Genomic DNA, 273,264 nt, shown 5'->3' with positions numbered 1-273,264 from the left:
ACGAAAAATAAAAAATGAAAATATATAATGACGTTATGCTGTCTATAGTAACTTGGAATTCACTTGTAGAGACACAAGTTTGGCCAGAGTCGGTGTCATCGGTTGCTATCTGCCCTCCATGCAAGGCATCTACCATACACAATGCCTGAGGAAAGCACGGAACATCATCAAAGACTACAGCCACCCAGCCTATGGTCAGTTCACACTGCTGCCGTATGGTAGATGCTATCGGAGCATCAGGGCAAGCTCTTCCAGACTCACAAACAGTTTATGTCGGACCACGTACGCGAAGCCAGCCTAGAAGAGTAAATGTCTCTTACTGACTGAGTGACTGACTGACTATGCCTTGTTAAATAGCATAGTGGTGAGAGACGCAGACTTCAGAACAACATATCCTTCTCGTCACAGTCAAAACACATTATGCCTTAGGAGTTTTTCAGGATAGACAAAAACGTCGCTGGCTACATGATTCTCTTGTCTTTTCATTTGACAAAAAAGTCAGTTATCCTCATCTATTTTGATAGATACTGTGTCAATGTAATTCATAGATGGCTAATTAACTGTTAAAACGGCCAGTGGCAAAAGCCCTACAGTTTATAGATGCTATTTGGGGTGGAGGTAAAGTTGATAAGAAACATTACTCAGTTTAACACAATACTTAATGATGTCTAGCGACATAATCAAACTTGGCGTGTTGTTAATGCGTGACAAAATGATGTTATCTTGAAACACTATACCAACTCATAGCAGATGTATAGCTCGGTGGTGTCGTAGTTTTGATAGAAAGTTTCAGATTTTTGCAATTTTCCAAAGATGAAAATAAGCAACTCTTGAGATATATTTTATATATTCATCAAAGGAGAGGTCAGTGTTGAGCATAACGCTGAGGTTGGGTCCTAAAATGAGCATTTCAGTTTACTTGAATTTAAAAGCAAGAAGTTCTCTGTCATCCACTTCCTAATATCTGAAACGCATGTTTCCAAAGTAGCTAATTTTGGGGCTTCTCCATGCTTTATCGAAATACATAACTGTGTGTCATCAGCATAACAGTGAAAATTGACATTGTCATTCCGGATTGCGTCACCCAGAGGCAGCATATACAGTGGGGAGAACAAGCATTTGATACACTGCCGATTTTGCAGGTTTTCTCACTTACAAACCATGTAGAAGTCTGTAATTGAATCTAAAACAAAAATCCAGAAAATCACATTATATGACTTTTAAGTAATTCATTTGCATTAATATTAATTTTAATGCAAAAGTTTACATATTGAACTCAGGCTTTTGCATTCAGGTGTAATGTTATGACCTAAAAATAACAAAAAACAAATTGCAATTTGTTCAGACTGGCCTTGTGTCCTTTGTAACAGTAAATTGTAACAGTAACTCATTCTCACATGAGTCTTTGTCGGGGGAACAGACAAGGAGATTATCAACATGTTGGACAAAGATGGGAGGGAACCAGGAAATCTTAGACTTGCTCCAGGATTGACTGCTTGGAGCAAGTCTAAGATTAAATCTAGGCTAAAAACCTTTGTTTTCTTTTACCTTTTATTTTAATAATCTTTTAGACCTCTTAAATGTGATGTTTTAGTTTTATGCCTAGTCTTTTGTGTTACATTTATTTCTATTTTGCCTGATGTTTTTATTTTCTTTAGACTGCCACCAGGAGGAAGCAGTCTTTATGAAGGAAGACCAGAGAAGGGTGGACGAGGAAGCTGCAGACTGTCACCAGGAGGTGGCAGTGCAGGACGGTCAGGCATCAGAGAAGAGGAAGAGTTATAAGCCTGGCCCTTGGTGGCTAACCAGCATTTTCACCACACAACGTGTGTCCCAAAACGTGTTTTTGCCTTGTCATTATGGGGTATTGTGTAAATAATGGCAAAATATGAATATACTCAGTTCTAAATACATTTTAAAACAACAAAATGAGTAGAAAGTGAAACTGTAACTCAATCAAGTGAAAGGGATAATTAGGTATCAGCTGCTTGAGTATTTTGTTTAATGCTAGGCCTGGTTTAGGTCAGCCCTCCCAAGTATATATCTGAGTACCTTGGTTAATTAGTGATTTTTTCCCCACTATGAATCTGAATATTCAGCTTAGTTCAAGATGCATAATGCAACAATCAAAATAATTTCCTTCAGGAAGAAAGTTGTATATTTATTAATTAATTCTGTTCATTTATAATTAATACCTCATATGGTGATCTATATAGCTTATCCATCTGTACATATGCATCACGTCATTAGTGGTACTTTAACTTATTGACCTCTTGGTTATGTAATTATACATAATGTTGTTTTGATTCTTTGATTTGGTTTTATCCTATTTATGTATTCAAGGGTGTTGACTTGCAGGTGTTCTGTCTTAGGCCATGTTGGAAATAAAAGTGGTCCTCCATTCTCCTCACCTGGTTAAATAAACGTTAAAGAGCAGATAAGTCTTGCGTAGCGTGATTTCCCCCAAAACATGCGCAGATTCTCCTTGCATAGCTGAGAGTTCCACGAACAGTTCCCTCTTGTTAAGTTTGGAGTGGGCTGGGTAACATGACTGTAATGCAAACATCTTAGGAATCAGAGACAGAGAGTGCTTGTGTCACAACATTCAGTTCAATGTTACATCTGTTGTATGTTACGTATCTACAAAGCATTATGTTATGTAAGTTTTTATTTCCTTCATTAAAAACCAAAGGGCAGGGGTATATGTAATGTGATAAATGTGGTCTGGTTTCATAACCTCCAGGGTAGATAAGACCCAGCCATAAACTCAAGTCACTGTTTATAAAACAAGCAAATCCCCCTCTTGCTGAGACATCGCACCTGTTACTGTAAACCTTACTATTGCTACAGTCCTGGAAGAGAAGGTATGGATCTACTTCTGATTCTTAGCCAGTGATCATCAACTACTTGCTATAGATTTAGCTGATGCTGTTGGCATCTGCCAGCAGAATAAAACCTGAAAGAACCTGAGATTTAAATTTACCATTCCAAGTTTGTAATGTCCCTTGTCTATTACAGCTGATCACCATGGGAGGTCATGATCCTGGCCGCATGGCTGTCATCTTGCTGTCTGTTCTGTTATTTTTAGTTATCATCGTGTTCAATGCCTTGGCCAGCACTGGAGTGTGTAAGTTATTTATTTATTCATATGCATATATACAAAATCATTAAGCAACTGAATAGTTTTAGTGGGATAAAGGGCTATTCATCTGACAAAGAGTTTCTGTGTTGTGGTGTGTTTCCTTAAGACCCGTTCCTGGAGTCCACAGCCAATGTGTCGGCCATGTTTGACACTCAGATCACCCCATCAGGATGGACCTTCTCAATCTGGGGAGTCATCTATAGCTGGCTCTCTGCCATGCTGTGCTACATCCTCTCCGGACTCTGCAGAAAGTAGGAACATTCAAACACATAGCTGTATGCACTGGATGATTCATATTTCAATCAGAAACATTATTCAAATGTTGTTTTTAAAAGTAGTGCCTGGCTTGGATTGTAATGAAGGCTTCTGTTGAACCGCATCATGCTGTAACTTTGTGTCAGGAATGCGTATGGGTGGATGTACTGCAGGCCCTCTGTTCTGCCTTATGGCTTCTACGTGTCCTGGCTCCTCAACATGGTTTTCAATGTTACCTGGCTTTTCCTGTGGGACCGTGCACTGGGGAACACCATGTAAGAGACTGTTGAGTGAATAATGTAAATCAGCTTCTCTAACTGTTTCAGGGTCCAAGAATGTTCTTTGGTTTTGTTTTTTAGCTGAAACCTTGTTGGTGCTAGAATGCTTCTCAGAGGGTTCAAGATATCTATGTAGGGTTTTGCCAAGAACATTTATGTAATCTAAAGGTTCTTACTATAACCCTCTAGGAATGATTTCACCAGCCTTATTAGCCTTTATATGAATCTTTTTGTTCTGAGACCTACACTTAGTTCCCAGGGTAGGGAACATTTTATACTGACACAACTTCAGTCAACTAAAGCTAAAGGAATAATAATTGTAATAATAATTTAAAAGATTGGTTTGTTTAGAATGCAATATTTCTATTTATCTTTGTGTAGCATACAATTAATGTACATATAAAACACAGATGTTAAACACAACAATTATGTAAAAGACTGTGCAATAGAACATGCAGTATATTTATAACACTTTTTGCATTCCAAAGACTTGCTGAACATGCAACGGAATTTACAGTTCTAGAGATGTTTTAGTAGATCATACAGATACAACTGTAATAACAATTCAGTTAAGAAATGAGGTGTGACACTTTCAGTGTAAGTTGTTATCGCTTCCACACCTAAACACTCTACAATCTTTCAAGGCCAATGACAGCAAGACCATTGGAAGCCTCGCCTTCCAAGTGATATAATCACGGCAGGGGCAAGCCAGCACTATTAGGCAATTGCTGCTTTCCTACAATCCAATGGGAAAGCCACTGCTTTGACAGCAACCCACCCCAAGCTACTTTGCCAAAAGAGAGCTGATCACACGTTAATGTGCAGTGTTAACACTGGGGAACCTTCAGGGCCTTCTATTTTCCCTAAGTTATTGACAGGTTTCTGGGCCTTCAAGGATCCATACAAATATACATATTTTTAAAAAATATTATCATTTTGATGCAATATGCATTGTTGAAGGCCCAGAAACCTGTCAATAACTTAGGGAAAATAGCTAGCATTAGCCTTGATTTTACACACTTCTTGAGTTTCAAAAATTGTACATCAAAGGTTAGCGAAAAGTGTTTTCACAGACACCCAGCCTGAAACTCCACAGAGTAACAACAACAGAGTTGATCAAGAGGATGCTGTAAATCATTATCTGGTTTCACTTGCTGTTGTCTTAGAAAGTAATTGTAATGATTGGCAGATGGAGTCAGTGTGAACCCAAGTGCAGAGCGCAGACAATATTTATAAATGGCAAGGCAGAGACACAAAGCAAGGAGCAGGCATGATCGGAATTGTAATACAGGCAGGGAGCGTCCAAACACAGGTAATCCAGCAGCAAGGCAAAGGTAACAAAAGGGGCAGGCAGAACATCGAAGTCTAAGCAAAGCAGGCAAAAAGGTCACAAATCAGAGTAAGTCAAAACAAGTAGGCAGTAATAATAATAATAATACATTTTATTTTTAGAGCGCTTTTCTTGGACTCAAAGTCACTTTACAATGCAGATAGATAAAAACAGAACAAAACAAAACAAAACAAACAAAACAGAACAAGATTAGACACAGGTGAGAAGGGAGGGGGGCTACGGGTAGGCAGAGGTGAAGAGATGCGTCTTGAGGTGGGACTGGAAGATGGTGAGGGACTCAGAGGTGCGGATCTCTTGGGGGAGGGAGTTCCAGAGCCTGGGAGCCGCCCTGGAGAAGGCTCTGTCCCCAAAACTGCGGAGGTGGGATTTACGGATGGAGAGGAGACCAGCTGAGGAGGATCTGAGGGACCGTGAGGGTTGGTATGGGGAGAGGAGGTCAGTGAGGTATGAGGGGGCCAGATTGTGGAGGGCTTTGTAGGTGAGGACCAGGATTTTGTAGGTGATCCGGTGGGAGATAGGAAGCCAGTGAAGTTGTCTTAGGACTGGAGTGATGTGGTGCCAGGATTTGGAGCGGGTAATGAGTCGGGCTGCTGCGTTTTGGACCAGTTGAAGTCGGTTGATGTTGGTAGAGCTGATGCCGAGGAGGAGTGAGTTGCAGTAGTCCAGTCGGGAGGAGATGAAGGCGTGAATGAGTCTTTCAGCAGCGGGGGGTGTGAGAGAGGGTCAGTAACGCTTGGCATACAATGGAACTGGCAATACTTCACAGGGACAGAGAGAAAAAAAGGCAATATATACACTCACCTAAAGGATTATTAGGAACACCATACTAATACTGTGGTTGACCCCCTTTTGCCCTCAGAACTGCCTTAATTCTACATGGCATTGATTCAACTAGGTGCTGAAAGCATTCGTTAGAAATGTTGGCCCATATTGATAGGATAGCATCTTGCAGTTGTTGGAGATTTGTGGGATGCACATCCAGGGCACGAAGCTCCCGTTCCACCACATCCCAAAGATGCTCTATTGGGTTGAGATCTGGTGACTGTGGGGGCCATTTCAGTACAGTGAACTCATAAAGAGATGGACATGGTCAGAAATAATGCTCAGGTAGGCCGTGGTATTTAAACGATGCCCAATTGGCACTAAAGGGCCTAAAGTGTGCCAAGAAAACATCCCCCACACCACCACCAGCAGGAAATACTCGGCCTGTCTGGCACCAACAATCACGCCACGCTCAGAATTGCTTAAATCACCTTTCTTTCCCATTCTGACATTCAGTTTGGAGTTCAGGAGATTGTCTTGACAACCACACCCCTAAATGCATTGAAGCAACTGACCAGCCACTTGAAGCACTTCATGATGATGAGGTCAGTGCTACAGGGCTGTAGTCATCAGGCAGGTGATGGAAGGTTTCTACGTAGTCCACACCACATGCATTTGGGGTCAGAGCTGTGGTAGTTGGACTCCAACTTATCCCTGTAGTCTCCTTTGGCATCTCTGATGGCCTTCCGTAAGTCATTTGAAATCAGTGAGTTTTTTGTTTCAAAGCAGTCCTCTTTCCAGTGATGATAAATGCATGATGTCATCAAAAAAGCATTGATTTTCTTGCTCCAGAGATGTGTGGTTGTGCGCCGAAAGCAAATGAGTGATGCTTTAATTCTGTGATTTTTCTAAATTATTCAGTTTCTAATAATGTAAGTAGTTTTGTTTCCCAACTGAAGGCCTAGGTCCAATAGCTATGGTTCACCACTGAGAGTAGCACTTTAATGTGTTGTCTTCATTTTTACCATCCAATTGCGTTAATATGTTGTTTAAATAGATAAAGCCACATTGCTGTTATGTGTTAGTAATTAGTGTCACAGTGGTGTGTAGTGTTAGCTGATAGCAACCCAGTGTTTTTGTGTTAGTGGTGTATAAGTGGTGTAATGTAGTGTTAGAAGTTAGCTTTACTTTGATGTAATGTGTATTGTCGGCAGTTAGCGTTACAGTGCTGTAATGGGTATTGTAAGCAGTTAGCGTTACAGTGTTTTAATTTCTATTGTCAGCAGGGAGAATTACAGTGCTGTAATGTGTATAGTTAGCAGTTAGCATTATTGGACTGTAATTTGTGGTATTAGCAGTTAGCGTTATGGTTCTGTAATATGTAATGTTAGCACTTAGCATTCCAGTGCTGTAATGTCTAGTGTTAGTAGTTGGCGTTGCAGTGCTGTAATATGTTTTCTATTAAAGGCTGATGATTCCTGCTTTTGTGATTCTGTTCCTGGTTGCCCTGACCAACTACATGATGATTATCTACTCCTGCCATGCACTCCATACCTTCGGAGCCTGGCTGGACAAAAACCATAAAATGGATCTCTGGCTAATAAGGGTGTTAGTAAGTAGATATATGATTGTCAAACAGCACAACCTCAACATCACCACTGACGGTTTCCCAGTCCCTTTGTCAATTCAAGCGAAAAGCCTAAGTGTCAAACTGGATAGTTCCCTTTCATTTGAATAACACTTAATAACAACATACATTTTTTCACCTCCGCAGCATCTCCAGGCTCTCTGTCACACGCCAGCACTGAAACAGTCATACATGCCCTTGTCACATCTCGACTCGATTACTGAAACAGTCATACATGCCCTTGTCACATCTCGACTCGATCACTGAAACAGTCATACATGCCCTTGTCACTTCTCGACTCAATTACTGAAACACTTTAGTCACCAGTATTCCTCCCTGACCTCCTGCCTGGCTGTGTCCCCTCTCGTTCCCTCCACTCTGCCTCTGCTGGTCTTCTTGTCAACCCCCCCCCCCTTTCTGCCTATTAACTACGATGCTTGGGCTTTTACCTGCTCAGCACCTAGGCTCAGGAACACGTTTCTCGCACACATTTGACATGCAGACACAGCTAATTATTTAAAAAAAATTCTAAAGACACTCCTTTTCCAGAAAGCTTTAAACCTGCAGTTTAATTTTGTTTTGTGACTACTGAGTCACATTATGAGTTGCTGTGATGAAATTCACGCAAGTTGGAACAGCCTGTGATTTCAATTCTTCACTTAGATTTCTGGTGTGACTTTGAATCCAACCCTCAATCGGTTGGTGATTTTGGTTTCCATTGACCGTTGTTATGTAATTTTGTTCTCAACAAATTATTATACAAATTATTTTGTTCTCAACAAATTACACAATGTACTGTAAAGATTTTGTTCTTTAATCCATTTCCTTCATCCAGACCCGTTGTGTGATTTAAGTGTTCCATAAAAAATGTTGAGCAGTGTATGCATATAAAATATTTACTAATATATGTCCTATATAATACACTATTGTTTTAGGTCCAGAACGGCTTGTGTGTTTACTCAACATGGACTACTATAGCCAGCCTGATTAACTTCACCATAGTGATGAACTATAATGCTGATCTTACAGCCATGGATGCTGCCACAGTGTCTCTGTCCATCCTGACCGCTGAGGTCCTTGTATGGTAAGAAGAGACCAGATAGCATACAGAATACCGTAAGAAACCATACTAATGCTCATATTCTGTGCAGAGATAGTCTAAGTCAACAGTAATGAGTTCTGCAGACTGAAATGTGTGTGACACCTCTCCTCCCAGGTTCATCCTTGAGAACTTTGTGTTTGAGAAGCACATGCGCTACATCCTGACCATCTACCCTGTGGTGATCCTGGCTTTGTGTGGGAACATGACCAAGAACTATGACGAAGCAGCTCCCAGCCGAAACGCATACTTCACTGGTAAGAAACAGGACTAATGTATTTTAGTCAAAATAATATGAATAATATATTAGCGCTGTGTGATGGTAATTCCATCAATAGGAACTCTTAAAGGAGTAAGTACAGTGACATAATTAGCAGTTTATTTGCAAATAGAGAGACGCGTCAAAAGCTTACAGAATAATAATCTGAAGAATCTCTGAGGTAAATACATGAACACTCAGTATTTATTACAGTTAAAAGGGGTATGGTAAGATGCTGCCCAGCTATCCTATGTCACACAGCTTTTACCCAAAGGTTGGGCTGTCCCCCCACCTTATCCTTCCTGCCCTGTGTTTACTGTTGTGTTTACCTAAAGAGGCCAATTGCCCCTAATTCCCCCAAGGACCACATTCCTAAGGAACAAAGGACAGATACCCTTATTGGTTTAGGCAGATAAACAGATGGTCAAAGTACCTAATGATCCTCTGATATTATGCAGATGTGTGTCACAAACAAAGGCCAAAGTTACATACCAGGTAATAGAAAAGCAGACATTTCTCAAATGTTCATTAGTTAAAGAATTTCCATAACAGCTGTCAACCAACAAAATAATGAATTGCGTTAAGTAAATCGTATGTGTTAACTTTGACAGCCCTCTATTTGGGTACATTGTAAGAGAATCTGAATTCTAAAGAAGCCTTGCTCTACATGATGAAAGTTATGTTTGGTGTTAGCTGTTCTGTTAATATCATCTGTATGGTATCATAGCTGTTCTACTGGGTGTTGCCATTACTTTGTTCGTGGTGCGGGTCTGTCTGGTGGTCTGGAGGCACATCAAGGAGCCACTTTATAAAGACCAATGCCTTGCAGAAGCTGTGTCACCCATGGAGATCGCTGTGAAGAAGAATAAACTTTTTCTTTAGATTGATTGTGTAACATGTTTCCTACAGAGGGAGTGTACTGTACATCTATACAGGGATGTGAGCATACTGTATGTCTATAGATGGATGTGAGTGTACTGTAAATCTAAACTTTATCATCATGCTTTGTAATAGAATAAAAGAAATATACAGCATGTCATGCTATGTAACTGACAACGACTGACTTATTTTTTAAATGTTTTTTACATAATGTTTTTTTAAATGAAGCTTTTTCATTGATAAACAAACTTGCTTTATTATTTGCATATTGGGTTTTATCGTTTCAATGAATATAACCACATATAGCAGTTGTAAAATAAATGCCTGAGCAAAGTTCCTTTTTCCTGGGTAAATTGAAGTAATTTTTTCTGAGGTTCTCCCACACATGATTTGGAACATGTTAGGCACAAATCTGTAAATCTGTCCATGATTTGGAACATGTTAGGCACAAATCTGTAAATCTGTCCATGATTTGGAACATGTTAGGCACAAATCTGTAAATCTGTCCATGATATTTATATAAGTGACTACTTTCTGCTCAATGTCAAATGACCCTTACTAATAAAATGCAAAGCATTAGAACATTACAATAGAAGTCATTCACTTTTCTGTTTTACAAATCCCTGTACATTTCTAAGCCAGAGTGCCTTGAGGGCTTTGCCATGAACCCCAAACCAAATCCTTGACCCTACCCACCTGTTCAGCCTGCCCTCCATTGTTTGCTTGAGTTATTTAATAACTTGCATGTCTTTAAATCATAAACAATGCCTGTGTCATATGGTTAAGAACGCCGGTCCTTTCTTGGTGCCTTGGACACTGCATTGTCAGACACTCACCTCTACAACCTCAATGATTTTCTCCCCCTCAGCTTTAGCATACTTGTGTCAAAGGTATGTGTCAATGCGCTAATGATTGAGTGCGAGGACTGAGATACCAGTGTGTACAGTAAACAGTTATGGGAACTGTAATACATTGAGGACTAATACAAAATGGATGTAGACATGGCATAAATGTCCCCCTTGAAAGAGCCAAGTAAGACATTGATGCAATGATTATCTCACAAAGGGACTGACGGGTTCATCTTAGCATTGGAATGTGAGGATTGAGATACCGGGGTGTTGAAGTTCATGCAGTCCCCCTGGAGACAGCCGAGTTAGAACAATGTGTAACAAGCTGAATGTTTTAATTCTATTGCATTTTTTTATTTTAATTGTAAAGCACATTGAATTGCCGATATGTATGAATTGTGCTATATAAATAAACTTGCTTGCTAGCTAATGAAGGACTAAGTGAAAGGAGTTTATTTGGGATTTAAGGGTGGTCCTGTTTAGCATTTGGATTACTGAATAGTATTTGAATACATTTGAATAGTTAATTCAAATGTACTTGGTAGCATTTTCTATCATTTATCAATCTCCCATATGACAGTACACTCATTACACATATCACTGGCCCAGGCAGTTGCTTCAAGACCGCAACCATTGTTCCAGTGCCGAAGCAGTCGACTGCATCTAGCCTGACTGAGTTCTGACCTGTTGCACTCACCCCCACAATCATGAAGTGCTTTGAAAGACTAGTTCTGGCCCACCTTAAGTCCTGCCTCCCCCCAACTCTGGATCCCTACCAGTTTGCCTACCGGTCAGGTCTACAGAGGACCCCGATTTATAGTGGAGAAGGAGAACTTAGTGGGGAAGGAGAACTGACCCAATCCCCCAGCACAATAGTATAGCAGCGTAAGACCTTGGGACTGAGACAGGGGGGTCCAGCGACACTGTGACCCTATCAGGGGGAGGCCCCAGACAGGGCCCAACAGGCAGGAAATCAATCCACCCACATTGCCAGGCATCAACCAAAGGGACACCCACCAACCGCAACCACCCTGAATGAGGGCTGAGTATTGCCAGCAGAGTACAACCCAATTGTACAAGTGCGCAACAGAGAGACAACAAGCCAGTGACTCCGCCCCTGAATGGCATTGGAGGGAGGGCATCCCAGTGGCGACGAGAGCCCACCTGACAAAACAGCAAGGGTGGACAGTATCAAGCCTTCTGTTCACCTTCTCACCCCTTGTTAGGATTCTAGCATCTGTGTGCAGCACTAGAAGTAACGAAAGTCTAGAAGTAACAAAACATGGATTCGTTTTTCTGCATCAGTTTTTGATAGAAAGTTTCTGATTTTTGCAATGTTTCGAAGATTAAAATAAGCAACTCTATGTTCTTCAAAGGAGAGGTCAGGGTCAAGGGTACCGCCGATGTTTCTTAAATTTTTTTGGGATACGACGATACAGCCGTCGAGGTTCACAGTGAGATCTGCTAACAACGCTCTTCATTGCACATTCAGAATTGCCATTGTACTTGCGTTTTTACAGTTGTTACATACGTATGTCTGCCTCAGGGACCTCATTGCTGCAATCTCTGCATCCAAATTGCACATGCTACCTTCATGCACATTCAGAATGCCATTTGTACCCGCACAACTATCCATGCCACTTGTTACATTCACTATACCTAATACTAGTAAATGTTCTGCCCTCCTCTAGTTGCCTTATTGCACATTTATTATTGCCATTTGTACAGCATTTGCCATTGCTGCACATCTATACATTCCACTTGTAATATACATACAGTTCTGAAAAAAGATTAAGAGACCACTGCAAAATTATCAGTTTCTGGTTTTATTATTCATAGGTATGTGTTTGGGTAAAATTAACAGTTTTGTTTTATTCTATAAACTACTGACAACACTCCCAAATTTCAAATAAAAATATTGTCATTTAGAGGATTTATTTGTAGAAAATGGTCAAAAGAACCAAAAATGATGCATTGTTTTCAGACCTCAAATAATGCAAAGAAAATAAATTAATGTTTCAATAACAAAATACTAATGTTAAACTTAAGAGTTTAAAAATCTATATTTGTTGAAATAACCTTGATTTTTTATCACAGCATTCATGTGTCTTGGCATGCTCTCCACCAGTCTGTCACATTGCTGTTGGGTGAATATATGCCACTCCTGGCACAAGAATTCAAGTAGCTCGGCTTTGTTTGATGGCTTGTGACCATCCATCTTCCTCTTGATCAAAGTCCAGAGGATTTCAATGGGGTTCAGATCTGGAGATGGGGCAGGCAATGACAGGGTCTTGATCTAGCTGTCCTCCATCCACACCTTGATTTAACTAACTGTGTGGCATGGAGCATTGTCCTGCTGGAAAAACCAATTCTCAGAGTTGGGGAACATTGTCAGGGAGACTTGTAGAGGACGACAAGCCACAGTGTCTTGCACCCACTGTGAAATTTGGTGGAGGATCGGTGATGATCTGGGGATGCTTCAGCAAGGCTAGAATCGGGCAGATTTGTCTTTGTGAAGGACGCATGAATCAAGCCAAGTACAAGGTTATCCTGAAAGAACAGCTGCTTCCTTCTGCAATCTAACCATTAGATGATCAGGTGTTGGGCAAAGCTGAAAATTTGACTCGTCAGAGAAGATGACCTTACTCCATTCCGCTACGGTCCAATCCTTGTGGCCTTTTGCAAACTTCAGTCTGGCTCTTCTTTGCTTCTCATTGATGAAGGGCTTTTTTCTAGCTTTGACTTCAGCCCTGCCATTAGGAGTCTGTTTTGAACCGTCCTCTCCGTACACTTCACCCCAGCTGCTGTTTGCCATTCTTTTCATAGGTCACTTGATGTCATCCTACGGTTGTTGAGTGACATTCGAATGAATTGACATCATCACTGTCCGTAACCTCATGAACAAGACTTTCTAATGCTGCAATAAATAATATACTTTCTCTCTCCCTTGACAAACGGGTATGCTAATTATTACAACCACTATACGAAACGGCCGATTTCTAACACGATGGTGCCGTGACCCGGATGGATATGTTTTAACGATTCTGCTGAACTTCAGCTGGAGAGCTTAGGGGCTCGATTTGCAATCGCGAGGAAGAAGTTGTTTTTCCCGGTTACTGGTTGCTGAAAACAACTGAACAGTGAGTCATAAAACTACGCCATAGAACGAACTGTCAAGATTGCAAAAAGCGTTAGTTTGTCAAACAAGCCCTATGACGACCCGACTAGGCTGTGATTTTTATTGCGTGGAATCTGTCTGCGGGTGCGGACAGTCCGTCTCAATTTGTTGGGGCGTTGACCGGTGTGCTTCAGTGCTGAACTGTATTCCATGTCGCCATAGTATGATGACACTCCATTTTCCTTTTCGGGATTAGTGTGTGATATTGTATTTTTCGGCAATTATACAGTGACTTGTACAAGTAAAAATATAATGCCGTCCAGTTGTACAAATACAACAAGAGGACTGCAGCCTCTGACGCGCATGATGCGTTCATGTTTAAAAAGCAAGGCGCGAATAGGATACCATCAAGAACGAAAAGGATCATTAACAACGATGCCTGGACTCGAAATGGACAGAAAGAAAAAGAACGTTTTCCGGCTAAACAAGATGGATTCCGAGGAAGTTGTATATGGACAGATGGAGAGTGTGGTACAGACGAAGAGAGAAGACAGAGGAAAGTTAAGATGGCCGAGAAAGGACAACAGTCGAAAGGCGCAAAAGGAGACAATCGAAATGGACGAAGATTCATTCTGTTTGACCACCTGGCTGACCGACAGTAGTCTCAAGATGGAGTCTCTCTTATGGGATCCTGGAATCATGGACAATACTAGGAACTGACGTGAGCTTTCATAATCATTGATTCAGAGTTCTTAAATGTTTATTTCCTAAAAATGTATCGTACTTAATCATTAAATGAAGCTGGAACTTATCAAGGAAACCTGATCACCTTCCTCGGTAATAGCCAAGCTTATTTAATTAAATATTACATGTAGTTTGAGAAGCAATTGAATGTTATATAGCATGTTTTAATAGGCATTCGAAATAGCCTGTTTTGTTCTGTCATGCTTGAACATGTTTTAATAGGTATTCAAGAAATAACCTGTTTTGTCATGTGTACTTATGTAATTTTGAGTCAAACGTATTTATTGCGTTGATGATAATGTTTAAAACCGTAAGGCCTCAAGGGGGGTCTCACAATGTAGGTAGGCCTTAATCAAGGCCCACCACGTGGTACTTGTCTGTTGCTTGCTGAGCTGTTCGCTAGCACAAGTGGGTACATCTGAAACCTATGATGAATTAGAATTTGGTACAATGATTTTCTAATCTGGTAAAATAGTCTCAAGGTTGTCTTACAAAAAGGTTAACGTATTGTGTTTTCACTCTCCTTTTATATTGTATAAGTGGTAGGATGAAGAATCCACATGGTGATAGACTTGTACGTTAAGGAGACACGCTGTGTTCCATGAGGACTGAATTTGAATCCAATATAGTCATAGCCTTAAAAAAAAAAAAGGGTAATACAGCTGAAGCGAGTTTATTCCCCAACATAACAATTAGATGTATTTTAAATGCTGAATTGAGTTTGGTTAAATAATATAGTTTCTCTTATTTGTATTTACCAACGATAACTGGGATAATGCTTGTTTTCAAAACCAACACCTGATACTCGTTAATGGAGTTTAAATTCTAAAATGGTAAATTGACTAATGAACAAATAGGTAATTGATGTAACCGTGTTTAAGGCCTACATTGAGTTTCCTTTGGATTACTTATTGTACCTTGATTTTAGTGACGTCATACATCTTTTTTATGTCTGGATTGCCATTCTTAAGAGTTTCTTAATTTCCACCCTAATGTTGAGTTGTTGTATAGATAATGATGAGCACATTTCTACAAACTGCGAAAATATTAGATGGGTTGGACACTAAATCAAAATCTCCAGTTAACCAAGGATGTCGGCTAAATTGATTGGATAGTCTGAGGACCATAAACTAACATTTGGCCTTTTTAATGGATTACCATAAATGGGTGGAGCTCATAGTAGCAACCTTTCCCATTACATCAGAGTAGCCTATTACTAAGGGAATTTGAGTGTTCAGTCTGGTCTCATCTATGGTAATTTTATCAACAAAAGCATATACAGTTTTGGGATAAACAAACATTAAGTGAAAGCTAAATATATTTTCCTCTCAATAGCTTTAATGTTGAAATGTATGATTTTGAAACCAACTGAAGTGAGGGTAGAGACCAAAAGTCATCCCCCATTGTTGATGATAGAACAAAGAAAAAGCATAAAGTTGTGATTTAAGGTTTAGCTGACCGCCACTATTTGGAATAAAAATGAATCTAACTTTGCGAATTCCCTAAAATTTAGGAGGTTACACAAGACACTGTTTTTCATGAGGTAGTTTGGCCGTTGCCTGTAAAAATTCTAAAGTTGTATGCTGTCGCTATGCTAATACAATTGCCCTGGTGGTTGCAACAGGTAAACCACTGCACATGGGCTGGAGTTTTTCACTCCTACAATTTAGTTGCACAGTTTATCCCCTGGGGGCCAAACAATTTAGTTAGGCATGTGCCAAGAAACTACAGGATATTATAAATGCATGATAGCCAATTTCACAGACCTGTGTGATGGTACTGTGGCAAAGACAAATTTGAGAGCTGTTTAGCTATGTGGTAAAATTTGTTAATGGGTTATATGGTTTATAATTCCTTCGCACAAGCGACCGTGTTGCACATTGATGTCTTTGTATTAGTAATGTTTGTGTTTTTTTAACTTGTTCACTTTGTTTTGATGTATATACAGGATGCAACTCCTTATCGAATGGATTATAGATCCATCCCTACTACCAATTCTCTATTTTTCATGTCTGTCCTGAAAAGATGGCCAGTGTGGGTTCAGGATGGCGCCTCCTGTAGCCTTATTTGTCATTGTTTTGCATTCACTCATGGTGTCATTTTCCATTGACTTAATGAAGTGAAGGCAGGGGGGATGTATGATATGATAATTGATTATGATTGGAAAGAGTTGAGCTTAGGGCTCAAGGCAAATCAAATTGGTATTTATAAGGAGTTTTGTTTGCATAGTTATAACGGAGCATTGGCATCTGTTATGTTTTACATTTTCCATTTACAGGATGTTTTTAATTGGTTTATTTGGAAATTGTTTTGGTTGATGTAAGGTCTAACATTTTAATGGTTGAATAGTATAGATCTAACCATCTCTGATTTGGCTAAGCAAAGTCAAGTCTGACAATTTGATTCCACTGCTAGCTGCTATCGGGCATTAATATAGCACAAGGAGTCATAAAACAACCAAGCCAGTTCTGGATGGGAAAGGAACTTAGACATAGACTTTTATGGAAACTTGTCTGAATAGAGGGTACACTTCACTCTTATGATGGAACTTCTGAGATCCACAAGTTTTCAGGACTGATCTATTGTCTTCATTGTTGGGAGTTGACGGAACCATACCCAGTGGATGAAAGTCCGATGGACTGTTGAACCACACTAATCGTTGTTTTGCAGTTATACTTTCAACAGATCAGGACATCACAACCCCTTTTCTGATGATACATGTCACTGACTGGACACAGACAACTGAGTGTGTGAGTACCAGCAACATGTTCAAGAAGGACTTCTACAACCACATTGGTTGAATCTGTTTCATATTTTCCTGACCACTCACATGGCAGAACGATGCCAGGGTCAGATCACTTGGCTTCACACTCCATTTATAGATGAATCGTTGACAGTGAGATGAGGAGAATCCACCTGAGTCCTAAAGGACTCCAAATACTACAGGTCAGAGTACCACGGGCCAGTTGACTGGAAAGGTCACAGGGTCCCAACACAGTGGAATACACTGTTGTGGTGTTAATCTTGATTAAGTGAAGTGTTGGAAACTCACTTATCCATTATACACCTACACTGACTTGTTAGGACAACCAGGCAAATTGCTGGGTCCACATCACACTGACTGCAATAATTGATTTTGGAACTTTCATCACTGATGCAAGACAAAGAAAACTGAAGACGAGAACTGAAGGACACTTGATTGGAAACTTACTTCTTTCCTTACAATCTAAGATTTTCCTAAATAAACTGATATGGTGATTTCATATGTATGAAGGTTTGTTTCTCGCAAGACAGGTGGGAAACTCTACACGATGACAATCCCAGTATTGGACTTCGGCGTATTTGTGATGATGCTTAATTATCTACATTATGATGGCTATCATGGTTTGTTTGGACAGTGAATTGTTCCCTATTATAGATGGTCCCTGACAAAGGTAGATGTTTTCCCTATTTTACAGGTAGAAATCTGTCACAGGTACAACAGGATATGCATAAGTCTTTTGTATGATTTTGTCGCATGGATCATGATACGGACAAGGGGGGTTTTGATTGTTCAATGGACTTTGGGGGAAATGTTTTAATCATGATGTCATGTTGAGTCTGGTTTTCTGCTGAACACCGTTAACACTGGTAATAACCTGTTGATGTCAATGTTTCTTGACCTTTATAATCTGAGGTGGGGACAGGATTGATGACTGTCATACATTGAGTTATGTGTCGGAGTGTGGTGTGTCAATTGTCCTGTTTACATTCATTTTCATTTGAGGAACAATAAGACCTGATTGGTCAGATACTCATTTTTTCCTTTCATTTTAGTCATTTGTAACATATGCGTATGGGCCTTTTCTTTTCATTAGGAATTGAATTGTAATGTTTTATCAAACATGTAATGTTTTTCTTTAAATGTTTGATAGGGGGGACTGTAGAATCTGAGCATTAACAATTACAATATGAATGTACGTTTCATTGGAAGTGAATGTGCCTAGATAATGAGAACAACAGAAACACCTCTGTTTAGATTATCTCTCAGTAGGTAGCGCTCTAATGACAGGAATGTTTACGATGGCCATATGGCATGGGGGTTGACTCCTAAAAAGTTAGAAACGCCCTTAATGTATAGGCTAGCTGGTAACCAACATTACAGTGAGAAGAGATTGACTGAGATGAGATTGAGGTTGTGTAAGGAAGACCAGGTCCGTAACCTCATGAACAAGACTTTCTAATGCTGCAATAAATAATATACTTTCTCTCTCCCTTGACAAACGGGTATGCTAATTATTACAACCACTATACGAAACGGCCGATTTCTAACATCACGATCAGTGGACAGTCGTTTTCGCCCTCTACCAGTCTGTAGCTGTTTTGTCCCCAAAGTCTGTTGCTTGACCTTGTTCTTATGAACCGCCATCTTTGAAATGTTCAGGATGGAAGCAACCTGACATTCACTGTATCCCTCTGCCAGTAAAGCCAGAATTGAAGCCTTCTTTTCCTCACTCAAAGCTTTTCTTTTCAACTCTTTTGTCATGCTGAATATTTATTTTTATTTATTTTTTATTCAAATTACCTTTGAGGTACTACTTGCACTGTTTTGCCATCCTGCTGGTCCTATTGCAAGAGGATATGATGACCACAGCAGTGGTTTTTATACTTTTCCTTGTTAAATTATGTTTGGTTCAGGTCATCACCTAATAAGTACCTCATTAAGTAAAAGTAGGTGTGCTTGTGTTGGAATTTAACAGAGACTGGAATGGAATGGCTGCCATACATGTAGAGATTCTGATTTAAGAAAAATTTGAAGTGGTCTCCAGAGCTGTATTCTTAATACTTTTCTGCCCTCTTTTATTTGCACTTCTGGTTAGATGCTAAATGCATTTCCTTGTACTGTACTTGTACTTGTTCAATACCAATAAAGTATCTAATCTCTTAGATATCTCACCCGGCACAGCCAGAAGAGGACTGGTCACCCCTCTGAGCCTGGGTCCTCTCTAGGTTTCTTCCTAAAATTCGACCTTCTTAGGGAGTTTTTCCTAGCCACTGAAATTCAACACTACTGTTGTTTGCTCCTTGGGGTTTAAGGCCGGGTGTCTCTGTAAAGCACTTTGTGACAACTGCTGTTGTAAAAAGCGCTTTATAAATACATTTTGATTGATTGATTGATTAATCTAATACGGGTTGTCTGCAATCGCTCAACTAACAAAATAACATGCATTAAATACGCAGGTGAACCCGTCGATAGTACTATAGCTGCCGTCTGATCACCGCATAGAAAAACCCGCCACTAATTAATTTTCACCCGGGACATTGTTTGAAAAGTAGCCCAATTTGCGTGAAAAACGCGGATATGTCATCATTGCTTCAAATCATCCAATTAGGAGGAGGTAAAGTCCATAAATTAGTTTTAAATACATGGCCGGATAAACGGAACATGGTTTGGGAGTTACATGCAAGCAAATTGGTAATTAGATGGCTTTTTTTGTTTCAAGTAGCTAGTAAGGAAGGTACTACGTACTGTACGTGTAGCTTATGCTAGCAAACTACGACCAATGGCGACATGCAATGCACAGTATGTAATTTGTAGTGTTTTAGTTAAGTTACATAGTTAATTAACATTGAGGCCCATAGTTTTGTTTAAAATTACTGTCTATATTCTAAAGCTAAGTTTTGACAGGATTGTAGGTATAACATTTCATATGCGCTAGGTATCGTTATAATTTAAATAATGTTATATAGTACATTTCACAGGTCCATACACTGACAATCCTTGAACTCCAATACACCCTGTTAGCCAATGTTGTCAACCTTGACTTCCGTCTGTTTTCCTGAAACAATCGCACTTTACAGTAAAATAGAGAGATGGTTATGTGGACGCCAACGATAAGCTTAAAACGCGTTGTAACAATTTTTAAGAAAATTATAGCTGTGATGCGTTCCTTATGTTTCCAAAATTCTCTGTTCGCTGAAGACCCCTTGCCAAGTAGATGCTCTCGTCAGTAAGGTTTGCGTTAGTAGGCAGTGAAGGTAGTTGTATCATAGACATCTTCCTTGTCTCTGGACCAGGGTTGAGAGAAAAGGAATTGAAGGAAGTCAGTTACGTAGGATGTGCAACTTTCCTTTGGACAGTTTGATACATATCTAGATACATTGTCTCCAATGCAATACAGGGATATTTGTTTTGGTTTGATCTGATTTGGTTCCATGCACTAACATTAAAATGTATGGATATATAATTTGTATTTGTTTGGGCACATGGATATTAGTGTTGTCAAAAATATCGATATTTTGATAAATATCGATACTGAAATTTCTGAACGGTACCAATACTCATTTCCCGAAGTATGGATACTAGCCGCGCTTTCACTTTCACTTGTCTCCAAAGGCGCGTTGACAACCACCACACGCGCACGCGCACTCGCACTCCCACTCGTCTCATTCGCTCTGGTTAGCAAAGGTGAAGTGAATGGAAAGATGGCGAGTGCAGCGCCCGTGCGACCGGCTTTGGTTGATAAGGAACACAGCAGGAGTGCTATCTGGAAATATTTTGCATATGAGGCAAATGAACATGGAAAGCCGAAGGACACAAGCAAGCCAATATGCAAGAGATGCTGTAGAACAGCGCTAACAAAAGGCGCTAACACCACTAATATAGCAAAGCACTTGAGAGACCGACACCCGGATCTGTATAAAGAATTTCTCAAGGTTGGTATTATTATTATACATTACTGACACTCTATCCTCCAATTTGATACTGTTAAGAGCTTTGACACAATCTGTATTGTTAAAAGCACTATATAAATAAAGGTGACTTGACGACTTCATGTCGATCCAGTGAGCACAGTTTTCGCGTGTGATGCACGCACGTTTGCGTTTAAATCTGTTCATCAAATTAATGTATTAACCAGCTTTTATGACCGATGAGCAATGCATTTGTTACAGTATATTTTAATCTTTGATAACAGTAGGTATTAGGTAATAAAAATATAACGGATCATGTTAGCTCTGGTCCAATGAAAAAATATTAACAAATAGAACTTTGGATTTTAATCAGTACATGTATTAGTGAATGTTAGTTTAAATCAACTTTTAACTTTGATTAAAAAATGTTTTGTAAGTATTTTTCATTGCTTATTCATGTTAACAAATATCTATTACCATTAACCTAAGTTTTTAGATTAGTTCATTCAGTTCATTTTAAGTGTGGTCTAAAAAAAAAAATGTTTATTAAAGTTTGGCATTCTCTTGTAGCACCAGAAAGAAGATGAGACTCGACCTGCAACAAAAACAACACAATCACAACCTACACTACCAGCTGTATTTGAACAGCAAAGTAAGTATGAAGCAAACTCAAATGAAGCCAAGAAGTTGAACAGGGCTGTAGCAGTGTACATCTGCATGGATCAGGTTCCTGTGTATACTGTTGAGAAACCTGGCTTCAAACAACTTCTAGAACATTTGAACAACAGGTATGCCCTTCCTTCACGCAACTTTTTCATGCACACTGAAATCCCAGCCCTATATAACGAAACAAAAGAAATAGTAATGAACCATCTTGGAAGGAAAACCTTTTTTTCATGCACCACTGATCTGTGGACAAGCAGAGCCACTTCCACGTTCATGGCAGTAACTCTGCAATTTGTCCCTGAAACCTGGGACATGCAGAGCTGGTGTTTGGGCTGTGTTGGGCTCAACACTGAGCACACTTCTTGGCATACTTTATTGGTTTTTGAATGTAATGCAATCTGAGAGGCTTTTGAACAAGTGCACTACCTCAGGACATTTTTGTTAATGTAAAATATATGTTCTAGACTTGTTATATTTAGCTTTAAATAAAAAAATAACCCCTTAATATTGTGGCAGTTTTTTTCTCTGTGGTATCGAAAATGGTATCGAATATCGATATTGTTCAAGGTATCGTATCGAAGTTAGAAATTCTAGTATCGTGACAACACTAATGGATATGTTATCTTCACTAACACTATTGACAGGTGAAGGTAAACTAATTTACTAAATGACACTGAAAGATTGTAATTTGAAGTGGGTTACTTTGACCCTCCTGCAGGTTCTGATGCTGCCCTTTTTGGCTGAAATAACTTCACATAGCTGTTTCTTGTGAAGTCTTGTGGTGGGATTTTAGATATTGATCGATTAATAACACAAGGACACCTTCATTTACAAAGTATAGCCGCGTCATTTTGTAAGTTTTAACATGCTACATGCAAGGAGTCTCTCCCAAATTACCTGAACCCTCCTGCTTATATAGAATCGTATATAGAATCATTGTAAATTTTACCTGAGAAGGTTGTGACTATTAGTCTATTTTTTTTTTTTACTTTCTTAGGCCCAAATAGGGGCTTTAGAGAATGAGGTGCTGATTCTTCCAATACAGTGTAAATGATACAACACAGGGTGTAACATATCCATGTAAATTTTAGGAGGAGATGAGGTCCTGGTCCACACCTGCGGATTACCTGGTTTAGGTGGCCCGTTACTTCTGACCTAGTCTAAAATCAAATAGACTCTGGATTTAGCCCCAAGAAATGTATTATTCATTCCAATTGGACTCTTAATATCTCACCCGGCACAGCCAGAAGAGGACTGGTCACCCCTCTGAGCCTGGGTCCTCTCTAGGTTTCGTCCTAAAATTCGTCCTTCTTAGGGAGTTTTTCCTAGCCATTGAAATTCAACACTACTGTTGTTTGCTCCTTAGGGTTTAAGGCCGGGTGTCTCTGTAAAGCACTTTGTGACAACTGCTGTTGTAAAAAGTGCTTTATAAATACATGTGATTGATTGATTGTAACACAAGGTCGGGATGAATATCTTTTGGGGATATTGAGGGGAGCAGGCACAGAAAGGGAGTTGCCGAGTTACATGACAATGGAGACAGTAGAAACAATGGACCTCTAACACCTTGGCCTGATTATCACATTATACAAGAGAGGTTTCTGTGCAAGACATTTAACATACACCCATAACATCCATTATAATCCAACCAATCCTGCAGCCCTAGTCCAGATACGTAAAATATTTAATAAAAAGGTTTTCCAGGTATTCATTAATGTCTTTCAGTGAGTATATAATTGTAGGGATGCATCTAAAAACTGTTTTCATAATTGATAAATCTGTCTTATTATTGTGATTAAGAAATAGCTTTTTTTAAACCTGGCAACTTGCTACTTACCTTAAATATGTATTGGACAATCCGACTGAAAGGGATGTCTAATCCTGAACCCACCTTGTCCTTACTACCTTACCGAGCCCCTCATTCTGTGGTGAGTGAACTGTGAGTTCATGCTGTAGCTCTTGGATACACACTGTAGTAGTGAAGGGAGACGAGATCCCCCTGGGCTCTTGGATACACACTGTAGTAGTGAAGGGAGACGAGATCCCCCTGGGCTCTTGGATACACACTGTAGTAGTGAAGGGAGACGAGATCCCCCTGGGCTCTTGGATACACACTGTAGTAGTGAAGGGAGACGAGATCCCCCTGGGCTCTTTGTGCTGCTCCCATTTCTGTTTTTGACAGGTTTTAATTGGTTGATGTTATTGTTGTGGTAAAATAATTATAATCAAATTTTCTTGCACATACAATGATTTACTAGCGGAGGCTTGCCTTCACGTCTGACTAACACTGCTTTTGTCCCCAGTAACTAATGTGACTATGTTCTGCAGATGCTCCCTCTGATTTGGAGGAGCCACCTGCGCTGTTAGCCTCTTCGTCCTTCACTCCTTTAGAGGAGGGTAAAGTAAGTACAACCAGCAGTGGATTCAAGAATATGCAACTGTCACCAGCTCCAAAACACTACTGAATGCAATGATATGCCAGAATGTACACGCTGATACTCTGTTTTTGATAGCAGAAGCCCTCAGGAAAGGACATGCAGCCAGAGAGAAGAGCACAGAGCTCTATTCTAGATAATGGTAAGAGATTACAACTGACGACTGACACCCAGTGACTGAAGTGACTACTGACAAATGATACCCGGTGACTACTGACACATGATTCCCTGGTGACTGAGGTGACTACTGACACATGATTCCCTGGTGACTGAGGTGACTACTGACAAATGATACCCGGTGACTACTGACACATGATTCCCTGGTGACTGAGGTGACTACTGACACATGATTCCCTGGTAACTGAGGTGACTACTGACACATGATTCCTAGTGTCTGAGGTGACTACTGACACATGATTCCCTGGTGACTGAGGTGACTACTGACACATGATTCCTAGTGACTGAGGTGACACATGATTCCCTGGTGACTGAGGTGACTACTGACACATGATTCCCTGGTGACTGAGGTGACTACTGACACATGATTCCTGGTGACTGAGGTGACTACTGACACATGATTCCTAGTGTCTGAGGTGACTACTGACACATGATTCCCTGGTGACTGAGGTGACTACTGACACATGATTCCCTGGTGACTGAGGTGACTACTGACACATGATTCCCTGGTGACTGAGGTGACTACTGACACATGATACCCTGGTGACTGAGGTGACTACTGACACATGATTCCCTGGTGACTGAGGTGACTACTGACACATGATTCCCTGGTGACTGAGGTGACTACTGACACATGATTCCCTGGTGACTGAGGTGACTACTGACACATGATTCCCTGGTGACTGAGGTGACTACTGACACATGATTCCCTGGTGACTGAGGTGACTACTGACACATGATTCCCTGGTGACTGAGGTGACTACTGACACATGATTCCCTGGTGACTGAGGTGACTACTGACACATGATTCCCTGGTGACTGAGGTGACTACTGACACATGATTCCCTGGTGACTGAGGTGACTACTGACTGGTGCTGTTTCTGCGATGCCTCTTGCCCACCGCTTTACCTCTATTACTTCAGAGAAAATTAAAGGACATGTTGTCTGTAGAAATGCCTAGTCTTGAATGTTGCCCTCTGCTGTGTTCTCCATGGTAGAGATGGAGCTCTTTTTTAAAGAGCACTGTCCATCAAGAGCACTGCCCATCAAGACCTCCAGCCCCATACATTCGGCCCAGCAGGATGGAGACAGAACAATCTCTCCACTGCTCTCTGAAGATGAAGACCAAAACCCTGTACAGCAGCCTTTCTCCACCCTGAAGAGACAAGCAGCAGAATGGTAAGATGCATCCTAACCTCATACTGTTATGTAAAGCCTGACCAGGATAGTTGTCAGTAGAATGTTTAACCAGCCATGGGGCATATTTTGGCTGGTAGAGTTTGTCTATCTGCCTCAGTGACTGGTGAACCAAGTTTTACTCCCTGGACAGTAGGTTATTTTGTAGTCTGGTTGTTGACAATAGGTAATAGGTAGGTAATATTGAATTGAAAGTTTAATGTATAGTTTGTCAGTAGCTCCTTCTAAACCTCCCCGGTGTTCCCCCTCTCTCCTTCTAAACCTCCCCGGTGTTCCCCCTCTCTCCTTCTAAACCTCCCTGGTGTTCCCCCTCTCTCCTTCTAAACCTTCCTGGTGTTCCCCCTCTCTTCAGACTGATTCAGGAATCATTAGTTATTGGTTCAATTCAATTTAAACCCTGCTTAGAGCAGACCTGTGTTTTCTGTTTCTGCTAATGGTGTTGTAAGAAAGTTGACTCGGTTTCTCTACAGCACAAATGTGGAGTCAGAAGAACCTTCCCAAAGAAACCTTTCTCTGGCAGTGGAACCGAAAGAACCAATTTCAGCCAAGATTGTGTTCCAGACATCTGAGAAGATGACCATTGTCCAGCAGCCTGCAACGAAGGCTGCTGCGTTCCAGCCGCCGGAGACCGCAAAGGAAAACCAGGAAGGAAAAGTCACATCATCCTTTCTGCAGAGGCTGAGAAAAGCTGGTCAATCCAAGCCTACAGGGTGAGTTCACATCTACTGTCTCTAACTGAATTACTCTGATTCCTCACTGATATTTACTTTATACACAACTGTGACCTGATGCCTCTTTCCACTGGTGCCAAACACTGGTGTTTTAGCCCAAAGTCCAGACTGTTCTGTTTCCATTGACACAGGGCGATGTCCGCAGACCGTTGTCGTGTAGCCCTACGTTCACTTGGTGCCATGCCCCGGGCTTAAGAACTTAGGGTGGGGTTTTCGGGATGACGTGTTACGTGCTGTGACAATGCAACATGTTGTCCTGTTTGAATAGTAATGTGTATCGTTTGCTTATTCTTACGCTTCTCTGGATGTTTTCATCTTACAAACAGATCCGTGCTAAAATAAATAAAATAAAGCAACAGTTACAGGGAATCGACCAAAGGTGGTACGATGCCATCGACTCAATGGAAGTACGGAGACTTCATATTGTAATCACACTGAGCATGGTGTTGTTTTTATTTTACTACCAGAATGTGGCATTTTATTTTTTGTAACCTGAAAGCCAAATCTTGTTGATAGTTTACTCTTCCCTCCCCATCTGAGCCCCTCAAGTCCTTGGTACCAAATGTATAGTGGAAACGGGGATGTTTAGAGCCGACATGAACATAAATCACTGGTGTATCCTTGGTACCGGGGTAAAGCCCCAGTGGAAATGAGGCATTACTGGCCGATATGGTTTTTAGTTTTCAGAACATTAACGCATATTTGTTCTGCCCTAGGAAAGGGTAAGAGGTCAGAGGTTATCATTAATACTGTTTTTGTTCTCCATTAGAAAAGTGTTAATGCCGTTTCCAGTCAGAGAAGCTCCTGCCATCGAGCTGGACGATGACTTCCTGATCTTGGAAGATGAGGCTCCTTCAAGGTTTCGCTTCCGCAGGAAGCCTGACCCCAACAAGACCACAGCCAGACCACAACCGAAGCAGGAGGACCAATCACAGGGTAAAGAGAATACGAAAAACCAGAAAAAGTCAGATACCGCTGGAGAGGAACTAGTTTCTATGGAGGAAGACCAGAGAAAGGTGGAAGAGGAAGCTGCCGACTCCCACCAGGAGGAAGCATTGCTGGACAGTCAGGAATCAGAGAAGAGGAAGAGGTGTAAGCCTGGCCCTTGGTGGCGAACCAGCGTTGTCAACACACCGGACACCGAGACTGACAACACGCACACAAGCAACAACCCAACAACGAAGCCTACCAGACTGTCCTCTGTGAAGGCAAGGCTAAAGGAAAGGCTGTCAAAATCCTCTTCCATTCAGACTGCAGAGAAGGAAGCCAAAAGAAGGTGCAGAGCTCAGAGGCTAACCATAGAGGAGGAGCCTGAGAGGCCTGGAATTCCCAGCCCTTTAAGACTGCTCCCTCACACTGCAAGTAAGACTTCACAGTATACCTACAGTGGGTATAGAAAGTCACCACCCCCTTTCAAAATGTTCACCTTTTGTTCCCTTACAGCCTGAAATGACTTTTTCCAGCTTTATTTAAACAGTAACCCACAATATCAAAGTGAAAATAAAATTCTGAAAATGTATTAAAACTAAATAAAATACCCATTTTGGATAAGTGAACACCTAGTGTTCAAACTTGGTGGAACCATATTTAGCTTTGTCATTCACCTTGTCCTTCCAACACTGTATTGTTGGTTTTTGGGTCATTGCCCTTGTCCTTCAGTCACTATCTGTTTACTTTGGGTAATTGTTATATTTGGAATGTGAACCATTTTCAACATCCTGCCAGAGGGCTGCAGGTTCTCATGCATTTGTGGAGAGAGCTTGATCTATGCATGGTCTGGTTGGTGCCATACTCATTCCATTTCTTAATAATAGTCTTCAACTTTGCTGCAAGGGATGGACAAAGCCTTTGAAGTCTTCAGATATTTTACTCTCGACTTGCGCCTTTTCACAACTTTCTCTTGTAGATTTTTTTGAAAGCACCTTTCTGCCCATTGTGGACTCTTTTCTTTGAAATGCACCACTAAGCAGTAGAGTCCTCTGAGCTTTTTTTTCTGTACCAATATTGCACTACTTAGCAGTAGAGTCCTATGAGCTTCTTTTATTCTGTACTAATATTGTGATACTTGGAAGTAGTCCTATGAACAACTGCTTTTGTTTGGAATTAATGAAAGTCGCTAATGGATCAGATGGAAGCCTATTAGCTTGACTTGTGTTCTGGAAGGTGGTTGGTTTCACCTTAGCTAGTTTGCAATTGCAAGGGGGGGGTGTTCCCTTATCTTATTTGGTTATTTGACTGTTTTAATTTAACTTAAAATGTGCCACAAGATATTCCTAGTCGGAAATTCAGTTTAATATTATGTTGTATGCTCTGTCATGTCATATAGCTGTCATTTCAGAATTTGAGTTTTTTTTTTTTCTGTTTAGGTGAGGTATTTGACTTGATCTACACCTGCGCTTCACAGTCCAAGAAAGCCCAGTCCTCTGACATTAACCACTATACCCCTGACCGTATAGTCAGGAAGCTGCTGTGCCCAGACGCGCCACACAGACCCAGCAGAAGGAATGCTCCTGGAACCTGGTGGAATATCGCTGTCTGCTCTGAGAATATAGGCTGGAGAAGTCCAGTCCTTCTACCCCAGCACCTGTCCTCACTCCCCAGCCCCCTGTCCTTACTCCACAGCCCCCTGTCCTTACTCCACAGCCCCCTGTCCTTACTCCACAGCCCCCTGTCCTTACTCCACAGCCCCCTGTCCTTACTCCACAGCCCCCTGTCCTTACTCCACAGCCCCCTGTCCTCACTCCACAGCCCCCTGTCCTCACTCCACAGTCCCCTTCCCTTACTCCACAGTCCCCTGTCCTCACTCCTTAGCCCCTTGTCCCTACCCCCCAGTCCCCTTACCCCCCCTGCCCCTTGACCTGGAGGACGTCGGTGGAAGAAAACCACCCGACACAGAAGAAACATGTAGGAACTGTTGCTTCATGGTGTTTAGGTTGAGTAGCTGAACATAGTCATACTTTCAGAAGATGTACTTTATTTTGTCAACAGGTCAAGAGCTTTTGAAAGCGATGCATGATTGAACTGGAGGATTATGAGAATTAAGAGGTCTGAGTAAATGTATTTTAATGATTGAACTTGAGGATAATAAAAATTAAGATGTATTAGGATTGTATTTTAGTGAGTTCTTGTGAGTTCCTGCTGCCCTGCTCTTCACAAGGATGCTGACAGAGAGCTCAGAGTGACACCTTGACGAATGTGTGGGCTTCAAATTTGAAAATGAGAAACTTGCAATAATATCCATGAGTTATTCTGTTGTAAATATGGACATTTGATGTGACCAATGAAACCTAGCCCAGCAATGGCAATTTCATTTTATTACTACAGATATTATTTCTTAATATACGGCCACCATGATACAATCGCATGTTGTCTATGCATAATATGCTTCAATCTGATATTTGACATTAGGTGCTATTCATTTAAATCAATGTATATTTTTGCCGGACCGTGTAAGCGGAGCCGGCCTAGAAGAGCAAATGTCTCTGACTGACTACCCCTTGTTAAATAGCGTAGTGGTTAGAGATGCGGGCTACAGGACAGGTCCTGCGGTCGACTCCTGGAGCAGTCAACACACATTCCCTGAGGGTTCAGGACAGGCACTTAGCTGGCTATAACTTTAAGAATCTATGTAATAGGGAGCCTAAAATAAAACCGTTCAGGTGGATATTAGGATTTGTTCAGGATTGACAAACACTTTGATGCCTACACGGTTATCTACCATACCATACCATCTTCTTCCGCTTATCTAGTAGTGGTAAATGATACAGCCTTTCATGGCCGACCCAGGTTCGTTTCTTGAGAGGGCAGCCACGATTAACACTTTTTATTGCGGGCAAGCTGAACTTGGCTTGCCTGGTTTCTTTTTCATAATAGTTCATGTGAATGAAACTGAACGCATAGCCAGGCTGGCACGCCTTGAACTCCTCGTGCTCCTCAAACCATTCTGGAAAAATGTGCAGTGTGGCAGGGAGCATTATCCTGCTGGAAGAGGCCCCTGCCATCAATGAATACCATTGCCATGAAGGGGTCTACCTGGTCTGCAACAATGCTCAGATAGGTTTCAAATTGATGTCCACATGAATGCCCAGACCTAGGGTTTTCCAGCAGAACATTGCCCAGAGCATCACCCTGCCTCCACCAGCTTGCAATTTGTTCCAGTCGTTGGCAGCAAAGAACTGGAAGGAATGACAGCCAGAGGAGGGGTTTGCTTTAGGAATGACCAGAGGGATATACTTGCTGGAGCACAGACTAGGAGCAGGTTTTGTTATAGTGATAAGTGAACTTAGGTAAAGCAGGAATTTACCTAGCAATGTCTTATAGATGAGCTAATACCAGTGGGATTGCCATTGAGTGTGTAACAAGGGCCAGCCAACAAGTGCATAGAGGTCACAGTGGTGGGTGTTATATGCAGCGTTGGTGACTAAACGAATGGCACTGTGGTATAATGCCATGCCATCACTTCCTCAGGTAAACAGCGCACACGTACAAATCCAAGGTCCAGTTCCGACGTGTGTCCACTGCTTCCAACTGCGGCTATGCAGCCCCATACTCAGGAGGGTGCTATGCACTGTGAGAGCCATTTGTAAGAAGAAAAACATGTTGTGGGACATTTAGTCTTTTTTGCAGAAATGCCTTCTTGAAGATGTGAACTTTAATGTGACTTAATATCAAACTACTATGCAAAGTGTAAATACAAATACAGTTAAAAAAAATAAAAAATTCCTGCTAGACATGATTGGCTGAGATAATGAAAGGGCTGGACATACTGACATACAGTTCTGATTGGTCTGCCTAGTCACCATCTTCAGCCATTACACCTGTACATGTTTCGTAGAATTGCAACCCCCGGGCTTTTCAAAAACGGACAACTGCGATTGTGTTGCTACCGCTGTGAACCACATCGCTTCCCTGAATTTAGCTGGTGTTGTGAGATACTATTTTCTGGAGTACAATGATGCCATGATTCAAAAGATGAATCGCATGATGATGAGCAAGAGAGTGGGCATGTTAGGTACTTTCACTGCTCCACAAAAGTATTTAAAACATATGGAGCAGAGGGCCCCACAAACCCCCAAATGTCTTTTGAAGAATTACTGTCTTCTACACCCTTCTTTCAACAAAAACTTCAATTGACAAAACAAAGTAGAACAACAAAAGAGGAAGTCTGCAGATGTGGTACACTCTGGCCATTTGTGCAGGTTCTGTCATTTGGAACCAAAACAGGGCCCTAACAGTCCTCACATTCATTCAGGGTTCTCCAGAGTGGCAGGGTATTTATTGTCCTGCCAAGGTGTTGTCCATTTACCAGGCCAAGGTTATGGAGAAAGAAAGACCTGGAAGGAGTTCCAGGCATCAGCTTTATATGAGGATGTGAAGATGGATTGATGGAAAGAGGAAATAATGATGATTTACACACACAAAATTGTCTGAATTTTTTAATAAAGTAATTTTGAAGTTCAATACATTTCTATTGTTTTTAATTTATTTTTACTTATTGAACATGCTGTACATGAGGTCAGAAGGAGGTGCTTATAATTACTGTGTAGGTGAAGAAAGGTGTTACCAAGTCATCAGATTAATTTCACATCAGCATATATTAATGAAATAATTATGTCTACAAAATAACTTTTGGTAAAAGTGGAAAATCCCAAGATAAAATACTATAATTTGAATACACTGGAAATAAACTAGTACACCTGAAACAAGCTATGTATAGTTGCAATGTATAATATAATGTATTTTAAATACATTTGGAGTATATTCATTAATCATCAATCATATATTATCAGTATACTAAAATAGAAAATAAAAGTGGATCTATTCTAAATCACTGAATTATACTTAATAGTATATTAAAAATAACTTTTTAGTGTACAAAGGTACTGTACAATGTAAGCGGTTCCAAAATAATACACTTTATGTATACTGGTTTTAGGGCTTGGGAAGGTACAGTGCTTGATCAATTAAAATCTATAGTGACATGACTATTTAATGTACAAGGGTACAACATAAGTGGGTCGAAAATAATACACTACTGTTGTTTGTTCCTTAGGGTGTAAGGCTGGGTGTTTCTGTTAAAGCACTTTGTGACAACTGCTGTTGAAAAAAGGGCTTTATAAATACATTAGATTGATTGATTGATACACAGAGAGCCGGTTTCACAGACACAGATTAAGCCTAATCCAGAACTAAGTTTGGGAAAGTACAGTGCATTATCAAATAAAACCAATAGTGACAAGATCAAATGTTATTATATCATTCAATTAACTAAATATCGTCAGGATGAACGCTTCAAAAAAGACATAATACTTGGGGAAAAAATATCAGAATACTGTTTCCTTGGATGAATTCCAACCCCCACTATAAGTGTGTCAAGAAAATGGCAGCCTGAAAAAAATGTAAAGAGCCCTAAATTGTTTCCCATTAATTCTCTGTGGTAGTCCTAAACCACTACGGATGTCATATATTTCCGGCCACACACTGATTCAGTTGCGCTGTTCTGACAAAACGGCTGTTACAGCTATACGTGACTGGCCAGGTCTGTGAGAGCTGGAATTCTTACTGGTTGGTAGGTGATCAAATACTTACGTCATGCAATAAAATGCAAATTAATTATTAAAATATTATACAATGTGATTTTCTGGATTTTTGTTTTAGATTCCCTCTCTCACAGTTGAAGTGTACCTATGATAAAAATTACCTCTACATGCTTTGTAAGTAGGAAAACCTGCAAAATCTGCAGTGTATCAAATACTTGTTCTCCCCACTGTATCTGTTGCACCCCTGCCTAACAGAGGCCTAATCTCTGACTCACCCAGTCACTCAAGGTGTCCCCCAGGGCTCAGTACTTGGTCCCCTACTCTTCATCATCTATATCTTTCCCCTTGGTCAGATCCTCTGTCACTTCAACCTTAATTTCCACTGCTATGCTGATGATACACAAATATATCTAGCCACCAAATCTCTCACCAACCCACCTCTGACCCATATTGAATCCTGCCTGTCTGCAATAAAAGCATGGATGAACGAAAACTTCCTCAAACTTAACAGCGACAAAACAGAATTCTTACTCTTCGGGAAACAAATCCACCCTTACCAAAACTGGCTCTTTCAATCTCAGCATCGATGACACAGCTGTTTCTCCATCTTCCCATACATGTAAACCTGGCGTCATTCTGGACTCTACTTTGATCAGCAAGTGAAACAAACTGTTAAACCTTCATTCTTCCATTTCCATAACATCACCAAACCTTCATCAGACCTTCCTTCTCCCTTCCTGTTGCTGTAACCCTAATACATGCATTCATAACCTCATGTCTTGACTACTGACTACTCTTACTTTTTATCTGCACTGTATGGAGCAGGAAAACCAAGCATTTCATCATGACTACTCTTACTTGTTAACTGCACTGTTGGGAGTAGGAAAACCAAGCATTTCATCATGACTAAATGTTTAGTCATGTACTAAATGTTTAAATGTAACACGTATTATTACGTAACCAACCTCACACACTGTAGTGATATGTGAAGGTTACAGCTCAGACTGCACTAAACCCACTGACCCTTTAATATTCTAAATGGGGTGTGGCTGAGTGTGTGTGTGAGGATTGTACCAAGAATAAAGGGGTACTCCACAGAAGAGATTATTCTACCTCATTTCTACTCACTTTTGGAACCAATAAACTCATCCAGACAGTTTTTACATGTTTTCTTCTTTCAAAATATATCTTTAACTTTTTAATGCTAACATTTTAACTTCTACATGCTAACAGTTCAAAAAACTCTCTTTATGAGTTTATTGGCTCCAACCAGGTAGAATCATGCTGCCATTCATCATGCTGCCATTTAACATTTTTTTAAAGGATATATAAAAACAGAGGGGAACTAGGAGGGCATTTTCCACCATAGAGGCATCCCATGAGGGCACATTGTCTTGCATGTAGGAGCACGTAGAGGCCAACAAATTCTCTAGTATGTAGGGCAGCCTACATCAGGGTTTTGTCAGGGTCGCGACCCACATGTGGGTCTAGGGAGATTCAAATTGGGTCAGCAACCCACCCACAGGTTGGTCGCAGGAGATAAAAATTGAGTCTGCAAATGTTTTCATAATTATTTGTGGTTGGTTTTTCTCCTATAATTAAATTATGTTTATTATCGACAGTACACCTCCACAGCCACATGGGGCGCTATACTAAACAGGGCAATGTGTAGACCAAGTTAACCTACATCAGATGAAATAACCGTATCCCTCACCCCAATGCATTTGTTAGAAGTAAAAACAGCAACATAGATCGTTTTGTTATCCGAAAAAGCGCTCCAGCTGACCAGTGACAGTACACACTGAAAACATGACACGCATGCATGAGGTTTTCGTTGTTCTGGCTTAGCATCACATCGGAATATCCAGTGCTAAGTAAAGCAAGCATTTTGTTGCTTTTGCCTTTCACAACCACTTACAAATGTGAAATCGGATTTTCCACTCTGACAAAAATAAAGACAAAGTACAGAGAGAGACTAAACTCTGCATCTGATCTGCGTATTGCTCTCTCATCTTGCACACCTGACTGGACTATAATGTTGAGGAAAACCAAGCAGGCGCACCCATCACTTACCTAGTTTAAGTAAAATAATATGTGTAGTCTAATATTTGAAAAAAAATCATGATCTTGGTTATTTTGTTGATTATAATGTTTTTATAATAAACATGTCTGTGATGATAGTATACTGTCAATATTGAGAAAAGAAAATGAATGTGGTGTTATTACTGATGACAAGTTCTGTTAATAATCCTAAACGGTATATTTGAAAACACTTTGTCATTGTGAAAGTGTGGTTTGAAAACCACTGGTCTACATGGCACTGCATGATCTCCACTGGAAGGGCACCCCTTAGTGCACTGCATCACATGATCTCCACTGGAAGGGCACCCCTTAGTGCACTGCATCATATGATCTCCACTGGAAGGGCACCCCTTAGTGCACTGCATCACATGATCTCCACTGGAAGGGCACCCCTTAGTGCACTGCATCATATGATCTCCACTGGAAGGGCACCCCTTAGTGCACTGCATCACATGATCTCCATTGGAAGGGCACCCACTAGGACATTCAATCACATTTATTCACAAGTAGGGGCACCCTTGAGGACACTGCATCACAACTTTTCCACTGGAAGAGCACCCCTTAGTGCACTGCATCACATTTTCTCCACTGGAAGGGCACCCAGAGAGCACTTCATCATGTTTTCTCCACTGGAAGGGCACCCAGAGAGCGCTGTTTTTTTGCATGTAGTAGCACCTTGGAAGGCACAACCACATTTCCTCACAAATAGAGGCACCCTAGAAGGCACAGCATCACAATTTCGCCCCTGGAAGGGCGGCCATTAGGGCACTACATCACGTTTTCTTGCACATTTGGCCACCGTAGAAAGCACTTTATCATGTTTTATCTACCATAGGTAAATCCAAGAAGGCACTTTTGCTGTATTTCTTTCTGACATGGGTCAACCCCCCCCCCCACCACCACCACCACCACTTGTCTGACTGTGACCACCGCGGAGGGGGCTCAAGATGGCGGAGAGAGTGTACGCAATGTAAATAGCTCTGAGTAGCAATGCCTTGAAAAATCAATGGAATGAACTTTTAATTCAACAAAAAACCCGGAAATATCAAATGTTAAATTGTAAGAAACTTATTATAATAATTTAATAACATGTGAGTGACCCGGAGCATGATATTGCAAACCATAACATGGCTGGCACAAAAGCTAATGCCAAACTGAGGGCTCTCCAAGAACACGACTATGGTGGTCCAGAAAGGATGGACACTAATATCAGAGGAACCAAAAACACCTTAACATCTCCTTCCAAACCACCAGCACCACAGAAAAAGTCAAAACCAGACGATGTTGTGACTGCTGGAGCCCACGAGGTGGACGCCTCTAACACTGCGATCCTGGCTGCTATCGGCACTCTTCAAAACATGATGCAGGACTTCAAAGCAGAGCTAAAGCAGAACACGCTGACCATAGCCAACATTGCGAAAGCGGTAGATTTTAACTCTGCCGAGATCAAAGATTGTAAAGAACAGTGCCAAACACTGCACGTCCAGGTGAAACAATTAAAAGAGGAGAACACAGATCTGGTGAAAAGAGCAGTAGAAGTGGAAAAAAGGGCTGTGGAGCTGGAGCGTTATAGAAGAAGATGGAACCTGCGAGTGAATGGCTTACAAGAGGGAAAAGATGAAAACACACAACAAATTCTCTCTGATATCATCGGAAAGATTGTGCCACAGTGGAGGGAGAAGATGGGTTTCATCCTGGATTCGGTGCATCGACTGGGACAGAGTAACACCAACCGCCCTCGTCAGATTATTATGCAATTCACAGGACGCCACTTCAGGGATGAACTCTGGCGGGTCACCAAACTTCACCCCGTCTGCAAGGATCTCAACATCCGCTTCTCAGAAAACCTCACCAAGGAAGACAGAGAGGCACGGAGGGCTGTGTGGCCCGAAAGTTGAACAAGCAAGGAGGGCTTTCATTAATGGACAAAGAGTCTCATCATAGACACAACTTTCCGGGGTTTTTGAATTGTGAAAACGAGTAGGTTTGAATGAAAACGTATTCTTGAGGTTTTGTTACTATTATATATTCCTGATAGGAAACTTCTACTGTTGTTTTGAGAAGGCTTAGTTCAGCAATCCATTGTTGTTTATTGTTTATTAATTTTATTTATTTGTTTTTTCTTCTATGTTCAGTTTAAAGAGTAACATTTCTCTAATTTCTGTTAATGCAAGGGGTTTAAGAGACATGACAAAAAGAAAAAATATTTTTTTATTTTGTAAAGGGAAGGAGTCAAATATAATTTTTTAGCAGGAAACACATTCTAAGGTTGATGATGTTGGATTTTGGTCTAAACAATGGGGAGACGAAGCTTACTTTAGCCATGGCACTTCAAGGTCAGCAGGTGTCGCCATCCTCCTAAATAATTTCAAAGGTCATGTTGTGTCCCGTATGGCAGATGAATTTGGTCATTGGCTGATTCTTATTATAAACATAGATGGTCTGAAATTCATCTTGGTCAACATTTATGGTTATAATATCAGTAGAGAAAACCGAAACCTACTGGAACAAATTGATTTACATGATGATTTTTTGATAAATACCCTTGCAGATACTCTGCAAGTCATCCGAGCACCATATTCACAAGCTTTTGCGAAAAACCAAATTTGGTTGATATTTGGAGACACTTAAATCCAGAAATATATAAATACTCCTGGTTTAGCTCAAGCCACAATTATAAATCCAGAATTGATCACTGGTTAATTCCGAATCATTTGCTAGTTTATAATATTAGCTCTGATATGTCTGCTGCACCACTAACAGATCATAGTGTTATTTTACTACAGATCAAACCCAACGACAACAATGTTCACTCACACACATACTGGAAGTTCAACTCCAGCCTGCTCAAAAATAATGACTACTGCCAAAAATCTAATTATTAATTAAAGAATATGCCAATTCTGAGGAGTTAACAACTGCTACCAAAAAGTGGGAATTCCTAAAATATAAAATACGCCAATTTACCATTTCATTCAGTAAAATAATTTAAAAAGATAGTGAAAAAAAAGAACTAAACATTATTAATCAGTTGAATATGTACTGCAAAAGCCAAACCCAACTGAAGATGATAGACGGATGATATTAAACCTCCAACCTAAACTAGATGACATTTATAGTCGTAAGGCCCATGGGGCCTTTGTGAGATCCAGAGCTAAATGGATAGAGGAGGGGGAAAGAAATTCAGCGTATTTCTGTGGTCTTGAAAAAATAAGACAGGAAAAAAATAGCGTCAGATCCCTGATGGTTGATGATAATGAAGTCACAGATGAAAAATGGATCTCTTCAGAAATCTGGAAATTCTATAGCCAGCTCTATAGCTCAAAATGTTCTAGCGTGGACTGTCAAAACATATTCCAAAAATAGAGGATGGCCTCAAACAAACATGTGATAGTCAAATAACAATTACAGAACTTGATGCAGTAATTGGTCGTCTTTCTCTTAACAAACCCCCCGGGTCCGACGGTCTCACAGGTGATTTTTACAGACATTTTTGGGCAGATTTAAGAGACCTGCTGCTACAAGTCTTTACCGAAATTTTTTAAACATGTGTGCTTCCACCAACAATGAGACATGGAGTTATCATCTCAATTCCAAAACCTGGGAAGGATCCCAGAATTATAGATAACAGAAGACCCATTACACTCAGAAATTCAGACTACAAACTCCTAACTTACATCTTTGCTTCTCGTCTTCAAACAGGGATTTCAGATCTTATTGCAGATACACAATCAGGGTTCTTAAAAGGAAGATCAATCCATAACAATATACTCATCGAGTATAGAAGCCAAATAGAGGATGATGGTTTCCTTCTTTTTCCAGACTTCTATAAAGCATTCGACTCCGTGGAGCATCCATTTATTCTTTCAGCGCTCAAACACTTTGGTTTTGGAATCAAATTTAGGGAATGGGTTGGTGGATTATACCGAGATATTAGTAGTTGTGTCCTATTACCTAGCGGTACCACCCCAAGCTTCCAGATTAATGTGGGTATTCCTCAAGGTTGCCCCATCTCACCATACCTGTTCATCTTAGCCACAGAAATGCTAGCAATCTATATTAAAAACTGCAATGATATTAAAAAACTTAATGTGCTTGGCACAGACATAATAATTAGCCAACTAGCAGATGATACAACAATATTCTTAAAAGATAGATACCAAATTTCAACGACTATTGTCAAAATTGAAAAATTCTCAAAAGCCTCAGGTCTAACATTAAACTTAAAAAAGTGTGAATTGCTGGCTGTTCACAACACTTCACTGGAAGATATCTGTAATATCCCTATTAAATCAGAAATCAAATACCTGGGGATCTACCTCTCCAAAGACCAAAAACAGAGCCAGATTCTGAATGTAGAAAATAAAATTAAAGAATGCAAGTCAAGACTACATATATGGCTACAGAGGGACATATCAATACTAGGTCGAATTTACCTAACTAAGATGGAATGTTTATCAAGATGTATTTACCCAGCCTACTCCAATGCCATTCCAAACAAATTGTTTAAATCTATCAACCTGTCACGGCTTCGGGGTTTGGGAACAAGGAGGAGCAGGAGAAGGCGTGGTAGAAGGATATTTAATGGTATCCAGGAGAAATATACAATATATATAGTACGAAGCGTCGCACAGCTCTTTGTCACAGTCGGAGACAATCACACACAAAGACAGGGGGAGCAGAGGGAACATATATACCGGGGGGAAACAGCGATGATGAGGAACAGGTGCACTAAACGGGACACAGGTGAAATGAATGATGAGACGGTGGTGTCAGAAGGCCGGTGACGTCGACCGCTGGGGCCCGCCCACTGCAGGGGGAGGTGAACCAGCAGAGGTCGCAGTTGTCACAGTACCCCCCCCCTGACGCGCGGCCCCAGCCGCGCGACGACGCCGGCCTCGGGGCCGACCCGGGGGGCGCGGAGCAGGGCGGTCCGGCCGACGCCGATGGAAGTCGCGGACAAGGACGGGAGCCAGGACGTCCTTCACCGGAACCCAGCTCCGCTCCTCCGGGCCGTACCCCTCCCACTCCACGAGGTACTGGAGGCCCCCCGCCCGGCGCCTCGAGTCAATGATGGAGCGGACAGAGTACGCCGGGGCCCCCTCGATGTCCAGAGGGGGAGGGGGCACCTCCCGCACCTCACACCCCTGGAGGGGACCATCCACCACCGGCCTGAGGAGAGACACATGAAACGAGGGGTTAATACGGTAGTCGGGGGGAAGGCGTAACCGATATGTTACCTCGTTGACTCTCCTCAGGACTTTAAAAGGCCCCACAAACCGCGGGGCCAGCTTCCGGCAGGGCAGGCGGAGGGGCAGGTCCCTGGACGAGAGCCAGACCCGGTCGCCCGGCCGATACACCGGGGCCTCCCCGCGGTGGCGGTCTGCATTGGTCTTTTGACGGCGGACAGCGAGCCGGAGGCGGGATTGTACTGCCTCCCATGTGCCCGCTGCCCGCCGGAACCAGTCGTCCACCGCAGGGGTACCGGTCTGGCTCGGCGTCCACGGCGCCAGGACCGGCTGGTAGCCCAGGACGCACTGGAAAGGCGTCACGCCCGTGGAGGAGTGGTGCAGAGAATTCAGTGCGTATTCTGCCCACGGCAGAAACTCTGCCCACTCCCCCGGCCGGTCCTGGCAGTAGGACCGGAGGAACCTACCCACTTCTTGATTGACCCGTTCCACCTGCCCGTTGGACTGGGGATGGTAGCCCGAGGTCAGGCTGACCGAGATCCCCAGGTGCTGCATAAATGCCTTCCACACCCTAGACGTGAATTGGGGACCCCGGTCAGACACAATGTCCTCGGGCACCCCATAGTGCCGGAAGACGTGTGTGAACAGGGCCTCCGCGGTCTGCAGGGCAGTAGGAAGGCCGGGCAGAGGCAAGAGGCGGCAGGACTTCGAGAACCGATCCACAACGACCAGGATGGTGGTATGGCCCTGGGAAGGGGGGAGATCTGTCAAGAAATCAACAGAAATGTGGGACCATGGTCGTTGTGGAATGGGCAAGGGGTGCAACTTGCCCACAGGTAGGTGCCGGGGTGCCTTACTCTGGGCACACACCGAGCAGGAAGAGACGTATACCCTCACGTCCTTGGCTAAAGTGGGCCACCAGTACTTACCGGCCAGGGCACGCACTGTTGGCCCGATGCCAGGATGACCGGAGGAGGGAGATGTATGCGCCCAGTAGATGAGGCGGTCGCGGACAGACGCCGGCACATACGTACGGCCCTCAGGGCATGTGGGCGGAGAGGGCTCGTCGCGCTGCGCTCCGGCGATGTCCGCGTCCAGTTCCCATACCACCGGTGCCACGATGCATGACTCCGGGAGCACGGGAGCATCATCCACTGGCCTCTCCTCCGTGTCATGCTGGCGGGACAGCGCGTCAGCCCCGACGTTCTTACTCCCCGGCCTGTAGGTGAGAGTAAACACAAACCGGGTGAAGAACATAGCCCACCTTGCCTGGCGAGGGGTCAGCCTCCTCGCTGCCCGCATGTACTCCAGGTTCCGGTGGTCAGTCCAGACGAGGAAAGGGTGTTTAGCCCCCTCTAACCAGTGCCTCCACGCCGACAGAGCTCGAACCACGGCCAGCAGCTCACGATCACCAATGTCGTAGTTCCGCTCCGCCGCACTGAGCTTCTGGGAGAAGAAGGCACAGGGACGGAGCGTGTTACGACACCCCGTCCGTTGGGAGAGGATGGCACCGAGCCCACAATCGGACGCGTCCACCTCCACGATGAACTGGAGCGACGGGTCGGGATGGGCCAGGACCGGAGCGGTGGTGAAACGGTGTTTCAGTTCCACAAACGCCCGCTCCGCGTCCACGGTCCACCGCAACCGGGTCGCCCCCCCCCTTCAGAAGGGAGGTGATCGGAGCCGCTACCTGGCTAAAACCCCGGATAAACCTCCTATAGTAATTAGAGAAGCCTAAGAAACGTTGCACGTCCTTAACCGTGGTTGGGGTCGGCCAATTACGCACGGCGTCAATGTGAGGCTCCTCCATAGCCACACCTGTGCTGGAAAAGCGATAACCCAGGAAGGACACAGACGACTGGAAAAACAGACACTTCTCGGCTTTCACGTACAGGTCATGCTCCAGCAGTCGAGCCAGCACTCTGCGCACTAACGAGACATGCTTGGCGCGGGTGGCAGTGAATATCAAGATGGTGAACTCAGCGTAGCTGCCCTGGGTGGGCTGCTCGAAGTTCCAAACGGCGGTGGCCCACTCCAGGGCTTTCCCGGACAGGCAGGAGACGAGTGAAGAGATCTTCTGGGCTTCGGTCGGCGCAGGATACATTGCCTGGAGCGCGATGTCCAGTTGCAGCAGGAAACCCTGGCAGCGGTCCGCCGCCCCGTCGTAGGCCCTGGGTAGCGGAATGGCCATCGCTCCCGTGCTGGGCGGCGTGGCTTGGGAAGGCGTAGAGACGGCCGGTGCTGCGGGGTTCCGCTGGCTCAGCTCTAGGCGCTGCACCGCTTTCAGTACGCTGTCCATTGCAGCGCCTAGGCTGGCCAGCATTGTTGAGTGTACTTGGACTGCCTCCGCAACACCGACCTCGCCTGTGGCTCCTTCAGGCTCCATATCCTTGTTGTAGTTGCGGTGTGTGATTCTGTCACGGCTTCGGGGTTTGGGAACAAGGAGGAGCAGGAGAAGGCGTGGTAGAAGGATATTTAATGGTATCCAGGAGAAATATACAATATATATAGTACGAAGCGTCGCACAGCTCTTTGTCACAGTCGGAGACAATCACACACAAAGACAGGGGGAGCAGAGGGAACATATATACCGGGGGGAAACAGCGATGATGAGGAACAGGTGCACTAAACGGGACACAGGTGAAATGAATGATGAGACGGTGGTGTCAGAAGGCCGGTGACGTCGACCGCTGGGGCCCGCCCACTGCAGGGGGAGGTGAACCAGCAGAGGTCGCAGTTGTCACACAACCAAATCAACCTACATTTTATTTGGAGGAACAGACCACATTATATGAAGAAAAGCAATATGGTTAAAGACACAAAAGATGGAGGTCTAAAAGTTATTGATTTTTACTGCCTTAATGGAACCTTAAAAATAAATTGGCTAAAATCTTGGATCAAACACAGCAACTCCTTCTGGTATTGTATTCCAAAGACCTTATTTAAGAACATTGGAGGATTAGATTTTCTTCTTAGAGCGGACTTTAGTGTTAACAATTTACCTATATCATTGTCAGAGTTTCACAAACAAATACTCTTGTATTGGAAAATGTTATACGTGCATAACTTCTCACCCCACACATCAATACTCTGGAACAACAGATATATTTTGCACCGCAACAGATCTCTCTTCTTTGAAGATTGGTATGGGAAACATACGGTCCATGGTCGACTTAATGGATACTGATGGATTTTTTTACATTTTGAAAATTTTGCATCAAACATAATTTCAAACCCTTAAAACTTTTCTAAATTACATAGAGCACTACCCCAAGGTTTTGTTTCTCTAACAAGAAACATTTTGGAATTTTATCCGATTCATCCACAATTAGCCCCACTATCAATTCAAGCAATCTCTGTTTTGGATAAAAAATGCACTAACCACTTTATTAGGAATTGTTTTATTGAATATCTTTACCCTAACAGCCAAAATAAAAATAACATCTTACAAAGATTTGATAAAGTTTCAGTCACTAAACTAAGAACAATGTATCTAACACTCCCTATACCTCCTAAAGTGAAAGAAACACATTTCAAGGTAATGAAAAACATTTACCCCTCTAAAGAATTACTGAGACTTCGCTTTGGTATAGATGTTAATGTACATTCTGTGAGAATGATGTCGAAACTACGGACCATGTGTTTTTCTCATGTAATCTGATACAGACATTTTGGTGTGATATACATAAATGGATTAAGCAACAGATATCTTCATTCCCAACCACTATTTCCTGTGACGACATAACATTCAGATTATTGTTGCAAAATAAGGGTGATGAGCTCTGTTCTAATACAATTGTATGTCTAGCAAAATGTTTTATTCATAAATGTAGAACTGTGAAATCATCTCCCAAATTTATAGTTTTTTAAAATGAATTTAAACTGTATATGAAGTCCTTAAAAACTCTGAAAGGTCCTAAAGCACAAAACATATATGATACCCTAAAACACTTCCCAACGGAGGTAAATAGTTGAACAATGAATGTATTCTCCCCTTGTGTTATGGTATTATTATTATTATTATTTATTTATATATATATATATATATATATATATATATATATATTTTATTATTATTATTATTATTTATTTATATATATATATATATATATATTATTTTTTTATTATTATTATTATTTTATTTCTATGTTATTTTTTTCTATGTCTCACTTGCCTTTTATAAACCATCTCTATTTTTGTTACTAAGACAACTATATATTTACGGTTTGTATTAAGAGCTGTTCCCTATGGCTATATCGTCTCTGTATCCTATTCTGAAGAACCGAATCTATGCAGCCATGTTTGTTTGTGAATTTTGATATTTTCAATAACAAAAAAAAATAACAAAAAAAAAGACTGTGCTCACCGCATAGAAAACCGGCGACCAATACATTTCCATCCGCGACATTGTTTGAAAAGTAAGCAAATTTGCATGAAAACCGCGGATATGGCAACACTGCTTCAAATCATCCAATAGGACGCGGTAAAGTGTATAAATACGTTTTGAATACACTTCCGGATATACCGAATAAGTGTTTGAAGTTGCGCGCGGGTAAACGAGTCAACTACGAATTTGTTTTGCTAACATTAGCTACTGTGTTAAAATAAATGTAGTTTGCCCCCCCCCTAACAAACTCGAACTAATAATACGTGTCCACGAAGCTAGCTAGTTAGCATGTACTTTGTACTGTAGCAGGCTGAAGATGAACCACGAAAGCATATTGGTACGTAGATGGCTATTTTCGTTTCAAGTAGCTAGTAAGGAAGGTACTACGTACTGTACGTGTAGCTTATGCTAGCAAACTACGACAGATAGCGACACAGTACACAGTATCTAAATTCTAGTGTACATTTTGTTAAGTTAGAAAGATAATTAACATTCAGGCACGTCGTTTTGGTTAAAATTACTGTATATTCGAAAGCTAAGTGTCAACACGGTTGCAGCTAACATTAATATATTTTACCACAGACGACAACTAATATTAAGAGGCTCCCTTACCTCGTAAATAAGGATCGGTAAGTCTGTCACACTGTCAATATCCGCTGCAGTAGTTATTTACATCAAACAGGTATTGTTAACCGGTAGTCGATATTGTAGCTAACGAGCTAGTTAGCTACCTGACAACATTGTTCTATGCTGATAGCGTTCTTCTGTTCCGTTAGCCCATCATCAATGCTAAAATGGAAAGCTAAGTTGGACATGTGTGACTCCAGTACTTGGGTCAACGACTTGGGTAAGGAATGTTTATTATGACCTCTATTCTGTAATGTATTTGTCTTTCATATCCGCTAGGAATAATATTTATAATTATAGTTATATAGTACATTTCACAGGTCCATACACTGTCCATCTGTGGAACTACAATACACCCTGTTAGACAGTGTTGTCAACCTTGACTTCCGTCTGTTTTCCTGAAACAATCGCACTTTACAGTAAAATAGAGAGATGGTTATGTGGACGCCAACGATAAGCTTAAAACGCGATGTAACAATTTTTAAGAAAATTATAGCTGTGATGCGTTCCTTATGTTTCCAAAATTCTCTGTTCGCTGAAGACCCCTTGCCAAGTAGATGCTCTCGTCAGTAAGGTTTGCGTTAGTAGGCAGTGAAGGTAGTTGTATCATAGACATCTTCCTTGTCTCTGGACCAGGGTTGAGAGAAAAGGAATTGAAGGAAGTCAGTTACGTAGGATGTGCAACTTTCCTTTGGACAGTTTGATACATATCTAGATACATTGTCTCCAATGCAATACAGGGATATTTGTTTTGGTTTGATCTGATTTGGTTCCATGCACTAACATTAAAATGTATGGATATATAATTTGTATTTGTTTGGGCACATGGATATGTTATCTTCACTAACACTATTGACAGGTGAAGGTAAACTAATTTACTAAATGACACTGAAAGATTGTAATTTGAAGTGGGTTACTTTGACCCTCCTGCAGGTTCTGATGCTGCCCTTTTTGGCTGAAATAACTTCACATAGCTGTTTCTTGTGAAGTCTTGTGGTGGGATTTTAGATATTGATCGATTAATAACACAAGGACACCTTCATTTACAAAGTATAGCCGCGTCATTTAATAAGTTTTAACATGCTACATGCAAGGAGTCTCTCCCAAATTACCTGAACCCTCCTGCTTATATAGAATCGTATATAGAATCATTGTAAATTTTACCTGAGAAGGTTGTGACTATTAGTCTATTTGTTTTTTTTACTTTCTTAGGCCCAAATAGGGGCTTTAGAGAATGAGGTGCTGATTCTTCCAATACAGTGTAAATGATACAACACAGGGTGTAACATATCCATGTAAATTTTAGGAGGAGATGAGGTCCTGGTCCACACCTGCGGATTACCTGGTTTAGGTGGCCCGTTACTTCTGACCTAGTCTAAAATCAAATAGACTCTGGATTTAGCCCCAAGAAATGTATTATTCATTCCAATTGGACTCTTAATATCTCACCCGGCACAGCCAGAAGAGGACTGGTCACCCCTCTGAGCCTGGGTCCTCTCTAGGTTTCGTCCTAAAATTCGTCCTTCTTAGGGAGTTTTTCCTAGCCATTGAAATTCAACACTACTGTTGTTTGCTCCTTAGGGTTTAAGGCCGGGTGTCTCTGTAAAGCACTTTGTGACAACTGCTGTTGTAAAAAGTGCTTTATAAATACATGTGATTGATTGATTGTAACACAAGGTCGGGATGAATATCTTTTGGGGATATTGAGGGGAGCAGGCACAGAAAGGGAGTTGCCGAGTTACATGACAATGGAGACAGTAGAAACAATGGACCTCTAACACCTTGGCCTGATTATCACATTATACAAGAGAGGTTTCTGTGCAAGACATTTAACATACACCCATAACATCCATTATAATCCAACCAATCCTGCAGCCCTAGTCCAGATACGTAAAATATTTAATAAAAAGGTTTTCCTTTTTAAGCCAGGTATTCATTAATGTCTTTCAGTGAGTATGTAATTGTAGGGATGCATCTAAAAACTGTTTTCATAATTGATAAATCTGTCTTATTATTGTGATTAAGAAATAGCTTTTTTTAAACCTGGCAACTTGCTACTTACCTTAAATATGTATTGGACAATCCGACTGAAAGGGATGTCTAATCCTGAACCCACCTTGTCCTTACTACCTTACCGAGCCCCTCATTCTGTGGTGAGTGAACTGTGAGTTCATGCTGTAGCTCTTGGATACACACTGTAGTAGTGAAGGGAGACGAGATCCCCCTGGGCTCTTGGATACACACTGTAGTAGTGAAGGGAGACGAGATCCCCCTGGGCTCTTGGATACACACTGTAGTAGTGAAGGGAGACGAGATCCCCCTGGGCTCTTTGTGCTGCTCCCATTTCTGTTTTTGACAGGTTTTAATTGGTTGATGTTATTGTTGTGGTAAAATAATTATCATCACATTTTCTTGCACATACAATGATTTACTAGCGGAGGCTTGCCTTCACGTCTGACTAACACTGCTTTTGTCCCCAGTAACTAATGTGACTATGTTCTGCAGATGCTCCCTCTGATTTGGAGGAGCCACCTGCGCTGTTAGCCTCTTCGTCCTTCACTCCTTTAGAGGAGGGTAAAGTAAGTACAACCAGCAGTGGATTCAAGAATATGCAACTGTCACCAGCTCCAAAACACTACTGAATGCAATGATATGCCAGAATGTACACGCTGATACTCTGTTTTTGATAGCAGAAGCCCTCAGGAAAGGACATGCAGCCAGAGAGAAGAGCACAGAGCTCTATTCTAGATAATGGTAAGAGATTACAACTGACGACTGACACCCAGTGACTGAAGTGACTACTGACAAATGATACCCGGTGACTACTGACACATGATTCCCTGGTGACTGAGGTGACTACTGACACATGATTCCCTGGTAACTGAGGTGACTACTGACACATGATTCCTAGTGTCTGAGGTGACTACTGACACATGATTCCCTGGTGACTGAGGTGACTATTGACACATGATTCCTAGTGACTGAGGTGACACATGATTCCCTGGTGACTGAGGTGACTACTGACACATGATTCCTGGTGTCTGAGGTGACTACTGACACATGATTCCCTGGTGACTGAGGTGACTACTGACACATGATTCCTGGTGTCTGAGGTGACTACTGACACATGATTCCCTGGTGACTGAGGTGACTACTGACACATGATTCCTGGTGACTGAGGTGACTACTGACACATGATTCCTAGTGTCTGAGGTGACTACTGACACATGATTCCCTGGTGACTGAGGTGACTACTGACACATGATTCCTAGTGACTGAGGTGACCACTGACACATGATTCCCTGGTGACCGAGGTGACTACTGACACATGATTCCCTGGTGACCGAGGTGACTACTGACACATGATTCCCTGGTGACCGAGGTGACTACTGACACATGATTCCCTGGTGACTGAGGTGACTACTGACACATGATTCCCTGGTGACTGAGGTGACTACTGACACATGATTCCTGGTGACTGAGGTGACTACTGACACATGATTCCTAGTGACTGAGGTGACCACTGACACATGATTCCCTGGTGACCGAGGTGACTACTGACACATGATTCCCTGGTGACTGAGGTGACTACTGACACATGATTCCCTGGTGACTGAGGTGACTACTGACACATGATTCCCTGGTGACTGAGGTGACTACTGACACATGATTCCCTGGTGACTGAGGTGACTACTGACACATGATTCCCTGGTGACTGAGGTGACTACTGACACATGATTCCCTGGTGACTGAGGTGACTACTGACACATGATTCCCTGGTGACTGAGGTGACTACTGACACATGATTCCCTGGTGACTGAGGTGACTACTGACTGGTGCTGTTTCTGCGATGCCTCTTGCCCACCACTTTACCTCTATTACTTCAGAGAAAATTAAAGGACATGTTGTCTGTAGAAATGCCTAGTCTTGAATGTTGCCCTCTGCTGTGTTCTCCATGGTAGAGATGGAGCTCTTTTTTAAAGAGCACTGTCCATCAAGAGCACTGCCCATCAAGACCTCCAGCCCCATACATTCGGCCCAGCAGGATGGAGACAGAACAATCTCTCCACTGCTCTCTGAAGATGAAGACCAAAACCCTGTACAGCAGCCTTTCTCCACCCTGAAGAGACAGGCAGCAGATTGGTAAGATGCATCCTAACCTCATACTGTTATGTAAAGCCTGACCAGGATAGTTGTCAGTAGAATGTTTAACCAGCCATGGGGCATATTTTGGCTGGTAGAGTTTGTCTATCTGCCTCAGTGACTGGTGAACCAAGTTTTACTCCCTGGACAGTAGGTTATTTTGTAGTCTGGTTGTTGACAATAGGTAATAGGTAGGTAATATTGAATTGAGAGTTTAATGTATAGTTTGTCAGTAGCTCCTTCTGAGTCCCTGGTGTTCCCCCTCTCTCCTTCTAAACCTCCCTGGTGTTCCCCCTCTCTCCTTCTAAACCTCCCTGGTGTTCCCCCTCTCTCCTTCTAAACCTCCCTGGTGTTCCCCCTCTCTCCTTCTAAACCTCCCTGGTGTTCCCCCTCTCTCCTTCTAAACCTCCCTGGTGTTCCCCCTCTCTCCTTCTAAACCTCCCTGGTGTTCCCCCTCTCTCCTTCTAAACCTCCCCGGTGTTCCCCCTCTCATCAGACTGATTCAGGAATCATTAGTTATTGGTTCAATTCAATTTAAACCCTGCTTAGAGCAGACCTGTGTTTTCTGTTTCTGCTAATGGTGTTGTAAGAAAGTTGACTCGGTTTCTCTACAGCACAAATGTGGAGTCAGAAGAACCTTCCCAAAGAAACCTTTCTCTGGCAGTGGAACCGAAAGAACCAATTTCAGCCAAGATTGTGTTCCAGACATCTGAGAGGATGACCATTGTCCAGCAGCCTGCAACGAAGGCTGCTGCGTTCCAGCCGCCGGAGACCGCAAAGGAAAACCAGGAAGGAAAAGTCACATCATCCTTTCTGCAGAGGCTGAGAAAAGCTGGTCAATCCAAGCCTACAGGGTGAGTTCACATCTACTGTCTCTAACTGAATTACTCTGATTCCTCACTGATATTTACTTTATACACAACTGTGACCTGATGCCTCTTTCCACTGGTGCCAAACACTGGTGTTTTAGCCCAAAGTCCAGACTGTTCTGTTTCCATTGACACAGGGCGATGTCCGCAGACCGTTGTCGTGTAGCCCTACGCTCACTTGGTGCCATGCCCCGGGCTTAAGAACTTAGGGTGGGGTTTTCGGGATGACGTGTTACGTGCTGTGACAATGCAACATGTTGTCCTGTTTGAATAGTAATGTGTATCGTTTGCTTATTCTTACGCTTCTCTGGATGTTTTCATCTTACAAACAGATCCGTGCTAAAATAAATAAAATAAAGCAACAGTTACAGGGAATCGACCAAAGGTGATACGATGCCATCGACTCAATGGAAGTATGGAGACTTCATATTGTAATCACAAGCATGGTGTTTTTATTTTACTACCAGAATGTGGCATTTTATTTTTTGTAACCTGAAAGCCAAATCTTGTTGATAGTTTACTCTTCCCTCCCCATCTGAGCCCCTCAAGTCCTTGGTACCAAATGTATAGTGGAAACGGGGATGTTTAGAGCCGACATGAACATAAATCACTGGTGTATCCTTGGTACCGGGGTAAAGCCCCAGTGGAAATGAGGCATTACTGGCCGATATGGTTTTTAGTTTTCAGAACATTAACGCATATTTCTGTTCTGCCCTAGGAAAGGGTAAGAGGTCAGAGGTTATCATTAATACTGTTTTTGTTCTCCATTAGAAAAGTGTTAATGCCGTTTCCAGTCAGAGAAGCTCCTGCCATCGAGCTGGACGATGACTTCCTGATCTTGGAAGATGAGGCTCCATCAAGGTTTCGCTTCCGCAGGAAGCCTGACCCCAACAAGACCACAGCCAGACCACAACCGAAGCAGGAGGACCAATCACAGGGTAAAGAGAATACGAAAAACCAGAAAAAGTCAGATACCGCTGGAGAGGAACTAGTTTCTATGGAGGAAGACCAGAGAAAGGTGGAAGAGGAAGCTGCCGACTCCCACCAGGAGGAAGCATTGCCAGACAGTCAGGAATCAGAGAAGAGAAGGAGGTGTAAGCCTGGCCCTTGGTGGCTAACCAGCGTTGTCAACACACCGGACACAGAGACTGACAACACGCACACAAGCAACAACCCAACAACGAAGCCTACCAGACTGAAGCCTACCAAAAGGAGGAGCCGACCTCGGAGGCTGACCATACACGAGGAGCCTGAGAGTCCTGGAAGTGAAAAAGAGGCAGAAGAGGAGGTGGTGGTGGAGATGAAGGGGGGGCTCCGTGTAATTCCCAGCCCTCTCAGACAGCTCCAACTAACTGCAAGTAAGACTTCATACTTTTGCTTAGTCATTACCTGAAATTTAATTTCTTCTTTTATTTGTTTAAACAACTTAATGATCCGGCACCAGTTCAGTTGCTTGAGTTCCATTTAGTTGCGTTTTATGTTTTACTGTGAGCTTAACGTGACGTTTCTCAGGAGAGAAAACATATATTCATCTGTTGGTTGCGAACCACACTACATTTGTTTAACATTCCATGTAGTATTGTAATGAATAGCCAAATTTCCTAAATGTAAAGAGTGCATAACTAACTAGTCATCAGTGAAAATCTCTGGTTAGTTATGAACTAAATTATTGTTAGTTATTTTCATTTCCCTTAACTAGTAGTAGCACAACTGATTACTATTTTGTAATCCATATACCACATAATGTCTTGATGGACCAGAAATGATCGAAGGATATTCATCCACGACCTTCACATATCAAGAATAAATGGAAGGACCCTTTTTCAAAGTAAACCCACTTTATTCTCTTTGTGCAAAATATATTGGACAGATTCATTAATAGGGTTAGGGTTAACCTAACAAAATGACGTTAAAAACGGTCAATAGAAATCCACATCACCAACCGATTGTGGGCTGGATTCCAACTCGCACTGAAAATCCAAGTAAACAAATGAAATGACATGCTTATCCAATTTGTGTGAATTTCATCACGGCAACTCATAATGTGACTCAGTAGGGTATGTGGCCCCCACTGTGATGATTGTGTTCCCTTAATTTTTTTGAGGGTAGTGTATTTTGACATAAAATCCTCAGATGTTGAGATGAAAATAAATGCAGTTTATGCAATTTGAAACCAATAACATAACAAAGAAAACATGTAACATCTTAAGTTGTGGGGGGCATTGCAGAAGTTTTTTCCCCCTTTGGTGTTCTGCATCTTTGCATATCTTTGACACCACATTTTATCAGATTTCTAACCTAATATTAGATGGAAGGGGCCCTGAGTGAATGTTTATATTTATTAATCAAAGACAGTTGTGCCTTAAAGCTCATTAATGGTTACACCACCTTTAGCAGCAAAGGGTGAAACAAAAGCTTCCTTTAGTTGTTGTAATTGAGTATTCTGTCTCTGTGCCGTGGATAATGTTTTTAGTTTTTGTGCATGAGACGCCCAATTCAGGTCCTGCCACAGCATCACAGTGAGCCTTAGGTTTGAACTCGGCCATTCAAAATGTTACATTTCTTGTTCTTTAGCTATTTTGATGTAGACTTTCTTTTCGGATTATAGTCTTGCTGCATGACTGAGTTGCCCTTGATCTCACAAATGGAAGGCGTATTATTCTCTTGTGCAATACCAAGCAGAATTCATGGTCCCTTCAATAATAGCAAGGAATGCTGGTCCTGATGCAGCAGAGGATCCCCACACCACAACGCTGCCGTCGCCATGCTTGGCTGTTGGAATGAGGTTCTAACTGGAATGCAGTTTATGGTTATTCTGAACAGTCCTTTCTGCCTTGCTACTCGACCGTGACTACCAGTTTAGCCCAGTGTCTTTCTGATGAATGAACACTGGCCTTACCTGAGGTGAGGCCTGCAGATCCCTGCATGTTCTTCCTGGACTGTTTATGCACTGCCAGTCATTGGAAAATTCACTACAGTCCCAAACTTTCTCAGTTTGGACAATTTGGCTGTGATTGTGTTTCCATGGATTCCCAGATCTCTTGAAATGGCATTATAATCCTTTCCAGACTGATAGGCATCATCAGCATTTTACAAAAGTCTTCAGTTATTTAGCCAAAGTTAGAAATGCATATATTGGGCAGGGCTGGCCCACATTAGGCCTGGATGTTGACCAAAGCACTCTAACATCTCACCCTAACTATAGTGTCTAGTGTTAACAAGCAGCTGGTTTCTTTAGTTATGGATTCTTTTAAAGAGCCATAATATTTTATCTTGTTAATATTGCGATCAGCTTCCTAGTGGCCTATAGTTACAGGATGGCCAAAGCTAGTTGGAGGAGGCAAAGATGGTCAACAAATAAGTAGTAGAGTGACACATTGGATTTACATATCCTTCTGCTTTGATTTATAATCAGCACAAATGCATTTTGATTATAGTAGCTTGCTACAATGATGATTGCTTTGATCGTTTCTTTATCAGTAGCCTGTTATGTGCTAACCCTAAAGGTTGTGCATCTAATTATCGCAGTGGCCAATGGTTACTTGAGCTGCCAATCTCTCAATCCCTGCCTTGTTTTTGCACTTTCATAATGACTTGACTCATGATCGTCTAAGAAGATTTTTAGGTCAAGACCATAGTGTGTTTTCTTAGATGGGATAAGGCAGGTAGCAAACAACAGCATTGTTAGCTTTTTTAGCCTTTGTTTTGAGTTTATGCAATTATGAGTTGGACTACACTTGCAGATCACCTAATCACTCTCATAGGACAATCATAGGACATGGTTGTCAAAGAAATATTTTAAATATGATGTAGTGGCTGTTGGTATTTTTCATTACATTTTGTTGCAAAAATTATTTCATAGAAAAATACTGAATATGTGAGCACTGGTTGCATTTTTGTTCTCCGCTTGTTGGGAAAACATTTTGAATCAAAGAACATTAGCTGTGAAATTGCTAATTATTTTCCAGCTTGATGGTCAAATTAGTGTATCTGCTGGAAATGATTTTTTTCCAAATGAGGGCCTCTAAAATCTTCTAATTCTGCATCATATCAAACCAACCTCACCCATCGCCATTTTCCTCTGCCACACCTTACACCTGATTCATAAAATAGAAATGTTATTATAATATTTTAATCAAATGTATCCCATGAATTGTAAAGACTAACCTTATTCAGGCCCATAACTTTAATTGAAAAGAATAACCATATTTAGGACCTTGCTGTTTTGGCCTCCTGGCCCATCAAGCCTGTGAGGAAGTTATTCGGTCTGTCTCCTGAAGAAGATATCTTTTACTTAACATTCGGTAAAACAGAAGATATCTGTTTTACCGAATGTTTCCATATGGTAAGTTAACAGTATTGTGTTAGCAAATGTTTCCATATGGTAAGTTATGCGAATCTGGTAACATGGCTGAACATAGTGTAAATGCACTCACAGTAATGTGTTAAGAGTACAAATATTTTATGGTACTGAGAATCTTATATTTTAAACAACCACCAGAGAAGAAGACTGCTGTAAACCAGGAAGGTAAATTAACATCATCCTTCCTGCAATCCAAGCCTACAGGGTGAGTTCACATCTGCTGTCTCTAACTGAATTACTCTGATTACTCACTGATCGTTACATTATCCACAACTGTGGCCTTACTGGCCGAAATGTTTTTAGTATTTTTAGTAACATTAATGCCATGTTTCTGTTCTGCCCTAGGAAAGGTTTAGAGGTCAAAGATGACCATTAATGCTGTTTTTTGTTCTACATTAGGAAAGTGTTAATGCTTCGTTTCTGTTCAGCCCTAGAAAAGCGTTGGTGTTTCCAGTCAAAAAAGCTCCTACCATTGAGCTGGACGATGAATTTCTGTTCTTGGAAGATGAGGCTCCTTCAAGGTTTTGCTTCCACAGGAAGCCCGACCCCAACAAGACCACAGCCAGACCACAACCGAAGCAGGAGGACCAGTCACAGAGCAGTTACCAGGTTTCAGCCAGAACCCTTGCTAATGCTAGCCAGTCGGAGAAGGCTGCAGTCAAGCAGACAACAGAAGGGGAGGGGATAGACAGACCCTCAACAGTGGAACACAACAGTAACCTGAAGAAAGGACAAAATGTTAACAAATGCTCCTCAGAGCCGGATGGTCAGGCATCAGAGAAGAGGAAGAGGTGTAAGCCTGGCCCTTGGTGGCTAACCAGCGTTGTCAACACACCGGACACAGAGACTGACAACACGCACACAAGCAACAACCCAACAACGAAGCCTACCAGACTGAAGCCTACCAAAAGGAGGAGCCGACCTCAAAGGCTGACCATACAGGAGGAGCCTGAGAGGTCTAGAAGTGAAAAAGAGGAAGAGGAGGTGGTGGTGGATGCGCAGGGGGGGCTCCATATAATTCCCAGCCCTTTAAGACTGCTCCCACAAACTGCAAGTAAGACTTCACAGTATACCTACAGTGGGTATAGAAAGTCACCACCCCCTTTCAAAATGTTCACCTTTTGTTCCCTTACAGCCTGAAATGACTTTTTCCAGCTATATTTAAACAGTAACCCACAATATCAAAGTGAAAATACAATTCTGAACATTTATTCAAATTTAAACCGTAAAATACCCTTTTTGGATAAGTGAACATCCACAACTGGTGTTCATACTTGGTGGAACCATCTTTTTGCTTTGGGTCATTCACCGTCTTGTCCTTCAACCACTTTTTTTCTCTGGGTCATTATGTTGAAACGTGGGCCATTTTCAATATCATGGCAGGTTCTCCACATGAATTTGTTGGTATTTTGCACATTCCTTTTTCACTTCTGTCCTGTAAAGTGCCCTAGTCCCTGCTGAAGAGAAACACCCCCACACCTGGATACTGCCACCACCGTGCTTTCCTGTAGGCTTGGTGTTCTTTTGAAAAATAATGTATTGGATTTTTGTCCGACATATCGTTTTGTTAAATTTTGGTCTCATCTGAGCACCTTTTGCCATTTGGCCTTGGAATCTACAATGTACTTGTTGTCGAAGTTCAAACAAGACTTGATGTTGCCTTTTTTGAGGTGTTTTTTCTTGCCTCCCTCCCATGGAGGGCAGATTTGTGGAGTGATTGTGATATTGTCATCACAAGGACACCTTAACCTGTCTTTGAAGCTCTTTCAAAGTTGCCATTGGCTTCTTGACCTCTGATCAGTCTCCTCTTTGCCAGGCAATCCAGTGGAGGGACAGCCTGATCTATGCATGGTCTGGTTGGTGCCATACTCTTTCCACTTCTTAATAAGTGTCTTAACTTTGTTCCAATGGATGGACAAAGCCTTTGAAATCTTCAGATATATGAATCTCGACTTGTGCCTTTTCTCAACTTTCTCTTGTAGAATTTTTTTGAAAGCACCTTTCTGCCCATTGTGTACTCTTTGCGTTGAAATGCACCACTAAGCAGTAGAGTCCTCTTTTAGCTTCTTTTATTCTGTACTAATATTGCGCTACTTAACGGTTGAGTCCTATGAACAACTGCTTTTATTCCGAATTAATCAAAGTCATTAAAATGAATCACAGATGGAAACCTATTAGCTTGACTTCTGGAAGGTGGTTGGTTACACCTCAGCTAGTTTGGAATTATTAGGTTATTTATAACCTAATTAGTTATTTGACCATTTTAATAAATACAAAATATCGATCTATAAATTTCGATAGTTCTATATCTATATATCTATATATCTATATATCTAGATCTAGATTTGTTCCTTCCGTGTCTATATCTATAGATCTAGATCTAGATATATATATATTTCTATATCTATATATATCTATATATATTTCTATATCTATATATATTTCTATATATAGAATTATAGAATTTTTTTTATTTTTAAGATATTCTTTCTCTGTAATCAAGTTTAGTATTATGTTGTATACTCTGTCATCAGTTACTATAGCTCTAATGTCTGCTAATTTCTGTTGTGGTTGTTTCTGTTCAGGTGAGAAGGTGTTTGACTTTCTACCCCAGCACCTGTCCAACAACCCCAAAACCTGTAAGGTGGTGAGAAGGCAGGCCAAGCCTAGACCGACCAAGGCTATTCCTGGTAGGTCACAGGGAAGGCCTCAGAGCAACAACGCAACCTCCAGACACCGTCTTATTGGTCAGACGCGGAAGATGGACATCTCTTCTCCCAAGACGGTCAAGCAAACTCTGGCCACCTTCAGCAGCAGCTTTTCCTCATTCAGCGCAACAGCGCCCCCAGTGGACACAGTCAGAACGACGTCCCAGGTGGTTGGTCGGAAACTCGGTTTACCTTCTGAAGAGGAGTTGGCCAGTGATCCTGGTTCAGCTGAGGAGCCCTCCCAGGACCCAGCCCGTGACGGGAGCTCTGGCCCTCTGGATCTGAGTACCTATGCTGTCGACGTAGACCCTGCTGAACTGCCTGGTGGACGGCTATGGAAGAAAACCACCGGACACGGAAGGAACAAACTGTCAGACATGTAGGAACTGTTGCTTCATGGTGTTTAGGTTGAGTAGCTGAACATAGTCATACTGTCAGAAGATTTACTCTATTTTGTCAACAGGTCAAGAGCTTTTGAAAGCGGTCCGTCTTCCATGATTGAACTGGAGGATTATGAGAATGAAGATGTCTGTGAGTAAATAATTAATCTGAGTAAATTATGATGCGTATTTTAATGAGTTCTTGTGAGAATTCTGATTATTTTTCCTTCATCAGGAATTTGTGTAATGTCAATCTACAGCACAATGCTTACTCTTCATTTTCCCATTGTGGAGTATTTGTCTTTTTCATGCAGAATGCTTTTAATGGCCATTTCTTAAAGCCCATTGTAGAAAAGCAGGGAGCTGTTTAATTCTGTCAATAAGTTGGGAAGACACACATGGACATGTCATTGATCCAAATTCAGACCGTTGTGCCTGGAAAGGCATTAGCATATCAATCTATTCTGGTGACCCCTGAACTCTAACCTGGACATGTCTTCAACTCCAGGTCTCCCATCATCCCTGGTGAAGCCCCATCCATTTGTCCCTCCAGGCTCGGTGCTGCCATACCCGGAGGTTGTGGCCCAGCTGTGCCCCCCCCCTCTCAGAGTCATCACACTGCAGTTGCGGGACCGAGACCATCTCTCCAAGTGGCTCTCTCTGCTCTGGCCTGCCTCCAGGAAACGTATGTAGACAGACCCAAGCCTTAAAAGGCCATGTCATGGAAGATGCTCATGAAAGTGTTTCCGTAAACATTTGACTATAATGAGACGAGGGCATTGATACAGGGAAGGTCAAGGTCTTTGCAGAGGTCATTGTGAAAGCATGTTACCGATGATAATATTAGGCAAGGCAAACTTGAGTTTACTTATAGAACAAAATGGTCCCTCAGCATCTTGTTCTGTGTTGTCAGATGGTGGCCAGATTGGCCCGGATCATTTCCAGTGGTTCTCGTACCAAGACAGAGCTCTGGGCTGTAGGGTCGACCTACTGGCTGAAACCTATTCTTGTGGAACAGTTCTGTTGGGCTCCTACATGAAGAAACCCCTCTTGGTTGACCACTACGCTACCACTGTAAGTACCTCTGACCTCTATGACCTTCTGCTGGTTGACCACAAACCTACCTCTGATAACCTCTGACCTCTATGACCTAATTACTGAACACAACCTTACCTCTGATAACCTTAGACCTCTATGACCTAATTACTGAACACAAGCCTACCTCTAATAACCTCTGATAACCTCTATGACCTAATTACTGACCACAACCCTACCTCTGATAACTTCTAACACCTGATCTACCTACTTCCTATTCTACTGAGGAATCACTTGGTTGGAGGTTTGGAGATGTTGGCTGAAGATGAAGGAGGTTAGGTTGGGATGAGATCCTGGCAGGAAATGAGGTTAGGATGGGATGAGATCCTGGTTGGGGGTGAGGGTTAGGTGACAATGAGGAGTGTGATGGCAATTTCATTGATCAGAAGGAGGAAGTACAGAGACAAAATTATCTTGGCATAATTAAGTTTATTTGCAAATAGAGAGACGCATCAAACGCTTACAAACATAATCATCCGAGGAGTCTCTAACTTAATACATGAACAGTCCTCAGTACTTATAGGGACAGGCTGTCCTCCCTCACATGGGTAACCTTCTCAACTCTTGAGGACTCGCGTCTGGACATACAACAGAGACACTAAAGGGTTAGACAGATTTACCGCTTTACGAGTAACCCTCTAATCCGCTGGTGCCAGTCAAGGATGCCCCCCTAAACAAATACCAGATCCCTCTCTACCACATTCCTTTTCATATCCAAACATGTGGACTCAGTACCTTTTAACTAGTAACCCATTTATACATGTATGGGACCAAGTATACATCAGTTTCAGGAGGTAGAAGGAAGTCTGGGTAGGAAGGGATTTGAGGTTGGGAAGACGTGAGGGATTGTCAGATGGATTAGATTAGTTAGAAATGGCCAGGTGTAACTTGTTTGTGTTTCAGGTGTTTCATCTATTAACCAGCGGTCTGACGGTAACCATTGATGGTGTGGAGGTCCATTATGACCCAGGACACGCCTTCACGATTCCATGTGGTGAGCCCCTATCATCACATGTTCTGACACTTGGTGAACACACTAAATTTTTTTCATGTCTCAGTTGACATGGCCACTGGATTTCAGTGCTAGAAGCTACTGCTTAAACATTGGATTGTAGCTTCTGCAACCCTTAAATGACCCAGGTTGTCGGTCTGTCCAATAGGCCGTGCCTACAGCCTCCACAACCTCACCCAAGAGCCTGCAGCCTTGCACTTCACAAGGATGCTGACAGAGAGCGCAGAGTGACACCTTGACTAATGTCTGGGCTTCAAATGTGAAAATGAGAAACTTGTGAAACCAATTATTTGCATTATCAACTGTCTCTGATATTATTGCAAAAAAAAATTATAAGTTATTCAGTTGTAAATATGGACATTTAATGTAAGGACATTTGATGTGACCAATGAAACTTCAAGCCCAATAAAGCAAATTGCATTTCTACTACTGTTGCAGATATTGTTGCATAATATACGGCTACCATGATGCATTAGCTGCCCCCCCCCCCTCACGTGTCGCATATTCATAATATGCTTCTCTGATATTTGACATTAGGTGCTATTCATTTAAATGTATGTATATTTTTCATAATAGTTCATGTGAATGAAACAATGCATAGCCAGGCTGGCACACCTTGAACTCCTCATGCTCCTCGAACCATTCTGGAAAAATGTGCAGTGTGGCAGGGAGCATTATACTGCTGGAAGAGGCCCCTGCCATCAATGAATACCATTGCCATGAAGGGGTCTACCTGGTCTGCAACAATGCTCAGATAGGTTTCAAATTGATGTCCACATGAATGCCCAAACCCTTGTTTTACCAGTAGAAAGACATGATTGGCTGAGATAATGAAAGGGCTGCCAAGTCACCAGTTTCTGTCATAACACCCATACTTGTTTAGTGGAATTGCAACCCCGGGACAACTGCGATTGTGTTGCTACCGCTGTGAATCACATCGCTGCCCTGAATTTAGCTGATGTTATCAACAAATCTCAAGTTGTGAGATACTACTTTCTGGAGTCCAATGATTTAAAAGTTGAATCGGACGATGATGAGGAAATCCCAGACTTGGATACTGTTTAAAAAATCCAGGCAATATTTTTCAGAGCTGCTGTGACCCAGTTGTCTGGCTGTAACCATTTGGCTCTTGGTAAACTCACTGAGGTCATTACTCCTGCCCATTTCTCCAGCATCTAACACGACTAGAAAAACTGACAATTACAACTCCCTTCCTCAAAGGGAGAATGTGTTTTTAGTCATACTTGGTCAACTATAGAGAGTTGATGGTTTCTACAGGTCAATCAATCAAATATATCTTTAAAGCCCTTTTATCATTAGTAGTTGTCACAAAGTGCTTTTACAAAACACCCAGCCTGAAACCCCAAGGTGCAAGCAACAACTGTGTTGAAGCACAATGGCAAGGAAAAACTCCCTAAAAATGCTGAAATTTGGTTGTAATAATTAATAAATGAATGTGGGTTGTGTCCAGAGTCTATAGAACTTAATTTAGATCAGCATCATGACCTGAAGGACAGGGACAACCAGGGGGTGGTCAGCAGACTGGCAGCTGGAATTGTCATGTATCGTCTTGATCTGCAACACACCCAGGAGGACTTTGGACAGGGACAACAACAAGTCTTTTGAGCCTGGTACTTCGGAGGTGTTGGCCAAGACCTCATGCCCTCCTACGTTTAAAACGGAGCAGGATGCAATGAATATTTATAGGGCACATTCTTTACATTTACATGGATTTACAGTGGAGAACGACAACAGACTTCCCCGGCACAATAATAAAGTAGCATAAAATCCTGGGGCTGAGACAGGGAAGTGTCCTTAAGGGTCTTTTTGCTGTATTTTCAAGTCATTGGCAGTAGTGATGTGCGAATCATGAACGATTCGTTCTTTTTGAACAAATAATTTCAGTGAACTGGTTGTACTGAATCACTGCTCTAGACGATTCGTTCAATAAGTGAATCACTTATGCGCAAGAGAATCACAGAACCACTGGTGTGTTGCTTGCTGAGTTTAGGCCTCTGTGAAGTCGGAATGGAAACTCTTTCGTCACCAATGCCTATCACTTGTCCACTGAATAACTATAATTTCTAAAATAATTGTGGAAACCAATAAGCCTAATCTCGGAGGTCTTTATAGGATCTGAAAGTCTCTCTTTTAAAACATAGATGCGTATTGCGTCCATACAACAGACTTTCTCCAAAATGAGCTATCTTGTCTTCCGCTAAACTATGCGCTTTAATGTATTTGTTAAATACAGTAGGCTGCTTAAGCACATCGATTATATGGCCTGTACACAAATGTAGGTCTATGTATGTGGATGTGGGATGTGTTAAAATAGTTTGAATAATTACATGAACTACACTCCAGAGCTGCGGAGATTCTGAAATGTATTTGTCGTCAGCCCTCACACAAAATCAGCCGCCTTGGATATAATGCGATTGCGAATAATATCTTGTATCATGTTTTAACAACAGTTTATTTCCTAACCACTAAGCCTCGTAACATAAAAGCATCTAATCGCATATCTCCATTGAAACATGCCACGGAAGACAACAAAGACTGCACTTAGATTAATTTCCCGTTAATTAATTACTTAACTTTTGTTTAGTATTTGAGTTAGTGTTTGTAGTTATACGAATTTGCAGTCTCTTAACATGTAATTTGTTTTAGTTTGGTGGCATAGTATGGTGTGTATGTGTTGGTCAGATGAGTTATTTTGGGTTCGTACGCGTGTGTTCTGTTTTGGTGGTATGGACTTTGTTTTGTTGCAGTTTTGACAGTTCTTGGTTTGACACGCCCACTCCGCTTGATCCACATCTGCCTTCAACTAAAGCAGCTAATGAGACCGCTGCAACTATTGGCCAAGCAGCAAATAAAAGGATTTCTGAAATCCCAGCGGAGGAGGAAGGGGAGAACGAACGACAGAGGGAACTGGCCAGCCCAAAACTGAGAGAAACACTGCCTGCGGTGTACAGCCAGTAGATCGCTGGAGATCACACAAATAGCCATTTGTAGGCTATCAGGCGAGTACCTGTTTTATGCGCTCTGTCAAATCAAGCCTTGTTAAAAGCCGATCTGGGGTTCTCACTCACTCTCTCTCCCCCTCTCCCCTCAAGAGGGACTGGCGACGGAAGACCACGACTTCATTAAGCGAGCCGGGCTTTGTACTCTGCTAGGTTGTGCCCACCCTTAAAGAGACAGTACCGACGACTACAGCTCTGCCTCTTCGACCCTGGAATCTCGGATGTCAGTTTTAAGAATGGTTGAACTATTGTGGATACAGACTTTATTCACCATTTTTTAAAATATATTTATGAATAAATTGTTCCAAGTGATTTATTGGTCTGTGTGTGTGGCAAAATCCAGAATAGAACCGGGTTTAGTTCTCTAGTGTAACCCTAGGTGGTGACAAACATTTATAAAATAGTCTACCTGAACTGCGGAATATAAGCATTTTTTAGGACCTCCATACAGTGGATTTAGTCAATGATATGATAGCACTGTTTTGACATTGTCTAGCTACCCATTCTCAGCACCAGTAATCGGTGTCACAGATGGCAGGCATACTAAACTAGTACTACTAACGTTTTAAAACGTCCATTAACTCAGGTTAAAACGTCCGACAAAATCCAGGTTCTTGGATAAAGAGGTATCAAATTGTATATAAAATACTGTAATTACTGATATTTCATTGGCTAGCCACCAACAGTAGTTCGCTAAATGCAGTAGCTCTGTTTAAATAGATACTGTACTGCTAATAGCTAGTTAGGTAGCTGGTAAACTGGCTTGCTATGTGTGAGAGACTGAAAATGAGCCGTTTTTGTGAATCCTCAGTATCAACTAATATACTTGTCTATTCAGTAAATATAATTATCATGCCAATAAATTATAATTTAAAACATTGCTTAACATAGAGTAAAGGAACAGTCGGGGAAGAGAGCACAGTGGTGCAGAAAGAGAGATGTTAGTTGTTTATTAGTGTTAATATGTTTTGTTGATAATAAAGGCCTAAATATTAGTCTCTAATCCATTGGAGTGGGGAAAATGTATATGTTGGGTGGAATGTGTGTATAGTCCAGATGATTTTTTAAAGATTAATAACCTGATTATTTAACTAAACTAGGCCTTCCTTTTTAGTAGACTTGCATCAAATTTAATTAATTAATACTTTTTAGAAATGTAATACGTTTTTTGTTATATTGATGAATGATTTGTCGTAACAAAATTATCAGAGGAAATTCAGTTATCCACCTTTTTATCACCACATCACTGCAGATGGAGCTAGAAGACCAAGGCCAAGCCATCATTTCCTGTCATTGTTTATATTACACTTGAGGGTTACTTTCACTGCTTGCCATGACCAACATATATACTCTACTGTCAGTAAGGCAGACAGTCGTTAAAACACTATTAGCTGCACAATTACATTTTTCTGGTTTCTAATTTGCTGTGTCCATTTTCAGCTGCTCAAAATGGAAGTGAGGAAAACCTCTGCGTCTGACTGGCGATGTCAAAGGGTTCTGGATGAAGGGTTCTGGATCTACTCTAGAACAAAGTTCTCTCCAACACTGAAGGCACTATTGCCCATAGAAAGCTGCATTACCAAATTGAAGGAAGATCGTAGTTCTGTCTACTGGACCACCCAGACACTGAGGTGATTCACATTTAGACCACTGAAGAAAATACTTCAGTGTAACTATGGGGATGGAGTTTGTAGGATTTATTCTGAGTAATCAGAGAGAAATTATAGAGGAAAGCAACCAGAAAGCTTCAACAGTGAGCTGAGACGTGTGATCTCTGCAGTAAGGTTGGTCTTTAACTGTGAGCTGAGACGTGTGATCTGTGATTTGTGCAGTAAGGTTGGTCTTTAACTGTGAGCTGAGACGTGTGATCTGTGATTTGTGCAGTAAGGTTGGTCTTTAACTGTGAGGTGAGACGTTTGATCTGTGATCTCTGCAGTAAGGTTGGTCTTTAACTGTGAGCTGAGACATGTGATCTGTGATTTGTGCAGTAAGGTTGGTCTTTAACTGTGAGCTGAGACAGGAACAGACAATCTTCCCTCAGATCTTATATGAACTGACCCAGATATTGATGCATCTGTGACCAGATTCTGCTGGAAGTGGTTTTGCAGTGCTGGATCAGACCCAAAGCCCAATTTCGTGCAGTTTTAATTATTGTTAAACTCCTGAGGGTATAAACCATGCAGAAAGTTTCTTAGAATTTTACCTGGTGTAAGAAAGTAATTAGAGGTCCAATGTAATGCTTGCATGAAACAGAATGAAACCGACCTGTAGACAAAGACAGATTCCATTCTATGTATATTGAATATGGTGCTGGGAATCGTCTTTTAAAATTCTCTATAGCAGCAGAAAAGGTACAGAGATTAATCCCTTCCATGTTTCTCTGTGGTCGTAGCCTGCCTGGTGTTAGAATTACAGCCCCATGGTAAGAATCAACAGTTCTTTAGATTAGATCCTCACCACTTCAGAATGAAATCCTGAATAATTAATGTTGTGTAAACTACTTAAGGAGTCGACTGTACTAGTTAGAGGACCAGCAAATTCATTTTGCTTGGTTATGTGAGATTGACGTTATGTCAGTCTAATTGGGGGGCATGTTAGGTTAGTGGTTAGGGCGTGAAGTGTTAGGTTAGTGGTTGCGGGGGAAGTGTTAGGTTAGGGTCAGGTTAGTGGTTAGGGGGTGAAGTGTTAGGTTAGGGTTAGTGGTTAGGGGGTGAAGTGTTAGGTTAGTGGTTAGGGGGTGAAGTGTTAGGTTAGGGTTAGGTTAGTGGTTGGGGGGGAAGTGTTAGGTTAGGGTTAGGTTAGTGGTTAAGGGGTGAAGTGTTAGGTTAGGGTTAGGTTAGTGGTTAAGGGGTGAAGTGTTAGGTTAGGGTTAGGTTAGTGGTTAAGGGGTGAAGTGTTAGGTTAGGGTTAGGTTAGTGGTTAGGGGGTGAAGTGTTAGGTTAGGGTTAGGTTAGTGGTTAGGGAGTGAAGTGTTGGGTTAGGTTAGGGGGTGAAGTGTTAGGTTAGGGTTAGGTTAGTGGTTAGGGGGTGAAGTGTTAGGTTGGGGTTAAGTTAGTGGGTTTGAGTTAAAATTAGGCTAGTGGTTAGGGTATTAGGTCAGGATTAAAGCGTAATTGCATGTGCTGTTTGACCTTCGTTCAGTATGAAGAGGAAGTTTAATGTGCACAGCACAGACGTTTGAACCCAACACTTTGGGGCAGCAGCCTATATATTTTGGCTTGTGTCTTCCATTTCCTGAGATACACTAATATTTCTTGAAACACTGTTTTTATAGCGTCATTATAAATTAATAATATGTTAAAAATAACAGTATGAGAACAGTCTGGCAACTACTTTTGAACAAAAATAACAATCAAATCACCATCCACCATTACACCATCTTCTTCCGCTTATCCGGGGCCGGGTCGCGGGGGCAGCAGTCTAAGCAGGGACATCCTCCAGACTGTAGAGGAGAGAGACCATCCGGCTTGTTATCAGCACACAGTCAAATCATAATAATAAAAACATTACAGCATGAAACTGTTGTTCTACATTACAACTAAATATGTTTAGAATTAATAAATACCTACAGCTGTTGTACAACAGTACAATATTTACATGTGTGTAAATTGTGTGCATATGTAAGTACTATGGGCACAAGCTCATTTTAGATGGACTGAGGCGAAGTGGAAAATTTGAAATAATTTTTAGGAATCATGGACGCCACATCCTCCAGACTGTAGAGGAGAGAGACCGTCCGGCTTGTTATCAGCACACAGTTCAAAAGCTGGCATATGTGAGGGTAGGGGCGGAGGTTGGATATTAAATGTGAGGGGGACGAACACTGGTGTAGCGTGATGAAGCCCGGGCCTGGGTGCAAGCTGTCCTTACATGGACCTCTCCCCCAGGCTGAAAAATTGTGAAGCGGTATATATGCCTGGAAAGCCAATCCTGAGGTCTGACTATGATAACCACACAGAAACAAAGAAAAATTACAAAAAACATCTAATTGATTCTGCTACAACAAACACTTAAAATACAGCCTTCAGCCATTTCATTTAATATTACATTGTTAACATATTGTCTGTGATGTGTGCTCTTAGTGAACAGCTACTACAGACCTATGTATTTCAATGTGTGTGGCTGATCTGTGGTCTACATGTAAATTTTGCCAGTACTGTACAAGAATTTCACAACCTCACCTCCCAAGCTCCACCACTGTCTTGCATGACTACGCTGGTTGACTCAACATCCTTCTGGTTCTGCTAATGAATATGGACATTCAAGATATGGGCTACACATAACATAAATCATTTTATTTAAGTTATCCACCTTTAAAGACAACTTTTTACCTCAGCTCCATGAGTGACCTTTTCTCCCTGGCCCTCTGATCCTGCTATGACAAGGACCTCCTCATGGTCACCATCTGATCCTGATAAAATGCAAGACATATGACATGAACAACTTGATCTACATTGACTCCTTCAGAACCAGATGGCAATGTTTGATCTATAGGACCCACATTAGGTTGAAATGTCAAATTTCAAGAGATCAACTATTAAGCTAGTTAGTTAGCTACATCTTCTAATGTCTCATAGCTAGCTTTGTCTTTGCATAAAAAACATCAGTTTGTCTAACTTCAGTCTCTTCTTGGCTGGTGTCCTATGGTGCTAGCTGTGAGTGAGGTGAACCTAGTGCAGACTGTTTGCTAGCTAGCGAAATAACGTTACCTAGCAAGCAAATATATATTTTGCATCTATCATTCATATATAATTTTTTTGAAAAACACTGTGATATAATATCTAGCTCATTCATCCGTCACGGGAGGTAATTAAGTAGAGGTTATGTCAGCTATAAAACATTTATGAGCCAGAGATCACAGTTGCTAGTAGCAGTCGTAGGCTCTACTACCCTGACCAGACCTATCCAGCAACTACCTCAAAGCAAAGTGCCTGCGTGTGGTCCTAAAGCCAGTCTGATTCGAATTATGAAATTGCTTACCGTATTGCCACTGCAACGTTCTATAGAGTTTAAGCTTTTCTTATAATAAGAGTTTTGTTAATAAAAAGTGGCCCCATGTGATGGTACGGGGGTGCATTAATGCACATGGCATGGGTGACTTGCTCATTTGTGAAGACACAATTAAAGCTGACCAATATAAAGGTTTTAGAGCACCATATGCTGCCAACCATAAGACATATTTTTCAGGAAAGGCCTTGCTTATTTCAGCTAGACAATACCAAACCACATTCAGCATAGCTGGGTGCTAAACTGGCCTGCCTGCAGTCCTGATCTGTCACCCATTGAAAACATTTGGCGCATTTTGAAATAAGAAATGTTGAGCAGCTGTTGAGCAGCTGAAATCCTAAATCAAGCAAGAATGTGAATATATTTCATTTTTAAAACTACAGTTAGGGTTTTTTAGTTGACTATTTATTGTAGCACAAATAATTGTGATTAACTATTTAATTGTTTATATTGTAAATGTTATGCCACCTTTATAGTGTAGCCTAATAATATTGTAAAAATACCTGTGGTGGATCCGGAGATGATCATTCAGATTTGTGAACGCCACCTTTCGGGAGCAAATCCAGCAATTTGCCTCCTCCAAATTATTGTGCTCACATCTTTCAATTTGACTTGCGCCCAGAGCAGTGCTGTTGTGTTTGGATTTGGAACTACCACTAAATCAATGTTGTTACATTTTTATTATAATTTGTACTCTTAATGTGGATTAATATCTGTGTCTGTGACCATGGCAACAGTGATGTCGATGAACCTGTGAATAACAGTTTATTATTCTGTTTTAACGTACAAATTTAGCCTAGCTTATACAACGCATAACATGCTCTCAACATGTTGCATTGGGAAAGGAGTGCATGGAAAGTCTATGATTTCATCTTATAATGGTGTGATTCATGGCTAATTGGGTGCGAGAATTATATGCCCAGATAAAACCTGCCTCCACGCCAATAGAGGATCAAAACTTGGTTTTGAGAAACATGATTCAAACGAAGGTGGGAAGAAATTGTAATGGTAAGAAACGAACGTGGAAAAAACGTGTTTGAACGAAGACATAGTAAGATCAGACGCTAAAATCCATTTAATGATTTTAGCATACACTTTTTCCACACTTGAATCTATTTTTTTTCATACAATTGAATTTAGTTTTTTCATACTATGAAATATTTCAATTACGTTTTTCTTTTCTTACAATCAATACATTTGAGCTCAATTTGGCTCCATACAACTTGAAATTCGGTTTTGGGTTTTGTGCTATGTTTGAAATGTGTGAGAACATTTATTTATTATTTATTTTGAGATTTTTCAGCAACAGCAGCATTCTAAAATCATATTGGGGTCTAAAGGTTAAATTTAGAAGTTCTAAGTCATTTCAAATTGAGTGGTTCTTTTTTTATTAAGGGTTGCCCATGGGGATTAGCTTAAGATTGTCCTTTCAAGTATGTAGCCTAATATTATTTGAGGTTTTCTTTAGCACTTCAGTAAGTATTGTGATTCAGTTGTGATATCGTGATGAGTCATGATGTATTGAATCGTAATGTGTGTATCGTGATATACAGCTGCGGAAAATAATTAAGAGACCAAAAATTTTGAAAAGAAAAGTTTGGAGTGTGGAACAGAAGCGTTCAATTTGCAGTGATCTCTTAATTTTAACCCTTCTTTTCCTCTCAATTTTTTCCGGATCTGTATATTGTATTGCAATCTACTTGCCAATACCCACCCCTAGTAGTCTTTCTGTCTCCCATATCCCTCTGTTTCACTCCCCTTTCTTCCCAGGGATGGCATCAGGCACTCTAAAACACTTTCTCTTTCGAAGAAATGCCCCAGAGCCTTTCACTAAAGCCTTTGGCTTTTTCAAAGCCTCCTGTGATGCTGGCAGGCCAACACTCAGTCCCATGCTGTTACTAAACACTATAGAGCCACATCTTGATGGGAAATATGCTGGAGTAGAAGTTGAATTATTATTGTCTTTAGGATTGTATCTCAGTGGACAATGTGTAGCGTGCTATACAGTAACATTTTGTTTTTCAATCTCAGAGAACATTACACTAATCATATTTTTCCTTTGAAATTATAATTTGAACCCAAGTCAACATTTCTGAAATCCCTCAAGAATGGAAAGGTGAAGCTTTTATTTTACTCTTCATATGGGGTGATAAGCTAGATCTTAACTTTACAGTTGTTGTTACTGACCCGACTGCTGTCTGCCAAACATACCTGACTATTGTCCACCAAAAAGACCTGACTATTGTCCACCAAACATACCTGACTATTGTCCACCAAACAGACCTGACTATTGTCCACCAAACATACCTGACTATTGTCCACCAAACAGACCTGACTATTGTCCACCAAACATACCTGACTATTGTCCACCAAACATACCTGACTATTGTCCACCATACATACCTGACTATTGTCCACCATACATACCTAACTATTGTCCACCATACATACCTGACTATTGTCCACCAAACATACCTGACCATTGTCCACCAAACAGACCTGACTATTGTCCACCAAACAGACCTGACTATTGTCCACCAAACAGACCTGACTATTGTCCACCAAACAGACCTGACTATTGTCCACCAAACATACCTGACTATTGTCCACCAAACATACCTGACTATTGTCCACCAAACAGACTATTATCCCCCAAGTCTGCTCTTCATTACATTTAAGGAGTCCAAAAAAACCAAATTATTTATTATAAATAGAACTGGTGGGGCAGGAGGGGTAAAGACGACTAGTTCCTTATTATAAATAGAACAGAGGGGGCATGTGGGGTAAAGATAACTAGTTCCTTATTATAAATAGAACAGATGGGGGCAGGTGGGGTAAAGATATCTAGTTCCTTATTATAAATAGAACAGAGGGAGCAGGTGGAGTAAAGAACTAGTTCCTTTTTAAGTACGCTGTAAGTACGGTGAAGAGAATAACAGGTCTATAGCATTATAGCTTTCATTTTTGTCTCCTTTCATCTGGACTATCTCTCTTTCTCACACTTTGAGGGTACGCAGCGTTGGTTTCTGTGCTTCCTGCTTAACACAAGCAGTACCTGGCTGAGTATCGTGTAATTGGGGTGTGCTAACAATTGGGGTGTGCTAACAGTACCCATTGTTTGAAGTCATTATTTCACCTAGATTGAACTGTCTTGTGTTTTGCAAAGGGTAATGGGATAGCTGTAAATGAGTGCGACATAACATTACAAAGCATTGCCTATGTGACACTGTCATCCAAGCACTATTTCTGCCTCAAAACCATCTTAATTAGTAATAATTTCCCTTTAGCAGAGATGTTTCATGCTTCAACAACCAATATTTAATGTAGCCACAATTTTACATAATATTTTCTTAATTTCAAAATCACTAAATGACTGTTAGTCATAGCTATCCTGCTAATCAATGAGAGGATCAACCAGTCCAGAACCAGTCTAGAGAGAACCTACTAATTTAGACCCATTCTAAAAGACATGACCCACCCAGTTTAAAAGAGAACCTACCTAATAAAAACATAATCAAACAGTCAGTACCTACTCAGTCCATTGCCACAGCGTTCACCACATTGCTAAATCAGGACTGTCTTCTTTTACCTCAGATGATGTTGTTCTGGTTAACTTTTATCAGAGAACTATTCTACATGAATGTTTTAACATTTACATAAATATGAGATGAGACACCTATCTGAGATTCCATAGGAAAATTGCTCATCAGCAGTGAACTATCTGAGCCCATTTCATCCAAAAGTGAGTTATAATCATTGCGGCTTTTAGGACACTGTGATTCTGAACATTGACCAGCAGATCTTTGTTAGCAGGTCCAGTTGACCTTGATTTTGGATTACAATGTCATGAGGAAAGGATCTAAGTGACTTAGAAAGAGAGTTAATTTAGGGGTCTCTTTCTGGATGACAGTGCCCTCATCCACAGGGCACATGGGGTCTCTGAATGTGTGGATGAGTATAAAGATCACAAGAATCCTGTGTTGTGGCTGTTACACTTACCAGACCTCAACCCAACATGTTATACAGCGCTCTACACTCCCATCATCAAAACACCAAATGAGGGAATATCCTTTGGAAGAATGATGTTCCATCCTTCCAGTAGAGTTCCAGAGACCCGTAGAATCTAGGCCCAGGCGCATTGAAGCTGTGCTGGCACCTTCATGTTGGTTTTTCCTTTAATTTGTCACTTGTCAATAAGTTTCAGTTCAGATTATTACTATTAGTTACATAATCTATTGTTAGTTCTATGATTGGCTTTTGTTCTTGCCAACCAAACCACAATCTAATCTAATAAACACAACCCAGACCAGCCTGTTTCTTCTCTAAATATTTTATTTTAATGGTTTGAGTAGTAAACAATGTGAAACTGTCATGGAAAATGCAGTTTTCTGCCAATGGAACAAACTATGTGTGCTGTTCTATATGTACATGGAAATGAACTTGAAGGCCAGCATACAGAAATAACATTACTGCAAAATGCACCAAACAAAATCAGCAAGACAATAGAGAATCATATCAATCAATTAAACAAATTCCAGTTCTGAAGCAACAACTTCTCAACTTCTCTGAATATAAACACTGGAGAATACACAGTTTTACTTACTACACATTTAAAATAGTCGTTAGCGTTGTCTTATTGGATGGTTTACAATCATATTTCACATAATTCTTAGTAACCATTTCTACTGTCACAAAAATGAATGACAAACTGTAAAAACATTACATCACAATAGTTTTAGGTTCAGCAAAGTTACCATACTAAGATGACACACTCGGGCGCACGCCCAAATTCAGACATACACACACACTCACACACTCACACATTAGTGATGGACAACAATTTGAGCCTTCATTAAAATTGGAATTCAACTTTTTATTTTAATAAAACAAAGCTAAGTCCTTCAGATATCCCTCTATATAATATCTGGATATTCCAGCCATTCCTAGTGCAAACTATTGTCATCAATCATAATTCCGGACTCCACTAACACCATGACAAGTATACTGTCATGGCCACATGGTGCTTGGAATGCTGCACCGGGAGCCTGAGGAGATGAATTGCTACAAATGTCAGAGAAATAAAAGCAAAAGAGAAAGTTATAACAGGCATTGTTACACAATTCACTAAAATAATGTATCAAAAACGTAAATATTTCAGAAACATGTTGACACTTCTCTGCTTTCAATTTCCTTTTAAACTGGTCCAAACTGACATTTGTAAATGTTGCAAGAAAAAACTTTGTGGTTATTGAAATAGTATTTTTTGTATTTAACTAGATATACGCAGAAGAATGCCAACTAGGGCAGATAATATTTTGCTGAGCAATGATTAAATTACTCTTCCACTGTGCAGCAATTGCTATGTGTTATATATTGTCAGGACAATTATTTGAAGCAAGGCTGGGCCTAACAAAAAATATATATTTTTTGTTTTATTACAACCCTGTTTCCAAACACATTGGATAGCTGTGTAAAATGTAATCAAAAACAGAATGCAATGATTTACAAATCATTTCATCCCTATTTTCAGCAGACAATAAGACAACATTTCGTACATCTGATTAGACCCAAAATGCATTTTGTTGTACTGTACTTGTACTGTTCATTGACAATAAAGGTGAATCAATTCTAATTTCAAATGTTGAATCTGAGAAATGTTCTTGTTTCTTGAAAAGTATATGCCCAATTTGAATTTGATGCCAGCAACACATTTAAAAAATGCGGGACAGAGACACCAAAAGACTGAAAACGTTGTGTAATGCTAAACAAACTAAACCCGGTGGAACGTCACACAACTAATTAGGTTAATTGGCAACAGGTCAGTAACATGGTTGGGTATTAAAAGATAATTCCAGAGAGGACGGACCTGTGAGAAGGGAGGATGGGGAGGGGTTCCCCACTCAGTGAAAGACTGTGTACTCAGGAACACTTCCAAAAACCATTGTCTGTGAACACACTATATCGCAGCATCCACAAATTCAAGTAAAAACTCTACTCTTCAAAGACAAAACCATACATAAACAACATCCAGAAACACCAGCGGCTTCTCTGGGCCTGAGGTCATTTAAGATGGACTGAGTCGAAGTGGAAAACTGTCCTGTGGTCTGACTAATATAATTTTCTGGGAAACATGGACGCCACATCCTCCGGACAGTTCAAAATCCAGGGTCTGTAATGGTATTAATACATGTGGCATGGGTGACTTGAACATCTGTGAAGGCCTCATTAACGCTGAACAATATACAGTGAGGGATTTTTTTTTTAAATCCCCTGTTGATTTTGTACATTTGCCCACTGACAAAGAAATTATCAGTCTATAATTTTAATGGTAGGTTTATTTGAACAGTGAGAGACGGAATAACAACAAAAAAATCCAGATAAATGCATGTCAAAAACTTTATAAATTGATTTGCATCAAGTATTTGATCCCCTCTCAATCAGAAAGATTTCTGGCTCCCAGGTGTCTTTTATACAGGTAACAAGCTGAGATTAGGAGCACACTCTTAAAGGGAGTGCTCCTAATTTCAGCTTGTTATCTGTATAAAAGACACCTGTCCACAGAAGCAATCAATCAATCAGATTCCAAACTCTCCACCATGGCCAAGACCAAAGAGCTGTCCAAGGATGTCAGGGACAAGATTGTAGACCTACACAGGGCTGGAATGGACTAAAAGACCATCGCCAAGCACCTTGGTTAGAAGGTGACATCAATTGGTGCGATTGTTCGCAAATTGTGTTCTTGGGGTCATAGGCAGCATTCCTCCTCCTCCAAACACAGCGAGTTAAGTTGATGCCAAAGAGCTTGATTTTGGTCTCATCTGACCACAACACTTTAACCAAGTTTTCCTCTGAATCATTCAGATGTTCATTGGCAAACTTCAGACGGGCCTGTACATGTGCTTTCTTGAGCAGGGGGACCTTGCAGGCCCTGCAGGATTTTAGTCCTTCACGGCGTAGTGTTACCAATTCTTTTCTTGGTGACTATGGTCCCAGTTGCCTTGATCATTGACAAGATCCTCCTGTGTAGTTCTGGGCTGATTCCTCACCATTCTCATGATCATTGCAACTCCACGAGGTGAGATCTTGCATGGAGCCCCAGAACGAAGGAGATTGACAGTTCTTTTGTGTTTTTTTCGGTCCCCTTAGCAGAAAAACATCCATGTTTCCACATCCATGCTTTATGGTGGGAATGGACAAATTCACCGTATCAAAGGGACAATGGACGGGGCCATGTACCGTCAAATCTTGGGTGAGAACCTCCTTCCCTCAGCCAGGGCATTGAAAATGGGTCGTAGATGGGTATTCCAGGATGACAATGATCCAAAACACACAGCCAAGGCAACAAAAGAGTGGCTCAAGAAGAAGCACATTAAGGTCCTGGAGTGGCCTAGCCAGTCTCCAGACCTTAATCCCATAGAACATCTGTGGAGGGAGCTGAAGGTTCGAGTTGCCAAACGTCAGCTTCAAAACCTTAATGACTTGTAGAAGATCTGCAAAGAGTGGGACAAAATCCCTCCTGAGATGTGTGCAAATCTGGTGGCCAACTACAAGAAACGTCTGACCTCTGTGATTGCCAACAAGGGTTTTGCCACCAAGTACTAAGTCATGTTTTGCAGAGGGGTCGAATACTTATTTCACTCATTAAAATGCAAATAAATGTTTAATAATTTTGTTGTTATTCTGTCTAGTTCCATTAAAATAATAGACTGATAATTTCTTTGTCAGTGGGCAAAACGTACAAAATCAGCAGGGGCTCAAATATTTTTTTCCCTCACTGTATAAAGGTTTTGGAGCAACATATGCTGCCATCCAGACAACATCTTTTTTAGGGAAGACCTTGCTTATTTCAGCAAGACAATGCCAAACCACATTCTGTACATATAGTCCGGGTGCTAAACTGGCTTGCCTGAAGTTCAGACCTACACTGAAAACATTTGGCACTTTTAAAACTACAGCAATTTGTCTCCTCATTTCCCAAACGCTTACATTGTGTTCTTAAAAGAAGAGGAGATGCAACACAGTAATAAACATGCACCTGTCCCACCTTTTTTGAAAGGCGTTTCTGGCATCAAATTCAAAATGGGCACATATTTTTCCAAAAACAGTAAAATTTCTCTGGTGCAACATTTGATATGTTGTCTTTGTATTTCTTTTCAATTTGCATTTTACACAGCGTCCCAACTTTTTTGGAAACAGTGATACGCTTTGCTACCGGAATACATCACTTAAGTAATTTACAACAGGAACACATGGTTGAAGTACTTTACACTGGGAACACATAGCTGAGGTTCTTAACAGTGGAAGCACATGGCTGAAGTACATTACAGCTGGAACATTTTCGGAAGTACTTTACAACAGCAACCCGTGGCTGAAAAACTTTACAATAGGAACATGCGGCTGAAGTACTTTACATCTGGAACACGTGGCTGAAATACTTTACAACTGGAACATGTGCTAACGTACTTTACAACAGGAACACAAGCTTGAAGTACTTTACAACAGGAACACATGGCTGACATACTTTACAATGGAAGAACATGCTTAAGCACTTTACAACGGGAACACATGGTTGAAGCAATTTACTGGGAGCAATCGCTGAAGTACCTTACAAAGGGAACACATGCTTGTGTGTGAGCTAGATAAGCAATAATAAACACAGCTAAGAAGGTTATGATGGGATCAACATAGATTTTTGCAATAATTCAAAACATGTCGTCAAGTTCAAAGCTGACCCTTAACACTGGGGCCCCCCCAGGGATGTGTCATCAGTCACCTGCTTTACTACCTGACTTTTAACACTGGGGCCCCCAGGGATGTGTCATCAGTCACCTGCTTTACTACCTGACTTTTAACACTGGGGCCCCCAGGGATGTGTCCTCAGTCACCTGCTTTACTACCTGACTTTTAACACTGGGGCCCCCAGGGATGTGTCCTCAGTCACCTGCTTTACTACCTGACTTTTAACACTGGGGCCCCCAGGGGTGTGTCCTCAGTCACCTGCTTTACTACCTGACTTTTAACACTGGGGCCCCCCGGGATGTGTCCTCAGTCACCTGCTTTACTACCTGACTTTTAACACTGGGGCCCCCAGGGATGTGTCCTCAGTCACCTGCTTTACTACCTGACTTTTAACACTGGGGCCCCCAGGGATGTGTCATCAGTCACCTGCTTTACTACCTGACTTTTAACACTGGGGCCCCCAGGGATGTGTCATCAGTCACCTGCTTTACTACCTGACTCTTAACACTGGGGCCCCCAGGGATGTGTCATCAGTCACCTGCTTTACTACCTGACTTTTAACACTGGGGCCCCCAGGGATGTGTCATCAGTCACCTGCTTTACTACCTGACTTTTAACACTGGGGCCCCCAGGGATGTGTCCTCAGTCACCTGCTTTACTACCTGACTCTTAACACTGGGGCCCCCAGGGATGTGTCATCAGTCACCTGCTTTACTACCTGACTTTTAACACTGGGGCCCCCAGGGATGTGTCATCAGTCACCTGCTTTACTACCTGACTTTTAACACTGGGGCCCCCAGGGATGTGTCCTCAGTCACCTGCTTTACTACCTGACTTTTAACACTGGGGCCCCCAGGGATGTGTCCTCAGTCACCTGCTTTACTACCTGACTCTTAACACTGGGGCCCCCAGGGATGTGTCATCAGTCACCTGCTTTACTACCTGACTTTTAACACTGGGGCCCCCAGGGATGTGTCCTCAGTCACCTGCTTTACTACCTGACTTTTAACACTGGGGCCCCCAGGGATGTGTCATCAGTCACCTGCTTTACTACCTGACTTTTAACACTGGGGCCCCCAGGGATGTGTCCTCAGTCACCTGCTTTAATACCTGACTCTTAACACTGGGGTCCCAAGGGATGTGTTCTCAACCCTGTGTTTCTTTTCTCCTTGCTGGCTCTGGGATTAGATCAAGCAACATTTTGGATACTGAACTAGGAATGAGGAATGATTCTTGAATCCTGAGCAAATATCTGCCAGTGGATTGAGAACTTGTTGCTTGTAAGCAACATATAATTCAGGCACAACTTTTTCAAAATAAGACAATAAGTCTGAACAAAATATCAGGGTTGCAACATCGTTGTGTCTGGATATGTTGCTTATTTTCACAATTCTCTGTCTTGTTACAAGCAAAAATGTTCACCCCATTATCAGATTTCATTGCATTTCGTTTTTTACAACTTATACTTGAGGAAGTATTTTTTCAGTGAAGGTCTACCAGTGGGGGCTGAAGACAAGGCAATGCATCACTGAGTCGATGCTTCCACCCATCAAGGATGTATCACAAGCAGGGTCTAAAGAAACTCTGCAGCACTATCAAAGATCCTTCACACCCCTGCCATGTGCTGTTCCTTCACCTACTGTCTGAGCTCAGGCCTATCAGAGATCCCTCATACCCCTGCAATGCGCTGTTCCTTCACATACTGTCCGAGCTCAGGGCTATCAGAGATCCTTCACACCCCTGCCATGCGCTGTTCCTTCACTTACTGTCTGAGCTCAGGCCTGGACCAGAGCACAACGTGTTATATTGCCAGACTATCCCACTGCTGACCACTGCTGAAACACACATTAACTCAAGCACTCTGCTATACACACGCACGGAAACAAATTTAAACACACCCTGCGTAAATATTTATACACTATATGTATTTTTAATCTTTTTCTAGCATTGTTGAGCAGGAATTAGCAATTAAGTATTTCATTGTCTTGTTTGTCTTGTGTATCCTGTACATACGACTATGTAAACTTGAACTTTGATTTAACCTCTTAATGTTTATGAAAGTATTATGAATTTTATGTATTTTCACAGATGAAGACCCTTCCGGGCCCCAAGGTCCCCCTCATCTGGGCTCCAGTCCAGTCTGAGCTGTCCGGTTCCAGACCCTCATCCTGTCTCTCCGGGGATCCAGGGAGACCACATTCCAGGAGCAGAAAGGAGTGTCTTAAATGTGTCTCTCACAACACTACATTGAGCTGCACACCGCCAAGTCTTTACAGTGTTTACAGATGAAACAAACTGCCTGTGCTTCTCTGTTTGTGTCTCTGTGAGTGTGTATGTATGTGTGTGTAAGTGTGTGTGTAAATGTGTGTGTGGTCAGAAGATGGAGGACTCATCATGGCAGGAGGAGGGGCGCCGTGCCTTCGGGCTGGAACGGGTCAAAACGGACATCTGAGTGGTGACATTACTGTTGCCCATGAAGGGGTTCTGGTACTTAACATCAGAACCCATGTAGTGCTGAAGATGCCACCTCCTCCACTTCCTTTTCATCTCACCCTGTACCTGAGGAGGAACAGAGGAGGAGAGGTGTCTATAATCAGGTGTGTGGTGTTTTCAATAGTGAGTCTATACAGTACACAGGTACAGTGTGTCTTCAGATGAAGGTGTCAATAATCAGGTTTAATGTGATTTAATTGTAGGTGGAGATCTTACCTCTCCGTTTAAGAAACAGTAGAGAATAGCAACCACAAAGCCCTGGGAAGATAAAGCACAGGAAAAACTTGAATGCTTCATAGAAGCCCTGCCCTGACCTTAACCCTGATTCAGTTGTTCTGCTTTTCATGACAAACCACCAGGCCCTGGTCCAGAACAGGCTGCTGGATACATCACTGGCCCTATATTTAACTAGTGAGTACAGTTTGGCTGTAGGAGAAGAGAGAACAACAAAGGAATGACATGACAGAGTGAAACTGAGGAGAAAGAAGAGGAACAAGCTAGAGACAAACTCAAGCTGTTATTCTCCTGCCGGGTGGTCTAACAATATCATCCCCCTTTCCCTCTGTCTCTCCCCCACTCCCTCTGTCTCTGTTCCTGTCCCTCTCTCCCCCTGTTCCTGTCCCTCTCTCCCTCTGTTCCTGTCCCTCTCCCTCTGTTCCTGTCCCTCTGTCTCTCTCTCCCTCTCCCTCTGTTCCTGTCCCTCTGTCTCTCTCTCCCTCTCCCTCTACCTCTGTTCCTGTCCCTCTCTCCCTCTGTTCCTCTCCCTCTCCCTCTGTTCCTGTCCCTCTGTCTCTCTCTCCCTCTCCCTCTGTTCCTGTCCCTCTGTCTCTCTCTCCCTCTCCCACTGTTCCTGTCCCTCTGTCTCTCTCTCCCTCTCCCTCTGTTCCTGTCCCTGTCCCTCTCTCTCCCTCTCCCTCTGTTCCTGTCCCTCTGTCCCTCTCTCCCCCTGTTCCTGTCCCTCTCTCCCCCTGTTCCTGTCCCTCTCTCCCTCTCCCCCTCCCACTCTGTCTCTGTTCCTGTCCCTCTCTCCCCCTGTTCCTGTCCCTCTGTCTCTGTTCCTGTCCCTCTGTCTCTGTTCCTGTCCCTCTGTCTCTGTTCCTGTCCCTCTCTCCCCCTGTTCCTGTCCCTCTCTCCCTCTGTCTCTGTCCCTCTCTCCCTCTGTCTCTGTCCCTCTGTGTCTGTTCCTGTCCCTGCTTCACTCTCTCTCCCCCTCCCACTCTGTCTCTCCCCCTCCCACTCTGTCTCTGTTCTTGTCCCTCTGTCTCTGTTTTTGTCCCTCTGTCTCTGTTCCTGTCTGTCTCTCTCTGTCTGTCTCTGCTGCTGTTCCTCTCCCTCTGTCTCTCTCTTTCTCTCTTTCTCTGAATGCTGGGAGAGTGGGTGTGTGAGGGTGGTGTGGTGAGAGCTTTCTGTTTCCCCCATTTCTTATTAGAATATTTTCCTCTCCTCGTTATTTTTCCCTTGCAGGACATAGTTGGTTGTAACTAATTACATTATTTTCCTTTCATTGCTGTATGTCTAGTCAGAGCGTGTTTGGTGGTGGGGATGGCATCTTCCGTGGAGAGTTCGTCCTTGTCTCTCCACCATGGTTTCAGGTGTGTGCCTGAGCCGAGTGTGACAGTGGAACAGGTTCTCCTCGCTGTGGGTGAACTGTGGGTTATGAAAACCTTTCCATTGCGTCACGAATGAATAGAGCAGGGGTTGTGTTTGTGAAAGAGGAGCGCCTTGTCCACCAGCTGGTTGAGTCAGGTGTGGTATTTCAGGTGTGGTTGTTAATGATGAATTTTTACAAATTACACCATTGTTCTCCCCAGCCTCAAAGGTTACCATATCTAATGTGCCACTGTTCATACCTGACGGGGAAAAGTTAGATATTTCGTTTCAGGTGAAGTATGAGGGGAATACTATGGGTTGTTTATAATGTTTTCATTACCGGGAGATCTGACGGCAGGCTTGCACGCATTAGGACAAGGGTGAGAGTGGCAGTGTGGTTCTACCATCCGTGGTGGGTTCTGGGTCTGGGAGCACCCCATCGAGTGCGGAACCCACCCGTCGGATGCTGTGTTTTGGCTGTTGTCCAGGATACTGATGGCCTGGATATGGTTGCCATGGCGGCTGTTGTGGACGGTTGTTCCGGAGCGGAGGCGCTGGTGACTGGGCCTTTGGTGGTCGGAGTAGCTACAATTGTGAAGGTTGATTCAGTGGATACAGAATCGGGCTCTGTGGAGCTGGTGACGGATGGGACGGAGGGGATCAAATGTAAGCTGGGGGATGGTGGGCCTGGGGGGCTGGACCGGCAGGCTTCATTATCCGTGGAAGTCAAAGAGATGTTGAGCCTGGGAGGCTGGACCGGCAGGCTACATTATCCATGGAAGTCAGGGAGATGTTGGGCTTGGGGGGCTGGACCAGCAGGCTACATTATCCGTAGAAGTCGAGGACAGAGGTGGGATGCAGGTTGGGGATGGTGAGGTGGGTGTGGTCTCTGGTGACATGCAGGTTGGGGAAGGTGAGGTGGGTGTGGTCTCTGGTGACATGCAGGTTGGGGAGGGTGAGGTAGGTGTTGTCTCTGGTGAAATGCGGGTTGGGGAGGGTGAGGTAGGTGTGGTCTCTGGTGACATGCAGGTTGGGGAGGGTGAGGTGGGTGTGGTCTCTGGTGACATGCAGGTTGGGGAGGGTGAGATGGCTGTGGTCTCTGGTGACATGCAGGTTGGGGAGGGTGAGGTGGGTGTGGTCTCTGGTGACATGCAGGTTGGGGAGGGTGAGGTGGGTGGGTAATAAGAAAGGCAGATAGGTAATTATGGGTTTTGTCATACATCACAAGGTGTTTACCTTCTATTATCTGCTATTTATTGTGACTTTCTTACTTTCAAACTCTAATTTCTCCATGGAATCCTTGAAAATGTGTTCTTTAAATATTAATGGTGGTAGAGATCAGATTGGTAGAGCTATGGTTTATGAGTTTAGTAAACAGAAACTTTTGAATGTGTTTTTCTTACAGGTGACCCATAGTGATGGTGTTAATGAGATTGGGGTATGGAATGGGAGGGGCAGTGTTTTCTTAATCATGGCTCCAGTGTGACTGCGGGTGTGATGATTCTGTTTTCACCTGGTTTGGACCTTAAGGTGATCTCCACCTGTGAGGTGGAGAAGGGCAGAGTGTTGGTGGTTCTGGTGGAGATGTTTTTTCTTTCCTGTTTGTTAATGTCTATGCTCCCTGTAAAGGGGCTGAACGTGTCCAGCTTTTTGACAAGCTGAGACAGGACCTGCTGCAGAATGACAGAGATTCTGGTTTTGTATTTGGGCTGATTGGAACTGTCTTATGGAGTGTACTGTGGATAGAAACTGGGACGAGGCTCATCTGCAGTCTAGGTGGTTTTAACAAATTTGTTGGAGCAGCATCATTTGGTTGATGTATGGAGGGACAGGAATCAGGGTGGTTGGAGTTACACTGGGTACAGGTTGTGGAGGGGAGGGTCAGTGTTGTTAGGTTAGATAGTATGATGTCAGTAGTGGGTGCTGTATCAGGAGTTACACTGGGTACAGGTTGTGGAGGGGAGGGTCAGTGTTGTTAGGTTAGATAGTATGATGTCAGTAGTGGGTGCTGTAACAGGAGTTACACTGGGTACAGGTTGTGGAGGGGAGGGTCAGTGTTGTTAGGTTAGATAGTATGATGTCAGTAGTGGGTGCTGTAACAGGAGTTACACTGGGTACAGGTTGTGGAGGGGAGGGTCAGTGTTGTTAGGTTAGATAGTATGATGTCAGTAGTGGGTGCTGTAACAGGAGTTACACTGGGTACAGGTTGTGGAGGGGAGGGTCAGTGTTGTTAGGTTAGATAGTATGATGTCAGTAGTGGGTGCTGTAACAGGAGTTACACTGGGTAAAGGTTGTGGAGGGGAGGGTCAGTGTTGTTAGGTTAGATAGTATGATGTCAGTAGGGGGTGCTGTAACAGGAGTTACACTGGGTACAGGTTGTGGAGGGGAGGGTCAGTGTTGATAGGTTAGATAGTATTATGTCAGTAGGTGCCAGGATCCTATGATCATCCATCACTGTTGTCTTCTGTGGACGTCCAGGCCTTTTTGTGTTGCAGAGTTCACCAGTGTGTTCTTTTTTTCTCAGAATGTACCAAACTATTGATTTGGCTACTCCTGATGATCCTGCTATATCTGATGGATTTTCTTTTTTGCAGCCTGAGGATGGCCTGCTTCACTTGCATTTAGAGATCCTGTGACCGCATGTTGTGGGTTCACAGCAACAGCTTCCAAATGCGAATGCCACACCAGGAATCAACTAAGACCTTTTACCTGCTTAATTGATGAAGAAATAACAAAGGAATAGGCCACACCTGTAGATGGCTAGCTAATAGCTATACTGTACCTATAATGAATACAATGACTCATTCCACGGTTGGTTTGTTTCTTTAGAAAACAATGACAGTTGAATACAGTTTGGTCCAGAAATAATAGGACACTGACACAAATTTTGTTATTTTGGCTGTTTACCAAAATATATTCATGTTACAGGTAAATAATGAATGTTGGCCTGGAGTCTTAATTTGAGGGTAATCACATCCAAATTGGAGGAAGGGTTTAAGAATGACAGCTCTTTAATATGTAGCCCCCTGTAATTCAAGGGACCAAAAGTAATTGGACAATTGACTCCAAAGTCAAAAGCTGTCTTATGGACAGGAATCTCTTTCTAATTTGACGCATTGAATGTAACGTAGCGATCCTGTTATACCTGTTGTTGGTTTGGATGTTAACTAATGTAGGGAACTAGCTTAGAGAACAGTGGAGTTTCGACTAATTGGTTTGATAATGCAAGAAGTAAACAGACACCACATCTCTACACATGTATCACGTGCGTCAACACCCGCTGTTTAAATAGCGTAGTGGTTAAAGACACAGTCTGTCATATAGTACACCCACAGACTGTATCCAGACAGGGCAACAACATTCATCCCTTCTGATGCTGGGCCGGCAGTACTAGGCTTGCCTGGTTAAATGCCAATTAATCACTGTTTGTGTACTCCAAAATATTTGAGAGGAGCACAGTGTTTGTTTTCAATAAATTGGCCCCAATAATTTGTTGTTATGTTGCATTGTAAATAGACCAGTGATTCTGATGGCACTGTCATAGTAATCCCAGCCACCAATATGCTCTATGCAGACGAGCTGTATGAGCACAGTTATATTGAGAAAAACAAATGGCCATTCTATTGGTTCAGTACCTGAAATGACCCCAGGATGAGGTCAAAGACCAGTCGTAGCTTGGTGTTCACCTGCTCTGGGATGAAGGCAAACACGATGAAGTTTATCCCAAATAGAGGAATCAACAGCAGTGTGGACTTGGCCAGCCTCCTACACAAACACAACATGAAGAGTCAGCTCTGTGACTAAAATGTAATGAACCTCTGTGTCCCTAAAACACAACATGAAGAATCAGCTCTGTGACTAAAATGTAATGAACCTCTGTGTCCCTAAAACACAACATGAAGAATCAGCTCTGTGACTAAAATGTAATGAACCTCTGTGTCCCTAAAACACAACATGAAGAATCAGCTCTGTGACTAAAATGTAATGAACCTCTGTGTCCCTAAAACACAACATGAAGAATCAGCTCTGTGACTAAAATGTAATGAACCTCTGTGTCCCTAAAACACAACATGAAGAATCAGCTCTGTGACTAAAATGTAATGAACCTCTGTGTCCCTAAAACACAACATGAAGAATCGGCTTTATGACTAAAACATAATAAACCTCCTTCACATAAAAACACAACATAAAGGATCGTCTTTATGATCTTCTCTTTATGACAGTTCTCCACATCCCTAATACGAATGCAGCAGGCAGAGAAAACAGTCCAACTAAATCCTCTGAAGGCCACATACCAGCAGCACATTTACAGTCAGAAGATTAAAAGTGGCAGTATTATGACTAAAGCATTTTACTTTGACTGTTATGGCGGTTCTCCATCACTGTGCTGCTGAACCACAGGGAGCTGGGCTCCCTGATGAAACATGTAGCTGTCAGCTGGAGCGCCGAGATTTTGGGGTCTGTCAGCATTTGATCAGAGTAATCAGCATGTTGATTAACATTTATAGTAATTTGTGTAATGTGTAATGTATATTTATAGTAATTTGTGTAATGTGTAATTTATATTTATAGTCATTTGTGTAATGTGTAATTTATATTTATAGTATAATGTATATTTATAGTTATATGTGTAATGTGTAATTTATATTTATAGTGTAATGTATATTTATAGTTATATATGTAATGTGTAATGTATATTTATAGTAATTTGTGTAATGTGTAATTTATATTTATAGTCATTTGTGTAATGTGTAATTTATATTTATAGTGTAATGTATATTTATAGTTATATGTGTAATGTGTCATTTATATTTATAGTGTAATGAATATTTATAGTTACATGTGTAATGTGTCATTTATATTTATAGTCATTTGTGTAATGTATAATTTATATTTATAGTCATTTGTGTAATGTGTAATGTATATTTATAGTAATATGTAGAGATTACGCTGTTCCCATCCACTGTTAATGCATTAGTGATGATGCTGTTTCCATCCAGTATTAATGGATTAGTGATGATGCTGTTTCCATCCAGTGTTAATGGATTAGTGATGATGCTTTTCCCATCCTGTGTTAATGCATTAGAGATGATGCTGTTCCCATCCAGTGTTAATGCATTAGTGATGACACTGTTCCCATCCAGTATTAATGCCTTAGTGATGACGCTGTTCCCATCCAGTGTTAATGGATTAGTGATGACGCTGTTCCCATCCAGTGTTAATGGATTAGTGGTGATGCTGTTCCCATCAACCATCAATTGTGAGCATCAATTTGGTTCACTTTCACCTGCTCTGTTTTGTTAACATTGAGATGATTCTGTTAGAAGAATTGTGGCTTTTTTACCCAACATAAATATCACTGAAATTTAGATTAGAATGTCTGCCAAATGACCACTCTATGTTAATGCATAAATCTGGTAGAGTGGACGAACCCTAACCCAGGCAACACAATGTCTACTCCAGAACATTACAGGACTTTTGACCAGGTTGTTAGAAATAGGGTTGTAAGATCATTAGCCAAAACTGAGCCTAAATTGTTGACGTCTGATTCATCTGTGGGGTATTCTTCGTATTCTTTTTTTATAGACCAATCTATTTTCACGACATACATAGCTGTATTTCCTTACAGGTTATACATACTAATACCAGTAAGAGCCATACTTACTGGTTGGAAGCCGTATTTACGAGTACTGGTTAAAGACATACTTACGAGTACTGGTTGGACTCGTTCCTTCCGATATCTGGACAGTTGATCTTCTGACGGAGGATCTTGATGATGCAAATGAAGAGGATGAAGTTCATCTGGAGAAGATTGAGAGATGGTTACCTAAACAGATGTTTAATCATTGAAAGTAGACACAAGAAGAGAATTGGAAGTAGCCACAAGTAGATGATATTGTGTTATAACATTATATTATATTACAATAATGGACTGTATAACTTCAGTGTATAACTGTACTTTAACATACCAATATCACTGTACTATAATAATATAACTTTAAAGTTATTATTACTTAACTTAAATGATGTTACCACACTAAACTATGACGTTAATTCTGTAGTTATTTCATGTGTAAACAATAAACATCATAACCTGAAACAACCTCTCCATAAATAAATGAAATGTATATGGAACACAGACTATTTCTTCCCCTACAGACGGTACCAAAATGTACATAGTGGTTCTAAATGCTCTAATTGTAGCCCCATCTCTAGATACACTGGAATGAGAACCATTCAGCCTTACAGCCTGTCTCCCTCTCCTCTTCCCTGACACCCATTCCTCCCCTTTTCTCTCTCCTCCCTGTCTCTCTCCTCACCCTTGGCTGAAGGAGAAGTACAGGAGGCAGGAGGTGATGGTCGGAGGAGGGTATAGAGGGAGGAGGGCAGAGTGGGAGAAGGAGAAAAGGGAGAAGGAGGAGGGCACAGCAGGAGGAGAGAGCTGTCTCCAGTGGCGTTGTTAGGCCTGGACTTCCAGTACTTGGTCGTGTTTGTATATACACAGACATGACTAGAAAATGTTGTTCAAATACACTGCTCAAAAAAATTAAGGGAAAACGTAATCATCACAGTGTAACCCCAAGTTAATTAAACTTCAGGGATATCAATCTGTCCAGTTAGGGAGCCTAAGCGATTGTGAATCAGTGTCACCTGTTTTGGTGCAAATGAAAGTGACAACAGGTGCACTGGAGAGGCAACAGCAAGACAACCCCCAAAAAGGGAATGGTTTTGCAGGTGGTGCCCACAGACAATTGCTCTCCTTATCCTTCCTTACTGATTCTTCTCTATTTCAGCGTTTTGCTAGTGTGCTGGAAAGGTGCAGTGGTCTCTTATTTGTTTCCAGAGCTGTATTTCCTTTGTGTGATTTAAGTGTTCCCTTAATTTCTTTGAGCAGTGTAGTTTCTTTTTAGTAACAAAAACGTGTTCATAGAACTGCAATGGGCTGTCACATGATTAAAACAATATTTTCACAATATGCAAAATTATAAACATTTTACTTTGTTCCGATATCTCTGCATATAACTATATCATGTTTACATGATAAACATACTTGAATTTAAAAAGGAAGCACCAGAATAACTGATTCAATATATGGTACCAATTAACATGTTGCACCTCTACTTTGCTACCTTGGACATGAGTGAGGAATAACCACAGATGAAAACAGCAGGGGAGTTAAAGATATGAAGCCACAGCAGCCAGGGAAAAGTGAAGACAAATGGTGATTTAGGTGACACAGACAGAGGCAAAGACATCACAGATAGTAAAATATAATAGAGCCACCAGGAAAGCAACAGTCAACTAAGAGTAAAATACATTGGATATACCAGGATAGACACAAGACAGAAAACAAATAGTTAAATAGAACAGAGACACCAAGGAAGCAACAAAGACAGACAACAAATAGTAAAATATAATGGAAACACCAGAAAAGACACAAGGACATAACAAATGGTAAAATATAATGGAGATAACAGAAAGACACAAAGTCAGACAATAAATTGTATAAAATTATAGAGACACCAGGAAAGACACAAAAACAGTATGGAGAACAATGTCTTAACAAAAAAGAGAAGATTCAAGAATTGTTACTGAAATTAAAGTGTTATACCAAATAATGTAATTTGTCAGTAATACATTTAGCTGTTTGGGAAAAAAATGCTGGGGAGGGTTGTCTGGGTCTGGGCTAAGCCCCCAATCTCTGCAAAACCTAAAAACGCCTCTGGCTGTCTCTATGTAAGTTGATGATCAAGTTATTCTCTTTTAGTTCTACCAGGACTTTAAGTTCTACCAGGACTCATCTGAGGCAGCATGCCTCACCTGATAAATGCACCAAAACAGCAGAAATCATATAGAAGTGGTCAGTTGGACTGAGGTGGAAATTAAATATGCTGTGAGAAGTGAATCCAAGCACTATAAAACCATGAAAGGCGAGAATTTTATAACCTTAACATAGGTGTTTAAAACATAAAAGTTAGACTTGATATGATTAGATATTCCAAAGTTAGACTAGATATGCCAAATATATATGTGTTTAAATGTTCGTTTTTGTACAGAGAAATTAACAAAACTTAAATAACTCACCAAAATGGAGGCCAGTATTGGAGTCTTAATGATCCACCAGAACATGTCAGTATTTTCAATAATATCCCAGCATCTGGTGAAGTAGAATAGGTCACATATTTGCACATGTTACACTATAAACAATTTAATACATAACACACAACCATTTACATAGAAATACATTTTATATATAATTTTATACACAGCTCTGGAAAAGATTAAGAGACAACTGCACCTTTTTCTTTCCTTTCCAAAAAAGTTGAAAAGGCAAGTTGTGAGTGAGGAACAGAAGCATTTAATTTGCAGTGGTCTCTTAAATTTAACCCTTCTGTTCCTCACTCAAAACTTTCCTTTTGGACTTTTTTGGAAAGGAAAGAAAAATGTCAGCACTGGTAAGAACCCAAACGCAGACCGGACGAGTGAGGTGCAACGATGCATATTTATAGATAGAAGGGAAGGCTGGGGGAGTAGTGGGAAAGGCTGGGGGAGTAGTGGGGAAGACTGGGGGAGTAGTGGGGTTGGCTCAGGGAGTAGTGGGGTTGGCTGGGAGAGTAGTGGGGTTGGCTCGGGTAGTAGTGGGGTTGGCTCGGGTAGTAGTGGGGTTGGCTCGGGTAGTAGTTGGGTTGGCTCGGGTAGTAGTGGGGTTGGCTCGGGTAGTAGTGGGGTTGGCTCGGGTAGTAGTGGGGTTGGCTCGGGTAGTAGTGGGGTTGGCTGGGGGTGTAGTGGGGTTGGCTGGGGGAGTAGTGGGGTTGGCTGGGGGAGTAGTGGGGTTGGTTAGAGGACAGGAGCAGGTGCAGAGTAGTCGTGGGCAGGCAGGGGTTCGGTCCACAAGCTGGTGGTGGTTGTTCTGGTGGAATCCTGTGGTCGCAGGAAAACAAGGTAAACAACAGACAACACTGACTGGGCGTTAACTGAGCGGAGTTTAGCTGTAGACTGGGTCAAAGGTGACACGTACAACTGTGGATCAGCGATCTGGCAGGGACGGGTCGTCGAGGCTCCTCAGAAATACAGCCGGTGATGAGCCAAGCGGAAACAGGTGAGTGATTGCCGATTGGGGACAGCCAGTGCCGGCTCTACCCCAAGGAGTGACCCACCCCCCTAAGTAGTTGCCCCGACAATTGGGAGAAGCACAACAAGGTACCTCAAAGGAGGGAGGCTGTGACAAAAAAGGTGTGGTGGTCTCTTAATTTTTTTCGGGAGCAGTACATTGTACTGTTCTTACCCCACATCGTTATAGTTGGCCTTGGAAACACTCCAAGCTGTGATGAATATGGTCGGCCCTCCTGCAGACGAGAGAAAAGCACACACAGTCAATGCCTGGACCAGCCAATCAGTACCATCCTCCCACTTTGATCACCAGACTTACCCCAGCCAATCAAAATGTAGCACCAGAAGTATTTCCTTTCTGAGAAGAAGGAAACGGCCAATAGGGTGTGTAGATACAGGCCTTCCACCAGCAGCCAGAAAAAGCTGGCCATAATGCAGTACTGGAAGAAGACCATCACCGCCTTGCAGCCCACCTGAAAACACACACAACCAATCACCACCCTGCAGCTCATAAACAACGAATCACCACCCTGCTGCTCATAAACCACCAATCACCACCCTGCAGCTCATAAACAACGAATCACCACCCTGCTGCTCATAAACAACCAATCACCACCCTGCTGCTCGTAAACAACCAATCTCACACACACACACACACACACATGCCCCTTTAGGCAGATGAGGTAATGTCTATGAGGTGTGAAGAGAAAGGATCATGTTGACCTTGGTTCATTGTCCTAATGGAACTAATGGAAGACACCATATGGAGCTGCTGACCATTCAGACTAACAGGACAATAACTGGACAGACAGCCCCGCATTCCCCATGGGACCCTAATCCCTGCACTGGGGCCCATATTGCCCTGATTAAAAGTAGCACAGTACACTATGTAGGGTGACATTTAGCACTTACACTGGATGTTTAGAAATGAATCACCCCAGAGCTGTTTGAAATACATTTACTAATCAACCCTAGAAACACACTGATACTGCTACTGTCAGTGACAGAGACAGACAGAGAGAGGGGTAGAGGCACACAAAGATGGAGGGAGAAAGGGGGAGAGAGATGGAGGGAGAGAGGGGGGAGAGAGAAGGAGGGAGAGGGGGGAGAGAGAAGGAGGGAGAGAGGGGGGAGAAACAGACAGAGGTGGAGGGAGAGAGTGGAGGGTAAGGGAGGAGCTACAGCAAAAAGATAAAAAGGGAAAATGAAAAGAGAGTGAATATGACCAGGAAACAATCGAGTATAAGGAAACAATAGAGTATGAGGAAACAATAGAATATGAGGAAACAATAGAGTATGAGGAAACAATAGAGTATGAGGAAACAATAGAGTATGAGGTGAATTCTGAGGGGGACAGAAGGGAGAAAGAAAGGGAGATAAGGGGTTCAAGGTCACCAGGAACAGGCATGTGTGAAAAGTATAAGAGATACTGTAGATTGAGGAGAGAGGAGAAAAAGAAACAGAACAGAGGGAGGAAGAAGAGGGAGGGAGAAGAGGGAGGAAGAAGAGGGAGGGAGAAGAGGGAGGAAGAAGAGGGAGGGAGAAGAGGGAGGGAGAAGAGGGAGGGAGAAGAGGGAGGGAGAAGAGGGAGGAAGAAGAGGGAGGGAGAAGAGGGAGGAAGAAGAGGGAGGGAGAAGAGGGAGGATACTGGGGGAGAAATGAGGGTGACAGTGTGGTCAACAGACATTGGAGTTGTAGACTCTTGTGATGCAATAAGTGTACTATATAAATACCACGCCAGCTGCCTCAACTCTCATTAATCATAGATGAGACTGAACGCTTCTTATTAAATATTAACAGATTTGTAATGTCTGATCCCCAGCATGAGACCATCTGCCTGTCCTTTAGATGTTAAACACATCTCAAACCAGGCAATGATAAAGTCCTTGAGATGTTAAACACATCTCAAACCGGCCAACGATAAAGTACTTAAGATACTGAAAACATACCCAACCTGCTGTCATGAAGTCCTTTAGATACTAAACCCACTTCAAACCAGCTGTGACGAAACTGATTAGATACTAAACCCACCTCAAACCAGCTGTGATCACATCCTTTAGATACTAAATCCACCTCAAACAGGCGGTGATGAAGTCTTATAGATACTAGACATCACATCTCAAACCAAAAGTGAAAAAGTATTTTAGATACTGATCACATCTCAAACCAGAACTGAAGAAGTCTTTTAGATACTGATCACATCTCAAACCAGAACTGAAGAAGTCTTTTAGATACTGATCACATCTCAAACCAGAACTGAAGAAGTCTTTTAGATACTGATCATATCTCAAACCAGAACTGAAGAAGTCTTTTAGATACTGATCATATCTCAAACCAGAACTGAAGAAGTCTTTTAGATACTGATCACATCTCAAACTAACCACTGATTAAGTTCTTTAAATACTTAACACATTAAAAGTCCCCAATTGTACATACAATATCTCTGTGCTGAAGATAGAAAAGTCCAGTTTTTTGGCAGTTACCATTACACTCTAAAGAATGTGCTATTACAGTTTTTTACAATCGCTATGACAGTTTTTTCAATACATTTAACAAGTTTCCTAAACTCTTAACACGGCTAGCACAACATCCATCTTTGTAGGCTATACAATTAACACATTTCTTGTTGCTTTGAGACAAAATGCATACAGTTAACACAAATTTAAAATGCTTGAACTTCTTTTACACACAAGCTCAACCAAGACCAAAACAATGTAATTTTACAGTCAAATTTACAAATGCTTTCACACTGTATGTCAGAACAGATAACACCATGTTCTAAACCTAACCTTACAGGCTAAAGTCAAGGTAAACAGCTGTGTATATTGTGAATTGAAACACAAATATATTCCCTGTATCTTATTCCATTGCTAATGAGAAACAGCTTATTGAAGTTATGCAAATATATAAATCACAGCTGATTCCCATCTAGGAAGCACACTCAGGTGTTGAGGTTCTTTTACAGTTTTTTACAATTGCTATGACAGTTTTTTCAATACATTTCACACGTTTCCTAAACTCTTAACACGGCTAGCACAACATCCATCTTTGTAGGCTATACAATTAACACATTTCTTGTTGCTTTGACACAAAATGCATACAGTTAACACAAATTTAAAATGCTTGAACTTCTTTTACACACAAGCTCAACCAAGACCAAAACAATGTAATTTTACAGTCAAATTTACAAATGCTTTCACACTGTATGTCAGAACAGATAACACCATGTTCTAAACCTAACCTTACAGGCTAAAGTCAAGGTAAACAGCTGTTTATATTGTGAATTGAAACACAAATATATTCCCTGTATCTTATTCCATTGCTAATGAGAAACAGCTTATTGAAGTTATGAAAATATATAAATCACAGCTGATTCCCATCTAGGAAGCACACTCAGGTGTTGAGGTTCTTTCAATCGCATGATCATATGTTCTAAAAGAGTACTCTTTGGGCTGATATTGTGTGGAAAAGGAACAATATGGAGCAACACAAAGAAAGAAAGAAAGAAAAAAATGCCTGCATGACAGAGAGGAAGATGAGTACCAGGACAAGGGAGAGGAGTGGGACAAGGACAAGGACAAGGGAGAGGAGTGGGACAAGGACAAGGGAGAGGAGTGGGACAAGGACAAGGACAAGGGAGAGGAGTGGGACAAGGACAAGGGAGAGGAGTGGGGCAAGGACAAGGACAAGGGAGAGGAGTGGGACAAGGACAAGGACAAGGGAGAGGAGTGGGACAAGGACAAGGGAGAGGAGTGGGCAAGGACAAGGACAAGGGAGAGGAGTGGGGCAAGGACAAGGACAAGGGAGAGGAGTGGGACAAGGACAAGGGAGAGGAGTGGGACAAGGACAAGGGAGAGGAGTGGGACAAGGACAAGGGAGAGGAGTGGGACAAGGACAAGGGAGAGGAGTGAGGCAAGGACAAGGGAGAGGAGTGGGGCAAGGTAGAGGATGAGAACATGTGGCCAAATGCAGAAGACCTGGCAGATTAGAAGATTACTTTGTTTTTGTTATTATTATTCCAGTGCTTTTTCTGTTTGTATATCTTGCAGCAATGTCTTTTTACAAATAAAGTCTTTACTGCAGCAATTCTGTCTCTGTCTTTTTTTTTTCATAAACTGTACATTCTATAAAGCTACTCTAAGATGGTCATTCATTTTTTGTATTGAATTTCTGCAGCAAAAGAAACAAAATGCATGCATTTACTAAACCCAACAAAACAAAAATGTAGAGAGGCATCAAAAGAAACTGCAGTGCAAAACACAATCTATGATCAATACAATATACTGTCTATTGTATAAGGGCAGACCTGATACATAAAATAATGCAGTTTCTGTAATTTCAGCTGATGATAGTGTTTTTTTTGTCATTGTGTTATGATTAAATGTTCCTGTTGGAAGAGAACATGTGTTAGTGTTTTGAATAATTATTTGATTTTGAAACATGTTTGAACTGTTTTGTTAGACATAGTGTATTGTGTTAGTGTATTATTGTATTTTGTAAATTCGTTTTGGAGTTTAGTTTACAATGTGTGATTTTGAGCATGAAATTAACCGTTTTGCCAATTGTGTGTTTTAGGTGTGTTGGCGCGTTAAGAGTTTAGGAAACTTGTTAAATGTATTGAAAAAACTGTCATAGCGATTGTAAAAAACTGTAAGTGACATTTGTGAGTAGCGTAGAAGCTTTATCAGAGGAAAAAGTTCCAGTAAGACAAACTAATCAAACTGAATCTTGTGCAAAACTAAAACTGTGTGAGCTAAAAATTGCTTTTTAAAGAATGTCCACCTGAATGTATCTTAAGGTAGGCATTTCAAATTATCTTCAGTAAAGGGGTTACATTATGATAAAAGCATGAACATAAGAAAATGACCAAATATGGGTCCAGATTTTTTTTTTGAATATCCCTCACCACCTTGATTCTGAATATTTGTTTTTATTTTTATTAATGTTTAATACATAAATTCAGAGGTTTTCAAATACCAATTCCAATAGAACCACCCCCCAATACATTTAATGTAAATGTAAAACATTGTAAAACAATGTTAGATTGGTACAAAAAAAACATTTAAGGACAATACTTGTGAGTATAAAAACAGTTTCTCCTCTCCTTAGATAATAAAACATGTTTAACCAGCTCAGGAATGTCACAGTGCAGGTAAGGCAGGACATGTGGAGCAAAGCCAGAGGGTACAGTATCACACTGCAAACTGAAGGCAAAAGCACAAACACAAAGCTAATGCCAAACAATGACCAACAACCAAAAGAAAAACAGGGCAACATAAATAGGGTCCCCAAATAGAGACACAGCTGTCTCTAACTGGGGAGAGCAGAAAGCAGTACCGCAGACATGCCTAGATGCACCTCTGTGGTCAGGTCCTGACACTGGCCCCAGGCGCATAGAGAGGTCTAGAGGCACCCAGCCAGAACCTGACAAGGAAGTCATTTTGGAAATGTGTTTGAAAACCAATATCACCTTATAATAATTATTTTTGAATAGACTCTGTACACCAGCGTAGTGGCGAACGTCCACTTTTGTGAAAAGGCGATTTTTTATATACTTCCACGTAACGCAGGTTTAAGCGCAATTAATAACATATAGGACCAGATGTTTACTTCCTATGCCAGTTGTTATTTTTCTGTTTCGTTGTGAAATGAGGTTACAGTAGTAAAATAAAAGAGGAGACCTGTTTTGGTGCTTTTTTGAGGCTATGGAATTTTAAAGATATTTGATGATATCATTTGGAATTCAGTAATCAGACAGAATTGGTCAATGGTCAGATATAATTTATGCGGTGCTGCTTGAAATTAAATGAACTCAACAGGGATGGTCACTATATTTGTATAAAATATTAAAATAAACAAATAAAATCCTGATCAGTATGGAAGCATATACAGCTCTGGAAAAAATTAAGAGACCACTGCATCTTTTTCTTTCTGTTCCAAAAAAGTTGAAAAGGAAGGTTTTCAGTGAGGAACAGAAGCCCTGCAGCCCATTATACTGCATTGCACCCATACATTTATGATTGTAGCCAATCTATTTCCGGTTACAGTTTTTTACAATCGCTATGACAGTTTTTTCAATACATTTAACAAGTTTCCTAAACTCTTAACGCACCAACACACCTAAAACACACAATTGGCAAAACGGTTAATTTCATGCTCAAAATCACACATTGTAAACTAAACTCCAAAACTAATTTACAAAATACAATAATACACTAACACAATACACTATGTCTAACAAAACAGTTCAAACATGTTTCAAAATCAAATAATTATTCAAAACACTAACACATGTTCTCTTCCAACAGGAACATTTAGTCAATCATAACACAATGACAAAAAAAACACTATCATCAGCTGAAATTACAGAAACTGCATTATTTTATGTATCAGGTCTGCCCTTATACAATAGACAGTATATTGTATTGATCATAGATTGTGTTTTGCACTGCAGTTTCTTTTGATGCCTCTCTACATTTTTGTTTTGTTGGGTTTAGTAAATGCATGCATTTTGTTTCTTTTGCTGCAGAAATTCAATACAAAAAATGAATGACCATCTTAGAGTAGCTTTATAGAATGTACAGTTTATGAAAAAAAAAAGACAGAGACAGAATTGCTGCAGTAAAGACTTTATTTGTAAAAGGACATTGCTGCAAGATATACAAACAGAAAAAGCACTGGAAAAATAATAACAAAAACAAAGTAATCTTCTAATCTGCCCGGTCTTCTGCATTTGGCCACATGTTCTCATCCTCTACCTTGCCCCACTCCTCTCCCTTGTCCTTGCCCCACTCCTCTCCCTTGTCCTTGCCCCACTTCTCTCCCTTGTCCTTGCCCCACTCCTCTCCCTTGTCCTTGTCCCACTCCTCTCCCTTGTCCTTGTCCTTGTCCCACTCCTCTCCCTTGTCCTTGTCCTTGTCCCACTCCTCTCCCTTGTCCTTGTCCCACTCCTCTCCCTTGTCCTTGTCCTTGTCCCACTCCTCTCCCTTGTCCTTGTCCTTGTCCCACTCCTCTCCCTTGTCCTTGTCCTTGTCCCACTCCTCTCCCTTGTCCTTGTCCTTGTCCCACTCCTCTCCCTTGTCCTTGTCCTTGTCCCACTCCTCTCCCTTGTCCTGGTACTCGTCTTCCTCTCCGTCGTGCAGGCATTTTTTTTTTTTTTTTTTTCTTTCTTTCTTTCTTTCTTTCTTTCTTTCTTTCTTTGTGTTGCTCCATATTGTTCCTTTTCCACACAATATCAGCCCAAAGAGTACTCTTTTAGAACATATGATCATGCGATTGAAAGAACCTCAACACCTGAGTGTGCTTCCTAGATGGGAATCAGCTGTGATTTATATATTTGCATAACTTCAATAAGCTGTTTCTCATTAGCAATGGAATAAGATACAGGGAATATATTTGTGTTTCAATTCACAATATACACAGCTGTTTACCTTGACTTTAGCCTGTAAGGTTAGGTTTAGAACATGGTGTTATCTGTTCTGACATACAGTGTGAAAGCATTTGTAAATTTGACTGTAAAATTACATTGTTTTGGTCTTGGTTGAGCTTGTGTGTAAAAGAAGTTCAAACATTTTAAATTTGTGTTAACTGTATGCATTTTGTGTCAAAGCAACAAGAAATGTGTTAAATGTATAGCCTACAAAGATGGATGTTGTGCTAGCCGTGTTAAGAGTTTAGGAAACTTGTTAAATGTATTGAAAAAACTGTCATAGCGATTGTAAAAAACTGTAAACACGTTTGGATAGTGATCATATTAAATACATGTTTAGTTAGTGATCATATTAAATACATGTTTAGATAGTGATCATATTAAATACATGTTTAGATAGTGATCATATTAAACATGTTTGGATAGTGATTATATTAAATACATGTTTAGAGAGTGATCATATTAAATACATGTTTAGATAGTGATCATATTAAATACATGTTATTTAGAGATTATAAACCTGGTAGTACACTTACTGATCCTGGGCAGTGGTCCACCTCTTCTACTTCATACAGAACCACATCCTTCATAAACACAGCGACGGCCTTCAGGATAAAAGATACAAACAGGTGCATATGGATGTAGTTCCTGGTGCAGTGGAGCTTCCTACAGAAGGCACACACACCAAAACATGTTACAAGACACACACACCAAAACACGTTACAAGACACACACACCAAAACACGTTACAAGCAGTGCACTTAGAAAGCTGTATTTGGAGTTAACAGTAAAATAACGACAGCTAATTGCTGAAGGAATTAAGTATCTTAGTATTTGATTAGAATCCCCATTACTTTACGTGAATACCACATATAAATGTAGTTATTAGCACACACTCCTATCCAAAGCCAATGTACAACAGATTTAGGTTACATTCTTAAAGAATCAGTGTGAACACAAGTATTAATACATTGGTCTATTTATTCATAGGTCCAAAGATTCATTGGTTGTAGGCATGACTCTACTTCATACAAAATATATAAGACCTGACTGGTTGACAGGGAAAACACACTGCCACACAGGTGGCACAGCTCTTTCATTGCATCAAGCTGACGACTACAGTCTAGGACTAGGTTCAAGCCCTGACAAAGACAGAGGCCAAATTAGTCAGTAATCATTTTAATGCTAAAATGTGCTGACTGCCAACACTGCCTTAGTGTGCTGTATATAGTATAACTGGACTAGAAAGGTAGTTTCAGTGGCAAATACTGAACGCATTTCATAAAACACAGTTGGGGTGTGGATTAGTTCCTAGCACAGAAACTTCCTGTAGAAGCTTATTTAATGTAACACCAAATGGCTGAAGGTAAAGCTGCCCTATTCTGCTTTTTGTGGTTCAAACACAGTTAATCAACTGTAGCAATAAGTAGCCTTCAGCCGCTAACAATCAATTACCAAGCTGCCTTCCAAAATGTAGCACCCTATTCCCTGTTTAGTGCTCTACACTGGTCAGTGGTGGTATAAATAGCACCCTATTCCCTGTTTAGTGCACTACACTGGTCAGTGGGGGTATAAATAGCAACCTATTCCCTGTTTAGTGCTCTACACTAGTCAGTGGTGATATAAATAGCACCCTATTCCTGGTTTAGTCCTCTACACTGGACAGTGGTGTTATAAATAGCACCCTATTCCCTGTTAAGTGCTCTACACTGGTCAGTGGTGGCATAAATAGCACCCTATTCCCTGTTTAGTGCACTACACTGGTCAGTGGTGGTATAAATAGCACCCTATTCCCTGTTTAGTGCACTACACTGGTCAGTGGTGGTATAAATAGCACACTATACCCGGTTTAGTGCACTACACTGGTCAGTGGTGGTATAAATAGCACACTATACCCGGTTTAGTGCACTACACTGGTTAGTGGTGGTATAAATAGCACACTATTCCCGGTTTAGTGCTCTACACTGGACAGTGGTGGTATAAATAGCACACTATTCCCGGTTTAGTGCACTACACTGGACAGTGGTGGTATAAATAGCACACTATTCCCGGTTTAGTGCACTACACTGGTCAGTGGTGGTATAAATAGCACACTATTCCCGGTTTAGTGCACTACACTGGTCAGTGGTGGTATAAATAGCACACTATTCCCGGTTTAGTGCACTACACTGGTCAGTGGGGGTATAAATAGCACACTATTCCCGGTTTAGTGCACTACACTGGTCAGTGCGGGTATAAATAGGGACCATGGAGCTATTTGGAATGCAGGCTTGTTTTTTCCCAGACTCTAATTAAATGGATCAGGACTGTTTTAGCTCTCCAAGATGGGAGCTTGGAGAAGGAGAGGAGAAGGAGAAGGGGAGGAGCGAGGAGAAGGAGAGGAGCGAGGAGAAGGAGAGGAGCGAGGAGAGGAGGGTAGCTAGCTCGCTGACCTATGATGACACAGAGCATGTCTGTCTCTGCTAGAGTATGATGACACCGAGCATGTCTGTCTCTGCTGTAGTGTGATGACTCAGAGCATGTCTGTCTCTGATGGAGTATGATGACACAGAGCATGTCTGTCTCTGCTGGAGTATGATGACTCAGAGAATGTCTGTCTCTGCTGGAGTATGATGACTCAGAGCATGTCTGTATCTGCTGGAGTATGATGACTCAGAGCATGTCTGTCTCTGCTGGAGTATAATGACTCAGAGCATGTCTCTATCTGCTGGAGTATGATGACACAGAGCATGTCTGTATCTGCTGGAGTATGATGACTCAGAGCATGTCTGTCTCTGCTGGAGTATAATGACTCAGAGCATGTCTCTATCTGCTGGAGTATGATGACACAGAGCATGTTTGTATCTGCTAGAGTACTCCAGGCTGTCAGGTAGACAGTATTGAAAAACTAGTCTGTCAACTTCATGCCTCTACATCATCATACAAGACGTCAAATAGCAGTGCAAAAAGTGCCAAAAGCAGGTACAACACTTATAGGAGAAATAATGTATATGGAACAGACAACACCTATAGAGCAAACAACATCTACAGAACAGACAAAACCTAAAGAACAAACAAGATTGATAGAACAGACAACACCTACAGAACAGACAACATCTACAGAACAGACAAAACCTATAGAACAGACAACACCTACAGAACAGACAACACCTACAGAACAGACAACATCTACAGAACAGACAACATCTATAGAACAAACAAAGCCTATAGAACAGACAACATCTACAGAACAGACAACATCTACAGAACAAAAAAAGCCTATAGAACAGACAACACCTACAGAACAGACAACACCTATAGAACAGACAACACCTACAGAACAGACAACATCTACAGAACAGACAACATCTACAGAACAGACAACACTTACAGATTAGATAACGACTATAGAACAGACAACATCTATAGAACAGATAACAACTATAGAACAGACAAACACCTATAGAACAAACAAGATCTAGACAACAAACAACATTTATAGAAAAGACAACATCTATAGAGCAGACAACATCTACAGAACAGACAACACCTACAGAACAGACAACACCTACAGAACAGACAACACCTACAGAACAGACAACACCTACAGAACAGACAACATCTACAGAACAGATAACAACTATAGAACAGATAACAACTATAGAACAGACAACATCTATAGAACAGACAACATCTATAGAACAGACAACATCTATACAACAGACAACATTTACAGAACAGACAACATCTACAGAACAGACAACATATATAAAACAGACAACATATATAAAACAGACAACATATATAAAACAGACAACACCTACAGAACAGACAACATCTAACAACAGACAAAATCTAACAACAGACAAAATCTATAGAACAGATAACAACTATAGAAGAGACAACATCTATAGAACAGAAACTATAGAACAGACAACATTTATAGAACAGACAACACCCACAGAACAGACAACATCTACAGAACAGACAACATCTAACAACAGACAACATCTATAGAACAGATAACAACTATAGAACAGACAACATCTATAGAACAGATAGCAACTATAGAACAGACAACATTTATAGAACAGACATCATCTATACAAAAGACAACATTTATAGAACAGACATCTATACAAAAGACAACATTTACAGAACAGACAACATCTATTGAACAGACAACATTTATAAAACAGACAACATCTACAGAACAGACAACACCTACAGAAAAGACAACATCTATACAACAGACAACATTTACGGAACAGACAACATCTATAGAACACACAACATATATAAAACAGACAACATCTACAGAACAGACAACACCTACAGAACAGACAACATCTATAGAACAGATAATGACTATAGAACAGATAATGAGTATAGAACAGACAACATCTATAGAACAGATTATAACTATAGAACAGACAACATATTTAAACAGACAACATCTACAGAACAGACAACACCTACAGAACAGACAACATCTATAGAACAGATAATGACTATAGAACAGATAATGACTATGGAACAGATAATGACTATAGAACAGACAACATATTTAAACAGACAACAGACAACACCTACAGAACAGACAACATCTATAGAACAGATAATGACTATAGAACAGATAATGACTATAGAACAGATAATGACTATAGAACAGACAACATCTATAGAACAGATAATAACTATAGAACAGACAACATATATAAAACAGACAACATCTACAGAACAGACAACACCTACAGAACACACAACATCTATAGAACAGATAATGACTATAGAACAGATAATGACTATAGAACAGATAATGACTATAGAACAGATAATAACTATAGAACAGACAATAACTATAGAACAGACAACATATATAAAACAGACAACATCTACAGAACAGACAACACCTACAGAACAGACAACATCTATAGAACAGATAATGACTTTAGAACAGACAACATCTATAGAACAGATAATAACTATAGAACAGACAACATCTATACAACACAAGAGCAGACAATATCTATAGATATCCTCGGTCGGGTTGCTGATGGAACAGATCCAAAGCCTTGACTCTTTTGCTATACTTTCAGGGGCTCCTAGAGCAGGCCTCGTCCTTCACTGTGAAGGATCTTCTTGTTTCTATTCACTGCATAGCTGGAGCGACTCAAAGTGTGGGTCCTTTGCTTATAGAACAGAATTGCTTTTTGGATCCAGCTGTGCAGCCATACAACCTGCCAGCACTGACTCTGGAACTCGGTCTGAGTCATACATTTTGTCATTCTCTGTTTGAGATCTTGTTGCTCCTGTCCCTGGTTTGATGAACCACATGTTGACATCCACCCCTGTGCTGCAGTGTCTAAGTCGTTTTGGTGTGGCAGGGCTCCCAGCTAGTTTGACACCTGTTAGAACTTGAAAGCATGATTGAATTGGTGTACAGGTATGATTAAATTAGAGTTCAGGAAAGATTGAATTGGGGTTCAGGTATGATTAAATTAGAGTTCAGGAATGATTGAATTGGGGTTCAGGTATGATTAAATTAGAGTTCAGGAATGATTGAATTGGGGTTCAGGTATGATTAAATTAGAGTTCAGGAATGATTGAATTGGGGTTCAGGAATGATTAAATTAGAGTTCAGGAATGATTGAATTGGGGTTCAGATATGATTAAATTAGAGTTCAAGAATGATTGAATTGGGGTTCAGGTATGATTAAATTAGAGTTCAGGAATGATTGAATTGGGGTTCAGGTATGATTAAATTAGAGTTCAGGAATGATTGAATTGGGGTTCAGGTATGATTAAATTAGAGTTCAGGAATGATTGAATTGGGGTTCAGGTATGATTAAATGTATATATTTTCCATTCATTATCAGATTTATATTTGTGAATCTTAGTTATTGATTTGTATAGAAAGATAACTTCTATATGATTGAATTTACATTTGTTGAAATTTAAATGTTTTATTATGCCAGGGTACATGCCAGGGTACATGCCAGGGTACATGCCAGGGTACATGCCAGGGTACATGCCAGGGTACATGCCAGGGTACATGCCAGGGTACATGCCAGGGTACTCTGGCATTTCAGTCAACATCAGAGGGTTGTTAAAAGAAGAGGTGATGCAACCCAGTGGAGAACATTTCCCTGTCCCACCTTTTTTAAATGTGTTGCTGGGATGAAATTCAAAATGGGCATTTATTTTTCCAAAAACAATAAAACTTCTCAGTTTCAGCATTTGATATGTTGTCTTTGTTCTATTTTCAAGTATAGGGATAAATGATTTGCACATTATTGCATTCTGTTTTAATTAATCATTTACAGAGTGTCTCAATTGTTTCGTAAACGGCATTGTGCAATATCATAATATTTATATACAACATAATTTATATACCACACGATAAACAAAATAAAATACTCCATATTGACATAATATACTTCGTATATTGTTCCCAGCACCAAGGATTCAAACAGTAGGAACAGAGAATAAATAACATTATTTTCCCTCTTTCATGCCATTTTGCTGTTTTCTTTTCTGCTGATATGCTTCATCGCCACCCACATCTCTACATGAGTCTGGTTGAATCAATCTAATCACCCAGAAGGTTAACCAAGCAGGATGTAGCTGTTTGATGTGCTTTTATATGTCTTTGAAGGGATTCATTCTAAAAAGTTCAAGCTGTTTAAGTTTTTATTCTTAATATTAAACTGCTGGGTCTCATCAGACCAGAGGTCAATTATCAGTAATAGCAAATTGCTCAATTGCCCAATTACCCAGCTACCACAAGGGACCAGGGGTTAGCTTATTACACAGTGGTAAACTGCTATACAGCTCTGGAAAAAGCCACTGCACATTTTCCTTTCCCATCTGTTCCTCACTCAAAACCTTCCTTTCCAACTTTTTTGGAAAGGAAAGAAAAAGGTGCAGTGGTCTCTTCATTTTTGTTGGACCGCGTAAGTGGAGCCGGCCTAGAAGAGTGAATGTCCCTTACTGAGTCCGTTCGTCCCTGACTGACTGGCTGGCTGGCAGACCCTTGTTAAATAGCATAGTGGTTAGAGACGCGGGTTATGGAACAACAGGTCCCGCGTTCGACTCCTGTAACAGTCTTAAAGACAAAAACTTTGCTTGCTATAACTTTGTAGCTACGTAATAGGAAGACTAAAATAAAACAGTTCTGGTGGATATTAGGATTTGTTCAGGAAACACAAACACTTCGCTCCTTACACGATTCTCTCGCCTATTCACTTGACAAAAAAGTCAGTTATAAATATATCGTCAACCATATAGATAGATACTTAATGTCATTTACGAATGGCTAGTTAACTGTTAAAACGGCCAGTGGTAAAAGAGTACTTGTTCAGAATAGACAAGAACTTCGCAGGCTACAACTTTCTGTAGTTACGGGAAGCCTTATAGCTTGAAACTGCTTACTGTAGTGATGGCCAAATGAGGCTTCATTAGCGTTATTTTAGCAGCAGGATATTATGCTGGCAGCATTCAGATTTTCATTATCACAATAGAAGCCATCATTGACTTTTAGAAGGCCATACAGTTAAAAATATAGTATGTAAAAAAAATAACAGACAAGAACCACATTGGAAGGGACATTAAACATAAAATGACAGACTAGATTGTTAACTATATCGCCTTATATAATTCAATGATGGCTTTTATTTTGAAAAAGAAAATCTGAGTTAGCGCTGCTAGCATACTATCCTGCTGCTAGAAGTACACCATCACTAGTTTACTGTTATTATGCTTCCATTTCTGTTGGATTTTCAAATTGTCTTAGCATTTCTTCAGGACAGTCAAACACTTCACTGGCTACACGATTCTCTCGTCTTTTGCCTTGATGTAAAAGTCTGTTATCGTCACCTACATTGATACCATAGTCATTGTATAAATGTCAGTCACGAATGGCAAATAAGCTGTTAAACATAACTGGTAGTGACCTGAAGATATTCAGTATGACTATAGCTGGTAGTGACCTGAAGATACTCAGTATGGCAATTGCTCCTAGTAACCTGAAGATATTCTGTATGACTATAGCTAGTAGTTACCTGGACATATTCAGTATGACTATAGCTAGTAGCAAGCAAGCAAGTTCATTTATATAGCACAATTCATACATCGAAGCAATTCAATGTGCTTTACAAAGAAAATAATAAAAAAATATTTATATAATAACATAAAACAAATACTCAAATGCAAACATCAAAGCAAATAAATACATCATAATAATAATAAAAAAATACAATAAGAAAACATAAAGATTAAAAGTGGGAAGCTATAAGGCTAAACAGTGTGGTTAAGTTTAAGTGCTGAGTCAAAGGCACGTGAGAAGAGAAAACATTTATATGTTCTGTCAGAAACACAGGGTGTGGTTGTGTGGTGATGTATCGGTGTGGTTGTGTGGTGATGTATTGGTGTGGTGGTGTATTGGTGTGGTTGTGTGGTGGTGTATTGGTGTGGTTGTGTGGTGGTGTATTGGTGTGGTTGTGTGGTGATGTATTGGTGTGGTTGTGTGGTGATGTATTGGTGTGGTTGTGTGGTGATGTATTGGTGTGTTTGTGTGGTGATGTATTGGTGTGTTTGTGTGGTGATGTATTGGTGTGTTTGTGTGGTGATGTATTGGTGTGTTTGTGTGGTGATGTATTGGTGTGTTTGTGTGGTGATGTATTGGTGTGTTTGTGTGGTGATGTATTGGTGTGGGTGTGTGGTGATGTATTGGTGTGGGTGTGTGGTGATGTATTGGTGTGGTTGTGTGGTGATGTATTGGTGTGGTTGTGTGGTGGTGTATTGGTGTGGTTGTGTGGTGGTGTTTTGGTGTGGTTGTGTGGTGATGTATCGGTCAGAAACACAGGGTTTGAACAAGTGTGAAAACTTGAACAGATCAAAACGGTGAACCCAAATGCAGAAAACCAGATGACAGTTCTGTGCAATGTCTTCAAATCTTTTATCGGATGAAAAGGAATGTCTAAACTTTCATAGGAAACATCCAAAATGTAAACTCCAAAAATCTTTCAAAAATGTCAAAGCGCAAAAGGAACCATACCAGTTTCACAAGGTAGATATAGACTCCAGATGAGGCACAGCAAGGGATAGACCTAGACTTGGTCATGGCACTGGAAAGACTGAGCAAACTACTCAGGAGAAGGTTGACTTACATACACAAACATGCAACAAGGCACAGGTGACAACAATAAGACATAATGACAGAGACTGAAAACCAACAAGAGGTACAATGGGGCCTCTAGTGGCCAAAGATATGTCCAAAATCCTGACACGTTTGGGGCACGTCTAAGATCTTCTGGTAGTTTATTCCAGTTTTGTACAGCATAAGTGCTAAACCCAGCTTCTCCATGTTTAGTTTGGACTCTGGGCTCTTATCAGAAATGTATTCGGGTCCTAACCCATTCAGAGATTTATAAACTAAAAGCACCACTTTGAAATCTATTCTGTAACTGACTGGAAGCCAATGCAAAGATTTAAGAACCGGAGTGATGTGCTCTGTTCTCTTGGTCCTGGAGTCCATGTAAGAGGCCATTATAGTAGTCAACCCTACTAGAGATAAAAGCATGGATGAGCTTCTCTTAGTCTTTTTGGGACACCAAGCTTTTGATTCTGTCTATATTTTTTAGATGATAGAATGCTGTTTTGGTGACCGCTTTGATATGACTGTTAAATGTGAGGTCTGAGTCTATCAGAACACCAAGAAAACGCACTTGATCCCTGGTTTTAAGGGCCTGAGAATCCAGCTCTTTACTAATACTTGTTCTTTTATTTTTGTTGCCAAACACAATAATCTCAGTTTTATCTTGGTTTAATTGTAGACATTTTGGTTCATCCAGGTATTTATGTGCTCTCTACAGTGACACAGAGAGTCTATTGAGCTGTTGTCATACGGTTCGAGAGCCATAAATATTTGAGTATTGTTCATTATAGATGCATCCAGTATTCTCTTTTTTAATAGGGGCTTAATGGCAGCTGTTTTTAGAAACATTGGGAAAATGCCTGATTGCAGAGAGCTATTAACTATTTGCTGTAGGTCCATTGTTATAGAGTTAAAAAAAAAAATTCTGATGGCAGTGTGTTGAGACAGCAAGTGGAAGCTTTAAGATGTCGAAGTGTTTCTTCTAGGGATTTTTGATCAATTGTATTAAAATGCGACATAATAACCAAGTTATGTCTTGGTGGTCGTGGTGACGGTACAGAGTCCTTGTTAGACTCTGTAGTTCTGATGGTCCGTCTAATACTTATAATTTTTTCACTGAAGAAACACATGCAAATTCATTACATTTCACAGTGGACATGAGTTCTGATGCTATCTGCTTTATTGGGTCTGTAAGCTTGTTGACCATGACAAATAGAGTGCTGGTATTGTTAATATTTTTGTTGATCATTCCTGATAAATGTTGCTGACTGGCCCTGAGTAACTCATTGTTGAAGCTACCAAGACTTTGTTTATAGATGTCATAGTGAATTTGAAGGTTAGTTTTCCTCCACTTACGTTCTGCTTTCCTACATTCCAGTTTCCTCCACTTTTCAGTGTTCTTACCATCATGGTGGTTCTCCATGGTGTTTTCTGTTTGCTCATAGTTTTCTTTACCTTTACCGGTGCAACACGATCCATGACATTCAATATTTTGGCATTAAAATTATCCAGGAGTACATCAACTGACTTAGCACTTATTGTTGGAGAGATAGCTATGGCTTCCATAAACTGAGCATTGGTACTCTCATTAATGTACCTTTTCTTAACAGAAACAGAGTTTACTGGAACATTTGGGGTGATAAGTGAATCAAAAAAGACACAGAAATAATCAGACCGGGCCAAGCCTTTAACCATGACAGAAGAAATACCGAGACCTTTAGAGATAACCAGATCTAGAATGTGGCCTTGAGTGTGTGAACACTCTTTCACATGTTGAGTGAGATTGAGTGAGTGTCAAGTAGTGCAAAAAGTTATTTGGCATTTTTGTCTCTACTATTATCTATGTGGTTACCTGAAGATACTCAGTATGACTATAGCTGTGATGAGGGAGATGAGGGAGACACTGTGTCCAACAGTGTAGCCAATCTTCACTTGCCAAAAGAACTGCCCCTGAGAAACACACACAACAAAGAACATTTAATGTTTACCATATACATTTTTTTGCATTGTATCTATTTAAACAACATGTAAAGACCATTTACTTGAAATGATCAACACAAGCCGTTTCAGTATTTGTAATGCCGCTTGTGTTCAAATAAGTACTACCATCACTGGGTCCCTGAGACCCACAGACCCACAGACTGACAAGCTAAATGGAGAGCTCTGAAGAGAAGCAGTTTTATCCTCCATCAGGATGATGTTTTACTGGCTGCACTGTGCTCTGTTCGTCTGAGCTACAGACACATGGAGGCTAACAACAATCACATTACAATTTTCATTTCAGTTTCCAAGACTGCAAAGTGTGATTCACTACATGTCTTTCTATCTCCCACCCCAACCCAAACATGCCTTTCTAACTCCCACCCAACCCAACCATGTCTTTCTATCTCCCACCCCAACCCAAGCATGTCTTTCTATCTCCCACCCCAACCCAAGCATGTCTTTCTATCTCCCACCCCAACCCAAGCATTTCTTTCTAACTCCAACCCAAACCCAAGAATGGGCATTATAGTGCTCTAAATGGTAAGTCAACCACCAAAGAAACATCTAACTCATCTGTCTAGGTCCTAGACAAATCACCCCACTTGGTCAATGGATGAAAGGTATTGGTGATTGGAGCATTGGGTCATTAACTGAAATGTTGCCGGTTTGAATCCCTCTACAAACTTGAAACATCTGTGGTTTTGCTCTTTGTGTTGGCTCATAACCCTTACTCCTGTCTCTCGTTAAGAGCGTCTGCTGAAAGGCAAAAATATAAAGTGAAAAAGCCACTACACTCCCAAGCACTAACACAGTTCCTCTGGGGGCATTATGTTCCTTTCAAGAACTTCCAAAGATGTTACCACTTTCATTTACATCTGCCATTTCTGAGGATAGTATGGAGGTTTAGACCACGGTATCCCTAAACGGAGGAGGGACACACACAAGCAGAACATTAAATTCCTTTTAAAGGTTGTCACCGGCTAATCCCCCTGGGCTCAGCTAGCTGGAATACTAATCCACTCAGTGGCTGAGAGAGGAGGGAGAAGAGAGCAACAAACCTAACAAAACAGTGAAGAGCAGGAGGCGGGGAGCAGAGCTCCCACTGAGAACCTTTTAGCTCTATTCAGAGCATATTCACTTATTAGACAATGGGCATATTCAGCCAACAGAGGACAAGTTATAACACAATGAATGAATATTTAACACCATGTAACATGTCAACTAACTGTAAAAGTAAAACAAGCTTATTGAACAATCAGGACAGGAATATGTTTGTATAATAATGATATATAATAATAATAATCTAACATTTGCGTGTATATTTTAATAATAATTACACTGTCACTGGTACTTGATATGACTCCTGGTACATATCCTATGATGCGGGGAAGGTTTGGTCACATGCAAATTCTACTGGTTGGAAAAGCAAAGCAAAATAAGCTAAATGGTTTGCTGTTTATGTCTAAGAGGAAAGCATGTTTTAATATACACTGCTCAAAAAAGCAGGGAACACATAATCATCACACTATAACAGGGATATCAATCTGTCCAGTTAGGAAGCATAAGCGATTGTGAATCAATGTCACCTGTTTTGGTGCAAAGGAAAGTGACAACAAGACAACCCCCAAAAAGGGAATGGTTTTGCAGGTGGTGGCCAGAGACAATTGCTCTCTCCTTATCCTTCCTGACTGATTCTTCTCTAGTGTCCTTGTCACTAAAGGTAGCATGAGGCTTTACCGCCAGCCCATTCAGGTTGCACAGGTAGTCCAGCTCTTCCAAGAAGGCACATCCATACGTGCCGTCGCAAGAAGGTTTGCAGTGTCTCCCATCACAGTCTAAAGCGCATGGAGGAGATACCAGGAGACGAGCCGTTACACGATGAGAGCTGCCAGAGCCCTACATAATGACCTCCAGCGGGCTGCTGATGTGCATGTTTCAGACCAAACTATCAGAAACAGACTCAATGAGGGTGGCATGAGGGCCCAACATCCTCTAGTGGTACCTATGCTCACAGCTCAGCACCCTGCAGCTCGATTGGCATTTGCCAGAGAACACCAGAGTTGGCAGGTCCACCACTGGTTCTTTTCACAGATGAGAGCAGGTTCACACTGAGCATGTGTGACAGACTTGAAGTCTGGATACGCCATGGTGAACGTTATGCTGCCTGCAAAATCATCCAGTATGACCAGTTATGCAGTAGATCATTTATGGTCTGGGGAGACATATCCTTGGAGGGTCGCACAGACCTCCACGTGCTAGCCAACAGTACCCTGACTGCTGTTATGTATCGGGATGAAATCCTCAGTCCCATCATCAGACCTTATGCTGATGCAGTGGGTCCTGGGTTCCTAATGGTGCTGGACAATGCCCAGCCTCATGTGGCCAGAGTGTGTAGGCAGTTCCTGGATGACGAAGGCATTGATGCCATTGACTGGCACTCACATTCCCCAGACCTGAATCCAATTGAGAACCTCTGGGATTTTATGTATTGGTACATCCGAAGCCACCAAGTAGCACCACAGATGGTCCAGGAGCTCACCGATGCCCTGATCCAGGTCTGGGACAAGATCCATCAGGAGCATGCCCAGACATTAGTAGGAGAGCTTACAGGCACGTGGAGGCCATACACACTACTGAGTCACATTATGACTGTGACAAAATTCACGCAAGTTGGAACAGCCTGTGATTTCAATTGTTCACTTACATTTTTGGTGTGAGTTTGAATCCAGCCCTCAATTGGTTGGTGATTTTGTTTTCCATTGATGTTACATGTTGCATCATGTTGTGCTCAACAAATTATTTAAAAATAGTTCCTTCATCGAGACACAATACATAATTTTAGTGTTCCTTTAATTTATTTTTAGCAGCGTATATACAGCTCCAGAAAAAATCAAGAGACCCTTTTCCTTCCTTTCCAAAAAAGTTGAAAAGGAATGTTTTGAGGGAGGAACCAAAGCGTTCAATTGGCAGTGGTCTCTTAATTTTAACCCTTCTGTTCCTCATTGAAAACCTTCCTTTTTGACTTTTTTGGAAAGGAAAAAGGTGCTGTGGTCTCCAAACTTCATCCGGAGCTGTATATTTATTTGAAGGAGTTAAGCTTATTGTTCTTTCTCAAAATAAAAATAACAGAATTGTAATTTAATATGAAAAATGTGTATTACTTAAGATTCTAAAAATGACTCACGTCATCTCCTGTGCTGTTGGCGTTATACCCACAGTTCACAGCAATGTCCACAGGATGCATCTCAGTCCAGCCTTTGGATGTACAAGTCTTGGAAAGGTTTCCTAGGAAACACCCAACACAGTTAGAGGTTTCCTAGGTAACACCACACACAGCTAGAGGTTTTGTAGAAAACACATCATACAGTTAGAAGTTATCTAGGAAACACATAATATAGCTAGAGGTTACTTAGGAAACACATCATATAGCCAAAGGTTACCTAGGAAACACATCATATAGCCAAAGGTTACCTAGGAAACACATCATATAGCTAGAGGTTACCTAGGAAACACACAAGTAGAGATTAGGCGAAAATGACCAGACAAGTATATCTTAGATATCAGGTGTGTCCCCTGGTATATTTCAGATATCAGGTATGTCCCAGGTATGTTTCAGATATCAGGTATGTCCCAGGTATGTTTCAGATATCAGGTATGTCCCAGGTATGTTTCAGATATCAGGTATGTCCCAGGTATGTTTCAGATATCAGGTATGTCCCAGGTATGTTTCAGATATCAGGTATGTCCCAGGTATATTTCAGATATCAGGTATGTCCCAGGTATGTTTCAGATATCAGGTATGTCCCTGGTATATTTCAGATATCAGGTATGTCCCAGGTATGTTTCAGATATCAGGTATGTCCCAGGTATGTTTCAGATATCAGGTATGTCCCAGGTATGTTTCAGATATCAGGTATGTTCCAGGTATGTTTCAGATATCAAGTACTTCCCAGGTATGTTTCAGATATCAGGTACGTCTCAGGTATGTTTCAGATATCAGGTACACACCCTGACCAAGTCCAATCATTAGTTCCCTTCCTTTGTTGCCTTTGAATACATAATGCCAAATAGGACATAGGTCTCATCCAGATGATCTGTTGTCTCTAGATGCTCTGTCTCCTCTAGCTACTCAGTCTCTTCCAGCTGCTCTGTCTCATCCAGATGATCTGTCGTCTCTAGATGCTCTGTCTCCTCTAGCTACTCAGTCTCTTCCAGCTGCTCTGTCTCATCCAGATGCTGTCTCCTCCAGATGCTCTGTCTCCTCTAGATATTCAGTCTCATCCAGATGCTCTGTCTCCTCCAGATGCTCTGTCTCCTCTAGCTACTCGGTCTCTTCCAGCTGGTCTGTCTCATCCAGATGCTGTCTCCTCCAGATGCTCTGTCTCCTCTAGATATTCAGTCTCTTCCAGATGCCCTGTCTCCTCCAGATGCTCTGTCTCCTCTAGCTACTCAGTCTCTTCCGGCTGCTCTGTCTCATCCAGATGCTCTGTCTCCTCCAGATGCTCTGTCTTATCCAGATGCTTTGTCTTATCCAGGTGCTCTATATCCTCCAGCTCCTCTGTCTTCACATTATTCAACACTACATCTGGTATTGAAAGAACAGCAAGTGATTGGTCCCACACATTCCCAATGCTTTTCCTTTTTAAGATCATTAGGACAAGCATATTGCTGGTTACCAATTCTAAAACTGACTGACCCTCCTTGTTCAGGGTTTTACTTGTATCTATTACTGTAAATGGACACAAAGGCTTTATGTAGGGCCAGTGGAAGGTAACCCACCAGCCTTCTGAGTCTGTGCCAAGCACATTAAGTGCCCTTCCCTATAAGCATGCTGACATGTTGTTCATTAGTTTCTCATAAATAATATTGTATTTGGTCAAACAATTCTTTCCACAATGGGTAGTGAAATACCCTCTAGGTATTCCTGAGTAGTGAAATACCCTCTAGGTATTCCTGAGTAGTGAAATACCCTCTAGGTATTCCTGAGTAGTGAAATACCCTATAGATATTCCTGAGTAGTGAAATACCCTATAGATATTCCTGAGTAGTGAAATACCCTCTAGGTATTCCTGAGTAGTGAAATACCCTCTAGGTATTCCTGAGTAGTGAAATACCGTCTAGGTATTCCTGAGTAGTGAAATACCCTCTAGGTATTCCTGAGTAGTGAAATACCTTCTAGGTATTCCTGAGTAGTGAAATACCGTCTAGGTATTCCTGAGTAGTGAAATACCCTCTAGATATTCCTGAGTAGTGAAATACCCTCTAGGTATTCCTGAGTAGTGAAATACCGTCTAGGTATTCCTGAGTAGTGAAATACCCTCTAGGTATTCCTGAGTAGTGAAATACCTTCTAGGTATTCCTGAGTAGTGAAATACCGTCTAGGTATTCCTGAGTAGTGAAATACCCTCTAGGTATTCCTGAGTAGTGAAATACCCTCTAGGTATTCCTGAGTAGTGAAATACCTTCTAGGTATCGGGACACTTTGTGTGAGTTACTGTGTTCAGAGGACAGCTGTGTTGTGTCCTTTGTGAGTTACTGTGTTCAGAGGACAGCTGTGTCAGTTACCGTGTTCAGAGGACAGCTGTGTCAGTTACTGTGTTCAGAGGACAGCTGTGTGAGTGACTGTGTTCAGACAACCGCTGTGTGAGTGACTGTGTTCAGAGCACAGCTGTGTGGGAGTCTGACAGATGACAAAGCAGCTGTAAAAAAAATTTGGTCAGTTATATATGCTAAGCATTTGTTGCTGGTATATAACTAAGATACCATATCATAGCTAAAATACCATATCATACATTAGATACCATATCATACCTAAGATACCATATCATAGCTAAAATACCATATCATACATTAGATACCATATCATACCTAAGATACCATATCATACCTAAGATACCATATCATCCCAAAGATACCATATCATACCTTAGATACCATATCATCCCTAAGATACCATATCATACCTAAAATACCATATCATCCCAAAGATACCATATCATCCCAAAGATACCATATCATACCTAAAATACCATATCATCCCTAAGATACCATATCATCCCAAAGATACCATATCATACCTAAAATACCATATCATCCCTAAGATACCATATCATCCCAAAGATACCATATCATACCTAAAATACCATATCATCCCTAAGATACCATATCATCCCTAAGATACCATATCATCCCTAAGATACTATATCATACCTAAGATATTATATCATACCTAAGATACCATACCATCCCTAAAATACCATATCATCCCTAAGATACCATATCATCCCTTAAGATACTATATCATCCCTAAGATAACATATCATCCCTAAAATACCATATCATCCCTAATATACCATATCATCCCTAATATACCATCCCTAATATACCATATCATACCTAAGATACCTTTTCATCCCTAAGGTTGCTAGCTGTGTCAACCAAAAAGTAATCAAAGTGGTTGGTTATGTTGGCATATATGGCATATAGATTTTTAATAAATTAATCAAATTAAATAACAAAGAGGAGTAAAGAATTCCCAGACTTAAATTTAAGGCTTTTCAAAGTCATCATCCTTCTTTATGTCATTTTATTTCAGGTTTTTTGGTAGCATAGGTGATTTCTCACTTATATTAGTTACATGATTTCTGAATTGACAGTATGTTGGATATTCTGAGTGAAGAGATCTGTTTATTCTTCCCCAATTCAAATCCAGCGGGTAAACACATAATGATGAGCCCCTGTGCAAAACACCCGAGGGGTGATCTTGCATTGGACTGTCAGCATTTAACCAGGAGGCTTGTGTAAATCAGAACTTTAAGCCCAATGTTTTCCTCTTAACATAACCACTCAAACACTATTTTAGGCATTTTCTTCTTTGAGATGCCTATTATTCTGTTACCAGTGTTCAAAGGGAGTTGATACTGTTTTAAATCAGATTTCTGCGACTTCAGATGAATGGAGTCCAAAGCATGTTTTTGAGTGGACAGCATGAACGGCACTCAGTATTTTAATTACCCTTAAAATATACCTCTCTGTTAATCTTTCATTATTTTATATTTTGCAAATACAAGTACTGACTTTTAGCACTCATTCAAGAATAAACTGTGTGAGGACAGTGAATCTGTAACCATTATTTCTGCAAGATTTTCTATCTGCAAACTATAAATAGCATATTCTCCATTTGCATTCATGTATGTTTAAATATGTTAGGAGTTAGAGAGTCAGGGGAAGTCAGAGAAAGAACGTAATTATAATGGGGACAGTGAGAGCCAGAGAGAGGGAGAAGGAGACAGAGCGTGTAGTTATTATGAAGACAAGGAGAGAGAAAGAGAGAGAGTGAGAGGGAAAAGGAGACAGAGCATGTAGTTATTATGAAGAAAAGGAGAGGCAGAGAGAGAGAGGGAGAAGGAGACAGAGCGTGTAGTTATTATGAAGAAAAGAAGAGGCAGAGAGAGAGAGGGAGGAGACAGAGCGTGTAGTTATTATGACAACGAAAGTCAACATTAATCCGTAAGTGTCCATTAATCATGTCTATAGATCAACAGTCCTGACTAAACTCAGCGATAGAGAGGGAGACAGAGATAGAGAGGGAGACATGGAGACAGAGATAGAGAGGGAGACATGGAGACAGAGATAGAGAGGGAGACATGGAGACAGAGATAGAGAGGGAGACATGGAGACAGAGATAGAGAGGGAGACGTAGAGACAGAGATAGAGAGGGAGACATGGAGACAGAGATAGAGACATGGAGACAGAGATAGAGAGGGAGATAGAGATAGAGATGGAGACAGAGATAGAGGGGGAGATAGAGATAGAGATGGAGACAGAGATAGAGAGGGTGACATAGAGACAGAGATAGAGAGGGAGACATGGAGACAGAGATAGAGAGGGAGATAGAGAGGGAGACATGGAGACAGAGATAGAGAGGGAGATAGAGATAGAGAGGGAGACATGGAGACAGAGATAGAGAGGGAGACATGGAGACAGAGATAGAGAGGGAGACATGGAGACAGAGATAGAGAGGGAGACATGGAGACATAGATAGAGACATGGAGACAGAGATAGAGAGGGAGATAGAGATAGAGATGGAGACAGAGATACAGGGGGAGATAGAGATAGAGATGGAGACAGAGATAGAGAGGGAGACATGGAGACAGAGATAGAGAGAGAGATAGAGATAGAGATGGAGACAGAGATAGAGAGGGAGATAGAGAGGGAGACATGGAGACAGAGATAGAGAGGGAGACAGAGATAGAGAGGGAGACATGGAGACAGAGATAGAGAGGGAGATAGGGAGGCATGGAGACAGAGATAGAGATGGAGACATGGAGACAGAGATAGAGATGGAGACAGAGATAGAGAGGGAGACATGGAGACAGAGATAGAGAGGGAGACATGGAGACAGAGATAGAGAGGGAGTAAAACAGAGAAAGACGGTAAAATAAGGAAACAGACAGAGAGAGAGATAAAGAGAGTAAGAGATATAGTGAGAGAGACAGAGAGCGATATCTAATATCCTAATCTAATATGGAGGTCTATTTAAGTCAGCCAGGGTACTCAAGCACCCTCTGTCACTCTAGCTGATTGCCTTAGCATGTGGTTGCTAAACACACCAGTAAAAAGCCTCCACCTGTTCGGTTCTGTGTTTCCTTCCATGTATCTTGCTCATTGCCTTATAAATGCTGTCATTAATAACATTACATTCTTAATGGTGTTGTTAGCAGTATTATATACAAAATGCAAAGGAATTGAGATACTCCAAGAACACCCCAAAGATTATAAATGGTCAAACGAATATGTTGCATTTCCTGTCTGAACTCAACCTCATGCACAAAATCTGTCAATCTTTGGTCTTGAGTCCTGACAGTGACTCTCAGTGGGATGAAAATAATGACTGTTCGTACAAAAGGTCCGGATGCCAGAACCAAGAACATAAAATTCATCTTCTACTAGGGCAAATAAAAACAACCCCTGCTTCAGTTTTCTACTAAGGCAAATAAAAACATAACACCTGCTTCCGTCTTTGCTGTGAACATTTTAATAAAACTATACATCCCAATCAGTATCTGTCTTAAAATTCTTCAGTCAGTCACAGAACTGATTAACTTCTAAGGTTGTGGGATAATCTATAGGGAAAAATCAAACACTACTAAAACCAAACAGTACTGTAATCTATGGGGGAAAAACAAACACGCCGATATATTGTTCACACAGACAGGATAACCACACTAGTAGATGAGACAGAAAATATCTTTCAAAGCACAGAGACAAGAACAAACATCTGACATACTCAGATCAGTACCTTGCTGCTCTGTAGGGTGACTAGTCATGCAACCTGAAAAGTCAAACATGCAGGAACAATGTGTGCTTTGGTGTGTGTGTGTGTGTGTGGGCGTATAATGTGTGCTCACATCCACGGGTTTGTCGGTAGACTAGTCTGTCAGTGATGTGGAACAGAGATTCTGAGATGAAGCATCATGGCAGGTCATCCCATACCCTCCTCCTCCACCCCTCACAACAGACCTCTCCCCACCCATCCTCTCCCCATATATAGTGGCAGCAGACCTCTGTATATGATTGGACTGGGGAGGTCCAAAAAGAAACGTGGCATAACGGGGAAGGCAAAGACAAAAAGAGAGTGGGAGAAATAAAGAGGAAAAGACGGGAGGAAAGGTGAAGAAGGAGAAATATAAGAAATGGAGTTGGATGAGCTTAAGTGTTAGAGTTGTAAGAACACATCAGACTGCTTCTGAGCTGAGGCTTGAATGGCTAACTACTCTGTAACTGGCTGACTGGTTCTCTGGTTCTGACTATTTCACTGACTGTTTTCACTAACAAAATTACTGCATGGTTGACTGATGGGTTTGTTGGCTGTTTGCCTGGTTACTGGTTCTAATCCTGAAGGTTTAGTAAAGATGACAGGATAGTCTTGGTTCTAATCCTGAAAGTTTAGTAAACATGACAGGATAGTTTTGGTTCTAATTCTGAAGGTTTAACTTCACAGGTCAACCCATCTGTGACTGGATGGGTGGTAGCAGTAGAAGAACTTCACAGGTCAACCCATCTGTGACTGGATGGGTGGTAGCAGTAGAAGAACTTCACAGGTCAACCTTTCTGTGACTGGATGGGTGGTAGCAGTAGAAGAACTTCACAGGTCAACCCTTCTGTGACTGGATGGGTGGTAGCAGTAGAAGAACTTCACAGGTCAACCCTTCTGTGACTGGATGGGTGGTAGCAGTAGAAGAACTTCACAGGTCAACCTTTCTGTGACTGGATGGGTGGTAGCAGTAGAAGAACTTCACAGGTCAACCCATCTGTGACTGGATGGGTGGGAGCAGTAGAAGAACTTCACAGGTCAACCCTTCTGTAACTGGATGGGTGGTAGCAGTAGAAGAACTTCACAGGTCAACCCTTCTGTGACTGGATGGGTGGTAGCAGTAGAAGAACTTCACAGGTCAACCCTTCTGTGACTGGATGGGTGGTAGCAGTAGAAGAACTTCACAGGTCAACCCTTCTGTGACTGGATCGGTGTTGTTGATTGCCAATCACACCTTCGGCTTCTGTAATTGAGTTCTTGACTCAATCTGTGGATAATGCATTTCCATCTTACCAGAAACCAGATTTCTGTCTCAGACAGACTTAGCACAATCAAAGCTTAATTTGTGCATATCTGATTGGGAATACATTTCAAGGCTCCAAGCTATGCTTTCATTATATCAAAAGAACAATATTAATTCACCTTGTAAAATCAATTTAATAGGTGCGGCTTGAGTTCATACAGGACAATTATTAAACAAAATGCTATCTATATCATGAAATATATTACACAACTGAAGCTGTAACCTCAATAATTTGCCAGATTATAAAGGTACAACCTTTAACCAGATAGATGATACGGAAGATGTTAGCATGGATTATTATTAAATAGATGATGATTATAATATTATATATTATTATATTATACACTCACCTAAAGGATTATTAGGAACACCTGTTCAATTTCTCATTAAAGCAATTATCTAATCAACCAATCACATGGCAGTTGCTTCAATGCATTTAGGGGTGTGTTCCTAGTCAAGACAATCTCCTGAACTCCAAACTGAATGTCAGAATGGGAAAGAAAGGTGATTTAAGCAATTTTGAGCGTGGCATGGTTGTTGGTGCCAGACGGGCCGGTCTGAGTATTTCACAATCTGCTCAGTTACTAGGATTTTCACGCACAACCATTTCTAGGGTTTACAAAGAATGGTATGAAAAGGGAAAAACATCCAGTATGTGGCAGTCCTGTGGGCGAAAATGCTTTGTTGATGCTAGAGGTCAGAGGAGAATGGGAGGAGACTGATTCAAGCTGATAGAAGAGCAACTTTGACTGAAATAACCACTTGTTACAACCGAGGTATGCAGCAAAGCATTTGTGAAGCCACAACACGCACAACCTTGAGGCACAGCGGAAGATCCCACCGGGTACCACTCATCTCCACTACAAATAGGAAAAAAAGAGACTACAATTTGCAAGAGCTCACCAAAATTGGACAGCTGAAGACTGGAAGAAAGTTGCCTGGTCTGATGAGTCTCGATTTCTGTTGAGACATTCAGATGGTAGATTCAGAATTTGGCGTAAACAGAATGAGAGCATGGATCCATCATGCCTTGTTACCACTGTGCAGGCTGGTGGTGGTGGTGTAATGGTGTGGGGGATGTTTTCTTGGCACACTTTAGGCCCCTTAGTGCCAATTGGGCATTGTTTAAATGCCACGGCCTACCTGAGCATTGTTTCTGACCATGTCCATCCCTTTATGACCACCATGTACCCATCCTTTGATGGCTACTTCCAGCAGGATAATGCACCATGTCACAAAGCTCGAATCATTTCAAATTGGTTTCTTGAACATGACAATGAGTTCACTATACTGAAATGGCCCCCACAGTCACCAGATCTCAACCCAATACAGCATCTTTGGGATGTGGTGGAACGGGAGCTTCGTGCCCTGGATGTGCATCCCATAAATCTCCATGGGCCAACATTTCTAAAGAATGCTTTCAGCACCTTGTTGAATCAATGCCATGTAGAATTAAGGCAGTTCTGAAGGCGAAAGGGGGTCAAACACTGTATTAGTATGGTGTTCCTAATAATCCTTTAGGTGAGTGTATATTTTATTTTATATAATATATACAAATACATTATAATTATATTTTATTATATTATTATTATATATTTTATTTTAGAGCAATGACTTGGGATTAGGTTAACAGGTTTCCTCAAGGACGGATGAGCTGCTTTCTTAGTTCAACTTGGATCGATCTGGCAACTTTCCAGTCACATGCTCTAACACCTGTAGAAGATGATGTTAGGAGGGATTATTTAAGATAAAAGGCACAGGAGGTTCAAGTACAGTGGGGAGAACAAGTATTTGATACAATCAATCAATCAAATGTATTTATAAAGCCCTTTTTACAACAGCAGTTGTCACAAAGTGCTTCCCAGCCTTAAACCCCAAGGAGCAAACAACAGTAGTGTTGAATTTCATACACTGCCGATTTTGCAGGTTTTCCTACTTACAAAGCATGTAGAGGTCTGTAATTTTTATCATAGGCACACTTCAACTGTGAGAGACGGAATCTAAAACAATTTCAGAAAAACACATTGTATGATTTTTTTATAATTAAGGTATTTGATCACCTACTAACCAGTAAGAATTCCGGCTCTCACAGACCTGTTCGTTTTTCTTTAAGAAGCCCTCCTGTTCTCCACTCATTACTTGTATTAACTGCACCTGTTTGAACTCGTTACCTGTATAAAAGACACCTATCCACACACTCAATCAAACAGACTCCAACCTCTCCACAATGGCCAAGAGCAGAGAGCTGTGTAAGGACATCAGGGATACAACTGTAGACCTGCACAAGGCTGGGATGGGCTACAGGACAATAGGCAAGCAGCTTGGTGAGAAGGCAACAACTGTTGGCGCAATTATTAGAAAATGGAAGAAGTTCAAGATGACGGTCAGTCTCCCTCGGTCTAGGGCTCCATGCAAGATCTCACCTCGTGGGGCATCAATGATCATGAGGAAGGTGAGGGACCAGCCCAGAACTACAAGGCAGGACCTGGTCAATGACCTGAAGAGAGCTGGGACCACAGTCTCAAAGAAAACCATTAGTAACACACAACGGCTTCATGGATTAAAATCCTGAAGTGCACGCAAGGTCCCACTGCTCAACCCAGCGCATGTCCATGCCCGTCTGAAGTTTGCCAATGACCATCTGGATGATCCAGAGGAGGTCATGTGGTCTGATGAGACAAAAATATAGCTTTTTGGTAAACCATCCCAACTGTGAAGCACCGAGGTGGAAACATCATTGTTTGGGGATGCTTTTCTGCAAAGGGGACAGGACGATTGCAACGTATTGAGGGGAGGATGGATGGGTCCATGTATCGCGAAATCTTGGCCAACAACCTCCTTCTTTCAGTAAGAGCATTGAAGATGGGCCGTGGCTGGGTCTTCCAGCATGACAAGGACCCGAAACACACAGCCAGGGCAACTAATGAGTGGCTCTGTAAGAAGCATCTCAAGGTCCTGGAATGGCCTAGCCAGTCTCCAGACCTGAAACCCAATAGAAAATCTTTGGAGGGAGCTGAAAGTCCGTATTGCCCAGTGACAGCCCCGGAACCTGAAGGATCTGGAGAGGGTCTTTATGGAGGAGTTGGCCAAAATCCCTGCTGCAGCGTGTGCAGGAAACTACAGGAAACGTATGATCTCTGTAATTGCCAACAAAGGTTTCAGTACCAAATATTAAGTATTGCTTTTCTGATGTATCAAATACTTATATCATGCAATACATTTAATTTAATTAATTACTTAAAAATCATACAATGTGATTTTCTGGATTTTTGTTTTAGATTCCGTCACTCGCAGTTGAAGAGTATCTATGTTAAAGATTACAGACTTTTACATGCTTTGTCTAATGAGTTAACCAGATCATCAAACATCCTGACGGTCAATTATAAGCTTGTCAATTTTTATTCTAGTTTTTAGCTAGCAAGTTGAAAAGAGAAGGGACTTCAAGATGCAGAGAACATCTGCCCTGCCATTGGTAGTCGCCAAACTCCGAATTTTGCCTCTGAGAGTAGCTCCGCCCACTGTTGCAGTGATTTTCTGTCCCTCGTTGGAAATTAATGAGATCATGCCTCTTTGTAGCTCTCGCAAGCGGACAGGGCGCACGTAGGGTAACTGTGGCTAAATAAACTAAATGTACTCTACTTTTCTGTCCAAAATGTATTATTTACATGTTAGATTTAGGGCAAAAGTTAAAATTAGGGTTAAAGTTAAATTTAAAGTTAGGCATTACTGCTAGGTTAAGTTTAAACATACATGTTAGGTTATTGAGGTTAGGGCTAGGTTGAAGATTAGGGTTAGGGCAAAGGTTCAGGGTAGGTTTAGTGTTTGGGCTAAGGTTTGGGTTAAGGATAGGGTTAGGGCTAGTAAAAGTAGGACAGTCATTTAAACTGCTAAGTAAATGTGTCTAGTGGCTCCAGGCCTCAAAGTTTCTCAGGCAACAGTCCATATTTGCACATTATTAATGGAGGGAAGTGTGTAAAAACAAAAAGTGTGTACTGAATATTGTATGTAAACTTGGACATTCTGAGTTATTAGCAAAAGACCCATCACAACAACCACCTGAGCTACAGGGAATGGCTTTCTTCTATGACATTCTGTAGCTCAGCTGGTAGCTAGAATCGAAGGTTCCTTTCCCAATAATTATGCTAAACAAAGCCGAATGAGTAAATCTAGATCTATATTTATAATTAAATGTAGACCTTAATAACCAATATTTACAAGGTCTGATTTGGAAATAATTATTAACCTGTATGGTTTGATATTTGATTAATTATAGACCTAGATTCACATAGTTTGATCTTTGATTAATTATAGACCTAGATTTACAAGGACTGATATGGGATTAACTATAAACCTAGATTTACAAGGCCTGATATGATATGAAGGAGGGAAGAGTCCCTTCTGTTAAAAGTCAGTTTAAACAATGGGAAATATTTGTCAGTTGGAAGGTACCACACAGGGATTTGAACCCTGGTCTCCAGAGGGGAGCTGCATGGGGTCAGGAGTGTTTCCTCTGGACCATTTACTAAACACTAACTAACTGGCTGTTCCCTAGGCCGGCAGTCATTCATCTGAGAGAATGCAGAGTTATTCTGTTACTGACAATATTTTATATAGAACTATGTTAGCACTGTATCCAATGGGCATCAGATGCTGCAGGTTACTAGCTATTGGATTTCTTAGTCGGAAAAGGGTGGCTTGCCCACTTCAGGTTGGTGGAGAGTGCCTGCCTCAAGTGGAGGAGTTTACGTATCTAGGGGTCTTGTTCACGAGTGAGGGAAGGATGGAACGGGAGATTGACAGACGGATCGGTGCAGCTTCTGCAGTAATGCAGTCGATGTATCGGTCTGTCGTGGTGAAGAAAGAGCTGAGCCGCAAGGCGAAGCTCTCGATTTACCAGTCAATCTACGTTCCTACTCTCACCTATGGTCATGAGCTTTGGGTCATGACCGAAAGGACAAGATCCCGGATACAGGCGGCCGAAATGAGCTTTCTCCGCAGGGTGGCCGGGCGATCCCTTAGAGATAGGGTGAGAAGCTCGGTCACCCGGGAGGAGCTCAGTGTAGAGCCGCTGCTCCTCCACATCGAGAGGGGTCAGCTGAGGTGGCTTGGGCATCTTTTTCGGATGCCTCCGGAACGCCTTCCTGGGAAGGTGTTCCGGTCCCGTCCCACCGGGAGGAGACCCCGGGGAAGACCTAGGACACGCTGGAGGGACTATGTCTCCCGGCTGGCCTGGGAACGCCTCGGTGTCCCCCCGGAAGAGCTAGAGGAAGTGTCTGGGGAGAGGGAAGTCTGGGCATCCCTGCTTAGACTGCTGCCCCCGCGACCCGGCCCCGGATAAGCGGAAGAAGATGGTATGGTATGGATTTCTTAGAAACACTACTAAAAGGAATTACAAGCATTAGTGTTCTCAACTAAACCTGATTTCAATGATAAGCCAGCAAGAATAACCTACAAGAGCTCTCCTTATTACTGTATAAAATTATTAACATATTTCAAAGCTGGTCTAGATTATACTGGGTAAATCCCCCCATTGGAAGAATTGGAAACAGTATGGTCGTATGTGTTTATTTTACTATAATAATATAGTAGTAGCCTAACTTTTAAATTAAACATAAAATAAATATTAAAATAATATTAGCTAATATGTCATTTGAAATACCTTTACTGATTACATTTCACAGAAAAATATAGAGTTAATAATTTATCTGATTTTTTATCGGGTTTGCCTATGTGTTTTTTATTTTGTTTTTGTAACGTTGTTTCAGTATTCTTTTGAACGTAGCCTTCTTCCCTGGTTAGTCCCAATGAGGGGCACCTGTCTTTCTGTTCACCTGTTCACCTGCTCCCCATCAGTTCCTATGTAGTTCAGTCCTGTTTGTAGCTTCTTTGTTAGGTATTGTGTTTTTTGCCACTCTCCTGAGCCTTTCTTTTCTTGTCGATTCCAGTGTTAATACAGTGTACCAGACCACTGCCTGTCCGTATTGTATTTTGACCTCGATTCTGCTTTAGTCCTTCTGTAGCTGCCTGATCTGACTTGCCTGTGTACTGTCCCTTTTCTTGCCCTGTTGTTATTAAAACATAGCGCTCTGTGCTTGGAGTCTGTGTATTCATGACAGTCTGAAGTGCCAAGGGTCTCAAAGATCATCATCAAGACATAAAGTCATCCCACATCCCATTTCCCCAAAACGTAAGCTAACCCTTAACCCCAACAATCTCTTAAAATCCCCTCACTCTGAACAATTTTCCTTAGTTTACTGTACTTTTGGGGAATATCAACTTCAAGGTGCAGAAATGTCCATAAATAGCTATAATGTTTTTAGAAAGGAGATGGAGTTGAGTATCCCAGGCAACCAATGCATTGATAGAGGTTCTGAGGCAACAGGTGCACTGACCACATTTACATCCTATACCAGTTTATTAGTGCTATTTATACCTCCTTGTATACATTTGTTGTGTTACTATGTTCTATCATTTTATGTTGTGTTTATCTGTATTTGGGGGAAATAGCTTTGAAGGTTATTAAAACATGGTTTTCTTTGTTGGGTATAATGGCTATATCAAATTGCTTCTACCTGAGCACATGGCATGTGATTGCCAGCAACTCTCCCAGTAAAGATCTTAACAATGAGCAGAACACTCAGTAGTACATCTCTTTATTCTTAGAGCTGCCTTGCCTTTGAGAGCGAGGTCTTCAATGGTGCCCAGCAGGCCTTGACCCCAATTCTGTCGGCTGTATTTATACCTGGAACAATATTTTTTGAACAATAACTGGGACCATATTTTTGTTTGAAGCTGAGAAAGCTCAGCCTCAAACAGCAGGAATTTGCTATTGGTTTATTCATCGCACAACCTTAGTGGTGAATTGGCAACAGTACACAGCCCAGGTGTGACAACAGGCATGGGTGGAAGTTTGAGTAATTCCAACACATTAAAGTGGTGATGCACACTTCATTTGCTTTAAAAGCTGACCAATCAGCTAACTGATGGCTCTTGGTATATTGATTCAGGGAATTATATTTTACCAAATAATGCAATTTTAATACAAAAAATGAAATACAAAATCTGAATTTAACACCAACTTTTAATGAAAAAGAGTTCTCTGCAGGACATTGAATGCAGACCATAGACCATAAAGAACCTGGTCAACTGCAGCAGCAACAGCATTAAACAGTGTCAGATGCACAGAGGTGAACAACCTTTAACAAATAGACCAATATAATTAATGTAAAGGGAAAATGATACTGGGTCAAGAATCGATTCTTGAGGACCCCATTTGATATGTTGGAAAAGCAAGATGTCACTCCTTCTGAGTACACACATTATTCATAGACTATTTGTCTTATAGTCTGAAAAAGGAAAATATTTGTTGAAATAATTATGAAATCAAGGGAAAAACAATAGTCTCTTAATATTGGTAGTTTCCATTGTCATTTACTGGGCTAATTGGTGTTGTGATAGCTTAAAATCCATTGTAATATTCTATTTGGGAGACTTAACAAGACATTCATCATGTTGAGTTCTTTCATGGCTGATCCAGTGTGGTTGTAATTAAGCACTGCTGCCAATGAGGGCACCAACACAACATGGGGGGTACGATAAAAACAAATAATTAATTGAATCAACACATTTGCACAGTAATGTTTTGAGAGGTTTTTGTAATACCGATGACTTAGTAAGGCAATATAGGCAAATAATTAGTATTGTAACTGTTTGTAATCTTTGAGATATTGCCAGATTGACTGTAGATGCAATATAATGTTAGCAAGATAACTATGATTGAGGCTACAGCACTGGGTATTCCCCAGCTAAAGTAAGTTTCAGTACTTAAGTACATTGACAATTTCATAATGTGTTTCCTACTAGTTATTTCCATCCCACTATAGCTAATGTAATTAGCTGTCACTCACCCCTGGATAGAATGCCATTGACTTTCAAACAAACTATGACTGAAGCAAAATATGAATGCTGAATATATCTGGTTGGAATGAATGCTAAGATTTCTGTTATTTAATACAGAGCAGGGGTTAATATGTACCCAAGAAGACCTGTAAACCTAATGAAAGTTTAAAAAATCTTTGGCCACCTGATACATCTGTTTAAAACTATCAGAAGGTGTTTTTCCTTCCTAAAAACATTATATAACATCAGATCAAATACAAATGAACATAAAATATAAAGCAACAACAATGCATTGTGTTGTCCAATAGATAATGAATATCCTGTGAGATGGTTAGAATAAATGTTTGTTTACCTTTGTGTTTGACTATGTGGTCTGAGAAGTAGCTGAAGTAGCGGGGACACTGGATGGTGATGACTTCTCCCACCAGGGCAGACGGCCAACAGGCAATGATATCCCACATCCCCTGGCAGCCTGCCCAGACAGACACAGGAACAGTAACATTACTGAGGATATCCTAGAGTAGACACAAAAACATGAATACATGTATCTCTCTATGATATGTGAAGGATCTTTCATGCAAACAAAAAGGGTTCTACAAACAGTTTTTACAATAACAGGCTAGCTTCAAGCTCTTTGTCCAGATACTGATGGATAGCACTGTGTGTGAATTCATATCAACTTTAGGAGGTAAACAGAATAATTTAGAAGGACAATAAAGACAGACTAACATTGCTGTGAATGGCATACCAGAGTCTTCACTTGAACTGGACTGAGCCAGAAAAGGGTGAAATATTAACGTCTGCAGGAATGAAGACTGACATGAAGACTAACACTGACCACACCCCTAGGTGACAGGACTAACACTGACCACACCCCTAGGTGACTGGACTAACACTGACCGCACCCCTAGGAGACAGGACTAACACTGACCGCACCCCTAGGTGACAGGACTAACACTGACCACACCCCTAGGTGACAGGACTAACACTGACCACACCCCTAGGTGACTGGACTAACACTGACCACACCCCTAGGTGGCAGGACTAACACTGACCGCACCCCTAGGTGACAGGACTAACACTGACCACACCCCCAGGTGACAGGGCTAACACAAACCACACACCCAGGTGACAGGGAGAACACTGACCACACCCCCAGGTGACAGGGCTAACACAAACCAAACCCCCAGGTGACAGGGCTAAGAGTAACCACACCCCCAGGTGACAGGGCTAACACTGACCGCACCCCCAGGTGACAGGGCTAACACTGACCACACCCCCATGTGACAGGGCTAACACTGACCGCACCCCCAGGTGACAGGGCTAACACTGACCGCACCCCCAGGTGACAGGGCTAACACAAACCACACCCCCAGGTGACAGGGAGAACACTGACCACACCCCCAGGTGACAGGGCTAACACAAACCAAACCCCCAGGTGACAGGGCTAAGAGTGACCACACCCCCAGGTGACAGGGCTAAGAGTGACCACACCCCCATGTGACAGGGCTAACACTGACCGCACCCCCAGGTGACAGGGCTAACACTGACCGCACCCCCATGTGACAGGGCTAACACTGACCGCACCCACAGGCTTCAACACTGATCAAATGTCTTTGGAATAAGGACCAAACAACTGTACTGGAGAAGGCGGCTGATTCCCAAACTGACCACTTATTTGGGTATACCACAGTAATAGCAGAGTTTAACCAGATTGCTGACACCTGTTAAACCTTCTCAAGCTACACTTGGCCTTAAAAAGAACCCAAATATCTCTTAACAAGGATGACTGAGAAGTGGTCAACCAGAAAAGGAAAGAACTGATCCCGGCCCTGCTATAGAGTGGGGAGATTTCTTACATCCGCCAATTGTTTACCTCCAATGGGAAACAAAGAGGGATTTCCTCTGGAAATATGTTTGTCATGGGGGAGATTGTGGTATGGGGGCTTGTTTAGGGGGTCTAAATTAAATGTGCTTAGAAGCTCAATTCTGGTGACTTAAAAATGCATTCTATTCCAAAATGAATGAAAATTAAGATCTGATTGACAGAATACAGCCGATATGGTTCTCTTTCTGGAATGATCTCTGTTCTCCACACTGGGAAATCTGGAGTGACTATGGGTTGGCCTCCCTAACCCAAGCCCTTCTCCCCTGATTGGCTCAGTGTGGACGGGCAGCCAGCTCCAGGAAGAGTGTTGGTGGTTCCAAATTTCTTTCATTTATGAATGATGGAGACCACTGTGTTACTGGGGACCTTAAATGCTGTAGATATGTTTTGGTACCCTTCCCCAGATCTATGCCTCATAATCTTGTCTCAGATCCCTACAGAGAATTCCTTCAACCTCATGGCTTTGCTGTTGCTCATACATGCACTGCCAACTGTGTGACCTCATATGCCTTTCCAAGTCATGGCCAGTCAATTACATTTCCTGCTGGTGGACATTTAGTTGAAGAAACATTTAAAGATTGAGCAACGGAAACAGGATGAACCTGAGCTAATTTTTTTTGTGTCATAGAAAAGTGTCTGACGAGGCCAACCAATACTAAAAACGTGTCTTTAAATAACAACATTCCAGGCCAATCAATACTAAGAACGTATTTTCAAAGATCAACATTCCAGGCCAATCAATACTAAGAACGTGTTTTCAAAGATCAACATTCCAGGCCAATTAATACTAAGAACGTGTTTTCCAATATCAACATTCCAGGCCAATCAATTCTAAGAATATGTTTTCCAATATCAACATTCCTGGGCAATAAATACTAAGAACTTGTTTTCCAAAATCAATATTCCAGGCCCTAACCCTGACCACTAAGAAAGTGTTTTCCAATATCAACATTTGAAGTATGTATGATGTACATCTTCTCTATCAGCTGTTGTCAAACAAACATGGGTATCAAAATAAATGTTTCTCCCGCTACAACTTTCGGCAAATTCTACATGGAATGTGGAAATAAGTATCCTGGCATTTAAAGTATCCTACATTTTAGAAATGTTACCTAATATAAAACATTTTATAGTTGAATGCGTTTAAAACGTGTACTGTTCATAACAAAATTATCGATATTCACACACACACACCTACACCCTGAAGTTGTATAAATGCAGAAATGTGAAAATAATTCTGCACATTCAACTTGTGAAACAGGTGCAGCACAGAAAAATAAATACAAACTTGAAAGAAAATCCATAACCCAATACATTACCATGGTGAATAATTTGATGTAATCGCACAAAAACAAACATTTCAATGATTTTGTGAATTTAAACATATTAATTTGTCATGGGAGAATATCGTGTTTGCCAACATGCCTTTTTGTTGTGTGAATGTAAACATGTTGTGTTGCTGACAGAGTAAACAAGAGTGAGATTTACATGAGTTTTATAACAGATTATGTCCTTCAGACCATCTGATGAAAGGGAATTTCACCACTGAAAACTCTTGCTTAAGTGACAGGTAAATTTTCAAGGATATTCTTATATTCTTGATGTCATTCGATGGATACAGTTTTTCTTTGTCACTCTGGTGCATTTCTTAGATCAAAAGTGCAATTCTTGATACTACTTGTACAAATTACAAATCATCTAGTCACTTATGCACATCATTAAAGCAATTTCTTATTCCTTTGAACAAATTGCAATTGCTTTTGTACATATTACAATTGATAATGTACAAACCCGATTCCAAAAAAGATGGGACACTGCACAAATTGTGAGTAAAAAAGGAATGGAATAATTTACAAATCGCATAAAATTATATGTAATTCATAATAGAATATAGATAACATATCGAATGTTGAAAGTGAGACATTTTGTAATGTCTTGCCAAATATTGGCTCATTTTGGATTTCATGAGAGCTACACATTCCAAAAAAGTTGGGACAGGTAGCAATAAGAGGCCGGAAAAGTTAAATGTACAGATAAGGAACAGCTGTAGGACCAATTTGCAACTTATTATGTCAATTGGCAACATGATTGGGTATAAAAAGAGCCTCTCAGAGTGGCAGTGTCTCTCAGAAGTCAACATGGGTAGAGGATCACCAATTCCAATACTGCGGAGAAAAATAGTGGAGCAATATCAGAAAGGAGTTTCTCAGAGAAAAATTGCAAAGAGTTTGAAGTTATCATCATCTACAGTGCATAATATCATCCAAAGATTCAGAGAATCTGGAACAATTTCTTTGCGTAAGGGTCAAGGCTGGAAAACCATACTGGATGCCCGTGATCTTCGGGCCCTCAGACGGCACTGCATCACATACAGGAATGATACTGTAATGGAAATCACAACATGGGCTCAGGAATACTTCCAGAAAACATTGTCGGTGAACACAATCCACCATGCCATTCGCCGTTGCTGGCTAAAACTCTATAGGTCAAAAAAGAAGCCGTATCTAAACAGGATCCAGAAGCGCAGGCGTTTGCTCTGGGCCAAGGATCATTTAAAATGGACTGTGGCAAAGTGGAAAAGTGTTCTGTGGTCAGACGAATCAAAATTTGAAGTTCATTTTGGAAAACTGGGACGCCATGTCATCCGGACTAAAGAGGACAAGGACAACCTAAATTGTTATCAGCGCTCAGTTCAGAAGCCTGCATCTCTGATGGTATGGGGTTGCATGAGTGCGTGCGGCATGGGCAGCCTACACATCTGGAAAGGCACCATCAATGCTGACAGTTAAATCCAAGTTTTAGAACGACATATGCTCCCATCCAGACGTCGTCTCTTTCAGGGAAGACCTTGCATTTTCCAACATGACAATGCCAGACCACATACTGCATCAATTACAATGTCATGGCTGCATAGAAGAAGGATCCGGGTACTGAAATGGCCAGCCTGCAGTCCAGATCTTTCACCCATAGAAAACATTTGGCGCATCATAAAGAGGAAGGTGCGACAAAGAAGACCTAAGACAGTTGAGCAACTAGAAGCCTGTATTAGACAAGAATGGGACAACATTCCTATTCATAAACTTGAGCAACTTGTCTCCTCACTCCCCAGACGTTTGCAGTCTATTATAAAAAGAAGAGGGGATGCCACACAGTGGTAAACATGGCCTTGGCCCAACTTTTTTGAGATGTGTTGATGGCATGAAATTTAAAATCAACTTATTTTTCCCCTTAAAGTGATACATTTTCTCAGTTTGAACATTTGATAAGTCATCTATGTTGTATTCTGAATAAAATATTGAAATTTGAAACTTCCACATCATTCCCTTCTGTTTTTATTCACATTTGTACAGTGTCCCAACCTTTTTGCAATCGGGTTTGTACAAGTGTCAGCTTTTTTCCACATTTTCTAATGCTCATGTCATGTTGATCAAACTATAGTAGATGGTTCTCTGTTGAATAGTCTTACCCCTCAAAACATCTACGCATTAGTTCCTTGCACAAGCCATTACATGCAAAATTGTTGAACTATTTTTCATAAACTGTCAATCACAGTATCACACATTTCTATTAGACATCCATCCATCTTCTTCCGCTTATCCGGGGCCGGGTCAATTTCAACAGTACTATTTACACTCACCTAAAGGATTATTAGGAACACCACACTAATACTGTGTTTGACCCCCTTTCGCCTTCAGAACTGCCTTAATTCTACGTGGCATTGATTCAACAAGGTGCTGAAAGCATTCTTTAGAAATGTTGGCCCATATTGATAGGATAGCATCTTGCAGTTAATGGAGATTTGTGGGATGCACACCCAGGGCACGAAGCACCCATTCCACCACATCCCAAAAATGCTGTATTGGGTTGAGATCTGGTGACTGTGGGGGCCATTTCAGTACAGTGAACTCATTGTCATGTTCAAGAAACCAATTTGAAATGATTCAAGCTTTGTGATATGGTGTATTATCCTGCTGGAAGTAGCCATCAGAGGATGGGTACATGGTGGTCATAAAGGGATGGACATGGTCAGAAACAATGCTCAGGTAGGCAGTGGCATTTAAACAATGCCCAATTGGCACTAAGGGGCCTAAAGTGTGCCAAGAAAACATCCCCCACACCATTACACCACCACCATCAGCCTGCACAGAGGTAACAAGGCTTGATGGATCCATGTTCTCATTCTGTTTACGCCAAATTCTGACTCTACCATCTGAATGTCTCAACAGAAATCGAGACTCATCAGACCAGGCAAAATTCTTCCAGTTTTCAACTGTCCAATTTTGGTGAGCTCGTGCAAATTGTAGCCTCTTTTTCCTATTTTTAGTGGAGATGAGCGGTACCCGGTGGGGTCTTCTGCTGTTGTAGCCCATCCGCCTCAAGGTTGTGGGTATTGTGGCATCACAAATGCTTTGCTGCATACCTCGGTTGCTTAAATCACCTTTCTTGCCCATTCTGACATTCAGTTTGGAGTTCAGGAGATTGTCTTGACCAGGACCACACCCCTAAATGCATTGAATCAACTGCCATGTGATTGGTTGATTAGATAATTGCATTAGTGAGAAATTGAACAGGTGTTCCTAATAATCCTTTAGGTGAGTATACATATTACTGTTTCTGGGTTATTGATTGAAAGAGACTGGACAGGATTTAGTTTTTCACAGCTTTTACTGCTTTATAAAAGAAAAAAAGAAAAAAAATTACAGTAAGAAAAAGACAAGGGGCACAAAGAAAAAAAAAAAAATTAGAAAGATACACAGGAAACACCCCTAAGGCACTACTTTGCCCACAGCACTGTTCTAGTGCTGTCTCTACACATCCAGACGTTCCTGTCTGTCGGCCCACATATTCTCATCCACATCACACCGGATATTTTCCCTTGCAATGCAACATGGAAATAATCTTTTGGAATGCCTTATCCATCCTCTGCAGGGGTCTTCTGTGATGTCCTCACAAGCTGCATCCATTGCAGCCAGCAGGGTCATCTGTGTGTGTGGCTGACGATCGTACACCTTCCACCTCCATGCTGAAAATAACTCCTCAATTGGGTTAAGGAATGGTGAATAAGATGGGAGGAATTCTATGAGAATCCTCGAGTGGGTCACAAACTATTGCCTTATGTTGTTTGATCGATGGAAACTCACATTATCACAAATGACCACATACTTTGGCAAATCCTCTCTAAACAGACCCCTCTCATCGTCAGGGATGAGAGCCCTGTAGAGAGTCTCTAAAACGTTGAGTAGATGCTGGGTGTTGTATGTTGCTGTAAAGTAGTTACATAGATACATGTTTTATCTGTATGTACTGGTACCATAGCAAAAGGACTAATAGAAATGTGTAAGACTATGCTTGACAGTTAATGACAAATAGTTCAACAATTTTGCGTGTAATGGCTTATGCAAGGAACTGATGCCTAGATGTTCTGAGGGGTAAGACTATTCAACAGAGAACCATCTACTATAGTTTGATCAACATGACATGAGCAATTGTTGAAAAAAGCTGACACTTGTACATTATCAATTGCAATACGTACAAAAACAATTGCAATTTGTTCAGAGGAATAAGAAATTGCTTTAATGATGTGCACAAGTGACTAGATGATTTGTAATTTGTACAAGTAGTGTCAAGAATTGCACTTTTCATCTAAGAAATGCACCAATGTGACTGAGAAAAACTGTAAAAGCTGTGAAAAACAAAATCCTGTCCAGTCTCTTTCAATCAATAACCCACATTCAGTAGTATGTCAATAGTACTGTTGAAATTGATATATGCCATATAAATGCAGCCTTGTGCATTTTCAATACAGTACCTGTCATCTAAACTGCAGCCTAAGTTTACATCAGGTAATACTGTCTAAGTACACAGTTACATAGACAACATGCCTAAACATTTTGATGACCTTGTTCGTGAACAATGACTCAATGACTTATCATTCTGATGACACTGACATGATCATTGGCATGAATATTTACTTTTTATGAGATGTACTAATGATTTTTAGTGACTGACAAGCTTTAGAAACATATCTATTGTATATTGCAGTTTGTACAAATTGTTCGAAAAAATGTTAGAGATTATGTAAAAAAAGCACTAAAGCAACTGAGAAAAACTGTAAGCAATATCCCCATAACTACAGTCAATAAATATCAGTTTGAGATGGAGATTCTGATGTGTTTTTGTGATTTTCACCTAATGCAACTGAGGCAGAGCGTCCACTATGTCTGCCCGATGTCCACTATGTCTGCCCAATGTCCACTACGTCTGCCCAGCGTCCACTATGTCTGCCCAATGTCCACTACGTCTGCCCAGCTTCCAGTATGTCTGCCCAATGTCCACTATGTCTGCCCACCTTTCACTATGTCTGACCAACAGCCACTATGTCTGCCCAGCGTCCACTATGTCTGCCCAATGTCCACTACGTCTGCCCAGCGTCCACTATGTCTGCCCAATGTCCACTACGTCTGCCCAGCGTCCACTATGTCTGACCAACAGCCACTATGTCTGCCCAGCTTCCAGTATGTCTGCCCAATGTCCACTATGTCTGCCCACCTTTCACTATGTCTGACCAACAGCCACTATGTCTGCCCAGCTTCCAGTATGTCTGCCCAATGTCCACTATGTCTGCCCACCTTTCACTATGTCTGACCAACAGCCACTATGTCTGCCCAGCTTCCAGTATGTCTGCCCAATGTCCACTATGTCTGCCCACCTTCCACTATGTCTGACCAACAGCCACTATGTCTGCCCAGCTTCCAGTATGTCTCACCAACATCCACTATGTCGGCCCAGTGTCTACTATGTCTGCCCAATGTCCACTATGTCTACCCACCTTCCACTATGTCTGCCCAGCTTCCAGTATGTCTCACCAACATCCACTATGTCGGCCCAGTGTCTACTATGTCTGCCCAATGTCCACTATGTCTGCCCAGCTTCCACTATGTCTGCCCAGCTTCCACTATGTCTGCCCAACATCCACTATGTCGGCTCAGTGTCCACTATGTCTGCCCAGCGTCCACTATGTCGGCTCAGTGTCCACTATGTCTGCCCAATGTCCACTATATCTGCCCAATGTCCACTATATCTGCCCAACGTCCACTATGTCTGCCCAACGTCCACTATGTCTGCCCAACGTCCACTATGTCTGCCCAACGTCCACTATGTCTGCCCAGCATACTATAGTACTGTGGTTTTGCTGTTTCATTATGTTCTGTTTATTGTTTTAAAACAGTATGGGAAAAATACATGTATTCTGGGTAAATTACCTGTTGTGACATTTCCTGAGGTTTTGTTGTCGCAGCGCTCTCTCTCCAGCTGGATCTCACTCACCACATCACAGATTTGGGCACACCAAACCTGCAGAACCCAAAACAGATGGTTAGTAATCTAGATGAGCATGAAAACACTCCTCCCTGTGTCCAGTATTCAAACATGGTGATCTGCTGTTTAGAGAGCTGAGACCCTCCTCTCAGTGTCCAGCCAAGACTACCCAGAGGGATGATGTGAGACGTTAATCTACAGAATATATTACTCCCACATCTCTCTTGTCTCCTCTCACATCTCTCCATGGTCCTCCCTTATCTGTCTGCTCCTTCCATATCTTTCCCTGCTCCTCCCATCTCTCTTACTGCTCCTCCTACATCTTTCTGTTCTCCTTTCCTATACAGATAGGTGACAAATTAAAGGAAAAGCCTAAATATATGAGTGGTGGTATGCAAATGCTTCCATACAGGTATACTGCATGATACAATTAAGCATTTAACATCCTATAATGCTCTACGGCCTGTAAATAAATCCTGAGCAGACACAGTTCACCTCCATTTTGGATCAAGATGACAAAAGGAAAGGATCTAAGTGACTTTGAAAGAGGGTTTATTATTGTATCTCTTCCAGGATGACAAGGCCCCCATCCATAGGACACGAGTGGATCGGGGCTCCACGAGAGGCCACTGAAAGGTTGGGTCAGTATGTTATTGTTGTGAATCAAATGCAATGGCCTTTTCAGTCACCAAATCGCAAACCAACTGAACACCTGTGGGAGATTTTGGACCGACTATGACCTACAGTACGCCAAGGTGCACTGAAGCTGTTCTGGAGGTGGACCAACACCTTTCTGAGACACTTTAGGTAGTTGTTTCCTTTAATTTGTCACTCATCTGCAGCTCTTAGATCCTCCATATCTATGTGGCTGCACAAGCATGATGTCATGGCACTGGATCAGGAAATGAGAACAGCCAGTGAGAAATAGCAGAACTGTTCAACTATGTCAACAGACACTGACAAACCCAAGCTGACAGGCTCTGGTGGAGCCCCAGAGGTCAGTCATGAAGATGTGGACGAGCAGCCGGAGAAGGTCAGCGGAGACCCAGCACTGAGGGAGATAAGGAGGGATGGAGGATGGAGAAAAAGGAAAGGAATGGAGAGAATATGAGATGAGGGGGAGGAGGGTTAATACAAAAGAGAACAAGAGAGGATAAAAAAGAGAGGGAATGAGTAGGGAAGCAGGCTACTCCTCCACATGCTCCTGTAAAGGGGAGGAATCAGGGCCAAGCAGCAGAGGAGAAGAGGGGCAGAGGACAGGAGAGTGAAGGACAAAAACAGCAGGCAATCTATGTGATGCAGCCAGGTCTTTTACATGGACTCAGTCCCAAAGTGCCGCTGGGTCACAATTAATTATTTACAAAGCACTAAACACAGCCAGAGACTTTGTATTAAAGATAGGACAACTGAGTGGGTATGCTTTCATTCCAGTACAACCATGTTCTGGTTAAACCGCTGTCCTATGAATCCAGGGGTTCCCCTGGGCAGCTAACATGTTCCTCTGTTACCATAAAACATGGCTCACTAGCTAACACCAAGGAAAACACTGCTGTTTCTTTATATATCACCACCACTGCCAACCACTACTGACCACTACCAACCACTACTGATCACCGCCAACCACTACTGACCACCGCCGACCACTACTGATCACCGCCAACCACTACTGACCACTACCAACCACTACTGATCACCGCCAACCACTACTGACCACCGCCGACCAATACTGACCACTGAAGACCACTACTGACCACTGCAGATCACTACTGACCACCGCCGTCCACTACTGGCCACTGCAGACCACTACTGACCACCGCCGACCACTACTGGCCACTTCAGACCACTACTGACCACTGCAGACCACTACTGACCACCGCCGACCACTACTGGCCACTGCAGACCACTACAGACCACCACCAACCACTACTGACCACTGCAGACCACTACTAACCACTATAGTACTGCCGACCACTACAAACTCACTTGCCATGCCATGCTCACAGCTAACAGCTACACACGAGCATGTGCTTTAAGGCAAAATGTCGGTGTTAGCAATAAGGAACCTCAATATTGCATTTAACATAGCTAACCACATTGAAATGGTCTTTTTTCTCTTGCTCTCTCCTAACACTGCTTTGCTTTATTAACATTAATGAAGTGAACATCAGAGGTTAAATAATTCACTGCCAAAAGGCTAAGCGAATGTATTGTTGGGATTGTAAGAAAAAACATTTGTAAATTCGGTATGATCGTAAAAAAAAGTTATATGTAAAACATCTGTGAACGTACAAACATCCTTCTATGACTTTTTACACAGTAAATTCTTACTTTAGGTCTCCATTAATTTGTGTATGAATAATTTTTCTACCTACAAACTTTTGACAGTAATCTGGCATCTGCAAAGATATGTCCCGAACATAGCTCTTCAAAATTGTAAAGCTGGCAACAATAAGTTGGACCATTGTTCATTATTTGTGCACAAGTTTCACTTGTAATAAAAAAAATCACTTTAACTTAGACATTTTATTATTGTGTAGGTCTACATACTTGATATGGTACCAAATACTCAAACAGTGTTGTTTTATGAGTCTTGGTTCTTTTCCCCTGGATTGCTGCTGTGAAATGATAACTGAATGAATACTGAATGAATAAAACAATATGTTATGCAATCCCTACAGAGGTTCTAGGCCATATATAGCCATAAATATGATGGACAGAAAACAGCTATTAAATAGCACATGCCAGACTGTAATATTTAAAGGAATATTTTGACCTAAATCACTGAATTATATTTTGCAGCTCAGACAGATATTCTGTGCAAGGCTATTCTGTGTCCATGTCATTTTCACACACAAATATTTTACTTAATGCCTAAATGCATGATTGCCTACTGGTTTAATATCATTATGCAGTATGAAAAACCAGCTATGGACTTTTACTTTGAACATGACATCAGGAATCGCAAGGCAATGGTACAGCACTGGGCTAGCTATGCACATGGATTACGCACTTGAAGATCAGTTTTCATTATGCATGCATGAACAAAGAGACTTTTAAATTGAAATCTTGCAGGATAACTATTTCCGATTTCCCTGATTTCCTGTTGTCTACACTGCCTCTGCTTGTTATATTAGCACTCATCCCGTAAAATCCTGGTTACGAGAGGAAACTGCCAAAACTCCACATCGAGATGTTGTACTTCAGAATTAAACTAGATCCGTACAAGAAGACATATTAGTCTGCCATCGTAACAATTTCATGCTTACAGTGGATATAAAATGTCTACACACCCAACAAGATACACACACACACACCTAAAAAACACATATACAGTGGATATAAAGTCTACACACCACTGTGTAGACTTTATATCCACTGTATAGCATGAAATTGTTACGATGGCAGACTAATATGTCTTCTTGTACGGATCTAGTTTAATTCTGAAGTACAACATAATACAAAGATTTCACAATAACATGGTTGCATAAGTGTACACACCCTTAAACTAATACTTGAAGAACCTTTTGATTTTATTACAGCACTCAGTCTTTTTGGGTAGGAGTGTGTGTCTATTAGCATGGCACATCTTGACCAGGCAATATTTGCCCACTTTTCTTTGCAAAAGCGCTCCAAATCTGTCAGATTGCAAGGACATCTCCTGTGCACAGCCCTCTTCAGATCACCCCACAGATGTTCAATTGGATTCAGGTCTGGGCTCTGGCTGGGCCATTCCAAAATGTTAATTTTCTACTGGTGAAGCCATGCTTTTGTGGATTTGGATGTGTGCTTTGGGTCATTGTCGTGCTGAAAGGTGAACTTCCTCTTCATCTTCAGCTTTCTAACAGACGCCCGAAGGTTTTGTGTCAAAATTGCCAGGTATCTGGAACAGTTCATAATTCCCTCCACCCTGACCACACCGTTCCAGCTGAAGAAAAACAGCCCCAAAGCATGATGCTACCCCCACCATGCTTCACTGCATGGTGTTATGGACAAAAGGTTATGGAAAAAAAGTTCAACATTTGTTTGATTAGATCATAACACATTTTCCCACATGCTTTTGGGGGACTTGATGTTTGTTTTTGCAAACTTCAGCCGGGCTTGGATGTTTTTCTTTGAAAGAAAAGGCTTCTGTCTTGCCACCCTACCCCATAGCCAATTCATATGAAGAATATGGTAGATTGTTGTCACATGTAGCAAACACCAGGTATTTCCCAGAAATTCCTGCAGTTCCTTTAATGTTGCTGAAGGCCTCTTGGAAGCCTCCCTGACCAGTTTTTTTCTCGTCTTTTCATCAATTTTGGAGGGATGTCCAGTTCTTGGTAATGTCTCTGTTGTGCCATATTTTCTCCACTTGATGATGACTATCTTCATAGTGTTCCATGGTATATCTAATGATTTGGAAATTCTTATGCACCCTTCTCCTCACTGATATCTTTCAACAATGAGGTCCCTCTGATGCTTTGGTAGCTCTCTGCGGATCATGGGTTTTGATCTGAGATGCAACATTTAAGGAAACTCCTACTAGAACAGCCTAATTTTATTTGTGATTAATCAGAGTTGTGACAACTGCGACCTCTGCTGGTTCACCTCCCCCTGCAGTGGGCGGGCCCCAGCGGTCGACGTCACCGGCCTTCTGACACCACCGTCTCATCATACATTTCACCTGTGTCTCGTTTAGTGCACCTGTTCCTCATCATCGCTGTTTCCCCCGGTATATATGTTCCCTCTGCTCCCCCTGTCTTTGTGTGTGATTGTCCCTACCTGTGTGTAGAGCTGTGCTACGCTTTGTTCAGCTTACGCTGTATATGTTCGAGTGGATACGATTAAATATCCTTCCACCACGCCTTCTCCTGCTCCTCCTTGCTCCTCAAACCCCGAAGCCGTGACAGAATCACACACCCAAGAAAGACAGCAAGGATATGGAGCCTACAGGAGCCACAGGCAAGGTCGGTGTTGCGGAGGCGGTCCGAGTACATTCAACAATGCTGGCCAGCCTAGGCGCGGCAATGGACAACATCTTGAAAGCGGTACAGCGCCTAGAGCTGAGCCAGCAGACCCCCGCAGCACCGGCCGTTTCTCCGCCTGCCCTTTCCTCGCCGCCTAGCATGGGGGCACTGCATCTCCCCTTGCCCAGGGACTTCGACGGGGCGGCGGACCGCTGCCAGGGATTCCTCCTACAACTGGACATCGCGCTCCAGGCGATGCACCCTGCGCCGACCGAGGCTCAGAAAATCACCTCGCTCGTCTCCTGCCTATCCGGAAAAGCCCTGGAGTGGGCCACCGCCGTCTGGAACACCGAGCAGCCCACCCAGGGCAGCTACGCCGATTTCACCCGCCGCTTCCGAACCGTGTTCGACCATCCACACGAAGGGAGAGAGGCGGGTGAACGACTGTTCCACCTACGGCAGGAGACGAGATCGGCGCAGGAATTCGCTCTGGAGTTCCGGACCCTGGCAGCGGGATCGGGGTGGAACGAGCGGGCTCAGATCGACCACTACCGGTGTAGCCTTCGCGAGGACGTCCGGAGGGAGCTGGCTTGTCGAGACGTGTCCCTCTCCTTTGACCAACTGGCGGACATGTCCATCCGTCTCGACAACCTGCTAGCTGCCCGAGGACGTCCCGGAAGAGGCCCGCCCGTTCCACCCTGCCAACCAGACGCCGCCGTCCCCATGGCCCTGGGGGCGGCTGCGCTGTCGGGCAGGTGTAGGGGAGGAGAGGTGCGGAGTGCCTCCAAGAGGAAACGAGGCCGTACAACCGCGCCGCACCGCACCTCCCTCCCCGAGTCAAGAGGTGACAGGCAGGGCACTTCCGCATCACCCCAGGTAGCACATGCACATTCACCACTAACCTCTTCCCTCTCTATGTGCACTGTCCCTGTTAGGTTCCCCGGCTTTCCGCGGCTCTCCCGGTGTAAGGCGCTGGTAGACTCAGGCGCAGCCGGAAATTTCATGGATAAGTCTTTTGCCCTGCGGTCACGCATACCCCTCCAGGCCCTCGACACCCCCCTGCCCGTGAGAGCTCTAGACAGCCGGCCACTAGGGTCAGGTCTGGTCACGAGTTGCACTGTTCCCCTCCTCCTGGTTACCGACAACCAACACAGTGAAACCATATCCTTTCACATAATCGACTCACCCACATTCCCAATAGTTTTAGGTTTCCCCTGGTTATCCCTACACGACCCCGTCATCTCCTGGTCTAGTCGACGTCTGTCGGGGTGGTCGCGGAAGTGCCAGGGTAGGTGTTTGGGTGTTTCCGTTGGCTCGACCTCGGTGGAGAGTCCAGACAGTGCGCCCGCCGTGCCCATTCCCCCCGAATACAGGGACTTGGCTACGGTTTTCTCCAAAGCCAAGGCTGCTGTGTTGCCACCACACCGGCTGGGGGATTGTGCGATAGACCTCGTTGACGGAGCCGCACTCCCGAAGGGTCACGTGTATCCACTGTCTCGCACCGAAACGGAGACTATGAACGCCTACGTTACGGAAGCGTTGGAACAGGGATACATTAGGCCCTCCAAGTCACAGGTCTCCTCGAGTTTCTTTTTTGTGAAAAAGAAGGACGGTGGTTTGCGCCCGTGCATCGATTACCGGGCGCTGAACAAGATCACCATTCCGTTCCGCTACCCTCTCCCTTTGATCTCTGCGGAGGTGGAGAGGATGCACGGGGCCCGCTTTTTCACTAAATTAGACCTCAGGAGTGCCTATAACCTGGTGCGTATCCGGGAAGGAGACGAGTGGAAAACCGCTTTTAGTACCACATCTGGCCATTACGAGTATTTAGTGATGCCGTACGGGTTGATGAATGCTCCTTCAGTCTTCCAGTCCTTCGTCAACGACGTATTCCGGGACTTGTTGTGCGAAGGAGTGGTAGTGTATATTGATGACATCTTGATATTCACTGCTACCCGCGCCAAACATGTCTCGTTAGTGCGCCGAGTGCTGGCTCGACTGCTGGAGCATGACCTGTACGTGAAAGCCGAGAAGTGTCTGTTTTTCCAGTCGTCTGTGTCCTTCCTGGGATATCGCTTTTCCAGCACAGGTGTGGCTATGGAGGAGCCTCACATTGACGCCGTGCGTAATTGGCCGACCCCAACCACGGTCAAGGACGTGCAACGTTTCTTAGGCTTCTCAAATTACTACAGGAGGTTTATCCGGGGCTTTAGCCAGGTCGCGGCTCCGATCACCTCCCTTCTGAAGGGGGGGGCGACCCGGTTGAGGTGGACCGTGGACGCGGAGCGGGCGTTTGTGGAACTGAAACACCGTTTCACCACCGCTCCGGTCCTGGCCCATCCCGACCCGTCGCTCCAGTTCATCGTGGAGGTGGACGCGTCCGATTGTGGGCTCGGTGCCATCCTCTCCCAGCGGACGGGGTGTCGTAACACGCTCCGTCCCTGTGCCTTCTTCTCCCAGAAGCTCAGTGCGGCGGAGCGGAACTACGACATTGGTGATCGTGAGCTGCTGGCCGTGGTTCGAGCTCTGTCGGCGTGGAGGCACTGGTTAGAGGGGGCTAAACACCCTTTCCTCGTCTGGACTGACCACCGGAACCTGGAGTACATGCGGGCAGCGAGGAGGCTGACCCCTCGCCAGGCAAGGTGGGCTATGTTCTTCACCCGGTTTGTGTTCACTCTCACTTACAGGCCGGGGAGTAAGAACGTCGGGGCTGACGCGCTGTCCCGCCAGCATGACACGGAGGAGAGGCCTGTGGATGATGCTCCCGTGCTCCCGGAGTCATGCATCGTGGCACCGGTGGTATGGGAGCTGGACGCGGACATCGCCCGAGCGCAGCGCGACGAGCCCTCTCCGCCCACATGCCCTGAGGGCCGTACGTATGTGCCGGCGTCTGTCCGCGACCGCCTCATCTACTGGGCGCATACATCTCCCTCCTCCGGTCATCCTGGCATCGGGCCAACAGTGCGCGCCCTGGCCGGTAAGTACTGGTGGCCCACTTTAGCCAAGGACGTGAGGGTATACGTCTCTTCCTGCTCGGTGTGCGCCCAGAGTAAGGCACCCCGGCACCTACCGGTGGGCAAGTTGCACCCCTTGCCCATTCCACAACGACCATGGTCCCACCTTTCTGTTGATTTTTTGACTGATCTCCCCCCTTCCCAGGGCCATACCACCATCCTGGTCGTTGTGGATCGGTTCTCGAAGTCCTGCCGCCTCTTGCCCCTGCCCGGCCTTCCTACTGCCCTACAGACCGCGGAGGCCCTGTTTACACACGTCTTCCGGCACTATGGGGTGCCCGAGGACATCGTGTCTGACCGGGGTCCCCAATTCACGTCTAGGGTGTGGAAGGCATTTATGCAGCACCTGGGGATCTCGGTCAGCCTGACCTCGGGCTACCATCCCCAGTCCAACGGGCAGGTGGAACGGGTCAATCAAGAAGTGGGTAGGTTCCTCCGGTCCTACTGCCAGGACCGGCCGGGGGAGTGGGCAGAGTTTCTGCCGTGGGCGGAATACGCACTGAATTCTCTGCACCACTCCTCCACGGGAGTGACGCCTTTCCAGTGCGTCCTGGGCTACCAGCCGGTCCTGGCGCCGTGGACGCCGAGCCAGACCGGTACCCCTGCGGTGGACGACTGGTTCCGGCGGGCAGCGGGCACATGGGAGGCAGTACAATCCCGCCTCCGGCTCGCTGTCCGCCGTCAAAAGACCTCTGCAGACCGCCACCGCGGGGAGGCCCCGGTGTATCGGCCAGGCGACCGGGTCTGGCTGTCGTCCAGGGACCTGCCCCTCCGCCTGCCCTGCCGGAAGCTGGCCCCGCGGTTTGTGGGGCCTTTTAAAGTCCTGAGGAGAGTCAACGAGGTAACATATCGGTTACGCCTTCCCCCCGACTACCGTATTAACCCCTCGTTTCATGTGTCTCTCCTCAGGCCGGTGGTGGATGGTCCCCTCCAGGGGTGTGAGGTGCGGGAGGTGCCCCCTCCCCCTCTGGACATCGAGGGGGCCCCGGCGTACTCTGTCCGCTCCATCGTCGACTCGAGGCGCCGGGCGGGGGGCCTCCAGTACCTCGTGGAGTGGGAGGGGTACGGCCCGGAGGAGCGGAGCTGGGTTCCGGTGAAGGACGTCCTGGCTCCCGTCCTTGTCCGCGACTTCCATCAGCGTCGGCCGGACCGCCCTGCTCCGCGCCCCCCGGGTCGGCCCCGAGGCCGGCGTCTTCGCGCGGCTGGGGCCGCGCGTCAGGGGGGGGGTACTGTGACAACTGCGACCTCTGCTGGTTCACCTCCCCCTGCAGTGGGCGGGCCCCAGCGGTCGACGTCACCGGCCTTCTGACACCACCGTCTCATCATACATTTCACCTGTGTCTCGTTTAGTGCACCTGTTCCTCATCATCGCTGTTTCCCCCGGTATATATGTTCCCTCTGCTCCCCCTGTCTTTGTGTGTGATTGTCCCTACCTGTGTGTAGAGCTGTGCTACGCTTTGTTCAGCTTACGCTGTATATGTTCGAGTGGATACGATTAAATATCCTTCCACCACGCCTTCTCCTGCTCCTCCTTGCTCCTCAAACCCCGAAGCCGTGACAAGAGTCACTTTAAATGATGGCAGGAATGTAATAACTTCTATTTAACATGAGTTTGAATATGATTGGTTAATTCTGAACACAGCCACATCCCCAGTTATAACAGGGTGTGCACACTTATGCAACAAGGTTATTGTAAGGTTTTTATTTATCGTTTTTCCCCCTCGAAGATTTCAGTTTGTTTTTCAGTTGAATTGTTCACATTATAGGTAATATTAAAAGTGGAAAAAGTTCTGTCATGATTTATCTTTGTCTCATTCTTTTACATCCCAAGAACCTGGCATTTTAACAAGGGTGTGTAGACTTTTATATCCACTGTACATTTCATGTTTTACATATGACTTTTTGTTACGATCATATCAATTTCCATATGGATTTTCTTACGATCCCAACATCAATCAATCAAACAAACAGCAGTTGTCACAAAGTGCTTTACAGAGACACCCGGCCTTAAACCTCAAGGAACAGACAACAGTAGTGTTGAATTTCATATATGCTCACTTAAACTTTTGGCAGATATCTAACTCCATAACCAACCCTTATCAGTTTGGGTTCAGTATCCAGTTGAAAACAACATATTAGTTATCTAATCTGATGGGACAAGACCTACAGTAGATAGATAAACGTATCCATCTGGAAATGTGTACAATTCTTGATAGTTCTGGACCTTGGCCTGGACAAAATGTTGATTGTATTTCTGAAAATGTGTGTGTGTGTGTTTTGATGCTGAGAAGAGCCCTCCATACATCAGGAAAACATGTGACACTGTTATTTTAAAGCTACAGGATCTCAGAGGCTAAAAACACAGATGTTCAAAAATACTTTCCTAACCAAGCACCCCACACCCCCACCCCTGAACATTTTAAATAAGACACCTCCCCACAGACAGAATTGGCTATACTAGGGGCCCACCTTACTGGAATATTCCATCAACGCTGTTACATGTGCTATGTTTTTATTCCTGCCTTCCTTGTATGTATGGTGTGTATGTATGGTGTGTATGTATGGTGTGTATACATGGTGTGTATGTATGGTGTGTGTGTAGGGTGTGTGTGTATGGTGTGTATGTATGGTGTGTGTGTAGGGTGTGTGTGTATGGTGTGTGTGTATGGTGTGTATGTATGGTGTGTATGTATGGTGTGTATGTATGGTGTGTGTGTGTATGGTGTGTGTGTATGGTGTGTATGTATGGTGTGTGTGTATGGTGTGTATGTATGGTGTGTATGTATGGTGTGTGTGTATGGTGTGTGTGTAGGGTGTGTGTGTATGGTGTGTATGTATGGTGTGTATGTATGGTGTGTGTGTGTATGGTGTGTGTGTATGGTGTGTATGTATGGTGTGTATGTATGGTGTGTGTGTATGGTGTGTGTGTGTATGGTGTGTATGTATGGTGTGTGTGTATGGTGTGTATGTATGGTGTGTGTGTATGGTGTGTGTGTATGGTGTGTGTGTGTATGGTGTGTATGTATGGTGTGTATGTATGGTGTGTGTGTATGGTGTGTATGTATGGTGTGTGTGTATGGTGTGTATGTATGGTGTGTGTGTATGGTGTGTATGTATGGTGTGTATGTATGGTGTGTGTGTATGGTGTGTATGTATGGTGTGTATGTATGGTGTGTATGTATGGTGTGTGTGTATGGTGTGTATGTATGGTGTGTGTGTATGGTGTGTGTGTATGGTGTGTATGTATGGTGTGTATGTATGGTGTGTGTATGGTGTGTGTGTATGGTGTGTGTGTATGGTGTGTGTGTGTATGGTGTGTATGTATGGTGTGTATGTATGGTGTGTGTGTATGGTGTGTATGTATGGTGTGTGTGTATGGTGTGTATGTATGGTGTGTGTGTATGGTGTGTATGTATGGTGTGTATGTATGGTGTGTGTGTATGGTGTGTATGTATGGTGTGTATGTATGGTGTGTATGTATGGTGTGTGTGTATGGTGTGTATGTATGGTGTGTGTGTATGGTGTGTGTGTATGGTGTGTATGTATGGTGTGTATGTATGGTGTGTGTATGGTGTGTGTGTATGGTGTGTATGTATGGTGTGTATGTATGGTGTGTGTGTAGGGTGTGTGTGTATGGTGTGTGTGTATGGTGTGTATGTATGGTGTGTATGTATGGTGTGTATGTATGGTGTGTGTGTATGGTGTGTATGTATGGTGTGTGTGTGTATGGTGTGTGTGTATGGTGTGTATGTATGGTGTGTGTGTGTATGGTGTGTATGTATGGTGTGTATGTATGGTGTGTATGTATGGTGTGTATGTATGGTGTGTATGGTTGAGTGGTTTTTTGTTTGTATGAGAGTTGTCTGGTATTCTCAGGTACACCAAGTTGCTGCTGATGAGCAGGGGCGTGGTTTGTCTGGAGTCCTGGCACCTGGAGATGACTGAAGGCCTAATTGACCCCACTACATATAATGTTTGTGGGCTTGGGAGGGCTTTTTGTTTGATTATTTGTTGGAGGATTTGATTGTGATTTGTTATATTCTGTTCTGATCTATTTTGTTTTGCTTTGCTTTGCATTCCAGCCAGTCCTCTTATATACCACCCTACCTGGTTCCTGGAGAAGGGAAAGACCATGGGTCTACTTTTAACACTCTGTTTTACACACTAGGTTAGCCAGGCGTGAGTCACCCCTGTATTTTGGTAACTAGCTAGGAAAGCTAGTTGGGGTTAGATCAGACTAGGAAGGATTAAGTGTGTAGAAGAGTAGGGACCTTTTTATTGTTTTCATTGCTTGGAACCCGTTCCCAAAATTCCCTTCTCCTACTTTTTCTTTTGACTTCCTGTGTGCCAGAACGGGTCACTATGTCTCCGCCTCAGACAAGAAACCCCTGAGGGGAGTATGTAACAAACGGCCATTCATCTGAGATGCTTTACTTTGTCTGCATCGGACTCATTCATCACAACACTCATATTTATTCCAAACATGGTGGATTGGATTTTAGGAACTAAAGCATAACAAAATAATTTTGCAAACCGCCGTCCTTTCATGTCCAGGGTGACTGGAATGCAATAATCTGTTCTTCTCATCTGTCGCCCCAAAGATAATTTCTCCAATCACCTTCATATATTTTCTCCCAGAAGTCATTGTCAGGCCCAGCTCCTCTCTCATCTCCAGAAAACAGTTCGGAGCTCCCTGATTGGATAGTCACACCCCCACCTTCTTGCCAAGTGAAGAGCTCCCCATGTCCCTGGGATCTAAAATAACCACAGTTTATTAAAGAGAATGCTAGTTAGCACTGTACGTTTTAAGAACCAAATGTTTGGTCGGAGTGAGGCTATCCTGTGGTTATTTTAAGTTTGCAAATACATTTTGCAAGCAAGACCAATATCATGTCTCTTCTTGAATAGGCTAAAAACACTCCACAGCTCCTCCCCATCTCCAAATGTCCTCACATTCCACAGCTCCTCCCGATCCCCTAAATGTCCTCACACTCCACAGCTCCTTCGCATCCCTAAATGTCCTCACACTCCACAGCTCCTCCCCATCCCCTAAATGTCCTCATATTCCACAGGTGCTCCTCGTCCCTAAAAGTCCTCACACTCCACAGCTCCTCCCCATCCCCTAAATGTCCTCATATTCCACAGCTCCTCCCCATCTCTAAATGTCCTCACACTCTGCAGGGAACATAAAAGTCATGCATGATTACACGCAACTTCAGATTTGTAGGACATGAATAATCCACCATTGATGTTTTCAAGGTATTTCTGACATTAAGTTAAACAGCTATACTATTTCAGTCAGCAGCAATGTGTGCACTGTAGCCAACCAGAGTGGAGCGTTGAATTCATTCGTAAGTGCATTATTTACTATTTACAGGAAAATCGACTGCAGTGAGTGTTTCTGAGGTACATGCTATTTCTTGCAATGCACATGAAATGTAAAATTTAGTTCAAATTGCAACTGCGAGTGAAAATATGGATTACCACTGTATAGTCAAGCTATAAGGACTTCTACCACAGACAGCAGTGCAGGTGTTGTTGTCTTCGTAACCTCCTGTGCTTAAATGCGTAGTAGAAAATGTCTGTAATTTTAGCTCAGACATAGTTAAAAAATTGTTACTAGGAACACATTCTGTAAGAAAAGTTTTGTTTTAAGCTGTGCTTTACCTGTAGTGCTGAACCTATTGAAGTATTCTTTACATAGAGTTGCGTTTCAAACCCTCTACTTGCTTCATCTGCAGTGTTTAATGTTCTCCGAGCCATATCTAGTGTTAAACCCTCTACTTGCTTCATCTGTAGTGTTTAATGTTCTCCGAGCCATATCTAGTGTTAAACCCTCTACTTGCTTCATCTGTAGTGTTTAATGTTCTCCGAGCCATATCTAGTGTTAAACCCTCTACTTGCTTCATCTGTAGTGTTTAATGTTCTCCGAGCCATATCTAGTGTTAAACCCTCTACTTGCTTCATCTGTAGTGTTTAATGTTCTCCGAGCCATATCTAGTGTTAAACCCTCTACTTGCTTCATCTGTAGTGTTTAATGTTCTCCGAGCCATATCTAGTGTTAAACCCTCTACTTGCTTCATCTAGGTCTAAAGCTATTTTGCCCTAATTGCTTTATTTTTTGTAAAAAGTCTTTCTTCAAATTCAAATTTCAAATGTATTTATAAAGCCCTTTTTACAACAACAGTTGTCACAAAGTGCTTTACAGAGACACCCGACCTTAAACCCCAAGGAGCAAACAACAGTAGTGTTGAATTTCAGTGGCTAGGAAAAACTCCCTAAGAAGGTCGAATTTTAGGAGAAAACCTAGAGAGGACCCAGGCTCAGAGGGGTGACCAGTCCTCTTCTGGCTGTGCCGGGTGAGATATTAAGAGTCCAATTGGAGTAATAAATACATTTCTCTGGGCTAAATCCAGAGACTATTTGATTCTAGACTAGGTCAGAAGTATGATCAGATGGACAAGGACAGGGACAGCAACAGGCCCCCCAAACCAAGTACTCCGCAGGTGTGGAGTTATAACATCGGCTAAAATGTTGAACGCTTTCCATGCATACATACATTAACTACCACTTTCCCCTACACATGACACTCAACGTACCGGCGCTCAGCTGAACATAAGTGTCACATATCATTTCAATTGTCCCTCTCCCTTTCCACACTTCAGATGCTGTATTACACCAGAGTGGCGTGCCACAGGCATTGAATTATACATAACTGTATTCCCTAATAACGTGCTCCTGCGTGGTTGAAATATGTATTTTGTTCAACACTGCAGATTCATGCTGTTTATATTTTCGGGGGGTAACACGTAATGTGAGTGTATAGTTTATGGGTGACATGTTCAGCAACAGATCTATTCCAGTATCCATGATATAAGTGATCAGTTTAGCATTCATTCTTACTATGTTATCATGTGATCAGTTTAGCATTCATTCTTACTATGTTATCATGTGATCAGTTTAGCATTCGTTCTTATAATGTTATCATGTGATCAGTTTAGCATTAAGTCTTTCTATGTTATCATGTGATCAGTTTAGCATTCATTCTTACTATGTTATCATGTAATCAGTTTAGCATTCATTCTTACTATGTTATATATAATCAGTTTAGCATCTGTTCTTATTATGTTATCATGTGATCAGTTTAGCATTCAATCTTACTATGTTATCATGTGATCAGTTTAGCATTCGTTCTTATAATGTTATCATGTGATCAGTTTAGCATTCGTTCTTATAATGTTATCATGTGATCAGTTTAGCATATGTTCTTGCAATGTAATATATAATCAGTTTAGAATTCATTCCTACTATGTTATATGTGATAAGTTTAGCATTCGTTGTAATTAACAAGCCAACGCTGCCAAATGTATAAGGAGCCTATAAAGTCTACATCGATTGATAATGTATTAGGGGGGTTGCAATACCAATATTGATGATAACCGTGATATTTAAAATATGTATTTTTCCCAAAACGTATTTGTGTCATCTATGACAAATTATACATGTGCTTAAACTAGGAGTCTGGGCCAGTGATGGGAAGTTTGACTCTGTGACCCATCACTAACCACACACCCTCGCCCACCGCTTAGTACCGCCTCTCAGGGACCTTGTTGAACCACACCCTTGTACTCCTGGACTCTGACGCTGCCTTGCGAAGTCTGGTAAGTTCTCAGTTGTTACATGTACATGTCTTCCTCAGGAACCTCATTGCTGCTTTCCCTGCATTTCAGTTGCACATGCCACTTTGCCCCTTCAATTTGCTTGATTGCAGTCAGAATTGCCATTTGTTCTTTGCGTCATCGCACAACTGTTCATTCCCACTTGCACATACATTATACTTAATACTTGTACATTTTCTGTCCTCCCCTATTTGCATTCATTGCACATTTAGTGTTGCCATTTGCCCTGTATTTGCCTTCATTGCACATCTATACATTCCAAGTACGCTGTACTGTACTTGTACTGCTCAATGACAATAATGACAGATAATGACAAAGTGCTGCTCAATGACAATGAATCTAATCTAAATATCTTTATTGTGAATTATTTTGGTCACAATAATCGTGTAGTGAAAATGTGATACCTTGACAGCCCTAGTATGTATTGACAAATGTTCCAGAAAAATATGTGGCTAGCAATGTCTTTCCGCTTGAGGACAGGATTCTGAAGGCCAAACCGTGATTTATCACTAAAAGAAATTTTACAAATGTTGGTGTACAACCTTTTTTACAAGACCTCCAGCAAAGTGATTTTCACAGAATTTCAGCCATTTCGGAGAACTGATTGGTTTCAGATCCTGACATTTTTTTTGTTTCTCTCTGCATCACTGCCACTCCCCAGCATCTCAACAGTAACCTCTCTATCTCTGCTGACACCAGACACAGAGCCCACCAATGCTGCTCTCAGCATGATAATGTGTTTGGTTCATAGATGGTTTAGGGTAATATACCTCAAAATGGTCTTCAGACTGAATACTGAGCATATTTACCCATCCTCTCCAATGTCATTTTGAACTATGAATGGACAGAAATAAAGCCATATATTTCACCTCACTGAATAAAAAGATCTGACTTTATCCAGACGGCAATTCTTTTCTTATTGAACAAGAGAAATCTCACAATCAATCTTACTGTTCTCAGCATCTGACACAACTCAGACATAAGAACCCACCACAGACACTATAATACACCACAGACATTACAATACAACACAGACACTAAAAAACGCCAGACACTATAATACACCACAGACATTACAATACAACACAGACACTAAAAAACGCCACAGACACTATAATACACCACAGACATTACAATACAACACAGACACAAAAAAACACCTCAAGGTTATAATAGTAAACTAAATCTGAGACTAAAACTACACGTGAAAAAAAAATGAAATAAAAGAGCATTTGATAGATTTGTGATAAATGAAACTAAACTGGAACTGGACGCATTAGGTCCAAAACTTCTGTGCTGACTTTCAAAATAAACAAGTGACTGTCTTAAAAACATATGATTTGTTCCATCTACTCCGAGTTCCTTACAGATGGCTGAGCTTCTCACCCTATCCCTAAGGGAGAAGCCAGCCACCCTTCTGAGAAAACCCATTTCAGCCGCTTGTACTCGCAATATTGTTCTTTCGGTCATGACCCAGCCTTCATGACCATAGGTGAGGGTAGGAAGGAAAATTTACCGGTATATCGAGAGCTTTGCCTTCCGGCTCAGCTCTCTTTTCGTCACAATGGTGCGGTAAAGCCAATGCAATACCGCCCATACTGCTCCGATTCTCCGGCCAAACTCCCGCTCCATTGTCCCCTCACTCGCGAACAAGACCCGGAGATACTTGAACTCCTTTACTTGGGGTAACGCCTCATTCCGTACCCGGAGAAGGCACTCCATCAGTTTCCTGCAGAGAACCATGGCCTCAGATTTAGAGGTGCTAATCCTCATCCCAACCGCTTCGCACTCGGCTGCGAAACGGTCCAGTGAGTGCTGAAGGTCACAGACCGATGATGCCATCAGGACCACATCATCCGCAAAAAGCAGTGATGAGATCCCCAGCCCAACGAACTGCAACCCCTCCCCACCCCGACTACGCCTCGATATCCTGTCCATAAAAGTTACAAACAGGATTGGTGACAAAGCGCAGCCCTGGCGGAGGCCAACCCCCACCTGGAACAAGTCCGACTTACTACCGAGAACCCGAACACAGCTCTCACTTTGGATGTACAGGGATTGGATAGCCCTCAAAAGGGACCTCCTCACCCCATACTCCCGCAGCACCTCCCACAGTATCTCCCGGGGGACCCGGTCAAACACCTTCTCCAGATACACAAAACACATGTAGACAGGATGGGCATATTCCCAGGCCCCCTCCAGGATCCTTGCAAGAGTAAAGAGCTGGTTGGTTGTTCCGCGACCAGACGGAATCTGCATTGTTCCTCTACAATCTGAGGTTCGACTATCTGCCAAACCTCCTTTCCAGTACCTTTGAGTAGACTTTCCCAGGGAGGCTAAGAAGTGTGATACCCCTGTAATTGGCACACACCCTCTGGTCCCCCTTTTTGAACAGGGGAACCACCACCCCGATCCGCCACTGCTTAGGCACTTTCCCCGACTTCCACGCAATGTTGAAGAGGCTTGTCATCCAAGACATCCCCTCCACACCCAAAGCTTTCAACATTTCGGGACGGATCTCGTCAATCCGCGGAGCTTTGCCACTGTGGAGTTGTTTGACTACCTCAGTGACTTCTGCCATGGAGATTGACGATGCTTCCCCATCAGCCTCTAGCTCTGCCTCCCCTATAGAGGGCGTGTTAGTGGGATTTAGGAGTTCCTCAAAGTGTTCCTTCCATCACTGTATTACCTCCTCAGTTGAGGTCAACAGTGTCCCATCCTTATTGTACACAGCTTGGATAGTTCCCCGTTTTCCTCTCCTGAGGTGGCGGACGGTTTTCCAGAAACACCTTCGTGCCGACCGAAAGTCCTTCTCCATGGCTTCCCCAAACTCCTCCCACACCCGCTGTTTTGCCTCTTTCACAGCAGAGGTTGCAGCCCTTCAGGTCTGTCGGTACACTGCAACCGTCTCCGGAATCCTCCGGGATAATATATCCCAGAAGGCCTCCTTCTTCAATCGGACGGCTTCCCTGACCACCGGTGTCCACCAGGGTGTTAAAGGGTTACCGCCCCTTGATGCACCTAAGACCTTTAGACCACAGCTCCCCGCCGCAGCTTCGGCAATGGAGGTTTTGAACATCGACCACTCAGGTTCAATGCTCCCAACCTCCACAGGGATGCCAGAAAAGCTTCGCCGGAGGTGTGAATTGAAGATCTTTCGGACAGGGGCCTCCTCCAGACGTTCCCAGTTCACCCACACCATCCGTTTGGGTTTTCCCGGTCTGTCCAGAGTCTTCCCCCACCCCCAGATGGTGATCTGTTGACAGCTCCGCCCCTCTCTTTACCCGAGTGTCCAAAACATGCGGTCTCAGATCCGATGACACGATCACAAAATCAATCATCGACCTTCGGCCTAGGGTGCTCTGGTACCACGTACACTTATGAGCATCCTTATGTTCGAACATGGTGTTCATTATAGATAATCCATGACTAGCACAGAACTCTAACAACAAACGACAACTCGAGTTCAGATCAGGGAGGCCGTTCCTCCCTATCACGCCTCTCCAGGTGTCTCCATCATTGCCCACGTGTGCGTTGAAGTCCCCCAGCAGAATTATGGAGTCCCCTACTGGAGCCCCAGACAGGACTCCATTCAGGGTCTCCAGGAAGGCCAAATACTCTGAACTGCTGTTTGGGGCATATGCACAAACAACAGTCAGAGATTCCCCCCCCACAACCCGTAGGCGTAGGGAGGCGACCCTCTCATCCACTGGGCGGCACTCAGACGGGGGCTTGTGAGTATCCCAACCCCCACCCGGCGCCTCACACCCTGGGCAACTCCAGAGAAGAATAAAGTCCATCCCCTATCCAGGAGTACGGTTCCAGAACCGAGACTGTGAGTGGATGTAAGCCCCACCAGATCTAACTGATAGCGCTCCACCTCCCTCACAAGAAGAATATGGAAACCAATTTTTTTATTCCAGTAGCCCTTTGTACTAATGCTCAATGGAAGCTATTCCTTGAAAGCAATATTTGTTTTTCAAAAATATTAGTTTTTCTTTGTTGAAAAGAAACAATGTTGAGAGATAGCAGACAGAATTCAAAGCAAAGTCTTAGCAACACGTATGTACCAGAGAGAGCTGCGCTGACCACCTGGGCTGCCCTATTCATTTTCTTCTCAGGCCTCCTAATAGGAATTACAAAAGTAATCTAGAAAGTATAAACATGTTACTGAGTTTGTGTACTCCAAATGTTACGTTACTGATTCATTTGGAAAATTTTACTGGTAACTGTAACAGACTAAATTTAGAAAGTAACCTACCCAACCTTAACAGAATCACATAACAGAATCACATAATCACACTGATGGAATGAGTTGTTCTCTATGGCTGAAGGGAGTCCTGAAAACAAACATACAGAAAACTCCTTTATTGTGTTATCCTGGAGATGTAGTTGAATGTTGAACAATTAGTTTTTTCTTACATCAGATAAAATGCATTTGGATCAATTAAATTAGTAATTAAAGTATCCTGACTGAAGTAGAATGTAACTAAAAAGTCAAATTGTTTGTAAAGGGGTGTGTTTTACTCATTGCAACTACATAGACAAGTAAGCTTCTCAAAGTAGTTATTCATAGTTGTCCACAAGTAGATCTCGATACACTCCAGTTTCGGAGGTGTATGTATGTAGGCGAATGCTATGCAAGCAGCATTGCTAACAACACTCCACAGCATACTTTATGTCAAAATTTATATTTAATGAGGCCACAATGAGGCAGTCCGCGACAAAATATTTTCAACCTGCCAAGAAATACAGTTGTGCTCAAAAGTTTGCATACCCTTTTTAAAGAAAACATGAGTGAGCTGGCAAAACACATTTCTTTCATTTCCTATGGGATTCACATTCAACTGTAGGTTATAACAGAATGGCACAATAACAGACCCCTCTTCAAAAGTCTTCATACCCTTAGTTCTTAATACTGTGTATTGCCCCCTTTAGAATCAATGACAGTCATTAATAATAGTTTTCTATGATGCCCCTAATTCTTGCCCATTCGTCTTTGCAAAATGCCTCCAGGTCATGCAAAGTCTTTGGTCATCTTGCATGAATCACACGTTTGAGATCTCCCCAGAGTGGCTCGATGATATTAAGGTCAGGAGACTGTGATGGCCACTCCAGAACTTTCACAGCTTTCTGCAGTAACCACTGGAGGGTCAACTTGGCCTTGTGCTCAGGGTCATTGTTGTGCTGGAAAGTCCAAGAGTGTCCCATGCGCAGCTTTTGTGCAGAAGAATGAAAATTATCTGCCAGTATTTTCTGATAACATGAACATTCATCTTGCCATCAATATTCACAAGATTCCCTGTGCCTTTAGAGCTCACACACCCCCAAAACATTAGTGAGCCACCACCATGCTTGACAGTGGGGATGGTATTTTGTTCACTGTAGGCCTTATCGACACCTCTCAAAACATAGTGCTTATGATTGTGGCCATAAAGCTCTATTTTGGTCTTGTCACTTCAAAATACAGTGCGCCAGAAGCTGTGAGGCATGTCAAGGTGTTGTTGGGCATATTTTAATCAGGCTTTTTTGTGGCACTGGCACAGTAAAGGCTTCTTTCTGGCAACTCGACCATGCAGCTAATTTTTGTTCAAGTATCGTCGTATTGTGCTCCTTGAAACAACCACACCGTCTTTTTCCAGAGCAGCCTGTATTTTTCCTGAGGTTACTTGTGGGTTTTTCTTTGTATCTCGAAAAAAATCTTTCTTGGTCTACCTGACCTTGGCTTGGAATCAAGAGATCCCAGAATTTTCCACTTCTTAATAAGTGATTGAACAGTACTGACTGGCATTTGCAAGGCTTTGGATATCTTTTTATATACTTTTCCATCTTTATAAAGTTCCATTACCTTGATACGCAGGTCTTTTGACAGTTATTTTCTGCTCCCCATGGCTCAGTATCTAGCCTGCTCAGTGCATCCACGTGAGAGCTAACAAACTCATTGACTCTTTGCACACAGACACTAATTGCAATTTTAAAAGCCACATGTGTGGGAAATTCACCTTTAATTGCCATTTTAACCTGTGCGTCACCTTGTGTGTCTGTAACAAGGCCAAAATGTAAGGGTATGTAAACTTTTGATCAGGGCCATTAGGGTGATTTCTGTTATCATTATGATTTAAAAAGGAGCCAAACAACTATGTGATAATAAATGGCTTCATATGATCACTATCCTTAAATAAAAGACAGTTTTTTTTCATGATCACTCATTTTCAAAATCAATGCAAAAATCTCACTATTTCTGCCAGGGTCTGCAAACTTTTGAGCACAACTGTAAGTTGACAGCTGCCGATTTTGTACAACCATAAGAAACATGGCGACAGAGGAGGAGGTACTGAGGTAATGTTAAGACAAAAAAGAGCGCCAGCAACACCAACAAAGATGGTGCATTAGACCATTAAACTTGTTCATTGTGTACTACTACTTAAATGTTTCAGTCTCACAGAACTTCAGAGGATCTTTGGTATACTGGCCCACGATATCTGTTGGTATTGCACCTGCGTATGCATACACTCAAGGCCTAGGGAGACATGCTCAAAGTACAGACCAAAAGTACGCAACTCAGACTCCAGAACACACATGAAACTCTAAAACCCCTCAGAAACTCTAAAACACCTCAGACACCAGAACACACCTCAGACTCCAGAACACACCTGATACTCTAAAACACCTCAGAAACCAGAACACACCTGAAACTCTAAAACACCTCAGACACCAGAACACACCTCAGACTCCAGAACACACCTGAAACTCTAAAACACCTCAGACTCCAGAACACACCTGAAACTCTAAAACACCTCAGACACCAGAACACACCTCAGACTCCAGAACACACCTGAAACTCTAAAACACCTCAGACTCCAGAACACACCTGAAACTCTAAAACACCTCAGACACCAGAACACACCTCAGACTCCAGAACACAACTGAAACTCTAAAACACCTCAGAAACCAGAACACACCTGAAACTCTAAAACACCTCAGACACCAGAACACACCTGAAACAAAAAAACACCTCAGATACCAGAACACACCTCAGCCTCCAGAACGCACCTGAAACTCAAAAACACCTCAGAAACCAGAACACACCGGAAACTCTAAAACACCTCAGACACCAAAACACACCGGAAACTCTAAAACACCTCAGACTCTAGAACACACTTCAGACTCCAGAACACACCTCAGACTCTAGAACTCACTTCAGGCAGCAGAACACACCTTAGACAGCAGAACACACCTCAGACTCCAGAACACACCTCAGACTCTAGAACACACCTTAGACTCTAGAACACACCTCAGACTCTAGAACTCACTTCAGGCAGCAGAACACACCTTAGACAGCAGAACACACCTCAGACTCTAGAACACAACTCAGACTCTAGAACTCACTTCAGGCAGCAGAACACACCTTAGACAACAGAACACACCTCAGACTCTAGAACACACCTTAGACTCTAGAACACACCTCAGACTCTAGAACTCACTTCAGGCAGCAGAACACACCTTAGACAGCAGAACACACCTCAGACTACAGAACACTCCACAGACAGCAGGAGTTCAGAACAGGCTATTTGTGTTATGCCAGATATACAATACCATGACCTAATGCCCTCAACTTCAACTCTAGACCTATACTGCTTTTGGTCATTCTTCCTGTCTGATCAGGGACTAGTGTTGACCTTGGTCATCGGCTGGGTGGAATGAACTGCCAGGTAAATCAGAAAAGCGGCAGTACTCTTGTTCCACATCACATGGAGTTAGTTATAATAGTAATCATTCTTGACAGCAAGAGTCAAAGGTATTTATTTATTTTGTTGTCTCCTAACCTGATTATCGACAAACCTTTTGGTTTATATGTTTTTGAGAATTGCAATATGAAAAATGTATCTGGACATAATACAATATAGAAAGTGGCTCAGACATAGGAAGCACATGCAAACATGAAGCTGTGAAAAGCTCTAAAAGGCATTAAGATGGGAAGAGCATTGGACAGCAGCAGAATGATGATGACGTAAGCTGACAATAACGAGCTTGTGGATCTGTGACTCATTTCCCAATTGTGTCCGTAAGGGACTAGGGGGCTGGTGGAAGTGCGAGTTTGGGGCTGAACTGTTAACCACCAGAGACGCATTAGTACTATCTGGGAGAGGTGCGAGGTTAGAGCTTAACTGTTAACCACCTGAGACGCATCAGTACTATCTGGGAGAGATGCGAGGTTAGAGCTTAACTGTTAACTACATGAGACGCATCAGTACTATCTGGGAGAGGTGCGAGGTTAGAGCTGAACTGTTAACCACCAGAGACGCATCAGTACTATCTGGGAGAGGTGCAATGCTAGGGCTTAACTGTTAACCACCTGAGACACATCAGTACTATCTGGGAGAGATGCGAGGTTAGAGCTTAACTGTTAACTACATGAGACGCATCAGTACTATCTGGGAGAGGTGCGAGGTTAGAGCTGAACTGTTAACCACCGGAGACGCATCAGTATCTGGGAGAGGTGCGAGGAGAGCTGAACTGTGATCCGAGGTTCGAGTCACCTTTCGAACAAAACATGATAATTGCATGAACATCAACAAAGCATGTTCTAGAAGCTCGTTCTAATTCCATGTTTTAAAGTTGATGGGGGCACATCACCCCGATGTACCCAAATGCGTTTGTCGCGCGTAACGCGTGTTCAATAACCAAATATGGCTAAAACCCTATATGGTTTTCCTTTTTCTAGTTCATGTGTTGCGTATGCGAAACTAACAAAATATTATTTGTTCATCATTCACAATGACACTAATTTACAGTCTGTATAGTGTCTAAAACGCAGCTACAATTCGATATATGCTATAGGACTCGTTACTGTCAAAATTTGCAGTTGTCTAGCTTAATATCCCAAAAAGTATTTTACTCAACAAAATCTAGGAAATTGCATATTATTCGCATCTTTTGAGCATAAACGTAATAGTGCTTTAATCTAGAGGAATATATTGCATGGACTACCTACCGTAGAGACGGCCCAGGGGAGAACCAATAAAACGGCGAAATACGTTGAAGCATCCATCCTGTCATTAGCGCGAGGCCCCGTTGATATTGTTTAACAGACTACTGTTTAAATTTAACAAGTTGATTCCCCGTAAAGAAAGTTAAGAAATAAAGTTGATGAAACGTTCGCACCAGCAAAGCCGTTTGACGGAAGGGTATGTAGCACAACTACTATTCCGTGGTTGGTGGTGATTGTAGCGGGGCAACTAGAGCCCTTGCGCCTCGCAAGGAGCTGCATCGATTGAATTGCAGCAGCAGCAATTCGCTTCCCCATTCACCATTCTAATGGGCCGCTCGAACACGACTATCCAACAACCAATGAGCATCAAACTGTCGCTATAGGCAATAGACAAACGACCCTAATGCGTTAACCATTTACTGCACAGTGTTAACATACCGCAACAATTAATTCATCTTCTCCCCCTGGCTTCACAGAATGGAAACAAACCCATTAGAAGATTAGCCAATTATTTGCTTTATTGATGTCCCGTGGCTTTACTGACTGGCTCCCTTCGGAGCACTTGTTCTTTAGCTTGGGTTAGTTTTGTGGTTATATTTAGAATGTGTACAGCACTGTTCAACACTACAACTGTAATTCATGTCGGAGGTTTATGAAAGTTACAGACATAAGAGTCAATTCTGTAACATGCCCAGTTTAAGAAATACTGACATGAGTAATACAATTTAAACTTTAAAAGGTGTATGAAGATAGTATTGGGTCAAAATATTGTTGTTACATATCCAAAGAAAATACAATTTGGTTTAAAATGTATAATAATAGCCCTTGCTTGGAAATACAATTTGTTGATTGTCCAGAAAACATAATTTCAGAAAGTGTGAGTGATAAACACAAATATGAGTTATGAACAGTGTTGACATATGGTAACAAATTGTAAAGAAACAGAATTTTTTTTTGATCTGCTTGCATGGTTCTATCATGCTGACTGCAGTGAGAGGTAATTTCAGATACTTTTGTTTGTTCTATATGGGATGATATTCTATTTATCCTTAAGGTATTATTCTATTGTTTCATGGGGTGATATTCTGTAGTTTCATTGTTTAATATTCCATTGTTCCATGCAATATTATTCTATAGTTCCATGGAGTGTCGTTCCATACTCCTATAGAGTATTCTTCCATACATCTATAGAGTATTCTTTTATAGTTATATGGGTTATTATTCTATATTTCTATTAAAATTAAAAAAGTTGTCACAAAGTGCTTTTACAGACACCCAGCCTGAAACCCCAAAGAGCAAGCAACAATAGCCAGGGCCAGGAAAAACTCCCTAGTAGGGTCCAAAATTAGGAAGAGACCTAGAGAGGAACCATACTCTGAGGCATGGCCAGTCGTCTTCTGGCTGTGCCGGGTGAAGATTATCAGAGTACATAACCTTCTGGGCCAAGTCAATGTTTTTGCATAATCAGAAGACTAGCAGGTCAGAAAATGCAAGTGGGCTGTAATGAGAGTTCTTAAACAGAATCATGCTCAGGTCTTGTTTTTTGTATTTGAAGCACAGCATCATGGATGACTATGCATCATTTCAAAATTAGCTTGTAAAGGACTGGTAAGCCTGAATGTTATTTGATTAATTAGCTCCATGACTGAAGTCCTTCACATGTGACTGCATCTCCTTGAATAAGTCTTTTATCAGCCCACATATGGTATCAGCAACATTCTGACTCTCTCATCAGGGTGAGGTCTGGTTGAAAGTATCTACATATATTCGTAATCTGTGAGCTATTCACAAAGTGTCAGTCAGAAGACTGTGCTTTTTAACATTGATACATTGTCACCTTGATTAAGCATGGATCATGGAAAACATAACAACCTGTCTATAATATCATCATAGTCAGTTATGGATCATCAGAGGAGCCTGTGATGTCATTGGGTGGGTTGTTACAATATAAAAATACAAATACAAATTATCAGTATGTGCATGTGTAAAACTGTGTGACCTTTATTTCCTATCTGTGTCCTTTTCACTTGGAGATTAGTTTCACATAAATATACCTTGAAAATCAAGATTCTACCACACCTCTGATGAAGGCTTAGATACTTTTATTTGGGAAAAATAAATTAATAGCACACTTCAAATATATTAATATATATATATATATATATACTTGCTGGGTGATCTTCTTGACACCCTAACTTGAGAAAGTTATCCATGCATTTATTATCTCGGCTGGATTATTGTAATTCCTTGTACCTGGGGGTAGATCTGAAAACCCTTAATCAGCTCCAGTTAGTACAAAATGCCGCCGCTCGACTTTTAACCGCTATAAGAAAACGGCTGCACATAACACCAATTCTGGCCTCCCTACATTGGCTTCCTGTCTGTTTCAAGATTGATTTTAAGATTTTAATGCTTGTCTTTAAGGTTTTAAATGGATTGGCCCCTTTATATCTGTCTGAACTTTTGCATCGTCATTCTCCAGCCCGAGCACTGAGCTCAGCTAACCAGTTACTTCTAGTTGTCCCAAAAGCAAGACTAAAACTAGAGGGAATCAAGCTTTTGCGGTGGGTGGACCCATCCTATGGAATAGCCTACCACTGCATATTAGAAACGCCCAGACTAAACACACTTTTAAGTCACTGCTAAAGATGCACCTTTTTACTCTGGCTTTTAATCCTAGCCGAGTTGGCATTAAATGTCTGTGGTGCTATTTTGTCTGTGTCTTATGTGTATTTATGTAATTTTTTACCTGTAAATTTCATATATTTTGATATACTTTGTTATTTTGTCCTGTACAGCACTTTGGTCAATGACATTGGTTTTAAATGTGCTTTATAAATAAAGTTTACATTGACATTGATATTTGAAATAAATCAGGAATATATTTTGAGCGTACTAATATGCTATTTCCAATCAATTATTATAAGTATACTGAAGTATGAAATAAGTGGGGTCCATTCTTAAACAGTTAAATATTATTACAATTTGAATCCATAAGTATAACTTAAGAGATGCCAAAATAATACACTCAATTGAGTATGCTTTCTTTGGCTTGGGGATGCTCTGGGATTTCATCTAGTCATTTTTCAGTTACTGTGCCAAACTCCTAACCACTGTGTTCACAACTGCTGAAGGGCTTACTGGTTTCAGGTCAGACATAATACAGATACTGTCTTACTTCTCCCATTTCCTCTCCTTTCCTCGTCTATCCTGTCAAGGGATTAGTGTCTGGAGAAGGTCAAGTATTAAACTAATGTGAAACCCAGAGTAGATATGGCAGTTCTATTGTGGCCTGCGGGTACAGGAGGGGAAATAGTGGGAACCTGTTATTATTGTTTTAGAAATCCAGGGGAAGAGAAAAAGAGAGAGCAGATGTTTCAATAAAATGTTTTCAGTTTTGCAGCACACTTTAAAATAAAACGATTGTTAAAGTATCTGTTACTTTGAAACTGTGTGGCAAACACAATCAGTTGGTCAAGGATCAATTTAAAAATTAGTATAGTATTATAAAGAACTCTTTGTTACTTGTTACTCAAATAACCATATGAACAACTTACCAGCTCAAAAGTTCTTTAGATGGTTTGAGGAAGGGTTAAGGACAGGTTAGAACTGCAGTAGCCGATGATAGGGTGTGAGCTGAGGTAGACGGGTATTTACCAGGAACAGACTGTAAATACGTTGGTACCAATGAATCTGCTGTCGTGTTAACTAGAGTCTAAAGGTCACTGTGATAAATGTTGAAGGAGCATTGATGTCGAAGTGGTTGACAGTTTGATAAAATACCACTAACTTGTTGAAGAGCTTTTTGGCTGCAAACCTGTAGAATATATCTGCATGGTCGAGGATTTGCAGAATGGTCATATTTATGAGGGTATACTTGGCAGCATAGATGAATGATGCCTTGGCGTGGAACAAGAATCAAATTATGGTTTTAACTTTGGATTGAAGATAGATGATATGGTCTTTGTCACGGTTGGTTGGAAGTAGGAGACATGGAGCAGAGTGAGCTTGGTTAATCATCCTTTAATTCTTTCTTGTAAAGTGAACAGAAAACAACAAAAGGAAACTAAGGCGCAGTATAACCGAGAATCGATGCACTCAACTGAACACAAACAATGAACAACCAGCTGAGGAAAAAACTGGTAACTGAAATAAAGTCCCCAATCAGAGGCCACGAGAGACAGCTGCCTCCAATAGGGTCCCCAATCAGAGACCATGAGAGACAGCTGCCTCCAATAGAGTCCCCAATCAGAGGCCACGAGAGACAACTACCTCCAATAGGGTACCCAATCAGAGGCCACAAGAGACAACGGCCTCCAGTAGGGACCCCAATCAGAGGCCATGAGAGACAGCTGCCTTCAATAGGGTCCCCAATCAGAGGCCACGAGAGACAACGGCCTCCAGTAGGGACCCCAATCAGAGGCCATGAGAGACAGCTGCCTTCAATAGGGTCCCCAATCAGAGGCCACGAGAGACAGCTGCCTCCAATAGGGGACACTTAAAAAAGGAGAACAGATCCCCAGGTCCATGAAGATGTCTAGAGGACCCCAGCCAGGACCTGACAGTCTTTGAATGAGAGTGACCTGTCAAACCAAGAGTGAGCAGCCAACTTAGCCAGCAAGTTTATTTTTCTAGCACAATTCATACATAGAAGTCATTTAATGTGCTTTATAATGAAAAGAAAGATATTTAAAAATGCAGATTGTGACAATAGTTTTGTTACAAAACCAGTCGTTTGGGGTTATAAATGTGTCCCCAACTGGACAAATCTATGACCCCTCCCCACATACACACAACCCTCAACTGGACAAATCTATAACCCCTCCCCACATACACACAACCCTCAACTGGACAAATCTATAACCCCTCCCCACATACACACAACCCTCAACTGGACAAATCTATAACCCCTACCCACATACACACAACTCTCAACTGGAAAAATCTTGCACCTTACATATTTTATAATAATTTATTAATGTTCAGTGTACTATTTTTATGCTCAGTCCCCTATTTGTTTATATTTCTTTTGTATAAATTGTTGCACTTACGAACCAGAACAAATTCCTTGTTTGTTGTGAAACCTACTTGGCAATAAATCTCTTTCTGTTTCAGATGTTTATAGTCACTGAGCTCTTCTTTACAACCAATTGTCCTGCCAATGTTTGTCTATGGAGGTTTCATGAATATGTGCTGTATTTCATGCACCTGTGAACAATGGGTGTGGCTGAAACATCTGAACTCATTAATTAGTGGGGGTGTCCACAAACATTTGGTCATATAGTGCACCTGCACACTTTGTTTTCCAGGATCAAAGGTCAACCATCAAGAAAAAGATACCAATCTGATAACAGTTGCAAACTGGATTAAATGACATAATTTCTTTCTGTTCTTGAATATTGGTCAGAACTTGGCTAGAAAAGTTGACGTCTGAGGACAAATTCCATCTCCTCATCATAGTGAGAGTTTTAATACTCTTTGGTCTCATCATAAACTTGTGTATCTATACTCAACTATACAGTTTAAAAGACTGAACAACATATCATGGTACAGTGATGACCGTGGAGAGATTAACACAAACACATAATCTAATGCACACTTTCACACTAACACACAGGGACAAGAGCTACACACACTGTTTTTGTTTGTATTGTTAAATGTTACAGTGTTTTTTAATCGCTGTGGCTTGTTTTTTGAAACAGTCCTAACATTCTCTAAACTGTAAGTACAATCGTCACGGTTTCATGTTTCACAACTCTATGGCATTTCTGCAAAATGTAGTTATGTAGCATGCTTCAAAACGTAGTTATTGTGCCAGTAAATTGGCCTACTGGTCAAAAAGTTTAGATGTTTTTTCACCATGGCAGTCAACCCTGGAAATGATTGTTAAATATACATTTCAGTTTTGTTCTATGATTTTATTGACACTGACTGCTTACTGTTCTACACAGCAATGTCAATTTGGTCTCAGTGTATAGTGTATCATACTGAGCTTTATAGATACCGATTTCAACAGTAGGTAAAAGTTTACAGGCCAATTTACGGACACAATAACTGGGTTTTGAAGCAGGAATTACAGTTTTTCTCAGTTGTTTTCTCAAATCATCCATAACCTTTGGAAACCAGGAAGTGCATTTCTCTACACAATTCATACAAACAGCACCACACAACGGATTACCTGCAAAAGCCTGGAATTCAAAATCCTTAGTTCATCTCTCAAAAGTAAATATTTATGTCTGTGAACATATCAGTGCCATCAGAATGATCTGTCCTTGTGTCATTGTTGTCAACATATCAGTGCCATCAGAATGATCTGTCCTTGTGTCATTGTTGTCAACATAACAGTGCCATCAGAATGATCTGTCCTTGTGTCATTGTTGTCAACATAACAGTGCCATCAGAATGATCTGTCCTTGTGTCAATGTTGTCAACAGTGTGCTCTGTAAATATTTTCTGATGTGATCTACACCTACGCTATTGATGACAATCATTGGAAATGCACAAGGCTGCACAAAGTCAACACTACAAAGTTATATTGACTGCAAGTGATTGGACAGGATTCACATTTATGCTTTTTCTGTTGGTCTGTCAACACATTACAGCACAATGTCATTGCCATACAGAAAAGAAAGACTATTTTACAGCAAAAAGGAAAAAAAATTGTTACATGTAAACATTTTTACATATTTCTTACATGAACATGCACAGGGGGAAAATCTGGAGATTCCTATTTCATGTCACCTGGAAGGTATTTTTCTCAATTAGCAGTCATTAGAAACATTCCATGTCGTAGATATTTATGGAATATACATGTATGTTTGACAGATTTTTATAACTGAAAGGATAATTTTCCATGTGATGGCTCAGAAGATTGTGTTTAGAAGTAGTTAAGTAAGATAATTTCACAGAGAATCAACTCATCAGTTTTGATCAGCAAGCCATGTGCAGGTGGGTTTTGTATAAATAGTAGACAAAAGTACTTACTCTTTTGCACCCATGCCAAAATGTTTTCAATTTGCTTCAGTTAATATTATGTTATATTAAAATCTGGTGTGAACAAGAAACGAATAATTCAGAGATTAGAATTTACTGTTCTGAAAAAAAATATTGTAATTCGAGAATTGAGCCAAAGTCTCTCATCTCATCTTCATCCGCTTATCCAGTATCGGGTCGCGGGGACAGCAGCTCCAGCAGGGGACCCCAAACTTCCCTTTCCCGAGCCACATTTGCCAGCTCTGACTGGGGGATCCCGAGGCGTTCCCAGGCCAGTGTCGAAATATAATCTCTCTACCTAGTCCTGGGCCTACCCCGGGGTCTCCTCCCAAAGTGATAAACTGTAAAACTAGTTCAAAAAATTAGACATAGCAGAAAAACTGTAATAATTGGTGTATTTCTCCACTGAAATACAGTGACAGTCTTGCTGTGTTTGTGTAAAGCGCAGGGCCATAAGTTGTCCACATCAACAGCCTTCCAGGCCTCTGTTAAGTTGTATTATGTTATGTGGCATCAACCTTTTCCATCAGTAGGTGAGTCACTGTAAAGAGTTTCCCCTTCAAGGACTTCTGAGTCACAGAGAGATAAAAGGAATAATGTTTCCGTAATGTCTTCTAGAAGTGCTGTGTTCCTGGTCAGAAACAGTTCAGGCTGTTTAGTGGCAGGTTGATCCATCCACACTGCAACCGCTTTGGTAAGTTAATGGGCGGAACATGATGTGAAGCAGCAGCCTTCATGGAACGTCTGTAATGGCAGCTTGTGTTTACATCATGTTGCCAACGCATAATCTGGCCAGCAGCTTAACACTGGTCCCTCTGGTGTAAACAACTCAACAACGCAACACTAGCCTCTCTGGTCTGAATGACTTAACCCTGGGCTCTCTGGTGTAAACAACTCAACACTAGCCTCTCTGGTCTGAATGACTTAACACTGGGCTCTCTGGTGTAAACAACTCAACAACTCAACACTAGCCTCTCTGGTCTGAATGACTTAACACTGGTCCCTCTGGTGTAAACAACTCAATAACTCAACACTAGCCTCTCTGGTCTGAATGACTTAACACTGGGCTCTCTGGTGTAAACAACTCAACAACTCAACACTAGCCTCTCTGGTTTTAATGACTTAACACTGGGCTCTCTGGTGTATACAACTGAACAATTTAACACTGGCCAACTTAACCGGGAGTCACTGCTCAACCAATCTGGAGTACCTGATGATAAGATGCAGGCCTTTTTACTTGCCTCAGGAGTTCACATCTATTGTTGTTATGTCAGTCTACATACTCCTGGATGCTAATGCTAAACTAGCAATGAAAGAACTGGAGGCTGCCATTAGCAAACAGCAGACAGAACACAAGATTGTGTTTTGTGATTGCAGGGGATTTCAACCATTCAAATCTGAAAACTATTTTTCCCAAATTCCACCAAAATGTTTCTTGCCCCACCAGAGACAATACAATAGACCATGTGTATACAAACATTCCAGAGGCTTATAAAGACATTCCCCTCCCCCACCTGGGACTGTCTGATCCCCTTTCACTGTTCCTACTTCCCAAAGTATTTACCCTTCATTAAACATGTGAAACCAGTGAGGACAGTCAAAGTGTGGCCAGAAGGGTCAGACTTACTTCTACAGTTTCAGTTTCAACACAGACTGGAGTTTGTTTGCCACTCAAGCCACACTTGACTCCCATATTGACACTGAAGTTTGCTGGTCCTGATGGCGTCCCCGGGCGTGTGCTCAGAGCATGTGCTAAGCAGCTGGCAGAGGTCTTCACTGACATTTTCAACCTGTCACTGGCCCAGGCTGTTATCCTAACGTGCTTCAAGACTACAACCATTGTGCCAGTGCCGAAGCAGTCCACTGCATCTAGCCTGAATGACTTCTGACCTGTTGACTTCTGACAACGTTGCACTCACCCTAATAGTCATGAAGTGCTTTGAAAGATTAGTTCTGGCCCATCTTAAGTGCTGACACTTAAGGTTTTATTGTTAACCTTTAAATCAATACATGGACTTGCTCCTACTTACCTTGCTGAAATGATCCAGCCATACATACCTACACATAACCTATGATCGCAAGATGCAGGCCTTTTAATTGTACCTAGAATCTCTAAACAATAAGCCGGAGGCAGGGCCTTTTCTCATAGAGCTCCACTATTGTGGAATGATCTGCCAATTAAGGTTAGAAATGCAAACTCAGTGCAAACTTTCAAGTGTCTACTAAAAACTATACTTAATACCATTATCCCACTTGTAACATACACTATACTAAATACTATTATCCCACTTGTAACATACACTATACTTAATACTATTATCCCCCTTGTAACATACACTATACTTAATACTATTAACCCACTTGTAACATAAACTATACTTAATACATTTATCCCACTTGTAACATTCACTATACTTTTTCTGCATTCCTCTAGTTGCCTTAGTTGCACATTTAGTATTGCCATTTGCACTGCATTTGTCTTCATCTATATATATTCCACTTGTAATACACATATACTTAATATTGTACATTTTCTTCCTTGTATTTGCACTTATGGTTAAATGCTAACTGCATTTTGTTGTACTGTACCTGTACTTGTTCAATCACAATATAGTTGAAGCTAATCTAGTATCTTCTGGTCTGGTTTGTAGATAGCTTTGAATAGATATCTTCTGGTCGGTTCTGTTGTTTGGTTAATCATTGATTTTGAAAAGGCACAGTTCAGTGATGCTTGTGTTTGGCCTCTTCCTTCCCCATGATCCTGTTCTAGTGAGATAATCTCTCTCTTTACCTCTGTGCTGGCCTCACACTCTCTCCCTCACTGTTCCTTCCTCTTTCTCTCCCACTCTCTGACTTTGCACGCATGGACTGTATTATCTCTCCCCCTCTGTTATCATGCTTAAAACAATGCTTTGTAATGTTGATATAATATCCTCATGCCTAAAACAAGTCCTGTCTTGGAATGAAAGCTGTATGTCGTAGTAATGTTGTTTACACAATTTTAAATCAATCCATTTGCCTAAGATTGGATGTGTATCATATGGTTGGCTTGTATCACAAATGTCTTCCTTTTAAATAGAGGCATAAGATACTGTTGTTGTCTGTTACTAGGCTTAGTTAATATGTTTAGACATACATACATTTCTGCTTGAAAGTATTTGAACTCCTTGAGCAATTACAAATTGTTTTAGTGTTCACCTTGAAATGTTTATTTAATCACAACCAGTCTGTTTTATATGACATAACAGGTTTATATAGTGATGGTCATTCGAGGCTTCATTAGCGTTATTTTAGCGGCAGGATATTATGAACACGCTTCATCTCATAATTCCCTGAACACACTTCATCTTATAACTCCCTGAACGTGCTCCAGCATACAACAGCATGAACATGCTTTATCTCATATCTCCCAGAACACGCTCCAGCTTACAATAGCCTGAACACATTTCATCTCATACCATGCTGAACACACTTCATCTCATACCATCTTGAACACATTTAATCTCATAACTCCCTGAACACACTTAATCTCATACCATCCTGAACACACTTCATCTCATACCATCCTGAACACATTTTATCTCATACCATGCTGAACATGCTTCATCTCATAACCCCCTGAACACATTTCATCTCATACCATCCTGAACATACATCATTTCATACCAGCCTGAACACAATTCATTCTCCTGGAGAAAGGAGAACTTAAACTAGAGAGATTTAATGAGGCCCACTGGAGAGAGGAGAACTTAAACTAGAGAGATTTAACAAGGCCCACTGGAGAGAGGAGAACTTAAACTAGAGAGATTTAATGAAGCCCACTGGAGAGAGGAGAACTAAAATTAGAGAGATTTAACGAGGCCCACTAGAGAGAAGAGAACTTAAACTTGAGTGTTGGGAGCAGTGATGTGTGATACAGTATTGCATTAAAGGATCTGAAGTGAGCTGATAAATCATCCAGTGCTAAAACACCCAGATTGGCCCATCTGGGACACAGGTGATTGGCCAGTCTGGGACACAGTTGATTGGCCAGCCTGGGACACAGGTGATTGGCCAGTCTGGAATGCAGGTGATTGGCCAGTCTGGGACACAGGTGATTGGCCAGTCTGGGACACATGTGATTGGCCAGTCTGGGACACAGGTGATTGGCCACTCTGGGACGCAGGTGATTGGCCCGTCTGGGACTAGCATTCAGTCTCGCTAGCATGGGCTCAATTCATAGACTGTATATATAATGGACAACGCCCTTTCGCTCTTTTCCATTGGTGAAAAATGAAGCCACCAGTGTCCTGATACGGCGCTGACATCTTGGACTTGCGTCTGCGCAGATAGCGATCTTGGGACCAGTTCTGCGCAGTAGTTCTGCGCAGTAGCGAGAAGGAAGTAAAGCCCTAAAGCCGCGAAATCAACGGCCCCACCCCTGTGCCCCGCCCTCACTCTCCCTCGCAGAATGCGCATACCGTAATCAATCGCAAGTCCAAGTACAGTACAACCTTTGCTTGTTAAACCTAGACGATATGTTATAGCCTAACTTACATCATGTTTAACCTTAATTTAGAATAGGCATAATACAAAAATAATTGGTAACTTCTAGCTAACGATCACCTGCTAGCTATTAACATGGCTATTAACGAGGCTTGTTGTCTTTTAGCTAACGTTAGCTAGCCCATTACATTTATTTACTAATTAAATAGCTTATAAATTTAACTTACCGAAAAAAATTCAAAGATCGATTGGAAATGCCAGATTGGTTAGCACAATGTACTGCAGAACAACCCATTATGTCCGTGTGAAATTATAGAAATTTAGAGATTAAATGTAAAGTTCCAATCTCCTCAGTCCTCCGAAGATTCAGTGGCTCCTCGGCTCAGATAGCTGTCAATCACAGCTGTGAATCACGACGTCACACCACCGTTTTTAGAGCATTAAATAACTAACTAAAAACAAACTTATTTTAAAAACAAACTCTTGAATTTACATTAGGGTGATACAAACTACAGTAAATGACAGAAACCAGCTTCGGAAAAAATATATTTGAAGGGTAATTTAATTGTTTAGTTGGTCTCGCGTCCCATTGAATAACATGGGGAGGGCGGGATTTATGACCTATACTGGGACCACTCACCAGGGGGCGATCGAGACGTTTTGGCTTCACTTTTCAGGGCTTGTGCGGCACGCTTGGCTCAATTCTTATGAATATTCCAAGCAGTAAGATACTAGTATTACTGGCTAATAAGCAGTTAAAACATCCAGTGGCAAAAGCCATACAGTTCGTAGATACTACTTGTGGTCGAAGTAAACTTCATTAGAAACGTTAGTCAGTTTAATACAATGCTTAATGGTGTCTAGTTAAATACTTGGTGGGATGTTAATGCATGACAAAATGCAATTTTATGACAAGTATGTCTCAATCGGTCCCAATACTGGCTTACTAGCTTACTATATACAAAACAGTACATACTTCACCATCATCCACAAAGTATGTTGTATGCGATTTGAGATTGCGCCTTAGTATGTGCCTGTATTCTTACTAGACACCAACACATGACTGTAATACAATTCAGAATCTCTATATTGGTCTGGTACCAAAGAGATACTCAGTATGAAAGGAATAGTCTTCAATAAATAGACAATATAAAGGGGACAGTCTGTACTACAGAGATTGTTAGCACTAAATAGATGGTCTGGACTGAAAAAATTATCAGAACTGACAGTATATTTGGAACTAACTGAATAGTCAGAACTAAACGGATAGTTAGTACTAAATGGATAGTCAGAACAAAATAGATAGTCAGTACTAAATAGATTGTCAGTACTAAATAGATTGTCAGTACTAAATAGATAGTCAGTAGTACATTGATATTTAGAAATAAATAGATTGTCAGTTCTACATAGATATTTTAAGCTAAATATATTGTCAGAACTTGACAGATAGTCAGAACAAAATATATAGACAGTACTACAGAGATAGTGAGTACTAAAGCGATAGCCAGTACTCAAGAGATAGACAGTACTACTGAGATAGACAGTACTACAGAGATATCCAGTACTGAAGGGATAGGCAGTACTATAGGAATAGGCAGTACTACAGGGGTAGACAGTACTACAGGGATAGACAGTACTACAGAGATAGCCAGTACTGAAGGGATAGGCAGTACTATAGGGATAGCCAGTACTACAGGGATAGACAGTACTACAGAGATAGCCAGAACTGAAGGGATAGACAGTACTGAAGGGATATACAGTACTGAAGGGATATACAGTACTGAAGGGATAGACAGTACTGAAGGGATATACAGTACTGAAGGGATATACAGTACTGAAGGGATAGTGATCAAGTGATAATACAAAAGGAATAGTCAGTAATATACCATAGACAGCAGCAGATGGACTAATGGGTAGTATTGGTTCAGTAACCAAAAGGTTGCTTGTTCGAATCCAAGCGCTGACAAGGTAAACAAATATGTAGGTATCCCCCTTAAGGAAGACGTTTCACCCAAGATGCTCCTATAAATCACTCTGGGTAAGAGTGAAGAATGATTAAAGTGTATCTGCATCTCTCTTAATGATAGTGTTGGGACTAAAGACGGGAACAGCCTGCATCATGACTCACTGCCTCTAACAACGCTCACAGGGAGAGATACAGGGAACTGACCTTGGACATTTCACTGCCTTGGAGGGCTTTTTATTAAAGATAAAAGTAGGGTGAGTGAAGAACAGTTAACAAACCGTTGTGACAGGGAGGCTGTGTGGCCTCTGTGACGGTTTTCTGGTGGTGGTTTGGCAGGTATGTGGTTTGGCTTGGTGCAATGCTGATGAAACAGGTGGGTCCATGTTCAAATCACACAAGGTACCAAGTAGTATAAGCCTGGAGTAGTATAGACCTGGAGTAGTATAGACCTGGAGTAGTATAAACCTGGATTAGTATAGACCTGGAGTAGTATAGACCTGAAGTAATATAAACCAGGAGTAGTATGGACCTGAAGTAGAATAAACCTGGAGTAGTATAGACCTGAAATAATATAAACATGGAGTAGTATAGACCTGAAATAATATTAACCTGGAGTAGTATAGACCTGAAATAGTATAAACCAGGAGTAGTATAGACCTGAAGTAGTATAAAATTGGAGTAGTATAGACCTGAAGCGGCATAGATGTGTGATATTATAGACAAGTAGTAGTATAACCTGTTTCCAGTACAGAACTATGGAAGTAAATCCCTGCGGTGGTATAGACCAGTGTCCTGTAGGGGTATAGACCAGTGTCCAGTAGGGGTATAGACAAGTGTCCTGTAGCGGTATATACCAGTGTCCTGTTGTGGTATAGACCAGTGTCCTGTAGTGGTATAGACCAGTGTCCAGTAGGGGTATAGACCAGTGTCCTGTAGGGGTATAGATCAGTGTCATGTAGCGGTATAGACCAGTGTTCTGTAGTACTATAACCTGTTTCCAGTAGAGAACTATGGAAGTAAATCCCTGCGGTGGTATATACCAGTATCCTGTAGGGGTATAGACAAGTGTCCTGTAGTGGTATATACCAGTGTCCTGTAGTGGTATAGATCAGTGTCCTGTAGGGGTATAGACCAGTGTCCTGTAGGGGTATAAACCAATGTCAAAAGTCACATCTGTTCATCAAAATAGTTGAACGGTGTGCCTTGTGCAGTCCACTTGATGCAACAAGTTTCATATTTTTCAGCCACGCTGAATTTGCGTAATGTGAGTTGATACACTATCCTTTCAAGACTGTGTTTATCAGCAGCCAACAGCAGACACACATTGACAGACACCTACTTTCCATTTCACCATCAGAGTAACTATTAACCGTCTCAAAGGAAACATCACTGAGGAGAGGGATGACGACTGCCTGGAGGCATCAGAGCTGGAGAGGTAATACACCTCAAGGCTGTTTTGAAAATGTGTCGTATTGTGCTCACGTCTGGCTGTCAGCCAATCACTTTTACTTCCAGCAGAGTCATAACAGAACATGAAATACATTTTCTAATCAGAAGCCTTTAGGCCACATGAACTGACACGTCAATGTCTTCTTAATTGACATGGTTTGACTGGAAGTAAGGTGATTAGCAGCATAGTGGCCTTTTGGTTAAACAACTGCAGCAGCCCCATGTTGACCTGTCTGTGTTTGTTTCCACTGGAATAGAAACCAGTATCTATCAATAACATTTACTCATCAATCAACTGATATTAATAATCAATATGTTTTCCCCTATTGGACAATGGGAGTATTAGACAATGGAAGTTAAGTTTATCGATTTGAAAATCTGTTTTTAAGTGATGAAAGACACCATTCAGAGGCTATCACTAAGGACCCAGAACCTTTAAACTTCTGAGCCTCAGTCTGATGCCTCTGTTAGGCCACGGGATCCTTTAATAAAGTAAATACATGTAAAACACGTAAAAGGATTCTGCAGAAATGTTCCGGTCATTCCTCAGGCTGTTTGGTTAGGAGCCAAGGGAAGCTTTTAGCTGAATTGTGTTGTGGGGAGGTATATCCATCATTCTTTAATGAGCTGCTCTTCTCCCATCCTCTCCACAGATCTGGGGTCTCAGCACAGCCCCTCTAGTGACAAAGAGTGACACACTGGAGGATGCCAAGTCACTGGAGGATGGCCAAGTCATGAGGCAAGAAGATTTAAACTCCTCCTTGGGACAACCTAATTTCAGGATGGAAACTCAAAATAGAATTGCTGAGCATCACATACTGTTTAAGGCGTAATTCAAGGAAACAGTGCTCGGATGTTCTACATCAGGACATTTTCAAGATACTTACCTTAACTAAACAATATAATATCTTGTTGTGGCTGTTGAAAACATCATAGCAGCAACAGAATGTCAATTGTTTGAAAGGGCTAAAGTCCTACCTACTTTACAAGACACGTTATCAGCAAGATCCTCGTGTCGTGGTGGCGTTGGGGTTGTTGCACCGGCGATGCGCTTGTGGCTGTAGGCTCACATCCACCTGTGTTCCCTGTTGGCAGAGTCGACATTATGACTGGCATCTTCGTCCTGAAATCGTCTCCATAATTTGGAGATTTGGAGAAACGCAGGTGGTCCTTTACAATGAAATAGAACCCCTAGTGTCGTCACTGGTTTTCCCTCAGAACACAGGACGGCCCTCCATTGGGTGCAAGTTCTCCTCAAGGCCGTCCCCCCATAGACGTTCTTGGCACACCTGTTGACACGGGTTGTGGCGGATCGATTGATCTTCCAGGGGCGGTGTGGTATCAGGAATTTATTCAACTATCGGTGGCACAGCCATGGCCGATTCCTCATCGCCGAGATGCACTGTCTCAGACAAGGGGTGCGATAATGTGCCCACCTATGCTAAACAGACCTCTGAAGGCCTGGGTCCTGGGTGGACAGGCTAATGCACCGTGAGCTGTCAGATGTGGTTGTCCGCACCATTCAGGGTGTGAGAGCCCACTTGACTTCTAAGCTCTATGTGAACAGATAGTCTGTGTTTGTGGGCTGGGGTGACAGGGCGCATATGGATCCGGTCTGTCACGTGGAAAATATTTGTAAAAAATTACATTATACAATCGATAAGCAGAGATTGCCTTCTACCGTGAAAGGTTATACGTCTGCGATCTCTGCCTGTCATGAAGGTGTTGGGGGTAGGACTGTGTTTAGACACGGAGACTGAGACCTGTCCCCAGGGCGCCTCAGTAGGAGCTATCCAAGGTGCTGAACGCTGGGACAGATTCTGTTGAAACTCCTGTCTCTTAAGGTAGGAATGTTGTTGACTCTGTGCTCTGCAAAGCATGAGTGATCTCTGCACTCTCTCAACACGTCCCGTGCACTCTCTCAACACGTCCCGTGAGCTTATTCATCAATGGTGACCTAAGCCAGATGGTGCTAAGACAAATCCTACTTCCCCAAGATCATTATGAGTTCTTATGAATCCCGTGTGATTGAGCTGCATGCTTTCTTTCCTCCCCTGCATGGGAGCGAGGAAGAACTACACTGGGTTGACCACTTTCAAAATAGCGTCTGTCTCGTTGGCTTTGCGAGTGTATTGCCTTGGCACATGAGATGTCTGGATCACACGCTACCTTGCACGCTCCCCTGGGAAATCGTGCTCATTCCATGAGGAGTCGCGGCGTCCCTTTTTCATGGAGTTAGAAGACATCTGTGATGCAGCATTGTGGTCGTCGCCCTCCCTGTTCATACTTTTTTTTACTTAATCGAAGTTAGTGAGTAGTTAGTAGTGAGTATGTTATGCGGTGAGTAGTGTGTATGTTATGCTGTGAGTAGTGAGTATGTTATGCGGTGAGTAGTGTGTATGTTATGCTGTGAGTAGTGTATATGTTATGCGGTGAGTAGTGAGTATGTTATGCCGTGAATAGTTAGTATGTTATGCTGTGAGTAATGTGCATATTATGCTGTGAGTAATGTGTATGTTATGCTGTGAGTAGCGTGTATGTTATGCTGTGAGTAGTGTGTATGTTATGATGTGAGTAGTGTGTATGTTATGCTGTGAGTAGCATGTATGTTAAGCTGTGAGTAGTGTGTTTTTTATGCTGTGAATAGTGTGTATGTTATGCTGTGAGTAGCGTGTATGTTATGCTGTGAGTAGTGTGTATGTTATGCTGTGAGTAGCGTGTATGTTATGCTGTGAGTAGCATGTATGTTATGCTGTGAGTAGTGTTTGTTATGCTGTGAGTAGTGTGTATGTTATGCTGTGAGTAGCGTGTATGTTATGCTGTGAGTAGCGTGAGCTGTCAGATTACTCAGGTTACTCAGGTTACTCAGTGTGTATGTTATGCTTTGAGTAGTGAGTATGTTATGCTGTGAGTTGCATGTATGTTATGCTGTGAGTAGTGTGTATGTTATGCTGTGAGTAGCGTGTATATTATGCTGTGAGTAGTGAGTATGTTATGCTGTGAGTTGCATGTATGTTATGCTGTGAGTAGTGTGTATGTTATGCTGTGAGTAGCGTGTATGTTATGCTGTGAGTAGCATGTATGTTATGCTGTGAGTAGTGTGTTTGTTATGCTGTGAGTAGTGTGTATGTTATGCTGTGAGTACCGTGTATGTTATGCAGTGAGTTAGGAATGTTATAATATAAAACATCAGATGATAGACAAAATCACACATATATTGGCATTCAATTAACAACATAAGTTGTGCACGTGCAAAGGTAGTCAGTCAAACTAATAAAAACTCTGGTATTATAAAACCACTCTCATGCTTTTAGATCCATACAACACCCACTTGATGACCCATCCATACAACACCCACCTGATGACCCATCCATACAACACCCACCTGATGACCCATCCATACAACACCCACCTGATGACCCATCCATACAACACCCACCTAATGACCCATCCATACAACACCCACCTAATGACCCATCCATACAACACCCACCTGATGACCCATCCACACAACACCCACCTGATGACCCATCCATACAACACCCACCTAATGACCCATCCATACAACACCCACCTGATGACCCATCCATACAACACCCACCTAATGACCCACCTGATGACCCATCCATACAACACCCACCTGATGACCCATCCATACAACACCCACCTGATGACCCATCCATACAACACCCACCTGATGACCCATCCATACAACACCCACCTAATGACCCATCCATACAACACCCACCTAATGACCCACCTGATGACCCATCCATACAACACCCACCTAATGACCCACCTGATGACCCATCCATACAACACCCACCTGATGACCCATCCATACAACACCCACCTGATGACCCATCCATACAACACCCACCTGATGACCCATCCATACAACACCCACCTAATGACCCACCTGATGACCCATCCATACAACACCCACCTGATGACCCATCCATACAACACCCACCTGATGACCCATCCATACAACACCCACCTGATGACCCATCCATACAACACCCACCTAATGACCCATCCATACAACACCCACCTAATGACCCACCTGATGACCCATCCATACAACACCCACCTAATGACCCACCTGATGACCCATCCATACAACACCCACCTGATGACCCATCCATACAACACCCACCTGATGACCCATCCATACAACACCCACCTGATGACCCATCCATACAACACCCACCTAATGACCCATCCATACAACACCCACCTGATGACCCATCCATACAACACCCACCTGATGATCCATCCATACAACACCCACCTGATGACCCATCCATACAACACCCACCTGATGACCCATCCATACAACACCCACCTGATGACCCATCCATACAACACCCACCTGATGACCCATCCATACAACACCCACCTGATGACCCATCCATACAACACCCACCTAATGACCCATCCATACAACACCCACCTAATGACCCACCTGATGACCCATCCATACAACACCCACCTAATGACCCACCTGATGACCCATCCATACAACACCCACCTGATGACCCATCCATACAACACCCACCTGATGACCCATCCATACAACACCCACCTGATGACCCATCCATACAACACCCACCTAATGACCCACCTGATGACCCATCCATACAACACCCACCTGATGACCCATCCATACAACACCCACCTGATGACCCATCCATACAACACCCACCTGATGACCCATCCATACAACACCCACCTAATGACCCATCCATACAACACCCACCTAATGACCCACCTGATGACCCATCCATACAACACCCACCTAATGACCCACCTGATGACCCATCCATACAACACCCACCTGATGACCCATCCATACAACACCCACCTGATGACCCATCCATACAACACCCACCTGATGACCCATCCATACAACACCCACCTAATGACCCATCCATACAACACCCACCTGATGACCCATCCATACAACACCCACCTGATGACCCATCCATACAACACCCACCTGATGATCCATCCATACAACACCCACCTGATGACCCATCCATACAACACCCACCTGATGACCCATCCATACAACACCCACCTGATGACCCATCCATACAACACCCACCTGATGACCCATCCATACAACACCCACCTGATGAGCCCACAATTGCACCAACATTCCTCCAAGCTGCATTTTTTTTGTTTAGATCCCTGTAGGCCAGCAGAGTGCAAAGTTAAATTGTATAATACTGGGAAATACAGATTGTTGCCACTGCATTTAGCTGGATCTATGCTGATTAGCCAAATTTTTTGACTCGATGTGTCTAACAATTGCACGCTTTTTCATGTGATTAGGAAAGAGAAACCCTGCCAGGGTTGCACCTTCAATGAGGAAAAATTAGTGACACTTTGCCAGCGGCCCCAAGCCCGGGTGGCATCCTCCCCGATGAGGTTTTGAGTGTCAGACACTTAATTTCCTGCATTCAGGTTAAATTTTAAGCACCAATTTTTGCTTTTTATGGAGAAATGTCAATGTCCTCTGCTACTCTCAACATGAATGTCATGGAAATAGAGCCAATAAGAGTAAATAACAGTTGCATCAATTATATTAAAGATTAAAACATCAGATAATAGACATAGGCAAGAAGTTTGGTCTTTGAAAACATGATTTCCCATTCCACCATTGAAAACTTTAAATCAAATTTAAAGACCCAACTTTTTTCTCCTGCTTTTAGTTCAGTCTGAGGTTGTCCCTTGGTTTTGGTGAGTGGCGTCGTTACGCCTGGGCGTCCGGGGCTGTAGCCTCGGATCTTTTATGAATAGCCCCTGATTTCAAATTGACCAAAAATTATAATAATAAAAATATAGCCCCTGATCTATTCATCTATAATTCCGATTGCGCATTATGACAATGTAGACGTATAGGCCACTAGCATGTACGTCGAAATCGAAGAGGACCAGTAGTCTGGACCTACTATGGAATCAGAGAGAATAGAAGAGGACCAGTAGTCTGGACCTACTATGGAATCAGAGAGAATAGAAAAGGACCAGAAGTCTGGACCTACTATGGAATCAGAGAGAATAGAAAAGGACCAGAAGTCTGGACCTACTATGGAATCAGAGAGAATAGAAAAGGACCAGTAGTCTGGACCTACTATGGAATCAGAGAGAATAGAAGAGGACCAGTAGTCTGGACCTACTATGGAATCAGAGAGAATAGAAGAGGACCAGTAGTCTGGACCTACTATGGAATCAGAGAGAATAGAAGAGGACCAGTAGTCTGGACCTACTATGGAATCAGAGAGAATAGAAGAGGACCAGTAGTCTGGACCTACTATGGAATCAGAGAGAATAGAAGAGGACCAGTAGTCTGGACCTACTATGGAATCAGAGAGAATAGAAGAGGACTAGTAGTCTGGACCTAAATGGAATCAGATAGAATAGAAAAGGACCAGTAGTCTGGACCTACTATGGAATCAGATAGAATAGAAAAGGACCAGTAGTCTGGACCTACTATGGAATCAGATAGAATAGAAGAGGACCAGTAGTCTGGACCTAAATGGTATCAGGTAGAATTGAAGAGGACCAGTAGTCTGGACCTAATATGGTCTCAGGTAGAATAGAACAGGACCAGTAGTCTGGACCTTGTATGTTTAAAGTTCAAGGGTTTATTTGTCATTTGCAATAACAAGTTGTGGCAATGAAATTCTTGGTTTTCCTACTCCCGACAGTACAGTCAAAAGTTAAAAAGTAACAGTAATTATAATTCAACAAGAAACCAGGCAAGCCTAGTTCAGCCGGACCGCAATAGAATTGACCTCTTGAGATTCAAACCCGGGTCGCTCAAGTGAAAGGCTGCATCGCTAACCACTACACCACAGAACTCTACGTTGGACAGGTGTCAGTATAGCCTCTATCCTGAACAAATCCTATTTTGCCACTGACTGTTTTAACAGCTAATTGGCCATTCGTGAATTATATTAATAGAGTTAAACTGACTAACGTTTCTTACTAAGTTTACTTCCACCACAAATAGCGTCTATGAACTGTTAGCTTTTGCCACTGGCCGTTTGAACAGAGTCTTAGCCAGTAATAGGCTTTACCAGTATCTACTAACTTACTGGACTAGTCACAGGAATTGAGCAATTGCTAGCGAGACTGAAGATGAACATTTCCATGCCAGAAACAGTCGCAATATAACTGTATAGGTTTCTGCCAGCAAAGTTTTCGTCAATACGGAATAATTCACAATGCGTACTTCGCTTCACCTGCAAGGAGATACGAACTCAGGACCTATAATTCACAAGCTTCTCTAACCACTACACTATTTAACAAGGGTCAGTCAGTCAGTCAGTAAGAGACATTCGCTCTTCTTAGGTTAGGCAAAAATCAAGAAGATAACACAAACAATCAGTAATAACACTATACAAAAACATGCATCAACAATAATAACTAGAAAACTATACAACCGTAGTGCAATGAAAAAGTGACAGGTGTGCATGATATAATTGGCAGATGAGGATGATATAAAGTCACAGGTGTGCATGGACTATGGATGGAAGGGAAGAGGGGTTCCTGAACTGAGCAGCCTAACAGCCTGTGGAAAGAAGCTGTCCTGTAGCCTGTTTGTTTTGGACTGAATACTCCTGTACCTTCTGACTGACAGCAGCTTGGTAAACAGTCCGTGTCATGGGTGGCTGGGATCTGTAATGATCCGTTTGCTCCTCCTCCTACACCTCTCTGTGTAGAGATCCTGCAGGGATGGCAGGTCAGACATTGTGATGCGCTCCCCTGTTTTAATCACCCTCTGAAGTGCTTTACGGTCGAGGGCTGTGCAGCTGCCATTCCAGGTGGTGACACAGCCGGTCAGGATACTCTCGATAGTGCATCTGTAGAAGTTGGTGATTATCCTGGAATCCATGCCAAAAAATGACTTAATGGGCATAGGAAGAAGAGCCATTTCCTGGCCTCCTTCACCACAACGTTAGAGTGATGAGACCAGGTCAAGTCATCGCTGATGTTGACCCAGAGGAACCAGATCTTGTGAAATCTACTGCAGATCCACTGATGTGTAGGGGGGCGTGGTCTCCCTGCCACTGCTTCCTGTGATCAACAATCATCTCCGTCGTCTTGCTGATATTGAGCTGGAGGTTGTTATCCTGACACCACGAAGTCAGTGACCTTACTTCGTCTCTATAGGCTGACTCGTCGTTGTCAGATTACAGGCCTATGATGGTGGTGTCGTCAGTAAACTTAACAATGGTGTTGGAGACATAAGTTGCCAGGCAGTCGTGAGTGAAGAGAGAGTACAGGAGCGGGCTCAACACACAGCCCTGGGGGGGAACCAGTACTGAGAGTCACTGAGGAGGAGGTGGCATTGCCCATCCGCACCACCTGGGGTCTGCCCATCAGGATGTTCAGGATCCATCTTCACATAGAGGGGTCGAGACCCAGATCCATGAGCTTCACAGCTAGGGAGTCTTTGATGTGTGTTTTAACTAGCCACTCAAAGCACTTCATAATGATTGGTGTGAGTGCTACAGGACAGTAGTCATTCATGATGATTGGTGTGAGTGTTACAGGGCGGTAGTCATTCATGATGATTGGTGTGAGTGCTACAGGGAGGTAGTCATTCATGATGATTGGTGTGAGTGTTACAGGGTGGTAGTCATTCATGATGATTGGTGTGAGTGTTACAGGGAGGTAGTCATTCATGATGATTGGTGTGAGTGTTACAGGGTGGTAGTCATTCATGATGATTGGTGTGAGTGCTACAGGGTGGTAGTCATTCATGATGATTGGTGTGAGTGCTACAGGGTGGTAGTCATTCATGATGATTGGTGTGAGTGCTACAGGGTGGTAGTCATTCATGATGATTGGTGTGAGTGTTACAGGGCGGTAGTCATTCATGATGATTGGTGTGAGTGTTACAGGGTGGTAGTCATTCATGATGATTGGTGTGAGTGTTACAGGGCGGTAGTCATTCATGATGATTGGTGTGAGTGCTACAGGGCGGTAGTCATTCATGATAATGGGTGTGAGTGTTACAGGGGTGTAGTCATTCATGATGATTGGTGTGAGTGCTACAGGGTGGTAGTCATTCATGATGATTGGTGTGAGTGCTACAGGGTGGTAGTCATTCATGATGATTGGTGTGAGTGCTACAGGGTGGTAGTCATTCATGATGATTGGTGTGAGTGCTACAGGGTGGTAGTCATTCATGATGATTGGTGTGAGTGTTACAGGGCGGTAGTCATTCATGATGATTGGTGTGAGTGCTACAGGGCGGTAGTCATTCATGATAATTGGTGTGAGTGTTACAGGGGTGTAGTCATTCATGATGATTGGTGTGAGTGCTACAGGGAGGTAGTCATTCATGATGATTGGTGTGAGTGCTACAGGGAGGTAGTCATTCATGATGATTGGTGTGAGTGTTACAGGGTGGTAGTCATTCATGATGATCGGTGTGAGTGTTACAGGGAGGTAGTCATTCATGATGATTGGTGTGAGTGCTACAGGGGGTAGTCATTCATGATGATTGGTGTGTATGTTACAGAGCGGTAGTCATTCATGATGATTGGTGTGAGTGTTACAGGACAGTAGTCATTCATGATGATTGGTGTGAGTGCTACAGGACAGTAGTTATTCATGATGATTGGTGTGAGTGCTACAGGGCGGTAGTCATTCATTCAGAGGACTTCCTGCTTTTTTAGCACAGGAACAATGATGGACTTTTTGAAGCAGGTGGGGACCACTGACTGACATAGCGATAGGTTGAAGATATCAGCAAAGACATCAGCCAGTTGGTCAGCACAGACCTTGAGAACACGGACTGAGATGTTGTCTGGTCCAGGAGCCTGACTTTTTGCAGTTTTTATTGCCTTCCTGAGATCATACCGGGATTTCTTATAATTGTCCATGCTGCCAGAGTTGAATGCTGCAGTCCGTGCCTTTAGCATTGCACAGATACCACTGTTGACCCACGGTTTTTGATTAGGAAATGATTTTGTAGTACATACTACAACGTCATCGATACATTTGCTAATAAAACCGGTCACTGACTCTGTGTATTCATTGATATTGCCTCCAGACACCCCTCGGAACATTTCCCTGTCTGTGGTGAGGAAACACGTAAATCAGCGTCCGATTCGTCCGTCCAACGTTGAATGGACCTCGTCACTGGCTTCTCTTGTTTTAGCCTCTGCTTGTAACCAGGAAGCAACAGTTTCGACGCGTGGTCTGATTTGCCGAAAGCAGGACGGGGGAGGGCCTTATATCCATGATGAAATGGAGAGTAGACAGAGTAGAAATGTACACTGTTATACAAGCTGTACACTCACTACTTTAAATAGTAGCAAAGTGTAATTTCTTTAGTGTGGTCACATGAAAAGATATTATGAAATATTTGCAAAAATTCGAGGGGTGTACTCACTTTTGTGAGATTCTGTAAGTTATTTGCAGAACAGAGTGGGGAATGATGTAATAGGGGCTTGTGTTGGTTCCAGCTGGCTCTGCAGGGGTGAAGGGAGGTGTCAGTGATGATTTATAGATGTAACAGGACTTCATGATGACCGAGGTCAGTACATGCTACATCTAAAGTACAAGTCGCTGTGACTGATTGTGATGGAGGACTGATTGTGCCGACTATGGGATTTGTGTCCCATTTTAACCCCAGACTCAACAAATCAATCAATCAATCAAATGTATTTATAAAGCCCTTTTTACAACAGCAGTTGTCACAAAGTGCTTTACAGAGACACCCGGCCTTAAACCCCAAGGAGCAAACAACAGTAGTGTTGAATTTCAGTGGCTAGGAAAAACTCCCTAAGAAGGTCGAATTTTAGGAAGAAACCTAGAGAGGACCCAGGCTCAAAGGGGTGACCAGTCATCTTCTGGCTGTGCCGGGTGAGATATTAAGAGTCCAATTGGAATAATAAATACATTTCACTGGGATAAATCCAGAGTCTATTTGATTTTAGACTAGGTCAGAAGTATGACCAGGTGGACAAGGACAGGGACAGCAACAGGCCCCCCAAACCAGGTAATCCGCAGGTGTGGACCAGGACCTCATCTCCTCCTAAAATTTTAAACTGGAAGAGACTGAGAAAAGTTAGTAGTACATCCCTCATATCCCCCAGCACAATAATATAGCAGCGTAACACCTTGGAACTGAGACAGGGGGGGTCCGGTGACACTGTGGCCCTACCCGGGGGAGGCCCCGGACAGGGCCCAACAGGCAGGAAATCAATCCACCCACATTGCCAGGCATCAACCAAAGGGACACCCACCAACCGCAACCCCCCTGAATGAGGGCTGAGTATTGCCAGCGGAGTACAGCCCAATTGCACAAGTGCGCAACAGAGAGTCAACAACAAGCCAGTGACTCTTCCCCCGAAAGGCATTGGAGGGAGGGCATCCCAGTGGCGATGAGAGACCACCTGGCAAGACAGCAAGGGTGGACAGTATCAAGCCTACTGGTCACCTTCACACCCCCGGGCCAGGCTACACCTAATCATAGACCATGCTGTAGAGATGAGTCTTTAGTAGACACTTGAAAGTTTGCACTGAGTTTGCATTTCTAACCTTAATTGGCAGATCATTCCACAGGAGTGGAGCTCTATGAGAAAAGGCGCTGCCCCCGGGTGTTTGTTTAGAAATTCTAGGTACAATAAAAAGGCATGCATCTTGCAATCTAAGGTTATGTGTAGGTATGTATGGCTGGATCATTTCAGCAAGGTAAGTAGGAGCAAGTCCATGTATTGATTTATAGGTTAAGAGTAAAACCTTAAAATCAGCCCTAACCCTAACAGGCAGCCAATGTAAGGACGCCAGGATAAATAGTGAACAACTTTCATCAAAATTTGTGCATTGTAGAATATATTGTAATCTTAGTTGCAGCCATGGAGTTTTTGTCAGTAATTGTTTTGGAAAGGTTTATTTCCTTTGAGAAGTGAAGGAAAACTAATCAGATCCAGTCTGTAATAGAGAGGAATGAACTGACTAGCCAGGAAGATTTTTTTAAATTTTTATTATTCACACTCAGAACTTCAGAGTTAAGAGGACTCACTTCACATTACAAAGACACCGTAAGAAAATATAACTTTGTAGAAATCGGACCGCATTGTCAATAATGTAATACCTTTCTGGATAGAGACAACATTAATTCATCCAGTGTGTCTGTCAGTGTGTGTAACTGCAGTCATAGAGTTATTATTATTAATAACTGGATTATTATTATTCTGGATCAAACAGCATCAACAGGCTGATTCAGACAGTCAGAAGTGTCGTAGGGCTGATTCAGACACATCATTAGGCTGATTCAGACAGGGAGTCAGAAGCATCATTAGGCTGATTCAGACAGGGAGTCAGAAGCATCATTAGGCTGATTCAGACAGGGAGTCAGAAGCATCATTGGGCTGATACAGACACATCATTAGGCTAATTCAGACAGGGAGTCAGAAGCATCATTAGGCTGATTCAGACAGGGAGTCAGAAGCATCATTGGGCTGATTCAGACAGGGAGTCAGAAGTGTTATTAGGCTGATTCATTCATCAGGACTGACCCATTCTTCAGGAGGAATCAACCAGTGAAGTTAAATGTTCCACCTAGTTGTATAAATAAACAGCAGATGCTTCTGAACTGTGACATCCATGCTAGAACACGTTGTCTCCCTATTTGGGCCTCTAAGCATCTCTATGCTTTTACCACGCTCTGAACCAACCATTAATGACCTGTTCTACCATATCGTGGTTCCAGTCAGGAGACGGGCCAACGCGAGTATGGAGATCTGAGCGGTGGTTGGCTGCCCCCTGGTGGTAGAATAAAGCACAGAACGCTGACAATATCACAGCACACCACTGGTGAAAGATGCAGTATTTAATGACGTCAGTTCCACTACAAACTGCAGGAATTACACCAAGCACCTGTCTACATGTCGTATATTTGGTTGGTACATTGAATAGTTACACTGATTGGGGTAGAAAGGCCCTGCCTCCTCCCCTTAATGAAGCTAGTTCATCAAAACACAAGGCTTTTACCAAAGCCTGCAGTTTAATAAATATCTCAAAGCTGCCACTGGGGACACCAGGGTTCTGGCTTTGCTTCTTCAATCCATTTTAATGGAACTGAATCTTGTGTAAAGGACGTTCAAAAGAACATGCAGAAGGTGGCTAACATGGACCCTCTGAAGACTACAGGACGAAACTGGTGAAAGATGAATATTTAAACCTTTATCGTCACCAGTAAACTGTCAGAGTACAGTTACCAAGGGAACATCTCAGGTAGGTCACGCTGCCAGTGCCAGAAAGTTACAAATCCAAAACAGCACCCTATTCGCTTCATACTCATTTCAAACCAAAAGCCCTTTTTGACCTGGTCAAAAGCAGGGCACTATTTAGGCAATAGTGTGTAATTTGGGATTATATGTGTTTAACAGGCCTACTGCAGCTGTTTGGCCTTCATGGAATGGCTTGGTAGCATTTAGGCATTGAAGCTTTGAACCGTATATTAGAAATAGTACATCAGAAGAACTTGAACAGTGTTTAGTTTAAAATCTCAATTTACAAAGATTACAGCAACAATTAACAACATTGTTAATTTGGTCAACTTGATGAGTTCATCTTTTAGACAGTTGTATTCTTTGTTTCCATTAGAAAATGTAAACAGAAAAATGCAAAACACTCAATAGGCAAACAACATGTCACAAACTGAATCTCTTGTCAAACAATATTATGAAAGACATAAAACATTTATATCAAACAGCCAACGCTGATTAAAACATTAAGACTCTCTTCCAAAAAAGGACTCCTTGACATTAGCAGCCTTCAACATAGGAAATTAATACAATAAACCCATTATAGGTCAGTTAGAGCAGCAGGTACTACACAGTAATAACACATCCAATGGCCCTCCTGTAAAGTATTGGCACCCTGATACTTTATTCAAATAATGAACCATTTGCAACTGAACAACATCTGAATTATTTACTAAATAACAGAAATGGTCCCGTCAATATTACTGGCCCCTTCTAGAATTAACTATTTCAAAAGGGTGATTCTACTTGAATTTGAAAGTACCTGTGATAAGTTTCAGTTTCTGTAATATGAAAATCACTCAACCAGTCCATACAGAGAAAAGGACTCATTCTCCTGTTGTGTGTCACTGGGTTTGTATCAATGAGCATGGAGAACAGATCCAGAGAATTGCCTGGGGAGGTCAGACAACATTCCAGCTAAGCACAATCTCAAGGCAACAAGTCCATGTGCACGAGGAGAGAGAGAGGGCCAAAATGCCAGCGCACGAGAAAGGCCTCATCCATGGCAATGGGAGTCCAGGGTGCAAATCATTTTGTCAATGTCATTTCTGTTCATTTTCTGATTTAAAATGATATATTAGGTACCGGATCAAAAGCAAAGGTTTTAATATTAACAGTGAGTAAAAACATTGTGGACACCAAACACTTGTGTCAATTTCAATATATTCTCAGAGACAAATGAAGTAATTTAAAGAAAGCAGAAAGGAGCCAATATGTCCGTCCATGAGCGATGATACAGACCTGTTGAGGTTATCAGCACTTAAAAGCAGCTATAACACTGTTCTGACTGATTCAGACTTATTAAACACCTCAGGATTAAGTGGCAGCATCTAACATTGCAATACAAATTTCAGAACCATATCAAATCTAAAAAGTATTTCCACTCACTTGCCAGTTCAATAGTCATTAGACAACTTGTAACAAAATCCAAGTGTATTGCAAAGTCATTGTTCTCTGATTTAAAACAAACAGGACATTCCACTACAGTGCTGTATCTGAGAAACAGGATCTACATATCTCTCCCTGAATGTCTCAGACTCTTGAGTTAATTTCAGTAGAAAGGGTTTGAATATTTTACAGGCATAACATCAGTACAATTTCCTCTTAAATTGAAGGAAAGAAAGTCAGCTTTTTTCTGATCATGGGTCACACATCTGTTCAAATTCTTTATATTAGGAATTATTCACCTAATTACACACAGTAAAAAACAACATGTTGTTCAATATGAACAGAGCCCTTAGAGATGAGGAGATAAAGATATTTGCAAAGACAGACAGTAAGGCTTCAGAATCACAACTATCTGCTTCTATCACTACAAAATGCAACCGCAGCAAAAATATTTAGCATATTAAACTCATAATAGCTACTGTATTAAATATAACTTAATTTCCCTATATTTAGATGTTAGCCAGATTGCTTCAGACATCACAAATAAAATCATACCCACACTGTAACCAAGCAACATAACCAGCAGTATAATATATACTTGAACCAAACACTTGATCCAATATAACAATAAAGAATCTCACTTTCTAAGCTAGAAAACCCTGAACTCCAATTCCTTGAGAAATAAACAACTTAACTTTCTACAAAGTAAAACAGTGACCACTATATTAAGGGATCATTATACATTATAACACATTATAAATTAAATAGGATGTGAAGCACCCCTTGCTCTGTAAACTTTCTGCATCAACATCACATGATTTTATTGTCATCACAAACAAATACTTTGGCCAGACACTTTGATTCATCAATTCAATAGAAGCAAAAATACACATTGTTAACCAGAGCTCATGACAGGCTAGAGGGGCTAGTTCGGTTTCGTGGACCTCCTCCCCATAAGGGAAGCCCTGCTCCTATTGGTTTATTCCAGCTGGAATTGTGTAACACAGCCTGAGAAATTTGAATGCATGCACTTGACGTTAGCCAAAAAGTACAGCAGGTTATATACTAGGAGAGCACTCCCACCATCCGTCTGTCCTTTCACTTCAGCCGCCAGGAGTTTCAAAGATTCCATCTTTTTTGGGGGAAACCAAAAGAGCATGGACATTTGCATCCCTAACAACCTTTTTTTCAAGGATCCCATTGCCACTCTGATCGTCTGGGTATGGACGGCGAGACCCATGACCAATGTGAGGTTCGTCTGGGTTCTTGCCACGCATGATGTTGAGTGTGTACATTCACATTTCTCAGGCTGAGCAGCACAGGTACAGCTGGGATACACCAAAATGAGCAGAGCTCTCAGTGTCTCTGCTCCACTGAGTTACAGAACTCCAGTAACTACGGCTACACTAACACAGAACTTTAGCAGCTCACAGCTATCATCAGTATTTTGCCTAAAACATCAGTTAGTGAGCTGGAGCCCTGGTCTGATCGGTCAGTTAGTGAGCTGGAGCCCTGGTCTGATTGGTCAGTTAGTGAGCTGGAGCCCTGGTCTGATGGGTCAGTTAGTGAGCTGGAGCCCTGGTCTGATCGGTCAATTAGTGAGCTGGAGCCCTGGTCTGATTGATCAGTTAGTGAGCTGGAGCCCTGGTCTGATGGGTCAGTTAGTGAGCTGGAGCCCTGGTCTGATCGGTCAATTAGTGAGCTGGAGCCCTGGTCTGATTGATCAGTTAGTGAGCTGGAGCCTTCACATCACAAATCCAAATGACCAAATGTAGACTTCATTTGTAGAAACAGATTTGAGGAACCTCTCAAAATCATCCCTCTAGTGACTCCTCAAACCAGCCTTGGACGCCATGTATTTTTAGTGCAAATACACATGTAAATAAATCAACAGAACAAATTAAAGAAATGTTAATTCCAGTAATAAAAGGATGTCAAACTGACCGCTAGCACACATCACCATGTGGTGTGGGTCCTTCTCTCCTTTCTGGATGTAGTCAGAGGCAGAAGAGGAACTGACCTCCAAAATCCTAATCTTTCCACTCTAAATCACTGAATTAAGTAGATTATTCTGAGCTGATATTGCTCTGGTGTCTAATAGTACATGGCTTGCGTCATTAATCTTAAAAAGGTATCCACTAACTTGGATGTAAACTGCCTACAGTATTGGTGCGACACGCTAAACAGTCCCCCATTTCCTCAGACTCCACAGTCATTGGTTCTGTCGTGAAGTTTCCTGTTGAGGGTGAGCAGGGTGGCGAGGACGGCCACTCCCAGGTGGAACAGGAACTGCCAGACGTTTCTCAGACCAAACAGGAAGCAGTTACAGAGCACTATGACACTCAGTAGGCTGAAAGACTTGACCTTCTTCAGAGGGGAGTGGAACAGGTACAGATGACACTGACACAGGCAGCAGAAGAACGCCAGCAGGAATGCCCCCACATTCCAGACCCCTTCATAATCATCCTAGGTCAGAACACAAGAAACCCCTTCATAATCATCCTAGGTCAGAACACAAGAAACCCCTTCATAATCATCCTAGGTCAAAACACAAGAAACCCCTTCATAATCATCCTAGGTCAAAACACAAGAAACCCCTTCATAATCATCCTAGGTCAAAACACAAGAAACCCCTTCATAATCATCCTAGGTCAAAACACAAGAAACCCCTTCATAATCATCCTAGGTCAAAACACAAGAAACCCCTTCATAATCATCCTAGGTCAAAACACAAGAAACCCCTTCATAATCATCCTAGGTCAAAACACAAGAAACCCCTTCATAATCATCCTAGGTCAAAACACAAGAAACCCCTTCATAATCATCCTATGTCAAAACACAAGAAACCCCTTCATAATCATCCTAGGTCAAAACACAAGAAACCCCTTCATAATCATCCTAGGTCAAAACACAAGAAACCCCTTCATAATCATCCTAGTTTAAAAATATGATGGATATTATACAGTCTAGGATCACCAACTCAGATTGACAGTGGGAGAGACGTCAGTAAACTGAGAATCTGAAAAGGTAGCATTTGTGCCTGGGGCTGACAAAGTGTACCTGGAAGGTGTATTCTGTAAGGTGAACTCCCCTAATGAGGTTGAGAGAAGCACACATGATGTTGAGGACCAAGGAGAGGATTCCTGGGGCGGTGACCGGCTCTAACCTCAGATTCTGACCTGGACCAAAGATACGACACAGATTCAAGCTCTGATATGACGCAATAGATGAAACACAGACTTACCATGAAAGAAAAAACAGTATCACAAAAGTGGATCCAGCATCACCAACGGAGGGCCTGTTTACGCCTCAGCCTGGGTACCAGCCTGTTTACGCCTTAGCCTGGGTACCAGCTTGTTTACGCCTTAGCCTGGGTACCAGCCTGTTTATGCCTCAGCCTGGGTACCAGCCTGTTTATGCTACAATTACATCCCTGTGGAAATCATTTATCAGATGCTACTGAGTTAGACACTTTAAACAACATTATTCTTACCAGAGTCAGGAAGTTGCTCTGCATGTCCATTGGATGCCTTGTTGGTAAGCTCCACCTCTTCCGGGGTGAGGATCTGCAGTGGGCGTGTCTTCAGATCCTCCTGGACCTCAGTCAATGTCACCTCCAGGGCTGGAGCTCCCTTCTGGTTGTACTGCTGCTGCAGCCGAGCTATACTGTTGTCTAGGAAACAGAAGTCACAAAGGTCCCATTAGACAAGCTTATTTTAATGTGCCTGTTTAAGTTAGGGTCAGGGTTACTGGTGGGACTTTGTGTGTGTAGCTTGGGGAGAGTGCAAATGGTCAAGTTTACTTTGATTTTATTTTTTTATCCATAATGGATGAACCAATTATATCCTTGATGATTGAACTCTGCAACCACTTAACACCAGATACTGGGTATCTTCCCAGTTGCTGCTCTGCCACAGCTGTATGGCAGACATCTTCAGGTCCTACTTGCGTCAGGTTTTTGGCCCTTCGTCTTGTCTTCAGCATTTTAAAGGCGGAACTCTATTGGATTCAAATCAGGTCTTCGACTTGTTCAGGCAAGAAGTGCTGCACGATGAGGTTCCATCAAATGAGTTGAGAGGCATTTGGTTGTCTGTTTTGACATGTGACATACAGTTGTGCTCAAAAGTTTGAATACCCTTGAAGAATTGGTAATATACAGTGAGGGAAAATATGATTTTGCACGTTTGTCCACTGACAAAGAAATGATCAGTCTATAATTTTATTGGTAGGTTTATTTGAACAGTGAGAGGCAGAACAACAACAAAAAAATCCAGAAAAATGCATGTTAAAAATGTTAGAAATTGATTTGCATTTTAATTAGTGAAATAAGTATTTGACCCCTCTGCAAAACATGACTTAGTACTTGGTGGCAAAACCCTTGTTGGCAATCACAGAGGTCAGACGTTTCTTGTAGTTGGCCACAATAAGGTTTCGAGGCTGACGTTTGGCAACTTGAACCTTCAGCTCCCTCCACAGATTTTCTATGGGATTAAGGTCTGGGGACTGACTAGGCCACTCCAGGACCTTAACGTGCTTCTTCTTGAGCCACTCCTTTGTTGCCTTGGCTGTGTGTTTTGGGTCATTTTCATGCTGGAATACTCATCCAAGAACCATTTTCAATGCCCTGGCTGAGGGAAGAGGTTCTCACCCAAGATTTGACGGTACATGGACCCGTCCATCGTCCCTTTATGTGGTGAAGTTGTACTGTCCCCTTTGCAGAAAAACACCCCCAAAGCATAACGCTTCCACCTCGATGTTTGACGGTGGGGATGGTGTTCTTGGGGGCATAGGCATCATTCCCCCTCCTCCAAACACGACGAGTTGAGTTGATGCCAAAGAGCTCGATTTTGGTCTCTTCTGACCACAACACTTTCAGCCAGATCCTCCCGTGTAGGTCTGGGCTGATCCTCACCGTTCTCATGATCATTGCAACTCCACAAGGTGAGATCAATCAATCAAATTAATTTATAAATTCAGCAGATGTCACAAAGTGCTTTTACAAAACACCTGGCCTTAAACCCCAAGAGCAAACAACAGCAGTGTTGAATTTCAGTGGCTAGGAAAAACTCCCTAAGAATGTTGAAATTTTGGAAGAAACCTAGAGAGGACCAAGGCTCAGAGGGATGATCAGTCCTCTTCTGGCTGTACCAGGTGAACATATTAAGATTAAAATTTTAATAATTAATAAATGCGTGCGGGCTGAGTCTAGAAACTACTTAAACTTAGTCCAGGTCGGAAGCATGGCCAGATGGACAAGGACAGGGACAACACGGGGGAGGGGAGGGCTTCCTAGAGATCTTGCATGGAGCCCAAGACCGAGGGAGATTGACAGTTCTTTTATGTTTCTTCCATTTGCGAATAATCGCATCAACTGTTGTCACCTTCTCACCAAGCTGCTTGGCGATGGTCTTTTAGCCCATTCCAGCCTTGTGTAGGTATGCAAACTTATGAGCACAATTGTATCCTCTGCTGGTGGATATATCACATATGATATATCCCCCCCTTGCATATGATATATCCTGCTTCGCATATGATAGCTCCTCCCTCGCATAGGATAGATCCTCCCTCGCATATGATATACCCTCCTTCAAATATGATATATCCTACTTTAAGTATGATATATATACACACCGTTATATGATATATACTCTCATATATTGTTTGAAATATTTACGGTTCCTGATCTGTTGAACAGGTATTCTCTTCACGACTGAAGGTATTCTGCGGTCTTCCTTGGTCTACCAAGATGTTTGCTATTGATCTAACCCATTTATTTTTGTATCTGCTTCATAATGATCAACTTCTAAGGTTTTACTCTTAACCTATAAATCAATACATGGACTTGCTCCTACTTACCTTGCTGAAATGATCCAGCCATATATACCTACACGTAACCTTAGATCGCAAGACGCAGGCCTTTTAATTGTACCTAGAATTTCTAAACAAACAATTGGCGGCAGGGCCTTTTCTCATAGAGCTCCACTCCTGTGGAATGATCTGCCAATTAAGGTTAGAAATGCAAACTCAGTGCAAACTTTCAAGTGTCTACTAAAAACTCATCTCTACAGCACGGTTTATAATTAGGTGTAGCCTGGCCCGGGGGCGTGAAGGTGACCAGTAGGCTTGATACTGTCCACCCTTGCTGTCTTGCCAGGTGGGCTCTCGTCGCCACTGGGATGCCCTCCCTCCAATGCCCTTCGGGGGAAGAGTCACTGGCTTGTTGTTGACTCTCTATTGCGCACTTGTGCAGTTGGGCTGTACGCTACTAGCAATACTCGGCCCTCATTCAGGGGGGTTGCGGTTGGTGGGTGTCCCTTTGGTTGATGCCTGGCAATGTGGTTGGATTGATTTCCTGCCTGTTGGGCCCTGTCCGGGGCCTCCCCCGGGTAGGGCCACAGTGTCACCGGACCCCCCCGTCTCAGTTTCCAAGGTGTTACGCTGCTATATTATTGTGCTGGGGGACATGAGGGATGTACTACTAACTTTTCTCAGTTTCCTCCAATTTTAAATTTTAGAAGGAGATGAGGTCCTGGTCCACACCTGCGGATTACCTGGTTTGGGGGGACCGTTGCTGTTCCTGTCCTTGTCCACTTGGTCATACTTCTGACCTAGTCTAAAATCAAATATACTCTGGATTTAGCCAAGAGAAATTTATTTATTATTCCAATTGGACTCTTAATATCTCACCCGGCACAGCCAGAAGAGGACTGGTCACCCCTCTGAGCCTGGGTCCTCTCTAGGTTTCTTCCTAAAATTTGACCTTCTTAGGGAGTTTTTCCTAGCCACTGAAATTCAACACTACTGTTGTTTGCTCCTTGGGGTTTAAGGCCGGGTGTCTCTGTAAAGCACTTTGTGACAACTGCTGTTGTAAAAAGCGCTTTATAAATACATTTTGATTGATTGATTGATTGAACTTGCAGGCTATATAAAGTCAGCGGTTGCAAGAGAAACAGACTCAAAATAGAAAGGCATAGCCACGAATCAAAACTAAAAGGTGACATGTCTTGTAACAATGATTACACCTGCCTAATAAGAGACAGCAGTGAAGCCAATTGTCCAAATATTTACCCCAATTTTTTTTTGTAATGTATGAATCCAATATACTTGAAAATATCTTCTAAGCTGAGTCTGCACTTTACCCTCACAGTCACTGTACCATCTAAAGTGCCGGAATACCAAAAACAAAACAAAAAGGTCAAATACGTTTGAAGTTTCCTTTATATTGTATCTGACTCACTTTACATGAATTTGACATGTAAAGTGACCCCAAGCTCTGTGCCGACCCCTGACCTCTCCATGACGTACCGAACTCCAGAAAAGGGTACGGCCTGGTTGCCAGGGTAACCTTGGCCTTGTCGATGCGTGCTGTGAAGTCCCAGCGCAGATCCTCCAGGAAACAGAAGGCTGTGGCAGCAGGGAGGCTGGCACCACACACACTCATGTAAGACACACCCTCACTGGACAGGAAACTAGGGGGAGAAGAGGAGGTGGGGAGGGAAGAGAGGGCATTAGTAAACAAACAACTAGTCCCAGCTTGAACACAGCAGGCAGCAGTGGATGGCCTTGAACACTCCATCTCTTCACATGGGCTCTGTTCCGATGCCCTCATCAGCAAAACACGGAGACTGCTTTTGGTTCTGTCCAGTAGATTTGGTTTAATGGAGCTTCAGATTCTCCTTGCACCCAGTTCCCTGGCGCCAGTCACAGATCAAGCCTAACTCCAGTTTAAAACTCAAGCTCAATGGACAATTCATGGCACTGTATTTAGTCCTGGACTAGGCCTAACCTGTTTCCGGACAATGCTTTACCATCTACGTTGAGGGCTTTGTGCCCATTGAGTAGATTATATCCTTTACTTTTGAGATTTAAAAAACTTTATTTACCAAGCTTACTGATTTGGGCTTGGGGTCAAACTTATTAGTACATTTCTCGGACAATAGACTTTTGTCAATGTTAGTAGGGATGCCCGATGATATTGACACGACATCGGTATCGGCCGATAAAAGCTTAAAATGACCATCATCGGCAGATATGAATATTTCTGCTGAAGAGCCTTGCCGATATGGTGGCGTGTTTACTATGCGCACGTGACGACCGTGAACGTAGCATGAGTGCCGGCAACTTAAACTTCCAACATGTCGGCTGTGAGGAATTATTTCGAGATCTGTAAAAGGGATAACAAACTTGCTATTTGCAATACTTAGCACAAGTGATACGAGGAGGCGTAAAACAACACTCGTTCAACACTACAAATATGATTATGCATCTTAAGAGCCGTCATCCTGAGCAGCACCAATACTTTTTGAAAAGTAAGAACACATCAGCAGCCTCTACTTCAGCCCTTTTACAAAGCTAGAAAATACAGCAGCGACCACTCAAAGGTAAAAGAGCAGGCTAATGACGTACCTAGAGCCGCGGTATGCTATGCCTAGCCGGCGCTACTTTTCTGATGTGGCCTCACCTGAACCTGAGGGTTGTCGCCAGTCACATTGAAAGGCTCCTCGCTGGTGCTAGTCACATTAGCTTTACCACGGATATTTGTACATCAAACGTGAGTCCTGTTAGCATGTTGAGCCTCACTGCCCAGTGAATAGACGAAGACTTCACCCTTAAAAAAGCTGTCCTACACTCACAGGAATGCTCCGGTTCTCACACAGCAGCTGCAATTGCATCCGCATTTGATAATATGTTTGGGAAATGGAAAATAGAAAGAGTGCATGTCGTGTAACGTGACAATGCCCGAAACATGGCTAAAGTTATGGTGGAGTTTGGTGTGGCAAGTCTACCATGCATGGCACACGCTGCAACTGGTGGTGCATGAAGTTGTCCTGTCTCAGCGCAGCGTGGCAGATGTTGTGGCCGTGGGAAGGAGAATAGTTGGACATTTCAAGCACTCCCGGCTGGCATACAATCGGCTGGAGGATGTACAGAAAGTGCTCGGAATGTCGGTAAAACGACTTCAACAAGACGTCGCTATCAGATGGAATTCGACATTTTATATAATGCGAAGCTTGGTCGAGCAGAAGAGGGCACTAGTTGCTTATGCTGCTGATTTCGAGCTTCCTTCAACTTTGACGGCAAATCAGTGGGGAATTCTAGAAAATATGATCACACTTCTTGCCCCCTTTGAGCAGCTGACCAGAGATGTAATTTCTGCAGAGGCCTCTGCAGCTGATGTGATCCCCGCGGTTGTGGCACTGACATGACGGCGGAGCGACACGGACAGAGGCGTGCAGACCACCAAAACTACCCTGCTGGAAGCCGGAGCACAAAGTTTGTCAATGATTTGTTACAGGACTGTGTGTGGCTCACCAGACAATTTAAGGAGCTTGGTTTTAAGTTTGATTATACTTTAAAGTGGGTCCTAAGGACTGAAGTGTAGGTCTGGACTACAGCTGCTTTTTTGTGACCACTGTAAATTTCAGTACCAACTACTATGTCAGGGAAGCATTTGGCAGACCTGTTCAAGTAGGAGATGGATGTATATTATTTATTTGAAAATGCATTTTTTTAATCTATTTTACTCGTAAGGACTGAAGTTTAATGTGGCACTGGCATATCATTTATTCTCCTCCAAGTGAAATAATTTACCTATTTTTCAGGGGTGAATGTCTGTTTACATTTGTAAAATGATACATTTATGGTAGAATCAAATGTTGTTTGTCATGTGTATTGCCATATCTACAACACGAGTGTAATAAGGTAAAGGTAGTACAGGAGAGACTTGGATTTCTCTTCAGTAAAATTAAAGTGTATATACATCAGGGGGAAAATAATTATATCGGTATCAGCCAAAATGAGTTTGAAAATATCTGCCAAAATCCAATATCGTGCATCCCTAAATGTTAGTGAACTATTTCAAAAACAAGTTGACGTTGCTCTTTTCTTAGCATTTATTTCTTACTATATATTAAGGTCATGACCCTTGACCACCCCTCTGTCAGGGAACAGGCCAAGGGCTTTGGAAACCGTCCTCAGCTGCTGTTTCCTTTCCTGCAGCTCGGGGTTGTGATGGAAGTCTGTGGAGGCTGACAGGGGCAGACCATCCCTGACCCGAACCACCAAGGCAAACAGGATCAGCATGTTCCACAGAGATCGATGGGGTCATACAGCCTGCAAGGACACAATATCACACATGAAGATACTCAGTGCTACATTTGTGGTAGAACTAAAAATAAAATGTTTTAAACATCAATAATTGGCTTTAAACAGTTTAAAACAACAAGGCAACACTGTCACACAAACGGTCAGGGTGCTAGTATCAGACAGCTGGCATATTTTATGATCGACTGATTGTAGGGGCCTGGCCTAGACAGCCCACATTGTCTCCCTGGGGTTCAGAATGAATCGGGAGAACAGTTCGACCTCATCTCAACAGGTTCATTTTTGGGTCTTGTGTTGGAATTGTTTCGTTTAGATACACACTCTTTCTGCCGTGCCCTTTCCCTGCTGCATCCCAGGGCAGCAGTACGCCTTCGTCTCTGGGGGATGCAGTCTGGTCTGCTGTCCCTCTTGGGCTGTTGTGGCCAAACACCTGTCAAGTCACCTTCATCTGGTGCTCCAGGTGTCTCCTGCTTTGTAACCCTATGCATCCTTCCTGTACTTCGTTAGTTACGATGCATCCCAATCCATCTTTTGTGCCATGATGCCATGCTCGAATCAGGTTTTTGAATTCAACCGACACAAATGGTGCATATAAACACGGAACAGGACAGAGAGCATGCAGACAGCGGACTCAAAGGGAAGGGCACGAAAGGGAAGTAGTTTGCAGGCCGGATGTGTGGCAGGGTGATTTCTGGGCAGCGTCTGTTCTACTGGGTCAAGGTGGCCAATTCTATGTCTCATCAGAGGCCAAGGCCAGACCCCCTACTGGCGAGCGATAAATTACTCGACTTTTTCTAACTTAAGCCGAGTCTGTGTGTAGGTTCTATAAAGATGTGTCTATCATATCCCTCAATAAATGAATACATGGGATTTATTACAAGCATCCTGCGTCTAATTATCATTCATAAACATGTATTTTTCTTATCGAATGCTGCCTGCATTTTGGTCAGTTGTTTTCCCTGCCAAAGAAAACAGCCGCTGGTCGCAGTTCTGAGCTGGAGCTCCATGCATTAAATCAGTGATCATATTGTAGGAATCCGCAGCCAGACGACTCGTTACTTTGGAGTCATTAGAAAGCATCGTTCAAAAAAAATTTTTGGAATAGAAAACAAAAAAACGAATGATAAACGTTGGAATATGCATGTTAGGTAAAACTTAATCAACCAACGCGCATGAAAGTCCAGTACTGGTTATTTAAATGTTCTATTGCACTATCAAACAAATAAAGATATGCTAACGTTAGCTAGCTACAGTAACAATTGAAGCCACGTTTTATTCCAACCAGTGATGTGCAAGTCTCAGTGGCGATGTTCTACATCTCTCGTTTTGTAAATTGCTTTTAAGTCAACATCACATACTGTATGTATTGCTTGTTGCGTGCAGAGGCGGTTAGCTAGCTGGCTAACGTAAGCTTGTTAACCTTACCTCAACATCTTTTGAAAGGTTTCCTTGACGCAGATTATTATAATTGAAATACAGTAGATTAACTTTAGCCGTTTTGCTAACTACCGCATATTTACAAATAATTAAAGTACACTGTTGCAGCTTGCTTGATAGTTCACATTTCGCGATGAGATAATGGGAAAGGATTAAAACAAAATATTCTTCCGGGTTCACCAAAGCATTTTTAAAGAAACAGTTGCTCGAAATATTTTTATATTTTCGACACATTTGCAATGCGTTTTAGATTCCTGGTACGTTCATCCAACTCGTCTTCATTACATCTTACAACCCCGTTTCCCAAAAAGTTGGTATGCTGCGTGAAATACAAATAAAAACTGAATGCAATGATGTGTAAATCATTTAATTGAAAATGATAGTCTACAAAGACAACATATCAAATGTTGAAACTGAGAAATGTTTTTGGAAAAATACATGTCCATTTTGATGCCAGCAGCACGTTTCAAAACAATTGGGACAGGGGCATATTCACCACTGTTGTATATGACCTCTTCTTTTAACAATAATCTGAAACCGTTTGGGAACTGAGGAGAACAATTGTTGTAGTTTTGAACTTGAAATGTATTCCCATTCTTGCTTGATATAGGATCTAAGTTGCTCAAAAGTTCGGAGTACCCTCGTCGTATTTGTCGTTTCGGCGCCATATAGGATGCATACCAGTAAAGCTACAAAACTCCCTCTTGCTACTGATGTGTTTATTTAACACATCAACAAACAGGGTGGCTCCACAAAATACTTTTAGCGACAGAGCGGCTTGCTTCTACCAGGTGTTGTAGTACACATACTGGAGAGAGAGACATTGTGTAATAGCTCTCCTTCTCTCTCACACACATGTAAAATTATCACTGTCACATTTACAAACCTAAATTAGGAATTCAACCAAGCACAGAACCAATGTGCCTACAGGGCCATATGCGAACAGCAATGAGCTCAACACCACTGAAAGCCACAACTAAGCGGAAAGACAACTTTTTAGGGATACAGATCCATTCTATGACAACAACCTTAATAGATAAGCATGGACACACTGACACTCATCACCATCTATATCAATCGATCCAGCACAAAAATATGACCAATGCACGGACCAGCACCACAAAGGCAGGATGATAAAATATGCTTTCACTCACCAAGGCTGAGGGCTCACTTGAAGAGAAAGGTGGCACGGCGGTTCTTCCTCTGGGCAAACTTTTCGATTACTTTGGGAATTAAGTCATGTAGCTGCTGAATCAGCTGGCTTTTGGTGGACAACATGGCCAATGCGTTGAGTCGCGGCTGTCCCATGGTATTGCGAGTGAAGGTTTTTACCCTCTTCAAGGTGGAAAAGTTCCTCTCTGACTCGGTTGTCTTCACAGGTGTTATGATAATTTTCACCAGAGTGACGGTCTCAGAAAAAGCCTCCTTTGGGTTGTTCTTATGGATGGATCTTAACAGAGACAGGGCAGTCTTACTAGTGTGAAGCTCAGTGTGGCGGTTCAGAGTGGTCATCTCAGACTTCAACTTTTCCTCATTTCCTAGAGGCAATAGTTTCACCGCACAGTCAAGCTCAGATGTAGGGAATGATAGGACAAATTGTGGGAAGAACGAACTGTCAACCAGCTTGGCAGCGATCAGGTGGTCACTTTGTGAAAACCTCTGCTCCACCTGGGAGATGACTGTCGCATTCCTCCTTCATCACCGTGCTGTGTTGGTTACTTGTCGGCCTGGCTCGTCTGTTCCATCGTGAACGGTGGCAGCCCATTCACCAGTTTGCTTCTGCATGAAACGGGTGAGCGCACTGCTAATCCCATATGCATCGATGCTCCGTTTTTTCAGAGTGTTGTATAAAACATAAACTTCTGGCATAAGGAAGAAAAAATATTCCAGCAGCTGCAGAAAGGCTCGGTCCTGGAGTTTTTTTGACAGGCCGTATGCCTCACTTATGGTGGCCTCATCCCATCCTGGTTGTGTGCGTATGTCCTCCATACACAGGAGCAGCGCAGCGCGGTCTTCTCAAACTGCATTGACAGTTCTACTTTTAAAGTTCCATTGTACAGCGGGTGGCCTTGAAATGTGTCTCTGTGTTGCCTCAGCAAGTGCCGCAACACGTTTTGGAGCACCAGAGAAAAAGATGGCAGTTAAACAGGCAAAAAACACCTTCAGGATGCTCATCCTTGCTGAACAAAGTTGCTGCAAGGTCAGGTTCAGCTGGTGAGCATAGCAGTGAACAAACTGGGCATGTGGGTATGTCTCTTTCATTAGTGTCTGTACCCCTCTGACGTTTCCACTCATTACAGCCCCACCATCATAAGTCTGAGGGATCAGCTTTTCTCCCAGCTTCAGGGGTTCCAGCACACCCTTGATGCTGTAAGTGAGTCCGAGTCCAGTTTTATCTTTGACTTCCACAAACTCCAAAAACCTCTCTGTCACTTTATTGTCAGGCAACATTTATCTCAACACAACCACCATTTGTGATTTACAGGAGACACCAGTTGCCTCATCTGCCTGTATGGCAACAAATGATGTCTCATCCAATTGGTTGGCTATCACTTCATACATACAGTCTAACAGATAATTTTGTACATTGCTAGATGTCCCTTTGAAGATGGACTGAGCGTCGTAGTGCCTCTGAAGCCTCAAATCGCCCACACACTTTCACAGCCTTTATCTCTGGGATCACCCGATCATCTTACCTCCTGTTTATTTATCAGACCTCAGTTTTAATCGGGTGACGGCGCCAAGCGTCTTTGGTTGTTTCACACTTGCCCTAGGATCTTTTTAGTTAGATTTTACGTCTTTGGAAGGATTACACCGAACTCAGTTAACCTGGCACTGGAATATAGCATAAAGCGTAACTTGACCCACTGCAAGGTCAGTTAACTTCCACCCTGGCTTATGACACGCGTCCTATGTCTGGAACTGTCCTATCGATCAATCCTCCAACAGAGGAACTTTTTATGTTGCCACCCGTCGGTTCCTAACGCTCAACAATATTTATAGTTGTGCTTATTTAGAACCGGTTCACTCACTGAGCCTGAAGTTCTGAGAGTCGCCCCTATTGTACTTGCGTTGGCTTTATATAGCCTTTAGGTCTTTTCAAATCCTGAATCCACCCACTTCTTTTGCCCTTAAAATATTCTATCAAAATCACAATTACTTACCTTATTAAACCCAGAACAAACAATGCAAGGAATTAATGTAGTTTTACCCCTTCACTCATTTGCCTGCAAGGGACCTGGATGGGGAACTGATATCGTCTCTAGGTCTAAGGGACCTGGACGGGGAACTGTTATCGTCTCTAGGTCTAAGGGACCTGGACGGGGAACTGATATCGTCTCTAGGTCTAAGGGACCTGGACGGGGAACTGATATCGTCTCTAGGTCTAAGGGACCTGGACGGGGAACTGATATCGTCTCTAGGTCTAAGGGACCTGGACGGGGAACTGATATCGTCTCTAGGTCTAAGGGACCTGGACGGGGAACTGATATCGTCTCTAGGTCTAAGGGACCTGGACGGGGAACTGATATCGTCTCTAGGTCTAAGGGACCTGGACGGGGAACTGATATCGTCTCTAGGTCTAAGGGACCTGGACGGGGAACTGATATCGTCTCTAGGTCTAAGGGACCTGGACGGAGAACTGATATCGTCTCTAGGTCTAAGGGACCTGGACGGGGAACTGATATCGTCTCTAGGTCTAAGGGACCTGGATGGGGAACTGATATCGTCTCTAGGTCTAAGTTTTGATTTATGGAGTACACAGAATCTCACTGTAAAAACAGGGCTGCGGCTCAGAGGCAGAGGAATTTGTGATCAAGCATTTGACAATCACACCCACACCCTCAAATCTTTGTAACCCGTCCTCGATCAAGTACCATCTCCACCAAATAGAAGACATGGAAAACAGAAGAGTGCCTTCTTTTGACCGTTGAACCGTTAGACACTTTTTCTTCAAAACCACTCCACGTTAAACCCAATGTTACTTTTATCAGCAGTTTGAGTGATGACAATATCCCGTGGTTGATGGGCACCAAGTCGCTTTACTTCAAGGTTCTCCTCCAAATTAAGGGTTTCAAACCGGTGCTGGAGTATGAAATTCACTTTATTCATTTTCTCAAGTTATCTGGCATTTTGACCAATAATTCACTGTGGGGTAGGCAGTCTTTATTCTCTCCAGGAGAAGAGTAAGTTGAGTTTGGTATGCCCCCTCTGCGGACCAGAGAAGGTCCTTGTTGAACCCCTCCTGCACTTCTGCCCAGCGTAGTTTCACCTACGTCTGTGGGGGGGGAATGCCGGCAGCCGCCTCCCTGGCGACAGGTGGGGGCGGTGGGGGGATGCGGCGGTGAACACAGGCAACTCCTCCCTGGCGGTGGCGGGTGGGTGGATGCCGGCCATCACCTCCCTGGGGGCGGGGGAACGCCGGCCACTGCCCTCTTGGTGGTGGTGGGGGGGAGCCGGCAGGTGGGGGAATGCCGGCAGCCGCCTCCCAGGCAGTGGAGGGAATGTCGGCGTTGGTTGATGAAATTAATGCTTCCATCTCCTCCCTGGCTGCGGTGGTATCACGCAAGACAGCATCCATCTCTGTGGCAGCAGTAAGGGGGGGGGGTGCCGGAGGGTGGGGGAATGCCGGCAGTGGTTGCGGTGAATGCAGCCAACTCCTCCCTGGCGAAGGCGGCAGTGGAGGCGGTGGGGATGTCGAGGAGGGGCTAAAACGGCCTCCCTTGCCTAATGCAAAACTTTTGGTTTTAGTTCACACAAAAGACACAAGTGACATACTTGGGATATTCAGCCAGAAACTTGACAAAGTCTTTCTGGGTCTGGAAGGGATACAGAAGAAATGGAATTACAACATCGTACCACCATGTTGGTGTAAGGCGGATTACACTTTTGAGAGGACTGACTTATCTGCACCCAACCAAACCTCATCTTCAGTGCCTATTTTTAACAAGACTAGCGCTGCCTAAAGTAGCTTTAGCAAGGGGCTCCCCTCTACCAAGTCTATGGCATTTGAATGACATCTCCAGCACAACCAATATTGCTGCTAAGCTACAGTACGTTTTTTTACCACTGCTATGTACAGTGTTTTATATATATATATACAGTATATCACAATATAGTGATGATTTAAGAAGTAATGATGTCATGGTAGATTGTTTTGTTAGAAATTCTCTAAAGTATTTAAATGTACTCCTTTAAAACCTTATAATCAGTGTGCCAGCTCTTCCTTTTGAACCCTTTATTTTATTCATAATGTATACAAAAACATTTCGGCTACATGCTGGACTATGCTCGAGCATGTCACTCATAACATCATCCTCATCTATGACGTGATCCTGTAAGCTCCCTGGAACAGGGGGTGGTCCAAGATGGCGCTCTGATCAGTCACATTTTGAGGAGCTCCGTAAACTTGATTGTTTAGTCTGTAATGCAGTAGTTCAAGTTTTTTGGACTCATAATTTGTACCAGATTACATTTAACAGGTTGTTGCGCTGGTTGTCACTCAAAATGGGAAAATCTGAGAAAAGAAAAAGTAGAAATGGTCCTCAAACGGATGCTAATGCTAACAAACCTGTTAACGAGGCATGTCAAGCCCGCCAAGAACTTCTGATGGACAACATGCATGACTACTTGAACCACGATGCTGACTTTGCAGAATTCTTGCTGTGTGAGGAAGAATTACCCTGTCTTCCAGAAACCCCATGTAAACCCCCTGCCATCAAACAACGCAAGACTGAGAGTGTTGACACAACTGCCATCCTCTCACAACTCGGAGTCAGTTTCGAGGCTGATTAGCAATCGCTCGGATGCTTTGGAAAAGATGGTAAGGGAAAACTTGCGTGTGATCGCTAGTATAAAAGAAGTGATTAACGAGAATACCAGGCAGATTTCTGAAGCGAAAGATGTCATTGACTTTATTAGTGCCAAAGTTAAAGATTTGAAAGTCAAAATCGGCGCCAAAAAGTCGAGTTCAACTCGCATGAACAGGAAAAACGGATCCTGCACCTTGAGACTTACTCTCGTCGGTGGAGTCTCAGAGTTCATGGGGTACCTGAAAGTGAACGAGAAGATGTCCGAAATAAGATCATTGATGTTTGCCAGCACCTTCCGCCAGACGCGAAAGACAAACTCTCAGATGCCGTGGACACCGTTCATCGCCTGGGTCGCAAACGACTGAACGACAGCAAGCCCAGAGGAATCATCGTACATTTTTTTTTTTTTCTTTTCTATTTTCATATATTGAAACGTTCTAGTATGTTTCAGACATTTGTGTTGTCTGGCTTGTATAATACAATAATCTCATATTGATCTGCTATACTTTCATTGAAAGTACTGCTTAATTGGGATCTCCTACTGTATTTCAATATCTAATTCAGATGTTTTGAGTTGAGGTTCTCATCATGCTCATTCTTTGACCGGTTAAAGCGATTTACAACAAGTTACTTGTTTAGCTTATCTAGGTCTATTCAGCTTTGTTTGTTTTTCTTTCTTTTCAATTTCCTTTCATTTAGTTCATGTCTTTATCTGTTGTTTATTTAAATGCTAGAGGGCTAAGAAATCATACTAAGCGAAAGGCTGTTTTCTTATATCTTAAACAATTCTAATTTTTGCTTCCTCCAAGAATTTCACTCAACTATAGAGGATCTTAATTTCTGGAGGTCACAATGGGGACTGGACATATGGATGTCTCATGGTACGACACATTCAGCTGGTGTATGCATCTTAAAAAATCGGTTTAAAGGGAAGTTTTTGCGTAATGTGAGTGATTTAAATGGACATTATATCTGTCTCGTCACTGAAATCTCAAATTTGATGTGTATTCTTGTTTGTGTTTATGGCTGTGGTCAGCAGAAAGAAAATGAAGCCTTTATTAGTTGTTTAGAGGATCAGGTGTCAAAATGATTAACTAAATACCCAAATTCCATATTTAAGATGAAATTAACAAGATAATTCACAAAAATTGGAATATAGCAAGAGAGGAGAATAGTTACAGCAGCAATTGGGAATATACTAAATATGAAATAGGCAAATACAATACCATACCATGCCATCTTCTTCCGCTTATCCGGGGCCGGGTCGCGGGGGCAGCAGTCTAAGCAGGGATGCCCAGACTTCCCTCTCCCCAGACACTTCCTCTAGCTCTTCCGGGGGGACACCGAGGCGTTCCCAGGCCAGCCGGGAGACATAGTCCCTCCAGCGTGTCCTAGGTCTTCCCCGGGGTCTCCTCCCGGTGGGACGGGACCGGAACACCTTCCCAGGAAGGCGTTCCGGAGGCATCCGAAAAAGATGCCCAAGCCACCTCAGCTGACCCCTCTCGATGTGGAGGAGCAGCGGCTCTACTCTGAGCTCCTCCCGGGTGACCGAGCTTCTCACCCTATCTCTAAGGGATCGCCTGGCCACCCTGCGGAGAAAGCTCATTTCGGCCGCCTGTATCCGGGATCTTGTCCTTTCGGTCATGACCCAAAGCTCATGACCATAGGTGAGAGTAGGAACGTAGATTGACTGGTAAATCGAGAGCTTCGCCTTGCGGCTCAGCTCTTTCTTCACCACGACAGACCGATACATCGACCGCATTACTGCAGAAGCTGCACCGATCCGTCTGTCAATCTCCCGTTCCATCCTTTCCTCACTCGTGAACAAGACCCCTAGATACTTAAACTCCTCCACTTGAGGCAGGCACTCTCCACCAACCTGAAGTGGGCAAGCCACCCTTTTCCGACTGAGGACCATGGCCTTGGATTTGGAGGTACTGATTTTCATCCCCACCGCTTCACACTCGGCTGCAAACCGTCCCAGTGCATGCTGAAGGTCCTGGTTAGAAGGGGCCAACACGACAACATCATCTGCAAAGAGCAGAGACGAAATTGTGTGGTCCCCAAACCTGACACCCTCCGGCCCCTGGCTGCGCCTAGAAATTCTGTCCATAAAAATTACGAACAGAACCGGTGACAAAGGGCAGCCCTGCCGGAGTCCAACATGCACTGGGAACAAGTCTGACGTACTGCCGGCAATGCGGACCAAGCTCCTGCTTCGGTTGTACAGGGACCTGACAGCCCTTAGCAGGACCCAGGACCCCATATTCCCCAAGCACCCTCCACAAGATGCCGCGAGGGACACAGTCGAATGCTTTCTCCAAATCCACAAAACACATGTGTATTGGTTGGGCAAACTCCCATGAACCCTCCAACACCCCGTAGAGGGTATAGAGCTGGTCCAGTGTTCCACGGCCCGGACGAAAACCACACTGTTCCTCCTGAATCCGAGGTTCTACTATCGGCCGTATTCTCCTCTCCAGAACCCTGGCATAGACTTTCCCGGGGAGGCTGAGAAGTGTGATCCCCCTATAGTTGGAACACACCCTCCGGTCCCCCTTCTTAAAAAGAGGGACCACCACCCCGGTCTGCCATCCCAGAGGCACTGTCCCCGACCGCCACACGATGTTGCACAGGCGTGTCAACCAAGACAGCCCCACAACATCCAGAGACTTGAGGTACTCAGGGCAGATCTCATCCACCCCCGGTGCCTTGCCACCGAGGAGTTGCTTGACCACCTCTGTGACTTCAGCCCGGGTGATGGACGAGTCCACCTCTGAGCCCTCATCCTCTGCTTCCTCAATGGAAGAAGTGACAGCGCGATTGAGGAGATCCTCGAAGTATTCCTTCCACCGCCCGACGACATCCTCAGTTGAGGTCAACAGCTGCCCACCTCTACTGTAAACAGCGTTGGTAGGGCACTGTTTCCCTCTCCTGAGGCGCCGGATGGTTTGCCAGAATCTCTTCGAGGCCAGCCGATAGTCCTTCTCCATGGCCTCACCGAACTCCTCCCAGGCCCGAGTTTTTGCCTCCACAACCACCCGGGCTGCAGCCCGCTTGGCCTGTCGGTACCCGTCAGCTGCCTCAGGAGTCCCACCAGCCAACCAGGCCTGATAGGACTCCTTCTTCAGCTTGACGGCATCCCTTACTTCCGGTGTCCACCACCGGGTTCTGGGATTGCCGCCTCGACAGGCACCGGAGACCTTACGGCCACAGCTCCGAGCGGCCGCTTCGACAATGGCGGTGGAGAACATGGTCCACTCGGACTCAATATCTCCAACCTCCCTCGGGATCCAGTCGAAACTCTGCCGGAGGTGGGAGTTAAAGATCTCTCTGACAGGAGACTCGGCCAGACGTTCCCAGCAGACCCTTACAGTACGCTTGGGCCTGCCGAGTCTGTCCAGCTTCCTCCCCCGCCATCGGATCCAACTCACCACCAGGTGGTGATCAGTTGACAGCTCCGCCCCTCTCTTCACCCGAGTGTCCAAGACATACGGCCGCAGGTCAGATGAGACGACAACAAAGTCGATCATCGACCTGCGGCCTAGGGTGTCCTGGTGCCACGTGCACTGATGGACACCCTTATGCTTGAACATGGTGTTCGTTATGGACAAACTGTGACTAGCACAGAAGTCCAATAATTGAACACCACTCAGGTTCAGATCCGGGGGGCCGTTCCTCCCAATCACGCCCCTCCAGGTGTCACTGTCGTTGCCCACGTGGGCGTTGAAGTCCCCCAGTAGAACAATAGAGTCCCCAGTCGGAGCACTTTCCAGCACCCCTCCCAGAGACTCCAAGAAGGTCGGGTACTCTGCACTGCCGTTCGGCCCGTAGGCACAAACAACAGTGAGAGACCTATCCCCGACCCGTAGGTGCAGGGAAACGACCCTCTCGTTCACCGGGGTAAACTCCAACACATGGCGGCAGAGCTGGGGAGCTATAAGCAAACCCACACCAGCCCGCCGCCTCTCACCATGGGCAACTCCAGAGTGGTGAAGAGTCCATCCTCTCTCAAGGAGTGTGGTTCCAGAGCCCAAGTCGTGCGTAGAGGTGATCCCGACTACCTCTAATCGGAACCAAAGAACTGCCACTCCTCCAAGAACTGCCACCTTAACGTGGTGGAGGGGTTTGAGTACCCGAGTGACCCTAGGAGCTATGTTGTCTGGGGCTATATGCCCCTGGTAGGGTCTCCCAAGGCAAACAGGTCTTAGGCGACGGGTCAGACTAAGAGCGGTTCAAAACCCCCTTAATGATGAATAAAATTATGAGTACCGTGACGTCGCCCGGTATGGCGCAGCCGGGGCCCCACCCTGGAGCCAGTCCCGGGGTTGGGGCTCGTATGCGAGCGCCTGGTGGCCGGGCCTTCCCCCATGGGGCCCGGCCGGGCTCAGCCCGAACGGGCGACGTGGGGCCGCCCTCCCGTGGGCTCACCACCCACAGGAGGGACCATAAGGGGCCGGTGCGAAGAGGATCGGGCGGCAGTCGAAGGCAGGGGCCTAGACAACCCGATCTCTGGACATGGAAACTAGCTCTAGGGACGTGGAATGTCACCTCGCTGGCGGGGAAGGAGCCTGAGTTAGTGCGTGAGGTTGAAATTGGCAAATATCTTAGGAAATTTAGTACTGATTTGGCAAAAAAGAAAAAGACGATGAAAATTCAGTTATATGCAAAATCACCAATCTTTTATCTAAAAATGTAGATTTACTTGATTGTGAAAAAGTCGAATTGGTTGATTTACAGTGCAAATTAGACAACATATATAAACATAAAGCTGATGGGGCATATATTAGATCGTGCAGAAAATGGATTGAAGAGGGTGAACAAAACTCAGCATATTTTTTCAGATTGGAAAGACAGCAAGCTAAAAAGTACCAAATTCAAAAACTAATGATTAATCGTAATATAAGTGATGACCCTAAAAGTATAGCAAAATTCTGTGCCGGATTTTATAGTGATTTGTATACTTCTACATTTTCTCAACAACACATTAATGATTTCTTTAAATCTTTACCTAATATAAACCAGTTGAGTGATTTAGATAAACACTTTTGTGACTCCTCTATCACATTACAGAAGATAGAGGAAGCTATTAACTGTTTAAAAACCAACAAATCTCCCGGAACAGACGGTCTGAGTTTTACAAGCTTTTTATTCACAGTATAGCACCATTCTTGTTAAAGGTATATGAGGAAAGTTCAGAAAAACCATTACTTCCAGCCACATTAAGTCAAGGATTAATAACTATTATACCAAAATTAAATAAAGATCCCCTCTTAATTGACAATTGGCGCCCAATTACACTATTTAGTAATGATTATAAAATAATAGCTGCAGTCCTAGCAAGTCTGTTTTGAACTCTATAATTGATGAAACACAGTCAGGATTTATGCAGAAGAGACACATTTCTAATAATATACGGCTAGTGTTAGATATGTTAGACTATTCAGAATTAATTGACAGTGATGGCTTCATTTTCTTTTTAGATTATTACAAAGCCTTCGACACACTGGAACACTCATTTTTATTTCAGGCTCTTCGAAAAATCGGCTTCGGCGACTTTTTCTGCAGAATGGTCCAAATGCTATACATAAATGGAAACAGCTAAATTAAGCTAAGAAATGGTACTTCACCTAGATTTTTATTAAAACGAGGAGTTAGACAGGGATGTCTAGTTTCCTCTTACCTATTCCTAATTGCAACACAATTCCTTAGCGTACATATCAATAACAGTTCTTTAAAGGGTATCACAACTGGTAACACTAAAATAAAAATGAGTCAATTAGCGGACGATACAGCTTTATTCTTGAATGATTCTTTACAAATTCCAGGGGCTTTGGGTATTCTTCAGTCCTTCTCTTAAGCTTCTGGATTAAATCAAAATTTTAATAAATGTGAATTGCTACCTATTAAATATTGCTCTCTTACCTCAATTGAGGGTATTACTTTTAAAAATAGGGTAACATATTTAGGTATACAAATTACTAAAGATGAATGTAGATAAACTTCAAACCTATTATTACCAAAACTGATGCAATTGCTGGTTACAAAGGGACCTGTCATTAAAAGGTTGAACACTGCTCACTAAAGCAGAGGGTCTGTCTCGACTGGCCTATGCAGCCCAGTCTCTTTTTGTGGACAAGACCACTTCTAAATTAATTATTGAGATTTTAATAAAATTCTTATGGAAAAATAAATCTCATTATATGAGAAAGTCAGTCGTATTAAACTCTTATAATAGTGGTGGTTTGAATTTTATTGATTTTGATTCTCTCAGTAATTCATTAAAAATGAATTGGCTGAATCAGTACCTAGCCAAACCATCTTCTATCTGGAATGTTATTCCTCAACTCGTTTTTTCACAACTTGGTGGCATTCATTTTCTCTTATTGTGTAATTATGATGTATCCAAACTCCCTATCAAACTCTCCAACTTTCATCGTCAGGTTCTCTTAGCATGGGCACACATTTTTAAACATAACTTTTCACCACAGAGATGTTTTATTTGGAACAATAAGAACATTTTATTCAAGAATCTCTATTTTATGATACTTGGTTCAGTAATTGTTTATTTTTGGTAGAGCAGTTGTTTAATAATATACAAGGTCTTTTGTTCAGATATTCAGCATATCTTTCAGAATACCACATACCAATAACCCCAGAAGAATCTGCTACTGTAATGGGTGCTATTCCTTCTGGCTTATTTATGCTTTTTAAAAATTGTAATTACTCCTCCCCAGTATCTACTACATCTTTTCCTAAACCTTGTGATACTCCTGTGGGTCAAACATGTTTTTCTCAGTTGAAAGCTAAAAACTTTAAAATAAGATCTTTATTTCTTAAGAATCTGTTCCCCCTATTATTTCCTTTTGGAATAATCTGTTTGTTAACCTTAATTGGGAAAAAATCTGGTCTTTACAGCAGAAATTCTTTCTCACAAATAAAGTGAAAGAAATTTCATTTAAGCTCATACACAAGTTCTATCCTGCTAAGAAATTTATACAAAGATTTAAGTCTGATATTGAGCTAACATGCTCTTTTTGTTTGAAGTCTGATGAAACAGTGGTTCACTTATTTTGGTCATGTCACTACACTTAGAAGCTTTGGAATGATATTGATGCATTTGTTAAGTGCAAGATTTGGTCAGGCTTCTCAATACTTATGAGAAACATTATATTTGGGTACTTTGACTCAGACCCCACAAACGAAAATATCTGTTTTGTTATTAATTTAATTATTTTCCTAAGCAAATTTTACATTCACAAATGAAAATGTTCAAACAGTAAACCTGTCTTCTCAGTCTTCTTAAAAGAAATAGAAAATTATCTAAATGTGATCTCAGTATCTACTAATAAGAAAGCTATAAGGACTGAAAGAATGTGTGCTGCTTTTGATCTCTTCATGTGAATATCTTTATGTGATGTAATCTGGCCCTACCACTTTTTTTTTCTTTTCTTTTTTTTTTGTATTTTAAAGTATAAAGTATATATTTTTTTTGTCCTATTTGTTGTTGTCTCCATTATCATTGTTTTGGTTGATATTATGTGATGTATACTTTCTCCTTTGTTATGTTCCTTTTCTCAGCATCAATTAAAAATACAAAAATGAATTAAAAAAAATTAAAATTTAAAAAAGCTCCCTGGAAAAAGAGGTTCCGTAGACTCTGTTTCCGATAGGGAGAGGATCAAGTGTCCCGTGTTATTTTCATTTTGTTTCAACAGTACATCCTTCATATCGGTATTGTAAGAGCCAATTAGTGCCCTTTGTATAAATAGGAAACAATCTTTGGTTCCTCAGGGTTCAACCCGGAAGCACATACAGATTTTGGCCACATACACGCGCACTAATTTGTCTGGACTACTAATAGCTCATGGAAAATAAATGGAACCGATGGTGTTAACGGCAAGTATGACTTGGACTTTCATTGATCAAAAAAGGGCGTCAATTATTCTACCCGTGGAACAGCACCTCAGGGGGCTTAAAGCTTGGGCTTAGCCTCTACATTAAAGTCAAAAACGTTTGCTTGGTGGAGTTTGGAGACGTGTTTCCACACGTTTGGTACCGGCAATGAAACGAGCAGACGGCGGAGTGAGTGTGGAGTGTTCCGCCACTGCTGCGGCTCATCTGTTAATCAGCTGATCAGGACGGCGGAGAGGGGACCGCTTGGCTACAGACACCGCTCATCTGCTGCACTGGGCGCCAGAGATGAGCAACGCTGCGAGGGAAGTTGTGGATCTGTAGCCGATTGAATCACATCAGCTGGTCATCTGAGATGAGGTAAGTTAACGCTACCACCGGTTCAGATGGCCATCTAATAGGCTAGTTAAGTGTGTGCGCACACAAACTACGGCGCGTAATTCCAAAGCATTTGTCGCTGAAGCGGATATACAATAGACTTTGCGTCGGTTGGTTTGTGCTACCTGTTGACTGACAATTAAATATGTCGGAGTGCGTTGCGGACTCGGACAAAACGCCAGCTGCGAGCGTGCTATCTGCTGAAAAGGGGAAATGATGGCCGGCAGTAGTGAAACACAAAGAAGCAAGCGTGCAGTCAAACTTTCTGTTAAAGCACTTACTGATAGGTTGGACAAATTAAAAGCTACCAGAAAATCTAAGTGGTTTAAGAAAAACGATACAAGGTTTAATGGTAACTGGTAAACATTCAGATGTGCAAAATGCTTTTGATGGTTATATTGAATTGTGTGAGGAAATAAAATGTGTGCATTACTCTTTTGGGTTTACTACAGGAGGAGAAAGAGAAACATGGTTTAAAGCCAAAATATGTTCAATGATGCGTTTATTGCCAGAGTGCAAAGGTGGGTTGAAAAACATGTTTTTGAAAATGCTGGTAATGAAAATGCTAATATTGATGATGATCAGGATGACATAACCCAGATGAGTGTTTCCAATGTGGATAAATCCAAAAGCAACATCAGTAACAAATCAAGTACCACTTCCTCTGCACAAATTGAATTCACAGCTGAAAGGGCTGCACTAATGGCTCGAATGGCTGCTTTGAAGGAGCTACAGGTGTTGGAAGAAAAGGAGTTTCAAATAAAGAGAAAAATGCAACTGGAGCTGGAAACTGAGTTGGCAGCATCTACTGCTAAGCTGGCAGTTTTGCAGGCAATGGATGGACAACATTCCTCTCATGCATCATCAAATGGAATTAACTATTATCCTGAAAGGGGAAAAAAGGAAAATGGAACAAATCAACACTCTTAACTTTATGGCAAAGGAATATGAGCCTAAAACATGGACAACACAGCAAAGGGAGTGGCAATTGTCACAAAACAAAAAGCCTGCAAATGATTGTAAACCAAAGGAAAAGGTGGCGCAGGTTTCATCTAAATTGACGGAAAAGCATTATCAGGATAAGGAAAGAGCACAAGTTTTGCAAACTGATGCAACAATTACTTTGGAAAAGCAGGGAAATGGGTACAATCTAATGCATCAACACAATGGACAAATATCATCAGGAGAGTTTGTGGCTATTATGCCAAAGCAGACTGAAATAACAGCGGCACTTGTTCACCAGCAGTGCTTGCTGTCTTTGCCAACAAGAGACATTCCCATATTTGAAGGAGATCCATTTCAATATAAGGCATTCATAAAGGCATTTGAGCAAGGAGTTGAGGATAAAGCAAGTGGAGCTGACTGCTTGTGCTACTTGGAACAATTCACAAGAGGACAGCCTAAGAAATTGGTTCGTAGCTGTCAACACAATGCTCCTGAACGTGGCTACATTGTGGCAAAGAATCTTCTTAACGAGTACAATATTGCTACTGCATATATAGAAAAGGCTTTGTTATGGCCAACAATCAAGTCTGAGGATGTCAAAGCCCTCCAAGCTTATACATTATTCCTGCGTGGATGTTGCAATGTGATGGAAGAACTTTAGGAAGTTATTTCCAAGTTGCCATTCAAGCTTAGGGAACGATGGAGAGCCAAAGCTCATGACATTTGGGAAGCCTCAAATGACAGAGGTCATTTCACAAACATGGTTGCATTTCTTGACACATGTAAGAATCTTGTCTGACCCATCCTTTGGAGATATTGAGGGTGTAAGCCTACCGCAAAAGGCTATCGGCTTAAATGCTTCCAACAAGTTTAAACCACAGTCAACGAGCAGAATGAAAGGAAGCAGCAGTTTTGCTACTACAGTGACTCCAATTGAAAACAATGAGAACAAAACTCCAGCAACATGTCTTAAGAAGGAGAGCTTGTCTTGTCATTGCTGTACACATGCTCATCCTTTAGAGAAATGCCAACAATTATAAGGTAAGAAGCACAGAGACAAGATCCATTTTCTGAAGGAAAAAAGCATTTGTTTTGGATGCTAATCAATCAAATTTATTTATAAAGCCCTTTTTACAACAGCAGTTGTCACAAAGTGCTTTACAGAGACACCCGGCCTTAAACCCCAAGGAGCAAACAACAGTAGTGTTGAATTTCAGTGGCTAGGAAAAACTCCCTAAGGTCGAATTTTAGGAAGAAACCTAGAGAGGACCCAGGCTCAGAGGGGTGACCAGTCCTCTTCTGGCTGTGCCAGGTGAGATATTAAGAGTCCAATTGGAATAATAAATACATTTCTCTGGGCTAAATCCAGAGTATATTTCATTTTAGACTAGGTCAGAAGTATGACCAGGTGGACAAGGACAGCAACGGGCCCCCCAAACCAGGTAATCCGTAGGTGTGGACCAGGACCTCATCTCCTTCTAAAATGTAAAACTGGAGGAAACTGAGAAGTTAGTAGTACATCATTATAATACCATTTAATACCATTATAATGATTGCCTTGTACAAACAAATACAGCATTTGAAGATGAGGTTGTAACATGTTTTGGAATTTCAAGATAGCCGAATCATGCCTGCTGTGATAGAGAATCAACACTTTGATGTCGAGTAAGCTTTCAAATTTGTCTATATCGGAAAACGTTACTGTTTCATAAATGGACAAGCCCGCTGCTCTCTGAAGTTCAGTAGCTATCTTTAGACCTTCTTTATCACTAATACCGGGATTCAATTAATGCGCCAGTGAAATGGCAAAACATAATTTGTTCTCAGCTTTCTGAGGAGTAATGAGAGATTCTGTTAGTGGTTAACACATTAACATAGAATGCTGAATAATCATACATTTCCTTCATGTGAGCAAAATTTAAAATGCTGTCGGATTTAAAGTTGCTGAATTTATTGCGATAAACAATATTCGTATTTCTATCCACACCTCTACCCTGTTGATTTGCACCTGAACGTGAGGCCTGTGGTTCTAAATGAGTTGGCGGTGTCATGTGAGAAGCTGGTTCAGGATTTAACTCTTATTTGACTATCCAGAGCACCATAGTCAGGGTTTGTGTAATGCTTCTGGACTCGAAGGTGGCTCTGGGATTAACTTATTCATTTGTTCAAACAGCGCTGAATAATTAATGTCTGATGGTTCTGTATCTAAATGTTGTGATGGTTTTATGTTAGAAGTAGGATTTAATGATCTAATTTGATCTATCAATGCCTTATCGTGTTTTGGATCTGGCGGTGGATACATTTTTCAGAAGTTTATAGATGCAACAACTGTTACCCAGAACCACACCCTTGTCGCTACTTGCGCTTGTCAAAATATCTTGCCTCAAGCCATCTTGCATCAAACCGTCTTGCTTTGGAGTATGCAGGGCAAGTTAAACAGCACTGCTATCTTGCGGCTCTTCGGAGCCTGATACTTCAACGTTGTCTGAAAGGATTAAATAGACCTAATTAGAAAAATGTGTAATGTTTTACAATATAATATGTAACGTAACACTTACCATGTCTTACAGCTTGAGCGCTTGGTAGATAACGATCAAGTGTTTGTTGACAATTCTGCAGAGATTTGTATTTTTTATTTTACTGTTTTTATTCTGAGCAGGGTCCAGGAGGGCTTCGGGTAAATCTTGGTATGCCTCGTCAAAATCTGTAATAAAACATTTAAAGCGAGAATTACTAGAATGGGAAATAAAATACTTTTTATTTATTTTACAGATTAATAACATTCTTCTTTAAGCACCTGCTATGCTTTTTTTGCTCCTCTGGAGTATCTTGGTACGCCTCTTCAATCTGTAATTACAAATTTTAAAACGATAAATGAAGTGTACGTAAAGTAATGATTTATCTGTATCTGATTATTTAATAATTTCAGAGAAGGAGGAATAGTCGGAGCGTAGAGTTCTAGTGAATTGTCAAGAAAATGGGGATTACTACGGAAGGGGAGTAGCTTGTCATTTCCATCTTCACCATTAAATTCCTCTATACGCCCGGAAACAAGTTGATGTGAGGGCAGGTTCCATGGTCTATGCAATGATCTTGATGGCGGTGGCGGAGTGTCAGCTATAAAAACAGTTTTAAAAAACGTAATTATATTGAAATTAATTCAATAAATGAATTAAATCTCACCTTTAAAGGTCCCCTGACATGAAATTTTCATTTTGAGGTTTTTTAACATTAATATGAGTTCACCTAGCCTATATATGGTCCCAAATTTTCTAAAAATTCCATTCGGTGTAAATTGAGCATTTTCTATCTTTCTCTGACTTGGAGAAAACGGAGAATCAAACAGGCTGATCTGGACCCGTCTCTTTGTGACGTCGCAAGGAGAAATTGTTAACTCCCATGGTAACTCCCCTTTTTCTGCTTTGCCCGCCCAGAGAAAGAATTTAAATAGAGCCAGGTGTGAGGCACACATGTGTGTGAGCGCGACTTCAATTTGTCTATGCGACGAGGAGGGGCATCATGGCTTTTGAGCGAAGGAAACACAATAATTGCTCAGTAATAGGATGTAGAGATGAGCAACGAAGCCTTTTTTTACTTCCTTCGTACATGCCACAGAAGAACCAGTGGAATGATTTCATTTTCTCCGGAAAAGCGCCGACACAGCTTCCCAAAGTTTTGCATGTCTGTGGCAAACATTTCACCGACGACTATGTACATAATGTTACACAACAAAATTATTTACTCCTGCGCGCACATAAATATATAGGCTTTATATATCTTGTGTAACGTGACTTCATGATATGAAGGGAGAATTTTTACATTTAAAAAAACACTTCTCTAGAATATTTACTGATATAGATGCTAACACAGCTTTAAAATCATCACAAATCAGAGAAACATGAAAAGGCAAAAGCCGATTAGCTTTAGCTTTAACTTACATGATAATCAGACATCCTAACAAAGTATCATATAGACATAATATTTTTAACTAACCATTCGGAAACATCCTTCTGGAGGCGCTGAGTTGCAACTTCTTCATCCGTTGCTTCTCCATCTGGATCGGATTCTGGGTCAAACTGAAATGCTTCAATGTGTCTTCGTGCCATTGCAATATGATCCAGACATACCGGTAAACATGCACGTTACCTTTGCCGCAAGATAGTAAAGGCCACGCCCACCCACCACCATGCCCCGCCCACCCACCACCATGCCCCGCCCACCCACCACCTTGCCCCGCCTTTTTCATCCTCATTAAAATTTAAAGTCACAGACACCAATACGGGCCGTTTGAAGGAAGCTCATTCTGTGACTGTATTGTAGTGGCTATAATTCTGCAGCAAGGCTGAATTTTTGAAAAAAGATTTCAGATACAGTACTAGGGACCACTATGGCCTATATTAAAGCCTACAAAAAGTAGCATGTCATGGGACCTTTAACATATCTTGATGGAGAGGAACTGTCCGGAGCTTCGACCTCTTCTTCAGGCCTTGAACCCTAACCCTTTTTTAAGTCGATTACTTCCGAATGAAACTGATTAAACGACATGTCAAATCCCTACGAGTTAAAAAACTTGTTTAATGGGCTTTCATCATCTTAGTTAAATAAAATGATAGATTAGCATCATATCTTACCTTTTAACGTGTTGAGAGAGGAAAATACTTTTTGAATTGGCGAGAGTTCATCAACTAATGACTGAACGGTAAAGAGAATAATTAAACTCTAACTGTTTTTGGAGACCTGTTTAACAACCTGTTTTTTTTTTTTTTTCTTTTTACATTAAGTCATTCGGGTCAAGTGATGTGCTGTCAGTTTTGAGAGAGATTTATGATGGTGTCAAGCTGTTCATTTGAAATATCCCAACATTTTAGATGAACTAATCTGTTATTCCAATGGCCGCAGCATTTTAAATTCACTCTTTGCCTAAAAAAGTTGTGAAGATTGTAAAGCAAAAGAGAAATAACATCCCAGTTGTCTACGAGGAAGCTATAAAATTAACTTTGTTTGCTACGTCACCATAAACTGGACAACTGTTGAGAGAAATGAAGTTTAAATAATGCTGATTTAATAACCATGTATTTTTGTTTTTGTTTTATTAAATTGTATGCTGCAGCCAGGTTAGGAAAATATGATTTGAATACAGTAACTTTCCAGGTTTAAAACTCCATACATTCTGTTGTAATTTGCGCACCTTATCTCTGGGAAGACTAGGTCATGTTTTACACTCAGACTATTCTCCTGTTTTGTTTAGGGAGACAGGATTAAAACCCAACAATTAACATGCAAAAGAAGCCGCCTCCTTTACAGCAGGCTGTCTCCAACCCCCTGATGTTCTAGTCTAGGTTAGGACAATAGAATGTAAATTACTGTAACTTTGTAAAGATTTCACTTCTGAATGCAAGAACCTGTTGATCTGTGACCGAAAATAAACCCAAGGGGGGGGGGGGGGTTTAGAGCATGCCCTTCCTCATTGGACAGCGAAGAAAGCAGCGTGAGCCATGCTAACAAAGAACCAATGAGGAGGGTCTTTTCTTACGAGAGTGAAAAGTAACTGCCCCTGGCGCGGGAGAAACAAAAGCAATTTAGAAACAGAATTGGGGGCGAATATTTGTGGTCTGAGTGAGTGTGAGACAGGAGGATGTTTAGACCTATTCTTCATAGAGGGATAAGGTGTGAGAATTACAACAGCAGGGAGTTTTAAACCTTGATGGTTATTGTATTCAATCATAATTTCCTAACCTGACTGTAGCATACAGTCATGGTTATTAAATCAGCTTTATTTAAACTTTATTCATCTCAACATGCTCAACCCCCCCACACACACCACCCTTGCATATAAAGAAACCTTACACAACTAGTTGCACACCCTCTCTTTTGCCAGAGAATTAAACCCCGTAAAACCCCGCTCTCAACCCCCTTTGCTCTGCTCCTCTCCATCTAAAGACTAACTTAGAAGAACACAAGCATAAAACACTTCTTGATCACCCCCACCTAACCAGACATGTACCCCCTGAAAAAACACAGCTGTTAACAACATAAATTGACAACCATTAAAAAGTCATTTTTCATCATCCAATTTGACCTAACCCCTTTCATTGCCCTCAATCACCTGCTTTACCCCTCCCTCTCTAACCGGACATGTAACCCCCCCCCCCGAAATGACCTTCCAGTCATAAATCAATCATTTTCATATTCTCACACAGATGCAGCTGCCAAAAGGTCAAAGTAATAAATCACTACTGAAAACCGCCGAAAACATTAATCTTCTCTTAACTCCTAATCCACTGGAATGGATACTTTCTAAATCGTGTGTGTAACCGTCTGACAGGTGTGCATCACCTCTTCTTTAATAAAGTTTCTCATTTTGATTTGTTTGACCACAGGGCAGTTTTCAACTTTGCCTCAGTTCAGGGACGTCACTAGGCCTATTAAATCAATGTATTAGTCAATATATTTTGTCCGTGATTTACTTTTTTGGCAACCTTTCCATCGCATCTCAACAACAATCTGTCGCTTTTAAACTAAAACATCAGGACAGAGTTTTCCTTTCATGACTCCATCTATTAGGACAGGTGTGGCATGTTTAGACAACCGCTTAGACAACTGCCACATTGTCAACAACCTTGTCCTTTATGTTTTACCATTTCCAGACCTCCACGATATTGATGATTTTGCTGAACTATTCTGTTATATCTTACAGGGGATTTTAACATCCACATGGATAATAGTGCAGACAAAAATGCCAAATAACTTTTTGCACTACTTGACAATTTTGATCTCCCTCAACATGTGAAAGAGCGTACACACACTAAATCTCAAAAGGTCTCGATTTCTTCTGTCATGGTCAAAGACTTGGCCCTGTCTGATCAGTTCTGTGTCTTTTTTGATTCACTTATCACCCCAAATGTTCCAGTAAACTCTGTTTCTGTTAAGACCAATGCTCAGTTTATTGAAGCCATAGGTATATCTCAGTTGATGTACTTGTGGAAAATATTGAATGTCATGGATCGTGTTGCACCGGTAAAGGTAAAGAACTATTGAGCAAACAGAAAACACCATGGAGAACCACCATGATTGTAAGAACCCTGAAAAGAGAATGTAGGAAAGCGGAACGTATGTGGAGGAAAACTAAACTTCAAATTCACTATGACATCCATAAACAAAGCCTTGGTAGCTTCAACAATGAGTTACGCAGGGCCAGACAGCAACATTCATCGGGAATGATCAACAAAAATATCAACAATACCAGCACTCTTTGTCATGGTCGACAAGCTTACAAACCCAATAAAGCAGACAGCATCAGAACTCATGTCCACTGTGAAAAACATGCAAATTAATTACGTAAGTGAAAAAATGATAAGTATTAGACGGACCATCAGAACTACAGTCTAACAAGGACTCTGTACCGTCACCACGACCACCAAGACAACTTGGTTATGTTGCATTTTAATACAATTCATCAAAAATCCCTAGAAGAAACATCTTAAAGCTTCCACATTAAGTCTCGACACTGCCATCAGACTTTAAAAAAACAAAAAATGTAGCTCTTTAACAATGGACCTACAGCAAATAGTTAATAGCTCTCTGTAATCAGGCATTTTCCCAACATCTCTGAAAACAGCTGCCATCAAGCCCATATTAAAAAAGAGAACACTGGATGGATCGATAATGAACAACTTTAGACCTATATTAAATCGCCCTTTTATAGCCAAGATCATTGAGAAGGTTGTCTTCACTCAACTCAGCAATTTTGTGACCTCAAGCGTCTCTTAGACAAATTTCAGTCAGGTTTCCGACCTCACCACAGTACTGAAACGGCCCTGATGAAAGTTTTAAATGATATACGCCTGAATACTGATTCTGATAAAATAACAGTTCTAGTTCTATTCGATCTCAGTGCAGCATTTGATACTGTAGATCATAGAACACTTTTAGATAGGCTGGAAAATTGGGTAGGACTCTCCAGGACAGTCCTTGATTGGTTCAGATCTTATCTAGCTGGCCGGAGTTACTTTGTCACCATTGACCAAGTAAATATACACAAGATATCAGCAATTAAACTATTAAAAATATAAAGGAGCATATGTGTAACCACCATTATGATAAACAGAATATCTACAAGTTAACAATAGCAAAATTAACTATATATGTAAAAGAAAAAGATTTTATGTCCAACATGAACCGCCTTAATCAAGGATGCATGTAACATTTGTGGAATAACTACAGTACTGTACATAGATCAAGCCTTTGTGGGTGTGCGTGCGCTGTTGTGGAAGTTTCTGAAGCCTGATGCATTCCGTTGTTTAGATAGGTAGAGGAGTGTGAGAGTGGGGATCTGGTATCACCGCCTCCGTGGCGTCCGCGTGTTGTGGGGGGCCGGCGGCTGCGGGTGGTGGGGGGCCGGGGGGGGCGGGGATTTGAAATTCCCCAAGGGCCCCCACCAACTCCCTCGCCGCAGCTGACAGTCTCCCCATCATAGTTTTTGTGGGAGGGACCTCAGCAGTTAGCGCTTTCATGGCCTCACACGCCGTGGCCAACCTTTCTTTTAGAAAGTCCAGCTCCCCCCTGGCAGCATTGCTTGTATTAATAATTTCTTCGATCACCTTCCTGGCTTCCATTATGTTTAATACAGCAATGTCCATGTCTGTGGCAGCAGTAAAAGATTAAATAGAATATTTTGCGTTAGGTTACTTTGAAGACTGAAACATTTGCATGGTTACTAAAAGTTAGAGACCGCCTGAAAAGCTGCATAATTTGTCAGCTGTTTTCTTACCTTGAAAATAGTGCAATAGTTTAAGTAAGCTGACAAATTTAGATTGTGTTGTCTACCCATACCCATGATGAGGTTACCCATATGTGGGGTGGGGGGGGGGGGCAGCCCGCCTTTTGGGTAAACCCTTATGTGACAAGACGGATGGGCAGCATCATACCACACCCCTTTTCCTCCCTTATATACTGTTGAATGACCTGTATAGAGTTAGACTCCTCTGACGATTATAATTGTAAGCGGTTGACACGTCTCTTATTTGCAAATAATAATACAACTTAATTGTGCCTAGAACATTTTGTCTCTGTTTCTTACTCCTTTAAGAGTGTCGATCGATGGAATTTCCATCACAGCGCATGTGCTAACTAGTAGCAGTCTGGAACCTGGCCATAGCCCCATGGTTCTATTTGTCTTCATCCAGATCCGCTGCTGTGGTGAGCAGTTCCAGCGGCTGACCATAATCCATCGCCGTTATAACGATCGCGAGGAACGGTGATTAGACTTTGAAAGTGCAATATTTCAAGCTATAATCAAGAAGTGCTCAGCTACAAGGAAGCTATAGGTGGCGTGAGAAGTGATTCAACTTGAAGATTGCATCAAGGAAAAGTCTGTTTGTCCTGCAAACGGTGTTTGGGAAATTCTATCATGCTGGTGTTTGATTTATAAAATAATATCTGAAAACAAACTAAATTTCCAATATTTTATGCTTGTGAGATATAATCAAGCTTTAAAGTGCTATTTAAGTGAAGCGTAGAGGGAAACTATACGTATATAGAAACCTTTCCTTTTGGAATAACTGATTTAATACATTTGAATACATTCTCTCTGCACTTAAGGTTCATACAGTGAAGTGCAATTTGTAATTTTATTTTTCTTGTTCTAAAATTGAAGCCATTTACAAGTAGATAAGTTTAAACAGATGCACTATTAAAGTTGGTATTTAGAAAATCCTGAGTAACATATATCTCTAGTTGTTAAGAATGTAGTACGGTTATTATCAACCTGATTATTTAACTTTAGGCCCATTGTAGCTTACATTCACATATAAACAAGCTCAATTTATGTCTGACTCAAATGCTAAAGCTTGCCATAAAAATGCCAAATCAACTGTTCAGCTTGACTTTACAGACCAAGTACATGCAGATGAAGAGGTGGAAAGGCTGCGAAGACGTGAAAGAACCCGAACCCTAACAGGAAGGGGAAGAGAACTTCAAGAAAAAAGGTTGAAAAGTGTATAACGACAATACAGAATCATCCATGAGAAATGGAGGTATTATGCAAGATTAGGCAAGGCGTCATTGTCTGACGAGGCCTCCCATGATGAATTGACAACAGGATGAATTGACAACATTGAAAGCACCTGCTCTGAGGTAAAGAGAATTTATGAAGAGTTGCGTCGAGTGCAAACACCTGAACCAGATCTGCGACGCAAGGTTGAAACTTGCATATCGCTTTCAGGATTCATTATTCAAACGGCTCATAGGCGATTGGAGGGACATGCAGCAGATATGGAGGAAGAACCTTGGCCTGATGTTGGATCGATCCTAGACTCGACAGGTTCTTTATCAAAGCCACTGTCTCATCATTCAAGATGTGGTTCAACCCATTCTAGCATCCACTCAGTCAAAAGAAATGAAGCTGTGGCTGAAGCTGCTGCATCTCAGGAAGTTTAGGCAGTGTTGGAGGAACAAGAAAAGGAAGTGGTTGAACTTCAAAGGCTAGAGGTTGAAAGTAGACCATGTTTAGCACAATTTGAGTCTGAGGACATGGCTAGACAATAAGCAATGCAGGACAAGCGCAGAAACGTTTAGAAGAAATCAAGAAGTTGAACGCTGCAAGGGCTCGAGCAAAGGTCCATGAGGAAGTGGAAGGAAATTGTGAAGTAATTGATTTGCTGCATTCTGAAGCAGTCTGTGATTTTCAAGTGCCTAGTTTCACGATTCCCCCAGCCAATGCTCAATCTCTGCCAGACACGGCCCAAGTCCTCCAGGTCCTCAGAGGCTATGAGTGCCAACCGCCTTCCAACACCAGAACCTGCAATATTCATGGGAGAGCCTCTGAAGTTCAAAGATTGGCAGCTTTCTTTCAAAACACTAATTGACAGGAAAAACATTCCAAAGAACGAAAAGCTGTATTACCTAAGAAAATACTTAGGTGGCGCTGCAAAGAAAACTGTCGGAGGATTCTTCTTACTTGGCACAGAAGCAGCATATGACTCTGCCTGGCAGCTGTTGGAAAAGCGTTTCATAGATCCATTCATAATTGGAAAGTCCTTCAGAGACCGGCTGCACGCATGGCCGAAGATGAGCTCTAAAGATGGTTGTGAACTAAGAGAGTTTACGGACTTCCTCAAGAGTTGTGAAGCTGCAATGCCCCATCTTAAGACATTGGAAGTTCTCAATGAGAATCAAAAGGTCCTGCTAAAGTTGCCAGATTGGTTGGTGTCAAGATGGAACCGCAAGGGGATGGAAGCCAGAGAAGCAAATGCTGGTTTCCCAAAATTCAAGGAGTTTGTAGACTTCCTATCAAAGGAAGCAGATCTTGCTTGTGATCCTATATCCTCAATACAAGCACTTAAGAGTATGGAATGCGGGAAACAAAGATTCTCGAAACCAACCCATTCAAGCAAAGACATTTTACACAAACGCGTCACAGAGCAGTGTCTCATCATGCGTATTTTGTAAAAGAACCGGACATGGCTTGGCTAAGTGTAGAAGGTTTATTCGAGAAGACTGTTCAAGATCGTGTCAAGTTCGTGCATGCAGAGAAACTCTGCTTTGGATGGTTGCTGGCTTTTGAACTGTGTGCTAATAACATGGCAGATGGTCCTTTTTCTCTTAAGCCTGGAGGACATTGTCCATGATTTCTATTTTGATTCGTCAGACAACAGGACAGTTTTCTGCTTTGCTGCTGTCCATCTTAAAAGAGCTTGGGCCCTGAGAAGGCCATATTTCTGGATCTTGTTTATATATGGTTGCTTCTTTGCGTGGTAGTCTTAACTTGCTTTTATGAATAAAGTGATGTATTGTGTTCACAGACCATGGTTGTTGGAAGCGTTTCTGAGCCCATGTAGAGATTTCCACAACAGTCTGTTTTTAATGCCGTGCTGCCTGAGGGCCCAAAAACCACATCCATTGAACATTATTTTTCGGCCTTGTCCTTTGTGTACAGAGATTTCGCTGAATTATCTGAATCTTAATATGAATCACTATGTACCATAGATGAGATCCCTAAACTCTTGGCAATTATATGTAGAGAAACGTTATGCTTAAATTGTTGCACTATTTTAAAAAGCAATAACGTTTCTCAATTTCAACATTTGACATGTGGTCTTTGTACTTTTTTCTATTGAAAATGGGGTTTAAATAATTTGCACATTATTGCATTCTGTTCTTTACACTTTACACAGCATCCCAACATTTCTGGAAACCGGGTTGTGCAATTGGGTGGTATTGTCTCCCCGATCTGTACCACATAATGTATTTGTGTCGGAAGATATACAATCGGTCAAACCAAAAATGTTTCAATGTAAGAAAACTGCTGACCAATTAAGTCTCTAACTTTTAGTAACCATGCAAATGTTTCAGTCTTCAAAGTAACCTAATGCAAAATATTCTATTTCATATTTTACTGCTGCCACAGATATGGACATTTCTGTACTACACATAATGGAAGCCAGGAAGGTGATAGAAGAAATTATTGTTGGAAGCAATGCTGCCAGGGGGGAGCTGGACATTCTTAAAGAAAGGTTGGCCACGGCGTGTGAGGCCGTGAAAGCGCTGACATTGAACCCCACCCGCCTCCGCACCCCCTCCCCTCCCTACCAGCCGCAGCCGCCACGGAGGCGGTGGCCGGGCACCCCACCAGCCGCAGCCGCCACGGAGGCGGTGGCCGGGCACCCCACCAGCCGCAGCCGCCACGGAGGCGGTGGCCGGGCACCCCACCAGCCGCAGCCGCCACGGAGGCGGTGGCCGGGCACCCCACCAGCCGCAGCCGCCACGGAGGCGGTGGCCGGGCACCCCACCAGCCGCAGCCGCCACGGAGGCGGTGGCCGGGCACCCCACCAGCCGCAGCCGCCACGGAGGCGGTGGCCGGGCACCCCACCCCCCCCGGCAGCCACCGCAGCCTAAGCCGATGATGGGGAGACTGTCAGCTGCGGCGAGGGAGTTGGTGGGGGCCCTTGGGGAATTTCAAATCTCCGCCCCCCACCACCCGCAGCCGCCGGCCCCCCACAACACGCAGACGCCACGGAGGCGGTGGCCGGCACCCCCCCCCCCCCCCCCCCCCCCGGCAGCCCCCCGGTCTAAGCCGAAAGAGGGCCAGGGCTGCTGCCTGGAAACAGACAGTTTAAATGATTAATAAAATATGAATGCAATATAAGTTCCCGTGTGTATTTTTAGATTATCCCAGGACATTTTCTACCTGTCTACTCATTCCTAAACCCAACGGTACGTACCATTTTGTTTCATATCCAGCCTTGTATATTTATTACCATGTATTCTATTTTACTGCATGTTGCAAAACCCCCTCGGGGATAATAAATACTCTACTTTTTCTCCACCTCTTCCCTCTGCACAGCTGATGCCCTTTCACCTGCCTCCTGCCCCTATGCATCTCTCTGCCGAGGCATCAGCCTGACTCCCTACCTGTGACCTAGACGTCAGCCGCTGGAACTGCTCTCCACAGCAGCGGATCTGGATGAAGACAAATGGAACCATGGGGCTATGGCCAGGTTCCAGACTGCTACTAGTTAGCACATGCGCTGTGATGGAAATTCCATCGATCTACACTCTTAAAGGAGTAAGAAACAGAGACAAAATGTTCTAGGCACAATTAAGTTGTATTATTATTTGTAAATAAGAGACGCGTCAACCGCTTACAAATATAATCGTCAGCGGAGTCTCTAACTCGATACAGGTCATTCAACAGTATATAAGGGAGGAAAAGGGGTGTGGTAAGATGCTGCCCATCCGTCTTGTCACAAGAGTTTACCCAAAAGGCGGGCTTTAATAGTTTAATGGCTGATATCTTGTGTAAATAGACAGGTGATCAAAATGGTTGTTGCACTTGAATATGCTTTTGTGTACGTAAACATACATTTTAATCGTTCCACTGATGGTATTTTGTACATTTCCAGTTGATCAAAATCATTAATGCACATTAATATGCTCTGTGTGTGTGAATATCTTTTTAAAATTATAATTGTAGTTGATCCTACTGTTGTATTCTTTTACATTTCAAATGACTTAATTATACATGAACAATTTAAGCAAAGATTATTCATGAACCCATGCAAGTTTATTTCTATAGCACAATTCACACATTGAAGCAATTCAATGTGCTTTACAAAGAAGAATGTATGAAAGTATAATAACACACTCAAATGAAAACATCAAAGCAAACGAATACATCATAATAAAAAAATACAGTAAGAAAACAAAGATTAAAAGTGGGAAGCTATAAGGCTAAAGAGTGTGGTTAATTTTAAGTGCTCATTCGTAGGCATGTGAGAAGTGTTTTTAACCTGGATTTAAAAATGTATACGTTTGGGGCACGTCTAAGATCTTCAGGTAGTTTATTCCAGTTTTGTACAGCATAAGTGCTAAACCCAGGTCCTCCATGTTTAGTTTGGACTCTGGTCTCTACTAGATGACCTGTGTTCATGGATCTAAGAGTCCTGCTTGGTTTAAATTCTGCAAACATCAGAAATGTATTTGGTTCCTAAACCATTCAGAGATTTGTAAACTAAAAGCACCACTTTGAAATCTATTCTGTAACGGACTGGAAGCCAATGCTAAGATTTAAGAACAGGAGTGATGTGCTCTGTTCTCCTTGTCCTGGTTAACATTCTAGCAGCAGTATTCTGAATGAGCTGCAGGTATTTTAGTCTTTTTCGGGAGTCCATTTAAGAGGCCATTACAGTAGTCATCCCTACTAGAGATAAAAGCATGGATGCGCTTCTCTTGGTCTTTTTGGGACACCAAGCCTTTGGTTCTGGCTATATCTTTTAGATGATAGAATGCTGTTTTGATGACCGCTTTGATATGATTGTTAAATGTGAGGTCCGAGTCTATCAAAACACCAAGATTACGCACTTGATCCCTGGTTTTAATGGCCCAAGAATCCAGCTCTTTACTAATACTTGTTCTTTTATTTTTGTCAAACACAATAATCTCAGATTTATCTTGGTTTAATTGTAGACAATTTTGGTTCATCCAGGGATTTATGTACTCTATACAGTGACACAGAGAGTCTATTGAGGTACGGTTCAAGAGCCATATATATTTGAGGATCATTGGCATAGCTGTGGTAGTTAATGCTGTTGTTCTGTAGAATTTGGCCCAGAGGTAGCATATAGAGATTGAACAGAAGTGGTCCGAGAACTGATCCCTGTGGAACTCCGCATGTCATCCCAGTGAGCAATCGCTGGCGCCCCGCTGGCGTTTTGCTGCTGGCGGGCCACCGGCGGCTATAATGTCGTACACCTGCTTTTGTCCTGATCTCAATTTGCATACGGTAATTTGCATCTCAGGCGGCTTTCCACCAGCGGCCCCACTGCGTTACTGTCACGGTCGTGGGATGAAGAGGACACAGGCGCAGAGTAGAGGTAGGTAAGGTAATCCATGTTTAATACAAAATAAAGAAAGCAGGACTCCAACAAAACAAAAGGCAGCAACCAGTGACGTGGGTATTCCTTACACAGGATAAACAAAACCAAAATGAACCATGCCTTGGGGCCTACAAACTAAACTTAAATAGGGTCCCCAATTGGAGGCAATGACTAACACCTGCCTCCAATTGGGGAAACCAAAAAAAGGAGTAGAGGTGGCTAAAGGCCACCTCCTGTCCTGTCCTGGCTATGCCCCGAGCCCAGCGCAGAGATGGCTAGGGGCACAGCCAGGACGTGACAGTTACACTGGCGGCTAGCCGCCGAAAAGTGGACGTGCGCTTTAATCTGCTGTATCTGCTTGTGATGCCATTTTCTTCCAGCAGAGATGCTATTGTACCCCTTTTATTTTTGTAATGATTATTTGATTTATTTTAATATTGCTAAATCTTAGTGTACAGAATTTTGTTCAACATTGGTAGTTTATAAATAAAAAAGAGTTTGACTATTGCACTATTGCTTGTGTAAAGGACCTTTGTGTTGACATGTACAGTAAACACATCTCGCCATTGCTTACCATAATATTTTCCCAAACTAATGGCCATTTTCCACTGCATGGTACCGGCTCAACTACTTGTCTATAGCCTCGACTTTAATGCTTCAGGTGGGACAGTTCTTTACTGTGTTTAAACAACGCCGTGTCCATAGATGGCGCTATAGCAAATTGCATATGTGTAAGGCAAGACAATCGCCATTTGGATCTTATGCTGTTGTACCGGGAAAACTAGAAGGAACATTCATTTTAGCGACTTGGTTCTCTCGTCAACTCTTGTTCAAAGTGTATAAGGTATCAATCAATCAATCAAATGTATTTATAAAGCCCTTTTTACAACAGCAGTTGTCACAAAGTGCTTTACAGAGACACCCGACCTTAAACCTCAAGGAGCAAACAACTGTAGTGTTGAATTTCAGTGGCTAGGAAAAACTCCTTAAGAAGGCCGAATTTTAGGAAGAAACCTAGAGAGGACCCAGGCTCAGAGGGGTGACCAGGCTGTGCCGGGTAAGATATTAAAAGTCCAATTGGAATAATAAATACATTTCTCTGGGCTAAATCCAGAGTCTATTTGATTCTAGACTTGGTCAAAAGTATGACCAGGTGGACAGGGACAGCAACGGGCCCCCCAAACCAGGTACTCCGCAGGTGTGGACCAGGACCTCATCTCCTCCTAAAATTTAAAACTGGAGGAGACTGAGAAAAGTTAGAAAGTGCATTCTTCATATCCCCCAGCACAATAATATAGCAGCGTAAAACCTTGGAACTGAGACGGGGGGTCCAGCGACACTGTGGCCCTACCCGGGGGAGGCCCCGGACAGGGCCCAACAGGCAGGAAATCAATCTACCCACATTGCCAGGCATCAACCAAAGGGACACACCAACCGCAACCCCCCTGAATTAGGGCCTAGTATTGCCAGCAGCGTACAGCCGAATTGCACAAGTGCGCAACAGAGAGTCAACAAGCTATATGCTCTGAATTGGACAATACAACATGTGGATTATCACATTGTTTTACTACAATTTAATGAACTCCCGAAACAAACGAAGATCAAGGATTTTTTGGACATCAGACTGAAAATTGTTGAAAGCCGAGTCACCTACATCTATGGTGAGTTCTGTTCTATTATAAATAACTAGCGTTAAGTGTTGTTAGGTTACTGAGTAAGAACGTAATGACTGTTTTGTATTAAACAATTACTGTTTGCAATATTCTATTAACATTCAAATTCTTTAGTCAAGTTACTGGTAGCTGAACGCAAGTTCAAACCATTGGCAGGAAAACAAATTATAGAAACTGAGCTTGAAAAAAAGTGTTGTCCTGAGATTAAATACTATATTTTGTTTCTTTGTTTATTAAGATGTCATTCAGACATTTTTCATTGCAAATATGCAATATTTGTATTTTTTAATGCTAACAGTACTTCACTGGGGGACACTTCTCAGTCTCCTCCAGTTGTCCCATGTAGAGGTCTGTAACATCATCCCTCCCTTTAGCTTATGCTTAAGGGTGTAACCTTAAGTTGGGATGTTTTGTGCTTCTTCACATAACAGTTGAACTGGTATGGTAACATCGTTAGCTAACTTGTCTAAATAGTGTTTCTTAGGGTATCAACAAGTTTGAATTTTATAAAATGTGGTTACTCCTTGTAACTTTTATCAACTGATACGTAACATTGGCTAGATCGTGTTTCTTTGTGTGACGTTATCTACATTATGTGGATAACGTTACTCTTGGCAGTAAATTTAGACAAGTTTGCCAGAACTTGTTCACCACCTGAAGACACCTGGGAGGCTGTCCCTTATAAGCTCATCAAGCATGCAGGTGAATTTGAAAACATAATAACAATTTGAAACTTGGAATTAAAATATGTTTTGCAGGGTAAATGCTTACAAAACCTTAATTTTTCCTAGACAGGTGAGAGACAGGACGTGTGTATAGCGCAATTATTAGAAAATGGAAGAAGTTCAAGATGACGGTCAATCTCCCTCAGTCTGGGGCTCCATGCAAGATCTCACCTCGTGGGGCATCAATGATCATGAGGAAGGTGAGGGATCAGCTCAGAACTACACGGCAGGACCTGGTCAATGACCTGAAGAGAGCTGGGACCACAGTCTCAAAGAAAACCATTAGTAATACACTACGCCATCATGGATTAAAATCCTGCAGAGCACGCAAGGTCCCCCTGCTCAAGCCAGCGCATGTCCAGGTCTGTCTGAAGTTTGCAAATGACCATCTGGATGATCCAGAGGAGGAATGGGAGAAGGTCATGTGGTCTGATGAGACAAAAATAGAGCTTTTTGGTCTATACTCCACTCGCCTTGTTTGGAGTAAGAAGAAGGATGAGTACAACCTCAAGAACACCATACCAACCGTGAAGCATGGAGGTGGAAACATCATTCTTTGGGGATGCTTTTCTGCAAAGGGGACAGGACGACTGCACCGTATTGAGGGGAGGATGGATGGGGCCATGTATCGTGAGATCTTGGCCAACATCCTCCTGCCCTCAGTAAGAGCATTGAAGATGGGTCATGGCTGGGTCTTCCAGCATGACAACGAGGCGAAATACACAGCCAGGGCTACTAAGGAGTGGCTCCGTAAGAAGCATCTCAAGGTCCTGGAGTGGCCTAGCCAGTCTCCAGACCTGAACCCAATAGAAAATCTTTGGAGGGAGCTGAATGTCTGTATCGCCCAGCGACAGCCCAGAAACCTGAAGGATCTGGAGATTGTCTATATGGAGGAGTGGGCCAAATTCCCTGCTGCAGTGTGTGCCAACCTGGTCAACAACTATAGGAAACGTATGATCTCTGTAATTGCAAACAAAGGTTTCCTTTACCAAATATTAAGTTCTGCTTTTCTGCTTTTTCAAATACTTATGTCATGCAATAAAATGCTAATGAATTACTAAAACTCATACAATTAGATTTTTGGTTTAGATTCCATCACTCACAGTTGAAGAGTACCTATGATAAAAAGGACAGACTTCTACATGTTTTGTAAGTGGGAAAACCTGCAAAATCGGCCATGTATCAAATACTTGTTCTCTCCACTGTATATATGTATGATCGCATTATCCTCTTAATATATTTAAAGCTGTGTGTGAATGTTCTTAATTCTGACTGTAGTTGTAGTGTTATGCCATCATTCATAAGCTTATTGCACTGATGTATCTATGATATTCAATAACTATTGATTGCTGCTAGGTCATACTTATCTATTTTACTGCCATTCTAACCCTTGTTTATTTTGTATTGTATTATCCTTATTTTGTAATTTCACATTCAAATACTGTAATTTTACTATATGGTGCTGGACACTTTTTCATGCCCTATATGATTTTGTAAATGTTTTATTTCAATTCATTTGCACATGTTTATTTTGTATGCTTGCTGTATAATGCAAGTTTTTTTTGTATGCATCTTGCACTATTTGAAAATGTTTAGATTTTATTCAATTCATTGTCATTTGTGATATTACCAAAATTATTATAAAGGATTATTATAAAACCTAATATTTTTTTTATTAAGCTTTAACAAACACAAACAAGGTACATTTCACTGAATATAAGAGCAATTATTTCACCTTAGGTTGAGCATATTACAAAGAATTTGTATTTATTTTTTAAATCACAATATACAATCAAATGATATAAATAAAAAAATAAAAGGGGCTTTTAAATAAATTTTAACTTATTCAAAAGAAATAACAATTTAAGGGCCTTCTGATTTTTAACAAAATGTAATGATTTACAAGAGTTTAATCTCATTCAGCCATTGGATTAAGTTGGGTTTGGATTTAAACCCAAGAGCGAAATTAACTTTATATGTAAAAGGAAAGATTTTATGACCAACAAGAAGCGCCTTAATCAAGGATGCATGTAACATTTGAATAATGTTAGAATAACTACAGTACTGTGCATAGAACAAGCCTGTATGTGCGTGCATGTGCTAACTAGTAGCAGTCTGGAACCTGGCCATAGCCCCATGGTTCCATTTGTCTTCATCCAGATCCGCTGCTGTGGAGAGCAGTTCCAGCGGCTGACGTCTAGGTCACAGGTAGGGAGTCAGGCTGATGCCTCGGCAGAGAGATGCATAGGGGCAGGAGGCAGGTGAAAGGGCATCGGCTGTGCAGAGGGAAGAGGTGGAGAAAGGTAGAGTCCCCCTAGGGGGTTTTGCAACATGCAGTAAAATGAAATACATGGTAATAAATATACGGCTGGATATGAAACACAAAATGGTACGTACCGTTGGGTTTAGGAATGAGTAGACAGGGAGAAAATGTCCTGGGATAATAAAAAAATACCCACGAGACCTTATATTGCATTATAGTTTATTTTTTTAATTGTCTCTGTTTCCAGGCCGCAGCCCTGGCCCTCTTTCGGCTTAGACCGGGGGCCAGGGCTGCGGCGGCGGCTGGGGGTGGAGGCATGTGCCAGCCACCCCCTCCCTGCCGGTGGGGGGGGGTGGTTAATTTTCCAGGCCGCAGCCCTGGCCCTCTTTCGGCTTTGCATGGGGGCCAGGGCTGCGGCGGCGGCTGGGTGGGTGGGGGTGCCTTCCACCACCTCCTCCCTGGCAGCAGTAAGAGATTAAATAAGATATTTTGCATTAGGTTACTTTGAAGACTGAAACATTTGCATGGTTACTAAAAGTTAGAGACCGCCTGAAAAGCAGCATAATTTGTCAGCCGTTTTTCCTACCTTGAAAATAGTGCAATAGTTTAAGTAAGCAGACAAATTTAGATTGCGTGGTCTACGCCTTTAATGGAAGACCTAGATACTGTTTGGTAGTAACACATCTGCCTACCTCTTTGGCACGTTAATAGTGTCTCGGATTCAGGTATCGTGTGGGTCTAGCAGCCGGTTTTGCTTTAGGATACTTTGTTGGTGTATCCTAGAACAAAAGTTTTAATGCCCCAGTTGTTGTGAGCTGGTGTAATCATCATCATCATCATCATCATCATCAACAGATATTACGATGAACAAGACAATACTTTAAAACAAAGATTCACACCCTGGTAGGTATGCAACTCCCTGTGAAGCTCCATGCAATCCATCTGCTTTGGAGTGGGAATACAAGTGAGTCCTTGCGCCAGAACCTCACTTTACAGGTGCTGGTCATAAAATTCTAATATCAAAAAGTTGATTTCAGTAATACCATTCAAAAAGTGTAACTTGTATACATTAATTCCACACAGACTGATATATTTCAAGTGTTTATTGCTTTTAATTTTGATGATTATAACTGACAACTAATGAAAACCCCAAATTCAGTCTCTCAGAAAATAGGAACATTGTGAAAAGGTTCAATATTGAAGACACCTGGTGCCACACTAATCAGCAAATTAACTCAAAACACCTGCAAAGGCCTTTAAATGGTCTCAGTCTAGTTCTGTACGCTACACAATCATGGGGAAGACTGCGGACTTGACAGCTGTCCAAAAGACGACCATTGACACCTTGCACAAGGAGGGCAAGACACAAAAGGTCATAGTTAAAGAGGCTGGCTGTTCACAGAGCTCTGTGTCCAAGCACATGAGAGGCGAAGGGAAGGAAAAGATGTGGTAGAAAAAGTGTACAAGCAATAGGGATAACCGCACCCTGGAGAGGATTGTGAAACAAAACCCATTCAAAAATGTGGGGGAGATTCACAAAGAGTGCACTGCAGCTGGAGTCAGTGCTTCAAGAACCATAATGCACAGACTTATTCAAGACATGGGTTTCAGCTGTCGCATTCCTTGTGTTAAGCCACTCTTGAACAAGACACAGTGTCTGAAGCGTCTCGACTGGGCTAAAGAAAAAGGACTGGACTGCTGCGGAGTGGTCCAAAGTTATGTTCTCTGATGAAAGTAAATTTTGCATTTCCTTTGGAAATCAAGGTCCCAGAGTCTGGAGGAAGAGAGGAGAGGCACAGAATCCACATTGCTTGAAGTCCAGTGTAAGGTTTCCACAGTCAGTGATGGTTTGGCTTGCCATGTCATCTGCTGGTGTTGGTCCACTGCGTTTTCTGAGGTCCAAGGTCAACGCAGCCATCTACCAGAAAGTCTCAGAGCACTTCATGCTTCCTGCTGCTGACCAACTTTATATAGATGCAGATTTCATTTTCCAACAGGACTTGGCACCTGCACACAGTGCCAAAGCTACCCCTACCTGGTTTAAGGACCATGGTATCCCCGTTCTTAATTGGCCAGCAAACTCACCTGATCTTAACCTTATAGAAAAAAGGTATGGGGTATTGTGAAGAGGAAGATGCAATACGCCAGACCCAACCATGCAGAAGAGCTGAAAGCCACTATCAGAGCAACCTGGGCGCTCAGAACACCTGAGCAGTGCCACAGACTGATCGACTCCATGCCACACCGCATTGCTGCAGTGATTCAGGCAAAAGAAACCCCCACTAAGAATTGAGTGCTGTATATGTTCATACTTTTCAGTTGGCCAACATTTCAAAAAATATTTTTTTGTATTGTCTTGCGTAATATTCTGTTTTTCTGAGATACTGAATTTGGGATTTTCATTAGTTGTCAGTTATAATCATCACAATTAAAATAACCAAACATTTGCAATATCAGTCTGTGTGCAATGAATGAATATAATATACAAGTTTCACTTTTTGAATGGAATTACAGATATAAAGCAACTTTTTGACTCTATTCTAATTTTATGACCAGCAACTGTATATGTGAGTGGAAAATAAACAGTTGCATTGGGAAACCTATTCTCATACCCTTTCAGCAACTGTTGCAATTGTTTCCATGTGGTGTTCGATATTGGTTTTCGAAAGGCAGTTCAAGCCCGGAGACAGAATAACCTTCTCTATGGCAGGGTTTGGTTCTAACTTCTCTAAAACTCCTTTCAGGGGTTAAAAGGAAGCCCCTTTCCACCTGCACACAAGCATCATAAAAGGCAAGACTGGATGACAGATTTGAATCTCCCACCACCACAACAGGTTTAACCATGTCAATGACCCAGTCGTTTATCTTTCTCCCTGTATTAGGGTGCCTTATAGGCTTGTGGAGTGTGGCTAGAGCAGGCTCTGATGGTAGGTTTGTTTTTAGGATGTTAACAAGACAGTATTATACTGCCATTTAGTCAAAATGTCTGGGTATTGCTAATCTTATATTGAATGAATTCATGTCAGTTTTGGTTTACCTGTTGTAGTAGGGGGTTTTAGTTAATCACACACAAAAGACACGAGTGACATACTTGATATAATCAGCCATTCTTATTTCTGGGTCTGGAAGGGATACAGAAGAGAAGGAATTACTACATCGTACCACCATGTTGGTGTAAGGCGGATTACACTTTTGAGAGGACTGACTTATCTGCACCCAACCAAACCTCATCTTCATTGCCTATTTTTAACAAGACTAGCGCTGCCTAAAGTAGCTTTAGTAAGGGGCTCCCCTCTACCAAGTCTATGGCATTTGGCCATAGGCTGAATGTGCCTGCATACCTACAGTCTTGATGGTTTCAAGCATGTGTAAGAATGCATATTTTATTAAATGAATATCCGTATCTTATTTATATGCATATATATATACCAGGCCATGTCAACACTAATATTTATTGGTCAATGGCGGCCATGTTTTTTAACAAGCTTGTGTGGCTTGACTTGTGTTGAGAGCTTTGTCCATAGATGCCAAATATCCAGCTACGTCAAGGTTGGTCATTTGGTACGATAGTAGTTGAGTTATGCGATTTTCACAAAGTGGCGGACAACCCAATATGGTGGTCAAGGAGTCCCATTGGCAAAAGTTTTACTTGTGAGGAGTTTGACTAATGTACCAATTCAAGACTCTAGGTCAGATGGAGTGGGCATGGTGAGCTTCCAAATTTGGCCACTTGAGGCATGCCACCATGAGGCCGACCCCAGAAAGAAGCAAGGTGCATGTTTGGTTTGACCGATTGTATATCTTCCAACAAAAATACATTATGTGGTACAGATTGGGGAGAAAATACCACCCAATTGCACAACCCAGTTTCCAGAAAAGTTGGGATGCTTATAAAAACGTAAACAGAATGCAATAATGTGCAAATCATTTAAACCCTATTCAATAGAAAAAAGTACAAAGACCACATCAAATGTTGAAACTGAGAAACCTTATTGCTTCTTGAAAATTAGGGCAACAATTTAAGCATAACGTTTCTCTAAATATAATTGCAAAGAGTTTGGGGATCTCATCTACGGAACGATGATTCATATTATTAGGATTCAGATAATTGAGAAATCTCTATACACAAGGGACAAGGCCGAAAACCCATATTCAATGGATGTGGTTTTTGGGCCCTCAGGCAGCACGGCATTAAAAACAGACATGATTCTATTGGGGAAATCCCTACATGGGCTCAGGAACGCTTCCAAAAAGCATGGTCTGTGAACATAGTACATCACTTCATTCAGAAAAACAAGTTGTGTACATCACTTCATTCAGAAAAACAAGTTGTGTATATATATATATATATATATATATATATATATATATATATATATATATATAGTTGCTTCTTTGCATGGTAAACAAGATCCAGAAATATGGCCTTCTCAGGGCCCAAGCTCTTTTAAGATGGACTGCAGCAAAGCAGAACACTGTCCTGTTGTCTTACAAATCAAAATTGCAAATCATGGACAGTGTCCTTAAGAGAAAAAGGACCATCTGCCATGTTATTAGCACACAGTTCAAAAGCCAGCAACTATGATGGTTAGGGTGACCAGAGTCAATAGGGTGAAATACAGGACAGTCAGGCAAGTTCACAAACTGGTCTCCTCAGTTCACAAACAATTACTGATTATTGTTAAAGGTGATGAAACAGTGGTAAACATGCCAATTTTGAATTTTATGGCAGTAACACAGTTTAACAATATTTTGTTGTCTTTCTATAAATAAATGATTAGCATGTAATTGTTGCTGTTTTTATTTGCATTTTACAGTGTCCCAACTTATGAAATACGGCTAGATAAGCACCATTTGATTGTGTTCCCAAGGCAAACTTGTGAATGAGCCTTAAGACTTAGTGTGGCCCCAGTTAAATAAAATGTAAAAATGCTCAATGGCATCTAGACTCAACCCTCCCAATGTGCTATCCCCATTTCCCTGGGACAAAGAAAGGCCAACAAAAAAAAAAAACATTTACACAAACCAGGTAATCAAACAAATGTACATACCCACAGCGCTACAGAAGAGCACACAGGAGCCAAAGGAAAACTGTTGGCATTTAAACTGTTGGGGGAAGGAGGTGATTGGTTGATGAGAAGTGAAGGCAGGTGGGAACAATAACGGGAGGGACGGGTCATTGATGAGTTGGGACGGCTGCACGGGATTGGCTGCTCTGAACACCACCTGATGCAACAGAACAAGGTGCATAAATCCATCAAGTTCGCAACCCGCCCCAAAAAACGCAACCCCCCCTGGTCCTGTGATGGCCATTCAAGGCTTCATTACTGGTCTTCTCGCAGCAAGATATTATGCTAGCAGCGCAAACTCAGATTTTTTTGGTCAAATTAAAAGCCATCATTGAAATATATAATGTAATATAGTTAACAATCTAGTCTATACTTTTTATGTTTAACGTCCGTTACAATGTTATTATAGTCTGTTCTTTTTCAAAGAGTAGACTGTTAACTATATTGCCTTATAATATTCAGTGATTACTTTTATTGTGATAAAGAAAATCTGAGTGCTGCCAGCGTAATATGCTGCTGCTTAAATAACACTAATGAAGCTTTGAATGGCCACCCTGGTCTTTCTATCTGTGATTATAGAATGTGTGTTAAACTGCTCCCGGATACTTCAGTTGCCAGTGGGAGGTCCTTTGGTATGATTGGAGAATGCTACAGAATGCCCTGCCTTACCTACTGGAGGATTAAATCCTGGCAGATGTAGAGAACACCAGCCTCTGATTACAAGGTACTTTAACCTAATCCTTACCTTAACGCCAATAACATTCATTCCAAAACCTAACCTTAACTCCTAATCCACTGGAATAGATACTTTCTAAATCGTACCGTTAACAGTCTCCCAGTGATTCATTCGCCGCAAATTGTACGTTAGCCTGAAATCTGTGTGTGTGTGTGTGTGTGTGTAGGTGTTATTGGTGTTCATACAATAACCAGTGTACAGCACAGATGAAACCATCTGACAGGTGTGCATCAGCCCTTTTATACATTTTGATCTATCTGACCACAGGGCAGTTTTCAACTTTGCCTCAGTCCAGGGATGTCGCTAGGCCTATTTTAGGGGGCTTTAGCCCCCCTAAATAAATCAATATATTTTGTCCGTGATTAACTTTTTCGGCAACCTTTCCATCGCATCTCAACTTCTTACAAATTGTATAGAATCGTGTTCATTTAGCAGCATGTTCTTTTGTGTGTGATGCTTTCAATGTAACTCGTTCATCTGAAGCCAACTGTCTTCTGTAAATAGTAGCTAACGTTTCTAGTGGTCGGAGAAGAAAATCCTCTCAAGTTCAAAATGGAATAGCACTGGAAAGCAACGGTACGTTTTGCTAATCAGTGTACTCTTATAGCTAGCCGACCACAATTTTTTATTGAAAAGAATGTAGGTTAAAAAAAGTTTTGAGGTCTTAAAAATGTCATGTATGGAAATAGTTTAGACAAGTTGCAGTTTTCGACTTGCACGACCGTCCAGGTGTCATGTCATGTCAAAGTGATCCGTCTTTTTTTTTCATTTACCGGAAGACAAGAAAGCTAGCTACACAGCTTTCTAGTAGACATTTCAGGGAAGGCTGAGATCTGTCATTTGTAATAGAAATAAAAAGCAATTAATGTAATTCAACAAAATCGTAAGGAGGCCGAGAATGACAGTTAAGCTTTTATAACAATAAAGACTAGGGGCGACTGGTCATTAGGGGAAGGTGGGCCACAGCCCCACCTGTTGTTTTTTTTAAGTTTACTTCCTATAATTATCTATGAATATAGCATCTTCCTAAATTGCATATAATTTGTGTTAGGATTTTATTTCATGTTCATTGGTCCCTGCCGTACTGCTTCAGACTGCGTTCTGCCGATTCGAGTTCGCAGTAGTAGGCCATAGGCTAAGCGTGAATGTGGGGCTAGCCCCTCTCTCACAATGCAATGTACATTGTACGTGTAAAAATATGAATATGCATGCTCAGAATGTTAGTGTGATCAATGTAGATTTGCTGCCAAGTGGGGTTGACAGCCGGTAGCCCCACTACAGCGTCGTTTTGTATTTAAGATCTGATTGGCTGGCTGGCTGTCTGTCTGTCTGTCTGTCTGTCTGTCTGTCTGTCTGTCTGTCTGGCGTCAACATTAGTCTGCAAGAAGAGCGAGGGGGGGTAGATTGTCTTAGCTAGCTTGTTAGCTTCACAAATGCCAGATAACATGAGAAAATAAATAAAGTGGATTTCATACCTGAGCACCGGTTTGAAACACGTAATTTGGAGGTGAAACTTGAAGTAAAGCGACTTGGTACACACCATCCATGGGATATTGTCTTCGCTCAAACTGCTGGTAAAAGTAACCACAGGTTTAATGTGGAGTGGTTTTTGAAGAAAGTGTCTAACTGTTAGCATACAAAAGAAGGCACTTCTGTTTTCCATGTCTGCTATTTGGTGGAGATGGTACTTGGTTGAGGACGGGTTACAAAGATTTGAAACATGTTTCTGAGAGGATTGCAAAACATGAGAGCAGCGGGAGTCATCTGGACAATGCTGGGAAATTGGGCTTACTTGGAAGGGTAAATGTTACAGCCCAAATTGACAGAGCATACAGGCGCTCCATTAAGCAGCATAACAGGTGGAAGAAAACAGGTACGTTCTCAGTTCGGATCATAACATTTATTCAACTGTGTGGAAAATGTGAAACCGCACTGCAGGGCCACAACGAGTCTGTGGACCCCCTGAATCCTGGAATATTCTGATGCATTTTCAAGACCTGTGAGGGTGATTTGAGACTTCAAAGGCACCATGACGCTCAGCCAATCTTCAAAAGGACATCAGGCACTGTACAAAACAAACTGTTAGACTGTATGTATGAAGTGTACTGGGAGGAGATAGCCAAGCAAGTGGATGAGACATAATTTGTTGCCATACAGGCTGATGAGACAACTGATGTCTCCTGTAAATCATAAATGGTGGTTGTGTTGATATACATGTTGCCTGACAATACAGTGACAGAGAGATTTTTGGAGTTTGTGGAAGTCAAAGGTAAAACTGGACTCTGCCTCTCTAATAGCATCAAGGGTGTGCTGGAACCACTGAGGCTGGGAGAAAAGTTGGAAACGTCTGAGGGGTACAGACACTAATGAAAGAGACATACCCACATGCTATGCTCAAGGTCAGGTTCACTGCTATGCTCACCAGCTGAACCTGACCTTGCAGCAACTTTGTTCAGCAAGAATGAGCATCCTGAAGGAGTTTGTGGCAGATTTAATTGCTTTTGCTACCTTTTTCTCTGACCCTCCAAAACGTGATGCGGCACTTGCTGAGGCAACAAAGAGACACGTTTCAAGGCCACCCACTGTATGATGGAACTTTAAAAGTAGAACTGTCAATGCAGTTTGGGAAAACCGCGCTGTGCGGCTCCTGTGTATGGAGGACATACGCACACAACCAGGATGGGATGAGGCCACCATAAGTGAGGCATAAAAAACTCTGGGACCGAGCCTTTCTGCAGCTGCTAGAATATTTTTTCTTCCTTATGCCAAAAGTTTGTTTTATACAACACTCAAGCATTGATGCATATGGGATTAGCAGTGCGTTCACCCATTTCAAGGAGAATGTCCAGAATATGCGGAAGCAAACTGGTGAATGGGCTGCCACCGTTCACGATGGAATAGACGAGCCAGGCCGACGAGTAACCATCACAGCGCCGGTGATGGAGGCATGTGACAGTCATCTCCCAGGTGGAGCAGATGTTTTCACAAAATGACCACCTCATTGCTGCCAAGCTGGTTGACAGCTCACTCTTCCCACAATTTGTCCTGTTGTTCCCTACATCTGAGCTTGACTGTGCGGTGAAACTATGGCCTCTAGGAAACGAGGAAAAGTTGAAGTCTGAGCTGACCACTCTATACCGCCACATTGAGCTTTACACTGGTAAGACGGCCCTGTCTCTGTTAAAATCCATCCATGAGAACAATCTAGAGGAGGCTTTTTCTGAGACCATCACTCTGCTGAAAATTATCATAACACCTGTGACGACATCCGAGTCAGAGAGAAGAAGGTAAAAACCTTCACTCGCAATACCTTGTGACAGCCGCAACTTAACGCATTGGCCATGTTGTCCATCGAAAGCCAGCTGATTCAGGAGCTACGTGACTTAATTCCCAAAGTAATCGAAAAGTTTGCCCAGAGGAAGAACCGCCGTGCCACCTTTCTCTTCAAGTGAGCCCTCAGCCTTGGTGATTGAAAGCATATTTTATCATCCTGCCTTTGTGGTGCTGGTCAATGCATTGGTCATATTTTTGTGCTGGATCGATTGATATAGATGGTGATGAGTGTCAGTGTGTCCATGCTTATCTATTAAGGTTGTTGTCATAGACTGGATCTGTATCCCGAAAAAGTTGTCTTTCTGCTTCATTGTGGCCTTCAGTGGTGTTGAGCCCATTGCTGTTTGCATATGGCCCTGTAGGCACATTGGTTCTGAGCTTGGTTGCATGCCTAATTTAAGTCTCTGTTAAATAAACACATCAGTAGCAAGAGGGAGTTTTGTAGCTTTACTGGTATGTATCCAATAGTTTTAAATGGTTTGTGCCCCAACAATATTTTACATTTAAAAACACCACTGCGCAAGTAGGTCAGTTTAGCACTCGGACTCTTACTACGAAGCCACAGTGTTGTAATTTGAGAAGAATGTGGTTTGAAATTGTCTTGCTGAAATAAGGCCTTCCCTACAAAAGACATCATCTGGATGGCAGAATATGTTGCTCCAAAACCTCTATATATTGTTCAGGATTAATCACAAATGTGCAAGTCACCCATGTCCTGTGAACTAATATTTCCAAGCCCCAGTGTAATTTAGAGGAATTTGAAATGAACCCCTGTTGAAAGGCATTCGGCCCATACGTGTGACCAGGGTACATCGATGCAATCGTGAATTATGAGACAAACATTCTTTCTTTGTCAACAGACAATGGTTTTCGGAAGTGTTCCTGAGCCACTGCATTGATTTCCACTACAGAATCGTGTCTCTGATAGTAGAACCTTGGATTCAGGAGGAACAGTGTGGTTTTCGTCCGGGCCGTGGAACACTGGACCAGCTCTATACCCTCTACTGCTTGTTGGAGGGTTCATGGGAGTTTGCCCAACCAATCCACATGTGTTTTGTGGATTTGGAGAAGGCATTCGACTGTGTCCCTCGCGGCATCCTCTAGAGAGTGCTTCTGGAATATGGGGTCCTGGGTCCCTTGCTAAGGGCTGTCAGGTCCCTGTACGACCGAAGCAGAAGCTTGGTCCGCATTGCCGGCAGTAAGTCAGACTTGTTCCCAGTGCATGCGGCAGGGCTGCCCTTTGTCGCCGGTTCTGTTCATAATTTTTATGGACAGAATTTCTAGGCGCAGCCAGGGGCCGGAGGGTTTCAGGTTTGCGGACCACACGATTTCGTCTCTGCTTTTTGCGGATGATGTTATCGTGTTGGCCCCTTCAAGCCAGGACCTTCAGCATGCACTGGGACGGTTTGCAGCCGAGTGTGAAGCGGTGGGGATGAGAATCAGTACCTCTAAATCCGAGGCCATGGTCCTCAGTCGGAAAAGGGTGGCTTGCCCACTTCAGGTTGGTGGAGAGTGCCTGCCTCAAGTGGAGGAGTTTAAGTATCTAGGGGTCTTGTTCACGAGTGAGGGAAGGATGGAACGGGAGATTGACAGACGGATCGGTGCAGCTTCTGCAGTAATGCAGTCAATGTATTGGTCTGTCGTGGTGAAGAAAGAGCTGAGCCGTAAGGCGAAGCTCTCAATTTACCGGCCAATCTACGTTCCTACTCTCACCTATGGTCATGAGCTTTGGGTCATGACCGAAAGGACAAGATCCCGGATACAGGCAGCCGAAATGAGCTTTCTCCGCAGGGTGGCTGGGCGATCCCTTAGAGTGAGAAGCTCGGTCACCCGGGAGGAGCTCAGAGTAGAGCTGCTGCTCCTCCACATCGAGAGGGGTCAGCTGAGGTGGCTTGGGCATCTGTTTCGGATGCCTCCTGGACGCCTTCCTGGGAAGGTGTTCCGGTCCCATCCCAACGGGAGGAGACCCCGGGGAAGACCTAGGACACGCTGGAGGGACTATGTCTCCCGGCTGGCCTGGGAACGCCTCGGTGTCCCCCCGGAAGAGCTAGAGGAAGTGTCTGGGGAGAGGGAAGTCTGGGCATCCCTGCTTAGACTGCTGCCCCCGCGACCCGGCCCCGGATAAGCGGAAGAAGATGGTATGGTATGGTAGATGTGAGTTGTTCCTCCACCTTTATTTTTTTGCATTACGCAACTTTTCCAGTCTTTTGTTGCCCCTTTCCCAGCTTTTCTGTAATGTTGTGATTGGAATCAAATTCAAAGTGGACAATAAAATGTCTGTTTGAACATTTGATGTTGTCTTTGCACCATTTTCTATTAAATATAGGGTTTGAATGATTTGCACATCATTGCATTGTTTTACGCTGCTATATTATTGTGCTGGGGGAGTAGGGTCAGTTCTCCTTCTCCACTATAAATCCTTGTTGATACGAGGAATGTATTTTCAGAATTTTCCCAGTCTCATCACGTTTTGAACTTCGGAGGGCATGAGGTCCTGGCCCACATCTGAGGAGTACTTGGCTTGGGGGACCAGTGGCTGTCCATGTCCAGAGTTCTCCCGGCTGTGTTGCAGATCGAGACGATGCTTGACAATTTCTGCTGCCACTGTGCTGAGCTTTCTCCGCAGGGTGGCTGGGCGATCCCTTAGAGATGGGGTGAGAAGCTCGGTCACCCGGGAGGAGCTCAGAGTAGAGTCGCTGCTCCTCCACATTGAGAGGGGTCAGCTGAGGTGGCTTGGGCATCTTTTTCGGATGCCACCGGAACGCCTTCCTGGGAAGGTGTTCCGGTCCCGTCCCACCGAGAGGAGACCCCGGGAAGACCTAGGACACGCTGGAGGGACTATGTCTCCCGGCTGGCCTGGGAACGCCTCGGTGTCCCCCCGGAAGAGCTAGAGGAAGTGTCTGGGGAGAGGGAAGTCTGGGCATCCCTGCTTAGACTGCTGCCCCCGCGACCCGGCCCCGGATAAGCGGAAGAAGATGGATGGATGTGCTGACACCTCCCCCTCCCCTGTGTTGTCCCTGTCCTTGTCCATTGGTCATGCTTCCGACCTGGACTAAGTTTAAATAGACTCTAGACTCAGCCCACATGCATTTATTAATTATCACAATTGTAATCTTAATATGTTCACCTGGCACAGCCAGAAGAGGACTGGCATTCTTAGGGAGTTTTTCCTAGCCACTGAAATTCAAAACTACTGTTGTTTGCTCCTTGGGCTTTATAAATTTGATGGATTGATTGTACATTTCAGGCAATTAGCAGAGGCTTTTATCCAGAGGTTAGTGCATTTGTCTTAGGATAGCACATCACACAGTTAAGTAACTATCAGCAAATACTGTGCTGAATGGAATAAAAAAAAATACAGTGTATGAAATAGTATATGTAATATTGTCAATATACTCTATAAACAATTAATACAAATGCTTAGAGCTTTGTAATTGTAATTTCAGCCTGACATCTTCATCTAAGCTGAACAAAATGCCTATTTATAGTACAAATGGCTTTCCAAAATTAGATACAGACACCAAACAGCAAACGGTGATATCGCTGAGAGCTGGGCTATATTCATTTTGCCAAAACGGTTTGGTTCGTTTAGGCAGAACGTTTCCAACTCAACGTATTTTTTTTGCGTAACGAAAACATTCTTGATGTGCTTTGGCTTATTTGATAGCACACTGAAGTGGTGTTCTGACGGGAACTGAGAAGGACATTTCAGATTTGCGCTGCATTCAACGCATTCGTAGAACGCGTAGATACGGTGTGCAGATAACGGGTAGGTAAAACTGGATTGTGTAGCTTTTTTAAATGACTTCATTTTTTTTTATTGTGCTGTTTTATTCGTGGTGCCGTCGAATACTTATATAGGAATCGATAAATACCAGTTTGTCTTGTTTTCGTTCACCAAACGATCTGGTAATCACAAGGCTTGTTACGCCAACTAGCTACAGTAACGTATTACGTTTGTCTGCTAACGTTGGCTAGCTTGCTAACTAACGTGTGTAAATTTACTAGCCAGCTGTTTATGAACCTAGGTTGCGTATATAAACCAACTTGCCTAACAGATTCGAGTGCGATGTTACATTTACACGCATAACGTCTACTTTACGTCCAATTATAATTCGTGCCACCCTAACGAGGTTAGAGAAGAACGCCATGATGGAGTCATGAGATATACAGTCAAAAACAAGTTAACACGGCACGTTTACAGCCAAGTGAGCTGTTGAGTTCTTCATAACCGATACGGATTTAGCCGCTTAATATGTGCTGACATACTAGATAGTATTGTTTAAACCAGAACACATTATTATACAACATGATTCAGGTCTTTGATAGCTAGTTAGTGAAAGATAATATCAATTAAAGTGAAAGTAAAACTGGTTGAACAATGACAAAAGCATTTTTAAGAGTCTTCGTCGTGTCCTCTCAATGCAACTCGCTTAATATCAGCTATACGGGTAAAGACTTATTTCAGATTATCTTTTCAGACGCTGACCTGTCCTTTCACTCGACCTCGTGTAATCGGTTGTCATGTACTACGTTAGCTAGATAGGGGACCAGACTGAGGAAAAACATTAGCATGGACATCAACATTATCAATATCCACTATTTTCATCTCGTAAAGCTAATAAAAGCACTGTCCTCTGTAGAATTATTTTTTGATTACATGTTGATGAATGAAGCGTAATTTTCGATTTAATATTTACCCACATTAACATTGTCAGCGTATTTTCAAGACCCAGTGTAATTTAGAGGAAGTTGAAATGAAAGGCATTAGGCCCATACGTGTGACCAAAGTACATATATGCAATCGTGAATTATGAGACAAGCATTCTCAAACACATTTCTTTCTTGTGACAGAACTGCATCAAAAACATCTAAAATGTCATTGTTTTTAAAAATGTAAATCCAACAGCCATACAGGGGGAACATAAATTACTGCAAACGGGGGAGGGTGTAGTTGGACAGCAGTTGTTTTAATTTGCAGATTGAGCCAATGGGCATCGAGACATTGGTTTTCTTATAGGCTATGAAGGCCATGTCTGAAGCATGGATACATAAGAACTGAGAATTTGGATGGAAGTGTCCAGGAAAAAGATTAGGGTGAACAACAGAGCAGTAGCAAGTTTCACTCAGTGGAGTAGCTTTCAGTGAAGTCAGTGGTAGAAAGACAAAATAATTTGAGCTGAATGTCCTAGAAGGTCTTGTGTTCTGTCAGTCTGTCTACTTGCCTTTGTGTTCAGTCCCAGGCACTAGGGGCTCTTGTCTGCTGATACTTCACCAGGTCAGTCACAATGAGGCCCAACATCCAACATGGTGATGGAAGACCTGGGCCTGGTTTCTCGAGGTCTACTGTCTCAGGACGTTCTGGCCTTGTGGTTGTTGTAATGTGATACCACTCAGACCAGAATAGCACAGTATTTGCTACAACCTTAGTCCAGGGTTTGTTCTTCAATAGCCATGTCTACCAAGAGAACAGCATTCCCTCTGGGTCTGACCATAACATACTGATTCCCCTGAAAGGCCAAAGCACATTTCTGACTGAGGCAGTATGCAGATTTGGCCTGTTTTTATACAACCCCATTTCCAAAAGATGTGTGACGCTGTGTAAAATGTCACCTAAATAAAAACAGAATGCAATAATGTGCAAACCAGTTAATCTCTATATTTATAAGACAACATCAGATGTTGAAACTGAGATTTTATTGTTTTTGGAAAAAATGCATGCCCATTTTGAATTTGATGCCTGCAACACATTTAAAAAAAAAAGTTGGGGCATGTTTACCACTGTGTTGCATCACTTCTTTTAACAATACTCTGTAAGAGTTTGGGAACTGAGGAGACCAATTGCTGTAGTTTTTAACTTGAAATGTTTTCCCATTCTTTCTTGATATTGGATTTCTGCTGTTTAACAGTTCGGGGTCTTCTTTGTCGTATTTTTGGTTTCATGATGCAACAAATGTTTTCTGTTACAATATTTTTATTCCACATTGTATTTGTAAACAACACTTTTGATGAGGTAATCAATCATACCCATTACAGATATTAAACTACAGATGCCACATAACACACGAAGGACAGGGTGTTCTCATGTAACATCGGTTCAATGACCGTTCGTGTGACAAAAAAGCGACTGCGTGAATGGAGGAAGCCGTGTGGTTGACACGCAAATCTGCAGAACTAGGAGACAATATTAATCAACACAACATTACGATTATTGGATGGAAGAGTCTAGAGAAGCTAGTTAGCTAAGCTAGACAGCTATATGCTATTTGCTTAACTCTCCATTTTCTGCACTCTCAACCTTTCGATTCCATAGCTGAACTTTACCTAGTGTTTTGTGGCCAAATTTCTTTCTTGAGGTAACATTAATTCAGTAAATATATTCCATCTTCCATTGAATTAGTTGCCTTTCATCCATCGAATACTTTCATCCAAGTATTCGAATACTAAATACGTTTTGGGTATTCTAATATTCTACTATCCGTGCCCATACTCTTTTACTATGGAGCCATGCTGTGGTTTGGCATTTTCTTGCTGAAATGAGCAAAGCCTTCCCTGAAAAAGACGTTTATATTCTTCAGCATTAATGGAATGCTCTTTTTATACCCAATCATGTTACTGATCTGTTGTCAATTCACCAAAGTAGTTGTGAGATGATCCACCTGGTTTTATTTTTTCCCCCTTTTCCAGTCTTTTGTTGCCCCTGTCCCAGCTGCTGCTGGCTTTAAATCCAAAGTGGGCATATCTTTTTCAAGAAACAGTAACATTTCTCAGTTTCAGCATTTGATATGTTATCTTTACTATTTTCTATTGAAGACAGAGTTAAAATGATTTGCACATCATTGCATTCTGTTAGGGTTACATTTTACACAGCATCCCAACATGTTTGGAAACAGTGTTGTATATAAGTGTTGCTAAACCTAAACATCACTGTGATCCTGTTGTAGTCCAGATCTCTGTCATTAAACTGTACTAGACTGTTCCTGCTTAAGAATGAGTGTCCATCGTTCTTCCTTATTCGTAAAAACCCCTGTGTATTTGTGTCTGTGTATTTCTGTCTGTGTGTCTGTGTATTTCTGTCTCTCTGTGTGTGTGTGTGCGCATGCGCAATTCTATGATGAATCTGACAGTTCCTCACATATTCTCTTCCTTTGTGGTGAGGTTCACAGCGCCTTCCTGCCTCTGTGAGCAGATCACATGCCGCTTCAAAATCTACATTAACAGTGGGCCAACATGGTGAAATGCAGTAGTGTCTAGTTTGACATTTCATGAGTTTACTGTTGGCAAACATTAATGTACATTTCCCCAACATCAGCTGGTATTAAAGGGCCTTTAAAGGGTCTAAACGAAGCCTCGCCTTAAATAGACATAATAGATTTGGTGCAGAACCCAACTCTGGTAATATACAGACACATTTCTGTTGCCACACATGCTAGGGTCCTGCCCCTTCTTCGGCTCCCTAGACAATGGCAGTCCTTGTGAAAACTACAGGTGAATCAGTTGGGATTATTAGACACTTTCTTTCTGTCAGATTCCAGCCGAGGGAGCTGCAGGGAAACATGAAATAAATATCTGGATACCATTATAATGTTGTAGTCTAATGGTCAAATAAGTATGTTTGTCTTCTGCATACTATAATCCACTAAAGGCAAGCATGATTGCTAATGTCTTCTGCATACTATAATCCACTAAAGGCAAGCATGATTGCTAATGTCTTCTGCATACTATAATCCACTAAAGGCAAGCATGATCGCTAATGTCTTCTGCATACTATAATCCACTAAAGGCAAGCATGATTGCTAATGTCTTCTGCATACTATAATCCACTAAAGGCAAGCATGATCGCTAATGTCTTCTGTTAGGTTCTGCACCTACAGATGGGCCTCTGGTTTTACAAGGTATTTCCAGGGTTACATCGACACCTTGGTTTAATCTAACCCGCGCCTTTGTCTCTACTCCAGCACCACTCATCACGTGATTGGTTAACCAAGGACAGATCTTGTCTAATGTGGTTGGTTAAATGAGGCCAGAAGCTGCTCTATGCTGCCTGATGTTTTAGTTGTCTTTCCAGCTTATCTAGCGGAGACATGTAAATCTAAGGCATTTCCCCCTAGAACCTGCTGAGCTCTCTGTTTCTCAGCATGATGTACTTTTAAGAATACTGTGACAGTGTGAAAACTGAACATGGTAGATGGTCTGGTCTGGGTTAGGAGATGAGCAGACTGATGTGTGTTATTTTTGTCATGATGGGTTTCTGTATGCTGGGTCTTCAGGGTTCTACCGGTGCCTGCTGAGACTGTTCCCAGTGTGTCCTGTGGGATCAGGATGGGGGTAAAAGAGCGTCCTCAGTGCTACTTTGATGTGGAGATTAACAGAGAACCAGGTAAGAGACACTGTTAGCATGGTCTGGTTCACCTCTCTGTTTACCTGCCGGGACTGTAGACGGGGAGGACGGCCTACGGGACTGTAGATGGGGAGGACGGCCTACGGGACTGTAGACTGGGAGGACGGCCTACGGGACTGTAGACGGGGAGGACGGCCTACGGGACTGTAGACGGGGAGGACGGCCTACGGGACTGTAGACGGGGAGGACGGCCTACGGGACTGTAGACGGGGAGGACGGCCTACGGGACTGTAGACGGGGAGGACGGGACTGTAGACGGGGAGGACGGGACTGTAGACGGGGAGGACGGGACTGTAGACGGCCTACGGGACTGTAGACGGGGCGGATCTTCTGAATGATCTAAAAGATCTATTTGAGGTCCAGTAATTAGTTCCATTTGTAATGCAAAGAGCATTTTCTGCAAAGGGACAGGCCATAATGTTTCAAATTACTTCCCATTAATTCCCTGCTTAGGTTTATCATTGTTCTGTGTGTTGCAGTTGGACGCATAGTCTTTCAGCTGTTCTCCGATGTCTGTCCCAAGACCAGTAAAAACTTCCTCAGTCTGTGCACTGGTGAGTATTGATCACAGCCAGGCTACCTCATCCCGACAGTAATGTTTCCCACCCTGCAGAGCTGCAAGTAAACACAACTGTCCTTCATATTTGAAATGGTGTGAACAATGTTGGGGAAGATACACTAAAATCTAGTTTAGTAGGTCATTAATGTTCACATTCATGTTCTCAGGTTGCAAGTCCAGTAGTTGTTGTCAGGTGGTCTGGACAGTAACTTGGCTAGTAGATGATGTCAGGTGGTCTGGACAGCACCTTGACTAGTAGATGATGTCAGGTGGTCTGGACAGTAACTTGGCTAGTAGATGATGTCAGGGGGTCTGGACAGTAACTTGGCTAGTAGATGATGTCAGGGGGTCTGGACAGTAACTTGGCTAGTAGATGATGTCAGGGGGTCTGGACAGTAACTTGGCTAGTAGATGATGTCAGGTGGTCTGGACAGTAACTTGGCTAGTAGATGATGTCAGGGGGTCTGGACAGTAACTTGGCTAGTAGATGATGTCAGGGGGTCTGGACAGTAACTTGGCTAGTAGATGATGTCAGGGGGTCTGGACAGTAACTTGGCTAGTAGATGTTCTAGGCAGTAAGTCATGATATGGAGTTAGTGAGCTGATCGTGTGTGTGTACATTACATCAGTTGTTTTGAGAACAGCGGCAGATCAGCCTTGTCATTGTACTGGCTGGACAGACTGACGTGGAGAAAGTCCTCCTCCACCTTTCAGCATGTCTCCTGGAGCCTCTCTGTTCTGGGACGTATAAAGGGAAAACAACTGTAACACTGCAGGAAGCATTTAAGAGCATAATGTCTGAACATACGCAAACTGTCTTGAACACCCCCACCCCTTCTCAGATGTTCTCCGGGAGGGCATACTGGACAGGGCGAGCAGGTTTATGATAATCTGGTTTAACAGCCTTGTTAAGACAGAACCTCCAGCTACGTGGCTTGGTAGCGCTATACCCTGTGGCTCCTTGAGTCTTCACAATATAACCGTTGAGTAGGAGAGGCCTGAATGTTACATCATGTAAATGGTTGTGTTTGCAGGTGACAGAGGAGCAGGTAAAACCACGGGGAAAAAGCTATGTTTTAAAGGCTCCACGTTCCACAGAGTTGTAAAGAACTTCATGATTCAAGGAGGAGACTTCACAGAAGGTACATTCTCAGAGACACAATGCCAGATGCATGATTGGCTTGTATTTGGTGTGTCACGGTGGATGTGTCCTTAACCCCCCTGCCGGTGTTCCTTCAGGAAATGGAAGAGGAGGGGAGTCCATATATGGCGGATACTTCGAAGGTAGGGAGGAGGATGTAGTTCTGTGTTTAATTAACCCCTTCTATACCATAATGTCCCTGTCATTGAGATGTGAACGTCAATGCTGCTGTGCTTCTTGTCCTGTACTGGACCAGAACTGCATGCCTCTAGTAGCACGGACAGTCAGCTGTTAGCGCACTGTGTTCTGCCATCAGTATTAAACCAGTCCAAGGCCCGTATCCACAAAACGCTCCGAATCAGAGTACTGATCCAGGATCAGTCTGTATCGTTCAGTTTGGTCTGAAGGGAGGAACTGATCCTCTGTACTTCTGTTCCGAGGTGCTTTGTGAATGCAGGCTGTGACTCCTTGTGCTGTTTCATGTTTCCATTTAGTCTTCCTAGCTAGTTGAGGGTTTTGTCATTCAGCATGGAGACGCTAGCTAGTTACTTTCTTTATTGTGAGCTCCAATCTTCCTGCCTAAAATGTTCAACATATTCTTTTATTTATAGAGTGTGGTCTAATGCAAAATGAGAAGGTAAGAGACTGTCCACAGCTCAGTAACACAATGCCCACCTCCCCTCTCCACCCTGCAAAGATACACACAAGATGTCTGTCATGGCCAGTCAGCCAGTTCAGTCTGTTTTTCAGCCAGCCAGCCAGTCTGTTCAGGCATTCGCCCATCAAGCCAGCCAGTCTGTTCAGGCATTCGCCCATCAAGCCAGCCAGTCTGTTCAGGCATTCGCCCATCAAGCCAGCCAGTCTGTTCAGGCATTCGCCCATCAAGCCAGCCAGTCTGTTCAGGCATTCGCCCATCTAGCCAGCCAGTCTGTTCAGGCATTCGCCCATCTAGCCAGCCAGTCTGTTCAGGCATTCGCCCATCTAGCCAGCCAGTCTGTTCAGGCATTCGCCCATCTAGCCAGCCAGTCTGTTCAGGCATTCGCCCATCTAGCCAGCCAGTCTGTTCAGGCATTCGCCCAGCTAGCCAGCCAGTCTGTTCAGGCATTCGCCCAGCTAGCCAGCCAGTCTGTTCAGGCATTCGCCCAGCTAGCCAGCCAGTCTGTCAGGAAGTTATCAAGTCAGTGAGGCAGAGTTGTATTAGGTTTCTACACTGTCTGCTGCTCCTACTTCTCCGGCTGCGGCCTTTGAGACCTGTATCATGAGTCTCTAATGGATGGGAGGACAATATTATGGTTGCTTAGCAGTACTGCATCACTGTGAGGATGCTCTGTCGCGGCGCTTCATCAGGTGTGTAGTGGCCTTCAGACCACAGGGAGGTTTCATTGGCGGAAAATACTTTCTCATACCTAGTCCACCTGCCCAGACTGTTCTGACCTACAACACTTTGTTTGATATTAGTAAGGTTAATGCCACACAACACTCTCAAATCATCAATGTTAAATTATGTAAAGAAAGAAAAAAATGAATGACTACATATTCTGCGCCAGTTGAAACTTGTCACATAGTAAAACGTTGAATTACCTGGCCTATAGTGGGAGAACACGTGATCTCTCCATCCTCTCCTCCCCCGTCTCTCTCACCTTCTCTCCCTTCTCTTTCTCCATCCATATATCTCTCTCCCCCATCTCCACCATGAAGATAGTGGGAGGAATTAGTCTCACAGACTGTCCCTGTCTCTCTCTCAAACAGATGAGAACTTTATTCTCAAACACGACAGGGCTTTCCTGCTGTCCATGGCCAATCGCGGTAAACACACCAACGGCTCCCAGTTCTTCATGTGAGTTGCAGTTCATAAAGGTGTCATAGCATGTGTCTCAGTGGATATATTCTGTTGTTTTCAGAGAAGGTTTTGTTTTATGTTGACTTAGCTGTCTGGTTGATTGATATCCATACAAGGAGCTTATTTAAATTACATGCTATTGTAATGCACTAAGATACCAGAGAAATGTCACAGTTCTCAATACCAGTTTCAATGCCGGTTTGAATGCCACGACAAAGTAGTGTATTACCTCAGTCATTGATATTTCTGCTCACTGCATTGAGTGCCTCGCAGTTAGAACTGTCAGGCTGGAGACAAATGTCCACTAACTTGTTTGGCGAAAACGTATGTCTTTTTCCGTTTGTTTGTACCTCATAAATCCATACGTTAAGCTAGCTGCGCTATGTATATATATATATATATATAAAAAATAATAATAATAATATTTTTTTGTTGTAGTTGTTTTACATTGATGTCCACTAAATATGTCAAAAATCATGAGATAATTAACCGGAATATGCATAATCAGCAGGGGGTGGTTGAATGTAGGAGAGTAACAGTGTGTGAATGCTCTGATGTTCACCTGATAACGTTAAGCAGCAGGGCCGAGTGAAATTCAGTATTAAGCTTATTCGTTGTCGCCAACACAGACAGTTTGCCTCAAAGCACAAGCGTCCGCGTAACGGTTAGCTGTGAGCATGGCATTCTGTTAAAGGTTGTGCACGACAGCAGGTTGGTGTTTGAGACTGAATAGAGCACCATTTTCACTTACCACTTCAAAGTTTTCTCCGCACATCAGTCTTACTGTTATTTGTCAACTAGCGTGGGTTGTTCAGATACGCTACTTGAGATGTTGTAGATTAACGCAGGTTATTGAAATGCGCTACCAGAGGTGTTGCATTCGGCATGATGATGGAGACTTTCTGTCCTCACAAAGAAAGTTTAAAAAATGTTGTGACACTTACATTGTGTGAAAATCCGAACCGTTGGTACTGAATTGGATCGATTCTTGTGACCTCCTTAGCGCACAACACCTTGGAACGTGGCATCTCAAGGTATCAGTATCTGTTAGGTTACACAAAATAATATAGCCTCAAGACGTCTTTATGTCTGGGTAAAATTTAAAATTGGGAGGGGGGTTATGCTTTTGGAATATTTTAGATATCGCTGTTTAATTTTGAGGTTTGGAGAATGGGAACTTAAGTAGAAAGTTTCGCCATCAGTTTAATATTCATGACATTCATCCTTCATCATGGAATAGTGTTGTGCTTGGGAGAGAATAAATATGGTTTCTTTTTCTGTTTACTGGAGGTTATTTTCAAATTCAGATCATTTGTTTAGTTGAGCACCCATGACCGGTACTCGCCATTTATTACATCACAAATCGGGACAATGGTGTCATCCAAAGTCAGCTTAATTCTTTCTCCATTCAGCCATGCAGTCTGTGTGCTTAGAAACAAGAAAATAATTAGTAGTTTATGTACAAATAAGTTAATGCTTCTATTGACGTTTTTGTGTAAAATTTGCAGAAAATCATCATGCTCTTCCAAGGTAATGTGTCTCGCCTGGGCTGTTTCTGTTTCCCTCCTCTCGTCCCGGCCTGGCCGGTTGCCTGGTTACGTGTTTCTATATCTCATTGACTAGTGTGTGATGGCCAAGACTCACTGATCAGCTACATTCTGATGTGAGGCGGTGGGGCTAAGACATGTTCATTATTAACGACATGACAGAATCGACTGTAGATTGTCTAATGATGGTGATGTATTGTTCCGACCGCTAAATGAGAATATCTCGAAGATGTGTTGCAAATTAGTGAAATCTGCTTCATTGGTTGACCATGTGAATGTTAGCAGCTGTCTGTCCTTCTGTCTAATTGGGCTCTTGTCTCGCTGTTTTCCATGACTGGACCTGGCTGAACCTCAACAGAACCACCAAGACAGCACCTCATCTGGACGGGTATGTCAGGCCTCTGTTCCTCCGGCTAACTGACAGCTGGTGGTGAACATCACGGTGTCTCCGTTGAATGAAGAGAACCGGTTGTAATATCTGCTTGTCGTATAAGGGACAGTCTAATTCCATGCTCCCAATACCCCGGTCTCTCTCTGCAGGGTTCATGTGGTGTTTGGCTTGGTCATCTCGGGCTTTGAGGTGGTCAAGCGGATTGAGGGTCTGAAGACAGATGGGGCAAGTCGGCCGTACGCTGATGTCAGGGTCATGGACTGTGGTCAGCTGATTGTCAAGTCGGCTAATGATGGTAAACCCCTCTGTCGGCCCCTCTGTCGGCCCCTCTGTCGGCCCCTCTGTCGGCTCCTCTGGTTTGCTGCTCTGGTGTTGAATCAGTACATCACTGTGGTGACAAGTTGTCCCTCTGAAGGCTGGTGGGGCTCTGTGTCTGCTTGTCCAGATTACAACCTGCAAATACTTGAACATCCATGGAATTATGTTTTCCAGCCCTTTTTCTTTCTGTCTGTACCTTGTTTTCTGTCTGTCTCTTTGTCCATCTATTTGTCTGTGTGTGTTTGTTTTGAAGTACTGGAAGGAAAAAGGAAGAGGCGCTCTCATTCAGCAGACTCCTCCCTCAGTTCTCCTAGCTCCTCCTCTCAGGGGTCCGGCAGTGAGACAGACGAGAAATGCCGTCACCATCGACAGAAGAGACGCTCCAGGAGGAAGAGGAGGAGGGATCGGAAGGAAGAGGCTCACAATGAGAGAGGGCTGACTTCTCTGAACAGGTTAGGTGACTTCCGCAGACTTACCTGGATTAATTATTCGCCAGGCGTTTCAGCCTGACCGTGGTTATTCGCCAGGCGTTTCAGCCTGACTGACTGGTTATTCACCGGGTGTGATGTGACTGGTTATTCCCACTCAGATGTGCTGACTGCTCCAATCGATTAGGATTTATGTTTCTATTGTTGCTGCGTACTCAGTCATACTCTCTCTCAAAGCCTTGTGGATGGAGGGATGAAGGAGGAGCCGGTTGGAGAAAAGGACCTGAGTAGCGTGAAGAGAGAGAAGCCAGTTGTTCGTATAGAAGAGATCCCTCCTGTTCCAGAGAACCGCTTCCTGTTGAGGAGAGACCAGCCGTCTCAGGAGAACCAACCAGACAAGTCAGTCCCCTTTTATGTTTTACCCTAACTACCCTTTACATCCCTTAACTACCCTGAACCCTCCCCCTAACCAACCTTAACTACCCTGAACCCTCCCCCTAACCAACCTTAACTACCCTGAACCCTCCCCCTAACCAACCTTAACTACCCTGAACCCTCCCCCTAACCAACCTTAACTACCCTGAACCCTCCCCCTAACCAACCTTAACTACCCTGAACCCTCCCCCTAACCAACCTTAACTACCCTTAACTACCTTTAACTGAAAATGTCTTCCTGTTTGTCTTTTGGGTCAGTCATTGTTCCAAACACTGTTTCATGATAATTATGTATTTATTTTTAGATCTGAGCCAGAAGCTTCTTCCCTTTCTCAAGACCAGAAGCCCTCTGTCACCAAGTCCGGACGCAAGCTGAAAGGCAGAGGGACAATGGTACGCTCTCCTGACCAGAACTTGCCTTTCTAAAGCCTCATATGACTGAATCTGGACTGTGTAAAGACCTGAATTCTTTGACACTTGAAATCACTGAGAATCACACATGACACGCTGTTATAATGGGACTAAAACACATGACACGCTGTTATAATGGGACTGAATCAGAACTAAAACGCATGACACGCTGTTATAATGGGACTGAATCAGAACTAAAACGCATGACACGCTGTTATAATGGGACTGAATCAGAACTAAAACGCATGACACGCTGTTATAATGGGACTGAATCAGAACTAAAACGCATGACACGCTGTTATAATGGGACTGAATCAGAACTAAAACGCATGGCACGCTGTTATAATGGGACTGAATCAGAACTAAAACGCATGACACGCTGTTATAATGGGACTGAATCAGAACTAAAACGCATGACACGCTGTTATAATGGGACTGAATCAGAACTAAAACGCATGACACGCTGTTATAATGGGACTGAATCAGAACTAAAACGCATGACACGCTGTTATAATGGGACTGAATCAGAACTAAAACGCATGACACGCTGTTATAATGGGACTGAATCAGAACTAAAACGCATGACACGCTGTTATAATGGGACTGAATCAGAACTAAAACGCATGACACGCTGTTATAATGGGACTGAATCAGAACTAAAACGCATGACACGCTGTTATAATGGGACTGAATCAGAACTAAAACGCATGACACGCTGTTATAATGGGACTGAATCAGAACTAAAACGCATGACACGCTGTTATAATGGGACTGAATCAGAACTAAAACGCATGACACGCTGTTATAATAGGACTGAATCAGAACTAAAACGCATGACACGCTGTTATAATGGGACTGAATCAGAACTAAAACGCATGACACGCTGTTATAATAGGACTGAATCAGAACTAAAACGCATGACACGCTGTTATAATGGGACTGAATCAGAAGTGACCCCAAACTTTTGAAAGGTAGTATAGACATTATAATTTTTTTGTTGTCATTATGGGGAATGCGTGACTTACGTTTATTTACATAACACAACAAAATCTGGTGAATGGCTGGCAGTTTTGTAGCAGTTTCAGAGCGCTGTGGAGAAACATTTCTAGAGATTGAGACAGTGGAAAAAGTCAGTTGGCAGAACCGGCGCGCCAAAGCGGTCAGTGTTGTTACTTTATACTGATGTGTCTCTCGACAGAGATACCACACCCCAACGCACTCCAAGTCCTACTCCGCTTCAGAGGAGGAGCAGGGAGAAGGGAGCAGCGAGACTCCACCTCACTGGAAGGAGGAGATGCAGAGGAGCAAGACGTACCAGCCACCCAGCGTAGAGAAATGGAGTAGGGGTGACCAGTAAGTCATACCTTCACTGTGTGGGTGTATACAACCAAGTGGATCTAATACAGTGACCTCCTTAATAAAGGTGACCAAACAGGCTGTATATAAAAATGCTCGTAATCAGCTATATTTGAATTATCAGGGGCTGCTATTTGAATCAGTTTGCATAGTAAACATGTTGGATGGAAAAATACAACCTCCGGTCTTTATCTCTCCTGGGGGTTCTGATTTCCACGCCCGTGCATAGGTCCTGTCTCCTTGTTTACTCACATATTGTTTATCTATAACTGACATGAATAAGCTATTGAAAAACCAGGAGGAGTTTTGGGGAAAATACAACATCCTTTTTTATATAAATATTACATTTTTTGAAGATCACGTTTATCGTCAATACCGGTATATCGCGACAGCCCATATATTTTATTTATATATATATATGAGATATATGGTATATGTATTTTTATATATATTTATTAGGGGTGTGCAAAGCAGCCAGTATTTGTATCTGTATTTGTTATGGGGGAAAAAAGTATTTGTATTCGAGTAAAATTCAAAATGGGCGTTTTTATTTTGCGTTAGGGCTGGTTCACCCTATTGCAGCGTAATGAAATTATATCCCGATCAAACTCCGCTTCCTGAAAGTTATAAATTGCCTTTGGAACCCAGTTAAGGTACAAAAATCTATTAAACAAAATTGTGACGCAGTTAAGTTTTTTCGCTCAACCGAGCGCTCTCTGTTGCTGTGTGGAGAATGGAGATGTGTGGAGCAGCCTGTGTCAGTTACCGCTTTTATTATTTTCCCCTCGACTGAACGTCACTCCGGGCATGTACTGGGTCTCATGAGAAAACGCAGCTTTTTGATATAACGGTTTTCTTGTTCCCGAATACAAGTATTTGTTTGATATAAGTATTTGTAAAAACCACGTTATTTGTGCCTTTCCGAATACCGTATTCGGGTTCGGCTCCACCCTGTGTGTGTGTGTGTGTGTGTGTGTGTGTGTGTGTGTGTGTGTGTGTGTGTGTGTGTGTGTGTATATGTGTGTATGTATGGTATATATTGTATGTGTGTATATGTGTGTATGTATGGTATATATTGTGTGTGTGTGTGTGTATATGTGTGTGTGTGTATATGTGTGTATGTATGGTATATATTGTGTGTGTGTGTGTGTGTATATGTGTGTGTGTGTGTGTATGTATGGTATATATTGTGTGTGTGTGTGTGTGTGTGTGTGTGTGTATATATGTGTGTGTATATATGTGTGTGTATATATGTGTGTGTATATATGTGTGTGTGTATATGTGTGTGTGTGTATATGTGTGTATGTATGGTATATTTTGTATGTGTGTATATGTGTGTATGTATGGTATATATTGTGTGTGTGTGTGTGTGTATATGTGTGTGTGTGTATGTATGGTATATATTGTGTGTGTGTGTGTGTGTGTGTGTGTGTGTGTGTGTGTGTGTGTGTGTGGTATATATTGTGTGTGTGTGTGTGTGTGTGTGTGTGTGTGTGGTATATATTGTGTGTGTGTGTGTGTGTGTGTGTGTGTGTGTGTGTGTGTGTGTGTGTGTGTGTGTGTGTGTGTGTGTGTGTGTGTGTGTGTGTGTGTGTGTGTGTGTGTGTGTGTGTGTGTGTGTGTGTGTGTGTGTGTATGGTATATATTGTATGTGTGTATGGTATATATTGTATGTGTGTGTGTGTGTATGTATGGTATATATTGTGTGTGTGTGTGTGTGTGTGTGTGTGTGTATGTATGGTATATATTGTGTGTGTATATGTGTGTGTGTATGTATGGTATATATTGTGTGTGTATATGTGTGTGTGTATGTATGGTATATATTGTGTGTGTATATGTGTGTGTGTATGTATGGTATATATTGTGTGTGATAGTCCATAGTTCAATTGTTTGAAACCTTCATCTTGCTTAAACAGTGGTTTTTGAAGTCTTATCTTGACTTACCAGATTGAATGACCATTGTTCCAGCAGATGGGAGGAGGAACACAGCAGGAGCGACTCACCGTGGTCACCGTCCCCAGATCGTTCCTCGGGCCAATCTTCTGACCGCTCCAGCCAGCCACGCCCACACAGAAAAGAGAAGAAGAAAGCAAAGCGCAAGAAGAAAGCCAAGAAACGCAAGCACGCAAAGAGGCACAAGAAGGAATCCTCCAAGAGCAAAGAGCCCAAAGAATTGCCTGTCATAGCGGGTCAGAGGTCACCATCCAGTCATGTAGAGAGATCACCTTCCCCACCTCGGACCCCCTCTTCCTACCGACGTTCCCCCAGGAAGCAGTCCTCTGGATCAGGCAGACGGCACCGCTCCTCCCAGTCCTCCAGAGCCTCCAGGTCCTACTCCAGGTCTCATACCCTGAGCCGCTCCAGATCCAGAATTAGGTCCAGGTCTTACTCCCAGTCCAGGAGTCGGTCTCACTCCAGGCGTAGGTCTTTGTCCAGGTCAAGGTCCCGGTCCATATCCAGGTCTAGATCCCGATCTCGGTATAGATCCAGATCCAGGTCTTTATCTCGGCCCAGGAGGAGGAACGCTGTCACATCTTCAAAGAAGTCCAATCTGTCTGACAACAGCAGACTGAAGCCAGACACCTTAACTCCAAGTTCAGTGAAGGGTGTGGAGACCCAAAGCAGGGCCCTGCCTGCCACCTCAGCCACTGACAACGCCCCTGTTATTCCCATGAGCGACAGCCCCCCTCCCTCACGCTGGAAGCCTGGCCAGAAACCATGGAGACCTTCTTATGTCCAGGAGGTCAAGACCAAGACAACCCCAGCATCTCTAGCCCCGATGGGCCCTGCTGCCCCCAGTTCAGCTCCAAACCAGACCCAATCCTCGCCAGCGCTGATGGCCCACCCAGAAAATTCCAACCTGGCGAAGAAACAGCGTTACAAATCCCACAGAAACCAGAGACGATCACACAGCGGCTCCTATAGGAGTACGTCCTATAGCCGGTCTCTCAGCCGGTCTCACTCCAGGAGTAACTCCGGATCCAGGACCCAGTCACCCAGTCATGATGACAGCAGATCTTCATCCTACAGCAGGTCAGACTCCTCTGACTCTCCCAGGAGAGGAATGGACGGGAGACAGTTCAATGACAAGCCCAAACACAAGACAAAGAGCACATACAAGACAAAGACCCCAGACAAGACAAAGAGCACATACAAGACAAAGACCCCAGACAAGACAAAGACCATTGACAAGGGCAAGACTTTAGACAAGAGCAGGTTAGACAAGGGCTGGAAGAAGTACTACAGCTCTCTGAAGAGGATCAAGAACCTGGATAAGTACCTAACGGTGCCTGATTCCCAGATCCACACATCTTCATCTGACTCTGAGCATGGAACCGCAAGTGAACACAGTTCTAGTCCCGGGCCCAGACAAAATGGCTCCAAGGGAACCTCATCAGAACGTGCAAAGGGTCTAAAATTAAACCAAAACTCATTGGAGGAACCCAAGAGTAGGTCAGAATGGGACAGTGACGGAGATAAACTAGGCAAGAAGACCAGCATGTTGAAGAACCAAAAGCCTGAGGTTAGATCTGCTGGGGTTCCTGACCAGAGGCTGGCATCTGTTGCTGGGTGGGACTCTGAGAGTGACTCTGAGAAAGTTTTGCCAAAGATGGCTGCCAAGATGGCTGGGTCTGAAACCAAGCTTTTCCTGTCAGAGAAGGAGGAGGGTGAAGCCAGTTCAGAGTCTGAACACGAGCACACCAAGATAAGCAAAACCCCTGATGTGATGGTGCCGGATTCCACACTATTGGAGGGTAGTCTTGAAAAAGGGGCAGAGGGAGAGCGACACAAGAGCAGGAAGAAGAATAAACGGAAACACAAACACAAGAGGAGGATATCTGCCAAGTCTGGCTCCCATAGGTCAAAGCTGAAGACAAAGAGGTCCAAAAGGAAACACCAGAAATTGAAGGAGACGTTCCACTGGCAGCCGCCGCTGGAGTTTGGAGAGGAAGAGGAGGAAGACGAATCACAGAAAGAGAAACGCCTGGAGCAACAGTGTGCTGTTTCAAGGGACGCGCCTCCAAGAGGAAGGTCAGGCAAATCCCCATGTCTGGCAAAGGAGGACAAGGAGAGAACTCACAGTTCACCCAACCGAAACGGTTCTCTACAGCGAACGCCACACCGCACAGATGATGGGGCAGAGATGACGAAAAAGCAGAGCACTAAATCAACTGCAAACTCAACTCCAAAACACACTGACCAACAGAATCTTACTGTTAAACTGTCAACGATGGAAGAGCATCACATGGCAGTAGACGATATGGAGATCTGCACCCCAGAACACAATGACCTACCTGAGGCACAAATCGCACCACCCGGGCCCCAGGCAGCAGACATCACTCTAAAAACCCTGGCTTCTCTGAGTCACTCCTTAAAGAGCAAGGATTCGTTTCTGTCACCTGTTACAGAAAAACAACAGTCTTCTGCCTCTCTGCCAGCAGTGACGCTAGCTAGTGGGCTGCAGCAGGACCCACCTGCAGTGTTAGCTGCTGGACCTCCGGCTGATCCAAAATGGAAACCTTTGAAGGGGATGGCTGCTCTACAGGCCCTGAACCAAAACCCCTCCCCTGCAGCCCATCTGCTCCCCAACAGAACCCTGGAGCCCAGCGGGTCAATGATCCATCCCCAGCACCCAGGCAGTAGGACACAGAGCCAGGGTGGGAGGACCCAGGGGGTGGTCAGCATTCAGATAAAGAGCCAAAGCCGGGTACGTCCGGGATCGCTTTTTGACGAGGTGCGGAAGACAGCCAGACTGAACCAGAGGCCCAGGAACCAGGACAGCAGCTCCAGTGAGGAGAGTTCCCTTTCTGCAGCTAGAGCCGGGGGTGTGGCCAGGGAGGAGGGAAGGGGCATCAGGAGGTCCCGGTCGGAGTCTAGCCACTCCCACAGGTCCAAGTCCAGAGGGAGGTCCCATTCCTCCAGCCGCTCACGCTCGTCCAGCTACTCCTCCAGGTGAGGCAGACTGACTGGCTCACTAAAGGTTTGGCTAAGTAGCTGACTGAACGACTGGTTTGCTGACTGATAATTGATGACCTACTTAATGACTGACTGAGTAAACTTGCTTGTTGATTGACTGACTATGTTTATTTTATTTAGATTTCTAGCAATGCCAAGGCAAATTAGATTGCTCACATTTCTACATTTAAAAAGGAGAATTAACAAAATATCCAGGTTTGTTAGCTACACAAATATACAAAAATATCCCTATTTCTGGTTGGAGTCGGAGCAGAAGCAGAAGAAGGTACACCAGGGGGCGCTCCCGGAGTTCCACCTACCGCAGCTACAAGAGTCACAGTCGGACATACAGCAGAAGTCATTCCAGAAGCTACTCCTATGATCGTCGTAGAAGGTCAAGGTAGATAAGAATATACACCGGTCATCTTCATTTAGATGCATTGAAATCTTCCACATGTTTGGCTTTAATGGTCCCCATTCTATTTTTTCATTATTAAACTGTCTGTTTTGGTTTAAGGCCTTTTTATATTTGGACATCTACATATTTTTTTTGCACATCAGTGAACCAAGCCCAGAATGTCGTCTCTGTCCGTCTTAACACGGGAAGTCTGTCATCTCGGTCCGTCTTAACACGGGAAGTCTGTCATCTCGGTCCGTCTTAACACGGGAAGTCTGTCATCTCGGTCCGTCTTAACACAGGAAGTCTGTCATCTCGGTCCGTCTTAACACAGGAAGTCTGTCATCTGTCTGTATCAACACAGGTCAGACTCCTATGACAGCTACTCCAGTCGGAGTCGCAGTGGCAGCAGGAGACGAGGAGGGAGGAGGAGGAGGAGTGACAGCTACAGGAGCTCAAGGTAAGCCCCCATCCCCAACAAACTAAGTCCCGGGCTGGGTAACCTTTATCCACTTCAGTTAATTGCTCTGACTGTAAGTCGCTCTGGACACTAAAATAAAGTTAAAATAATATATTGAAATAATATTATTTCCACATTTCATTCAGGACAATTGAATAGTTTTTTTAAAATATATATAAATAAATTTTATTCCTCAAATTGATTTAAAAACATGTCACAGTAGTTCAGGTCAGAGAAATACAAATACCTTTTATAAAATGATAGAATTAAGTTGGAGGCAAGTAACCGCATACAAACCCCTGGGGGATGTCAGACAGCCAAGTATTGTGCTCCAGCACCTCCTTTTGGTAAGTTGAGCACCTGCAAGGTCAGTCGTAGTTGTTGGCTGGAGAACGCCCTTTCCTCCCTGGCGTAGGTGCCGGCAAATATTTCCTGGTTGAGTGAGTGGTCAGGGACCGGTATGATTGTTAATTGGATACAAAATATCATGTGAAGAAAATGTTTGGAACTAATTCATACATATTAATATAAGAAATTAAGTTGCCCCTCCCTGACTACACCAAATCATACACCATCTACACCCCAACCATCTACACCCCAACCATCTACTCCCCAACCATCTACTCCCCAACCATCTACTCCCCAACCATCTACTCCCCAACCATCTACTCCCCAACCATCTACTCCCCAACCATCTACACTCCACCTAAAGAATATAATCATATCTCTGGTTGTCTGTCCTGTAAGTGATCTCTCTTTCACCTGGTTCTTTGGCAGGTCCTACCGCTCTTCTAGTAACAGCACCTCCAGACACAGCAGCAGCAGCAGATACAGCTGACCCGTGTGTCTGTCTGCCTGACCCGTGTGTCTGTCTGTCTGTCTGCCTGACCCGTGTGTCTGTCTGTCTGTCTGCCTGACCCGTGTGTCTGTCTGTCTGTCTGCCTGACCCGTGTGTCTGTCTGTCTGTCTGCCTGACCCGTGTGTCTGTCTGTCTGTCTGCCTGACCCGTGTGTCTGTCTGTCTGTCTGCCTGACCCGTGTGTCTGTCTGTCTGTCTGCCTGACCCGTGTGTCTGTCTGTCTGTCTGTCTGCCTGACCCGTGTGTCTGTCTGTCTGTCTGTCTGCCTGACCCGTGTGTCTGTCTTTGTTCTGGTGATTCTGGTGGATGGTATAATTTCATATAACCACTGAAGCGACCACCCTTTTCCTTGTCTTTCAAGGCAAAGGATTTTCAATTAAGAACTTTTTACCGTTACTTCTTATAGAGGGAAATTAAGAATCTGTACATATGTCTGTGTGGGTGCAATTATCTGCTTATTCAAGTGAGCTTAGCGCTGTAAAGTAGTTTAGGTTTTATACACGAAAATAACGGAATGTATAACTGATCCTATGTAACGTTTATGATCCAAGAAAGTACTTGTGAATTACGAGTTCTATATGTATATAATTATAATGTGTGTTTGAGCTGCGGTGCATAGTTCTGTTGGACTGGAGGAGTGATTCCTCAACAGGGTTAAGAGGACAGGGTCCCTACTGTTCCTACTGGGTCACGTTCATCAGGTCACTCCGTAGCAAAACAGTTTTCAGAAAATCTTTGTTTTCCTGTTCTTCAAGTTCAGGTCCAGTTTCTGTCTGTTTTAAAAAAAAAAAATGTTAATATTAATGACCCCAATTTTTGTTTTTCACTGAAGATTATGTTAATTGTTCTGTCAAGCTCCAGTTATTTTGCCTCAGCTGGATTTCTTGTTTCATGAATGTAAGAAATGTGTTCAGGGGATGTCTGTATATGCTATTGTTGTCTCCACTGCATTTATTTCAAACATTAAATATACACATGCCTTTTCATTTCTTGATTTGAACTTATTTTGTGTTGACCTGGTCCAGATGGAACATGAACGCTGGGTGCAGATCACCTGCTGGCTGGTAATAAAAGGTGACCATTCAGCACTGAGTTATTCAGCCATTCAGAATAATGAACGATGTTCTTCAGTCCACTGTAATAAGGCCTGCTGTTAATAAGGCTTACTGGTAAACTAGATTACTGGTAGGCATGTTGCTACACAACCTGTTACTGGTAGGCTAGGTAACTGGTAAGCCTGGTACTTAGAAGGCATGTTACAAATTGATTACTGGTAGGCCTGTTATGGATAGGCTACATTACTAGTAGGCTTGTTACTATCAGACCTGTTACTGATAGGCTAAATTAGTGGCAGGCCTGTTACCATAAAACATGTTACTCAGCTGAATGGTTTACCAAGAACAGGCCTACCAGTAATGCCCTTCCAAGACACTTTTGTCCCAACTCACGGAAGGAATGGTGAAACACTTTGACCAACATGGCCTACATTAGCCAATAAGAGAGCTTGAAAAAATCCCAGGGATGGTAAACATTAAATCAATGGTTGACCTGTTACTGTAATGCCTCTTCTTGGTAGGCCTGTTACTGTTATGCCTGTTACTGTGAGGCCTGTGCTTGGTAGGCTTGTTTCTGTGAGGCCTGTTCTTGGTAGGCCTGCTGAAGAAAATGACCTCTGTGACCCCTCTCTACCCAAAGGACCGTTTTAACTTTAGACCGCAGATCTGGTGCCACCTACTGGTCTCTACCCAAAGGACCGTTTTAACTTTAGACTGCATCTTTGGTCCCACCTACTGGTCTTATAATTAAATGTATTCTTCATGCTCACAATACACATACTTTATACAGTACAGGCCAAAAGTTTGGACACACCTTCTCATTCAATGCGTTTCCTTTATTTTCATGACTATTTACATTGTATATTCTTACTGAAGGCATCAAAACTATGAATGAACATGTGGAATTATGTACTTATTAAAAAAGTGTGAAATTACTGATAACGTCTTATATTCTAGTTTCTTCAAAGAAGCCACCCTTTGCTCTGATTACTGCTTTGCACACATCTTGGCATTCTCTTGATGAGCTTCAAGAGGTAGTCACCTGAAATGGTTTTCCAACAGTCTTGAAGGAGTTCCCAGAGATGCTTATCACTTGTTGGCCCTTTTTAAAATTTTGAATAAATCCTTGTGTCACCAGCAAATCACCCCCACACCATCACACCTCTTCCTCCATGCTTCACAGTGGGAACCAGGCATGTAGAATCCATCTGTTCACCTTTTCTGCGTCGCCCAAAGACACAGCGGTTGGAACTAAAGATCTCAAATTTGGACTCATCGGACACAGATTTCCACTGGTCTAATGTCCATTCCTTGTGTTTCTTGGCCCAAACAAATTTCTTCTGATTGTTGCATCTCCTTAGCAGTGGTTTCCTAGCAGCTACTTGACCATGAAGGCCTGATTCGCGCAGTCTCCTCTTAACAGTTGTCCTAGAGATGTCCGCTGCTAGAACTGTGTGGCACTTAGCTGGTCTCTAATCTGAGCTGCTGTTAACCTGCGATTTCTGAGGCTGGGGCCTCGGATGAACTTATCCTCAGCAGCAGAGGTGACTCTTGGTCTTCCTTTCCTGGGGCGGTCCTCAAGTGAGCCAGTTTTGTTGTAGCGCTTGATGGTTTTTGCAATTGCACTTGGGGACACATTCAAGGTTTTTGCAATTTTCTGGACTGACTGACCTTCATTTGTTAAAGTAATGATGACCACTCATTTCTCTTTATTAGCTGATTGGTTCTTGCCATAATATGAATTCTAACAGTTGTCCAATAGGGCTGTCGGCTGTGTATCAACCTGACAACTGATGGTCCCAACCCCATTAATAAAGGAAACAATTCCACTAATTAACCTTGACAAGGCACACCTGTGAAGTGAAAACCATTTCAGGTGACTACCTCATGAAGCTCATTGAGAGAACACCAAGGGTTTGCAGTGCTATCAAAAAAGCAAAGGGTGGCTACTTTGGGGAATCTAAAATATAAGACACGTTTTCAGTTATTTCACACTTTTTTGTTAAGTACATAATTCCATGTGTTCATTCATAGTTTTGATGCCTTCAGTGAAAATCTACAATGTAAGTAGTCATGAAAATAAAGAAAACGCATTGAATAAAAGGTGTGTCCAAATTTTTGGGCTGTACTGTATATGCAGTTATAGCTGTCATGGCTCTCTATCACACCTCTCAGACCAAAAAGAGATTCTGTATTTACACAGCTATACACATATGTAATATGTCAATGTTATGTGTGTCTATTAATGTGTGTTTGTGTATAGCTGTGTACATGCATCAGCCCTCTTCTGTCTGAGAGGTTGTGAGTTGGGAAGCTGTGACAGACCGTAATGATGGTTGTGAAGTGTTTCACTCTGATTAAAAGAGCTATTATTCATTTTCTCATTAAGAGTCAAGCAACAGAATAATGTATGAGTGTGATTGTGCTCTCTGTAGCCCACTCCTCTAGAACTACAGGAGGGAAAACAAATGCATTAAATTATTAATCACACTCAAAACTAGCTAATTTAATTTCCTGTTCCCTCCCTGGCAATATTTGCATACACTTAAATGTGCTGATATTTGAATGTCCCTCTCATTTGCTTCAAGAAATAGTTCCTGCCTTGTGTGAATATACAGAACCACCTGCTGGTACACAACCGCAGATTGGTATGCAGAACCACCCGTTGGTACACAACCGCAGACTGGTACACAACCACATGCTGGTACACAACCGCAGACTGGTACGCAGAACCACACGTTGGTACAGATAAAAAGCTGGATGACTGACAGACAGGTAGGGAGCTGGATGACTGACAGACAGGTAGGGAGCTGGATGACTGACAGACAGGTAGGGAGCTGGATGACAGACCGACAGGTAGGGAGCTGGATGACA

The 273,264-nt window shown here is 42.5% G+C and overlaps 6 protein-coding genes and 1 long non-coding RNA gene across 23 annotated transcripts; 5 read left to right on the top strand and 2 right to left on the bottom strand.

The window, feature by feature from the left end:
- Window positions 1–2,605: 2,605 nt before the first annotated feature.
- si:ch211-161h7.5 lies at window positions 2,606–10,722 on the top strand. The gene is made up of 8 exons (XM_020041733.3): window positions 2,606–2,864; window positions 3,019–3,127; window positions 3,249–3,393; window positions 3,544–3,672; window positions 7,256–7,400; window positions 8,351–8,499; window positions 8,632–8,771; window positions 9,501–10,722. Exons 2-8 carry the CDS (start codon window positions 3,028–3,030, stop codon window positions 9,653–9,655), a joined length of 963 nt encoding a protein of 320 aa, XP_019897292.1. The 5' UTR covers window positions 2,606–2,864; window positions 3,019–3,027; the 3' UTR covers window positions 9,656–10,722.
- Window positions 10,723–19,730: 9,008 nt separating this feature from the next.
- LOC114829932 (pollen-specific leucine-rich repeat extensin-like protein 1) lies at window positions 19,731–29,341 on the top strand. Of its 4 annotated transcripts, none has more exons than XM_034289243.1 (7): window positions 19,731–19,817; window positions 24,029–24,102; window positions 24,217–24,277; window positions 25,311–25,491; window positions 25,980–26,219; window positions 27,010–27,602; window positions 28,607–29,341. In XM_034289243.1, exons 3-7 carry the CDS (start codon window positions 24,235–24,237, stop codon window positions 29,095–29,097), a joined length of 1,548 nt encoding a protein of 515 aa, XP_034145134.1. In that variant the 5' UTR covers window positions 19,731–19,817; window positions 24,029–24,102; window positions 24,217–24,234; the 3' UTR covers window positions 29,098–29,341. The 4 variants fall into 4 exon arrangements, with proteins under 4 accessions (XP_034145134.1, XP_034145135.1, XP_034145133.1 ...); XM_034289244.1 differs by having other exon boundaries at window positions 24,214–24,277; XM_034289242.1 differs by lacking the exon at window positions 19,731–19,817 and adding an exon at window positions 19,847–19,925.
- A 15,211-nt stretch (window positions 29,342–44,552) lies between these two features.
- Window positions 44,553–60,060, top strand: si:ch211-161h7.4. Of its 3 annotated transcripts, none has more exons than XM_034289486.1 (16): window positions 44,553–44,774; window positions 45,020–45,066; window positions 45,214–45,284; window positions 47,570–47,643; window positions 47,758–47,818; window positions 49,027–49,207; window positions 49,822–50,061; window positions 50,848–51,434; window positions 54,578–54,644; window positions 54,868–55,493; window positions 57,025–57,526; window positions 57,611–57,678; window positions 58,036–58,212; window positions 58,441–58,601; window positions 59,526–59,616; window positions 59,783–60,060. In XM_034289486.1, the coding sequence occupies exons 1-16, from the start codon at window positions 44,754–44,756 to the stop codon at window positions 59,863–59,865; spliced, it is 3,057 nt and encodes a 1,018-aa protein (XP_034145377.1). In that variant the 5' UTR covers window positions 44,553–44,753; the 3' UTR covers window positions 59,866–60,060. The 3 variants fall into 3 exon arrangements, with proteins under 3 accessions (XP_034145377.1, XP_034145378.1, XP_034145376.1); XM_034289487.1 differs by having other exon boundaries at window positions 47,755–47,818; window positions 58,081–58,212; XM_034289485.1 differs by having other exon boundaries at window positions 47,755–47,818.
- Window positions 60,061–71,995: 11,935 nt separating this feature from the next.
- Window positions 71,996–160,764, bottom strand: vipr1b (vasoactive intestinal peptide receptor 1b). Of its 3 annotated transcripts, XM_010902359.4 has the most exons (13): window positions 160,500–160,764; window positions 135,811–135,901; window positions 127,013–127,132; window positions 111,327–111,427; window positions 108,012–108,109; window positions 97,560–97,689; window positions 89,914–90,067; window positions 89,770–89,830; window positions 88,569–88,641; window positions 86,194–86,285; window positions 84,119–84,248; window positions 79,110–79,151; window positions 75,793–78,959 (listed from the first exon to the last, which is right to left on the bottom strand). In XM_010902359.4, exons 1-13 carry the CDS (start codon window positions 160,554–160,556, stop codon window positions 78,774–78,776), a joined length of 1,335 nt encoding a protein of 444 aa, XP_010900661.1. In that variant the 5' UTR covers window positions 160,557–160,764; the 3' UTR covers window positions 75,793–78,773. The 3 variants fall into 3 exon arrangements, with proteins under 3 accessions (XP_028972271.1, XP_010900661.1, XP_028972270.1); XM_029116437.2 differs by lacking the exon at window positions 160,500–160,764 and having other exon boundaries at window positions 127,013–127,175; window positions 135,811–135,896; XM_029116438.2 differs by lacking the exons at window positions 75,793–78,959; window positions 79,110–79,151; window positions 84,119–84,248 and adding an exon at window positions 71,996–72,722.
- A 27,642-nt stretch (window positions 160,765–188,406) lies between these two features.
- On the bottom strand, window positions 188,407–201,809 carry sec22c (SEC22 homolog C, vesicle trafficking protein). 2 transcript variants are annotated; one of them, XM_013132366.4, is made up of 6 exons: window positions 201,606–201,809; window positions 199,981–200,189; window positions 197,382–197,545; window positions 193,570–193,749; window positions 193,137–193,255; window positions 188,407–192,542 (listed from the first exon to the last, which is right to left on the bottom strand). In XM_013132366.4, the coding sequence occupies exons 2-6, from the start codon at window positions 200,157–200,159 to the stop codon at window positions 192,276–192,278; spliced, it is 909 nt and encodes a 302-aa protein (XP_012987820.1). In that variant the 5' UTR covers window positions 200,160–200,189; window positions 201,606–201,809; the 3' UTR covers window positions 188,407–192,275. The 2 variants fall into 2 exon arrangements, with proteins under 2 accessions (XP_012987820.1, XP_028972207.1); XM_029116374.2 differs by lacking the exon at window positions 188,407–192,542 and adding an exon at window positions 192,557–193,010.
- Window positions 201,810–215,284: 13,475 nt separating this feature from the next.
- Window positions 215,285–269,365, top strand: nktr (natural killer cell triggering receptor). 9 transcript variants are annotated; one of them, XM_010902362.5, is made up of 16 exons: window positions 215,285–215,701; window positions 254,108–254,217; window positions 254,718–254,792; window positions 255,832–255,939; window positions 256,037–256,081; window positions 257,688–257,775; window positions 259,684–259,713; window positions 259,866–260,011; window positions 260,288–260,486; window positions 260,700–260,861; window positions 261,203–261,290; window positions 262,507–262,661; window positions 264,612–267,617; window positions 267,895–268,020; window positions 268,382–268,477; window positions 269,255–269,365. In XM_010902362.5, exons 1-16 carry the CDS (start codon window positions 215,697–215,699, stop codon window positions 269,313–269,315), a joined length of 4,500 nt encoding a protein of 1,499 aa, XP_010900664.4. In that variant the 5' UTR covers window positions 215,285–215,696; the 3' UTR covers window positions 269,316–269,365. The 9 variants fall into 9 exon arrangements, with proteins under 9 accessions (XP_010900664.4, XP_034145358.1, XP_034145357.1 ...); XM_034289467.1 differs by lacking the exons at window positions 268,382–268,477; window positions 269,255–269,365 and adding exons at window positions 268,182–268,226; window positions 268,259–268,351 and having other exon boundaries at window positions 267,886–268,020; XM_010902364.5 differs by having other exon boundaries at window positions 215,286–215,701; window positions 264,636–267,617; window positions 267,886–268,020.
- Window positions 229,728–230,640, top strand: LOC109614874. Its single transcript, XR_002195844.3, has 2 exons — window positions 229,728–229,876; window positions 230,007–230,640. It is a non-coding gene; the product is annotated as an uncharacterized LOC109614874 (long non-coding RNA).
- Window positions 269,366–273,264: the final 3,899 nt, after the last annotated feature.

Source organism: Esox lucius, chromosome 21, assembly GCF_011004845.1.
Source record: "Esox lucius isolate fEsoLuc1 chromosome 21, fEsoLuc1.pri, whole genome shotgun sequence".
NCBI classification, from domain to species: domain Eukaryota; kingdom Metazoa; phylum Chordata; class Actinopteri; order Esociformes; family Esocidae; genus Esox; species Esox lucius.
The sequence above is the reverse complement of the archived record's forward strand: the minus strand, read 5'-3'. Positions and strand labels throughout refer to the sequence as shown.

Bases quoted from the DNA above. Each gene is read 5' to 3' on its own strand.
- nktr (XM_020041804.3), top strand. The intron at 256,082-257,687 runs GTAGGGAGGAGG...TCTCTCAAACAG, and splicing joins ATATGGCGGATACTTCGAAG to ATGAGAACTTTATTCTCAAA. The intron at 260,862-261,202 runs GTCAGTCCCCTT...ATTTATTTTTAG, and splicing joins CAGGAGAACCAACCAGACAA to ATCTGAGCCAGAAGCTTCTT.
- si:ch211-161h7.4 (XM_034289485.1), top strand. From the start codon at position 44,754: ATGAACCACGAAAGCATATTG. The intron at 49,208-49,821 runs GTAAGATGCATC...GTTTCTCTACAG, and splicing joins AAGAGACAGGCAGCAGATTG to CACAAATGTGGAGTCAGAAG. The intron at 57,527-57,610 runs GTAGGAACTGTT...TTTTGTCAACAG, and splicing joins AGGAACAAACTGTCAGACAT to GTCAAGAGCTTTTGAAAGCG.
- vipr1b (XM_010902359.4), bottom strand. From the start codon at position 160,556: ATGGATGCTTCAACGTATTTCGCCGTTTTATTGGTTCTCCCCTGGGCC. The intron at 127,133-135,810 runs GTAATTTACCCA...CTGTCTGGGCAG, and splicing joins CTCAGGAAATGTCACAACAG to GCTGCCAGGGGATGTGGGAT. The intron at 89,831-89,913 runs GTAAGTCTGGTG...TCTCGTCTGCAG, and splicing joins CTACATTTTGATTGGCTGGG to GAGGGCCGACCATATTCATC.
- sec22c (XM_013132366.4), bottom strand. From the start codon at position 200,159: ATGCTGATCCTGTTTGCCTTGGTGGTTCGGGTCAGGGATGGTCTGCCC. The intron at 197,546-199,980 runs GTAAGAAATAAA...TTCTCCCCCTAG, and splicing joins GGTCATGACCTTAATATATA to TTTCCTGTCCAGTGAGGGTG. The intron at 192,543-193,136 runs GTACACTTTGTC...GTTCTGACCTAG, and splicing joins TTACAGAATACACCTTCCAG to GATGATTATGAAGGGGTCTG.
- LOC114829932 (XM_034289241.1), top strand. From the start codon at position 19,886: ATGCTAGCAAACTACGACCAATGGCGACATGCAATGCACA. The intron at 24,103-24,213 runs GTAAGTACAACC...TGTTTTTGATAG, and splicing joins CTCCTTTAGAGGAGGGTAAA to CAGAAGCCCTCAGGAAAGGA. The intron at 27,603-28,606 runs GTAAGACTTCAC...TTTTCTGTTTAG, and splicing joins ACTGCTCCCTCACACTGCAA to GTGAGGTATTTGACTTGATC.
- si:ch211-161h7.5 (XM_020041733.3), top strand. From the start codon at position 3,028: ATGGGAGGTCATGATCCTGGCCGCATGGCTGTCATCTTGCTGTCTGTT. The intron at 3,394-3,543 runs GTAGGAACATTC...ACTTTGTGTCAG, and splicing joins CTCTCCGGACTCTGCAGAAA to GAATGCGTATGGGTGGATGT. The intron at 3,673-7,255 runs GTAAGAGACTGT...TTTCTATTAAAG, and splicing joins CGTGCACTGGGGAACACCAT to GCTGATGATTCCTGCTTTTG.